The 240382-nt window shown below is 34.5% G+C and overlaps 8 protein-coding genes across 11 annotated transcripts; 2 read left to right on the top strand and 6 right to left on the bottom strand.

Moving 5' to 3' along the window:
• Positions 1-552: 552 nt before the first annotated feature.
• Positions 553-14918, bottom strand: LOC129002531 (asparagine--tRNA ligase, cytoplasmic). The gene is made up of 13 exons (XM_054430404.1): positions 14803-14918; positions 12967-13014; positions 12631-12779; positions 11972-12242; positions 11049-11206; positions 10080-10223; positions 9066-9214; positions 7497-7625; positions 6773-6908; positions 6200-6313; positions 5148-5279; positions 2043-2174; positions 553-1061 (listed from the first exon to the last, which is right to left on the bottom strand). Exons 2-13 carry the CDS (start codon positions 13004-13006, stop codon positions 930-932), a joined length of 1686 nt encoding a protein of 561 aa, XP_054286379.1. The 5' UTR covers positions 13007-13014; positions 14803-14918; the 3' UTR covers positions 553-929.
• Positions 14919-19672: 4754 nt separating this feature from the next.
• Positions 19673-106858, top strand: LOC129002196 (von Willebrand factor A domain-containing protein 8). Its single transcript, XM_054429833.1, has 26 exons — positions 19673-19874; positions 23522-23602; positions 24511-24576; positions 25463-25638; positions 26409-26576; positions 27802-27966; positions 78148-78306; positions 79816-80037; positions 84294-84503; positions 85154-85314; positions 86144-86307; positions 87185-87291; positions 87725-87915; positions 88837-89038; positions 89657-89805; positions 90112-90268; positions 90770-90950; positions 92638-92843; positions 93504-93645; positions 94065-94264; positions 95012-95167; positions 98831-98939; positions 99186-99306; positions 99953-100142; positions 105576-105814; positions 106464-106858. The coding sequence occupies exons 1-26, from the start codon at positions 19757-19759 to the stop codon at positions 106570-106572; spliced, it is 4149 nt and encodes a 1382-aa protein (XP_054285808.1). The 5' UTR covers positions 19673-19756; the 3' UTR covers positions 106573-106858.
• Positions 28317-33474, bottom strand: LOC129002198 (uncharacterized). The gene is made up of 3 exons (XM_054429836.1): positions 33388-33474; positions 31313-31452; positions 28317-29020 (listed from the first exon to the last, which is right to left on the bottom strand). The coding sequence occupies exons 1-3, from the start codon at positions 33406-33408 to the stop codon at positions 28807-28809; spliced, it is 375 nt and encodes a 124-aa protein (XP_054285811.1). The 5' UTR covers positions 33409-33474; the 3' UTR covers positions 28317-28806.
• LOC129002197 (uncharacterized) lies at positions 47004-65941 on the bottom strand. 2 transcript variants are annotated; one of them, XM_054429834.1, is made up of 6 exons: positions 65885-65941; positions 52453-52693; positions 51521-51673; positions 50461-50595; positions 49347-49484; positions 47004-47962 (listed from the first exon to the last, which is right to left on the bottom strand). In XM_054429834.1, the coding sequence occupies exons 2-6, from the start codon at positions 52684-52686 to the stop codon at positions 47675-47677; spliced, it is 948 nt and encodes a 315-aa protein (XP_054285809.1). In that variant the 5' UTR covers positions 52687-52693; positions 65885-65941; the 3' UTR covers positions 47004-47674. The 2 variants fall into 2 exon arrangements, with proteins under 2 accessions (XP_054285809.1, XP_054285810.1); XM_054429835.1 differs by lacking the exon at positions 65885-65941 and adding an exon at positions 62898-63008.
• Positions 106859-109157: 2299 nt separating the features above from the next.
• Positions 109158-111079, bottom strand: LOC129002849 (centrosomal protein of 78 kDa). Its single transcript, XM_054430941.1, has one exon. The coding sequence runs from the start codon at positions 111076-111078 to the stop codon at positions 109384-109386; it is 1695 nt and encodes a 564-aa protein (XP_054286916.1). The 5' UTR covers position 111079; the 3' UTR covers positions 109158-109383.
• Positions 111080-114629: 3550 nt separating this feature from the next.
• Positions 114630-115610, bottom strand: LOC129003411 (keratin-associated protein 4-12-like). Its single transcript, XM_054431703.1, has one exon. It carries the CDS (start codon positions 115608-115610, stop codon positions 114630-114632), a length of 981 nt encoding a protein of 326 aa, XP_054287678.1.
• A 1822-nt stretch (positions 115611-117432) lies between these two features.
• On the top strand, positions 117433-136271 carry LOC129003410 (uncharacterized). Its single transcript, XM_054431702.1, has 8 exons — positions 117433-117707; positions 119097-119202; positions 119246-119654; positions 132999-133126; positions 133822-133953; positions 134352-134552; positions 134922-135080; positions 135849-136271. The coding sequence occupies exons 1-8, from the start codon at positions 117433-117435 to the stop codon at positions 135915-135917; spliced, it is 1479 nt and encodes a 492-aa protein (XP_054287677.1). The 3' UTR covers positions 135918-136271.
• A 14559-nt stretch (positions 136272-150830) lies between these two features.
• LOC129003181 (synaptotagmin-4) lies at positions 150831-239522 on the bottom strand. 3 transcript variants are annotated; one of them, XM_054431452.1, is made up of 10 exons: positions 188154-188263; positions 186679-186915; positions 168410-168678; positions 159529-159629; positions 157370-157504; positions 156467-156683; positions 154347-154502; positions 153950-154073; positions 153195-153388; positions 150831-152706 (listed from the first exon to the last, which is right to left on the bottom strand). In XM_054431452.1, exons 2-10 carry the CDS (start codon positions 186713-186715, stop codon positions 152587-152589), a joined length of 1353 nt encoding a protein of 450 aa, XP_054287427.1. In that variant the 5' UTR covers positions 186716-186915; positions 188154-188263; the 3' UTR covers positions 150831-152586. The 3 variants fall into 3 exon arrangements, with proteins under 3 accessions (XP_054287427.1, XP_054287426.1, XP_054287428.1); XM_054431451.1 differs by lacking the exons at positions 186679-186915; positions 188154-188263 and adding an exon at positions 239357-239522; XM_054431453.1 differs by lacking the exons at positions 186679-186915; positions 188154-188263 and adding an exon at positions 173065-173292.
• Between the last annotated feature and the right edge of the window lie 860 nt (positions 239523-240382).

Genomic DNA, 240382 nt, shown 5'->3' with positions numbered 1-240382 from the left:
GTCAATTACTTATGTCCCACCCCAAAGGATGATGCTGTACCTAACAAAACAATTGATAAAAAATAACCATGATAAACCTGAAGACATGTCTTTATATCTGAGATGTTGGCAATAGTTCTAATAGCATGAAGAGATTTATTAAGTTTTTTTTGTATGGCCAGAATTTGATCATGCCATTTTAAGTTGTCCTGAAGTGTAAAACCTAGAAAGTTCACACTAAGGGAATTTTCACAAAGTTCTTCATTTGGCATGAGGAATTCCTCATTTATTTGTTTGTTTCTATTGTTAGAAGTGAAAGCTAAGATTTTTGTTTTGGAGCAATTCAAACTAAGACAGTTTTTGGATAGCCAGTCAGATATTTCTTGGAGAGTATTTAAAAGCTTTACTTTTGTTATTTGTTTGTTTTGACCCATAATTATTGCTGTAGTGTCGTCTGCAAAAAGGTAAAGTGGAGTATTAATGTTGATTGGCAAATCATTAATGTACAACAGAAACAATTCATACAAATAAACAATTATTGTTGAAGAAGGTTGAGATTCAGTGAATTAGGCGTTTAGTTTTCAGATCATTGTTTATTGCAATATTCTTTTGTTTACAAAGAACTTAAAAAAACCTAAAATTACCCAAGTTTAGGCCTACTTAGTGTGAAAAAGTTACTTGGAATAAACGTAATAAAAAATCATTATATCGCAAGCAGATTTTGCAAGGAATTAAATCAGCGAAAACAAATGTTTTAGCAGTGTATATGGATGAAAAACACCTCTCAATAATCGACCTTAAAGAAAATTGATTATAATATGTTTTAAATGCAAAATAAATTAAAAATATTTCTTACACGTACTTCTGTACACAACAACCGGTTTTGTGATAAATTCAAAGACCCCCTTGATAAAAGCTTGTGAAGGAAGAATTGGTCAAGTTTGACTTGACTACGGACGACATCTCTCCAGGAATCTTGGGTAGAGACAGACCTCGCGGATGTGGTAGCGGTTGAGCAACCAACACAGGAACCTCTCCAGACCTAGACCGTAGCCTCCGTGGGGACATGTCCCGTACTTCCTCTGTTGAAGAATAAAACATAAGGATTAGCTTATTAAAGGAAGAGGCTTTATTTAATTTAATTAATAAAATACAGCCAAAGAAACAAGAGTGAAACATGGTGGGAGACTTTGGGATCGAAGAAATTTGAATTGTGTAGCGTAATATTTAATGCTAACTAATGCAAAAGTAGGAATTAATAGATTATAATGTCAAATATTTAAGTAAGCCTCCAATTCTTGGAAGAAATGCTATCGTTGACTTATTTGGTTTGAATACCCCCAGAGCTAACCTATCCAAACCCAAACTAACCTTACTCCATGTTATTTAAAGAATCTGCTTCGAGCCCTAGGAAAATAATTGAAGTGAAAGTTATATAAGGGACTTGCGGTGCTGTTGAAAAATGTAGTTACCAGTACAGGTTTGTAACATGTTTTCAGACCCTATTGACGTCACAAGTTTCTTAGTGACGATCCTAAAGTATCATGTATGTGTTTACAAGAAGAAATATTGTAAATAGAACAAGTAGGCCATCACTCATATCGATTAACAATTCAAATCTAGGTCTTTGGGTGATTACTTTGTCTTTGAATAAGCAAAACTAGAGGCCAACGTTTCGGATGCGTAACAGCTAGCTATCTTCAGGACAATATTCAGTGGTTTGCCTCAAAGATGGATAATGATTACGAATCCAAAACGTGGGTCTCTAGTTTTGCTTATTCAATGACGCGGTAATCACACCTGATGACCTACATTTTATCATCTACTATCACCGTAAAGCCTATCTAGATTCAACAATAAACAACATTCACCATTATCAGCTCCCCAGCTGATAGTTTGATGGTTACAAGACTTTTAACAGTTACATGTGTTAGTTATATTGTGATACAAATGGGATTAAAATTCAAAAGATTTTTTCTGTTGTACAATTTTTAAACATGCCCTGGAAAAGAGGGTTTAAAACGACACAAATTGAAGAACTTTCAAAGTTAGAATTTTCCCACCTGATCAGTGTACCAGTAGTAGGGGGCCGGGTCAATGCCTTCTCTCTTGTAACCGTCCAATAAGGCGTCACTATCCCACAGACGCATGGATCCTCCTACGATCTCTCCTACGTTGGGGAGCAACACGTCCACCTAAACAGAATTCAAACTCATGTTGGCTTTACAGACTTGGCAAAAAATTATCACTTAACGATATTTACCAAAGCAATTAAAAACCTAATAACCAAATCCCAATTAGATAACTTAGCTTTAACATGCTGTACGATAAGCGAAAATGAAACTAAAAGCAGGGGCGGACTGGCCCGCCGGCCCACCGGCCAGTGGGCCGATGCGCCTTCTCAACATTCCAATATTTGCGCCCTCGTTAAAGGAAAAATTCATAAAAAAATTTAAAAAAATGAGACGAGATGTATTTTTTAGAAAGCAAGAGGAAAAACTTAGAGTAAAAGTTTCAGCAGTAAATAGCAAAACATAAAGTCGGGTGTGAGACCTGAATAGACACTGTCGACAAGCGAGAGCAAAGCAGCTCTTCTCTCTCGTACGTGTAGGCCTACTCCGAGTGGAAGGCACTTACTTTACTCTGTGGTCTGAGCTACTTAAAAACAGCTGTCCTCTTCCCGCGTTATTTTACGCCGAACCCGAAAAAACTGCACTGCGACCACGAGTACTAGAAAAATACCGGTATGGGACCTAAACATAAACAAATGACGTTTTTGGCCCGAAAATAAACATTATTTAACATTGCTTAAATGGAACTGCCAAATCATATGTTCAATGCTCAGTATAGGATTCGGGCCAACGACATCATTTGTTTATGTTTGTGATCCATACCGGTATTTTTCTAGTATTCGTGACTGCGTGTAATATAAATGGCGTTTGCCGTGCATGTAATATATATAGTTATTTGTGTAACTAGAGGTGAAAGTGGCACTTTGCTGCACACGAGAGCAATGTTTACGCACGAGCCGCAGGCGAGTGCGAAATGATCTCGAGTGCAGCAAAGGCCTTTTTCACTCGTGTTACACATTATATTTTTCCTACAGTCACTATAAAGCATATAAATAATTAGTCTTTCAAACACTATACGACACGTTTTTAGGTTCAGCTGGCAACACAAATGGTGCCTTAGAGAAAGTAGTACCCGCGGTCCGTATCACTCCGCTATTTTTCCTCGGCAAGAAATGTGCTCCGCGTTTTGAGAATATAGTTCCGTATGTTTTTATAATTTGAAGTGGTTTCCGCGCCTAAAAAAATGCTTTAAAGGTATTTTCTTGTTTATTAAGATAGTAGGAATGTTTTAAAAACGTTTAAAAGAAAAGTCCAGAAAGTTCAGAAATACCGAAACTATAAACACGAAATGACAGGTTAAATTGTAGTTATAATAGTCAATCAGCTGCTCATAGTATTATTATCTTTAAGTGTTGCCAACCTATTTCCAAGCGTACACGGATTACGTGCATAATAGAACCACGCTGTTTTGTGTTGTTTCGTTGGAATCCTGATGTGCGGCAAAGTATAAACCATACGGCAAAGTATAAACTGTACGGCAAAGTATAAATATGCAGCAATTAGCAGCTTTCTGTACTATAAACAGTACAAGGAAGCCAACTTTGTCGGGTGACTGTAGGAAAAATAAATAGTGTGAGCTGCCAGTGCCAATTAAAATGTGACTCTCTTTAGTGAGTGTCTGATTTGTGTCTCTGTGTCGAAAGCTTCAATTTATTTTTATATTCTTTACCTACACAGGAAACATGAACGAAAGCAGTATTGTAGAATCGGTGTATTTGTTAACTTAACCATTACACAGTAAAGGTTAAACAGTAAACAGTATTTTAATATGTGGCTACAGCCTATTAATTAATTATTTCAATATGCACTATGGCACTAATTTTACCTTCTACCCAGTCTAAAATACCTTCGTAGTTCTCTCTAGGCTATTTCGTTTGTAGAAATAGGTTAGGTAGGCCTACTTTAGGGTTACAGTTTTGACTTAATGTAATGCTAAAAAGTTTAAGTCAATAAATTGGTTTTGTTCACAGTGAAAGCGTATTGTTTGTGTTACAATAATTTCATAGAAATCTAAAATATATAACTTCTGCTATTTACAGTGCCAAAAAATACAACAGTTGCAAGTTCAGGCTGTAAAGAGGAAGCAAATGATTTATATTGTATGCATGCAGCCAAGCCATGCAAGGGAAAACAATGAAAATACACAAATATAATACGAAAGAACCTAAGAAAATCATTTGTATTTTTATTTTTGTTAGGATATTTACTGTCAGAATAGCACCAAGTCGTGTGGGTAAATAGTCTAAATTTGGTAAACCAAACATTAATCAATAGTGTCAGTTATCAGATTTCTGATTTTCCACTGTTAATGCCTCATTGCCTAAAAATGCGAGTTTAAAGGTATAATTTTAAAAAAATGTCCCGGGGGAGGACCCCCGGACCCCCCTCTGTACAGGGGGGTATTCCATACCCCCCAGACCCCCCGGTTGGCGCCTTCGGGCTGGTCAAGGTTTACGCCCTAATAGAGTACCCAGTCCGCCCCTGACTAAAAGACGCCACTGCACAATACATGCTTATGGGATCTTATACGTATGTGATTTTAAGTTACAGTCTTGTCAAAAATGGAAATCAAAATAGTACAAAAAATCAAAACCGAGACTTGAAGAAAAATGTTGGTTTAGGCTTATTGCTTACCATGCAGTAATTTCACTGCTATGGTGGGAATGTTCAAACCTTTGCCGCGATAGCAGGATTCACTGATGATGCCTTCTCCATGAGGGGGAGGGTTACTAATGCCTTACTACTACCACCGTTTGAAATGGGGTCACCAGATATGTGCGTAGTTTAACCCAAATATGAGTGTATAATGAAATGAAATGCCCTATGATCTTGAGTATGCATTTGATATTGCAGCAATTGTTAAAGACGATGATCCTTGCTATTGCTGGAGATGTTCAAAATTAGTTGTGGTAGCGGGAAACGATCTTGATTGTGCTACAATCTCAGATTACAACCAACACAACACTATTACAAAATGATACTAAAACACAGTCACATTTGTACAACTACTGCGTATGAGAATGGTTTGGTACTCACAGACTCGGTGAGGTTATTGTCTTCTGTACAGCGAGCCATATAGAATGCCTTGATGCCAGCTGGAAACCGACAAAGCATGATCGGCTGACCGATGGCATCCGTCATCTTCCGCTCAGGCATCTCGGGAATATCCTACAAGAGCGAAAAATGTTCAATTAACTAGTGCCAACAAATAAGCAGGATTTCTGTTGTCATTAACATCTCAAACTGACAAAATATACAATGTGTAAACTCTCCAGAAATTCCTAAAGTCTGGGGTTATTTCAGCCATAATCATGTGTCAACGGTTTTCAACTATTTGTATTTAAAAACACTAACATAGGCTGCAACTGTTTTGGGATGTAAAGTAATGCTTCTTGATTTTTAGGATTTTTCGTGAAGATAGCAAGGCCTACATGAATGGAAAAAGAGTCCAATCTGGCACAAAAAAAAAAAAAAAAAAAAAACAACAAAAAAACACACACACAACACAAGTCAGGTTTGTGTTAGAGAAAGAGAGATTTATTTCCAGACCTAATGTTGGCCAGGAATTAATTCACTTTGTCCACCATTGGGCCTGAAAATAACGCTCTGTAGAAAATGCTGTTAGTGGCAGTGAAATATTAATCGTTTTTGAATCAAAGTAATGTTTTGTGTTTCTCGTGCCAGATTACTCTTTCCCTAATTGTTTGAGCTATTCAATGGACGTGAAAACAAATTTTGTGCCAATTGGACAGGATTTTACTTAGTGCTCACGACTGGGAGGAAAACCATAGAAAAAGTACCGGTATTCAAATAGTTGTCAGTCCTGACAAGGAAAATTAATCTGTGACTGGGTAGAAAGGTGATGCCAGTTTCCCTCTGAAGGTTTGTTTTTATGTTGGATGGGTGTATACTTTATGATTTGTGCATCAACAAATTGTTTTCTACTATTCCACCTACACAATGAAAGTGCATTTTTCTTCATTTATTTAGATGTTCAAGGGGTAAAAGAGACTATTTTAGTTCATACACTATCCATGGCAATAAAATAGTACAAGAAGAGATGAGTTTTCAAAAGATATTTAATTTACCTCTCCGAATTCATAAAATGAACCATCGTCTTTTGTGATGTTGTGCTCCTTCAAGTACTTGATGGCGTCTGCGTAGTTCATTCTTAAGAAAGGTTTCTTGGGTGCTTTGAATTCCTGTAATAATTAACACTTTTTATTTGATGTAAAGCCATAAAGGCTAACTTAATCTTCTCACCAATGAAGTCTTTCAAGAGTACTATCTATTATTCACATTTTTATACCTGTATACCCATGGGATTTATGAGCTTAATAATCTCCATCCCTTTCCAAAAAAATATACTACTTAATTGTTTTAAAGTTTCTATTGAAAGCTAACAAAACCCAACAAGGTTAACACAGACTAAGCTTAAAAAACTCATTCCTCCTTCAAATAGATTTTAATCTTAGCCGCCTCTCAATAATTGACAGGCGGTGTAGTTGAAACATATCTTTCTCCCTTATAAACATATACTTTTACAACTCAGCCTTTTCAAACATAACTTTTAAACAGTCAAAGAGTAGATTAGAGAATACACAGAGATTTGAAATGATTAAAGAATTACTTAAAAGTAAATTGAAAATATTTCTAGTTACCGGGTTGAGTTGGTAGACGATTTCACCATACGGTGAATCAAGGACTCTCTTTACGACGTCACAAATCAAATCTTCAAGCCGATCCAACAAGTCGTCAAAGCTAATGAAGGGACATTCCGCTTCAATGTGTGTGTACCTGTAAACAGTGATGATTAAACTAAACTGTACAATTCTGGACTAGATATTCTATCTTCAGTACATACCAAGCTCTTGCCGATCATCAATGAATACTTTGATTAACCTGATTAAGTTTGATCAGCTGGTAGACACCCTAATAAGGGAGGGTGAGATAGTTAAGAATGAAGTGATCAGAATAGGGGTAGTTGGAGGCATAAAAAAGATGGATGGTAGAAAAAGGTAGACCAAGATGTCTTTTTTTAAGATAAAGCTATTGTAGGTTAGCTGAGAAGAATGCAAGAAAAGACAATTATTTTACGTAAAGGAGTTGATGGCGATAGAGGGAAGGTGACCCAGAGGAAGACATAAAAGAATGCAGATTAATCGGGTAAAGAGGGATATGAAGAAGGAAGTGAGATGGCATCTGGAAGAGGGAGTGAAACTGAGGAGGGAAGGGAGAAGAAGAAGAGGCTTTGTCTGTCCAAGTCATCAAACAAAACAAACATTTAGCTTCAATGTGTTTGTGCACCAGTATTGCATACAAACGTATTCCAAATACATCATTATCAAGAGTTTTAGTCAACCAACAAACTGTATCCATACTCACTCAGCCAAGTGACGCCTGGTTCTGCTCTGTTCTGCTCTGTAGCTCTGCGCAATACAGAATACATCTCCCAGCGCAGGAATACATGTCTCTAAATAGAGCTGAGAACTCTGTGTAAGGAAGGCTTCTTCTCTGTAACAATGTTAAGTATGTATAAAGATTCCCCAAGTAGCCTAATATAGTTGTTTATTAACATTTATCCTTATCGTAAAACCCTGATTAAGCTAAATAAAAGAGACTAGGCCCTTTTGGACAACTGGGTTGAGTAATAGGGAAAAATGAAAAATGTTTTAAATAGGCTGTGCTGTATCTTAGGTATTCCAATCACTGTATATTGGTAGTTTAATTAAAGTTTGTATGGTCACAATTTCAATTAAGAAGTTTTAAAGTATTAGGCTAAGTTATTAAGTCACAAGATGTACTATTCAATATTTAAGCAAGCTTACTATCCCAACAACAATCGTCAGGTAAAAAGATTATTAATGGATCGAAAATAAGCATCCCATCTGTCCTTGATCCCAGCTACGCTTAAAAAATAGGTCCTGACTAAAAAAACTATGCAACAAAATCATTTAACTCCATTCTACATTCACCTTTCATTTACTATCAGCTTAAAACAGGCACCTATGGTGGTTTCCATCTAAAAAATAACTACTGTATAATGATAAAGCCTCGTCCACACATGGCGATTTGTCTGCGGAAACATGGTCTGCCGACTGTCTCCAGTATGTTGCTATTTTGTCTCCAGTATGTCGGCCGACTGTAGGCAGACAAATTTCGGTGTTTCTGGAGACAAAATACAGTGTTTTCTGTTTCCCGTTCGAATGGGAAACACGGAGACAAGAGACAAAACTTTTGTCTCAAGTCTGCATGTGTGGACGTGTCTGGAGACAGGAGACTGGATACAAGCCGAAGGTGTTCAATATTCATCCCATTTAGTTAGACTGCAAAGCGGTAATATTACGATTTTTAGGCGGTAATAAAAGAGGTGGATTGAGTTTCTTGAAAGTTTTGGAATTAGTTTTCAATGATTTATATCATTATATGACATTTTATTGAATTGTTCATCTCTTCAAGTTTAAAATCTTAAGACCAACAAAGCCCAGCAAAATTTCAAAATCTTTTAGGAGTCAACCTCGTGAAGTTACTAAATCCTCCACCTAATCTGAAGGTCTGATAGAATATTGCGACCATCGTACGAACCTTGCTCGAGAAAATGTTGAGTCTATCAAAATCTCTTCCTAGATTCACAGGCCCATGGCTCAGAAAAATGAAGCCCGCATAGGATATAATTACGTCCTCCTCGGTCACCATACCAACAAACATGGAAACACTGGCTGGCTAGTGTGGACGCAAAACACATCGGAAACTTGTATCTGAAACTGTGTTGACAGACTGTCAGCCGACTGTCCGCGCACAGTCGGCAGACAGTCGGCCGACTCAGTCTCCATGTGTGGACTAGGCTTAAAAACCTACACCCTTGATCCCTATATTACATCGTAGACTAAGATTAAGTTCTGTACCAAGCTTAACACAGCCTACTGGCAACAAAAAGAACTATAGAAAACTAACCCAAAGTAGTCTAGTTTGAAGAGAGTAGAGCCTCCCTCCACCTGCGTCTGGACCAGGGTGGGGGGAGTGACCTCGCAGTAACCATTGGCAAAGTAGTGGTCTCGGAAAGCCTGCATCACTACGGACCGCATCTTCAAAATTCTTGATGTCTGAAACACCAAATTATAAAAATTAAAAATAAGTTTAAGTAAGGGTTATCAACATTTTTGAGGCTAGAAAAATTGTATCATCTCAACAAAAATCCCAAAATGATTTAATTTGTGGGTTTCTTTAAATTAAGATAGCTAAACCCAGTAGAAATATGTTTACTTTTAACAAACTCTTATCATACAAATTTATCCGTGTCCAGGGAAAAATTAAAATTGAAAATAATCTAACAAATCCGAAACATGCACTTTAGACAAACAAGATGATAAAAATCTGTTAAAATTCTAAAAATAAAGTACTCAGAGATATCTTGAGACTAAAAAAGAAAGAGGAGAATCAATCACAATGGGGAACTATAGGGATATATTTCAAGCTACAAACATGGTTACTGAAAAAAAAAAACATACATCTAAGAGAGACTTAACATTGGTTAGAAGATAAGATGGAACTATCACAAAACAATTAGTAGGAAGCCCAGGAAGGAATACATTGAACACTTAATTAAGAGGTGAATAGATAAAGTAGTGAAAGACAACAGAATGTTGAGAACCGATGTAGAAGAACAGGATCAGAAAAAGATGAGCAGCAAGTTTGTGTGACCAAATAACTTTTGGGTACAAATAGCCACGGGAGTATTTTATAAGGTTTCATTAACTAATCACACCTCAGAAATTATTTACCGTAGACACTCTTCTAACCTTAATTCAAAATATTTTTGCATAAATATTCATAACAATTGATAGTCCCAACTCAAATATCCATATGATTTTTCTACAAGGTTTTCTACTTAGGCTAGACTGTGGGATAAGGTTATTTATTACAAAAAAAATAAATGTGTTGAAACCAAATTCAAAGCAGGTGACTTACGTTCTCCCCTCGGATCATGATGTGTCGGTTGTCCAGTTGAATGTCTGAATGAGACTCCTCGTTGAGGATACTGTCGGCTCCCCCGGGCGGGGCCAGACCAACTAGCTCCCAGAAGTCCACCTGCAGCTCATGTCCACCGGGAGCCTAAGTTAAAAAAGAAATATGTTAATTAGATGTCAACCAGCAATTTGATCAAGCAGGCATCTAAAACTAGTTTAGATTTCATGCAAGAATCAGGAGCTTAGACTAATGAAAAAAGTAGTTAAAAAATTTAAAACACGTACAGTAGGAGTCTCAACTATACAATCTTTGGTTATCCGACTTTGGAGTTATCCAACCCAACTGGGGGGGATCAAGTAACATGAAATTGCATGCTAGTTTTGTGTGGCATGACTGTGGCATAAACCTTAACAGGCCCCCTGAGACTCTTTAAAGATGATTGTTTCAACAGGAAACAAAAATAAAACCTTAAAGTTTGAAAATGGTAAATCATTATAATATTGGTTTTTATCATATATTTTATAAATTTTTTAAGTTCATATTTAAAATGCTATTTGCATTATTTATTTTAGTGTTGATTGACCTTTCTGTTTATCTGAAATTACTGAGGTTGGGTGGGGTCGGAATTGAGAATACAGTACATAAATTTTAACACAAAACATTAAAAAATAGTCACAGAGACAAATAAAAACACCGATTGTTACAGTAACTTTTGTTGATCTTGACTTTGCCATGCCTTTAGACTTAGCCTCTGGGGCAAAGTTGGGGATAAACTGGCGTTTAACTGCTGACGCCCCTTTCAGTACAACGATAAAACAATTCATTTAACGAAGAACGTCAGAGAGGTGGCAATTAGAGATTAAAATATCAGTTTGAGTATGAAATTACCAATTATGGACCAGACATTTTACAGTCCATTAAAATGAATGTAACAATGTACACTATTACCAATCATAATTCATAACTTACACTTTTGCCCTCTGGCACTTTCTTGAGTGTGCCATAAAGAAGGACAGACGATTCAGTGGATAAGACGAGAGCTTCGTAAGTTTGAACCAAGAGGTCGTTGAGCACACACTGCAAGAAACCGGTGCCGTCTCGCAATGTTATGAACATCAGCGACTTGCCTGTGAAAGTGAATATTGAACTAGAATGGGCTTAGAAGTTTTACGCATTACTATTGTAGCCTATTGATTTTTAAGGCAAAAAACAATGATGATTGTTCTTTTAAAGTAAAACATTTAAACTAGCTTTAATCAGGTTCTTTCAATTTTTTTTAACTACGACTACTATTAGGCACATTAGTGTGAATAGAAAACATTGATAAAACAGGGATAACTTGGATTAAAAATTGATTTTTATTTGTAACAATAACAATGATGTTTCACGTTTTCATTTAATTTGAAAACAGTTAATAGCAAAATATGTTTTAGATTCCATAACACTTCAGTATGAGCCTAGCCTGGATTTTAGCGATCACAAATTTGATTATAAATGCTTTAAAATTGAGTTGCTAAAGTAAAATCTTATCTGATGAAAAATTCTCAACATTGCAAGCACATTGTCTGAGTGCTGAGTGGTTATAGTGCACCTTCAAATCGGTCACTCGATGATTCTAAGCGATATCGTTTCTGGACCCCGATGCCATTTTTCATTGGTCAATCAATTAATAATGCTATCCTACCGAAGTTTGACATTTCATAATAACAAGACCACGATTAGGACCGTTCCCTTTGACAAAAAACTTTTAAAATGCCACTTATGTATAAACACAAACATTCAATTTTATGAATTGAAACAGTACTTAACTCGGACGCTAGATTCAACATAATTTTCTGTTTGCAATTACCGGGCTTAGGCTTTTATAAAGTATGAAAATAAAACTAATTCACCTTGTCTTCTAAGACGATGTACCCAACCAGACACTTTAATTCGAGAGTCTCTGTTGTCTGTTGCATGGTGGATTTTAATCAGCTTGGCTGAAGGAAACGATTTATCCTCTACTATTTTTATCTTCTTAGCTTCTTCCAAGTTCTTCACCCTGTGTTCAGCTTCCGCCTCTTTATCTGCGTCTTTCTTTGCTTTGTCGGCTGACTTGTGCACTTCCCTGACCCAGATCTTCTGTATCTTCTTCAGTTGGGATTTGGCAGCCACCTCAAATTTCTAAGAACGATTACAAATTGGATTGTAGAAGTTATCCTGATGATAAACATACCAGGTACCATACCTGAGATAAACTCATTATTGTTGTTATTGATGAGCAACAACAACAACAATTGAAGGATCAAAGATGAATTGATAGCTTAAAGAGTGGCCTAGTTGAATAGGCGTAGAATAAAATGGAGTTTTTATAAGATGAGTTATAAATTTATGCTTAAGTCTCACCATGATCCTTTTGTCCTGCCTTAAAGCAATTAGTAATTAATTGGATTTTAAAAACAGTACTTTGAAGTCCCTTGCTTGATCTCAAAGAAAAATAAGTAATATGTTTCCAACATTTTAACGGTAAAGGCTAATTAAAGCATTTCAACACCATAAGTATGATACTAACCTTTCCTTCCTCTTTAGAATCTACGTATATTGTAGGAAAAGGTTCTTTTCCTGCTAGCCTCATCGCTTGAAGGATGGTTTTAAAGGGCTTAGCCTCAGTTCCGTCTCCATTTTCATCACTGCCACTTTTCTCTGAAGTGTAAATTTCACCTAAAAAATTTCACAACACACATTTAAGTATTGTTTGTAGATAAATTTAACAATCAAACAACTATTTATAAAAAACAAAAACTGCATTACTAGCTAATAGCGTTACTAGTTTTATAAACTTAAATATAACTAAGATGAGGATTAGAGTACCAGTAGTAAAAATGTAATAGGCTAAGTCATATCTTACCTACAGTCATGGCTGCCAACTTAGATTCAATTTCTGGCATCACCTTATCTGGAACAAAGATATGATTTAAGTTTTATCTTGTTTGTTAAAAGTTATCAAAACTTAAACTACAGAGGATTCATATTAGGGTAACAGACTAATGTCCATCGTTAAATATTAATGTTATGTTTTAGTGGTTGAGCCTAATATTTTGTGAGCCTCCGCAACAGGAAAGACTATTTTGAATAACATTTTTGAAGGCAATGTTAGAATTTTTTAATCCATACATGATAACTAATTTTGCGTTATCTGATGAACAGATTGACTGGGAAGCTGATTGGTCAAAAAGATAGCCTTCTAAATAATTATAAAAATTGATTTATTCGTGAAAAGATTCAATTTAGAACCCAGCGTGCCTGAACACTGCTGCAATAAATTATGACTTTAAGTCGGAGATGGTGTCTCATTTTGGTGACAAATGTAGTCCTTACATTTGGATTAACTAAGGTAAGCAAAGAACCTCACTGGCTAGACCCAAACAAATTAGAAAAATGAAAACTAGACACCCAATAAAAACCGTGCTGACCCTGTGTACAATACAATTCCTGATCTTCCAGGTACCTTTAGTATGTTTTTAAGATCTTTTTCAATAAATTTGACATTCCAGTTGGAGCAATCAAGAAAAAAAAGTCATGAAATCTGAACCCAAGTACCAAAGTAACAAAACCCAACCAATGGTACACACCAAAGCAAAACAAACTGTGCTCTCTGATGACTACAGCTCATGATCATTGCAAACTGACCCACAACTCTGCCCTGAAAGTAATGAAAAACAATAATCCGGTTTTTATACCAAAGTAAAATTAGATACCGGTAAAAAACTTTTCAGCACAATGCTCCTAGCTCCTGTAGGCTAAAGCCGCTTGATAAGTTACATTAACCAACAAATCATCCACTCATGTAATGCCATCTCCATAATCACCTGACGACTTCAATGACTACTTTTCTGATACCGGTACACTAGTAGATGATTGATTTAATCTCCAACCTACCTCTGTTACAGGCTAACACAGTTTACCACCTCTCCGACAATCCCACTATTCAATAAATTAAGGTGAGTGAAAAAATCTGATTAAAATAGTTCAGCATTTCAAAGATTCTTTTAGTCAAGACATACCGGTAAATGCAGCTGCTTGACTACATATGTATTTCATGCCAACTTGAAGATTGCTAAAACAAGTCTAATCTACAAAAAGGGTGATGAAGCGCATACTGGGGGTTCGGCCCTGCTCGCTGATAGTTACTGTATGCCATACAACATTAAAAAAGACAATCTAATAAAATCTATTGGCCGATTGCCACGCCCCCAAAATTTGGTGCTCTAGCTACCCGGTGCCTAGTCAGAATTCTACTTTACAGAGGGAGGGCAGTAATAGCAATAAAGTTTTTTTGCCAGGTTTACTTGTAGGCCTATTATAAAATAACTACAAAAAGCAGCCCTAATTTGAAATATATTTAGCCTAGGCCGATGTACTTAAGTTTTAAGATAATGTTAGGTTAGGAAAAGTAATGTGGTACTGGTACGGACTTATAGGGGGAATACCTGGAACACCCCCCTGGAACATATCAGTTAGATCGTTTTAGATCTAGATAAGAATTGCCTAAGCCCCAAAAATTTATACGGTACTGAGTTAGGCCTATTTACAAAAAACTGATAATACAAGAAGACTATTTCTCTTACAGCCAAACTAGGTTAACATTTTTAAATACCCAATGAGTTCAGTTTCTGAGCTAACTATTATAATTTATTTTTTAAATTTATACTGGAATGAATAATACGTAATTTCAAATTCTTACCGATTACAACTAGCGATTAACACGTGTCTACGAGTAATAACACTAAAATCGGATTATTATTCCAATATTCCAATTGCAATTCCATAAGCCGCAGAAGATGAGGTGGTGGTGAGATAGCAGACAAATCCGCAGGAGGCAGATGATGCAACCAAGCGTATAGCGGCACGCGATAATTGAAACATATAGCTTATAACTACAACACCTGGATTGGATAATTACAAATCGGGCACAGGGGCACGGCATGACATAGTGCATAATCCCACAGTGCCTAATTAAAAATTGTCAATAAAAATAAACGTGGGATCACGGCCACATTTAACTCCTGGAATACGGTAGAATTGACATCCCATTGCATCTACAGTTTCTGCTTATGCTATTGCTTTATGCAATGAGAACGTCAACTGAATGAAAGAGTTATAGATATTGAAATTCAAGGTATATAATTAAATTTGTAGGCGTTAGGTGTTTCTCACGTTTTCCTATTTAAAATTTAAACCATTACAAAGGTAAAAATGCATTGAAACAATGATACCTTCAAGACTTCAAATGTTGGTCAGTAATATGAAAAAAATATGAACGGTAGAAAATAGACCATAGATTTTAGGACTTGACTTAAAGGGAACCACACCGTACCGTAAGATTAAGAACAATCTCAAGAACTCTTAAATGTATTCTTAATCATTAATAGCTCAGTGTTCTTAATCTATGACCATGACCTCACGTTATATGGCGTGGCGATGAACTTCCATGTTCCATGTGTATAGGGGCTGTCAGCTGTCAGCTGAAAACAGCTGTGAATGAGAGTCTGATTGTTGTGTATGTGTTTAGTGGTTTATTCAGACTGATGCAAGATGCGACTTTGTTTTGGTTTTGTTATGTAAAGGTTAGGTTTGATTTTTAACCTAGATTTTGACGAACCGTTGTTTACCGTAACACCGCCCACCAGCGCGCCTTCCCCCACCACCGCGTCAAACGCCCGCCATGTTTGCGTGAGGCCGGAGTTGGCGCGAAATTTAAATTGCGTGTTAATAAATGGGCTGATGGCTCGTGTTCAACCTTCGAGTTCTTACTAGAAAAAAAAAATAAATGAGTTTTATTGTGATAACATTTCTGTTAATAATAGTCTTTATTTACAATTACCTGACATAGCCAAAAATTCAGAGATACATGTAATATATCTACATGATTAATTGATTTGAACATCTGAACGTGAAGGTTTTCATTGCATATTCAGTTCTTGGGGCCAAAAATTCTAAACATATTTATAATCAAGCTTCTAGTATGGCAAGCATTCCTTTTTTTTATAACTAGAGAGTATATCCTGGCTAAAAATCATACTTTAACGTTTCTAACTAATTATTAATGGCCTAAAAGTTATAGATGTAGTTTTTTTTATACAGTTATAATTTTGATTATAACAATCTGTTAGCACTGCAGAACTGTATGTAAAAGCAAATAAAAGTAATATATTATTTTATTAAGGTGTGACCATGAATGCATTTTAAGGCCTATTACTGTAGGCTATGATTCACTCACAAATAGGCTACATTTACAAGATTCTTGAATTTGTTTTCAAACTTTTAAAGACACAATACCAGAAGTTATTCCTTACTAGATTAGAATCGCAATTTTAAGGGTGATTAAATGAATTTCAAAATTGGAATTGGAATCAAATGGAATTGTACAATTCCAATGCTGAAGGACAGAATGAAAATATTAAAAAATAATGACTGTGAAATAAAACAACTATATATTTTGCAAGAGTAACTTAACTAATTTAGAAACAGGCACAATAGGAATTTTATTGATGAGGAAGTTGAGGTTTAGTAAATAAAACAAATTAATTAGTCAAATACAGTGTATTTAAACATTTCACAAAAACAAAGTGAATCTTCTTTTATCCAAGTCTTAGATCATTACATTTGGAGTTTTTTTCATTGGAGAAACTGATCTATCAATTTGAGTGTGTTTGCTGTGGTGGATTTGGCTGATGTCCGTTTGATTTTCACTGTGCTTTGTCTTGGCGTCTTAATCTCCATGGGTTCAATTGGAGTCTGAAACAAAAAAGGCCTTAGTTTTTTTATAACATTACTCGATAAAAAAAGTAAGAGGTGGTCCTTTACTGATTCAGATTTTTAAACTGTTTCAATCAAAAAACCAATCAAGATTAAACCAAACTAGACAAAACTGTGAGTGTGAGATAATAATTCGCTTCTACTGAAATGAGCTGTAAAAATTTAAAAATCAAGGCTACACTTGCGCTGACACCAGATAGAAGTAATAAAAGTAAAAATAATAGAAAACTAAATCAGGTATAGTTAGGTTTCAAAGTTCCGTCAGATAACAAAATTACTTTACACTAAATACTTCCATGTTGCTGTGCCACAGGCCTTATATCACAGAAAATGTACTACTATAACCCAGAATGCCAACCGCATGGTAAAAAGCATTAAGCGTTTTGAGAGAGTTTTGCCTGTCAATCCGTAGGCAGCGCCACCAGCGTTGCTATGCTATTGCATGGCAACGCTGGTGGCGCTGCCTACGGATTGACAGGCAAAGCTCTCTCAAAACGCTTAATGCTTTTTACCATGCGGTTGGCATTCTGGGTTATAGTAGTACGTTTTCTGTGCTTATATGTAAGTGCACCCAAAATTAGCTAATACAATTTATTGTTTTTTTTTTACAGGGATTTCATTAAAATTACAGCCACTATTAACTGCCACAGTGAGAGTAATAAGTTAGTGTCACTATTACTCTCACTGTGGCAGTTAGGCCTATGTTAGGTAATGTTGTCACCAGATTCATATGGCAGATATCGATCCGGAAGGAAAAATTTAGGATAATCTGAGGACTTTAAAACATTGCATGAATAACGATAAGACACTTAGTACCTAAAATGTTTACACTGTAGGCTAAATTGTATTCTTTAATAGGACAACAGCCTAATTATTTCTGAATATTATAGTAGGTAGCATTGTAGTTCTGATAGGGTTATAGGTAAATATGACGCAGTCATACCGATATCATCGGTCAACGACTTAGACTTCAAGTATCCAAGTAAGTTAGGTCTGCTTGAGTTTTAAGGCCAAAATATTATCATAAGTTATAAGTTAGCTGATAAGCACCAATTTCTGTGTCTGTGAAATTTTGCGATGCCAGCTTATTTTTTCCTCAAATTAAGTGGGCCTATTCGTACGATCTTATAATACATGAAAACAACCTTAACATTTTTCTAAGGCACAGAAGACTTTCATTTTAAGGTATTTTAACCCTCCAAGTGTCCATAGTAATGGTATTAATGTCCGCCCATTTATTGCGCAATCGCAGGACTTTATTAAAATGTACCTTATGTAAATGTAACTGAAAAACACTCTAAAGTATACTTTTTTATATATCATATTGTTTGGAAAATTATGGGCTTCAATGTTATATATAGCCTAAAACATGACAAAAAAAATTTTCTAACACTTTTGCGGGGTTATTATTTTTCAAATTTATAAAATAAATAAAACAATTTTATGTTTGCGCTTGATAAATGTTTATAATTCATAGGTCTACAAATTTTTTAAATAGCCACTTTGTTCAAAATTTTACGAGGATTCCAAAAATATAGTAATATAAGGAAGTAGGTTTGCAAATAAATAAGTTATGGGTGAAAAACAGATTTCGTACATTTAGCGTTAGCTAGCCTAACCATAGCTAGGAATCTGGCGGATGATTTACATCAATATCACTACATCATCAACCAGCCCTTCAAAATCACTTAAATCTTCTCATAATGCACCACGCATCTCACAACATTTTATTTTTAACACTAAAACAATGATAAACGTAATAAAACACATCAGTCATCGGTGCGAGGTTAACCAAGTTGTTTACAAATACGCACGTCATCTGTCTGCTACAATATATTCGGAATTAAAATGAAAAGCGTCTAGTAACAGACATCAGGAGAAAGCTTAGAATCTGCTGAATACAACGATACCAATCTCGATCCAGTTCAATCTGATTCAGTCGGTGCCAGAGCCTTTGCCGTAAACGATGTTTGTATGTCGCAAAAGCGAAGCGACGCATAACACCACGGCGGGTGTGTTGTGCGTCGATTACGCGACGCTTAACACTCCGAGGGTTAAAGATGGACTGCTTCTCTGGTGGAGTAATACCAAACGGGGGCACGACCACTGGCAACGATTACATTTCAAATGGTCAGTCAGTCACTGTCAAACAACCTAGGCCTTATTTTTTCTGTAACCCCCTGAAATATCACTGTACAGCGCTTTGCAGAGTTAGGTTAGGTTTATTATGATCATTATGTTATTATGATAAAACCTTAACTTAATATGTATTTAAGATGTAAAAGATCTTACCTCAACAATATCAGGCTATCCATAGAAAAGTTGTCCACGGCGGCGTTTTTTTTTCTGAATTGCTGTACATAATCGGTGAGCACAGCGTCATCTTTAAGGAGCTTGACAATTGCTCCAAGTCTTATCTAACTTAAACTTCATCGTCGTGTCATCAGATAAATGTTTACTGCAAAGAATCAATACTAAACAGTTTCGCAATAATTATCGCATACTAATTATCGCAATGATTACAAATAAACATTTTTACCAACAAACTAACAAAGACGAGACACTATGAAAACAAAACAACACGCCGTGCAGACGACACCGACACCAGCTTACAGCAGACTAGCAGACAGCAGACGCGTTTGGCAAGGAGGCGCAGTGGTGGGGGAAGGCGCGCTGGTGGGCGGTGTTACGGTAAACAACGGTTCGTTAGATTTTGTGTCTTATTTAAACAAATCCTTGTTTAAAACACATAGGCTATTCAATGTATGACAACTTTATTAGATTAAAGTGTTAATTTGTAAATCATATTATTAAAGCTTAGTATCTTAGTTCAATTATTACACCTAACCACTAAAATTTATGATACTGCAAAAATAAACATGATAAGCCGTAATATTGCTACAAGGAGACTGTCAGTTTTAAATAAAATACTTAGTACTAGTGTTAGACATACATGTGCTGGAGACCTGAAACGTCAGTACTCGACCTCAACTAAAGGTAAGGTAATATCTTATAGAGATATTGTTACAATGCTTTTAATTTACATGGGCATATATTGGTGGGGGGGGGGGGCAGTGGAGCGGATGGGCCATGGACGCCCTAAGAAAAACCTTTTTTTAAAACCAATATGCTCTGTAAGGTTTTAATGCATTTATGCGCATAGCATGCATATTTGAACATTCGACTGGGACAGTGCCGTCATCCTGTGATCAAGCTTCTAGTATTTAGGTCACAAATTGTGGATATTTATAGGCACTGTGGATGCGATTCTCCCTGGTGTGTATTAACGTCCGCATTAGTAAGTAATGTTAGAGTAAATGGAGACGTATCGGAAGACTTTGAGGTGAACACGGGTGTGAGGCAGGGAGACGGGGTATCTCCATTGCTGTTCAATTTAGCCATAGAAACAGCCCTTCAGGAGATAAGAAAGACAGAAGTAGGGATTAAGATAGGAACAAACATAAACTTGCTAGCTTTTGCAGATGACATAGTATTAATTACACATAATATAGAAAGAAATGAAAGATGTAACAAAAATGCTTATTGAACATACAAGAAAAATGGGGCTATACATAAATGAAGAGAAAACCAAGTTTATGACATGTGGAAGAAAACAAGATGATGACCAACCAAGATACCAAAATAACAACTACATTGAAATTGAACAGTATAAATTTAAGATAGTAACAAATTTCAAGTATTTGGGAGTCATCCTCACTAGCGATAATGATGAAGAGCTAGAAATACAAAATAGACCTAGCACAAAAAAGTTTTTCGGCCTGTCACAAGATACTAACTTCAAAAATAATATCCCACACCACCAAACTCAGGATTTATAAGACAATCATCAGACCAGTTCTCCTGTATGGTTCAGAAAATTGGATCTTAAGCAAGAAATCAGAAAGGAAAGCTATTGTATTTGAGAACAAGATTTTGAGGAAAGTGTACGGACCGATTTTTGAGGATGGACAATGGAGATCGAGACATAATTGGGAACTAAGATAATTGGGGACTAAGAAAACAAGATGATGACCAACCAAGATACCAAAATAACAACTACATTGAAATTGAACAGTATAAATTTAAGATAGTAACAAATTTCAAGTATTTGGGAGCCATCCTCACTAGCAATAATGATGAAGAGCTAGAAATACAAAATAGATTAAACCTAGCACAAAAAAGTTTTTCGGCCTAGTGTTTTTTACAAATCGGTGTTACAACCCATTAACATTAGATAAAAAAAATTTCAGCACAATGCTCCTAGCTCCTGTAAAGCCGCTTGATAAGTTACAATACAAATCATCCACTCATGTGATGTAATGCCATCTCCATAATCACCTGACGACTTCAATGACTACTTTTTTGATACACTAGTAGATGATTGATTTAATCTCCAAAATACCTCATTTACTACACAGGCGGATCCAGCGGATTTAAGGATCCAGATATTGTCGCTGAGGTACGGAGCAGAAGACTGAGATGGGCAGGGCATATTCTGAGAAGAGATGACAACTCCCTATCAAAGAACATCTTGACGAATAACCCAGAAGGTAGAAGACCCCTTGGAAGACCGAAACTTAGATGGTTCGACCAAGTGGAGAAAGACCTGAGGAAGCTAGGGAGAAGGAAGGAAGATGCAAGAAGCAGAGACCTATGGAGGCAGTGTGTTGGGGAGGCCAAGTACCATCTAGGGTACCAGTGGCCACAGCAGTAAGTAAGTAAGTAAGTATTAGTAAGTAATACGACTATCTGCAGTACTATCCTGATAATTGGACCAATTCGTTTATCACAAGGAAAAATTTGGTTTGGATTCCACTATAAACTGTAGGTCCCTTAGTTGCCATTGGCTGTATGGGCTATTAATTAACAGCTGTGACTAAGAAAAATATCAACCTTAGTCACTAACAAGACTACAAGATCGCGCCACTCACATTTGGGTTAAAATGCACATAGTGCCGTCCTCATCTTAAATAATTAATAATTGATAAATTCTAAAATATATTTCCAGCTTTTAGACATCTAACGCATATTTTAAAGCGTTTTAGGCCTACATTAACTTATAAAGGTGAAGAAGTTGTCCTCAGACCCCTGGGCGATGGAAGAAAGTTTCTGCGGGTGCTCCTGTTAAGTTTTAGTTTACAGTATTGTCTGAATTTTCCCTTTAAGTAGCTTTTACAAGGGAGTTTCTTATATCACGAACACAGTAAGTAATATTTAAAAGGGTGGGATTAGAGAAGAATTTGTCATTAAACTAAATGCAAGAAATACCGGTACGGTACTTTCCTCTTAAAGGGAACATTACTGTAAGTAGATTGGTTTGTTTGCCTCAACAGGATTGTTTTATTGTAGAGTAGAAAGCATGGTTTTTGTTCTTTCTAACTTAAGTTTGAGTTTTTTGCATGGTTTGCACTGTATGATATGCTACTTATTTTATAATCTAAGTATTTTGACGATTGCAATGCATGTTATATGACGTTAAAAGCAATAAAGACATTTCATTTCATTTCATTAATTTTTAACTAGGCCTATGATTTCTTTCGATATAGGCACCAATATTTTATTTTTTATTCGATATATTGATATTAACAAATTGAAACTTATATCAGCTGACAACTACAAAAAATAAATAAATAGTGTTTAGTGTCAACAAACAATAAGAAAAAAATTCTATTGAAATGAAACTGTTCTAAACTAACCTAACTAACCAAACTTGCTGTAACATTTCAAAATTCCGTTTGATAGCCTGTTCCCCATATATGCCCTTTCTGTTATCAAACGGAACTATGAAACGGAAACTTAGTCTACAGCAAGTTTGGTTAGTTATGTTAGGTTAGTTTTAGAATAGTTTAATTTCTTCCAATATAGGCTATTATTTTTGCCTATTTTATTTTATTTTGCTTCCAACGGTCCAAACAAACCAATTTACAATTATTTTTTTATGGCCTAAACAGGATTAGTTCTTAATCCTATTCTCTAATACCAGCTATAACTCAATAACTCGGTTATTGAACCTAGTTTAACTTAGAAATATATTTTGCTATACGTCTGTTTTGTCTGTCTGTCTGTAATTTAAATGCGTTTGAAGATATTAAAACAGATGGAATATGGATTGTAAAGGAAAACCAAAATATCAATACATCGAAAAGCAATCATCCATAATAGTTAATGTTTCCCTTAACAGGAAAGTACCAAAATCCCTTTAGTACCTCACTGGTGGCACCTGTAAAGGTTTCGAACGTGTGTTAGAGAAGAGCTAAGTAGGCCTAAGGGGTTTGTCGTAAGGTAATTTTTAGGTCATGCTAGTATTTAAACCTAATTTTGAATACTTTTTACTAAATACTAGCCCTCAATTACCTCCACTCAAAAAAATCACAACCTAATTGGGTCTTAGCACACAACAATTAAACAACCAAAACGGTTAAAACCCCTAAATATATGCAGCATATTAGCCTATGTTGTTTGATTTGAACTTTTTAGTGAAGTTAGAACAATTATAGAATAAAAAGTCTTATAATTCATATTTTGAACATACATTGACTATGGTAAATACGTATATAGTTAGTTTACACTACCTATATATTCAATACATAATAATCTTGTCTACAATTTTTATTATTGATTACAGTAATCATTAATTTTTTTAGGTGAGAAGATTGTTTCTATTGGAGACGTTTCAAAGACGGTTAATCCAGCCAAGCATGCAGAATATGTACCAAGAAAGTATTGTGAGTATCATTTGTTATCATTCAGTCATAGGCCTACTGATTTAGAGGAGATGGGATGACATTCCCCGGAAATGTTACATGTTTAAATTTTCTCATATTTCTATGGGATTTTTTAACGTTCTCAAAATATTTTTACACTATTTTATTTAAGAACGATTTTCAGTTACTAACCAAATATTTACCTACTCCCTGATACCATCTTTAAGCCATTGGAGAAAGAATTAATGCGCTGCCTGCAGCACCCTGACGGCAATTAATTTTACAGAATTTTTAGACTTTTACCCTTAATTGTTATAGAAAGAAAGCCTTAGGTAGTAAAATAATAATTCTTTCTCCATTTCGTACACAGTAACATTGTCTAAAAAAAAGTAGTAAATTGGATTATAAGAACTGTCTCAAATAAAAAATTATAAAGATTATAAAAATAAAAACTTTTAAAACAATTTTTTTTAAGTAAACTTGATTTACAAATTCCTAGATTAATCCAGACACCAAATGACACTACAGGTACCTTACGACAGCTGATTTTGGGTGATATCTCATTTCCATGGCAACACACTTGTTTGTTATTCACAAAAATAAATGAGTATAATATACAAAACAAGAAACATATTCTTTTATAAACATCATAAAAGTAAGAAGAAACAAAAAGGGGGGAAAAATAAATAACTAGTGGTGCTGTGTAACGGTCAGCCACTGGGTCTGCAGCGGCCTTTCGAGTAACGCCCGTAATTCGGCGCCAATGGGTTAAAATCATTTTATTGTTGATCTTTAGATATTGCACAGCTCTAATTTGTACTTGTTGGTTTTAGCATCATGGTGTTAACTAAAACTAACAAGTAAGTATAAGTGATTGATCTTGTTTATAGTTGAAATAAATCTAAGTGATGTATAAAATAATGTTTCAGTATTGGAGCCTCTGTCCCAGGATAACTTACATACTCTGCGCTGGATGATGCAGAAAGACATTTTAGGTAAGCTTAAATTCCGGCATGTTATTCTAAGAGCAACGGACCTCTACTCTATTTGTGCATTAAAAATGCTTGCGTTATTGTTATTGGTAAAGCTGGTAGGTTTTATAGTGTAAGTTTTATAGACAATTACATTTTATTAGATGGTTTAGTTTACCTTACCAGAGGTGATTTAAATCTTGTCTAAATAGTGGCTGGTTTTAAGATAAAAATCTCACTCTCAGGCTTCATTTCAAATGTCATATCCCTCAAGTTGAGATCGTCGGTACACATACAAACACTAATAGTAATGGTAAAGTCAAAACACCAAAAAGGGAAAGACATTGTATAAAACTGGCTATTACAGGACACTATAACTCGGCACAGGTAAATAATCATGGCTTAATCCAGACAATAGCAGGATCAATGACAGAATGGTAAAGTAAACTACATAATTCAATATAATCCTGACCCCCTAAGCACGATGAAAATATAATTCAACTAACATTTATCCTATTTGGTTAGAGAGTGAAACATCTCTTTAAAATGCTAGTGAATTCCTTTTTTAAGGCCTATTACCCCTTTTTTTGGAATTAACACACTCACTCCCATGTGGAGAGAAGCCAGAGATACAGAGGAGTGTGACGGCTGGGAATGAACCTGTTAAAGAAAGTTTTCAACAACAGTGAACGACACCTGCGGTCGTACCGGAGAGTCATAACTTTGGACTCCCACGATTGCGGGAAAACTACAAACATCTCTCATGATCGCAATTAAATCGTGAACATCTCCGATGTCTGTCATTTCTCATATAATGGTAAGCGTTCCCACTCAAAGATTACAACGCTACTGCTAAGGTAAGGTCAATCTAGGCGTATCTGAGCTATATCGTATCAATGATGTGTCGCAGGTCAAGACATGTTTCTCCTGGGTGGGCCTGGGCCGCGTCGCGCAAGACTGGCTCTAGCCTACCTAGAGTTGACAGAGCGGGAGCTGGAGTATGTCGCACTGTCGCGTGACACGACCGAGAGCGACCTCAAGCAACGCAGAGAGATACACTCAGCCACTGCTACTTACTTTGATCAGGTAAAGTACGCTACCATACCATTGGAATGCTTTTTAGTTTGAATAAGGTTTAGCTTATTCAGCCTAAAAAGAAAAACAGTGGTTAATAGTTTTTTATGATTTTATCATCATTAAATTGAACTGTTTGGGTACGGTAGCTAAGTGGTTACAGTGCTTGTTTTCAAATATGAAGATCGCCAGTACGGTTCCAAGCAAGATAATTCTTGGACCCAGATGACTTTTTTGTCTGGACTTTTAATTCATGATGCTATCTAACAAAAAGTCGACGTTAAACGTAAAAAGACTACGTTTGGACAATTCATTATAATAAGTGTTAATAAACGGTATCAGCATTCTGACACATACTTTCTCCCATAAGTTTTGTCAACAACCTTTATCATGTGTAAGCGGTGAGAGTAAATATACGGAAATGGGATTAGTACAATTTTGTTCAGAATTTAAAGGACTACATACTAAATTTTTATCAAAATCGTTCGGGCTATTTTTGAGAAAATCCGATTTTTCCGTTATTTTATGGGGTTTTTATGGGAAAATAGCATAATTTATAATAACTTTTGAAACTACAGTATTGAAACCTCTTTTTTGGGTCCTGGGGGACCCAAAACGAATATATCCACTTAAAACTCAAACTCGAAAATTTTGACAAAAACAATACTTTCTCTATATACTATAGTATAGGGGGAGAAAGTAAAAAGGCCTACACATTTGTTTCACTTAGTACTATTCATATCATTCACATATATTCTTGAATTCTTACGTGTCACTTGTAGAGTGCAGTAAGAGCAGCGGTGGAAGGAAGAGTTTTGGTTCTCCAAGGTATAGAGAAGGCTGAGCGCAATGTTCTACCTGTCCTCAACAACCTTCTAGAGAATAGAGAGATGCACCTGGAGGATGGTCGGTTCTTGATACCAGCCTCTAGATATGACCAGCTGTTAAAGGTAAGCCTATTTAACAATATTTATGTACTCTCTTAGGATTACATACGCTTATTTTTGTATTGTTTCTTTAAAAATGAATACTATTTTGTGTATTATGATAGCATACAAATTTTGTCAAATTACTTTGCTGTTGAATGGTTGAAAATACAGTAAGCAAAATTCACCTGAATTGAATTGGAGTTTGCCCCAAAGATAGATTCGCTTCCAAAATTTAGCCAGTTTTTACCATTTCAATGATGTGTTTACCTTTCGAAGACCATGTTTTGATTTGACGGTCTACTTTGTCCAAGGAAGCCTACTCTCTAATTTTTTTTAAATTTTCCATGTTCAACACTATTACCGAAACCCCGGTCTGACAGGCCCATGGGAATTTTCACAAACCAATGTTGGCAACACTGTTTACTTGGGGGATTCCATCCCCCCAATACCTTCACCCCCTTTTCTTCCCCTGCCTGTCGATATATTGTTTGTTCATTTTTTGTGAGTGCCGTGACCTTGACAGGTTGTCTGTTCATTACATGCCCGTCTCAGAAGCCCAGAGTTAGTGTATTTTAAAGCGGGGTCTAACAGGCCAAGGGTTTCGGTTTGTGTGTTTCTAAGCGGGGTCCATTATTTTCAAATGGGGTCTCACAGACCGGGGGTTTCGGTTAGCGTCAGTCTGGGTAGGGTTTCAGTATTAGTGTTAAAGTCTCAACCACGATTTAATGTGAATACTGATATTTTCATGCATGACTATCCTCAACATGAGTTGTATCAACAGTGATAAAACTTGTATCATCAAGATCATTATCATTGCAATCCAGTTGACAAAAACTATTCCAGAATGTTATCTCTATACATACATTACAGTTGAGTAATAGTGCTGGTAATTAATTACAATATTATAAAAATAAGATTGTCAGCCTGTTAGTGAGTCAATCCAGAAGATATTCGATGGCTCAAAACTCTCCCCAGCTGTCCAGATTTTGGATCATTGGGCATTTAATGAATGGCCAGCCAAAGAATCAGCTGATCTCAGTAAATTAACAATTATATCATCTCCTTTATTAAACACTTTATTAAACACTCATCTTTCACCTTAAAATGTGCATCTTAATGAGTCAGTGTCGTATCCACTTTATTGTTAAACCAACAAGTTTTATCAACAACTATCAGTCTAACAGTCTAAGAAGCTTTAGTTAACAATAACTTTAAGACTTGTGTCACAGTTTGACTTGTGGTTTAGGAGCACGGTGAGGAGGAGATGAAGAAGTGGGGTTTGGTGAGAGTCAGTGAAGACTTCCGAGTGATCGCGCTGGGTCTGCCAGTGCCTGGGTACACGGGTAACCCACTAGACCCGCCTCTGCGCTCACGCTTCCAAGCTCGGAACATATCTACTCCATCGTACCAGGTTAGATAATAAACAATTTGGCAATCATAGTTTGAATGGCGTGAGGATTAAAAATGAACTATATTTACCTTGGTTGCCTCAATTCTGAATGTAGTTAGTGAATTAAATGCATTTTGCTGTGAGGTGTAACATATCCGCACTAAATAGTGTAAGAAGACTTTGGAGACACTGCACCTCACGCTAAATGTATATAGGTCACAAAACTAATCTTCGTTTGCAAACTGAGACCACCATAAAGGTAAACATTAATTAACATTGTCTTTTGGAACTTGGTCCACAGATAAATTACAAAGATCATATTTTTATTTTGAGCAACCAAATGGTGGAATTCTAATGAAGCGATGAACAGTTTAAGTAGTGTTTTTTAATCGAATAATTATTCCAATAAAGTTGGTAGTGATTTGTTAGTCTGTGGAGTGTGGAGACATGCAAGCAGCTAGATTTTTCAATTAAGATGAGCCTAAAAGCTTTTCACAGAAATCCCTGTGAAGATTGTGTAATTGAAAATCCATTTTGTTAGCACAATTGCGTTTTGTTGAAATCATTATGTCTTCAAGAATGCAGATGATCATGATTTTGCCTATATCACTGGATTTTATCTTGTATTAAAAGTTCTTTATTTCAAACTTGTATTGATTGTCAGTAGGATATTTACTTTTTCAAAATTTTATTATCAATCTATGCATTTAAGTTTCATTACCCTTTTTTAATTGTTGAAATAACTAAACTTTGGTTAACCAGAAATATATATTTAGAACAATAAAGTTTCTATGTTTTACTGTGAGGCAGAAAATAAGACACGTAAATGATAGAACTGTTTTTGCCGGGTGGTCTGTATGTTTAGCATGGTAATGCTTTGCGAAACATTTGGTAAAACCAGAAGAGGTTGAACTGTCCGAGGCCAAATTCACATGGTTGGTGAACCGTGATGTAGCCCAGAGGGTCTTTCAGTGCTTCCCTGACCATCTCCCTTAGCTCTTCCTTGCATTTCAATTGCTTTTCCATCAGTTTTTCCTTAGTTGTTAATTTCATCCACGTCATAACAATGTTGTACCTGGAAGTAAGCAATACAAAAATTATTTGAGGCTGAGTAGTATTCAACTGAAAATGTGCAAAAATATCTTTGAGGCCACAAAATAAAAAAAAATAAAAAAACTTATCATCCGAGCATCAATATCTCAATCACAGTTAGGAAAAGTAAAACATTGAACAGTTATGTTTAGACACCTTGTTTCTTTTGTTTATTTGACTTGAAATAATTCTTGTAAAAAATAAGATTTAGTAGTTAAAATAGTTATTGATACACACTCACTTATATTTGGATAGATAAGGTCAAATACAGGTCAGCTTGAGGAAGAACAATTGACACTATAGGTCGGCCGCTTAGAAAACGACCTCCTCCAGCATTGGTTTAGCATTAGCGCGCAGGTCGTTTTCTAAGCGGCCGAACTATAGTAGTATTTTCCCTTGAGTCCATTGTGCTCACTTGGAGCTGCTCAGGCAGTACTTCTGGCTCTACTATCTATGTGCAATCTTTTTAAATTGAAGAAAATATAAAAATAATTAAAGTGTTTTAATCATCTGTTCATTTTGATACCAAATTTGAAATGAAGTGAATTTTTAAGTTATTATCTAACACTATCACACTAATACCTTTTTAAGATTCATAGGTTCTCATTGAATGAGACTATTAGTGCGGTTATATGGTTCCGCCTCGCTCTGACTTAAGTTTTACCATAATTCTGTGTATCACACAAGTAAGAAGACTAAGTGATTGAGGTTTTGCTAGTGATTGAATGCTGACAAAAATTTTTTACTCTTTCTTTAGTAACGTGACTTAAGTACAACTCTCTCATTTAAAATTGTATCTCGATTGCAGCGATTTATCTCCCTACTAGTAATTTATTTATACCAGTATTCAACAACTCAGATCATGTATTCATACACGGAAAAAGAAGACCTTAGATATTGTAACACATGCATAATTCTCACATAGTAATATCCAGCTTTCCCCTAATTACTTCTAACAGAAAACCTCTGGGCTCATGAGAAAATATTTAAATGTGGCTCTAAACTTAATGTATTGTATATTGTCCACACTTGGTTAGACAGCAATAGTTGACTGAACTGAGTTGTATATTTTGTATTTGGTCACACTATGACTTAAAACTTGATTCTTGTCGCAATGAATTCATCGGAAACTCAATACAAACGTTTTTGAGGCCACCCAAACAAAATGGAGTCTACTTTACTTCTCTATTGTACTTTACAAGAAAAACTTGTTAATTTGGGTTAATTGGGGTTACAAGTCGTACAAATCAAAGAAATAAAAAAATTGAAATTTTGAAATTTGAAAAATTGAAAAAAAAAATGATTTTGTGACCGTCTTGGCTGAATTTACTGTATTATATTACTGTATTTATATTATGTATATTACTAAGTAATGGAGTGAAAGTGAATGCTTAAAATTATCAAATGCCGGGATTTATGTATGTCGGCTGCTCTAACGCTGTACAGCCTACGACAAGTGGCTGTGGTAGTTAGTGGGTACATTAACTGTTCAGTCTAGTGAAGGCGCTAATGACTGAGACTGGCCACAACTAAGGAATTACGGAGCCGTAAACACTTGTATTGATGTAATCTATGGGAAATAAGGCTTCTGGCCAGATGACAATGTTTTTCCGTCAAGTGTCCGGCATTAAATTCCATGTAGCATCGACAATAATGTGGTATTAAACAGCATGCAACGGAAAAATTTTCATAGTGGCGTATTCATGACATCCTTACTTAATTTTAGTATATTCTGTTGTCAAATGGTTGTTCAGTTGAAGGATTTACTATTGGATACTGGAGTATGCATCCCATCTATATGGACCAGATGTCGCAAATTTTTTATTTAAAAAGAACATAGTTTTGTGAGCCAGTCACAGAATGCGCAAGTGTCAAAAAATTATATTTTCTACCTTATTTTTGTTGCTGACCAAGTTGATAAGTTAAAACAGTTGCTTTAAGTCATTCCATTACTGTACCTAAAACGTTTGTGTATTTGACAAAAATTAGTAATATTTAGATTAGTAAAATCTGTCAATGCCTCACATCTACTACGACGATTTTGATAAAAAAACCGGCAACAACTTTAACATGGAGATGGAATGTCTACTAGTTGTAACCTTGTCTAGTCAATGTTTGGAGCAAAGTAATTAATTAAGTAAAGTAAAGTAATTGATTAAAGTAGTTAATGAGGTCCGGATTGTTAGGCTTACTGTAATTATATTGCTAACGAGTTGTTTTTTTGCAATATATGAAACACCTGTGAACATGTAGAACTGTTGGTATGATACTTTACCATTCATAGTCATTGTACTCGTCACAGTCTTCTATTTGAGCCCACAAGCGATCACTCCTGTACACTTTCTTGAGATATATCCTCAGCTTCTCTCTCTTCTTCCCAGCCAAAGTCTCGTGCACCAAACATGAAACGAGAAGCTAAACACAAAAAATAAAGCATTTTTCAGAACACTAAATACAGTAGACCCTCTCCTAAATCGGAACCAGACCTAGGTCGGTTAACTCAAACGGTCGGTTAAAATGTGCAATCCCTAAAAACTAAAAAAATGAAGTGCTATTCATTTGGAATTATATATAATCACAATTCTGAAGCTGTGCTTGCTTTATTTACAGAATAAACTACACTTAACTCCTTTTTTTCCTAAGTATCGATAGAAAAGTCACATATAAACTCAAAACAGGGCAAAGTCAAATACTTTCAGTGGAATACATATTAGGTTAAAATACCAACCAGGTGGCATCATTACTAAATTGATAATGACAATTATATAGTCGTAGGTTAGATTCAACAAAGATTGACGGGTGGCGTCGTTCTGTAATCCAGCTACTAGGAGGTCACGAATTGTGGATATTTAAAGGGATGCAATGTGAATGTGATGCTCCCTGGTGTGGATTAACGTCCGCACTAGTGAGTGCTACGACTATCCGCAGTACTATCCTGATAATTAGACCAATTTGTAAATTACAAGGAAAAAATTTGGTTCGGATTCCACTATAGTAGGTCCCTTAGTTGCCATTAGCTGTATGGGCTATTAACTAACAGCTGTGTCTAAGGAACATGTTGGCCTTAGTCACTAACAAGACTACAAGATCGCGCCAATCATCCTACACTCATCCTTCACTCATATTTGGGTTAAAATACGCACATAGTGGCGTCCCCATCTTAAATAATTGATAATTGATCAAATTGATAATTCTTATTTTAATACCTTTGGCAATATTAATTCATGGTTTCCAAATCTATGGTAATACTGTACAAAACTTGTCGTAGAAATTAAAGATACAAGCAACCATTTCGCTGCGAGACAGGATTTCTATTTTTAGCCTGTATAGTTTGGCGTATTGTTCCCATCACCGACCGTGGAAGCGGAAATGCCGAGATTCCTAGAAAGCAGCGGTTAAACCGAACTGCGCTCAAAACAAGGTGGGATAAAACAAACTGTAATATTTTATGAGTGAGGGCAGGGGTCTACTGTATCAGTATTTATCATTTAAGGTTCTTGCACATCACGGTTAAAACTTTGAAACCGTGAATGAGCTGTTAATTTTCTCAACTATGAAAAAAACTTGGTTTGAGCCTTTAAGCCAGCATTTTATAGGTATATATATGGGCCAATTTTCAGTAAAAGTGATGGTTTGGAATTGTTTTTGTGATACGGTAGTGACTTTGGATTAAATATCGATTTATGAATCCCTTTTGCTCAAGTGAAATTGTGATCATCACTACAAAATTTTGATCTTACAAACTTTGAAGACAGTTTCTGTAATTACAATATTATAAAAAAAGATTCTGAAATCATACAAAAATTAAACAACTTCCTCCTGAACTCAATTGTTGGATTTATTCAGAGCCAACATAATATTTGGTGGTTTACCAGTTGATAAAATAATAGGAAAACTGTTCTATATTACTTCATACTTTTCTACTGTACTTTCTGAACTAAATTGTATATAAAAGGTATGTCAGCGTGTTTTTTTGTATTGCATTTTTTTGTCAAGCAATATTTATTGGAGCAAAAAAACTTGTTTGTTTGGTAATTCAACCAATTCTTTACTATTTTGTCGTATAAAAACTCGCAAAAGCAAATGTTATGTACTAAAAAGTAATTATGTAGTACAGACAATTTTTGACTCCCACCATACTAAGTGTCTCAGTTAATTTATTTTGGTTCTTTAGATGAACAATGCTGGTGAGGAATTATTGATTATTTAGGTTTACAGTAACAAATACCAAACACAAATATTTGGTAAACTATACTAAATTTGTAGCTTTACAAAACAATTCTTTTAACACAAAAAGTAATATATAATTCGATAAATAAAATAAAATCAATTTATATAAGAATATATTACCAAAACTATCAGGTATTTCATGACGGTGTAGTTCTAGTAACACGACTAATGTTTTACAACACAAACAGATTACAACCGACAGTTATTAATCGACAACTGTCAAAATAAACCATTTACATGAAACTCATCATCTGGCAATCACTAAATATGACCTTAACATGTAGTTTTCGTTAAATTTGTGACTTTCCACACAAGTTTTATTACATGTGTTTTATTGCATGTTGTGTGTTTGTTGCATTAAAAACCCCTTTTTGTAATACATCCATGTTTCTCAAATGGTTAATTAATACAACCGCCGCAGCAAACCTACAGACTAAGCGAATTTCCATTTGACTGATTGGATTTACACTGAAATGTCTACTTAAAAATATAACAATTTATTCCCTATTCAAATAGAATTAGTTTAACAAGTACTTAGGTTTGCTGCATCAGGGAGGGTAACACTTTTTTTTGTAAAATGTTAATAGTTAGTAAGAAATAAAAACATTTTCCAAATTTGATCAAAATATGTTCATAAACAAGCAAACTACAACAGTTTACTTATTCTCCATAAGAATAACATGGGAATATTAAATTTACAATCTTTTTGAATTTTCTCCGAAACCATTAGGCGCATAATAACGCTTCAATATACTAAATTATTTGTTTTTTTAAGCTCTACAAAATGGTTTGGAAAGAAATTGCTAAATTTTATGTTTTTTGGGTCAAAAATGGGAAAACCCTACTTTTACCCCATAAAACCCCCCGTAAACCCCCGTTCCCATGGTCCGATCATGCTGGATCGCGAACTCGTTCGAATAAACGTAGGTTTACACGTTTGTACCAAATTTCATCAAAATCGGATCACTTTTGCTCGAGTTGTCGTGCTAACGGACACATATATATATATATATATATATAAATATATATATATATAAATATATATATATATAAATATATATATATATATATATATGAATTTGAACGGATAGTGTTTTTGGCCTCTAGGGACCTCAAAACAAAAAAAAAATCGGTCCCGCGTCCAGGTCTTACCATGAGTACTACGGTAATAGCTTATTCCCTATATGGGAAATTCGCTAAAAGAGAGTATACCAAAGGGAGATTTACTTCATTCTAAACGTGAATTAAACTGTTATCATTAGAGTAGAGAAAGACAATGTTACTGACCAACAACAATAGAAATAAAGACCAGGCACTTAATGGGTTTTAGGTAACTAAATTTGACAGACAGAAATTTAAGTAAACCTAGTTTAACGAAATACAGTAGACTCCCTCTTATCCGGACACCTTTTAACCGGACATCGGTTTAACCGGACAATTTTTATCAGCACATTGATATAACCGGACTAGATCGGCAGGAAGTGGGCAGTACTGAAAGGACTGTTCTTCTGGGAAAGATTTGAGACCAGTGATCACGTGTCTAAATGCAATGCTCTCATTAATTTAAGTCGAATATCACAGTAAACAGTCCGTTTTAACGAGTTTTTGGGGACGTCGGTTTAAACGAAAAACGTGTTATCCGGACTGGCCTCGGTCCCGAGGAGGCCGGATAAGAGGGAGTCTATAGTATTATTGTTTTCATGTATTAAACTAGTGCTGGCACAGTCCTGGTGAGTGCCAGAGAGAACCTTTTCTGACCCTGGGATTGGTACGGGATTTTTAAGCAGTTCCGGTTTACCCTACGTTACAATGTATATGGGACATAAGCCTATTGGTGGTAAGGTCTAGCGATGGCGGGACAATAGTTATGAGCCGAAACTGAAATCAACACATTGAAAATGCGATTTTAGCAGCATCCATAAACCTCTGTTACGACACAGAAAACACTACTATAACCCAGAATGCTGACTGCGTGGAGCTTGCCTGTCAATTCGTAGGCAGCGCCACCAGCATTGCTATGCTGATGCATTGTATGATGGTGGCGCTGCCTACGAATTGACGGGCAAAGCTCTATGCGGTCAGCATTCTGGGTTATAGTAGTGTTTTCTGTGGTTAAGATCACAATTATCACCTGAGATGGCAGCAATATCCTCAACCACCAATGCCGTTGTGGTTTTTACTTCACACAACATCCATTGAAACTCCGCTAATGAATCGAATCCTCAATGTTTGGCTATTGGCGACGATTATTTAAAAATTTAAGTCTCCCAGTCCTATACAAAAACTAATTCATGGTCTTTTTCCATTTATCAAAACACAAGTACTGTACGGTTTGAAACACACCAAATCTCCGGTTTCCTGGCCAGGATGGCACTTAGTCATTTTATTGATTTCACAGTCACAAACTATTTTACTTGCGATTAATTGAATGTGCATTGACTTAAAATGAGGTTACTAACCTGTTGTCAATCAGTCCTATATTGTCGTCTATAGTTTCAGGGTTAAAACCCCATTTTCAAATCTTTGTCCTTGGCCGCCCTCACGCGAATGTACATGTCTTTGTATTATAAACGTTTTTGTACGTGTTATGTGTATGTGTGAAGTAATTTTGACGACGGCTTGTGCAAGAAAGAGGATATGTTTGACATATGACGACTGAAGAGAAAATTTGAAAATGGGGTTTTAACCCCAAAACTATAGTCATAAAAGACAATATAGGACTGATTGACGACAGGTTAGTAACCTCATTTTAAGTCATTAAATCAATCCTGGAGGCAAATTATGTATAAATTAAATGTGCATTATTTAAGTCTCAATGTTATTAATTTCACTTAGATTTGGATTTGCTTACAAAACATGATAGGAAATAATTGTACTTTAGTAATCAACTTTTTATGTAAACATATTAGTGACAGTTCAAAGGAAGAACTTTAATACAAACAACTGATTGTTATTTTATAGATGATTTAGTAAATATTAGGAGGAAATATGAATAAAACGCACAAAACTGTGTTTTTTTAATGTTTGTTATTTTATTTCCAAAGCAATAAGGTCATGTTTAACAGCTAAAGATATTCCCATCAATCCAGTGAATACAGTAAAATGATATGAATCTTGATTGGTACTTGAGTTTTCTAGTAGACCGTATAAATTGGCATTTTAGCGTCACAGACACAATGATAGACAGACATACAGACAAAAAACAGGCAAACAAACAGAAATTGAGATAAGACTTGTTTTGGCTTTGAAACGTAAAAATATGCAAAAATGTAATGATTCCACGCAATATACAGACAAAACTGTAATTTTATTTAGATAAGATAATTATAAATGATTTACTGCAGATGTAAATGGCCTTTGAGCTTCTACAGCTTGACTTTGACATTTGTGCAGTTTAATGAGAAAAGTTCTTGTCGCAGATTGTTACGTGTTTATCAACTGTTTGTAGTTTGTACAATCCTGGAGAGTGGTTAAGCATTCTATTAAAACTTGTCCATCTGCAGACTCTATATTACATTTAAATACCTTTTGTAAGTAAATAAGTTGCTGTAACACTTATAAATTGGTAAAATGACAGAGATATGTAATACATTCATGACTTGTGGTTAATTTTTTTTTTTTTAGTTTTACAGGGTGTCTAGTAAGTAAACAGCCAGCTCTGGGACATGATTAGGTTGAAAATAAAGCAAAAATTAAAAATTAAAAAGATTGTTTGGAAAAATATTAAGATCAAAATGATTTTGGAAAAATACAAAATGGCAGTTATCTGGTTAAAAACCCATTTTAGAACAAATGCATTCTTGATTTGCTTTTTATTACCGATAGACTACTTATTACAGATATAACAATTTCCTAGAATTTTCCGTTTACTTATGAATACTTACTTACTTGAATACTTGAATTCTGCATTGTTGACCGACAAAGTCGGAATAGATTGCGTCACATATAATAAACACTACTATTTACATAAAAACTAACTAAGATGGCGGCGGGTTGCCAAAAAGTGGTGCTTCGTCCAGCTCACTTAGTGAGTATAGAGGTCTGCCCACCAAATAGTCTCTCAGGGTGTCCTTGAAGGCCCTAATGTCCAGCTCGCGCACTTCAATTGGAAGCGTGTTATAGAGCTTACTTGTGTAGTAGGGGTAGCCCTTTTGAGTCCAGGCTAGTCGGCATCTAGGTAGGTCAAGGAGATGGCCATGTCGTGTTTGATAGGAATGCTGGTCCTCACGTCGAGCAAGTTTTGTCGAATTTTCTTTAAGTAGCACCATGCTATTTAATACGTACTGGCTATAGATGGTCAGAACCTTTAGGTCTTTGAAGATAGGTCTACAGTGGTCACGATGTATGGGGCACCTTATACAGGTACTTTATTGCGTACCCAGATTCATAACACTCTAGGTTTGATTATTCATGTCCTTGCAATCACCAAATGCTGGTGAACCATATGCTGGTGAAGTTACATGCCTCAGCATTCCCAAAGTAATAGACAATATAGGTGATTTTTCATGCCTTAGTGTGAACAGCATACCCTAAGTGTTAAACATACATGTGATTTTTAGTACTCGGCTTGAAAGTAATTGATATGTTTGTGATGTTTTATGCCTCAGAATTCCCAAAAGACACCATTAGGAGATGATATTTAATGTCTTCAGATTTCCCAATGTGAAGATTAAGACAATACCTAAATAGATAAGGTAAACCTGTACCTGTATGTGAATAGGTAAAGTTTCATGCCTTATTCAAAGTGATGAAGATACTTGTGACGTTTCCTACTCAGAATCCCTTAAGTCAGTGCTCGATTTGCGGCTGAACGGTGTTCCGGTACCTCTATTTTGGAAAGAGAAAAATACTGGCATAAATAGTAGGACATCAATGGGTACTAATCACATTAAATAGGCTACAGTTCCGGCACCTTATCTATATATTAATTTGAAACTGTTTTTCTTTGTGACAGCTAATTTGAGAGAACGGCTGGGCGTAGAAACTCGGTAGGGGTCTCTAAAGAAAGGTCTTGGTCTGTAGATGAGCCATCAAAAGAGAAACGTGGTAAATTCCCAGCCCCAGTGGCCTTTAAATTCCCATCCCATGTTATTCTTATGGAGGAAAAACGGGTTTTTGTTACAGCTAATTTCAGAGAACGGCTGGGTGTAGAACCTTGGTAGGGTTCTCTATAGAAAGGTCTTGGTCTGTAGATGAGCCATCAAAAGAGAAACGAGGTAAATTCCCTTGGGGCTCTGCCCCAGAGGCCTTTGAAGTTCCCTCTTCAGATTTGTTTACATTGCGACCATATGCATACATTTTCACTACTCTTTAATGAAAGAGCTGTTAATATTTAAATTGTGATTTATTGAATGTGTTAAAATGAAGTATTTGCAATGATTTTTTTCAGATTTTAAAATCAATTTTCTTTTGCATCGTGTCATGTTTTGCAATACTGTATAATGTTCTATTACCAAATCAGTGGAAAATATCACAGTAACTCTTAAGATTATTTCTTATGAAGTTAACTTATATCTATTGTATGGGTTGGTTTCTGCATTTTTTACCACTTCTTGGATATTGTACTTAGGCGTGTTGTACGTAGACGATATTCTTTGGCGTATTACATCTGGGATACTTGGGTTGGTGTAATTATTACAATGGAAAAAAGCAAGAAATTCCTGACAATTTGATATACAAAAAATATAACTGAATTAACCCTTTCAGTGCTAGGCCAATAATTCATATTTTGTAAGATTTTTTTGCCTTTTAGCGAATTTCCCTATAGGGAAGTAGCTATTACCGCAGGTGGCACGGTAAGACCTAGACTCGGGACCGATTTACTTTTTCATTTTGATGTCCCCAGAGGCCAAAAACACCATTCGTTCAAATTTTTATATATGTATATATATATATATATATATATATAGATTTACATATATATATATACGTCCGTGAACGCGATAACTTGAGTAATTTTTGTCCGATTTTGATGAAATTTGGTTTAAAGGTGTAAAGCGGGATAAACTTGAATGAGTTCGCGAACCAGCACGATCGGACCATGGGAACGGGGCTTTACGGGGGGTTTTATGGGGTAAAAATTGGTTTTTCTCACTTTTGACCCTCAAAACACAAAATTTCCCAATTTATCTTTAGACCTTTTTAAAGAGCTTAAAAAAACAAATAATTTAGTATATAAAAGTATTTTTGTTCGATTATTAGTAACGGAGAAAATTTAAAAAATTGTAAATTAAAAATTCCCATGTTATTCTCATGGAGAATATTGTCAAATGTTGTAGTTTGCTTGTTTATGGATATATTTTGATCAAACTTAGCAAATTTATTTATTTTGTACTAAGCTATCAATATTTTACTCAAAAACACACTTTATTAGTTTCCTTGTAGCAGCAAACCTAGGTACTCGTTAAACCTTATGTTATTAAAATATATTTCACTGAAAATAAATTCAGACAAATGGAAATTCGCTTAGTCGGCAGGTTTGCTGCGGCGGGGGTATTAATTCCATTACCCGTTGTTGAATTTTAACTGTCATGTTGTCACTATTTTATTAATTAGGCTAATTTTGAATAATAACACAATAAGAAAATATATAAGAAAGATAAATCCCGGTATTTGTAGTAAACATCAAATAAAACTTAGTTTTTGTTGTAATTTTCCTGGTTTTCCTATACATTTTTATGTTCTGATAGCATTATTTGAAACCGAAATCTCACAAAATCAAAAGACATATAGTTTACAATGTAATATTGAATTTAACCCTGATTTAGTTGGACGAGGTTATTGTAATATAGCAATTTTAGAGAAACTAATGTTTTGCAGCAAAGTCTCAGGAACACATTTACTATTACTAAAACTAAAAGATTGCATCTAAATAGTCCGTGACTAGCTCGTGCTGCTACCTAGTAACGCATTGAACAACCATCTGCAGCGCCATCTGTTCGCAATCGGTGGGGACTGCTTAAATACCGGGTTTTGACTCCCCAGTCTTCAAGCACAGATAGCCGAGAAGGCTAGGGTGTGTGTCACTTGGCCAGTGGCATTCGTCTGCTCGGGTTCGAATCCTGTCCTGTGTGGCAAATAATTGGTGACCTGTGTGTTTGTAGCGATATACTACAACCACTGGGGCATAGTGAGGTGTTCATAATCCTTGGTTTAGACATACACCTCGAAATCATCGGATTGGGCGAATCGCGAATCTTTTAGCTAAGTGGTTGGTAGTGTATCCTATGAACATGCAGGTCACCAATGGCCGTTTTGCTATTTTTTTAAAAATAACCTTCCTCTCTATATCCCTTAGGGTTTTTTTTAAAACAACGATAAATCGTTTCATAGCACTGAAAGGGCATTCACTGAAGGGGGGTTTCATAGCACTGTACTACATTTCTTGAGCAATCATTGAATAAGCCGATTTGCAAACAATGGAAACATAGAAAAGTCATAGAACACAACCAAGTAGAAGAAATAAAAATAATGTTTTTTTTCATTTATAATCGTTATTACAGACAACCTAATGCAGGCTATGCTATATGAATACGGGCTATATGAGTGGGAAACATTTGTAGAAAACACTAAAAAACAATATCAACTTTTGAAAAAAGAGACGATATTTACAAACAAATTTGATTATGTCTATCTGTACACATCGTGAGTATTTCCATATTCTTTGAGTCCACTCTTATAAAGTCATCGGAAATTATGACTGTTATTCGTTTTAAAATAACGCCTGTAATGCTTCACAATTGCTCGAATTCGAGCAACAGGTACACTAGTTTTTTATGAATCGAGTACTGTATTAAGTGATGGTTAAGGTGATTTTTCATGTTTAAGAATTTCCGAAGTGATAAGCACAAATGTGACATTTCATGCCTTCAGCATTCCTAAAGCGATGGACTTGTAGACAATGTTTCATGCCTCTGTAATTTGTTAGTGATGGTGTTTTAGGTGATTTTTCACCACTTCAGATTTTTCATGTCTCAGTATTTCCGAAGTGATAAACACAGGTGATGTTCGACTAGTACAGTACGAGGCACACATATGGCCACATGTTACTTCCCACGGTGCGACATCGTAACAAACTCACTTTGCTCTGACAATTTAGTCGTGTCGATCATAAAATGTATATTGTATTTGCTTTCTCCCTGTTTTGTATCTTTTAGTTGTCAATTATAGTGGTTTCATCACTAGTGTTAGTAGATAACTTTGATAGAAAGGTTTTTAATAAGTTTTACTTAGGTCACTTCAAGCCGTAGTTCTGTATGTTTTTATTGATTTAATTTTTAATCCTCGCTGAGCAGTAGTGTGTTGATGTCGTCTCTTTATTTTTAACTAATTCTATGGTTTACCTTCAATATTATAATTACCAAGAGGAAATATCTATTTTTAAACTTCTGTGTTATCTGCTATTATAGCAAAAGAGGAAAGTTTTAAAAATGTAAAAGCTATAAAAAAAAATATTCAGTCAATGTAAAATACACTTAACCACTATCTGATGTGAAACTCTTACCCAAACAACCTTTTATGATTGAACTGTTAATTAGTAAAATACATTTTTACTTCTTAATTTACTTTTTATGTCTAATATTCACCAACATCGCAAACTTGGATATAGTATATTTTTATTTTGAAAAGATGGTAGTTTCAAACCGCTTTAATGCATTGTAAATTTTATTCCAATGTTTGTATCCTTTACTTTTATTAAATTCCAATATACCATGTAACTTTCGTAGCCATAATAATATTGTAAAATGCATGGTAGATTGCTTTAATAGATTTGTTTCAATTAGCAAAGTCATTTCAGTACAAATGGGAGTCTTGTTATAAAACATGAGAAGTATGAAATGCAAAATTTGTCTCTGCAAGTTGGATGTCTCAATCATACATGCAAGTCTGGATTATAAATAGCCAGAGCTTACTTTATAGAGCCTGGCCCCAGTCAATGGGCCATTGATTTTGTAGTTCTTTCTTCAACTTGGGCCATTTTTCACTTTCACCCCATCTCTTACTGGGTTTCCTTAACAATTCTATTTAGTTTTCTCCCCTTATTACATCTAGTTCTAAGATATGTGTTTGCTTAGAAAAAAGCAATTCTAGATATTTATAACACCAAACTGTGGAAAAAGGGGTTCCCTTTTATTTACTTTTAAAATAAAAGGATGCTTTCTTGATTCTATAAATAATTTCAGTTATGATTTATTAAAATTAATATATACTTTCTTATGATTATCCTTTTTATCATTCACGGTATGCAGGATTTTATCAGAAAGTGTATAGCAAGGACTACCGTGTAGTACTTCAGCTCCCATTATAGGGGTATATTAAAAAAATATAAGATTTCTCAGCAATTTCTTTTGTTCGTGTTTTTTAAAATAAATTAATGTTCATGAAAAGACACAATGACATTTTCTTATAAGGAAAAAAACTAATTAAATTACTTATTAAGGTAAACAGAATCTAGTTTTAATAGAAAAGTTTGTTAAAATTTAGCGTAATTCATAATGTTTTGTATGTAAAATTGAACCTGTTTTTAGCTAATTTCTCATATAAGGAATAAGCTATTACCTATTACCGTAGGTCTCATGGCAAGAACTAGACCCGGGAACGATTTACTTTTTTGTTTTGAGGTCCCCAGAGGCCAAAAACACCATCCGTTCAAATTAATATATATGCGTCCGTTAGCGCAATAACTCGAGCAAAAATGATCCGATTTTGATAAAATTTGGCACAAACGTGTAGACGTACATTTATTCAAACAAGTTTGCAAACCAGTATAATTGGACTATGGGAACGGGACTTTATCGGGGGTTTTATGGGGTAAAAATTGATTTTTCCCATTTTTACCCTAAAAACAAAAAAAAAAAAATCATAATTTCTCTCCAAACTATTTTGTAGAACTTAAAAAAATAAATAATTTTGTATATTGAAGCATTGTTGTATGCCCAACGGCTACGGAGATAATAAAAAAACATTTAAATTTAAAATTCCCATGTTATTCTTATAGAGATTAAATAAACCTGTTTATGGATATAATTTAACCAAATTTGGAAATTTTGTTTGTTTCATACTAAGCTATCAACATTCAATAAAATAACACACCTCAATATCTCCCCTGTAGCAGCAAACCTAAGTACTCACTGAAATTAATGTTATTTAGATAGGAAATAAATCTGACAATTTTCAGGAAATATTTTAGTAGAAATCCAGCCAGGTAAATGGAAATTTGCTTAGTCTGCAGGTTTGCTGCGGCGGGGATATTTTTTAAAGTTTACGGTAAAATGTTGCAAAATATGGGTGATTTATGAAAACATTGGAAATCAATAGAAAACTCATTTTATTATTCATTAAGCTAAAAAAACAACTGTACAGTGTTTGTCACTCTCAAGTCAATAACCAAACAAGAACTAGATAACGGTAGCTCAGCTCTCAATGTAGTATCAAGGATAAACGATTTATTTTATTTATAAACACATCACTTAGACACTTATATGAGGTTGTGTTGGCGAAGTGACGGTTATAAACTATTTAAACATTTGTATCAGAGCTGTTAGGCCAGTCAAATAGTACAATAGAAATCGCTAAAATCGCAAACAAATGGCTAGTTCTGATTTTTTACTATATTGTTAGGACCCCTACCAGTAGTGTATTTCCAAGTTTGCAGCTTCGAAAGACCTGTGCTAACTCCGTAACACTCGAAAAACCGTGTAATTTGTACATATTTTTATTATTTTTAATTATATCTCCTAAACTTTGAGTTTTTCATAAAACATGTAATTTACGTTTTTAAAGAAGATTAAATTTTCTACAATTTGAGACCACAACCACCTCTGTAGGTATAGTGGTTACCAAGATACAACCCTCAAATGATTGAAATTTTTTCGTAAACAGATTCATTTTTATGAGTTGGTCAACATTCAACACCAAAATCGGAGAAAATACTCATTAACGACTTAAATTATTTGGAACAGATGTTTTAGTAAATTCAATTAGCTTTGCTTTAATTTAAGCACAAAACGACGTCTCTCAGCCTGATATTTCTCTCATAAAGCTAATAAATAAAAATAATGGGAAAACTGTATTTTTCTAAAGTCCTTGATTTTTATTAGCTTGATTTATTGCTAGGCTACCTGCTACCATAATAATCCAACATAATTCTACAAGCAAAGTTTGTAAACCAAAATATAGTATTATTTTGGCAAATCACAGGATGATGGGAGACGACTTAAATTTAAGGTCTAGATCCCAGTTACTTGGGAAAAGATAGTAGCATTCCTAAAAAGTTATAAGTAAACTAGATATTACATAAAATATGCCCCATAAGAAAAGCATAGGGGTTTAAAAACATCTTTGTTTTCAAACTCTCATGTGTTCCTACTTGAGGTTAGGGGCTAAGGCCCCTTCAAGCTACTAGCCTAGTTATTCCCATTGTTATTAGTATCCAGGGTTTGTTTTATTGTAGATATTTTTTTTGTATTAAGTTTATATTGGTAGACCAATTGGGTTGGAAGATGGACCCCATAATAACTTGAAGAAAAAAAAGAGCCTTTACGATTCGTCGCTCAGACAAATTGTGATCGGGTCTATGGTCAGATTTGACCATAGAACAAGTGTTGATGAGGTCAATGAAAAGCCAGGGAGGGTTAACCTATGGTCATGGGATATCAAGTAGCGTTATTTCACGATGGACTGGAGGCATGGTGTTCATACTCAATATTTGCGAGAGCTTGGAGAGGTTTTGGGACATTTCGTGTACCATCAGTGAGCAGCACGTTGATATGAGAGCAGCACAGATTGAAAGAGACACTATTGAGGTTTATTCCATTGCCTGTGCTATTGATGTGGAGAAACTGAAGCTCTACCTTGACATACACCCTCCATTTCCATTGACGGACAAACTGCTTTCCATCAGCAGTGGAATAGTTGGGGCCCCTGAGATTAATTGCCACATGGCTTGAAGAGTCGACAATCATAAAAATGGCCCAGGAGAAGTTGCTGGCCAACGACAGAAACAATCGACGGCTGATTTCTCCGATACGATCCACCTTCCAAAGACATTGAATTTAGACGAAGCAGGCAGTCGAGGATGCTGACTGCGACATCGTCAAATCGGTACTTGACAAAAGCACCTCTTTTCAATCAGTGCTAATCATTGGAGAGGATGTGGACCTCCTCGTTATTCTCAATGGTTTGGGATCAGCTGTGAAGAATGTTTTTTTTTCAGAAAAGTGGCAGAGGTGACTTTGGTCCCTTACAGTATTCGTCAACCTCATTCAATCATGGAGTTTTGAAAGTCCCCTCAGGGTTCGAGTTATTTCTCCACGCCTTCACCGGGTATGACACCTACTCTGCCGTTTTTGGGCATGGGAAGAATAAACTATGGAGCGCCATCCAGATATACCCTCAACTCATCACCATAGCTGAAGTGTTCCTCCAACCTAATTCAACCCACCAAGCCAACTCAGATGCTGGAGAAAAGTGCCTAGTAGGTCTGTATGGAGGAGACTACACCGAGGATACCCTCCAGGGACTGCGCTACAAAATCTTTGTAAAACTGCCGCTTCTTCTAAGGTTGACCTCATCCGTTTGCCCCCCACAGAATATGGTGCAAAATTCCATGCCTTTCGAACCTATCACCAAGCTCAGATGTGGTTTAGGGTGGAAAAAGATGCCATTCAATGGGGATGGAAGAATACAGATCAGGGACTCATTCCAATAACAATGATGAATTAAGTGGATCCCCCCTCCCTTCTAAAATTTACATCATGCTGATGCAAGGAAGAGGTAGCTGTACCTGCCTAAAAGCAGGGCTCAAATGCTCTGTACTTTGCAAATTTTGCTCCGGTGTCTCTTGCCAAAATAGCACCGTGGTTCAGATTGCCGAAGAAGAAGACGACGACGATCCACTACCGGTACCTATTTTTCAACCGAATTGGACAATTTTGAACCTCCCAGGAAGCGGACTCAATGAAATGATTCTAAACCAACAATAACTCTTGTATTTATGCAATTTTATTTATTTTAAACACTGTACATCATTAATAGGCTAAATATATACGGTATTTATTTTGGATGAAAATGGGGTTTTATTTCTAACCATCCTCAAACCATCGTAAGAACTCAACATAGCAAATTTGCGAAAGAAATTTTATTTTCTCAAATTGTATATATTTTAGCATTGTGATATGGCTATCAGGCCTACATAAATTGTTGTGGGCTCAAATTAAAATTCATAAATTTTGCTTCAAAACCCTCTCCAATGGGTTTTCTTATTAAAAAGGTAATTCCTCTGATTTTGGGGCTGGAAGTTGACCAAACCTTAAAATGTTACTTTTTAGAAAAAAATCTCCAATTTTTGGAAAGCTATATCTTGGTAGCTACAGCACCTACAGAGCTCGTTTTGGCCTCAAACTTTAGAAAATTTAATGTACTTTAAAAAAGTAATTTACAAGTTTTATGCAAGTCTCATATTTTAGGAGATATAATGAAAAAACCTTAAAAAAAATGCTAAAATTAGGTGGTTTTTCGAGTGCTACGCTTTTAGCACAGGTCTTTCGAAGCTGCAAACTTGGATATATACTACTGGTAGTGGTCCTAACAACATATTAAAAAATCAGAACTAGCCGATAGTTTGCGATTTTAATGTACTTTATGACTGGCCTATGTATTCAAATTCAATAATTATTGTTTTTTTAAACTTTTCAATAAGATAAAAGAACAAAATGTAAACAAATCTTTCCCTCTCTTTACAGAACAAGCTATACTCTTTAACAATAATTGTATAACATAATTAACACTTTCGGAAAAACTACACATATCCATTCAAAAAAGCGGTTTGCAACTTAATGTTGGGGTTATTAATTTTTGCCATCGTGAGGAGTTTAATCACATTGAAACTCTAATCAATTTCAAACTGTTTATATGTATAAAACAGTAAGTCAAGCTGTAATCAAGATTGCTAACTATTACTTCATTTTTGCTATTACGACTCCAGTGGTGGAAATGCAAAATATTTCTCATTTGGCTAATCTGGTTATCGTCCTTCAGTATTTTTTGGCCTGTATAATTAGGATCCTTAGTGATTTTTGACATCAATTCTGCGTTAGTTGGAGATTAGTTCAAGGGGTTTTGTCCTTGAAGAGGTATCTTTTATGGCTGGGCTCAGACTTCAGAGATCAGGCCTAAGAGACTGATACAGTACTAGCACAACAAAATTAATACAAAACATCTGGCAGCCGTTTCTAACTGACCACCTCAGATAAAAAAAAAAAACTGGCCACACGGTTGACAGAAATACTATGGATTCAAATCTTGTCATCGTTAAGAACAGTGATGTGGTAGTTCACATTTATTTAGTTTTAAATCATACTTTTAAGTATACAAAATTGAAAAAGTCTCTCTAATGTGATGCAACTCCTCAAGATCCCTCTGCGTCTCCATGGTTGGATTCACTCTCAGAGTTGTCCCCCGGTCTGTTGTCGTCTAGGGGTGGCATGAAGATGTGCAGCTGGGGACGGTTAGGGGTGGACTGTGGCGAAGGCCAGGTAGGTCCGTGACGGAGCAGTCGCGGGGGCTCAAAGTTTTGAACAACTGGTAGTTCTTCTGCAGGAGCTTTATCAGCATCCGTTTCTGTTTGACATCCTGGCTTGAGAAGTGGAGGCATCACTGTAGTCAGTGGTGACTTCTTGCGTGTTCGAGAGTCGTGCTGAAACAATTTTTTTAATGTATTGTTGATTTATTTTTTTTGTCCTAGTACACTAGGCTATGGCAAAGGTTTTACCACACTACTTCAGGCTAGACCTAGGGGTTGCGACGTTATTACCTAGATAAAATTCATTGGTGATTTGGGGGATTTTAACCCAGCACCTGAGGGACTAAAGTCCCGTGTTTTACCACTAGACCAGCTCGCTTCCCCAATTGATCACTGGTTGGACGAGCCATCAAGGTTTTTGTTCTGTTGTAAAGTTAGCTCTGTGCTCTCAATTTAGTTTTTATTGTTTAGGATTGTTTTACTTTGTAGGCCTAGCTTTTTAAAAAAGCACAAGAATGGAAATATTTTCACAACAATTTAATTCAGTGACAAATGTCACACTGCAAATGAAAAATGGTGGCAAAAGAAATTCGTAAACAGATGGTTTGAAGAGGCACTTTTCCTATAAAGACTGTAATTTGTAATGAAAACATTCATCGTTACAGTAATTCCAAATATGACTTTTCTACTTGGTCCATTCACAAAATTTAGGTGGTTTGAGAGAAGTTACCCCACTACTTATTTTGCTTAATATATATGTTGCAGCTGATTGGCGTTTTGGCAAACCTCAGCTGTTGAGCTATTATCTATATATATAAAAGAGGAAGTTTGTATATATATTTGAACGCTATGGACTCCGAAACCGCTAAACAGATTGTAATGAAACTTTCAGGCATTATTAAGCATTATTCAAGGATGGTTTGTGTGAAGATTGGTGCAGATCCGTCAAGGGCTTCGCCCCAGTGGCTCTAAAGTTTTCCTTGCTAACCTTATAAGTTCTCATATTTAAATGTAATTAAAGAATCTTGACAGCTGTTTCAACTAAATAATTTGAAAGAACTCCCGGAGGCGAGTGAGCGCAGTGAACGAGCTCCAACCAAAAGGTGAGTGAGCGTAGCGAACGAACTTCAACCAGGCATGATTGAGTGATGTGAATGAGCTCATCTTGAAAATGAACGAGCATTTGACATAAAGCCACATCAGGACAGGACGACGTCTGTCGGGCCAGCTAGTACTTTATAAAGTAGGATCAAGTGGAGGGGATAGATTTCTTCCCCTAAAACTGCCTAAATTTTGTGAACGGGGTATAGCAAAAAATTCAATTATTATGTACTTTAATATTTTTTTGTGATAGCTCCATTTTTCTTGTATTACTAAAATCTAGCTTCTTCTGGTTTTCCATTGTTGGCCCTAAATAAAAATTAATTTGACTAGTGTTCTGCTTGATAGGAAAATTTATCAATATAATCAATTACTTATTTTATTGACGAATTATTCATTAGCGTTGCATATCAGATTGTAATCTGTCATAATTTGATTTTTTATTACTTCCACTCACCACGGATCTCGCTGACAGTTTCGTGTCTGAGAGAATGTCCACACTTAGTCTCCTCTGCGGCAGTTCTCTTCTCCGAGACAAATGTTGTTTTCTATTATCCAGCATCTGCGATTTCTTCTCTTCACGGTTGATTTCTATCTGCGGAAATGGATTTTTTCTTGAGAAACCCAATTAACGACACAGTTATATTTATCTCAAGATCCCCCCAGTCTATGTCTATTAATTAATTATGTCTGCAAAATTCCAATTAATAGCTCATTCCCTATATGGGAAATTCGCTAAAAGCTGCTGAAGACGATTTATTAAGATTTGTGTATTTTATGTAGAACATGTATTGTTATTTACAATTTGTTTTTGTATGATCTTGTAATTTGACCAGTTTCAAAAGATTTCAACTGAAAATAAAATCTATGTGTAAAGTAATTCTTTTCCATGGCATTATAACCGAGGAACACAAAATGGTTAAGGAGAAAAACATTTAGATGATTTTAAGCACACTCAAATGTCACATAATTAAACAAACATTTAAACAGACCTCATATTTTTACAACGACAAGTCTACTTGCAAAAAAATTCAATGTTTGGGAATGTTATATTGTAGTATGCCCAAATTCTGACTTGGTTCCCAATGTTAAAACAACAATTCCTTGATATAGAGAACAGTGAGGATTGGTGAGTCTGTGGCTCATTCAATTGTGCCACAGACTTAGGGTTCAAGAAAACGATGTCGTGGGTTCAGATCCAGGTACCTGCCACTACTTTTTATCAGTACATTTCACCCTTGTACTGTACCGGGTCATCCCTTGCTTTGCTGGTTAAGTTTCGCGCTCCGGCCTCTGAGGCCCATGTGGACAGACAAATGCAAGATAAATTATGCCTCCGACCTCTTAAAAAATAATCCAGAAGTTATTTATTTTCTTTGTACCTATCTATCCAACTAGTTAGAATGGTCCAGATTGCAAAATACTATTTATCAATTATACTATACATCTTATGTGTGACTTGAAGCCAATACTCTCCCAAAAAGTAGTACTACATTATCTTTAGCTACAGCACTCTCCGTCCTCATTTGAGGTCAGACTTTTAATCTAACGTTAAAGATTCCTGTACCTACCTCCCTGTGAATAGCAGTGTGAAGTCTTTTTCCTTTTCCGGATAGATCAAGCCATTGTAGGACTCTTTCTGATAATGGGTTCAGCTGTAGCTCAGGCAGGAATGATACTTGGTCTGCTCGGTCAAACGAGTACACCTAAAATCAAATAAATAAACAGTATCAGCAATCTAACACATACTTTCTCTCATTAGCTTGACAAAAACCCTTATATTAGTCAGCGGTGGGAGTAACTATGATATTTTATGGGTAAAATCATAAAAGTTTTTTTTTTTTTTCAAACCAGAATATCTAAACAGCATTTGTGCCATTTTGTTTAAAATTACCGTAACATACTAAATTTTTATCAAATCATTCTAGCCGTTCATGTTAAAATTAGATTTTTTCGTTATTTTATGAATGGGAAAATCACCATTAAAAACAAAATTTTCAAAAATGAAAGAAAAATACGTGTGGAACCACCATGGCACCCACATTCTGTATTTCATCAAAATCGGACCACAGGTGTGGTCTGTAGCTCTATACACTTCCACACACATATATATCACTTCAAAAACCACTTTTCCAGGTTCAGAGGGACCCAAAATGGAAATTCCCACCTAAAACTCAAACTCTCTGAATTATTTTCATAGGACTTAACATATAACTACAACATTATGCTTTGGAAAAACTGTTTTAAGTAATTTACTGCCATTATCTTTATACAAGTAAATAATTTGTAAGAAGTAAGCTCAATTGGTTTGTTATTTTCTTACACTCTTACTCATGCTCATTTATACCTAAGACTGTTTTTGGCCTCACCAACTAAATACTCTTGGTCGTTCCATATTTTTTTACCATAGGTTCATCAATTCTCCTTTTCACATTTACAGTCCAATTCAAACATGTGATTTTTTCTTGGTTTATCAATACATAACAGTTAAATACATCGCAAAGATTTCAATTTTATTCTCAAATTTCATTTGTCATTACAAAATATCGTACAATCTAATCTTTACTTACTATCAATCAATTTTTACCTTGAAAAGTTGGATTAATTTTTTAGCACAGTTTTTCAAACTACCTTAGGATACTGTCCGAGCAGCGGAAGACGTCTCTGTGGTAGTTCGTAGTCATGGTCGTTGTCAAAGAGAGAGTCGGAATCTTCATGATCGTAGCATTGCGACGCCTCCACTGTACCTTGTCTTATGGGGTAGATAGCATCCTTCAAACTGCCCTGAACAGAACAAAACTAATTATAACGGAATACTTCGATTAGTTAAATCGGAAATATTTACAATCAGAGCCATCATATAAAAATTATTAGTATAAAAAATTCTGTGATATAACTTTTTAAATCTGTTGACATATCTTTTTGAAACTCTCTTGATATTATATAATTTAATTAATTTTGTACCTCAATGAAAAGCATTTTTATATTCTCTAGCAAAATAAATTCATAACTTTTAACAAATGTTTGGTGATAGTCAATGGTGATAGGCATAAGAAATTCATCTCTTCTATCCAAAATATAATAAACTAGCAGAGTACCCGTCCTTCTTACGAGGTTGGCATAAAAGTATAAAATGCTTATTGCAGTTATACTCAAGCTTTGCGTTTGCAATGGGGGAGAACACAGTTTGATAAAATTTGCTTCTTTTAATTTACAGTTAATTATAGTATTACACATCTAACCATAGCTATAATGTTCTGCCAATTCACCTAAACAATAGAGAAAAATAAATTATCAAAAATTCGCAAAATATCACAAATTAGTCATGAAATTAAAAATATAAACTTAACTGTAAACAATCCTACTCTGACAGTTCTCATTGCGTATCACCCTGTTTTGGTAATGTAATATCTGGAATACTATAAACAGAGAGAAAGTTAAATACAGTCCACACAATCCTTTATATAGGTTTACAGATTGCAATTGTCCAAAATGTTAAAAGAAAAATTGAATTTTAATTGATATCATTTATGTGAAAATTAACTCGAACAATCAATACTCACCCGGTAAGAGTCGGGATGAAGTGCGAGTCGCAGCTTGATGAGACAATCTTCCAGAGGACAGCCGAGACAAGAGTCGGAGGAGTCAGAGGACGAGTCTGAGGCGCCGATGGAGGAGGATGGTCTGGGCAGACGTACCAGAGGGTCGTCTCGTGAGAGGATGGCGTGGCGACGACCGTCCACCCAGACTGTCCGGACAAAGAGAGGACGCTGAGAGGACTGCCACCTCGCTCCCATGTCTCATCTGGTAAACGGAGAACGGATAGATAAAACCATGAGAAAACCACACAATGAAGATTATTGAGTGTTTGGGAAAACAATATGATGAACTTTAAGTAAAAAAGATGGAAAAAGATGAAGAAAGGAAAAAATTACCTGGAAAATCTTGAGTAGAAACACACAAACATGATCATGTTTGGGTGTACAAAACAAATACAAGATGAAGTTTAGAATTCCAAGCTAAGTGTTTGAGTGTGAAAACACATTTGATAAATATGGATAGTTTGGAAAACAAACAAAACATTTTCTGTTAAACATACATTATGGGTGATTATGTTTTGACTATTTGTAGAAATGCACTTAAGGAATTATGACTTTTAAAACACATATGATAAAATTTCTGTGTTGGAAACACATTTGTTATGTTTGAGTGTAAAAAAAAACATACATGATGAATGATGAAGTTTGAGTTTTTAAAATTACTTGATAGGTTTGGGCGTTGGAAAACACTCTCATTATGAAGTTTAAGTGTTTATTAAAAATCACGTTGATGTTTTAATGGATGTTAAAAAAACACACACTAGCCAATTGAAGTCTTAAAAACGTAGATTTGTATTAGAAGTGATTGGAGAAAAATGAAGTTTTATTGTTTAGACAATAATATATTGTTAAAGTGGTTTGAAAAAATCTGATGAAGTTTAAAACTAACACAAATAAATCTTAAAATGTGTTTCATAAAAATTACGCGAATTTCAGTAACTATACAGGATTTTTAGACGACCGACGTGAATTTGTGGACGTGAATTGATGGTCGTCAGTATAATATGGCATCGTGCAATCATTAATATTGCGCAATAATGATATTTTATGAATCACTAAACTTAGTTTCAAATATTCTGTCACGTTTTAAATCACCTCTTACTCAAACTCTAGAACGATGAAACAAACCCGTATAAAGTCTTCTGCTAGTGACAGGTTACTGCCGTTTTACCATTGCAAAATGGAAGTATGGAAATGAATAAAACAGACAGGTGCTAATAATAATTGTAAAGCATTTATGTTCCCTTGATTTAAAACAAATTATGTCGGTAAACGATAAAAAATTACAACACTCAAAAAAGTGTCAAAACAAACAATGAAATTTGAGCATTGGACACGATCAAGTTTGAATATTTAGGAAAAAAATCATGCATTATGGATAAAAAACTACCCGTCGAAGTTGATTGTTTGAGAAAATCGCAGATGATGCAGAGTGTTCATAAAATATTTAAGTTTTACGTTTGAAATGAGTACTTAAGTTTGAGAACTAAGTAACTTAACAATCTACAGAAGTTAGCAAATACTTTATATTAGAACCACAACAAATACATTTTTGAATACTCTTCCAAGTATTTGGACAATGTCAAAAACATTTTCTAATTCGTTTAGGCTACAAGTTTGCTATACAAATTGTGTCCATTTTCAACTTGAGTGTTTTACGAATACCGTTTACAGTTAACCTATGATAAGACAGATGTTTAAATACACAGTTGCGTATCTCGGGCCAGGAAGTGGGTTACTGTAGTTGCGTGGAATCGATGGTGAAATGTCACAGACGCTCGTCGGCTGTCTACTAAACTAAATGCCTCGGAATTGCACCCTCAGCCCTCCTCATCTCTGGGATACAAATACATCCACCCTCTGTGGTGGGGGTTGTTTACATACGATTAAATAAGCTTCACACGCCAATACAGTTTACCACGCATGCGAAGATTAGTGGTGGTGTAATTTTAGATAGAATTTTGTAATCTTGACCTTGATACAGTAGGGTCACAGAAAAATGAGCCGATCGAATTTAATTGTCTAAACAATATGTATGTATTTTTTATGACATTAGTTCAAAAAACTGTATGATTAAACATAAACAAATTACGTCACTGGCCTGATACTAATAACCTAACATCTGAACAGTTCAATTAGAATATTACAGACATGTTTAATTTCTGGTCAGTGGCGTCATTTGTTTATGTTAATGATCCATACCGTTTTATGTTCTAATATCCATGGATAGTACTATGCGTTCCGCATTAGTGGTGTTCGGTATTTTTCCGGTCAGTTTTCGTGCGGCTTAACCTTTTGTTATTTGTATGGATCTGAAGTATTGCAGGTTAACCTTTTTAGATTAAATATGTTTTGATCAGCAACACCTCCCGCATGTAATCGCTTAACTACTTCTCTACAGTGATTCATTTTCTGTGAGTTTTAAAATGTGTAGAATAGGGTGATAATCCAGTAACCTAACACTTTTTACCTTGCATGAAATGGGGTAGTAGGATTCTTTTTTTATGTTGTTTGTAATAGTACCGAGATGCTAAATCCAAATTTTCGACCTCGGCGACCTTCCGGATCACCTCCAAAAAGCTTAAAAATCGGCGGAATTTCGCACTATTTTTACGTTTGTCCGATTTTGGCCCTGAAGCATTACTTTTTCATGATGAACAACCAGAATACTTTTTAAAGTACACTAAATTACCTATAATTTAAGACCAAAATGGTTATTACAGGTCTAATAGTTTTCAAGATATGACTACGAAAACAACGGCTAAAATTACAACATTTTGAATTTTTTTAAGATCGGCAAACGTTAACCGTTGCGTTAACCCTAAAGCATAACTTACTAATTATTTTTCATCAAAACAACCATAATTACTATAAAACTACATTAAATTACTCACAATTTAAGACCAAAATGGTCATTATAGGCCTTGAGAGATATGCCTCTTATAAAATCTTCCATAAATGCTTGTATTTTAAGTTTCAAGCTATTCAATTTGGTCAAGTTTTATAAAATAAACCATAATAAGAAATAAACAAATTTATTTAATTTCAAGAACAGATTGTGTTATAACAATTTATTTTTAAATGAAAATAAATCTATCTACATAAACACACACGTACATTGTTACAATAAATGGTTCTCGGGGATACAACACAGGCCTGTGACGAACGGTATTATGTAATTGTATCGCCGCGGGAACCGGTTGGAGAACACTGAGGGCGACTGCGTCTGTGATTAGATTATACTTGTACCTTTGGACATGGACTCGTCCTGTAGGGGCATCAGTTGAAGATTGACTTGTATGACTAACTTGAGACGATTGGATGTGTGAACTATAGTTATTTAGCTTTTCATTCAATTGGGACAAGTGTAATGGTGAAAATCCATGTGTGAAGAAGTACTTGGATTCTTCACCCGACTTCTTCAGAACGCATAGCCTGTAAGACAGTGTGAGGGGGCCAATAGTCACCTTTATATTGCCAACAGTCACAGTATTAACATCAGAAGAAAGAAAACTTGGCATAAAAAAGTAATATATAGCATAGCAGAACGACAGCAAAGTTAAAACTTGTTTTCACTGTTGGCTCTTCATACTTTATATCAATTCCTCTTCATAGTATAAACATTTTAATTAGGCCTACAATGGATTTCTTCCATAAACAAAATTATAATATGTTGTTGAAATGAAATAAATTTGTTTATATTCTTATTATGGTTCTTTTATAAAATTTGACCAAATTAAATAACTTGAATCTTAAAATACAAACATTTAAGGAAGATGTTATGAACCTTGAAGAGGCATATCTCTCAATATGTTGGGTCTATAATCACCAATTTAGTCTTAAATTGCGAGTAATTTAATGTAGCTTTAAAGTAATTATGGTCGTTTTAATGACAAATAATTATAAAGTTATGCTTTAGGGTTAACGTCAACCAAACTTCAAAATTTTGTAATTTTAGCAGTTGATTTTTAAGCTTTTTAAGCTTTTAAGATTTTAAAGCTTTTTGGATGTGATCCGGAAGATCGCCGAGGTCGAAAATTTGGATTTAGCATCTCGGTACTATTACAAACAACATAAAATAATTTATAAATAAAAATACTTTTTAAAAATGCCACGTTTTTAAACGCACTAAAAAGTATAAAATAATTTATAAAATGTTGAGAGAATAAATACTTGTAAGATTTAAAACGAAAAACGTGGGGCGCATGCTGATTTACAATTAGCTTCACCTATTGAACTACTGTATTATGATCTATTGCATGCGCCCCACGTTTTTCGTTTTAAATCTTACAAGTATTTATTCTCTCAACATTTTATAAATTATTTTATACTTTTTAGTGCGTTTAAAAACGTGGCATTTTTAAAAAGTATTTTTATTTATAAATTATTTTCTAGTTTTTAGTCTTTAATGTGTAAATATGTTAAATCTATTTTATATAGCCTCTTAATACACAACCAAAATCCAAAACCTTATTATCTGTTTAGATGTTTTATCTTTACTTTGAAATTATTGTTTTATATTTTTACAATATCTTGGGAGCAGAACCTGTACCTCTTATCCTCTGCTCTTCTAACTGTCAAATTTAAGTATTTGATATATTTACATCCTTTCAAAATGTAAACATGAAAAATTTGGAAGCCCATGGGGCGTAGCCCAAGGGTAATACGAAAATTAAATGATATAATATTGCATTGTCATCCATTTGTGAGCTATGTTTCAAATTTCAAGTCTCTAGCTCATCGGGAAGTATCAAAATTTGCAAGAAAGCGAGTTATAGAAACAAGCCCTTGGGGCGTAGCCCAAGGGAAATATGAAAATTAAATGATATAATATTGCATTGTCATCCATTTATGAGCTATGTTTCAAATTTCAAGTCTCTAGCTCATCGGGAAGTATCAAAATTTGCAAGAAAGTTATTTAATAAAAACAAACCCATGGGGCGTAGCCCAAGGGAAATATGAAAATTAAATTATATAATATTGCATTGTCTTCCATTTGTGAGCTATGTTTCAAGTTTCAAGTCTCTAGCTCGTCGGGAAGTTAGTATAAAATTGATTTCAAAATTTGTACCGGGCAAGAAAGCGAGCTAATAAAAACGTTTTAAAAAGAAACCTACTACCCCATTTCATGCAAGGTATACCCTGATTTTTATAACAAGGTTACTGGGTTATGAATCTGTGTAGTTATGTTATCTACTAAGAACAGATGTTTCTTTAGCGAGTAATTAAAAAATACCCAACGTTCTTGGACAGATGTTCTGTGTATAGTAAATGGATATATCCACTTTCGAACCATAACGAACTGCACGAAACCAATGCAATCCAGGTTTTGAATGAAGGGTATTTACTCAGGGGAGGTATAGAAGAGGCTACGATGACAGCTGAGGGCTTCTTATTAGCTGAGGGAACGCCATTACCGTAACAAAACGTTCGGTAGCCATCGGCCTCGGTGGTCTAATGGTTAGCGTGCCGGGCTGGTATACTGTAGGTCCCGGGTTCGAATCCCGCTAGTAGCATTAACTTTTTGTCCAAGATTTTTTTATTATCAGCAAGTTTGGTTGGTTTGGTTTGGTTATTACAGTTTAATTTTATTATTAAGTCATTATAAAATGTTAATTGAGCAATTTATAGTTTTATTTAATAAACAGAATTATTTTTCCGATTACTAAACTTTTGTTATATTTATCAGCAAGTTTGGTTAGTTCGGTTAGGTTATGATAGTTTAATTTTATAATTAAAAATAGTAAAATTGAATTTGAGGCATTTATAATTTTATTTTATGAACAGAACTATTTTTGCGATTAGTAAACGTTTATTGCCAAAGTGCTCTCTACTACAGCGCTGTTCACGGAGGAATTTTGAACTAAATGCCTCATTTGTACCTCCCCTAAGTCAGACCCTGAATGAAGAAACTGCTATAATATCTGAGTTTATGATTCCAAGGTGATGTAGGATTATATTTTTTTCATTAATTGGCATTCTGCATGGCCCAATATAACAACCCTAGGAACCATCGCAATATAATGTTTAAATTGATACGACTTTAGTACGAATTCCGAGTAGAGATATTACCTACGCACATTTACGCAGCAACATCAACGTTATGTGATCAACGTTGATGTTGCTGCATAAATGTGCGTAAGAAATGTCTTTCCTGCGTGCGTTCGTCGCTCAAAACTTGCGTATCATTAGACCATGACGTCACCATTAGACTACGTCACTGTATTTGTCGTTATATTATATTGTAGCCATTTTCTGCCCCTCTGTAATTATGTTTACAAAAAATCATGCAAGAGTAATGTATTCAAAGTAAAAATTCTCCTTCATTTTTTAGCAGTGACTTTTTTTCAAAAGATACACTGTTTATGTTGTACAAGAGGTAGTAAAATGGAGAACTAGTGTATATGATACTAACTCTGAAATGTGAAGTCCATGCGAAGATGTCGTTCGACGCCGTCACGGTAGTTGTCAAAAGCGGTTTTACTGGGTTATACTATTGAGTATAGAAATGCACTACCTATTTATTTGGTGGTTTGATAAGTCTGATATTAATAATACGGTGAACTGTAAGATTTTCTTAAATACTTGTAGGCCTATATATTTTGGAAACTTATCCAAGAAAGAAACCCCAAAATTTCTATTGGACTTTTGTTACTCTTATTTGGTGACTGAAATGAACATTACGTATCCTGATCAGGACTAAATAATTTGCAGGAAACTTATAATAATTGAAAACGGAAAATATTCCAACAGAAAGTTTGTAATGCAGGTTATGTACCTCTTATATTAGACTAATAGTTTCTGAGCATTTAAGTCTCCATTTTTTTAATCTTAGAAGATCGCCAAAATTGTTCTCAATTTCAGAAAGTCACCTAATAATTCTTGAAGGTGATAAAATATTTTTTTAGACAGTTTGTGAATGGGTTTTTCTGGACAAATCAAACCGAAATTATTGACAATCCTTATTCGAAGTGCTTATCAAATCTCCATAAGATCAATCCAATCTAAATATTAAACGTACGTATAAAAATTGCAGCTTATATCATAGGTTTGCAATTTTTAAATGTTATCGCTAAGTAAGTATAAAAATGCGAAAGAAACCCCTTTGTAGTTTGTGAGTTCGCTTTTTCGTTTGTAACAGTTTTTAAAATGTGAAAAAAACTCGTTCATGCCGACACCAAGGAGCATGAAACAATTGTAAGGTCTTGGTCCCGTGCCTGGCAACATTGAATTTGCCCATGCAAAAACGTGATCAAGACACTACTGAAAATGGGACGAGTACTTCGCGAATCATTGCCTGCTGTTGTACAAAACGAGATAGTAATTGTTGTGATTCCTCCTTGCCTTGTCGTGTACCTAAATTTTTTATGCTACGGCTTTTAGCGAAATTCCCATACAGGGAATATACTAATACCGTAGGTGTCACGGTAAGACCTAGATCCGGGACCGATTAAATTTTACATTTTGATGTACACGGAGATCAAAAACACTATTCGTTAAAATTTTTATATATGTATCTTGTGTGTCCGTAAATACAATAACCCAAGTAATTTTAGTCCGATTTAGGTGTAAGCGGGATAAACTTGAACGAGTTCGCAAACCAGCAAGGCCAGGTAATGGGAAGCAGTGTGTTATAGGGGTTTGAAATTTCCCAAAAATTGGTGCTTTCACATTTTTACCATTAAAACTGAAAAATGTCGAATTTATTTTACAGCCATCGTGCGGAGAGATTCAAAAACGAAATACTTTGTATATTGAAGCGTTGCTGTATACTTAAATGTTACGGGAAAAATAAAAAAAAACCAAAAAACTTTGCATTCAAAGGTCTTAGGTTGTTCTCATAGAGAAAAAGGTAAACTGTTGTAGTTTGCTTGTTTATGGATATATTTTGATCAAGACAGATTTTTATTAACTGCTATATATTAATAGGCAAGCATGTTTCTTTAAAACCTGTGTTCTTAGCTCATGTGTATCGCAGGAGAAATCGACGCATACTGTTGGAATGATATTTTCCTGAATGTGCAAAATCCCTTCGTAAATAAAAATAGGCTCAAAAATAAGCACAAAAATGAATTTAAAATATATAAAAAAACCAACATGGACCTTATGGGTTGCTATGCTGGTGATGAAATAACAACGCAATATAAACAGAAAATCATAACAAATTGAAGAAATTGCAGTCGCATGTTTTATTTACAGTGTGTGGTGAAAATAAAAAATGCTGTACATTACATATTTTTGGTCGAGTTTTCGACTATTGGACAACCTATAGTTTAAATAAAAACACACATTATCACCTTCCCTGTAGCAGCAAACAATACTGTTTAAGCCTAATGTTATTTAAATAGAGAATAAATCTAACAGGTTTAAGGAAATATTTCAGTACAAAAAAATCCAATCAGGCAAATAGTAATTCGCTTGATCTGCAGAATTGCTGAAGTGGGGGAATTTTCTCTTTGGATCAAATCGGTGACCTTCTGATTTCTGGGGGAGAACTATATCATTCAGCCCAGCTTACAAACACATAGAAAGTACGCAACCGACATTATTCGGTTGCAAAATATTCGCCCGTGTATATTTTACTTTCTTGAACGTATGTATATGTGACTATCCTCATAAATTTTCGTGTGTATACGTGACTATCCATGGAGTTTTCCGTGTTTATATGTGACTATCCATGGAGTTTTCCGTGTTTATGTGTGACTAAAGTCAGAGCTGTTCGTGTTTATATGTGACTATGCTTGGAGATTTCCGTATGTATATGTGACTATCCATGGAGTTTTCCGTGTTTATACGTGACTATCCTCAGAGTTTTTCGTGGGTTATATGTGACTATCCTCAGAGTTTTTCGTGTTTATATGTGACTATCTTCAGAGTTTTCCGTGTTTATATGTGACTATCCTTGGAGTTATTCGTGCGTGTGACGTCTTTATGTCGGGTGAGACATAGTCAATATGGCTCAATATAGTTACAGATGCATCTGACGGAAGCCTATACACGTTTTGGTGTAACCTACAAACATGTCACGTGGATTTTATACGTAAGTTGACTATCAAGTCATTTTTTGACGATTTAAGATTGGACTGTGGAAATGAATATTTGGCAATATCCACTGGTAAATTAACCTTTGGTTCTACACCTAAGGGCGTGGACGGATTTCAGGGGGCGTGTGCGGTCCTAGAAAAAATAAATTGAAATTAACAATTAAGAAAAAAATATAGGAAATTATCTTGGGATTGTAGCGGTATAAAAACTTTAAATTTAATCACATCGCCTTATCGATAATATGTAAATTAATTGCACATAGGTATTAGAATGCCGCAATTAAATTTGATGTAGCTTAATATGTTAAGTCCCCCCTGATGGGAGCGTCAAAAAATTCAGGATTCAAATGGGGGAGTGGAGCAAAAAATGGTTGCGAACCTTTGAATTACACCATTGTATTCTTTTCAGGGGATAGAGTTATCAATTGCAGAAAAGGTTGTAACCTTCCGAGAGAAAATTCCTTATTTGTTTCGTATTGTTCATGTTTTATGCCTCTAAAAAGATGTACTTCAGGTTAAATCGTTGTGTACCCTATATGGAAATAGTTACTATCGAAGTTATTACAGTAGTAATACATGAACTCCACACTAAAAAAAACTATTTCCCATGCTGATACGCCTATTTATGTTTATGTTGAATTGCAAATGTATATTACTCTAGCGATTCATTAAAATACAAAGTGTTGCTATCATACAGAAGAAATCATGATCATGAAACTTTCAACAAGTATTTTAGTTATGAGAAGGTTTCCCTATCATTACCAATCTCAAAAAATACCTCATGACTTCGAAAGCTACGATTTTAAGGTTCTTATTATTATTATTGTATAGTCTTGTGTTTATAGACAGGCTACAGTAAGAAAATTGCAATGTGTAAATTTGCATTCAACTTTTAAAGAGACCTACATAACAATATTTTCACTACCCCGCAGCAGTATTAGAAGTAGGTACCTAATAAAATCAAATGTTTTTTTAAACTTAGTGGCAGGCCTACTCGTGCATTTAATTATTCTATGGTTTCTTAATATACGGCATCAACAAATAAAGCATTTTAATATGTGGTAATTCTAAATAGTTTTTTGAAATTACGTATGTTGGCCTTATTCCAGGTCTATACCCTGATACAATTTATGGGTTAAGTTAATAGTCTTAAGTGGAAGTTTTATTTATTTAGGAAAACTTAGCACCTAATGGCACATTCTTACAATTATAAATATCCCCTTAAAAATCACAGGTCGGAAAACTTTTTTGTAATAATAATGTATAACAAAAACATGTAACTTCAGTATCCTTAACGTCAAGTCTCACGTACCCTCTCGATACAAATAAAAACTTACTAAACGCCAGTACCAACTCATTACGTACCTGATAGAAAATCTCGCTAGCTCCCGCACACACGCCACAGGCCTGCACATGGTAGACGCTACAGGACGAGTGTCATGCTGCGTGCGTCGCGTTGCTGCAGGGGTCCGCGAGCCACTGAAGCACTGCTAGCTCGGGCCCGCGTTTTATTCACCTAGTCACGAAAACCTCCGACATTTCTTTGTTTGCTAGATATCATTCCCTCCCCCACTTCCAACCCCCTCACTTCATCGCGATACATCGATTCCTGCGACGCTAATTAATTCAGTTTGATAAGAGGATGTACTTAAATTACGGGTTTGATTGGATACTGTAGAAGATTTACGGTAAATGTGGATACAATGGCCATGTGGTATAGTATGTTGAGAGATGAAGTAGATAATTTATTAATTACAATAATGTGATAGCTGAGTGGTTATCCTCGCCCTTTAGAAGGTCGCTGGTTCGATCCTAAGAAAAGCTTAGATTTTTGATGGTTCTAAAATGGACCTTGCTTATTGATGGGATTTGAGTAAATAATTTTGGCTTAGGAACCAGCTGATCTGAGGCAGTAGCAAAGCTGTCATCTCATACATCTAATCTCTCGGTCATCATCCCCTTAAAATACGCATCCTGGTGTGTCACCGTCGTACAAATACGGTGAGTTTACACAGTCGACATTTTACAGTGTTCATTTAGAGAGACAATCGATAATTTTACGGTATATTTTAAACATACTGTTAACATTGTATTGATATTTATTAATTATTATAGAATACAAACGCCGTTGTTTAATAGATTTTCATTGGTCGTTTACGTCATTTATTTGGCCACATAGTCAATCAGTTGCCACATTTACTACATTTTACAACAGTGGCAATATACGTACACATATTTATTGCATATACAGTATTTATAGACGATCATTCACGCATTTACGGTTCTAATTACATAATCGATTATTTATGGTATTAATTACAGACTAAAGTTGAAAATTTGCGATATTATTACAGGATATAGTATACCATTTACAATATTTGTTACATGATACAGTTTAGCACTTGCGGTATTTATTTTATTACAGGCTGCAGCCATAAATTTATGGTATTTATTACAAGGTAATGTTAATCATGTACAGTATTTATTACAGAATACAGTCAAACAATTACGGCATTTATTACAGGATATAGCCAGCCTTACGGTTTATATTGCACTAGCTGTACCCGCGGGCTTTGCCCCGTTTAACTTCATAAGTGAGCTCTTTCTCATGGCTCAATCACGTTCTGGTTGAAGTTCGTTCGCTACGCTCACTCACCTTTAGGTTGGAGGTCGTTCGCTGCGCTCACTTGCCTTCAGGTTAGCTCGTTCGCTACGCTAACTCGCCTCCAGGTTGAAGTTCGTTCGCTACGCTCACTCACCTCTTGGTTGCAAATTAGTTGTTGTCATAAATTAAAAAAAATAATAGTGCTGCACCCTGTTGGTAATTCTTGTAACTTTAATGCTGTTGAACATAATAGAACAGAACCAACTTGTTTATTTGAAAAAGCTGTTAAGATTCATTAATTACTTTTAAATATGAAAAATCATAAGATTAACATGGGGAACTACAGAGCCACTGGGGCGGAGCCCGAAAGGGGTTTTGAGATAAGAATATGCTTTAATGTTAATCGGGAATGTGAGCTATCATCATGCCAAATTTCAGCCCAATCCGTCCAGTAGTTTATGCGTGATTGAGCAACAAACACACATACAAACACACACACACACAAACATACACACAAACTCACAAACTTTCAGATTTATAATATTAGTAAGAAGTAAGATTACAGGATGCAATCAACGTATGGAGTTTTATACAATAGCAAAATTCGGCTCATTTGTGCATGTGTATTTATTTGCGTTATTTATTTGAACACACAGTCAACCATTTCCCGTTTTGTTACATAATATGGTTTATAATATACGGTGTTCGTGTTCATTACTATTTGATTGCATGTACGGTATATATGACCATTTACGGTTCTAATTACAATAAACAATTATTTACGATATTTATTACAAGATGCAGCCAACAGTTTACGGTATTTATTATTTGGTACGGACAACAATTTACATTATTTTTTACAAGATGCAGCCAACAGTTTACGGTATTTATTATTTGGTACGGCCAACAATTTACATTATTTATTACAAGATCCAGCTAACAGTTTGTGGTATTTTACGGTATTTGTTGACATTTTACGGTATCAATTACATGATACAGCCAACCTTCGGTTTATATTACATGATACAGTTGAAAATGTACAACTTGGTACATGGTCTGTGGTAATGTTAAAATCAATCAGGAACGCCTGTTGTTCCTTGAAATTATTGTAAAATTAGCTGAACACGCGACTGTTCTCAATGGAACCTCTGTGCGATGTCAAGGACAATCGGTAATCAATTAATTTATTAATCAATCTGTTGATTGGCAAGTACAGAGACTGGCTTAACCCATTGTTATTATATTAACCATAACAATAGATGATTGTTATTAAAAACATAGTATTGCTACCATTTAATGGCTTCTAGTGGAGAGGGTCCTCTAAGACGAACGTTCTCCTCGTTTCAAGCACTTTAATACTTTTTGTTTTCTATATATTTGGGATACTCGTCATTGGATTGGTTAATCATGCGTCCTAATTACCGGTATTTAAGCTAAAAAATAATGAACATATGTATTTCCACCATGGCAACCAACACTAATGCCAGTAACAATTCTGCTTATTTTAAGTTCAATATGATTGCAAGGGGGTGTATATATGTGAGATGACCTGTGTTGCTTTGTTGCTGGTTGAGATCAGCTGTTTTATCAGCTCAGACATTTATTTTTTAATCCCAATAATCAAACATAACAGTTGGGCCCAAGTTTGTACCTTCAAAAAACTACTTTTTTCAGTTCTTAAACGACATGGTATATTAGGTGAGGTCAATACTTCAGTATGATAATATTTTTGTTGGGCATCACTCACCTTATTGAAGTCACGAGAACGTAGTCCTTGTCATGTCACAATCATACACAGTTCATTGCACATAAAATATACAAAAATAAAAATAAAAATAAATCAAAATTTAAAATATTAGACAAAAGTTCTCAACACCGACGTTTCGCCGCACCAAAATCAACGTGCGGCGTTTTCAAGGTTATTCCTCTTCTCACGTAATCGTTGTGAGCGCCTAACCACGACTGACGACCCCGGTGGTGGAGGAGGGGGAGGGGGGACTCTGTTATCAAGAACAGCTGATGGCATTATCTTCTTTTGTTTAGATTTTTCTATGCATCCTTTAATTTCTTTCTCTATTAGTGTATTGTAAACCGGGCTGATATCAATGGATGCGTTGGCTAATGAATCTTGATCTGAAGTAATAAACAAAGCCTCAATAATATTCCTTTTCTTCCAATTAGGCTCCTTGTATAATATACAGCTTTCCTCCCACTTTATACAATGCCCGGTGTCATGAACATGTTCAGATATTTTTGAACCATAGGTTACACGTGTATCAACTTTTTTCATGTGTTCATGAACCCGTATGAGAGCCGGTCTTGAAGTTTGACCTACATAGCTACGTTTACACGAGCATGGGACCTTGTACACCACGTTTTTATTGCCATTACCACAGTTAGGAGGTTTCACTTTAGATACCTGTCTTCTTATCGTGTTTTTTGAGGTAAAGACCGTCCTAATACCTTGCTTAGCATTCACGCGCCGTATTTTCTCCGAAAGGTTTTTAATATACGGAATGCATACTGTGGCCAGAGGTTTGTTATCTTTAGGTGGTAAACTTGTATCAGAGCTGGATATTTTTCTTAAGGCTTTATTTATGAATCTTTTAGGGTACCCACTGTTAAGTAAGCGGTTTTTAATAGTTACTACCTCATGCTGAAAAGTCTGTTCATCACTACAGATTAGTTTCGCCTTTTTAATAAGCCCAATTATTAAACCTAATTTTACGTGGTCCGGATGGTATGAATCAAAATGCAAATATTGTCCTGTTGCCGTAGGCTTCTTGTACATACTGGTATGCCAAGTGTCCGAGGACCTATCAACCATTACATCTAAGAACGGAAGTTTACAATCATTTTCAAATTCAATAGTGAATTTAATAGTATCACAAATGCTGTTTATATGCTCCTTGAACCTATTAAGCTCTGAAATGCCACTTTCCCACAAGCAAAAAACATCGTCCACGTAACGCAACCATAACTTAGGCTTAACCTCAGCTGTTGTAATAGCTTTATGTTCAAAGTCATCCATGAAGATGTTACTTAAAATGGGACTTAGTACACCTCCCATTGCCATGCCAGCCGTTTGGGAGTAAAAAGTATCTTCAAACTGGAAGTAATTGTTATTTACACAGACCTATGAGACCTATTACCTATGAGTTGTCCAAATGGTTATTACCTATTTTGTCCCCTTTATTTGGCCACTCAACGTCCCATTTAAGAAATTCGGAAGATTTTGTACAAAAGATAAGGGATTATACTCTTAATGACAAGACGATAATGGTCAGCTTTGATGTGACTAATCTATTTCCCAATGTACCTATTGTCCCATGTTTGGAGATTGTTAAACAAAAATTGATGATTGATGACACTCTTCCTGAGAGAACTAAACTACCAATTGACTCAATCATGGAACTGCTCACGGTCTGTGTAAATAACAATTACTTCCAGTTTGAAGATACTTTTTACTCCCAAACGGCTGGCATGGCAATGGGAGGTGTACTAAGTCCCATTTTAAGTAACATCTTCATGGATGACTTTGAACATAAAGCTATTACAACAGCTGAGGTTAAGCCTAAGTTATGGTTGCGTTACGTGGACGATGTTTTTTGCTTGTGGGAAAGTGGCATTTCAGAGCTTAATAGGTTCAAGGAGCATATAAACAGCATTTGTGATACTATTAAATTCACTATTGAATTTGAAAATGATTGTAAACTTCCGTTCTTAGATGTAATGGTTGATAGGTCCTCGGACACTTGGCATACCAGTATGTACAAGAAGCCTACGGCAACAGGACAATATTTGCATTTTGATTCATACCATCCGGACCACGTAAAATTAGGTTTAATAATTGGGCTTATTAAAAAGGCGAAACTAATCTGTAGTGATGAACAGACTTTTCAGCATGAGGTAGTAACTATTAAAAACCGCTTACTTAACAGTGGGTACCCTAAAAGATTCATAAATAAAGCCTTAAGAAAAATATCCAGCTCTGATACAAGTTTACCACCTAAAGATAACAAACCTCTGGCCACAGTATGCATTCCGTATATTAAAAACCTTTCGGAGAAAATACGGCGCGTGAATGCTAAGCAAGGTATTAGGACGGTCTTTACCTCAAAAAACACGATAAGAAGACAGGTATCTAAAGTGAAACCTCCTAACTGTGGTAATGGCAATAAAAACGTGGTGTACAAGGTCCCATGCTCGTGTAAACGTAGCTATGTAGGTCAAACTTCAAGACCGGCTCTCATACGGGTTCATGAACACATGAAAAAAGTTGATACACGTGTAACCTATGGTTCAAAAATATCTGAACATGTTCATGACACCGGGCATTGTATAAAGTGGGAGGAAAGCTGTATATTATACAAGGAGCCTAATTGGAAGAAAAGGAATATTATTGAGGCTTTGTTTATTACTTCAGATCAAGATTCATTAGCCAACGCATCCATTGATATCAGCCCGGTTTACAATACACTAATAGAGAAAGAAATTAAAGGATGCATAGAAAAATCTAAACAAAAGAAGATAATGCCATCAGCTGTTCTTGATAACAGAGTCCCCCCTCCCCCTCCTCCACCACCGGGGTCGTCAGTCGTGGTTAGGCGCTCACAACGATTACGTGAGAAGAGGAATAACCTTGAAAACGCCGCACGTTGATTTTGGTGCGGCGAAACGTCGGTGTTGAGAACTTTTGTCTAATATTTTAAATTTTGATTTATTTTTATTTTTATTTTTGTATATTTTATGTGCAATGAACTGTGTATGATTGTGACATGACAAGGACTACGTTCTCGTGACTTCAATAAGGTGAGTGATGCCCAACAAAAATATTATCATACTTTTTTCAGGCTCGAAACGGCGATCTTCTGGATACTACTACCTCTTAACATTATTTTCAGCTGATAGATAAGGTTAAAACGTTTATAAATGAGTTAGTTTAAGGTGTGACAGTAAATTACAATGTAAATTAACAATAATTTTGATCACACACTCGTATTCCAGGTTTAAACAGTGTTATAATTTTTTCTTCTTATTAATAAGACAGGTGGTTGACGGAGCAAAATACTTATTTACTGTAGATTGCCATTGAAATATAATAAGTATGTAGTGGCCTAATTAATTGTCTGGATGAACTAGCGGTTAAAGTACCTAATCAAATATGGAGGTAGTTGGATCGCTTCTAAGCGAGATTGATCTGGAGCAAAAAGATGTTACAGTATTTCCTCCATTTGTCACGGGGCTATCATTTAATGATGCTATCTATCAACAGGTTAACGTTAGTAATAAGACCAGAGTTTGGACCGTTCCTATAAATAAACCTAAAACATGCAATTGGTGTTGGAAAACCGAATAAAATACAAAATGGAGGTTTAATTATTGTTGTGTTAGTCGCATAACTAAATACTCCATTGAAAGAGACGGTTCCATAGGATTAAATAATCAGTGTTCGTGCCGCTCCGCCAGTACAATAAATCACAGAACTATTTGTTGCGCCGCGGTTTGTTGTGCTGCGGCCCGCGGACGAGAATAGCACAGAATTGTCGCAGGAATACAACAGAGATTTATGTGTTGAAAGTATGGAAAGTTAATAAGTTTTGGCATAAGTCGTGCAGTTTTATTCAGAGGTTGCAGTTTTATTCTTGGCGCCTTTGCTTGGTAAATTAGTACAGTAAAAGGTTTCTTTGTAGAAAATAAAGTCGTTATGTATTTTCATTGGGGAGTTAGAAAGATTTGAATTTGTAATCTTTAAGCTAAACGAGTCAAGTAAAATGATATTAGAGTTTAAATAAATTGTTCTGCATCATCCCTCTAATTGGTTCCATTACAATGATTCTCCTTACTGAAGAACAAACCCCTGTCGTGACGAACTTGGAAAATGATTACCTTGTAGTTGTATTGAGTTAAATTGGTTAGTTTTGAATATAAATTAACATTTAGATCCCATTTTGATAAATAAGTGGGGTCATGGGTTCTGGATGAGTACGAAACTATTTTGATTGCACTCTATATAAATTATGCAATGGTCTTGGGCCTTGGCCGTTGGAATAAAAATAAAATAGGCCGGGACTTGGGTCCATGAAGACCACGAAGACTTCGATACAAGATGCTTCAAATAGATGAATTCGAAACCAAAATTGAAAACTAGAAGAACCACATCAAGCACTGATTCATCGGAAGCATTCTGATTTATATATCATCAATCCCTTCGTCCATAAATCGTCATAAACATGTAGAAAATCCAAAACAGTTTTTTTTTACAAATATGTCTACAACTTTTTAGACGTAGCCAGTAAGTAACGTCTTCGTTACCTTCGTCTACTTGTAGGGGTGTATCCTATAACACGAAATGTTATTTGCCCATTTACATTACAATACCCGGTTGTTAGAGATTTACGATTGACTTCAATAGGCAATAAAACGTATTAGCGTCGTAATACACCTCAGAAACACTTTATTCTGTACCAAAGATAGAATTGCCGGAATTGCGCTGGAACGTTTTGTGCATGTTTGTACGCCGTTTGAAACAATTGTCTGACACTGCTCGGAGTGGTAATGGGCCAATCATCCCCCTCCCCCTCCCCCTAGCTCTTATCAAACTGGTTTATCACACGCGTTGAGTACCGGGAATTAATTCGGAGTTTTGGAATCTACTCCGGGCATGGCGTGTTTTGGTTTAGATGGTCCGATAACTGCCACGTGTTGGAATCGGTTCGGAGGAAGTTTCTGTGTTGGTTGGAGCTGCAATGGATGCAGAAAAATTACTTAAACGAATCAGATTATACAAAATTATACAGACAAATATTAATATTAGCATAGTCTCCTCTAATACAAGGCCGTGGTGAGACAAAAGTGGCAACGCCGCAGATCCGGCCTACCGAAACAAGCCGTTGCGCTAATTCATAACCATAAGGGAGCCGGCCGGTGCGACGTTGCCACACACAACTCCGGCCTTGTATTAGAGGAGGCTGTGTTATTAGTTCCCAAAAGCTTTCCGTCTTGTTTTACTATTGTATATAAGCAGATGTTACTACTAGCTAGAAGTATACTTACTTGTATAGTATAGTATTTAGGAAAATTTAATTGCTTTAATTCGAAATAATGATGAAAGAAAACTGTTCATTCAGTACAAATCAAAGAAAATGCACCACAGAGAAGAAAAAAAAGAGAAGTAAAAGAATGTTATGTTTACAACAAACCGATATTTGTATGTAGGTTAATCTTCGCACCGGTGACGCAGCGCGGTGTTCGTGCGGCGCGATACAGAAGGCATTTGCATTTGCAAGCGTCAATCAACAGATGTGACGTAATTAGTTTCCTGTACATTTCCGGTTGTCTCTGAACTTCCGGATCTGGTGGTGATTCGTCACGTGATCGATCAAGTGTAACCACGTGGATGAACTGATGAACTGTTTGGTTAAATTTGTAGGATTGCGATGCGTAAACCTACGAAATGGCTGATTTACCTGGTCCATTAAACACATAATACTTCCATTAAACCTGCAGACGAAAATTGTTGCGTTATTTTTTAGTCCCGGTCTTGCTTGTTAATCAAATTAACTTATGCAAATAGGCACTAAGTTATAGTCTACAGTTGTAGTTATATTTGGTATTTATTCGGTATTATTTAATTTTCAAGCAACCCCAGACAAGTAGAATGGTCGCGCCCCCCCCAAAAAAATTTGAAAATGAGGTGCTTAAATGAGCGGTTTTTAAGCTATTTTGAGACATACAAAATTAAATTGATCGTTAATGTGTACAAGTTTCCCAGTTTATTTCAAGGTTCAAGAATTTTTTTTTAATAAATTTGAATAATGTGGAGTTTTTGCATTATTGAGACTTGTGGAATTGATCAGTAACAGACGCCGCTAACTCGACGCAGTTTAAGTACAGACTGCAGGTGGTCAGTACAGTAGGTGTCCATTATCACCTCAGGTTGCGTTCTTGCATATCATACTTCCCTTCTCAAGTAAAATTAAATTAACAAACTAAAATCTTGTTTAGTTTTGACTCAGAGCCTTATAGGATTATATAGATCATAAAAATATATTCTTTAAGATCAATCACAATGTTACAAGTTTTTATGCTGATTAAATAAATATTATAAATTTAGCCACTTACCCATCGCCACAGAAAGAACTAGAGACTGATACAGGTATTTTTGTGTGGAGTATTTACCTGATTTAATTCGGAATCCTATGGAGATGGAAGTGGATGAACTGTTCTTTGACAGTTTGCTCAGAAGTTGCAAGGGAGTTGAAAGATGATTCTTGTTGCTTGTCTAGAAAAAAATCACGTTTAAGTGAGGATTATGTTTGATAAATTAGTATCAGAGCTGTTATTGTAGGAACTAGTAATTTAGGGATATTTTCATATTGATATCATTCTTATTGCCAAGTTCAATTTTACTTGTCTTTAGGAACACAATAAATGAGTAATCATTTCTTAAGAAAGAACATTGCTGTTGACTTCACCCATTTACTATTGAGGACTGTATTTTTAATTACACTACTGTGAGATGTAGACATTTCATGGATTTTTACTCATTGATTATCTGTAAAGTTTTCACTTTTTAACATATTTATTTCTGCCTAGAAATGTAACATTTCTTAAACACCAACTCTACCAACAAAAACCTAGGGAAGCTACCTGTTGTAGGGTTGTGTCTAAAGTTTCCTTTTCCATCTTTTGACTCAATTCAGAGTGATAAGGCTTTATAAATCTGCAGCCATGTAGAAATACTTTGTTAAAGCCGAGTGTGAACTGTGTGAGTCGCCTCGTCTGACACCTAGAACATTTCTGGTCCACAAGGAGTGAACAAACTACTATTCTGAGGTGTAATGGGTCTCGAAGTATGTTGACCAGGCTCGTAAGCGGGTAACTCCTTCACCCAACTATGTGTGAACGGTGACAGATGTCACAGGGAGGGATACAGGGAGGTTGCAAGGTAGTCTGAACACTACGGATCAAGACAAGCAAGTCGTAAAATAACATGTGAAGAAAATCTTAGAATATTCATAGAGTAAATAGGTTAGAAGTATTCAGGGATATGAGATGATTGCATTGAAAACGTTTAGGCTTTGTCAGATGAAGTAACCGCATGGGACAGGGCTGACACATCACAAGTCTCCAATGAGTCCTATAAAAGACTCTAAGAGGAAACCGGCAAAATGTCCTTTGGACCACCCTGGTGTAGTTTGTGTGTGTGTGGAGAGTCTTTCGAAGATTTTTGAACAGTTGATAAAAGGTAGCTAACATGGCTGCAAGCTGTACGTCTCCTCCCAAACAATCTGAAACACAAGATAAAAAGAAAAACATGAGAGTATTGTTTTCAATAAGATAACACTAGGTAGGCCTACTTATTTTATTTCAAAGTATTATGTCAATAAAAGTACCTAAGGAGTGTGATTAAGGAGTTACAAATATTTTTTAAATATTTTCCTTATAAACAAAAATTTTTAACATAATTTCTGCCACTTGCATAAGCTTAATACTTGCTGAGGTAAAGTTGTTCTAAAAAGGATACAGTTTCAATGAAAATATGCGTTAAATTGATAAATGTGTTTTTAATAGGTATATTTCTAACTAGCTGTACCCGCGGGCTTCGCCCCGTTTAACTTCATAAGTATTCGCATGGCTCATTCACGTCCTGGTTGAAGTTCGTTCGCTACGCTCACTCACCTTTAGGTTGAAGCTCGTTCGCTGCGCTCACTTGCCTTCAGGTTAGCTCGTTCGCTACGCTAACTCGCCTCCAGATTGAAGTTCGTTCGCTACGCTCACTCATCTTTTGGTTAAAAATTAGCTGTTGTCATATATTTAAAAAAAATTAATAGTGCTGCACCCTGTTGGTAATCCTTTTAACTTTTATGCTATTGAACATCATAGAACAGAACCAACTTGTTTAATTGTATCAGCTGTTAAGATTCATTAAATTCCTTTTAAATATGAAAAATCATAAGATTAACATGGGGAACTACAGAGCCACTGGGGCGGAGCCCGAAAGGGTTTTTGAGATAAGAATATGCTTTAATGTTAATCGGGAATGTGAGCTATCATCATGCCAAATTTCAGCCCAATCCGTCCAGTAGTTTATGCGTGATTGAGCAACACACACACAAACACACACACAAACATACACACAAACATACACACAAACTCACAAACTTTCAGATTTATAATATTAGTAAGATAAGATATTTTAAGTTTCGGAACTGAAACATGTGTGAGAAATATAGTTATTTACATGATCCCTCTTTTTACTGCTCCTTCGTAGGATTTCAAACCATTTAGCAATCAAAAGCAGTAATAATGTGTAGGCTACTTCATAATTTTTTTTTATGTTCGATAAAATATAAGATTTTAAAATAGAGATCCTAGATTCCAATTTGACAACATGCTTGATCGAATACAACCCTGCGTTGAATACATCTTGATGTGTGTAATCTTTTATTATCAATTATTGAGATGGGGACGCCACCTATGTGCATATTTTACCCATAGTTTAAAGTTAGTATTCCTGGGTTTGCACTTATTTAAATTCTGACTAACCATTATATTGTAAGGTTAAACCTCATAACCAACATTTACTGGTAATATTTTGTTTATTTTCAATTATTTTTAAACATTGTCTCTTTTAATTTTTTATTGCTTGTGAAAAAATTATTTAAGCATATAATTTTGTATATGCATGAGGACCATCCTTATCAATATAAAAATAACATTTACCCTTCAAACAGTTAGTAAATTATTCTTAATTTTTTTTATTTTATGTGTGGCACATTAGCTTTAAAACAATGAAGTAATAATAGGTACCTTCTAACAATTTTTGCATCATAAAATTGGCCTATAATTAATTAAAGACTTACCTTGGTTTTATTGCTGTTTTCTTTCATCAGAGACACGGAGCTACTTAAAAACTATCTAGAAAGTATTTAAAAACTTGTAACATTGTGTTAATTTAATTCTACATAATTTTCATGTTAAAAATATATAAATCAGTACTGTAATAAAAACGTTTAAAATTTGGTTTTTATTAGCAAAACATTTCTCATCGGATCTCAGTTAAATCATTGGTATTGAAGGTTAAATGGTTAAATCTATACCTGTCCATTCTAAATAAAATATGTCAATGAAAAGTATAGGCTAAAGTATTTTTATTTTACTTTATGTAAACAAACAACAAATAAAACATATGGTTTTTCAAAATAAATGAAAATTATTTAGCTATTGATAACTTTAAGTGTACAAACAATTTCAAACTCAAAGAACTCTTCAGAACTTACTTAAATATAATTATAGTAGTTTTCCAAATTAATTGATTGGAGTGTTGATGAAATGCAGTACTAACTACATTCCTTCATGTAATTTTGAGACGTGTTCATGTTTTCAAGTTTAGTGATTTTTAGAGCTTGGAATATCAAGTCATGAAACAACCATTTGTGTTCAATAATAAACCTAAAATGGACCAGAAGGTAATTGTTTTCTCTTATGAATCAATTTGACGTTTTGCACTTAAACAAAAAATTAAATTTCAATTTAGATAATTTAGGATTCCCTATCTCAATCAGAAAAAAACATTTGAAATCATACTTATGTCAAATCAATCTACTATCATAGAAACGGGATGAGTTTAACAAATAAAAGCTAAGCTAGAAATTCGATTAAGATTCTTTTAATCATGTCCCAAATAATCTACACGTTCTCATAATTAATTCATCCAAAGCTAAGTATATGATAAAACTTATCTACCGGTAGGCCTACGTTTCTAATTTACAGTTTTACTCTTCAATTTCTTATTATATTACTCACGATACAGAGAGCTTGTGACTTGTTTGAAGTTAATTTAAAATATGAATTTTGTTGCTAGGTAACTCATTTATGATTCTTTCAAAAGTTATCTATTTCTGCTATGTTTAGTTGTAACCAAGGTGAAGTAAAATGTTTTAAACAAAGTATTTTCTTGATCGCAAGGGCAGTCCCAGGGGGGCGTCAAGGTTGCTGTGACCCCCCCTCCAAAATATTTTTATATGATATTTTAGTGACGTTGCTGTCACTGCTACCACCAGCAAAATTGGTTCTCAGCGTTCTCATTTTTTTTCTAGGCCAGTGGTATTTTATAAGAGGTCAACAAGAGAATAAAGTTTTTTTATTGTAACGGGAACTAAACCCGTGCTTCCCGCACCGAAGTCTGAGACATTAACTACTTAGTTGTTTCGTGGCTAGCAACTCCTCCAATTGGTTTGTGCTATTCCTAAAGATATCAGGTAATCTAATTATCAAGAAAATATAAATACTATTTAAATATTAAAAGTTTAAAAATTTACTATGGTATTATTAAAGTTCCCTGGTATAATAGTTTATATATATATATATAAAATATTTTGGGGGGTCACAAACCCCTTAGCGACCCACATTGAGCGTTACAGAAAATGTTTCAGCAATAATTTAATCTGGACAAAAATTATACTTTTTTGTTTCTTACATAATGCAATGAGTTCCATTGTTCGGCATGAATCTGACATTTCAAATTGTTCAAGGACAAATAACGTGTTTAAACATTAGAAACTTATTTAATTAAATTCTCTATTAATTAAAGTATCATTATACTAAATTATTACATTTCATTTCCTATGCGAATAATTTCAGTTGCACTGTTACATTTTATAGAGCAAGCTTTCAACAAAGTTTGAAAAGTCTTAACACTCTACAGCACAAGTAACTACTGTATGTTACTTCATTTTACAAGCGCATGACCAGATGCACTTGCACTGTTGCATGTGCAAAGTCCATTAAACCTTACATATCTGTTAACATCGGAACTATTAACTGTTTTTACCATCAGATAGCTGAGAAAGATGGGAGTCATTTCAAGAAATACCTCTATTAAAGCTAGTTCTCTTTTATGTTTTCTCTTTCTCTTTGAGGTGTGACATCTTTAGGAACTAGGATACATGTACAGGTTTAAATACTTATATAAATTGCTGGACCCTTGATGCTGCATTGAAACAGTAAATTCATAGTAACCGAACTCATTACTCATTATTGTCACAAAGGCGCCTCCAGAAAACATGTTTTGATCCTTGTTGCAGGGAATGTCTCCTCAAACATTTTTTGTCCACGTCAAAACTCCCCTTGACAAATTTTGGTTTATAATACAGCAACATTCTCCATAAACAGTTTTTGTAATTTTTTTTGTAGAGGGGGACCCATTGGTTACCTGGCTGTTCTAGGGACAATTTTCTTCGACAATTTCATGCTGTTACAGACTTGCTCCCCTTTGGCAGATTTTGTTTGTTATTGTCCCAAAAGAGATCGCCTCCTCAAACATTTTATTGTTGTAACAGATACACCCTTGCTAAAAAATTTGTTGTTGCACAAACACTCTGATAAAACAATTCTGTCGTCTCAAGATTTTTTGTTGTCGTTGTTGCTGTCCTCTTATGGTTTGTTGTTGTCACAACATTGCCTCATTATTTTCCTCTATCATTATCCTCAACATCATTCCTCAACATTATCCTCTAATGATTTGTTGTTACAATGTATCTGTCCTTTTATAATTTGTTATTGTAACAAGTTGCTGTCCTCTAATGATGTTATTCAGTATAATTTACCTTTTTTCAGTAGCCTGAGGTGTCAATAGTTGAGTTCTGCAGTACGCGTTTTTTTGTGAATTACGACACATCTCCAGCTGCGTTGTACAGGTTAAAGTAACAAATAATGTGTTGTTACAACATATGTATCCTCTAACGATTTGTTTTTGTCATGACACTGACCTCTAATGATTTGTTAGAGGACAGCAGAGACATGACAACAAAAAATCATTATAGGACAGATACTTTGTATCAACAACATATAAACGACATATCGTGATTTGATGTATAATGATTCGTAATTGTTACAAAGTATCTGTCCGCTAATGATTTTTATTGTAACGACGTTGGTATCCTCTAATAATTTGTTTTTATCACGACTTCTCTGTTCTCTATTGATGTATTGTTGTTGTTACAGAGTCTACTAGAGTGGCTATCAGCTGTTCATCCCTCAGCACCTCAGTCCCAGCTGGCTCAGCTTGTGTCAGCAGCTTCTACTCTCCTCAGCCCAGAGTCCGGCACCCTCGGCCTACCAGACTTTCCCACTGACAACTTGGACAAGGCTGCCCATCTTATGGTCAGTAAGGGTAGACTCCACTGTACATAAATTGAAGTTTTAGCGAATTTCCCTGTAGGGAAGTAGCTATTACCGTAGGTGGCATGGTAAGACCTAGGCCCGGGACTGATTTACTCTTTCATTTTGATGTCTCTAGAGTCCAAAAACACCATTCGTTAAAATTTGTATATTCGTATGTCGTCAAAATATCTCATACATAAATCTAGATTTATATATACTGTATATATGTGTCCGTGAACGCGATAACTTGAGTAATTTTTGTCTGATTTTGATAAAATTTGGTTTAAAGGTGTAAGGCGGGATAAACTTGAATGAGTTCGCGAACCAGCATGATTGGACCATGGGAACGGGGTTTTATGGGGTAAAAATTAATTTTAGTCATTTTTGACCCCCAAAACACAAAATTTCCCAATTTCTCTCTTTTTAAAGAGCTTAAAAAACAAATAATTAGTAGGCCTATACAAAAGTGTTTTTGTACGGTTATTGATAACAGAGAAAATTCAAAAAATTTAAAATTCCCATGTTATTCTTATGGAGAATATTGTAAGATGTTATAGTTTGCTTGTTTATGGATATATTTTTATCAAACTTGGCAGTTTTATTTATTTTACACTAAGCTATTAATATTTTACTAGAAAACTCACTTTATTAGTTCCCTTGTTGCAGCAAACCTAGGTACTACTTGTTAAACCTAATGTTAAATAGATTTAATTGAAAATCATTTCAGATAAATGGAAATTTGCTTAGTCAGCAGGTTTGCTGTGGCGGGGGTATTTTGGTTTTATGCTCGAACTAATAATGATAAGGGCTATTTGTACATTAAGGTCTCCATATAGCACCGCAGCCAAACAAGCTAGAAGTACATTCTAGAAAGATTTTTAAAATTACTACATCATAAGCTACTGTACTTAAAGGACCAAAAATGCTGAAAAATAATATTCAGGAGTGTGGTTAACTCTTTTTGAAGTAAATAAACTGCGTAGGATTTTTTGTTGGACAAAAGTAACTTTTTGATTCCTTTGGTGCATTGGTCAAAAACTTATAGATTCATACGTTGCCTGTGAAAGTGACAGTTTCTCCATCCAATATCCCAACGGGTTCATTCTGAATTAAATTTTCAAATGCTACAACAATCTTTTAAAATCTCTACTCTAAAACACCCTTACCCTAAGTCTATGTATGTATTGTTACAACAATACAATATACCCTAGTTTATCACCTTATGTTTTAAAGAATATTAGTAAAACTACTGCAGACTTTCAGTATTCAGCACAATGCAGTTACTATATTTTGCACCATTCCCTTTCAAAACGATAAAAAATGTCTATGGCTTAGCTAGACACAAAATAGACACAAAAAATACATTAGTAAAGGAATTTAGATCATTGTTTTTAATCACATAGTTTGTAAGAGGTTCATAACCTCAACTGCATTGCTAAGAAGACAAGGTAGTAAAGACATTTTAATATATATTGATGATCCACAGACTTTATTGTACAATGTTTTCAGGCAGTGTTTCCGTGGATCAGTGTGAGAGACGTATTCTCTCGGCTCTACCCCTACCAGAGTCTGCTGGGTGCCGAGGGTTGTCGGGCGGTAGAGGACATCCTCTCGTCTTTCAGAGTGCCACAGGTCGGGGCGGAATACGAGGTCACCAGGGTCGATGTTGGAGAGGGTCAACACACCACCACTGCAGTGGTACATGCTGGCTTCAGTAAAGCTGAGGTCCAGGTAAGTGTAGGGATAATAGAGAAATGGTTGGAGAAATAGTGTTTCATCAAAGACAGTATAGCTGTGAAAATAATTAATTTTGTCGAAGAAAAATGCTTTATGCAACTTGTGCGCACAAAAAAGTGTGGGACTCATGGATCCTTACAGTAGAACCACTATTAACCGTTACCCTCGGACCCGGGATGTAATGGTTAAGCGAATAGACGGATTACAGAAATCTGGTCACCTGTACAGTAGGTTGATTTAAAAGGTTTTGGAAGAAATTAAACCCTGTATGAGGGAATAATGCATATTTATTTTTAAATTACTTACATACAAGAGCCATACAGAACTGTTATTTTATATGTTGTACGTTTTCAATGTTTGTACAGTGAAATAAAATCACATTAAAAATTAATCTAGGTACTGTAGCGGGGTGACAGATAAAAGAGAGCGATGGTTAAAAGTGTGACAGTTAATCATCATATTGTTAATCATACAATGAGGTTCTATCTACGAGGGTTATCCAGAAAGTAAAGAACGTTTCGTTATGACGCCGCTAGGCGCGCGCTGATCTAGTATATTTTGGTGCGTGGGCACTCGGCAACTCAACTCGGCGTCTAGCCTTGACAGCGGGAGTGTTCTTGCGCTGCCCGTTTTTTCACAATTTCAACTTAAGATGAACGCTGCAATTGAAAATCCCGCCAGTTTTGAGGTGTGGTCAGTGATAAAACCAATAGACATTTATCACCAAGTAAGTGTGTGAAGTTAACAACGTTAGGAAACAACGTAATAAATTAAAGTTCTGTGGAAAATTATGTATTCAGTTTAAAAATGGCTGATTTGAAGCTCATGAGCCATGACAAAGCGAAGGGCGGTGTACCGATTTTGTTGTAAAAAGGCAACAAATCAATACAGGGTAACGCGAAGAACAGTCAGCTGGTTTAAACAATAGATCAGTATAGACCAGAATGCACCACGCACTAAAGTAGGAGGGGGAATAAGGTCTAGCCGGATGGTCACTTGCTTCCAGCAGGGCAGTTCCTATCCAAATCTCATCGTAGCTAGTTCGGTAAAATTGTTTTTCGTTCGTGGAAATTAAATTCATTTCGCGGCGTTTGGTCGGGCAATCTTATTTTTCCTTAAAATCGTACAGCCTATATCCCTAAGGGATATAATTGCCCCGCGATTGGAAATTAGTATCAGTGTCATTGTCAGAAAGTGAAAAAGTTCGTTACCGGCCAACGCAGTTCCGCCATTTGAAAATTACACGTTCGGTTCACGAGTTCAATTGATCGCGTCTTGTAGAATACCGGCTAGTTACATTTCCCAATCCCTTCCCCTTTATTTGTGTCATATTTGTGGACGTCCAAACTGTAAGTAATTTGTGTTATTTATTTGTTAATTTAAGATTTCAGTGAGTCGCACTTTTGTAAATTTTTCCTGTCTTGTTTTGTCATTTCATGTAGAGTAAGCACATGTTCACAGGTTCAAATTCAAATCACTGATTTTCACATCCATTCATATTGTAGCAATCCGCTTTATTAATTAGATTGTAACAACCCTATAGTATTAAGAATAAATAGGTAAAAATGTTTTATAGGGCAATTCAGAGTTATTTAATAAGATTTTTATAGTGTTGGAATTTTACACAGAGTCATTGTTAATTTTCATTGTTGAGCAAATGGTACAATTCTTTTAAAGAGTGTCACAGTCAGTATCTTTTGGGGGAAACAAATTATTATCAGAGAAGGGAGCAGGTAGCTGGTTCGATTGATACGGAAGTGTTGTTGGAAGTTGTGCCAGTTTGAACATAGATGAACCACCAAAGTGCCAAATTAGCTATAAAATAATAAAGCAACATTCTGATAAACATTACTACGATTGAATACAATATTGTTCAATCAGTTGGACTGCGAGACGACCTTCGTTTTTAATCGTTGGCCAACGAAAGGATTTGCTTGGTACAGGTCATCTCAACCATTAGATTAAATACCACTCTTCCATTGATACTTTCGAGATCGGTGTGAAACCGCACCATACCTCCCCTTTGATAAATCCATTCAACAGTTTCAATAAATTTCCAACTGATTGTGTATCTCAAGGTCATTTTTACTTGAAAGAACACAACAACGACTGTAAACTGAAATAAGTGTATTATTAAATTCTGTGCAATAAACTCCAATTGTTACTCACTTTTAGTTCTCAATAACCTTGGTGTTCTAGTATATGCAATAGTATTTAATTGATAAACAAAAGGTAATTCAGTAAATCATAAGCCACTACAAAAGATTCACCTTTTAAGTGCAACACTAGTCACTAGTGTAGTAGTGAGCAATTAAATTCAGTGTAGAATTAAGACTGGTAAATTGATCTCATTAAAGGTATTACTTTATTGGAAGAACTACAAACAGTGCCAGGGGCGTCCCCTAAGGACCTTTGGGGAATATTTATATTTTGCAGGGTCCACTCATATTTTTCAATAACATCAAGCTTCCACTGCCAAAAAGCTCTGTCTGATATTTTTATTTTCTAGAGTTCTTCCAACCTAGGGGCAACCAACATTTGTAAAGAATTCATTAAAGAGCATTGCAAGGAGTAAATATATTTAAATATAATATTTAAATATATGAGAGTCAAAGTATGAGGTTTTTTTCTTTACAGCGGACACCCGAGCATTGTGACTGATGAAACTAGTCGCTAAAGTTGATGAAAGAAAAGGTTTGCAAAAACCGCTGATTCCCGATAACGGAGCTTTCGCTTTGTTGTGTGAAAATTTCAAACAACAAAAACCGTGAAACTTGAAGAGGAGTTTCGGTTTTAAGTTTTTTACCAACAAAAACTGTATTACCTCATAACTGGCGGGATTTTCAATCGCAGCGCTCATCTTAAGTTGAAATTGTTAAAAAACAGGCAGCGCTATAATGCTCTTGTTGTCACGGCTAGATGCCGACTGAGTTGCCGAGTGCACACACACCAAAATGTACGAGATCGGCACGCGCCTAGCATGTACTTTTGAGAAACCATAAGCCGCACGGGCGCACAACCATCAATTTCATTTTTGAATGAATTTGGTCTTGCTGTGAAACTTCCACGAAAAATATCAGTTTTTCGATAAGCCCTCTCCTAAGGGCAGGAACATCAATTAAAAGACCGTATTTAATCACATTTAAAACATTGAAGATACACCAGCTGTTCAATTTGTTTTTGATTTAGTTTGTTTGTTTACTTTTCCTTGAGTTACCTTTTGATTTTAGGTACCATAGATTAGATTTCTATATTGGAGTAGAGTATTTTTCCCTGTGACTTGGACATGTTAAATTGATTTACATACAGAATATGTGCTAAATCAACCAGCAGTTTGCATTGGACGAGGCAGGGAATAATCACTAAATCTTCTCTGTGTTCTCTCCTGTGGAATAACAACAGGAACATTTATATTATACAATGTTTTATTCCATCATGCAGTATGGAATTGAACTGTGGGGCTCAACTTCATATGCCGACACAGTTTTTAAAAAACAAAAGAAATTTTTAAGAATCTTATCTTTTGCACCAAAAAGAACATCATTTAAACCTATTTTCAAAAAATATGACACATTAACAATGCCTTCTTTATATATATTTAAAATGATGGTTTCCTTAAAAAGTAACTACCAATCATACGACAACAATCAATTCATCCATCAATATCCAACTCGTTTTAAAAATAATTTTAAATTTCCAAGACATCGCCTCTGTCTGTATGAAAGATCTCCATTCTATATGACTTTACAACAGTCTACCTGCCAAATTTAGAGAAATTACCAATATTTCAAAATTCAAAAACGAGTTTAAGATGTATCTTTTACAAAAACAGTTTGAGTCTATTTATGAATATTTGAATAACAGTTAAAAATTTTTTTATTACAGTAGGCCTACATTTATTTAGTTTATAGGAATGTTTTGTAAATCTAGTTTTAATAATGGTAATGTCACCTGTTTCATCAGCATTGCTGAAAACTTGAAATGTATTGTGACAATAAAGGAATATTTCATTTCATTTCAACCCCCTCATTTACAATGCCACAAGTTTGAAACTGTCAATCACACTGTGAAAATAATAGTTTAAAACTACTAAAATCACCCAAAAATTATCACAAGATTATAGATGTAACATAGTTTGTGCTATTTTCCGGAACACTTATGTTAATTTTCAATGTAGACATTTTTGTACTCATATTGATTACTATATTTTTTTATTGAGGGCTAGATTCATATTGTCAGTATGTGTGCAGGTAAGGTGTGGTTCAGTGAGCCCCGACAGGCCTCCACTCACAGACTATGTAGACACGGAGAGTCAGAGACGCAGCCTGGGCCAGCTGTTCCAGAGCCATGTGGCGGGGGATGTGTGTGTGGTCGGGCCCCGCGGCTGTGGCAAGTCTGCTGTAGTCAACATGCTATCACACATGTTGGGGTATACTGTGGAGCCTATAGTGCTGTATCAGGTCAGTAAATAATCATCATATAAAGATGGGTTGTATAAGTTTGATTAAATTGTATAGTCAATGGCGATATTTTTGTAATTTTTACTGACACATGACGTAGAAAAAACCCACAAAAAATCTTCATTGTTTGATTTAAACTTAAACCGAGATTTCAATTCAGTAAAGACATGTAGTTTGGCTACCACCTAACTCCAGATGAAATAAGAAATGTATTCTTATATTTAGGGGTTATTTAACGTTTTGTCAAATATCGATTAATCATTTAATGGATTCTGAATGTTAAAAAAACAAATGCATAACAGAACGAATATTTTTTAAGTTTTCGTCTTCAAATGGCTGTGTACGTTTACATGATTTAGACTTCACCTAAGTTCAAACAGTGGTTAACCACTGATACCAGGCCTTTTTTATCCAAGATTTGCCCGATTGTTGTCACAATTTTTAAAATTTTACTGCACAGAGTTGGAGAAGCCCTTTTCCGTGATCAGACAATTTGCTTAGTTTACAAAGTGTAATTAGTTTTTAATTACTGGTAAATTACAGTAGTAAATGTATTTTATCCAATATACTCGTACAAATCCATCTGTGCTAGTCCATACTGCTAGGCTCTTTGAGTGTTTTCATTTATGATTTTGTTCCGTCCCTGTCAGGACATGACCAGTCGAGACTTGATACAACAGAGAGGAACGTTGCCCAATGGCGATACAGTTTGGCGCAACGCTCCCCTCGTTGCAGCAGCTCTGGAGGGTAGGTTGGCAGTACTGGACGGACTACACAGACTTCATCCGAGCACTCTGGCTGTACTTCAGAGGTTAGGGATTTGATGTATTTTGTTTATTCTTTCTATTTTTAAAGGTTTAAAATCCTGGTTTTCTAACCATCAAATGTCAAACTTTCATTAGATAGCATAATTTATTGATAGTCCGATGACAAATTACATTTGGGTACAGTTACAGTCTCACTTGGAATCGAACCAGCGACCTTCAGGTTTGAAGGCGAGCACTATAACCACTTGGCTAGACAGGGATGTCTGAGATGCTGGGAGATATGTTTATAATGGAATTATCTTCTATGCTTTGCCAGTGTAGAATCTTTTATCCTAAAAATTTACATATTTTAAAACTAATTACTTACCTACTGCTTTGGCCACTGGTACCGTTTATTGTACTTGGCCTCTCCCAAGACACTGCTTCCACACATCTCTTCATCTTGTGTCTTAAAAATAATTAATTTATCAAAATATACTAATTTTATTAAAGTTTTGAAAATTATTTAATGTTGGATAGGTTATTTAAAATAAAAATACTCTTCATGTTAAAACTGTGAATTATTACTTAAGTTATGGTGGCCTAAATGCAAAATCATGTTGCTCAAGAATCTTACAAAACATATTTATTCTTAACTCCTAAACTACCTAAGTTTAAATTGCTTTCAGTGATGGTGAAATATTATATTTTTTTGCATTTGTGTAATTACATTCAGTATGTATCTTTGCCACGATGGACTCGTGCTAATTCAGGTATGTGATCTTTATGCTCTATGTAACATTGAATTCTTTCCTCTTCAAAACACAAATTAATTTTTAAAAGCAAACAACTGAATAGTTCTGCAAAGTGGTTGAAGTTTCGATGTATTTGAAGGCTGGTGCAGGACCGAGAACTCCAGTTGTACGATGGTACGAGACTAGTGTCCCACGAGAGGTACGACCAGCTAGCGGGTGAGCTGGGTGAGGAGGGACTGCAGGCAGCTCGGGTGTTACGGGTGCACCCATCCTTCCGGGTTGTAGCACTAGCCGAGCCTCCGGGTGAGTCTGTATTTGTGAGCTGATGTAAGACGGGCCGTGTTTTTTTAGAAAAATATTTTCATTCAAAAAAGTTAATAAATTAGTAGTTAACATTGTGACTGGTGGTTAGGTAAACTGAACCAGTTGGTCTAGTTTAAAATGCAATTGTTTTATTACTCACAGCAATATATTGAAGATGTAAATGATTTTCTAGTTTTTTCTTTGAGTTAGGTTGTGTTATGATCTATATTCTACTGTAAAAATTAGTTAAATATCTCTCACAAAGTAAAATAGGGCTCAACAACACGAACTAAATCCTAGAATTATGGTGGGAAAACTAAATGTATCATCAAAATAAGCAACTCTTTCTCTTTTAATCCACAAAACACATTTATACATTATAAATTATAGTACAGGTGTTGAGGTGCCATGTAATTTCTTCACTGCAGAGTGGCGTTTTTAAAACTTATATCATAAACGGGCAGCGCTATAATGTTCTTTTTATCACGGCTGAACGACAACTGATTTGCTGAGTGCACACGCACCAAAATGTACGGGATCGGCGCGTGCCTAGCGGCGTCAGAACGAAATGTGTTAATCAAGTGGATACAGTGATTCATTCACAGATCCAACTTGGGACCTTCAATTTCCAAAGTAATATATTTTGCTCACCTACCAAATATCTTTAGTCCCCCCCTCCCCCCCAATGATCCTGACTGTCAGTAAAAAAACTACACAAGGCATCACATTCCATCCTACATTCATCCTTCACTTATATTTGGGATAAAATACGCACCTAGGTGGTGTCCCCATCTCAATTGATAATGATAAAACAATAAAACCAATAAAGGTGAAATGCTAAAAATTATGCATTGTTAATGTTAGCCACTTGTTGTAGGTGGAGGGGCGTCCCAGTGGCTAAATCCTGAGGTACTCAGTCTGTTCCTGTACCATCAGATGCCAGCACTGAGTCAAGAGCAGGAACTGCACATTATGCAGAAGAAGGTAGCTTATTTTAACTGTAGCTCAAAGTGGTCCTATCTGGACTGGATATTTTACCATTTTACCAGTTTATGGAATTTTGGATTTTGATTTTTTATTTAGGGTGGCAAACATAAACAAAACTATTTAAACAATACTGAAAAAAGGTTTGAAAAGATGATTGGATTTATTTCCTCAAACCTTGCGCTTTAAGTCTAAAAAACTGAAGCCTGCTCAGTAGTTCAGGGGGACCTTGATGTAGATGTAAGGTCTTGGTGTAGGTTATCTGTACTTTTAAAGAGAAACTCCTTACATGATTATTTCATTTAATCTCTAATCTCACCAGTCACTGATTCTTAGTTTTGATGAATAATGAATTAGTTTCAAGCAGATAAGTGCTGTGTACGGTGACCATGAACTATGCAGTTTGTTAGACTCTCGCTGATTTTCTGCCCAGTTTGGACGTGCTGCGCCCGCAGTGCTGGAGGTGGTCAAGCTGAGTCACATGCTGCGTAACTCTAGTGACCCGACTCTGCAGTCTCTGGCCTCGTCACTCTCCACGCGACAACTGCTGCGTGTCGCACGGCGGGCTGCTGCGTACCCGGCCTTGGGGCCTTACGAAATTGTGCAGCAAGCTTGTCTTGGCAAGTGAGTTTTGCCAATTGAGACAGGAATACAAACAAGTGTATTTAGACCTGAACTTGAGCGAAGGATGAGTAGAGTGAGATGCCTTTGTTGTTTTGTTACTGGCCGAGACCAGCTTTTAACTGTAGCCTGTATCATATATTAAAAGCTCAATGACTAAAGATTGATTGGTCCACTTTTTAACTGTCAAAACGTTACTCATATTTCCCAGGATCGAACCGGAAATATTTTAATTGTTTGTCGAGCACTTCAATCACTCAGGTACTCAGCTATAAGAATCATCAATTGAACATTTCAAAATTCAAACTCTTTATCGGATAGTGTTCAGAACTCCTCTTAAGTTTTAGTAAAAACATAAATCAAATATTGAACCTTTTGCTCTTGCAGTAAAGTAAACTACGCTGACTGCAAGGCGAGTAACTTACCAAATTTCATCATTGGTTATGTTTACTGAACTAAATAAGTTAACTGGACTGTGATGTTATAGAGTTTCCTCCTAATGTTTTTTACATCTGGATTATTTTTGTAGTAACTTTTTTGGGGTTTAATTTGACTGATATCTTTGGATTGGAAAGAATAGGGACATTTTCAGGACTAACACAAGGAAATGCCAAGAGACAGACTACCTATTCATCACTGGAGGTATACATGTCTTCGATACTGATGCACTTTGTTGGGTACAAACAAATAGTGAAACAAACAGATAGTGAAATTAGGTTCTACCTTTATTTCTGCTAACTGCTAAGGTTGTTAAGACACCAAATGAATAATTTTAAAGGAACCTCAACTAAAGTTATGAAAAATGGCAGTGAGTAAAATATAAAGTTATAATTCTAAGCTTAGTGCTCATAAATCTACTGTTTCTTTAAGAAACCCCTAGTTTCATAGCATTATTCTGCACACCTTATTACAATTTTGATGTAGGTTTCTGCCTCCCTTGGCGCGTCAGGCTCTGGAAGCAGTTCTGAAGAGGTCTGGTATACGACCTGAGCAGAAGAGCCACAGTGCTACCACTACGATACAACTTACAGACGACTCGGTGACGGTTGGCGACACTACGGCAGCCCGAGCACCTACTACAGCTGCTAGCAAAGTGCCTGACATCCTCTTCTATGATATTCCCCAGGTAGTTACATAGATCAGTCTAATCTGAAAAGTCTACAATGATGTGGCTTAATTATCTGTCGGCAGTACAATATGTTTGTGGTGGCAACTATGAACGTTTCAGTGCATAATTATCGAACCATCTTCATACAGTTAGTACACTTCTGTTACCGCACTAACATTCTTGGACGGATTTCCATCCCACCGCTGATGCACTCTGGCTTTCCTATACGGAACCGTTGCATCCTGGGGCATTGCTACTAGTACATCATTATTCCTAGTGATTGCAGCCCTTGTCAATAATTTTTTTCTGTGCATATGCAATAGCTATTGTGTGTATTTATGGTTTCCTGAACAGTTTTGGAAAACAAAAATATTAGTCAAAATACTAAGAAACTAGTAAGAGGTTTGAGGCTATGTTTTGTCTCAAAATGCCGCTCCCGTACTGTTTAGAAATTCTACAACCAGAAATTTAGGTACCAATGGGTTGGCTAGCACCTAGCACTCAATTTCAACTGTTGTTGATCCTTTTACACAGCAAACTAATCATAGAACACAATTCATACTCAACATCACTTTTATATCATTTTACTTCGCAATGTAAAATACTTTTTTATCTGTTCACTGTTATTGTCAACAGCATGTTGTACTGCTAGAGAGGCTACTGCAAGACTATCTATTAGGAGAGCATCTGCTGCTTGTAGGTAACCAGGGAGTGGGAAAGAACAAAATAGCAGACAAACTGTTGCAACTGCTCAACCGGCCGAGGGAGTACATACAGCTTCACAGGTGCGAATTAATGTTACTAAATATTTTTCTGTTACTATGTAGCTCTACTGTACTTCAAATCTCTATTATCATCAGCTAAAATGAATTACTGTAGTATCTCTTTGCTACTCTAAATAGTGCTGTACATTCTCCCTACTGCAAGAGTAGTTTCAAATTGGGTTATTAATCCCACATGAGTTGAGGTTTTTAAAGCTTATAGTCTGTGTGGACAAAGCAATACAAAATAAACCGTTACCAGTATTGCTATAATGGGAATATTTGGTGATACTACAAATTTTAGGTGTAACGTATGCTGGATTTGTTTAGGGACACTACAGTACAGTCGCTGACTCTGAGAGCCAGTGTCAGAGATGGAGTGGTGGTGTACGAAGACTCTCCCTTGGTACAGGCAGCTCACACAGGTCACGTGCTGGTGGTGGACGAGGCAGACAAGGCCCCCACTCATGTCACTTGTATACTCAAGGTTTGTTATCTGTTTGCATATAGTATTTAATTGTCAGACAAATAATTTTGCCTAACAAAAGCAATTGCAGGAATGACCTTGAAAAATCAAGCTATCATGCAGGAGGGAACTTGATGATATAATGGAGAAATGTTTATGATGTTGTCATGCTTGCCGGAGAGGACTACAATATCGTGACTGTGGAAATGACCACAATGTTGTCATAATCATCTATGATATTCTGAAAGTCTGGACAAATTTCTGATCCTTCTACAAACAAAATCAATCCATGTTTGATGAAGCACATTTTTATTGACCTCTGGAAATAAAAGACCCAAGTGGACTGAATTATTTTATTCATCATACTTTTCAAATTTGAGCATCTTATGGAAAACACAGTCGCAAACTAAACATGAATCTGCTATGTCTCTTAGAGTTCTTAGACTTCTGTCTCTCATATTACATTTTTTATGCCGTGATCTATAAACATACCACTGATTGAGTGATGGCTATGTGGTGTAGACTCTGGTGGAGAGTGGAGAGATGATATTGTCAGATGGCCGCCGCATAGTTCCTGCTGATGATCCACGAGCTGTCAACCAGAGTCCAGGCATCATCCCGCTACATCCCGACTTCCGGATGATTGTCCTTGCCAACAGACCGGGCTTCCCTTTCCTTGGAAATGACTTCTTTGGAGCACTAGGTAATAACTTTTGTTGCTTGTTTTCTTTTCAAATCCTCCAGAAGACGCTGTTCGAATCTATATATATAATTCCGTAAGTCAAATTTTTGTAAAGAAATTGTGAGTGACTGGATGGCCGTAGAAGGATGGGATGGGTCTTATTTTAAAGGTCTTGACGTGAATTTTGAGGGAAAACTATTCATTTTTCTTATTTTTTTACCATAAATTCGCAACAGAATAAAACTTTTCCCATTAAAACAACATGGGGTTTAATTTGTTTACATCTTTTGAAATTAAAACAGAAGTCATTTACTGCTGATTTCTGTTTACTTCAATACTGCTGATCGTGCTATATCTTGAAAACAGTGATCAATACACGCATTTGGTTTACTTTTAGCCAGTCAACTATGAAATGTATACTATAATAAAACTGAAATCTTGAAGATTAATCGGAAAAACGTCTGCATTCTTTGTTTATATTTAAATCATATACTCAAGTTTCATTTTTTCATGCTTTTACGTTATTGTCGTGTTAAAGGAATAAACGACATAGAATAAATATTCTGTATAAATAATCAAAGAGTCGAAATTAAATCTAACTTCTGTTTTGTTTTTATTTTTAAATCATATGTTCAAGTTTATTTTAAATGATGTTGTTTTCTTTATATTTCTACACATTTTAAGGTTAAGGTTGTGTTAATATATACAACTAAAATAACCTACAAATGTTATTGGTTCTAAAATGGTGTATTTGCATTCCTTCGTAAGTAAATATTTTTTTAGTGCAGTGAATATACAACGTAGAGTAATCATATTCGATCATACTTTTATAAAATCACCAGGGATTCAAGATGTTTTGGTATGTAGGCTGCTGGATATATATTCTTTTCATAATAAGTACTGTAATTAATATGAACGCCAGGGGAAGACCACAAAGGCGGGGAGCTGTTCATAGGAATGACAGTGCGCGTAGAATAGCAAGAGTAGATAATGACGAACTTAATCAAGATATGTTACAACCCCTTTTTAGGAGACCCATGGTAGACGAGAGAAATGTAAATATCCATGATGCAGGATTACTGGACCAAGAGTGCATTCAATGTAGTGCTCTTCATTTTAGAGAAGAACTAACGAATAATCATTTTATGACATGTTGCCATAACGGACTTATTAACCTTCCTCAGCCAAAAACTAATGTAGAACTTAAAAATTTGTTTGAAGAGAGCCCACAACTGTATAAATTCATTCGACAATACAACAGTGCGATGGCTTTTGCTTATTTTTCAGCCAGTAAGAAATATATTCCAGGAAAAGGACCATACTGTTTCAAAATTCAAGGACAGATTTATCGTTCAATCTCAGATTTGCTGCCTCAACATGATGAAGACCCCGTGTATGGCCAATTTTGTACATTATTGACACATCAACAGCAACAGAAATTCGTCAAAGGCGTCGAGAAAATAGTGACTTAAAACCTGAAATATTGTCAAAACTAGCTGAAATTCTATTAGAAAATCCATTTGCACAAATTTACAAAAGAGCTTCGGAAGAAATTTTTTAATTTTGTGTAAATTGTTTACTAAAAGTCAAGATGACCTAAATTACAAAACTATTACATACATTATTGCTCTCTATTTTGATGTCCTGAGCCACATTCAAGTGACCCATCCAACGCTGGTGTGCTGAATGGTAAAGCATCTGTCTACAGGTGACTTGTTCAGTTGCCACGCTGTAGACAACCCCAGTGCCCAGTCAGAGGAGGCGCTGCTGGCTCACTATGGGCCGGACGTTCCGTCGGAGACTGTGTCTCGGCTAGTGGCTGCGTTCTCCCAGCTGCGTGACTTGGCGGATCAGGGTCTGGTCAGCTACCCGTACTCTACTCGAGAGGCCGTCAACATCGTCAAACATCTCCAGGTAATACATGGAAACTAACTTTAAGATCTACTAGTTAGGATTTGATTCATGAACATGTTTGTTTGTTATGCTTTAACATAAAAAAATTGGATCAATTTTACTGAAGTTCATTTCACTTGTGAGTGTTTTTTTTATGTCTACGCATGTGCCATTTTGAATGAAAAAAACTATATAAACTGTTCAAAGAAATTACAAATTTATTTGGATATGCCATGGATTGAACTCTTCCTTCTTACTCCATAGTCTGAGATGCTCAACAATAGCAACACAAGCCTGTTAGGTGTTTTGCCTTGTTGTAACATTTAGTTTTGACTTAACATAACATAATGTATTAATCTGTATTTTTGGACTGATCCATCCATGTTCAATACTAGCTGCAAGTGTCAGTCATTCCATCCTAACTGTTTAAACATTATTTGTGTGTATTCTGTATAGGTATGTTTTAAATTTTGATTGTAATATTTACGTACCAATTTTTCAAAATCAATGCCTTGTCAAAAACGAATTTGTGGTTCTCGGTACTGGTACTTCTCTCAAGAACTGGTAGTACTGAGAATTAATTGCCTTCAGTTACATAACTAACTTTTCATAGTTTTACTTTGTTATTCTGTAGTCTGTAGTGTATTGCTGAGGTTATTGATGTGCCATTTGATTTTCAAGGCTTATCCCAAAGACTCGCTGGAAGACATAGTGAGCAATGTGTTTGACTTTGATGTCTACAGTCAGGATCTTCGAGACACTATACTGCAAGTGTTAGCTCGACACGGCATCAACGTACAACTCTCACTGGCCGAACAGAAACGTGAGTTATGTGCTGGAGTGTTAAATTTATAAATACTTATTTTCCTATAAATTATTCAAAACCGAAGAAATAGTAGATCTTTCAATGCTGAGTGTTAGATCGTGAAATATTGATTACTATAATTTTTGTACGGTATATCCCTTATGTTGCAATTTTTATTTTCATATGAAACTGTCTGTGCACAAACTAACGCAACCCAATGTAGAGAGAAGGGGGTTCAGAAAGTGTTCATGGCAGTAAATAATATAAACAATAAGACATTTTTTTTAACTTTAGTAACAATTACTTCCAGTAGGTTATCACTTGCTACCCCTCCCTTCCATTCACCACTAATTCACCTGTCAAACAACTTCCCCCACCCCTCCTTTCATTTCCCACCCTTATACCACTACTTACATTCAACAGTTTTGTATGTACAGACCGGGAATATCTACAGCTGACTGTACAGAGGGAGAGCGGAGAGGATGTGTCGAGTCCCAAACATGGAAAAGTGGATGAGAAGGGAGACCCCCATGTGGGGGGCAATACCTGGGCCGGGGGTACGGGGGGCAGGGACACTGCAGGGCTCGGAGGTAAGGGGGGCCCTTACAGATTGGACGCTGGACACACCGTCTACCAGGTATGTCTAGTGCTGAAGTTTTGATGACTTTACTTTTGTAGCTTGTTGGAAAAGAAATAATTTCTTTATACCTAAATTGGTTCATTTCAAACAAGACCAATCAAAATGTATATTTAAGTTTTAAAATTAAGCCTTACTAAGTTTGACAGTCTTTCATTCTTTGTGATTGATAAAGTGGTCAGTGGCCTTGAAATATTTAAATTTTGTGTGTAAATATTGTGCAGACTCACCTACTTTACAGACTAACCTGCTCATCAAAACCTAAACTGTTCCTAAGTCTTACTAATATTATTAATGTGAGTTTTTATGTTTTTTTTATGATTGCAATGCTTCAACATAATTAATGATTTCCAATTTCTAAACCATCAAATATTCGGTTAGGATAAAAACAGAGAGTAGACAAAGGGGGTTGACATTGTTACTATTTTCCTTTATCTTACGTTTTAGCAAAATTGTAAATCATGAATATATATTAGTTAAATAACTGAAATTTTTGGCAATCTTCCCTGACCTAGGCCTGATAGGTTCCTGTATTAGGCCTTATTTTGACATTGGTCGGTGCTTTATCTTCGGCGCTAGATTTTTTTACAACGATTTTCTTGTCATTCCAAAAAATTTGATTCATCCATAACTAAATTCAAATTACCCATGTTATTTTGCCACTAATTATATAGTCATTTTAATTTAATAACTGTTCAAATTCCATTGTATAAAAAAAAGGGTTTAAATATTTATTGTGGCCCGAAGGTGAGTGATGAAGAGAAAGCCGCAGTGCCGGAGCATGTGCGCAAGGCTGCGCGGGAAATGGCACAGAAAGCATTTAAGGAGAAGCTGCGCGAGATCAAGATGAGTGAATACGACGCCTCTCTGTATGAACAGTTCTTCATGGCCGTCAGCAAACAGGTGTGAAGTTTTATTGGAGTTATTTACTTGTTTGAGTAGAATAAGTATACGGATGGCATAGTAGTATATTTAATCACTAGGACCCTAAAAGACTCGTTTTGGTATTAGGCTATGTTTGAGTTGGATGAGCGAGAGTTGAGAAACTAGTGCACAAAACCTGCACATTGTTTACAGTTTACAAGTCAACTCTCTAAATGGCTACCATTTTGTTTTACTACTACTAGGTGGCGTTCGCAGAGGCATCCACAAAATTGAGCGGAGTCATCAAGGGTTCATATTATATTGTTAGCGAATTTCCCATATAGGGAATAAGCTATTACCGTAGTACTCATGGTAAGACCTGGACGCGGGACCGATTTTTTTTTTCGTTTTGAGGTCCCTAGAGGCCAAAAACACCATCCGTTCAAATTCATATATATATATATATTTATATATTTATATATATATATATATGTGTGTCCGTCAGCACGATAACTCGAGCAAAAATGATCCGATTTTGATGAAATTTGGTACAAACGTGTAAACCTACGTTTATTCGAACGAGTTCGCGATCCAGCATGATCGGACCATGGGAACGGGTGTTTACGGGGGGTTTTATGGGGTAAAAATAGGTTTTTCCCATTTTTGACCCAAAAAACATAAAATTTAGCAATTTATTTCCAAACCATTTTGTAGAGCTTCAAAAAACAAATAATTTAGTATATTGAAGCGTTATTATGCGCCTAATGGTTACGGAGAAAATTCCAAATAATTGTAAATTTAAAATTCACATGTTATTCTTATGGAGAATGAGTAAACTGTTGTAGTTTGCTTGTTTATGAACATATTTTGATCAAATTTGGAAAATGTTTTTATTTCTTACTAACTATTAACATTTTACAAAAAAAAAAAACAGTTTTACCCTCCCTGATGCAGCAAACCTAAGTACTTGTTAAACTAATTCTATTTAAATCGGGAATAAATGTTATATTTTTAAGTAGACATTTCAGTATAAATCCAATCAGTCAAATGGAAATTCGCTTAGTCTGCAGGTTTGCTGCGGCGGGGGTATTTTTATCATACTGCAGTAAAAACAGTCGTCATTGGTGCATACTTTGCGGGTCTAAAGTAGCATTTTTACTCTTTAGGGAATAAAATTCGTTTTTAGCCTCTATGGAGTAAAACTCAGCTGTTGTAAACTCAGTTGTAAATATCTATTGTAAACTATTGAATACGCATCGAAATATGTAACGATTCGTGCTTCATAATCATTTTAACCTAAAGTCTACAGTCTCTTCCCATAGCATTTTAGCATTGCAGATACATTAATCCATTCCCACACTCAACACTGCCCGCCTTTACTACTTCCTTCACCATCCCCTACGTCGTGGACCTGTTTCCCTCTCTTCCCATAGCATTTTAGGATTGCAGATACATTAATGTAATTGCCAAATACACTTCCCGCACTCTGCACTGCTAGCCTTACTACTTCCTTCACCATTTCCTACGTCATAGACCTGTTTCCATCCCTTCTCATAGCATTTAAGTATTAGATACATTTATCTAACTGCCCAAACGGTTCCCTCACTCTGCACTGCCAGCTTTTACTACTTCCTTCACTACTTCCTACGTCGTGGACCTGTTTTCATTACTTTCCATAGCATTTTAGTATTTTAGATACGTTAATCTAATTGCCACAAACATTGCCCACATTCCGCACTGCTAGCCTTTACTACTTCTTTCACCATTTTCTATGTCGTGGCCTTGCTTCCATCCCTTCTCATAGCATATCAGCATTGCAGATACATTAATCTAACTGCTACAAACGGTTTCCAGTTCCCAAACTCCACACTGCTCACCTTACTACTTCCTTCACCTCTTCTTACGTCGCAGACCTGTTTCCCTCTCTTCCCATAGAATTTTAAGATTGTAAATATCAATAAGATACCTTAATCTAATCGTCATAAACAGTTCCCACACTCCGAAAAACTCGCCTTTACTGCTTAATTCATCACTTCCTACGTCACGGACCTGTTTACCTTCCTTCCCTTAGCATTATTAGAATGCAAATACCTTAATCTATTGGTCATAAACAGATCCCACACTCCGGACAGCTCGCCTTGACTACTTCCTTCACCACTTCGTACATCGCGGACCTGTTTTCCTCCCTTCCCATAGCATTTTAGGATTGCAAATACCTTAATCTAATGGTCATAAACAGATCCCATACCCCGAACAGCTCACCTTTACTACTTCCTTCACCACTTCCTACGTCGCGGACCTGTTTCATTCCCTTCCAATAGCATTTTAGGATTGCAGATACCTTAATCTAATTGTCATAAACAGTTCCAACCCTCCGGACAGCTCGCCTTGAATACTTCCTTCACCACTTCGTACATCGCGGACCTGTTTTCCTCCCATCCCATAGTATTTTAGGATTGTAGATACCATAATCTAATGGTCATAAACAGTTTCCACACTCCAGACAGCTCGCATTGACTATTTCCTTTACCACTTCCTACGTCGCGGACCTGATTTCCTCCCTTCCCATAGCATTTTCGGATTGCAAAACCTTTAATCTAATGGTCATAAACAGATCCCATACCCCGAACAGCTCGCCTTTACTACTTCCTTCACCACTTCCTACGTCGCGGAGCTGTTTCCTTCCCTTCCAATAGCATTTTAGGATGCAGATACCTTAATCTAATTGTCATAAACAGTTCCCACACTCCGGACAGCTCGCCTTGACTACTTCCTTCACCACTTCCTACGTCGCGGACCTGTTTCCTCCCTTCCCATAGAATTTTAGGAATGCAGATACCTACCTAAATCTCATCGTCTTAAACAGTTTCCACACTCCAGACTGCTCACCTTTACTACTTCCTTCACCACTTCCTACGTCACGGACATCAAGCTCGTGTCGTCATTTGATTATATTTATGATCCATACCACCGTTTATGTTCTAATATCTGTGGAATAATGCTAACAGCTATTTATTTATCTACTGCATTCAAAAGTCAACAGCTGATCATATGTCTTTGTTTATGTGTCAAATACTGCTTCCATAAGGATTACATTGAAACTTTGAGACCCAGTGGGGCGGATTCCTGAAAGACTTTTTTAACGCCATATAGATGTTGGCACTCACCGATATGGTCTTTATCACCATGCAAAATTTGAAAACGATTGATTCAGCCGTCTAGGAGGAGTTTGCGTATTACGAAATGCATAAAAGTCGACGTATAAGAGCTTCGCTCAATAAACTAACAGCTGATGTCGAGGTATCCCAATATTATCCATCCAAATATCTAAAAAGCCCACAGTCAACCATGAATGTGTTTCCTCTATGTAACTTCGTTTGTGATTAAAAATTATTATGATGAAAGACTGCTGGCTCCATTTCTAAACCATCAAAATACAACTGACTTTTCTCAGAATGGAACCTGATCACTAGCAAGCTCGAAAATCACCCATCAACCTAGCTAACATGGTATTACATAATAAATTTTACCAGCTAGAATCAGCTGATCTTAGAAGGTAACAAAATAATCTATTCTATTCAACATTTATCTTCACCTTGAACTACGCACATTATGGTATTTGAATTATTCCTGGAAGTTGTACAAATTACTAGTTTATTCTAAACTTGTTCATCCCTAATCCTAATCCAATTGTTATGCCAGGTACAAGCCCTGAGGGTTATAGTGAACAGCCTTCAGGCAAGATCCAGGGACAGACTGTGGCTGAGGAATCAGACAACAGGCGAACTGGACGATGCTAAACTTATCGAAGGTATTGCTGTTATGTTAGGTAATATTGAAATAAAATAGTACTGTAGAAGAAATCATGGTGGAGTGATTCAAACAATAACAATAACAATGAATTAATAGAAGCATCTAGCACGAGCAATTTGTTGCTTTGTAATCTATCGACGGTCCTTGCGGTTTTATTTTAATCGTCACTTTGTTGTATTGCTTTTAAAGCATATAGGGACTTCTACGATAGAAATGTAAATGAAAATCTTCCTCGTATTTCCAGGGATAACGGGTGAAAAGAACATATACAAGCGCAGAGGAGAAAAGGAGCCGGAGGTTGGAACTCCTCAGACAAAACCTAAGAGGCTCAAGCTGGTGGTGGATGTGTCAGGCAGTATGTACAGGTAGGTTGTGCATAGTGTGGCCTTTAGTATATGCCCTATTGGGATCAATTCTTTCTAAACATAAAGGAATTAAACCACCAGAGTTTAATACAAAAATGAACACAATTTGTGTAAAATAAGTGCTAAACGTTCGTTAGGCTTGGGATTGTTGTGACAAACATATTGGGATTGTTGTATTTGAAGTGAACTTAAAGTAGAATAAAGTAGACTTTCTGACCTTTTGTTTGGGTTTGGACATCTCAGGACCCCAGATTCCTAAATAAAAATTTATCCAAGTTTATTACAAAAATGAACAGATACGCTGACCACACATTATAGGAGTGAAACTAGAAAAAAGGACAGCAATAATATTTTTTATGTATTTAACAGCACTTACTAGTTGGACTTTTTTGTTCCCCGTGGACCAAGCAACATGTGTTTGATTGAGACAATATGCAGGAAACTGGATTCTATGAATTTAAAATAAAACGGATCCGAAAAAGTGGAAGTCTACGGTACTATAAATGAGGAAAATTCATGTGAACAAGGTGAAAACGTGAAATTAAAGAATTTCAAATGATTCAACTTTTGTTTTTAAACAAATATTGTTAGTTCAATATTTAATGAAAATCAAAATGTGAGTAAATATTTTTTTCATCTGTGACAGGTTCAATGGGTTTGACGGAAGGTTGGAGAGGGAGATGGAGGCGGTGGTTTTAGTGATGGAGGCATTCCAAGGCTATGAGGCTCGGCTTCAGTACGACATTGTAGGTCACTCGGGAGAGGCTGACTGTATACCACTGGTGGCCCCCGGACGACCTCCGGCCAACAACAAGGAGCGGCTAGAGGTTATCAGGGTGAGTAGAGGATGACGAGATAGCTGATAAACTGGCAGACGTGACCTCAGTTTCAGACTTTGTTGGAAGTTAGCATTTCTGTGGAACTTCTCAAGGATAGTCTTGTCATAGGCTCAGTAGATTTAGAATTTAGCACCACAAGGTAAGCAAGTTCACTCCTCCCTCTCAGACAGGCTGGCTCTAGATAGGAGGCAACTCTGACAAGACAGGAAAGAGCACATCGCTTGAGGATCCACAATAGGAACACATCATGCAGGAACTATGGGCAGACTGAGGAGACTGCAGGTCCTTTTTCTTGTCTGCTCAGCTATCAAATCAATGTATTAAGGTGTAGCACTTTTTGAACTAAGAGTGGACAGACACCTGCCTCAGGAAAAGCTCTTAGACAGGATGCTGCAGTTCAGTTTATCAAGCAACTAAAGTTTTACGGACTACGTACTGAGGCACTACGGAAGGAGTGCAAACAGCCCACATCTGCCTGACGCACCCATGGACAACCAATTTGGTACCTCTGCACAAAAACAAAAAGTTGATAGTGGTCTTCAGGGTGAGTGGCTACAGCAGGAGGAAAAAAATAAAAAATTTAAATAACAAGGTTTAATTCTTGGTTTTGAGTTCATGTTTGTTATGTTACCTAACATATATATGAGCGTAAGCCACTTTAAATAATTGAAGGAAGAAAATTGTGTTGAATTAATTCAAAGATACCATCTTTTATGAGCGGTATGTAAAGTGTACTGCCCAAAACAGCTGTCACCTGTCAGATATGGTTTTCAAGCATTTGTAAAATGGTAACATAGGCTAACTTGAGTCATTACATACAATTGTGTTTAAATTTCCTAACTCCACTGTTTCCACAACATAACGTCACATCAACTTATTATCCTGGAGCATCTTTTGATTATGTATTAACCCAATTAGAGAGACTCATAAACAAGTTTGATAAAAATGACCGAATAATACTTATAGGCGGAACTAATAAAACAGACTCTCAACATCAACATAATATTCTTATAAAACTGGATAAGATCATAAAAGCATTCAAGGCTGAGATTGTATTGACTGAACTGCCATATTTATATCATCAACCGTACGATGGCAGAAAGTTCTTTGAAATCGAAAAATGCAACTCAGAACTATTAGCGCTATCAATACACAGTAATGCTAAATTTCTCATTTTCAACCACCTACTAAATGAGAAGTATCATTATACAAAAAATGGACTACATCTAAACCTGAAAGGGAAAACTACAGTCTGCAACTCCATATTCTCTTGGCTAAGTAAAGGTACAAGAACAGAAAATGATAGTCAAGCTACAATTCAAAACTTAGTTAAAACTATATATACTTCACCTACGCAAGATGCCTCAAAGACCAAATGCAATCCACACAACATCCACGTTATTGAAGCAGACATGGCAGCTATGATAAACAAATACTGCAAGGATACATCAACGGCTTTTGCACACTGCATATCAGCTGACACTGATGATGTAAAAAATATGTCAAAGGGTGTTGCACTGGTATTTAAGAGCCACTTTGGAAAGCAAACACCATCAGACAGAATACACTCGTGCCTGGCTTACCAAAGAAGACAAGGGGAATCTGGGGTATATAGTCTAATCACAAAGAGCCAGTTTTTCAGAAAACCATCACAAGCTAACTATGATCGAGCATTTCATGCACTGACCCAGGATTTCAAGAAGAGGGGTCTCAAGCACCTCATATGTTCCCCTATGGGTTGCATAAGAGACCAAATAAAATTGGAGCATTTTGCTGAAAATATAATTAAATTCCAAGAATCAACTGGTGCCTGCATTGACATAGTACTACTACAAGAGGAGAATCCAACGAGAAATCTCTGGAGAGGCCAGCCCTACAGTCAATTTTTACAAAAATTAAAACTTTTAACTACAAAGCACACGTCAGGAAACTCTATGATGCTACTTCCCACCAACCAACATCAGATGGATGACGACTCATTAGACAAACCACAGCACGAGACTTCCCAGCCGACCCTCCACAACATCATGTGTGTGTCAAGTGAAGTGCAGGCTGTTATGCCCAGTCCAAGTGCAAGTCCCTCCCCACACCTTGCTCCTGGCCCACATTCCTATGTGGAAGCAGTGATACAGGGCAGTGCAAATGTCAGTGTAGTCAGTAATGTTAGTCAAGTTTACAATGGAGGTTCTGGTGATGGTGTTGCTTCATCAAATATTCCTTTTTTAGAAATTTGCCCAGAAAAAAAACAGAAACTGCAGATATAGCAAACAATTTGATTAACCAGCAAACACTATTAACAAAAGTAACATTTCCTCAAAAATACAACTGTTATAAGAAATTAGATGCAATTCTACATTGGAACCTCCAAGGAGTAAATAAAAAAGTTGAAGAACTAGAATTGTTTATTTTAAATTTAAAAGATTGTAATGTTAAAATTATATGTATGAATGAGCACTGTGTAAAAAAAGATAGTAGCTACTTGCTTAACAGAATGTTAAACTTTAGCTTGGCAGATGGTTATTTTAGGGAAAAATCGGAGGGAGGTTCTTGTATATTAGTCCACGACTCTTTGACTTATGTTGTAAGAAATGATTTAAAGATATTTAATGATGAATATGTATTTGAAGGATCATTTATTCAGATTAATTCACTAGCATTAATAATAGTGTCAATTTATAGAATACCTGGCAATAAAGTTACAAAGGAATTTCTAAGGAAGCTTAATAATTTGTTCAAACTACTATCAAAAGAAAAGAAATGTTTTAAAATTTTAATTGCTTCAGATATCAATATAAATTTATTGGTTAGGAATACAAATTCAGACCGATTTCAGAATATTGCTAGTAGATATGGTTATAATATACATTGTTTTGAAGCTACCAGAACAACAGTTAATACTACTTCCTGTATTGACAACTTTATATCAAGTCAGAATTATAATGGCTCTCTACTGTATAATATTAAGCACTGTCTTTCAGATCATAATGCCTTGGTTTTATCATTACCTGAGACTAAACAGTGTACTCCTAGCATTCCTAGAAGATTTTTTACTGATAGTGGTTGTGAGCAATTTTTATTTCTACTTAATAATAGGCTGCAAAACTTTTTTATTTTTGATTCATGTAATAGTAGCTATAACTGGTTCTTAAATGTATTTATTACTACTATGTATGAATGTTTTCCACTTAAAATATCAAGAAAAACCAAGAAAAAATCAAAATCAACTTGGGTGTCTAATGAAATAAAATTATTAGCTGACAAGAAAAAAGAATTGTATCAATTAGCTAAGCAAACAAATAATGTACAATGTAAATTAGACTATAAAAATTGTAAAAAAGATCTTAGAAACGCGATTCATAAAAGTAAACAGGTAGCTAATAATAAATTTATTCTAGACTCAAATAACAAAATGAAAGCTACCTGGACCATAGTCAGAGAGGAAATAGGACAAACTAGAGAAATGCCTACAGAAGAAATTCAATTAGAGATGGACGGCAATCTGATTAAAGATCCACAAAGCGTAGCTACCTGTTTTAATCATCATTATGTCAACACAGTTAATTATCTCAAAATCCCTAAAGTTCCGGTGACAGACACTAATGTAGCTTGTAATACATCTCTTAAAACATTAACTGAATTCAAACCCACAGACACATTAGAAATCATTAAAATAATACGAGGTCTAAACAATTCCCTTGCTGTTGGATGGGATGAAATTCCAATCAAACTCATTAAATTGTCAGAACACATCATAGCTCCAGTTTTAAGCAAAATAGTTAATCAAAGTTTTTTAAATGAAGAATTTCCCGATAAGCTCAAATTTTCAGAAGTGAAACCTATTTTCAAAAACGGATCAAAAACAAATATACAAAATTATAGGCCTATTTCTCTACTTAGTAATCTTTCTAAAATATTTGAAAAATTGATTCACCATCGCATAACTGATTTTTTAGAAAATAATAATTTACTGTCGCCATCTCAATTTGGCTTTAGAAGAAATCATTCAACAACCTTGGCTCTCACTAAATTTATCAACTCAGTTTCGGAGGCTCTGGATGGATCACAGAGTGTTGCGGGGGTTTTCTGTGATCTGTCCAGGGCTTTTGATTGTGTGGACCATCAACTTTTAATCTACAAACTAAAAAACATTGGTATAAGAGAAAAGGTCTTAGGTCTTCTCTCAAACTACTTACTAAATAGAAAACAGCGCACAGTAGTTTACAAACAAAACAAACGGTTTCCGTCTAGATGGGATAGTGTCCATTATGGTGTACCTCAAGGTTCTATTCTGGGACCATTGCTATTTCTGATTTTCATTAATGACCTTGATTCAAATATAAGTGGTAGTTTATTTTTGTATGCTGATGATACTAATGTCGTGGTAAAAAACAATGATTTTCACCAATTAGAAAAATCAATTAAAACAACTGTGGATGAACTAAAAAAATGGTTTTTCAAAAATGGTCTTTTAATGAATGATTCTAAAACCCACTTAATGCACTTTAAAATTAGAAATGGTGAGAAAAACAAGTTGGAGAATTTATCTTGTGGAGAGCTAAAATCAGTCAATACCCACAAGGTTCTAGGAATACACTTTGATTATAAACTAAAATGGGAAAATCATATTCAATATCTGTCCAAAAAGTTGAATTCGTTTAGGTTTGCACTCAGTGTAATTAGTAATACAACATCAATGGATGTATGTAAAATGGTATACCACGCCTACATCGAATCAATAATCAGGTATGGAATAGTACTTTGGGGATGTCAGCCCCAAACTAAAATCCTTTTTAACGCTCAAAAATCAATAGTGAGGACTATGGCTCCAGTTAAAAGAAGAAAAAGCTGCAGATCTTTATTTAAAGATATTGGTATCTTAACACTTACAAATCTTTACATAGTTGAAATTGTTAAACTAATGTTTAATGATATTAAAATTTTTGATGACTAAATTCAACCATACCTATCCAACACGACATCAGAACAAATTGAAATTTCCTCGGCATAGGCTTTCATTCTATGAAAACTCTCCAAAATACATGGCAGTAAAAGTTTATAATAAATTGTACAGCATTTTACAAAAAAATAATTCCAAAAACTTAGCCCTTACATCTGTACATAAACTTCTCTTACAAAAACCATACTACACTGTAGAAGAGTTTTTTAAGGATACTTTTTAAACTGATACGCTGAATGATAAGGTCTTTTCTAGTTATATGAGATATTTTACTTATGTTAACTTTATTATTTTTAGTTTAGTTTTAGTTTAAGTTTATATTCTGACGACACTCCAATCTTTTGTACCTTGTGCATTATAAGATGTGATGAGTAAATAAAGAATTTGAATTTACAGCTAAAAATATTTTGTATTGAAAATTGCCCATTCTTTCTAAAGCACCTTAATTGTATTTTTACTTGTCATGTTTCTAGACTATGCACGCTCACGCTCAGTTCTGCATGGCTGGTGACCACACACTGGAGGCTACAGCCCATGCTGTGAAGTCTCTAGCAGAAGAGGACTGTGACGAGGCTATTGTTATTGTCCTATCCGACGCCAACTTGTCTAGATACGCCATCCCAGCAAACAAACTCACCTCCGCACTGACACTGGACCCTCGCGTGGACGCTTACGTAATCTTCATCGGGTCACTTGGTGATCAGGCTACAAGGTAAGAGATCGGTTTAAAAAAATAAGGTTATTGAGGTTGAAAATTTACATCCTTGTAAAAACTGAATTGTGTTATTACATTTTATTTTAGACTGTCTAAGTATGATGGATTGGAAACAGTTACAACTAGTGATGGTAAATAAAATAAAATCTTGAATTGAACTTCATGATGGATGGCCTCTGGATCGAATAAATTAGATAATAAAGGTTAAAGTTAAGTATCTGTTGTCTGTCAAAAAGGTCCGTTGGCAGTTCATCTGTCTTATGGATTGTTTGATAGACAACAGGTAACTTAACCTATTAATACTTGAATTTAAGTACATTTTAATTTTTGTAAAATATGATAAGGAATCTAATGTGGAAATGAATTTGAACTATTACTTAATTTAATTTAAATTGATTATAATACTATAATACTTCAAAGCTGATATTGCCAGAATTGTAATGTCACGATAATTTCCAACAATTAATTGTAGAAACGTCTATGGGCATCTTGCAATCTCTGCGTCATCGTGGTCATCTCCCGCAATCAAGGCTGCAGTTAAATTCACGGTATTGAAGAATTATCTATGAAATAAAATAAAATGTTAGGTTAGGCTAAGATTCAGAATTGTGTGTAAATAGTTAACCGTGTGTTCCGTGTTTTACAGACTAGTAGAGGCGTTGCCAGCTGGCAGAGGTTTTATCTGCATGGAACTTCACTTGCTACCACAAATCCTGCACCAGATATTCGCATCATCTATCCTCAAAACCCGATGACAAACCTGATACTAGAAACCAATTTCGTATACAATATTTTTATACAATTTGTACAATGTTTAAGGGTATGTTAGGAGTTAGGTTATCTATATTTTTTAAGTAAGAATTATGATTCACTCTTTATCAATAGTATATTACCATCGAGCTTAGGGTAAAATGTGATTTTAGCTTCCTTAATTTATTTTACTTATATAGGTTTCTATGTGGTTCTTCTGTGATAGACTAATGTGAGTCTTATACCCTAAAGTTGTGTTTTCACACTATAATAAATGTTGAATATGTTTTATTTTGTGTTGATTTCCTTGCATTTGTGACCTATGCACAAGTATTATAACAATATCCCAAAAATACAATTTTAGGAAAATTGGGTTAGGAAAAATTAATTTTTTCATACACAAACTAGCTGACCCGGCGAACTTCGTATCGCCTAAGTTATAGTTACGTTTAATTTTCAAGATGATCTCGTTCGCATCGCTCAATCACGTCCTGGTTGAAGTTCGTTCGCTACGCTCACTCACCTTTGGGTTTGAGCTCGTTCGCTACGCTCACTCACCTTTAGGTTGGAGCTCGTTCGCTGCGCTCACTTGCCTTCAGGTTAGCTCGTTCGCTACGCTAACTCGCCTCCAGGTTGAAGTTCGTTCGCTACGCTCACTCACCTTTGGGTTGGAGCTCGTTCGCTACGCTCACTCACCTTTAGGTTGGAGCTCGTTCGCTGCGCTCACTTGCCTTCAGGTTAGCTCGTTCGCTACGCTAACTCGCCTCCAGGTTGAAGTTCGTTCGCTACGCTCACTCACCTTTTGGTTGCAAATTAGCTGTTGTCATAAATGTAAAAGAAATAATAGTGCTGCACCCTGTTGGTAATCCTTGTAACTTTAATGCTATTGAACATCATAGAACAGAACCAACTTGTTTAATTGAAACAGCTGTTAAGATTCATTAATTCCATTTCTCATAAGGTTAACATGGGAAACTCCAGAGCCACTGGGGCGGAGCCCTTTTAAGAATTTCGAAACGGGAAATAGTTTACGTCCGATTCGCATACCTACAGAATTTACACACCAAATTTCATAACGATCGGTGAAGTCGTTCCGGAGGAGTTTGCAGACAAACACTGTGACACGAGAATTTTATATATTAGATAGAATAGTCTTCTCAGACACAGACAGCTTAGAACCATTTGGTGGGTTCTAGAAAATGTCTGTTCAATTAACCTTCAAATTATTAAATTAAGTGTCTTCTCATAATAATCCATCCTGTTCGTGCATTAGCAATGGAAGATAATCATGAACTGGAATTTGAAGTTTTTTTTTAACTTATAGAGCATCTTTTCATACTGTATTTGATTTCAGAACAAATACAATCTTTAATACAATCATCATCATCATATACAGGGTGATTGATATAAGTGTGCCAGCCATTTTATTCGAAAACTATAAGAGATATAAAAAAAGTTAAATGGTTTAAGTCCCTTGGATTTTTTATTAAAAATGTTATAGTCAAGTCAAAAAAATTATTTTAGCCGCCATTTTTCCAATATGGCCGCCAACTTTGATTTTTCTTATGGAACACCCTGTATTTTATGATGTATTCTGGTAGAAAAAGTAATTTTAAGACGATTTTATTCTTGTGGTTTTTTTCATAAACCTAACCGTTTCAAAGATAATAATGGTTTAAGTTGTGAAATTTTTAATGGTTTTCGAACAAAACAGCTGGCATGCTTGCTTAGGGCTTTATCAAAACTCTTTCTCATGCAGAAATTTCAAAACTTTAACCATTATTATCTTTGAAACGGTTAGGTTTATGAAAAAAATCACAAGAATAAAATCGTCTTAAAATTACTTTTTCTACCAGAATACATCATAAAATACAGGGTGTTCCATAAGAAAAATCAAAGTTGGCGGCCATATTGGAAAAATGGCGGCTAAAATAATTTTTTTGACTTGACTATAATTTTTAGTATAAAAAATCCAAGGGACTTACCATTTAACTTTTTTTGATATCTCTTATAGTTTTCGAATAAAACGGCTGGCACACTTATTTCAATCACCCTGTATATTAAAACGTGACAGGGTTTTTTTCACGATTCTGTATGAACCACTTGACTGATTTTCATGATATTTGTGTTGAATGAAAAATAATTTTGTAAACTAGGCAATGTCAAAACCATAATTTTAGTTTAGGGTTTCAGTTTTTTTGAAATTATAGAATTCTAGAAAGTCTAGCAGCCGACACTAACATTTTAGACTAGCTTATGGTATAACACCAAATAATACAATTTGCTTAACATAACAGCTGTAAAGATTTAACGTTTGTGGCACAAATTCAGCATTTGAATGAAAATGAAATGGCATACATAGAATTGACTTATTTATACTATGTGTAATGCTATAATCATTGATACGTTCATTTATTCGGTAAGAGGATGACAGATTATTTAAATATACATAGTAAAATGTTACCATCCAGTCTGAACTCTATTCAGTTTTAATCGACTACTTGATTCCCGTACATAGGACGAGCCAACAGCTAGTAAAGTATAAAAAAAAATACAGAATATGACCAAAACAATACCTTTTTAAGCTGGAAATTTTATTTTGCAAAATAAACTTGGAGTTATACAACGTTTTTAGGGCCACAAAATTATTGCCGAGTGTTTGTGGTGGTGCTAAATTAGGTAATACAATATTTTATAACAGATTAAGTCATAATAGAAGATATGTATATCTTCAAAAACCTTCTTCTGATGAAGTGAAGATTCTGAAAATTTCTCAAAACTTGAGCACTAACATGATACAAGATAAAAAACCAATATTAGCTTGATATCAATTTCTCAAACAGTAGTTGTGCTTTTGAAGGTGCCTCTTCTGATTTTAACACAACTGGTGTGGTAGCTTCATTTTGGTCATGGAATGTGTCATCTGGCCTGTATAAGGAAATGTTTGACTTGGATCGGAAGCGGAGATTCTCGTTCATAGTTTCTATCAAGAAATCTACACTGTCAATATCTTCCTTAGACTTATCGCATTCTGCTGTCACAATGTTTTTTTCTGGCACCGATTTAACTGCTTCCAATTCATTGTTATTGCGCAGTTGAACTGAGCTATTGTCCCGTTTCGGTATGTCTTCTGATGAGTTATTTGAAGGGACAGTAACTCTTTTGTAGTTTTCAAGCTGCTCTTCAAGCTGCTTTCTCTTTTGAGTTTCTTCTTCAAGACGCTTTTTAAATTCTTGAAGCTGGTTTTTCACGAAATTTAGTTCTGAAAGAATACTTTCATTGCTTTTCTTATAATGAATTCCTACTACAGGCTGGTTGTTGAATCCTGCAGGTCTAGCAGAAGAGACAGACCGAGCTCTGCGCTGCCATTGAGTTGAAGGTGGGATCGTCATGATTGGTATACGAGGTTTCGCTTTGCTGCAAAATGTTGTGTTTGATACCACGCTTGGCCTCATGCTGGATTTGCTAATGGAAGTTCTGATACTGCTTGCCGAACCAGTCCTCATATTATCTTCTTTCAGCCACTGGAACTCTAGGGTAGCGTCTGCATTGTTTTCCGCCAGTTGCTGAACAACTGCCCCTACCATACTCTTTGGTATCTTCGTATTTCCTCTGAGATCCAGAACAGACAAAAACTGGTTCTCTTTGACCAAATTCAGAACAAGTTCTCCTCCCACTAAAGATACGTTGCAGTCCTGCAAATCTAACGCTTTTAGCCACAGATCATCTATAAGAGTATCGACAATAATCTTAACTCCTGCATCTCCAAAAGGGTTATGATTGAGAGTAAGTCGTCGCAAACCAGGCATCGAATTAGGATTGACTGGACGATAGCGAAGTGACTGCTTCCAACTTTCCCCGTAGCGACTCAACTTCTGATACTTGAGGAGGTCACATAGTATGCCAACACCTTTTTCAGTGATGGAGCATCCGCTCAAATTAAGCCATATAAGATTCAAACGGTGGCGAAAAACGTAACATAGACTAGCGCATCCTTCATCTCCGATCTGACAGTAGGGAAGTGATAGCTGCTGTAGATTGCGGCAAACTTCTAGTCCCTTGTTGAGACGATTCAGGGAATCGGCTCCTAAGGTTAATTTTTCCAGCAGTAACCCAGTAAGAGCAGAAGAATGAGTTAAGCAATTTGATAACGCTTCTGTCAATTTCAACACAACTTCATCTGTAATGTTTGCACAAGATGTGATAGTAGATTGGCTTTGACTTTTTCTAAGGTTCATTTGGGAGACTTTGGATTTGTTATATTTACTCCTTACACTGATAAAATGTAAACATCTATCATTGCTTATTGCTTCCAATAGTGGTTTCCATTCCTCCGGTTTGAGCCTGTCACCTACAAAATCTAGAAACTTATTTGAAGTATTTAGTTCAATTTTAGAATATGGCGTAATATTAAAGAATCTGCAAAGGCTTGGGTAAGATTCCATGAAGTTATGAACGTTTTTCTTCTGATCTGTGGTTGATGGCGACATTGCCGATTTCAAAAGAACCATCCTGAAAAAAAAAACAAAAAAGTAAGGGTAAAAACTATAACATCAAAATTTCAAAATGGTGATTTTTAGTACTGTAGATAACCATGAGGAGGTAATCAACTACTAAAATTGCAATTCTATGAAAACGGCTGAAATTCAACTGACATGTCCTGTAAATTCTGGAAGTGAAACTATACTACTAGTAAATATCTTTAACACTTAAGATTTTTGTAATAGGGTGTTGCTAGCCTAGTCGTTAGTGTCTCGGACTTCAGTGCAAGAGGGGCAAGTTCGATTCCCCCGGCACACCCACAAATCATATGGGTTTGGAGTTTGGACTGCTTTGGAGTTTTGGGTGGGGGAGGCATCAAACATGGTTAATAGGCCTAATCAGGAGAAAAGTATAATTAGACAGGTGAAAGGGTAATTTATGGGTAATAACCCGGTAGGAATGGGGACTACCCCGAATTAGGTAATATATCCCCGAAATAGGGAAATTTAGTCAAAAACAACCTAAAAATTAGTTGTTGTGGCACTGTCCTGTCGCTTGGTTTGTTGGAGCGTTGATCTATTGGTACGTGGTGATGTTTGTCGACAGGGAGCAAAGACAGGAAGACAATCCCGTAAACATAAGCCATTGCAAAGGCGTTGGACGTCCAAATGTTACAAAATAACCAATGGTTATATGAAACACAGATTTCTGAGGGTAGAATTCCGGTGTTGGACTTGTCATATCTGACAACCGGGAGTAGATTTCCGGGGGTTTATTTCCAGGAGTAAAATTCTGTGGTAAGGCAAATCACTTTATTAAGCAAACAATTACCGGTACATGTACAGTATTAATTATTTAATAATATATTGGAGGTAAATTTACAGTCGCGGGCTGTTTCTCGACCGTGTAAGTTATAGGCCCCCGCCCATTGTGACGTCAAAATAGCCTTTTTTGATGGGGGTAAATTTCAGTGGGTAAAATTTGGCTATACCCATACCATTCCCAACCATTTTGTAGAGCTTAAACAAATAAATAATTTAGGGTACACTTCCATGTCAACTGTTGGCACAAACAACCGAATGAAAATATCGATTGATATATCGTTCGGTTAGTTATAGGTAAGGTTAACCTAACCTAACCAACCCATAACGATGTTTCGAATTAAATAATCGAATAATCAATATTACACATTCGGTTGTTTGTGCCAGCAGATATGGAAGTGTACTCATAATTTAGTATATTGAAGCATTGTTGTATGCCTAACGGTCACGGAGAAAATTAAAAAAATTGTAATTTAAAATTCTTATGTTATTCTTATGGAGAAAATGAAAACTGTTGTAGTTAACTTAACTACAATAAAATTAATAACTTAACTTAATAAAATTTGCAAATTTATTTATTTCATACTACACTATTGACGTTTGGTCAAAAAACACTTTTTACTTTCCCCGTAGCAGCAAACCTAAGCACTCGTTAAATCTAATGCTATTTAAATTGAGAATAAATACAGTATGTCTTATTTATGGAAATATTTTAGTAAAAATGTAATCAGACAAGTGGAAATTCGCTTAGTCTACAGATTTGCTGCGGCGGGGGTGTATTTATTTATTTAATTTAATCTTTTAATTTGTTTGAATCGTAAATAGATTGCCAAAGTAGGCAGAAATATGTTTTGTAACAGCTTGCTAATTTGAATTGAATTGCTTGAAGAAATACCTACTTAAGTTAGGTAGCCTACTACAACTACAGTACCTACTAATTAAAGAAAATCTTTTAAGTAGGCATTAGCAACATGTCAAAGTATACTTTACCTGAAAGCTAATAAATATCGTTGAACACACACACTTTTTTTAAAGTTAATTTAGTCGGGAAAATATAGTTAGCCTAACATATTTAGTAGTAAACAACTGTCAACTCTCAAGCCGAAGCCAAGCCTTGTTTTTGTTTATATTATTGTTGTTGCGTTGCCTAGTGATGTGATTTTTTTTGCGGTTGAGGAGAGGGCTAGTAGGTACGGCCATGACTAAGTATCATGGAGCTTTCATTTTCAGGTCCCAATAGTTTTGTTATCGTGGGACCTGTCATTGATTAAATATTACTCCTTAAACCCATGGTGCCTAGCGTGGGATTCTTAATTTTGTCTTCCTGCATGTAAGCAAATGACGCTGTTGTAAAATAAGGGGTATGATTAGAGTATGTGCGTTCGACTTCTTTTAGACACAGGGACATAGATGTAGATTAGCTTATCTTCTCCCCCCCCCGCTATTATTTTGAGAGTAATTTTGTAATAAGCCATTTTTTTGCAAAGGCTAACAAACAAAAGTAGACTTGTAATCCCACTGAGCTATAATTCTAACTGGAGGTAGCACTGAATGTCAAAGATGCGTGTCGCCAGCCGCCATGTTTGCGTGAGTCTGGTGTCATAAGAAGCCATATTATTGCTATAACTATTATTATACTTGGCTTAAAATACCTACTTTGTATGGTCGCCATTTCAAAGAAAATTATTAAAGTATTAAAAGTATTCAAGTATGACAAAAATACTCACTGCTATACCAACCTAGTTATAAGAAGCCATGTTATTGCTATGGTAAGAAAACTTACTGCTATACCAACCTAACAAAGTCAGCGACTCGCTTTTGACAGACTTCTGCCATGGCAGTGCTACCTCCAGTTATAATTTTAGCTCAGTGTGTAATCCAAATGTAAAATCTGAAGCTTTTTTATGTCTAGTTTACGTTGATCACACAGAGCGCTAGTGTAGACGAAATGTTTAAGTTAGTAGTTTTTGAATATATGAAAAATAACAAAAACATGCCAAAATAACAGGACGGAACTAATATTAAAGTTCTGTCTTCATCTGATCCAGGGTGATAAATCGAATGGCTATTATAGTCATATAGCCATATAGCTGTACTCTTTGGCTGTACAAGGGCAGGTGATTCCTAAACAAAACATTTTCAAGTTATTTAAAAAACTTATAATACTATCAATATAGTAAAACGTCTCCGAACCTAAAATACATTTGAATGGTCTTCAGACGCATAATAACCATAGTTCATTAGGCCTAATAGATTAATTATCCTCATGGATCAGTTGAAATAGTTTGGGTACTATGGGAGATCAAGTATTTGATCTCCTTTACGGACAGTCGTATTTCTACCATAAATCAACCTGCAATATCAAAGGGAGTGTCCAGGCCGCGGCCTTCGAAGTGGCAACGTCGCAAGTGGTGTTGTAACAGCTGTTTTGTTGAGAAGCAGCTAATGGTATTTTTGTATTTACAAAGTATTTGTTACTAGACTATGACAATATTGACTCCACTTCAAATGTACAGATGACGTCTGTCACTAAACAACACCACTTGCGACGTTGGCAATTCTACCAGGCCGCGGCCTGTAGTTAGGGGTGGCCGTGACTATACCCTGCCATACCCTGACCCTAAATTCTGAGAAACACTTATTCAGCATGTATAATTAATTAATACTACTAGTCATTATAAAATGTATTATCGATATTTTAAAACATAGTACTGAACACACAAAGATATTTAAATTATAAACAAACAATATCACTTTTGCTACAGTTTGACCAACATAACGCCTACTGGAATGACCGAATCTGTCCGACGAACCTTTTGACTAACACAACAAACATTCGCACATGCATCAGTACACGGTAGACAATCGAAGTCAGCTCCACAAGCAAGCCGTGGAGATGTCGGACAGCAGGTGCTGCATTTGCAGCAAGGGTCGGGGGATAAATTTGGTTCATTTGGACAACAGTTGAAACGCCCACATGGTCCGAATCTATTTATTCCATAGCATCCACCTGCATTGGAAATCCTGTGGGGTTCGCAAGTGCTGCAGTTAGGTGGTGCACATGCATTAAAAGCGCGAGGTCCACATTGGTAGCAGTCGTTCCTATTGCACGGACTTTTCTGACATGAAACGCAATCCCGAGGTTCACATGGATTCAAAGCACAGCTGTCGCCAGGATTGCAGCTACTCCATTTCATAGGGCTGGGGATGTTTTGGCTACACTGATTGTAACCACAAGGTCCACACACTTGGCGAGGTCCGTTCCAAGTATTGCAGCAAGTCTTTCTACACAATGGTGTCTGGGAGTTCACTTCACACTTCTGGGCCTCCAGATAGTTCACTCGTTGACACAAGTTATTGACAAGGTTGTCCAGGCAGCATACACGCTCTAAGAGAACACGGATGAGTTCAAGCTCACATTGATCTCGGCAAGGGTTGTAACATCCGTTAGCGCATTCCAAGTCTCTTCTTATGCCAGCTAACTTTTCTAAAATAGGCTTCAATGTACACCTCAAGTAGTTAAAGTCTGCAGCCCGCTTGCAGCAGGATACGTATCTGATAGCTCCCTCCAAGCGGTTAACTTCATCTTCGAGAGAGCAAATGTCTTGCTCGAAGCACCTCAGTTGGTTGTTAGGATACGCTTCTCCTCGGCACGGTGAGTCACATAATCCGGATCTACCAGTGAATATTCTTCGGATTTTGTAGAAAACCCCGTTGTTTGATTCCGGTGGGCAACACATAGTACATTGTGTGGATGTAGTTCATGTAGTTTAGGTATATTGACCGTTAGTCAACCTGTATTAAATTACTGTAAATAATCGCGTAGCTCAACAATTTAAACTGTGTAAAATGTGTTTGAATACCTAGTGTTTTAGAAAAATAGTTAATCAATCACCACTGAAAATTTACCATGTTTGTTGTTTTGTGTTCAGAATTTAACTACCTATCCATATGGTGGAGGAAACATCCAGTATTACTCACAAACAACTATACACACACAGCCCTTCAGTATAGAGGAATCCATACTTTATTCGTTATTCAAGGTTATATCATTGATTATAAAACAGTGTTTCGTAATTCAATTCAATTCAATTATTTAAGATGGGGACGCCACTATGTGCGTATTTTAACCCAAATATGAGTGAAGGATGAGTGGCGCGATCTTGTAGTCTTGTTAGTGACTAAGGCCGACATGTTCCTTAGACACAGCTGTTAATTAATAGCCCATACAGCTAATGGCAACTAAGGGACCTACAGTTTATAGTGGAATCCGAACCACATTTTCCCTTGTAATTTACGAATTGGTCTAATTATCAGGATAATACTGCGGATAGTCGTAGTACTCACTAGTGCGGACGTTAATCCACACCAGGGAGCATCGCATCCACAGTGCATCCCTATAAATATCCACAATTCGTGACCTCCCAGTAGCTGGATTACAGGACGACGCCACCCGTCCCAGTCCATTCTTAGTGGCAATATTTATACAACTGATGGTATGTAATTAATTATGCAGGATGAAATTTAGAAGAGTTTAATATAATAATATATACTGCATTTTCTAATCTTATTGTATTGAGTAGATTTCCATCTAGATGTAATTATGGCACGCTTTTCATTAATATTAAATGCAAAATTCCTAAAGTAGATCCTTTAAGTGAGGTGGATAGAAATTTTAATTTAGGTAGAAGAAAATTTAACGCAAACATCACTAAAAACACGAGAGGCGATGTTAGAGGTACTTTTTATAGAAGTTTGTCCAAACAATTCAATGTTTGCATTCAACAAGGACTCTAGAAGTTTGTTTACCCTTAAAAACCTCCATTCAATAATCAACCTAAATTTGATGTGATGTACCATAGTTATACATCTACTGCAGTATTTCCTTAATTGCTTTGTTGAGTTTATTTTTAGATTATCATTTGATTAAACGATCATTGTATGATACAAAAGACGTGAGTAAAATAAAAAAATCTCAAACGTTTTTACCGAAAGTTAAGAACCTGCCCTTGCTTTCGATGTCCAGTATAGGCTGTAAAATAAACATGTTGCTCTATTAATATGTATTGTATAACATATTTTTCATCATCCAGGATCAATGCTAAAACGGGGAGTGTTTACTTTCAAGGTGCCATGTATTTGAATTCAGTCAAATATTTGACCGAGTAATCACAGATGTAGTAGTAAACATAAATAATCAACACTATTCTACAAATATTGACACAAATCAACATACACATTCGGAATCCAAATTAATAGTGTTTTTTTTATATTTTAAAATGCACACAATGTAACGGTTAAAGGCAACTAAACATTATCAAGTTTCATACACTCTTAGCTACACCTTCGTATTCGCACCTTTCAATAACCTTCACAATTAAATTTCCATAAAAGTGTACGATTCAGAAGTTCTTTAGTGAACAGTGAATGAAGAATTTGCCACAGAACTACATGTGGCAAATTTGAGATTAATTATGTGGGATAGATCATCATCGTCAACTAACCTAACTATTGTGGAACTATCCAACCAAAAACTAAGATTAAACCACGATAAACATTAGAATGTGTTGCCCGGAAGAAGCGGACACCGGGTTTCTTTGCAACATCAAAAAGATATTCACCGGGATGAAAAGATGTCAGTCAGCGTGCAAAGACAGAGTCTACACGTACTCTATGAGCCAACTGAAGTGTATAGAGAAGGAAATCAGTATTCTGGAGGATGAGACTTATTGTCATGAAAGTACGATCAGGGACGCCATGTGTGGCGACTGTATGACTGACAGCGAGTACTTGAGATCTGCTCTGTCATCGATCATGGATAAACTGGAGTGTATACGGTAAGTAACATATTTGGCTTTTATAACGTGAACTGGAACTGCCAGTCAAAATGGACCTTCTAGTCTGTGCCGAGTTCTGAATACAATGAAGTGTCATTACGGCAATTTAGTTACTTGGAACGGTGGTGGCCGTATAGTGATTTGATAAGTCGTTATGTTTGATTTTCCAGTGGAATGAAAACCTGCAGTTACTCTGTTTAGGACTATGTCATCTTCAGCCCTTTTCTGGCCTTTCACAGGTTAGGTGGTTGGTTTCAAACCAGCAACGTATGGCATGCCAACCTAAAAGGTTACGTGTTTCATGGCTTATCTAACTATTTAAGACATTTTTATGTATGGTAAATATCAATAGTCGATGTGTGCTTTTAATCCTTGCGTAGATAACCTAATACAATATAAGAATATTAAATTATTTTTGTTCTCTGGTGATGCAACCCGCAAAGATAGCAATGTTTTAGCTACAGGCCTTTGAAATTTGTTTTCAAATAGGAGAAAGATTAGTTGACACAACACCTGACATTAACATAATGTCGAAACAAGCTTCAGTCATTTTACAATTGGATGAGTCTACTTTCAATATCCAAAGTCATGTTAATACTTTAATACTTTTCATTGAAATGGCGACCATACAAAGTAGATATGGTGTCTATAGAGCCGAGAACTATTGGTTAGGGAGTGATGGTAATTTTTATGTACTTTAAAGTTCATGAAACCATAGTTTAAGCCAGATCATTAGTTTATGTTAAATCCCAATCTATTGGATTTCTAGAGGCATTAAATGTTCAAATTTTGACAGTTAGACATTTGGAATATTTTATAGGCTCTCATTCACCGTCCTGATATTGGAAAAGATGAGGATCCCGGTGGGCGCGCCACCTACTGAAAGGCCCCATCAATCAAACAGTGTTTAATTTGTAAAAATAATTGCTATAGCCTAATCAATTTTTAGGACGTTTTAAATTATTTTGGGTGAAATATAACACATTTATGTTTGCATACATTTTTGAAACATTTTCTTTGTTTCAATTGTGTACAACAACTCAGTGACGTAGCCAGGATTTCAAAATAGGGGGGTCAACCGACCGGGGGTCAACGTAAAAGGGGGGTCCGGGAAAGTTTTTAAAAATATAGGCCCTAAAACGGTATTTTTTAGCTCTCTTAGCATTGAAAATAATCAATCCTAACGTCAATACAGTGTGATTATATAATTTTACATTTAATTTAACAAAAAAATGTTATATTTAAGAGGACCCCCCTGGCTACGTCAATGAGCAACTTAACTTCTTGTAGACTTGTTCTCGTTTGTAATTGTAGGCTTATAAATTCGTACTACTGTGTTGTGTATTCTAATGTTCAACTGCTTCTAAACTAAACTATTTAAATACCCAGGTGTGACCTGCAGTGTGCCCACGAGTGTTACGACCCTGTGAGGGACCGCTGTGAGAACGAGCTCATCTGTCAGCTGATGGACCGCACCAGATGTCTGGAGATGCTGGTGAGCGATCTGCTGCAGCAAGTCTGTCTCCTGGAGTGTTCAGGCAACGGCTGGTCCGCCACCGGCAACTGCGGCAGACGATGCAAGCCGGGCTTTAGGAGTCCCTGCTTTCCTAGGAAAGGGTCTTGTGAACCTTGCATACCCGGTTGTGAGCCCTGTGGCCCATCTCCTTGCGGACCGTCTCCTTGCGGGCCATCTGCATACAGCCCTTGCCTACCCTCCCGTCCATGTGGACCCTCCGCTTGCAATCCTTGTGGACCCACAGTACCTTGTGGACCAACTTCTTATGGACCCATCCCTTGTGGACCTAAACCCTGTGGACCAGCTTATCCACGACCCACTTGTGAAGTCGACTGCCGCAAACCTAACTGTTCTCCTAGGTATTCAGGGAGAGCCCCATGTGGAGTCGGATGCGTCAAACCTTTCTGCAAACCTGTCTACCGCTCTGGCAGGTATTACGATCGTTATTGAATTGATTGTTTGGAGTATTTGTGTCATGTGCTGTCATGTATTTTGTAAATTACATAATTTAACACCGATTGAATATTTGTTTCAAGTAACTTGCACGCTAAATTAATACTGGTTGAAATTTCAAAGTTTGTATATAGACCGACTGAAATTAAAACTTTTGATCAAAATTAAACTAAAACTCCTCGATAGCTTAAGGAACACATCTACATGAACCTGCACTAATATCATACTTGGATATTGCCAGCCCAGATCGCTAGTTCGAAACCCATCTTATGCTACAGTAGAGGTTTACATTTCCAATAAACAACAACTCTTAGGAGTCCCTTAGTTAAGCGATGAGATTCTATCTATCGGTTGCTATATTCATAGAACTAATTTAAAAATTCAAAAAAACCTATTCATAATTTAAATTAACGACCACTTTGAGTTTGTAAATCAACTGTAAACACGATGAACCAAAATGCTGGAAATTGATGAAAGAAAGAGCTTAAAGGAAAATAAAGTATGCATGAAGCTCCAAGGTTGAACAAAGAAGCTGCTTGCTTTCAGGAGGAACTATGCTCAAGCCCCTGAAGCTTTTTGTGTCAACCTTAATTTACCTTAACTAAGTTTTTAAAAACTGCGTGGTCTTTAATTTCCTCTTAGCTTTGATTATAAAAATGGTTTTAAACATTGTATTAGCTATTTATTAATTTTTCAAAGCTTAGACGGAATTTATAGCTATTACATATTTTTATGATTTCGTAAACAAATTGTTTTACGAATAAACTTTATGTGAGTAAATTAGGCGACATTTTATACAAAGACAGCATATACTAAAATATTTTTCGTCACACTGCAGCAAAAACGGCCGTTTTTAATGCATGCGTTGCGGGTATAAAGCATCGATCTCTATTACAACGTAGAGATCGATGGTCTAAAGTAGCATTTTTACTCTCTAGGGAGAAAAATCAGCTGTTGTAAACAGTTGTAAATTTGAATGGTTGTGGCTATCGTATCGATCAAAATTATCTATAGATCGATTTAGTATAGTAGGTAAAGTTTTAGCCTACTGTTGTCGATTGCTCGAGATAGGGTCTGACTTAGGGGAGGTACAAATGAGGCATTTAGTTCAAAATTCCTCCGTGAACAGCGCTGTAGTAAAGAGCACTTTGGCAATGAAGGTTTACTAATTGCAAAAATAGTTCTGTTCATAAAATAAAATTATAAATGCCTAAAATTCTATTTTATTAATTTTTAATTATAAAATGAAACTAGAATAACCTAACCGAACTAACCAAACTTGCTGATAAAGAAATAATATAACAAAAGTTTATAGTAATCGGAAAAATAATTCTGTTTATAAAATGAAACTAGAAATTGCTCAATTAAAATTTTATAATGACTTAATAATAAAATTAAACTGTAATAACCAAACCAAACCAACCAAACTTGCTGAAAATGAAAAAATCTTGGACAAAAAGTTAATGCCACCGGCGGGATTCGAACCCGGGACCTACAGTTAACAGCCCAGCACGCTAACCATTAGACCACCGAAGCTGATGGCTAACAACCGTTTTGTTACGGTAATGGCGTTCCCTCAGCTAATAAGAAGCCCACAGCTGTCATCGTAGCCTCTTCTATACCTCCCCTGAGTAAATACCCTCGAGATATCAATAGACAAAATCATTGAATCACTTACTAAACAGCTGTTTATTTGCATTAGCAGAATTGAAAACAAGCTTGAAGTCGTTTTGAGAGGTTACCTTTACATAAAAATCTTTCGTTTTCGAAACTTTGTTAATTAATTATGCAATATGACGAAAAATATAGTTCACCACACGGGCAAAAGTGACTTTTTTACCCTCGCTAAGTTTAAAAAGAGTCACTATTGATGAAATATACTATTATCTCAAAGATATAAAATACAATATCAGAATTTTTCCCAAAGAAACACAGATTCGAGATTACGTATAATACAAAGCAGAATTCTATTAAATGCGAACGAAAGTTCGTTGTTGCGAGGTTTGAATATGTTGAATAGCTTTTTCCTGAAAGACTTCAACAATCGAGAATTTCAAGCGCCCTACTCGAAACCACTCGCTTCTTTCAATAAAGCGTGTTTCTTTATGCACATTTTAAACCTTAACCTTTTTCCAGGAGCACTTGCGTGGAGTTTATTCATTACATATTTTTAACAATGCATTACGAATTAAAAACAAACTAACTGCTGCGTTTATAGTTGCAGAGGGTGCTTTGTTGGAGTATGAGTGTAAAAATATAAAGATAAGTTTCACAAGACGCGTAAGCTTACCCTTGAGACTCGGAGGGAAACACGATAGTCTACCTTTACTGCTGTAGGGTATGTTTTGTAAATTTCTTTCACTAAACAAGTTTTTTATATAGCTCAACAGTAAACAATCAGTGTGACAATGAATGCTTGAAAACACAACAGTACGATACCATACAATTAATTAACCGTATATTATGTTATTTTTTATGAATACCATGTACGTAGATATACAGGGTGAGGCAATGAAAGCACACCAATTTATAAATAGTACAAACTCAATAATATTCACCCTATCGGTATAAATAGCACATCAAAACACAGTTTATTTTTTGCCATTTTAACTTAATATAGTAATTTTTTTCATTTATTGAAAACAAAATCCTGCAAGTGACTTCCTTGTCCTACATTACATTCCTTTTTAGTCTTTTGAAAACTCCATGAAATACTCCTCCAGCATTTCTTCAGGAATCGCTTTAGTATTTGGACGATTCTTAGCTTCGGTCCAAGCAAATCTGTGGGGGCGACTTTGAAAAGCCTCGAACTTCAAGTAACTTATCAGAATAACCCCCCCCCCCCAAAAAAAAAGAAAAAGAAAAAAGAGCCAACGTAAAGCTTTCATCAACAAAAGCTTCCTGGCAAATGTCTTTGGACTTCGAGTTACTGCGACTCGCACTCTTTCAAAATTTGCTGGTGAACAAAGAGTTTTGCGGCACACACCGATTATTTTTAAGGTTAAGCTGTTATCCTAAATAATTTTACCCAGTTCACCATTGTTTTCCAATCTGGAACAGTGCCATGTTGACTAAGGATGGAATGTGGTCCAAACAATATCTGGGTTTTTGCACAAGAATCACTATTTTAAAAATAGGTTTCCCCATCAAAATCTCAGTGTTAATAGCCTCAGGCATAATATTTAATAAAATGGTATAGTTTAATTGATGTTATAAGCATAGCTGTTCATTCATTGTTGCTTTACTTATAATGTGACAACGAAAGAAAATTGGGGTGCTCTCACTGCCTCACCCTGTACAACAACTTTAGAGTTAAAATAGCCACGTTATTTTGTGACGTGTTTTAGCGAATTTCCCATATAGGGAATAAGCTATTACCGTAGTACTCATGGTAAGACCTGGACGCGGGACCGATTTTTTTTTTCGTTTTGAGGTCCCTAGAGGCCAAAAACACCATCCGTTCAAATTCATATATATATATATATATATATATATATATATCTAATATATAAAATTCTCGTGTCACAGTGTTTGTCTGCAAACTCCTCCGGAACGACTTCGCCGATCGTTATGAAATTTGGTGTGTAAATTCTGTAGGTATGCGAATCGGACGTAAACTATTTCCCGTTTCGAAATTCTTAAAAGGGCTCCGCCCCAGTGGCTCTGGAGTTTCCCATGTTAACCTTAACTTATGAGAAATGGAATTAATGAATCTTAACAGCTGTTTCAATTAAACAAGTTGGTTCTGTTCTATGATGTTCAATAGCATTAAAGTTACAAGGATTACCAACAGGGTGCAGCACTATTATTTCTTTTACATTAATGACAACAGCTAATTTGCAACCAAAAGGTGAGTGAGCGTAGCGAACGAACTTCAACCTGGAGGCGAGTGAGCGTAGCGAACGAGCTAACCTGAAGGCAAGTGAGCGCAGCGAACGAGCTCCAACCTAAAGGTGAGTGAGCGTAGCGAACGAGCTCCAACCCAAAGGTGAGTGAGCGTAGCGAACGAACTTCAACCAGGACGTGATTGAGCGATGCGAACGAGATCATCTTGAAAATTAAACGTAACGGTACATTCTTTCCATCGGTCTGTCTTAGGGGAAACCTATAACTTAGGCGATACGAAGTTCGCCGGGTCAGCTAGTATATTTATATATTTATATATATATATGTGTCCGTCAGCACGATAACTCGAGCAAAAATGATCCGATTTTGATGAAATTTGGTACAAACGTGTAAACCTACGTTTATTCGAACGAGTTCGCGATCCAGCATGATCGTACCATGGGAACGGGTGTTTACGGGGGGTTTTATGGGGTAAAAATAGGTTTTTCCCATTTTTGACCCAGAAAACATAAAATTTAGCAATTTATTTCCAAACCATTTTGTAGAGCTTCAAAAAACAAATAATTTAGTATATTGAAGCGTTATTATGCACCTAATGGTTACGGAGAAAATTCCAAAAAATTGTAAATTTAAAATTCCCATGATATTCTTATGGAGAATGAGTAAACTGTTGTAGTTTGCTTGTTTATGAACATATTTTGATCAAATTTGGAAAATGTTTTTATTTCTTACTAACTATTAACATTTTACAAAAAAAAAACAGTTTTACCCTCCCTGATGCAGCAAACCTAAGTACTTGTTAAACTAATTCTATTTAAATCTAGAATAAATGTTATATTTTTAAGTAGACATTTCAGTGTAAATCCAATCAGTCAAATGGAAATTCGCTTAGTCTGCAGGTTTGCTGCGGTGGGGGTATTTGACAATGTATTGTAACTATTAACTTAATTTGCATGAAAGTAATTCTATCCCCTCTGGAAAAGTGTATAAGAAATTATATTGCTATATGAATCGAATACGTTTTAGATACGAAGGGGCAATACTCGATATCAAACTAACAGTGTTTCAACAGAATGATAAACACAGTGAATATATTAAACATCCGTCTCAACTGGGACGAAAGTTGCCAAATCGCTTCCCAAATTTAATCACTTCGTGTAGTTTTGGCAACTAAATGCAGTACACCTGTCAATATTGCAGATATATAATGTTATATATAATGATATATAAATGTGTATGACATTGCAATATTGCACAATGTCTGTACACTAAATCATCGTAGATCGATGATGTTAGGAGCACAGAAACCTTTTTGGCAAGGACTAGGACAATACTTGTTTCATTAACTTTTACACAGTAATATGACAAAGATAATTAACTAATACAATACTAACCGGTATACATTGTATGTCCTCTCCAGCTAAACAAAGATAACCAATATGTAACTTCGGTACAGCAACGTCAATATACTTGCGTATTTTTTCATAGGGTTAAAACATAAAATAAATAAAATGATAATATCCTATTCACAAAATTAAAACCTATTGGAGTAAATATTCGTCCATACTATGAAGATATATAGTAAGAATAACCAATGAGCAAAGGAATTTCTAATTCATAGTCTGACACCGCACCAAAGATACATTACGAACTGTCTGTCATTCCAAATTTAAACTTCTTGTAACTACATCTATACATCTCAGTGCGAAAGGAAGCGGACTGCTGTATTTTTATTTCAGGATTAGTTTTGCCAACAGTGTCATTTAGAGGCTTCTTATTGGCTGTGGGAACACCATTAACTTTTGTATAAAATATTTTCATCATCAGCAAGTTTGGTTGGTTTGGTTAGGTTATGACAGTTTAATTAAAAACACATTGAATTTGAAGCATTTATAATTTTATTTTATGAACAGAACTATTTTTTTCGATTATAAGATTATACTGTAGTCAATCAGAAGCCTCCAAATGACACTGATGGCAAAAGTAATCCTGAAATAAAAATTGTGCAATCGGGCTGTACCTACTGTTTGAATGACATATTTTCCCCCGCCAACTCCCGATGACGACCCTGAAAAGGCTTCTTGGGGGAAAATACACGCTTTAAGACAATTCAGTCTCCTTAACCTGGGAGGTGGATTTCAATTGTGATTTGGTGACTTAAAACAAACTTAACACTGAGGAAATATTTATGCATGGATAACTTATAAGCTGATGAGATCTTTTTATACTATTTTTGAACTGGCATTACTGTTGGTTCACTATATTATACATACATTAAATCAAGGTCAAAGGTTGATGTGACCTTTCCAGGTTGACAAACTGATCGGGACTGTTTTAAATGGAGTTCCCTTGTACTTTGAGAGAGTTACTTCTGACTTGTGTGTCTTTTACGAAGTTTGAAACTAAGGCACATGTACCCTTTTTTTCAATCGCATGTTTTAAGGACTGGTTGTCTTGATTTTTATCGACAAGTTGTAAAACGTGTATAACCCAAACAAGAATTATAACTAGGTATATTTTGTACAACTTTACGTCTTTTTGTTTCGATAATCAATATAGTAAATCAAATTATATTTTGATTAATGAAGGTTAATATTAAGGAATTGCATAAAATATCCCAACTTCAAAAGGGGTAAAATTTGTTAAGGATTGTATTGGTAATAAAAACCAGACACTGAGGGGTTTTAGGTTTTTTACCCCCCCCCCCCCCCCCACTAATTTTGTTACCATAGTCAGGATAGAAAAGTGGCTGTATTCATGACTATGACAAGTGCTTAGCAGAAATAAGAAGACAGACGATTTGATAATGTAGAAACATGGACACTAAAGTTATCCAAACAAAATATAAGACTTGACGATGGTAAAATGTAACTAACCTATTTATTTAACATCGAGTTCAATCCAGGAGGCAACTAATATGGATCCAAATAGGTAAGATTTACTTAGTTTGATCGTATATACAATTTAGAAGCTGGGATGATTAAATTAACTCAAATATTTGATATGTTGTGATATGTTTGATATGTTGAGAGTTTGTTACCTACCTAAAGAAATCCAAACACAAAAATTCATCGAGATAACAAACAAGTACCATTTAACATTTCTTTCGCAAATCAGTTTTTCACACATTCGATGGGAACAAATTTTCGCAGTAAAAATGTATATTTAAAAGTGGTGGAAATGTTTGTCAGGGATCGCCGACCGTTACTGTTGCAAAAACAGAGTACAAATGGGACCATAACAGCTGATATACGACCCGGACATTGTCACTGCTGTTAACAGACACCACGTGTCTCCAATGGTGCCAACAGTTAAGTGATCGCAGTTCCAAATTTTATCTATGGTAGTACCAATAGAATGATAATATCACCATCAAAATTTAGAAAGTAAAATATTGTGAATTCATAAACTAGAGACTAGAGTACACAACATAAGTTAAATATTTTAGCGAGTAGTTCAAAATGATATCCATATTTTGTTTAGTTTGTTGTATTTTATACACCATTGGTTTGAAAGATTTTTTAAGTATTTATGTTATGAATAAACAATTTTCATAAACTGTCAAACAATATTTGGCTGGGAATATTGCTGGCCTATGAATCAGAACTTCACTGGTTCAACTCCGGGCAAAGATAATAACTTTGTAGAATCATTAAATGTGTGTATTCATTGGTAGTATGGTTTGTGAGATGGTTTGTCTTATTTGTTAGTGCCGTGCAACCATCGTGAATGCCGCGGAATGGTTGGTCCTGGTTGGCCGCAGTACAGATGGTTGAAGGATAGTTTAAAATTTTACCCAGCTGTCCATAATAATTGTGCTTCTAACATATGATACCGTCTAATAAAACAGCTGATCTTAGTCAGTAAGAAAGCTACACAGATCACTTCACACTATTACACTCATGCTTGCGTTCATATACAGCTAAAATACGCTGCCAAGTGTACGTTGCTGTATCAGAGGTTTGATCATTGTATTTGTTTGCCCAGAAGAAGTATACAAATAAAAAAAACACATTTAAGCCATCTCGGAGGTTTCAAAAATATAAAACTACGTTGTACACGAAAAATACCATTTCTACCTTAACCTTTTCAGATCAGATAGAACCAATAAATATATAGATAACTAAAAATGTGTATACAACACTTTAACTACATGAAAAATGGGTTGGACATTTTAGGTTCTTATATTTTACAGTTACTATTTATTATGTTAAATTTTTATTAATATGACATACATTACTGTTTTACACCAGTCAAAAATAAAATAATATTCATTGTGTTCGCCTACCCTCTATTTTTTCTCACAGATCTTTTCTTTTTTGCTATTATGCAGTTCCCAATGTTAAATTTCTTTTGCGATTTTTCAGATTTGGTTGGGTTTGTGAATACTAATGTTATGTTTCAAATGCCTTACTACCTGATGACGGGATCGGATTTCAGATTCCGAAATGTCAAAACTTCTTTTCTAATCGCTATATTAATCGTCCACAATAATGTCTCAAATAAAATAAAATTTTATTATAAAAAGTTAACTTCAGAGAGCAGTAATGTTGAATTTAGATATTGAAACCACGATCCAGTCATGTATCAAGTGCGCCTAAATGAGATCATCAATCAAATCCACAGTCACCACATTATCTCCGCATTGCGTAGAATTCACTTTCCAACCATTTACGTGGGATTTATATTATAATCAGTTACAACACCATTTTCATCATCGTGTTTAGAGAGTATCAAGCTTAAAATGCTTTAAATAATAGATCTTAAACTAAATTACTTACTCATGGAATTTTAATGTCGGCAAATTTCTCATTTGACTGTAAAACTTTAAGTCAAAACTAAAATGTTCTGGAAATAATTTAATGTGTGACTAGACCGTTGATGAACTCCTCTAATTTTTTAGATCAATTTTAAAGTTGTATACAGTTTTAGGATATACAGAAGTCAAACCACCGATATAGAGTGTTGCCGTGTGCCCTTCATTCTTTTATACGAATTACCTGAAAAATACAGAAAATATATACGTCTAATAACACTTGCAAATGTTACGTTTGCGAGTGTTATTAGACGTATATATTTTCTGTATTTTTCAGGTTATTTAATAACACGTACGATGCTAACCAAGAAGTTATTTATACGAATTGTGGAATAATGTGAAAATAAAACTAAAATTATTGTGAGATATTGGATCTTATGTGCACCCAGAAATTAACTAAATACTAATACCAATGTGAAAAATGTAAGATAAAATAGAACTTTATCTAATAATAGCATTGAATATGTAGCCTAATTACTATTAGGTTACATAGTAGTAACTAAATCCATCAAGATCGAGACTTTTTAGCTGTATTTGAACATTTATCAATCAAATCCCCCAGGATTTGATTTATAAATGTTCAAATACAGCAAAGATGTATCAGTATTACATTTTAAATCTTTTACCAACTACTTCAGAACGATTTTGAATACAACGAATCGAAAAAATAATTGATTTACCCCCGACAGAATTCGTACAGTTACTCTAGAAAAATGTAATAATATAGATACTTCCCTTAGGGGAATTCGCTAAAAAAACAAGCCTCAAGTATATTCAGCCCCCAGGCTCTTCTTATAGTTCCACAGTTAAGAGACCAACAACGATACTGAAAGATCGATTAAATGTCGCCACAGAATGCAATTAATCTTGCCCGACGGTCATTTATTTGGCAAATGTGCTCTACTAACAACGCTAACTACTTCTTTTCCTAAGTTGTAAGTTCTGTTGTTACAATCAAGGGGGTTAAAATATTTGCTTTCGAAGTTTCTAGATAAATTTTTACGTAAAACAACGTGGGTTCTTAATGTTTTGGTACATTTTTTGTATAGTTTAAACTAATTTAGCGGAGTGAGCGAAGCGAAGAAGCTCTTAATACTACACTCCATCTTTTGTTTTACGAATACTTCTCCTTGGGCTGAAGCAATATGTACGAAATTTAGCACAGTCATTGTAACCAACTATGGGAAGGTATAAATCTGAAATGGTACAAATCGGACTACAGGGGGTTTCTCTAATATTAAAATTTTTAGAAATTTAACATGGGCCTTGTGAGTTGATAGGTCGCCATCACAGAGCATGTGGTTGCCATGACAGTATTTGCAAGGTAACAATAAGATGGTAAACAAAATAGTTGTAACATATGTTTATCAACAAATCATCTAAACTAGCACATTACAAATACAGAATTAAAGGTAAGAACAATCGCATTAATACTGTTGAGCATAATTTACTACAAACTGAATAACCAATAGATGTAGGCTTGTGCCTATGCATCATTGAATTTAGATACTGCATGTGAACCAAATATACCATTGAATTTAGATACTGCATGTGAACCAAATATACCATTGACATTGGATACTGCAAGTAGACAGCTAATTGATTTACGTGAACCAGATGTACCATTGACTTAGGATACTGCAAGTAAGTCATCCCATTCCCACTATACAAAAACAGACGTAGCATTGACTTTGGAAAAATATTGGAATATGCTGGCTTCACTCAATATTACAAGCAGACAAATGCATTGTACTCCTAGTAAAAACTAACCTATCATCCTTAAAAATCAGTTGAGGAAATCTTCAACACTAGAGTTTGAAAGATTTATTTCTTTTACAAATTTAAAACTATTTTAACCAAATTAAACTATATTCAAATTAATTCCTCTATCATAACCAAAGGTTAAGGTATAAATAAGTAATTTATTACAGGTACGATATACCCCACAAAGAGAAAACATTTAGTCAAATTAGCACACCTGAACATAACAGAACATGAAAAACTTGAAATAGGCTTTGAAAATAGGATGTAGAGTTGAGAAGTCTACTTGGTGTATGCAAAGTAAAGGTTTTAGTGAAGCTTTAAGGGTTTAAAAGTTGAAAGACATTGCAGCTTGTTCTGTTTTCACATTCACACAGAAAACCACCGTTGCTAAAAACCAAGAGTTGTCATGGAATGTATCGTTATTAGGTAGCGTGATGTCTGTCAAAAAGTCCTGGGTTCAAACCCCACCAAACACCAATGTCTTAGCTATGTTATAATAACGACCCAGTGGTTCAGAGCCCAACTCAAGTCGTAGTCCTTCCTATCCATGAAAAACTATTGGTCCCACAGGTGACGATTACTGTATTTGATAGCTCCATCAAAAGTAGTTCCAAAATATGATCCTATCTAAGCTATGAAATTCCATTGCCTAGGTAGGTTCATAGTATACCGTACTTTGATTGGATACACTTATAAAATATTTCACTACGTCCTAAACAGTATGCAATAGCTTTATAAATATATTTTTTACTTTGTCCTCTTTACAAACCTGATTACTATGTCACAAACTGTTCAAGTTTCCTCAACTATAGCGACAGTTGTAGCAATTGGCTATTGGCAATATAATTATACTGCTAGTGACAAAGCATGCCATCATTAGTCAAAACTCAAAGCTTCGCCTCTTTGAAAGCAGAGGTCCATATTTTATCGTTTCCAAAAGCCATCGTTTACGGGTCAGTGTTTTCATTAGCTCGGTGTTAAATATGACCCTCACGTTTTGCCCAAAAAGTCAAATATTTTAGTTATTTTAGTGTTTTTAGTGTTGATTACTTGTAAAAATTGGTTAGTGTCGATTTACTATACTATAAGTTATATAAACAAAATCATTGGATAACGTTACACATAAAGGATTTGATCAACTTTAAAGTATAAAAATTCTTTCTCATTAAACTGATGAAATACAACTAATAAACCTTTATTTTTATTTCACCATTTAAGAATTTAAAGTTCCGAGAACCAATGATACTCAGAAAGTTGATTTAATTTTTCATTTTTAGTGCAAATTTGTATTATACTGCTATGTGCAAAAATAGTACCAAGGAATTTATGGCAGGCGCTTATCTAAAATAGAACATTTGACAGCAAAATTCAGGTATTTAAGAGGATTACAAAGGAATGACCTTAGCTATAAATTACATCATACATATAATCAAAATGCGTGCCCAAGCATGATTTAATATTTTTAAAAGCACGTTGTATATTGGAGCGACTCGACATGTAAGAGATGATCCAACTTTTCAGATAGATATTACCAAAATTACACGATTTTACAGCTTTGGGAAACATAAAAGATCATTACTTGTTATCAAGTTGTGATAATTACCATAACATCTTGTATCTAGACTCACACAGCAAGTCAATCAAATTGAACGATTGCAGTTTATCTACAACAACGGAAATTAATGTTTAAGGTAATTTAATATTTCTTTAGATTTGGCCAAAACTAGGCTACTATTTAAATTATATTTTTAAATTGAGTCAGCTTTTAATTTAGAATTCATATATTATATCACACTACCATGTTGAATAATCCCAATCTCAAGTTTTTTAAAAACATTTTTGCAATGTTAAAAAAGTTTGTTAGGTAAATATTTTTTTAATATTTTTAAACGTTTTAAAAATGATTTTACAAAAAAAAATATTTTTACTGAATTTTATTTTACATATATTTTGTTACTCTCACGTTTAAATGGGCTTAAGCAACTTAAATAAAACCTATACCATGTTTGATTTATTAGTAAGCAAATGTTGATTGTTATTATTAGTGATATTTAATTTTCAATTTGCCTTAAGATTTGATTTATTTCATTTTTTCTGTCCCTCGTTACTCCTGTCAATGAATGGATGTTTTTGAAAAGCTATTTTAGAGCCATTAGCATTGACTATTCGAATAGTCAAAGCTAAACATATGTTGTTAGCCCTTGGTGGCTAGTGGCCTATTGTTTACAAGTAGATGTTGGATTGGTAGCTATGTTTTATGGGAAACAATCTTTCGTGGTTTTAGAACCAATTTAGTATGTATTTCAAGCTTAAAATAGCATGTTAAGAGTTCAGTATTAGCTGTGGTATTTTTATTTAACCATTGGTTTTATTACTATCATAGTATTTAATTTTATAATTCAAAATATGATCAGTTTGATAACAATACTCAGCTGTCTAGAAGAAATTCAATGAGATAAACATAAGTATTAGGTTAGTAATATTGTTTATGTTTATGTGGTTTAACAGCTAACATGAGATTAAGTGAGTACTTAAACATTTTTAACTATTCAATAATGTTTGAATACATTGTACTTGCCAGTTATTCTCTAGTATTATATTAGATTGCATCGTACGAATAATTCTTTCACTACAAATAGTACATGAAGTCTAATGATAACATAAAACCCTCTAAAGTTACCTGACAAATTTACCTAACAATAACAAATCTGTACTTTTTGTAGTGAAAGAATCATTCGTATTATGATGATGATTCGTATGAGGAAAGTTTATACTCCTTGTACAGAGAAGGCTTCCACTCAAGCGTGTACAGTCATTCACACACACAACACTGTTCATATTTTTTCAAAGTCAACTTTTTCTTTTAGCAATTTCCAAAGTCAATGATATGTTACAGGAACGTTCGCTGTGTACGCCATGGAGGGTCTGCTCGCGACAACCATCATCACCTTGGCAATTTGGTGGGCCAGTGGAGCATTCGTTGACAAAAGACCTAACGAAATACAGGCAAATAATGCGACAAATGTTAGTAAATTTTAAACACATTGACATACGAGTAGGCATAGATCATAGTTTGGTAGCACAGAAAGAAATCTTGAGAACGGTTTTCTGCTTATACTACTTAGTTGAATCTTCGCCATCTATGATTAGGGACGTACAGTAGTGTTGTATTGGGTTGGAAACGACGGGACTAATATTTCTGTATTTTCATTATTTTAATTTATTGATAAAATAATTTTTGATGCTATATACGAATTGTGCTATAAATATTAGCAATAAAAAAAATATTACAACCTGTACTAACAATAACGGGAAAGTTTGGTATTTTTAAAAAATTCTAAAGAAGAAGAGATGTGTGATTTGTGGGGTTTTTGCAGATATTTTCCACCACGATTAGAAAAAGCCAAATTTTACAACGTTTGGGGACTTACAATTGTTCCCGTCCTCAAGTATATAAACATGTTCCTAAAACATAGCAAGATTGCACTAACTAAGCCAAAAGTGAAACATCACAAACGAAAACCAACACAGATAAACTAAATAGTAATACAATTAAAATCAGAAATAAAATCCCGAAAAAAATATTATTATCCATTACGTAGTTACTAATCTTGATGGAATATTTCCTCAAGAATCTCTTCAATAACATAAACATATTACCAAAAATGTTATTCAACAAAGGATAAAAATGAGTTATGATGTATATAAATGGTCTCTAGGTGACACTGACAATATACTACGAGACCTACTGCCCTGACTCTGAGTACTTCATCATCGAGCAGCTTTATCCAGTTCATGCCTCGTTACGGGAGAAACTCATTGTTGACTTCGTACCTTACGGCAAAGCCGATGTGAGTATTTTTTGTTTAAGTTTAAAACCCAAGAGATATTGAAAATTAAAAATAGTTTTTACAGCTCTAAGCTGTTCCTTACTTGTAGCTATTGGGACTCTCTATAACTATTTAGAATATTCTTAATGGAGGCATTGGTCAAGAAGATCTCCAATATGGCGTATGTTTTATTTGCAAAAACCATTCTGTCTTTTCCAAGAAAGTCTTTCAGCTGAAAGTAGATTTTACTAGACCTCTTGAAGTCCTGCTCCCACCTTGGGCTCAGCTGTATTTTTTGTAAAAATTCAAAGAGGTTTATGTAATGTGTAAAAAGTGGTAATATTACAAATTCATTCGAATCTTGGTTATAATTCCTAGTTTTACAGGAATTATGACATTTCTAATATTTCTCTCCGCAGCAATTCCAACTGAACGGACAGACTCGGTTCGATTGTCAGCACGGCAGTAGGGAGTGTGACGTGAATATGATCCATGCCTGCGCCGTGAGAGAGGTGTGTGGGGAGCGACCGCAGGACTGTCCGTGGGACCAGAGGTACAGACTGATGGAGTTCGTCTACTGCAACATGGAGCAGAGGGATCGGAAAGGAACTGCGGAGGAGGTGGGGCTTTAGGTTATGGGATTAACATTGAGGAAAGACTCTGGAAGAATGTAGACTTTGAAACTAGTATGGACCAACCAGATATGGATGCAAACTCTAGAACTTAAGTAGGTCTGGTTAAAGATTTTGGAACTACCCAGAAAATATTGTAGGTACCAAGGAGTTGAGATGGTACATTATTTAACTACCATGATGTAGATACTAAATCTACCAGTTACGTAAGAACATGGATTCAGGAATGGCCTAATAGGCTACTAACCTTGAAACTGTCATTCAGGTAAGGTTGTAGATTCAGTAATTAATTGCTGAGGAGGTGTTTTGTGTTGTTTTATTATCAAGTATTTAAATGTATTTTTAACATGCCTACAGTGCACCCAAAAGGCTGGCTTGGAGACTGACGTAATCATGAATTGCACCAAATCCGACTCAGGCAGAAAGTTCCTGAGCCATTTTGGAAACCGAACCTCCGAGTTCGAACCTGCTATAAGCATGCATACGGGGTTTGTCCCTTCAATTGCCATAGACGGGGTGAGTCTATAAATTTCATACAATTTCAATGTAATTTATAGTTAGTGTGACCGATTTTGAAATTTAATGTTCAATTTGAGATGTCAAGTGACATGTGAAATCGGAGTCCACCTCTAAGTTGGAATATAAGATTAAGATATCGAGTAAAGTGGAAAGTTAATCTAAATATATTTTTTATATATTGATATCTTTAATACTTTTAATACTTTCGATGAAATGGCGATCATACAAAGTAGGTATTTTAAGCCAAGTATGAATGGAGATGAGTGTAGGATGAGTGGCGCGATCTTGTAGTCTTGTTAGTGACTAAGGCCGACATATTCCTTAGATACAGCTGTTAATTAATAGCCCATACAGCTAATGGCAACTAAGGGACCTACAGTTTATAGTGGAATCCGAACCACATTTTCGCCTCGGTATATACGAATTGGTCTAATTATCAGGATAGTACTGCGGATAGTCGTAGTACTCATTCGTGCGGACGTTAATCCACACCAGAGAGTATCGCATCCACAGTGCATGCCTATAAATATCCACAATTCGTGACCTCATAGTAGCTGAATTACAGGACGACGCCACCCGTCCCAGAGTAAACAACTTTCAAGAAACCTCAGTCAAAAATTTTGTAAATACACTGATGATCATTCATACCCACCCCTCTTTTACCAAAGCCTGAGACGCTAACCACTAGAATATCTACTTTACCAAATATTATATTTTCACGAAGCGTACGAGTGTTCATTAATAATTTCATTTGTACATTTTCAGATTCCCAATCCTGCGGCGTTCAGTGACCTCCGAGGAGAAGTTTGCAAAACACATCCTTCGATCTGTTGAATCTGCTCGTCTCCAACTGTTCCAGCCTGTTTATGATTTATATGTCCGAAGATGCAAAACCTAAGTATAATCAAATTGACTTTTATAATTAGGTAGAACACAATGTAAGCCAATCAGGAGAAAGAATTTACATAAATCCGTGGGCGTGGCCCATCAAGTAAACCTGATCTGAAAGCAACTATGTTTGGACAATTCAGTGGACCTATGTAATAATACAAAGATATAGTTTAAGAAATATTCACTTACTGATAGCATTTGCATCTGTGTTAATACGAGTAAAATAAAAACCTGAAGACATGTTAAATATATTCAATTGTGTCGTTTACCACTATGCACTATTAAACATTTTATGTTGATACTAAATTTAAAAAAAATACCTTTGATACTTGTATTACATTTTTAACAAGATGATATTGAGTAAAAAATTTAAAAAAAAATGAGTTTTATCCTTTTAGCAATTGATAAAACATCGTAAAACTTCAATGAAACGAGAATAAACTTGTTTCCTGACACGTATTAAAGTTCTAACCGAGAAATTTTACTACATTACTATACGTAGTTTACAATATTTAGGCGGTTTGGAGGAAGAAATCTCTCCCTTCCATTCTATTCTTACCTTTAACATAATAGCTCAACCGCTGATTAAGCAACATACATTAGTACAAATAAGTGGTGGGGAATTTGTACCCCCCCCCCTCATACCGTCTTAAAATGTAACTAAAATAATTCAAAATTTTTATTTTAAAATTTAATTAAAGGAATAGGATTAGGAAGTTAATGAAGATCAAAAGTTTGAAAATTGTACAACCTTTTGTAAAGTATAATGATTGGTTAGGCCTACTCATAATGTTTTTTTTATAATAATTGTAATGTTACATTTCCATCAAGCTATTTTTATTTGAAAATTATTTAAACATCTTTTTAATAGGTTTATTTTCCTTATTCATATGGAATTTCCTTTCAGCTATCAAAATCCGAAGTTTATAGAAAAAATTAATATTCAAAATAATTGAGGTGAGTTTTGATGATAAAAAAAAAATAACTACAAAATATTCAAATCACGATATGCTACAAAAGTAAAACTAAATATCAAATTTATAAATTTTCGTGGAGTAAGTTACTATCAAGAAAATGTACAGAACATGTAAAAAATATATAGTTTTTTTGTTGCTATATATGGAACTAAATCGATTTTCAAATGTATCCTCGACGTAGAAAACAATATTAATGCTTGCCGTTAGTCAGCAAGCATTGTTCCTTTATGAATTCGTAAATCAAGGGTAAAATTCATTTTCTTGTCTCGTTCACAGGATAGTCTTGTTGCTAGGCAACGTTAACAATGTTGACATGACTAGTGCTTCGTCGGGCTTCCGGTCCAGCCGTACAAGAAGTGCCAACATTTACCATTTACAATGATGTTCATTTTTCTTCAAAATGTTATTATCTGTTGAATTATATGGTAATGGTAAAGCTGTTGGTTCTATTTGGAAAAGTAAATTTTAAATTTAATTTTTTCATACTAAAAGGCATTTGGTATGACACCAAAGCTGAGTCAATCAGAAATGTTATAAAGTTGCTGCTATGTAATATGGAGCTGTTATAAAATTGATCTTGGATATAACATGTTGTCCTGAATAATTCATTTAACCCACAGTTAAACCTGTTACATAATTTCGTCACATCGGAAAAAGTATATACAGGATGATTGATATAAGCGTGCCAGCTGTTTTATTCGAAAGTTATAAGAGAGCTTTGCTCGGGCAAAATCATTAGTTTACTCTGAAAGTAGTCTTAGTATTGCAGATACATAAATCCATTCCCAAACTCCACACTGCTCGCCTTTACTACTTCCTTCAGCACTCCCTACGTCGTGGACCTGTTTCTCTCCCTTCGCATTGCATGTTAGGATTGCAGATACATAAATGTAATTGCCACAGACAGTTCCCACACTCTGCACTTCTAGCCTTACTACTTCCTTCAGCACTCCCTACGTCGTGGACCTGTTTCTCTCCCTTCCCATTGCATGTTAGGATTGCAGATACATTAATGTAATTGCCAAAGACAGTTCCCACACTCTGCACTTCTAGCCTTACTACTTCCTTCACCACTTCCTACGAAGCGGACCTGTTTCCTCCCTTCCCATTGCATTTAAAAATTACAGATACCTTAATCTAATCGTCATAACAGATCCCACACTCCGCACTGCTAACTTAGCCTTTACTACAATGTATCGAGTAAGCTTCAGTATAATCATTGCTCAGTAGTAACAATTGATGTTTTTGCTTTTGTACTGTATTTTGTAATTTCTAGTATACTGTGGGTAGATGCCTTTATGAACACATGTGTTACAACTTACAAGTCTTTTGTTTACTTTTTCCTTGTTATTAAATTCAACCAACATTGTTACTTAGCAACCCACAAGACTAATGTTAAAAAAAATGTGACTTTCAGTTTTATTTTTCTACGTAATTAGATTTTTGTTGGCAGTTCTAACTGCAGTAAACTCGTTTTTATGGCAGGAATAAACTATTTACAACATTTGAAGAAAATCGTCGGAACCGTTTTCGAGATCTTTGTGCAAGCAAGCATACAAGCAAACATTGCTCATATTAGAATATAGGATATCAAAAAATGTTGAACTGCCTTGGATTTCTATTAACAAATTTTGGTCAAGTTAAAAAAATATTTTAGCCGCCATTTCTCCAATATGGCCACCAATTTGGATTTTTCTTATGGAAGCATAAGAAAAATCAATGTTGGTGGCCATATTGGAAAAATGGCGCCCTGTATCAACTCCAATTTACCCTGTGTATAACTATTTTATGCACCAAGGTACATGTTATAAAAACTCTCTGTAAAATGATCTACCGTAGGAATTGTGCAATTGATTAAAAGAAAAAAAGAAAACAACTGAAAGACAACTAAAATGCCTCGGTTAATATGTTAGCATCTACATGTTTATTTAGAAAAATATAAAAATGACCTGGGAGAGGAAGAAACAAGTTGATTTAAGATTCTGCCTTGTAAGAACATTCGGAGATGTATTGGCTGAATAATTCTCTGTACCTTCTGGTGACCGACATTTGTTGAAGAGAATAAATTCTTCCAAAAGATCAATCGTTAAATAACTGTTTCTGAAATTTACTTAATATTTTTAAGGTGTTATCTTTGCACAAAAATGCAGCGCTGGACCTTACAATAAAAACATTGTTTTTTCCCAATGGGATTTTACTAAAAATTAAAATTAAACGTTGTATTCCAAAAGTATGGTTTTTGGATTCACTAAAAAACCAGAACTTATGAGAGAAATAGGAGGGAAATATGTTAAGAATTAAACATGTAATTTCACATGTGAATTGTTAATTTTTTGAAAGCAATCTGAGCAAGATGAGGCATTGAGTCGGATTAAGCTTGGGCTCTGCTTTAAATATTTAAAATGCAAAATTGTGTGCAATCCCTACGAGGTTTTTGATTACTATTCTTCCCTACAAAATTTATACTGTAGAACAAACAACGTAAATTGTTATGATAATCCATATATTCATGCATATTTTTCCATCGTAAAATTTATATTTCATTAGAGCGTTAACGTTTTTCATCTACAAGTACCCATTCTGTTTTGTAAGTATCTGAAGTACTTTTTTTAATTTCAAGGTAAACAAATTGTCATGTGGTTTTTGTGAAGGAATATAACATGATTTAACCTTACAAGGGTTGATATTTTTCCTGCATGATAAGTGTATCTACAGAATAATGCGGGATTCGAACCATTGAGTCAAATATCGTATATCGAATTGCTATTTAATACTCGAATCTCAATCTCTAACCACTAAATTAAAGTTAAACAAGTTGATACAATCGACTCTACTGAAATAAAATAAGTGCTATTTGAACGCCTGTAGTAATATTTTTGTATGTTAACTTTATTAAAATGAAAATGGTTGTTCTGAAAAGCTGAAATTCCTGAGACATAGGAACGTGTCGATTGTTTGATCAAATCCTTGAATGATGAACAAGCATTGGCATAATTAAAAATTCCATCTCCATGTTAAAGTTGTTTCAAATCAATGAGGACGTTTAAATGAGCCACCGACAGAATGCATTGATGTAAATTACTGATGTCTGTAAAATATGCGGACTTTACAACAAAGTCAAACTGTCAGGACGATTTATTCTAAGCTATAAAATCTGTTATGTGTAGTAAACTATCTCAGTGTTGACAAGTAAGGTAGAAAATATAATTCAGTGCAGTCTACTCAAATAAATAGACAGTTGATTAATACCAGCTGGCCTATTAAAAAACATCACCTTCACCAGTTCTATATGTGTGAGTAAGTATGGCTCACAGAACTATGTTCTTTCTAACTGATTGACGACAGCTGGTCAATTATGATGGATGTCCACTTCAGTTTCCAAATGTTAACGAAAGGTAAAAGGTTATGGAGAAGTAAAGTTATAACATTTACTTTTGGGTACTAAAGTAAACAAACACCAGCCTATCGCAATTTTTATTAAAAATACATCATTCTGTGATTAGTCACATATTGCGCTAGTGTTGTAATATTATATTTAATCACTACTAGTAGGGTCTAAAGTGACTCTTTTTGAACCGAGGTCAAGTTTTATGATCGAGGCGAAGCCGAGGTCGGTAAATGAGCGAGGGTTAAAAACACACTTTTGGCCCGTGTGGTGAACTATATCTTTCATCATATTGCATCATTAATTAACAAAGCTAGAAAACTAAATAATGTTTATGTAAAGATAACCTCTAAAAACGACTTCCAGCTGGTTTACAAATTTGCTAATGCAAATAAGCAGCTGTTTAGCAAGTGATTCAATCATTTCGTCTATTACAATTGTATTACAGTACATTATGCCATCGATATGTCGAGCGATCGACAAAAATAGGCTGAAACCTTGCCTAATAAATCAATCTATAAATAATTTCGATCGATACGATAGCCACAATCGAAATTTACAACTGTTTACAACAGCTGATGTTTACTCCTTAGGGACTAAAAAAGATTTTTACTCCCTAGAGAGTAAAAATACTAATTTAGACCCGCAACGCATGTATTAAAAACGGCTGCTTTTGCTGCAGTATGACGAAAATTAAATTTTTGTCTTAGTTATTTGTTTATAAGATAGTTGATGAGGCATAACAGATCCTGTAGCTTACTTTGTGCTGTTATATAATCTGTTATCAAATTAAGCTTGAATAAACCTGTTGGTATTAGCTTAAACAAGACTTAGTGCGTGGTTTATTTAAGTTCCTACTTAACTTGCCAATTAAGTACTTAAGTACTTGCTAAATATTACACTTTAAAATCTTACTTCTTATGACACGAGTTAGCAAAAACTAAGGATTTAAAATAGAGGTTGTGTATACGTTTCGGTTTTGTCACATGGAACATTTTGGTTAAGTTATATAGCAGTTGGGATAATATTAATATTTTAATATACCGTTACGGTAATACACAGGATGTAAGCAAAAGTCTCCTCTGAAATATAGTAGATCACCACAGTCATCATGTTCATTTTCTGAAATAAAATCACGGAAGTATTTAACACGGAATAACTTTTCCGATTACTTTGCAGTATTACGAAGCTCTCATAATCATCAAAGCTCGGCCCAAGCGGAACGCAAGAGTCAAATAGGGAAACTCTTTTGTTTGTCATGCAAATGTTTTCAGCAAAGTACTTAGAATTGCGAAAAACTGTATTACTCTCATGAAAGGAATTCTTTTCACATAGAAGAGAATGGCAGTGTAAGATGGTTTTCTGGATAGGTTTTAGCAAAATAGATTTTAACTAGAACAAATTACATAAAAATACTTAAGAAACTCATACATATCTTATAAGTGTAGAAAAAAGTCCAACATTGTATGGTTAGTGATAATTATTATGTCTTGGAATATAGGCTGTGGAAACAGTTCATACAGGTAGGAATGCATTGTATTTTTTATTACCAAACTATATTTTGGTTTATTCTCCTAAATCCAAACTTATATTCTTCTTCTCTAGAAGGTTTGGGGAATAAACAATAATTTAAACATAAAGTGATATTGTAGAAAATCTTGAAATAGGGCGTTTTGTTAACACTTGCAATACTCGAATTAAACTTATATCTTGAAGGTTTCAGCAATTTGAAAACACAATTTTGTTAATTTATTTTGGCAGTTATTTCTTTTACATCAGTGCTAACTACTATTTAATTGAATGGCAGTACAGTAAGTCATTTCCATAAAATAATACCTCACTGTGCGTAGTCAATGATAACGTTGTGAGGGGTAAGGGGTAGTGAGTAGGGGGTCCATCGCTGAGTAGTCCAGTGGACGGAAATGAACTTATTTCCTTTCATCACAGCAATGTCCCAGAGCCACTACGTTCACACGGAAAACTAGCTTTACCTTTTTCAATTTTGTAATATAAAATGAACTTAACTCAATAAAAATATAAATAGATGCTGTTTTTTCTGAACATTGTGTGGAATTAAGTTTTAGTTATTTTTAAGTTCAACAGCGTGAGAAAGTCTAAAGGGTATCGAAATGATAATGATCCTTGGTATGGTAGCTATATTTTTGTAAAATTTAAGCCCAGTTGGTTCAGTAGTTTTTGCACCTATTAGTAACACATACAGAGAGACTCCATTAGATTTTTATATAATAGTATAATGAGATAACAGTTTTGGTTTCATGGATGATGAAGATGTTGAAGTAGTTAAAAGATTCGACAAGTTTTTTTTTGGTAAATCTAAAGTATTTGAGCGAATTTTAATTTCTTTAATCACCCAAGAAACCCATTAAAGTTTTGAAGATTTTTGTACGAAATTGATTAACCAAGCTAATTTTTTGTAATATTGAGCAAATGAAAATTACCGTTTTTAATCACATAAAAACTTAATCTTACAGTTATTCTTTCGTATACCACTAATGTTTATCAAACTTTACGTTTATAACCAAAGACACCACAATTTTTGTGTTCTTGCCCATACAGAAATCTGTTGCGTTTTTACTGATCATTACAGGAAAACAAACTAAAAATAAAGCAATGTTCGATCATAATACATAGTACAGGATAGTAATAATTTAAGGACCTTTAACAGCAACGTCTTCTTGTTGGCACGATCTCGATGTGAAGATATTGCCCGACCTTGCAGCGAACACGGACGGAAAATTTATCACCACTCTCTAGCTCACGGTGCCAAATGAGGCAGAATCTTTATGGTGTGATTTACAAGTATAGTTGGACACTTAACACTCAATGTGTTCTACGAGTACATGGATCAGCCAAATGTAATTAGCCTACACAGTAATTTGGGTCATGGTTGATTATGATCGTCAGAAATTGGCAGAAAAAAAACTTGAAATGTCTGCACTTCTGTAAAACGAAGCTATTGTGGTCAAACAAAAAAAAATGGTGACAAACTAACTACCACAATTTATTGTGGTAAATTAACTACTAAAGGGCTCTTTGACGGAATATTAGGGCGTATTTATTGTTTTATTCGAAACCCATATAGTTTGTCATTGCTATTGAATATATGAATATTGAATATTGAATGCATTGTGAATATTTATCTTATGGGTTAATTATACAGAAAATCAATTAACATGAGTGAAGTCTAAAAATCTAAGTATTTAATTTCACTTCAAAATGAGAAACTTCTATCAAACGTGAATTCATGATTGCAGTAGGTGTAGTATTCAAGTATAAAATAATATTGGTTTGTTTAGCCTGCATACAACTGTTGAGAATAAAATACTATGCATACTACTATTGTTTGTATACACAAAATTCCACTATCAATTGAATAATTTTAATAATGAAACTTAACTTCTTTTCAAAATTAAAACATTTCCTCCCAGGTCATTTTTATATATTTCTAAATAAACATGTAGATGCTGTTTCATAACAACATAAACTTCACAAAACAATATAAGAAAATATTAATACAAGAATATTTTACATTATAAACAAGGGTTGCTGGAGCCTCGTTTTCCGGCTGTGTCTGTAAGTGATTTTCACAAATTAATCCATAACTTTCGAACTCCTTAAGCGATTGACTTGAAACTTGGCAGGTAAGTAGTGACAGGTAAGGCTAATCTTTGCAAAAAGTATCAGATTTATAAATTGTACCAATCCAAAATGGCGGTCATTTAAATTTGTCTTTCTTAAATAACTCAAAAACCATTGATAAAAAAAATAAAAAATCACTTTTTGAAGACAATTTAATAACAAATCGATTTACACCTTTTTTTTAAGATTGGACGATTATTAACTGAGATATGGCAGCTTTAGTGATACGTGACCACTAGGGGTTAGTTGCAGTGCATGCCAAGGCAAGCGGCTAAAGTCTGCCACAACAATGCAACAGTCTCCGTCCACCTTGCAAGTTATTTTTAAGTGATTACTCCTTTTAGCGAATTTCCCTATAGGGAAGTAGCTATTATCGTAGGTCTCATGGTAAGACCTAGGCCCGGGACCGATTTACTTTTTCATTTTGATGTCCCCAGAGGCCAAAAACACCATTTGTTTAAATTTTTATATATCTATATATATATATATATATATATATATATATATATATATATATATATATATATGTCCATCCGCACGATAACTTGAGTAATTTTTGTCCGATTTTGATAAAATTTGGTTTGAAGGTGTAAGGCGGGATAAACTTGAACGAGTTCGCGAACCAGCATGATCGGACTATGGGAACGGGGGTTTATGGGGGGTTTTATGGGGTAAAAATAGGTTTTTCCCATTTTTGACCCTAAAAACACCAAATTTCACAATTTTTTTTTACCATTTTGTAGAGCTTAAAAAAACAAATAATTTAGTATATTGAAGCGTTATTATGCGCCTAATTGTTACGGAGAAAATTCAAAAAATTGTAATTTTAAAATTCCCATGTTATTCTTATGGAGAATAAGTCAACTGTTGTAGTTTGCTTGTTTATGAAAATATTTTGATCAAATTTGGAAAATACATTAATTTCTTACTAAACCACAGTACCTTTTAGCGAATTTCCCTATAGGGAAGTAGCTATTACCGTAGGTCTCATGGTAAGACCTAAGTCCGGGACCGATTTACTTTTTCATTTTGATGTCCCCAGAGGCCAAAAACACCATTCGTTCAAATTTTTATATATCTATATATAGAGATATATATATATATATATATATATATATATATATATATATGTGTCCATCCGCACGATAACTTGAGTAATTTTTGTCCGATTTTGATCAAATTTGGTTTGAAGGTGTAAGGCGGGATAAACTTGAATGAGTTCGCGAACCAGCATGATCGGACTATGGGAACGGGGGTTTATGGGGGGTTTTATGGGGTAAAAATAGGGTTTTCCCATTTTTGCCCCTAAAAACACAAAATTTCACAATTTCTTTTTAAACCATTTTGTAGAGCTTAAAAAAACAAATAATTTAGTATATTGAAGCGTTATTATGCGCCTAATTGTTACGGAGAAAATTCAAAAAAATTGTAATTTTAAAATTCCCATGTTATTCTTATGGAGAATAAGTCGACTGTTGCAGTTTGCTTGTTTATGAACATATTTTGATCGATTTTGGAAAATACTTTTATTTCTTACTAAACTATTATCATTTTATAAAAAAATCTTTTTTGCCCTCCCTGTTGCAGCAAACCTAAGGTACTTGTTAAACTAATTCTATTTAAATAGGAAATAAATGTGCTATTTTTATGGAGGCTTTTTAGTGTAAATCCAATCAGGTCAATGGAAATTCGCTTAGTCTGCAGGTTTGCTGCGGCGGGGGTATTAACATTTTACATAAACAAAATTTACCCTCCCTGTTGCAGCAAACCTAAGTAGGTATTCATTAACCTAATTCTGTTTGAATAGGGAATAAATGTGATATTTTAAGGAGACATTTTAGTTTAAATCCAATCAGGCAAATGGAAATTCGCTAAGTCTGCAGGTTTGCTGCGGCGGGGGTATTTTTATAATTTTTTTATGATTTGTTATGATACGACCGACAACAATAGGCTAAAACCTTGCCTAATAAATCAATCTATAAATAATTTCGATTGATACGATAGCCACAATAGAAATTTACAACTGCTTACAACAGCTTATTTTTACTCCCTAGGTACTAAAATGATTTTTACTCCCAAGAGAGTAAAAATACTACTTTAGACCCGAAACGCATGCATTAAAAACGGCTGTTTTATCTGCAGTATGACGAAATTTATATTTTCGTCCTTGTTCTTTGTTTATAAGATAGTTGATGAGGCTTAACAGATCCTATAGCTTACTTTGTGCCGCTATTTAATCTGTTATCAAATTAATCTTGAATAAACTGTTGGTATAATTAGCTTAACAAAGACTTAGTGCGTGGTTTATTTAAGTCCCTACTTTACTAAGTACTTGCTAAATATTACACTTTAAAATCTTACTTCTTATGACACGAATTAGCACAAACTCAGGATTTAAAATAGAGGTTGTGTGTACGTTGTGTTTTGTCACCGAAAAGTTTTGGGTAAGTTATATACCAGTTGGGATAATATTAATATTTTAATATACCTTTACGGTGCCGGTAATACACCGGATGTAAGCAAAAGTCTCCTCTGAAATATATTAGATCACCACAGTCATCATGTTCATTTTCTGAAATAAAATCACGGAAGTATTGAACTCGGAATAACTTTTCCGATTACTTTGCAATATTACGAAGCTCTCATAATCATCAAAGCTCGGCCCAAGCGGAACGCAAGAGTCAAATAGGGAAACTCTTTTGTTTGTCATGCAAATGTTTTCAGCAAAGTACTTAGAATTGCGAAAAACTGTATTATTCTCATGAAAGGAATTCTTTTCATATAGAAACGAATGGCAGTGTAAGATGGTTTTAGGAATATGTTTTAGGAAAGTAGATTTGAACTAGAACAAATTACATAATAATATATGAGAAAACCCTGCATGTCTTATAGGTGTAGAAAAAAGTCCAACATTGTATGGTCAGTGATAATTATGTCTTGAATATAGGGCTGTGGAAACAGTTTTATAACCAATTTGTAAATCTCAACCAGTCCTGGAAAACTTTTTTACAAGTACTTAATACTTCTATCGTGCATGCAAGTAGGAATGCATTGAAATTTTTATTACCAAACATTTTGTGTTTTTTTTCGTATAAATCTAAATTTATCTTCTTCATCTCTAAAAGGTTTGGGGAATAAACAATAATTTACACATAAAGTGATATTGTAGAAAATCTTGAAATAGGGCGTTTTGTTAACACTTGCAATATTCGAATTAAACTTATATCTTGAAGGTTTCAGCAATTTGAAAACACAATTTTGTTAATTTGTTTTGGTAGTTATTTCTTTTGCATCAGTGCTAACTACTATTGAATTAAACGGTAGTACAGTAAGTCATTTCCATAAAATAATACCTCACTGTGCGTAGTCAATGATAACGTTGTGAGGGGTGTTGGGGGTAGTGAGTAGTGGTGGGGGGGGGGGGGGGGGGTAGCGAGTAGGGGGCGCATCGCTGAGTAGTCCAGTGGACGGAAATGAACTTATTTCCTTTCATCACAGCAATGTCCCAGAGCTACTACGTTCACACGGAAAACTAGCTTTACCTTTTTCAATTTTGTGATATCAAATGAAAATTAAACAGTATAAATACAAATGCAGTTTTTCTGTACTTTGCTATTTTTACGTGTCATTGTCTCAGACTAGTCAAAAGAATTTTTATTTAGATTTTTCTATCTGTGTATCCTTTGGGTACAACCAATATTGGAAACTTATGCTGTAAACTCCAAGAAAGCTAGAGAAATAATCATAATTTAACTCTTTGCAGAATCTATATACCTTTCGGCAAACTTTTGCGTATTCAAACATAGTCTAAGTTATTCGTAAATAAAATAATTAACTTCCATAACCCAATTTAGCACGATACAGAACAGATCGTTTTGGCATTTACGTCCGATACCGATCAGCTGTTCAGAGAAAGTTTATTCCTGGAAACTGTCTCTAAAATACCTAAAATAACTGTTTTTAAAGTTGTTTGCAGCAAATGGATAATTGGTTTGACAATCATACTACCCTTTTATTTTTTCCCTAGCTTAAAGGATTTGAGTTTACAAGAAATGTGAAGTGTTCAATATTATTTCCGAATCATAGCGATATGACCTGCAATAATATGATTGTATAATTATATTTTCCTGTAAAGATAACAGAAACTCCAAAGGAGAAACTATTTCATCCTGTGTTATAATCCATTATTATGCTTGTGCAGATCAACTTGTATTTTAATTTTTTTTGTCATACTGCAGCAAAAACAACCGTTTTTAATGCATTCGTTCTGGGTATAAAGTAGCATTTTTACTTTTTAATCATGTTTAGCCACTAGGGAGTAAAAATCAGCTGTTGTATACAGTTGTAAATTTTGATTGTGGCAATCGTACCGATCGAAATTATTTATCGATTGATTTCTTAGGTAAGGTTTGAATTGTTGTCGATCGATCGACATATCGATAGTATAATGTACTGTAACACAATCGTAATAGACGAATTGATTGAATCGCTTACTAAACAGCTGCTTATTTGCATTACCGTAGCAGAATTGAAAACTAGCTGGGTGTTGTTTTGAGAGGTTATCTTTACATACAATTTACAGTATTTAGTTTTCTAGCTTAGTTTGTTAATTAATTATGCAATATGACGAAAAAATATCGTTCACCACACGGGTAAAAAGTGTCTTTTTAACACTCGCTTGGCATTGGATCAAAAAGAGTCACTTTAGGCCCTAGTGATTAAAATACAATTGAATGAAACTAATAACACAGGTATATACTTTTAAGTGTATAAGTACATGGGATCCTTATTTTGCCATTCCTACTAGGGTATTATAGGAAATTACATTATTATAGGGTAGCATACCTTTTGATCCAGATTTTAAGCTGTGAAAACACATTTTTCAGTCTTTTTAGATATTTCGTAGCTATCACAGGGTTAATAAATTTAATAATAAATCACACCATTGTCTAATTTGCGGGTTCAGTTTATGCCTTATGCCAGGTTTTTAATTTGTGGGTTTAGTTTATGGTTTATTTTAGGTAGTTTTAGCCGTGTTTTGCAACTTTTGTGAATCTACATCTTAGTTTGTTAAATCTTCTTCAAAATAATGTAGTATGTTAATAACATTTGGTAATTGTTCAACATATGTTTTGCATTATTGTTTTATATTTTATTTTTAGTTTTTCTTTAAAATAAAAATACACAACCTTTCATGAATTCAGTACAATTATTTAATAGTTAATCTAATGAAATGGTGCCGAAACCCACACAAAATATAAATGAAATTTATGACATTAAGGAAGATGACAATATCCATACAAACAAGACCCCACTACACTACTACAAACCATGCAGAAGATAAGGATAGTAATGTAAAACCATTAAAATGACTTGTGGTTTTAAGTATTTAGATAGCTTTTTGGAAGAAATGGAAGCAACAGTGGATTTGCTACTAGCCAGCTTCGGGCCTTGATAGTAAATCAAATTCAGTACTGGTAGCATCATTTATGTCTAGTTAAGGCCCAGACTTTATGGATATATAACAGTTTTTGTTTCATGGATGATGAAGATATTGAATTAGATGAAAAGAATCGATAAGTTTTTGGTAAAGTTTTTTTCTGATAAGTTTGTTGGTAAATCTATTGAAGTATTTGAGCGATTTTTATTTTTAAAAAACCACACAAGAAACCCATCAAAGTTTTGAAGATTTTTGTACAAAATTGTTTAACCAAGCTAATTCTTGTAATATTGAGCAACTGAAAATGACAGTATCTAACCACATCAAAAACATTATCTTGCAGCTATTCTTTCGTATTACTAATGTTTATCAAATTTTACGATGGTAACCAATTTTTGTGTACTTGCCTATACAGAAATCTGCTGCGTTTTTACTGATCATAATATCAGGGAAACAAACTTAAAATCAAGCAATGTTCTATCGTAATACATAGTACAGGATAGTAATAATTTAAGGACCCTTTAACAGCAACGTCTTCTTGTTGGCACGATCTCGATGTGGAAGATATTGCACGACCTCGCAGCGAACACGGAAGGGAAATTTATCACCACTCTCTAGCTCACGGTGCCAAATGAGGCAGAATCTTTATGGTGTGATTTACAAGTATAGTTGGACACTTAACACTCAATATGTTCCACGTGAATTAGCCCATAATTACACAGTAATTTGGGTCATGGTTGATTATGATTGTCAGAAATTGGCAGAAGTAAAACTTGAATTGCCTGCTCTTTTGTCAAAAAAGTTATTGTGGCCAAACACAAAAAAATGGTGACAAACTAACTACCACGATTGATTGTGGTAAATTAACTACTCAAGGGCTCTTTGACGGAATATTAGGTTTTATTTATTGTTTTATTCGAAACCCATATAGTTTGTCATTGCTATTGAATATATGAATATTGAATGCATTGTGAATATTTATCTTATGGGTTAATTATACAGCAAATCAATTAACATGAGTGAAGTCTAAAAATCTAAGTATTTAATTTCACTTCAAAATGAGAAACTTCTACGTGAATTCATGATTGCAGTAGGTGTAGTATTAAAGTATAAAATAATATTGGTTTATTTAGCCGACATACAACTGTTGAGAATAAAATAATATGCATACTACTATTGTTTGTATACACAGCATTCCACTATCAATGGAATAATTTTAATATTGAAACTTAACTTCTTTTCAAAAATTAAAACATTTCCAATGATATTCATAAGGATAAATCATTATTTGTCAAAGTGATTGATAAATATCTGGAACTACTAAATACTGTTTGACGAATTTATATTGTTCCCATCAAAGCTATTCAGGATAGAAAGAAAACACATGATCAGATTATTGAGTCTTTATTTTCCATAAAGTACTATAACAAATTATATGTTAAACTAAGAGAGGACGTACAAAAAATAATGTACCTTATTGGACATAATTAAATAAAGGAGCTATTGGTGAAGGTGTTCAACACCTAAACATCGGTACACGATCTAGAGGTATGCTTAAATAAGAGTGGCCGATATCACTACTAATGTTTGTGCTTGGAATGTATTAAATAGAACATACAATTTTCTATAGAATCCTGTACATTCGTGTGGTTTTGTTAATGGGGACATTGTGAAAAATTTGCATTTACACGTTGGCAATAAGCTTGCATTTTTCGTAGTGAAGGCCTCCTCTAAGACAAGGCTACAGAGAGAAGTGGCAACGCCGCAGCCCCGGCCTACCGAAACAGCTGTTGCACTAGATCAGCTGGAGCTTCTCTGCAATGTTTATGTTATGATAGCTGTTACCATGGCAACAGGCCGGCCGGTGCGACGTTGCCACACACCAAAGCCTGGTATTAGAGAAGGCTATGTGTGAATCAATTTAAGACATCGGTTTACAACAACGTATACATATCATAAAATGTATCTTTGTTTTTGTTAATGAGTATCCATTTTTAATTGTTATCAAACAAATCATTTTAAATTAGAGTTTGATCTTGAAAAAGTAATTAGTTTGATAGTTTAAAGCGCAAAACTCAATTTTTATCTGCGTTAAACTTAATTTAATTTCGCATTGAAAATTTGGTGTTGTAACAAATGGTATTGCCAACACCTGAATGTACACTAGCCACTCTCTACGGGCAAATGATTCTACAGTGGTCGCTATATAAAATACTCGAAGCATATTTACTGGCCTTACAGTTTATATTTACAATTAGCATATACACAATCCTACAAGCAAAATGTCCTTCTTGAGACTACGTAGAAAAATAACACCTACGTGGTCATCCAATAATGGTGTTAGGATACTCAGACTGATATTGTTAACTAGACGAGTACTGGGATAAAAACAAGGGGAAATAATTCGTTAACGATTCTTCATGTTGGGTTAGGTTCTCTAAGAACCTTTGACATAGATTTTTATTTTAGAATTCTTTTTGAGATTAGAATTCATGCAGAATATACGAAATGAATAGTTAAACTTTATTTGCAAAAATTAAACTAACTCAGCTATAATAAACATTTTGTAAACATACATAAAATAATACTCATCAAGATAAACTACTTTATGATATAACATTTTATTTATGATTTATGTACCACCTTAGAAAATCTTAAATAACCAATATTAAGATTTCAAAGAAAAACTCGCGCACAGCCAAGCAATTAGATACAATAATTATATTAACTTTGATAGATTCTCTTAAAATTAGTCAAATATAATAATTAACCAACGATTAGCTTCCTAAAAGGTTCTCTATGGCTTTTCATAAATTTGAAAACAGCTGAAAATAAATTCGAGACCATTCTTGAAAGCGACAAAATAATGCCCAATCAAAATCGTCATAATTATCAAATATTGGTTACATCCATTTTAAACCCTCCAAACATTGTATAAAAATATTATTGGCCAACGACCTGTTAGATACTTTTAAGGTTAAAATGTGGAATTTGAAAAGGTCTTCGTGAAGTAGGCCTTGTTAGTCTGGGTGAGGAGACTACAAGTAACGACCTAAGTGAAGCCCTCTAAAGTAACATTGAACAAATGATGTCCGGAGTCTACGGAGGGTACATGTAACACAATCTACACGTTGTGCTGAGTGCTGATGTTTACTCCCGCAGTTTGTGCCACTCAGCTATTTGGCGACGCGGGGAGTTGCACACTTCGTTCCAGTGGTGAAGAGCCGACCCTGTGCTCTTGGTGCCTCCTAGCTCTAGTCTGCCGATAACCTGCATCAAGACACAGCTTTGATTATAGATACTATAGATGTAAGGCTGTTTTTATATGAAGAAGGTAAGCAGCGATTCGAGTGGGGGAATGCGAGTACTAATACGTATCCATTAATTTTAGATTAGATCTATACGACTTTAGGGCATCTGTTTAAAGAGTATGTGCCGAATGTTTCGGGTGACATCTTTCTAGATCAAGATCAGCTGGTCCTTTGTTTATAGGGGGGATTGTTAAAAGCCTAATGCTCATTGACATTTAATCCCTTTTCCATGTTAATTACTTGTTGCTAACAGTTCTACTACATAAATAGTAAGTTGGGTTGAACAATTGTGTAAAACTTTGTCCTAACGTTTAATCGTACATTTATAGTTGGATGCCCTGAAGAGCCCTCTTGAGAAACTTACATAACAGTCTAGCCATATTTTACGGCTCGTTAGGTTAGGTTATACTATATTAGGCTGGAATAGGATTCCCTTGATTCCCTCACCTCGTTCTTGGTGACGCGGTCCCAGTCCAGCAGGAGGAATTCCAAGCACACGTTGTCCAGCCCTTCGGCACCGGAGGGAATCTCGAAGACAAATGATTCGTTGAAGACCGGGTTCAAGGTTCGTTTCTTCACGTGAGTCTTCTTCTTAGCTATTCTCTGCCCGTTCACGATCAGATACATCTTGACGTAGGGATCTAGAAAGGGGATTCAGCATCGTAAATGACTGGATTGAATAATCTTCAGCTGTACAATAATTAAGGGGGGCCAAATTGTAAAGGGGATTGGAAATTCGTGTGTACTGTAGGCTGGTATTGGAAAACAATAACCTGCGGCCCTACAAAAGAGCGATACATTAAGAAATTAAAAAGTGAATTTTCAATGTACTTGATCTGGAAACAGTTTGTAAGTTTCAGGGATGTGGGATCTTAAGTGTGCCTAGGAAAGCTGGGTAATCTCTAACCCCTTAAAATTTGGATTTCTATACCTCTCAAATTGGGGTTTCGCTAAATTTGTTTAATTTAAAATTATTTTTTTCTGGGCAAAGCCAACTCTTGGTTTTCATTACTCTTTACCCTTGTACATTTCTGGGGTTATAAACATAGTCGTTTTCATAGAGTATTTAGAGTTAGTTTCTGAGCCTCGTCATCCAAGGTACCATTGGGTAAACTATGGTGGTCTTAAAGTTTACCTACGTCATAGTACTTCAAAGCCATCCAACAAAGTAATAATTCGCAAGCTGGAACCCTAATGCGTACCAGCCAGTCCAGTGACGTCCATCTTGGGTAGGTTACGAGCCTTCAACACGACTACAGTGAGGCGGTTAGCTGCCGGCTGCCAGCACAGAGACACCAGCAACTCACCACGTCCTTGCGAGCGTATCTGCAACGTGTCAGCAGCACATTAACCTTACTTGCCAACACAAACAGTAACAGCACTGGAGCCAAATATTTCTTAGATTTTCCTTGAAATCGATTATTTGGAAACTCATGATGGGTTGTGAATAGTTCAAGTAGTTATTTGTATATCATAGGTTTTCTCGTCACACTCGGCATTCCTTGAGGTGGACGCCAGAATTTATGCTAACCGCAGCACTGCTGTCGGTGTATATTTAATTATGTTTGTCTATGATCAAACAAATAGTTTGATGGTTACCTTGAGACTGCGTGGTTGAACGTCACGACAAAGGGTGAGTTGTTGGTTGTCCGCCTGTGTCATATCCACGGTGCCAAGGGAGCAGAACACTTCGCCAATGATGTCATCACGGGAGTAACGGTCGAAACTGAGCACCACGAAGTGCAAGGTGATGCTCTGAAACAAGGAAAAAACTCTCAAAAACAAAACAGTCATAGGAGATTTGCTGTAATTAAGGTGAAGAGGTTTTTGGAAAAACAAGAAGGATAAATTTGTTATCCATTCCCAGCTAATGGAGATAAGATGTGGAGTTAGGGTTAACATCGAAAAGCCGACTAGCCGAGTACTCTTTCGGGAATCAGTCAGTAGGGAAGTGGAGTAGAAAATGGAAAGGCAAGAAATAGGCCTGTAAAGCCAAGAAAAAGGGACCAAAAAAGAATTGAGAGAACAAAAAAAAACCATACAAGTATTGTCATATTTCGAGGAAGATACAAAGTAAAATACCCAAGCGTTGAAAATTACTCAAAAATCAACTTTGTTTGGAGATGTATGGGGGACAACAAATCTTACACAGATTGCAAAACAAGTAATGATAGTTGAGGAGGAAGATGGGTAAAGTGGTAATTTCAATTATTTAGGCAGGGCAAAAGTGGTTGAACGTTTACAATTGATTCGTGAAAATGTGTTTAAAATATGCTAGTTGTCATATTGCATCACCAACCCAAGTGAATGAAAATAAAATCAATTCTAAGCTCATATCTGTGATGTTTTTTTCGGAATGTATAATGTAATAGTATATTTCATCACTAGGGCCTAAAGTGACTCTTTTTGACCCGAGGGTGAAAAATATTTTTCGTCATATTGCATTATTAATGAACAAAAACAAAGGTAGAAAAAACAAAACGACTTCCAGCTTGTTTTCAATTCTGATAATGCAAATAAGCAGATGTTTAGTAAGTGATTCAATTACTTCATCTAATGCAATTGTGTTATCATACCATCGATATGTCGATTAATCGACAACAATAAGCTAAACGCTTACCTAATAAATCAATCGATAAATAATTTCGATCGTTGCAATTGTTACAATCAAAATTTACAACTGTTTACAACAGCTGATTTTTACTCCCTAGAGAGTAAAAATGCTACTTTAGACCCGTAACGCATGCATTAAAAACGGCTGTTTTAGCTGCTGTATGATGAAAAAATTAATAATGTAAGTAAATTTAAAACAAGAACAACCATTGTTCATGATTTAAACATAAAACGTACAATTAACAAATAATTAATGTTGAGCTGTGAACTATTTCTCTCTTCCCGCAGCATAAAACCTAATGAATGTCAAAAGAAATGTAAACACTCAGAGGGTGTCTTTCATCAGGATTATTCATTTACAAGCCCGAGCTTTAGATTAGGTAAGGATCTCTTTTATTTTGCATCCCTCCAGGTATAATTGCGTCTGTCAGTTTGTTGAACAATGGAATGAAACTCTGCAATCAACGACACCCTCTGTCGTGTCAACGCTTTTTGTTTCATTGTATTAAATAATAATAATTGTTTCTCTCTTGTACATTCATTTATTCATCAAACGGTATGGTTTTCTTTATTAAATCCATCGCACTAAATATCCCTTTTTACCTAACATTTTAAACTATAGGTATTAGTATTATTTTCTTGTCAACTCCTTCACTACTCAAATTACCGGTACCTAAACTAATGTACCATTAATATATTTTTATTGTGCTCGATGATTATTTATACAAAATATCAGAGATATACTGAAGTAACTTTGACCAAACTAAATCCCAAGATTCTTAAAATTGAAAACAAAGTTGTTTCTATTAAAATCAAAGAATATAGTCAACATTGTTAACTTGCATGCACGATACATTGTCTAAAGTGTAATCTGAAAAAGTTCTGTTAATTTAGATATTTTGTTTATTAGAATGTCTATATAGAAATCAAATTTTCAGTTGATCATAAGGCTAAAATATTATTCAATAATTGTACCAAAAATTGTCATAAGGAGACAAAGAAACTGTATGACGAGGTGATGGGCATCTACTATTACAAAGTAGTAATAATTATTGCGGTCCAGGCACTAAAATTACATTAGTCAATTTCCTCAAAACATGTCCTACCTGAAGCTGGTTAGGATTGATGCCATAGAAGGTGAAGTCCTCGTCATACACAGGGTTCCTGGTCTTCCGCAGCACTCGGGTCTTGACCTTGTGTTGCTTGTCTGGTAAGAGTTGCAGCTTCACGTAGGGATCACTGGAGCCAGCGTTGGGGTCCTTGGCCGGTAAGTCGCGGCATTTCACCACAGACACAATCAGGATGTTCTTCTCTTGTTTGTACCTAGAAAGCAACTTTGATAAGAAGTTGACCATGAGTTTCTTGCTGGGCAACAGTAGTGGATTAACGTAGGAATCATAAGAGCATTGGGGGGTTTACGGAATTTCACCACAGAAACAAACAGGATGTTCTTCTCTTGTTTGTACCTAGAAAGTGACTTTGATTAAATAAGAAGTTGACCATGAGTTTCTTGCCAGTAGTAGATTCACGTAGGAATCATAAGAGCATTGGGGGTTCGCGACATTTCACCATAGACACAATCAGGATGTTCTTCTCTTGTTTGTACCTAGAAAGCAACTTTGGTTAATTAAGAAGTTGGCCATGAGTTTCTTGCCGAGCAACAGTAGTGGATACACGTTGGAATCATAAGTGCCAGCATTGGGGCTTTGCGGCATGTCATCACAGACACAATCATGATGTTCTTTTCTCATTTCTACTTAGAAAGCAGCTTTGGTTCATTTGGCGTAGGGTTTGGGTAACACAGTGTAAACCTTCCTTGTTGTGTCCAATGCAACCAACCTTTTGTTTATCAACACTTCGCAGAGCCAGAGAAAGCATAAATATGTCAAACGAAATGGTCTCATTACTTACCTATTTCAATCATTTTACAAACTCTTGTATATTTTAGGCTTCTTTTATTATGTTCAGCAATGATTATAACTGATTGTAATTGTTCTGCAATCACTTACCTGAGCTTAAAAACCAGTTGGCCGAGCTTATTGGCTCCTCCGCCTGAAGTGGGAGAAGTCTTCTCGTTCGATTCTAGTTCTTCTTTAGAGGGAGATGTACACATCCCGTCTTTGGTCTCCTTTTCCGTAAATACTCTAAAAAGTAACACAAATATAGTAATAAGCATAGTGGGGTTATAATACCTTTCTTGGAAAACATTTAAAACATGGAAACATTATGTAACTTCCTTACTAAAATAATTGATGAAAGGAGTGCTAAAAATCTATATTTTTCTATTTTCACCTTTGTTTTAGCATTCAACATAAAAATGTGCTCATGTGTCGGTAATGTGATCTTTGTAACTAATAAACTTTTTAAACACTCAGGCATGTAAAACCTGACATGGCAAATCAAGAAGCTGGAAATGACGATTTTAAAACAATAATGGCTTTGCTTTGCATTTAGTGTGATTTTACTATTGTTAAAATTACAAGAAAACTAACATTATTTTTCAAATAAGCTAGGTGCTTCTCCTCTAAATGGTGATGTTCCAGATTTTGTTCGTACGCCACTAATATTAATTTCTCACTATTTAGCTATATTTTTACTTTTTTTTAAGTATTTTTATTATTTCATATTTGTGGTTTTGTTATTTGTTCACGTGTATCTCAGATATTTCAAAATTGCTTCAATTCATCGTATTACTCAACCATGTACTTTGTGTTTTTTATAAATATTTTGCACACAATAACTATTCAGTATTCATATGTTTAATACAAATAACTAAAGAAGCGACTTTTTAATCAAACAAAAGAAGAAACAGCCTTAAAGTTAGAGGAGAACAAGAATACACAAGTGGCAGTAAGTTTAAAAGAACGTTCCTCCAAAGTTTTACTGGGCTACTTTGCGTAGTTTTCGCGAATGTAATCTTTTACACGGCGTAATCCCCCAGCGGAGGAAAGTTCCCCTTATCCCTCTTATCGTGAGATAAGGAGCTCAGCCGCGAGATTTGCCTCCATCCATCTCCTGAGCTTCCGGTGGAAAATCCACTTTTCTCCCCCCTGAAGTCTTCTGCCTCACGGGAATTTGCTGTTTTACCGATTGATTTTGTTCCGTATGAAACAATTTCGACAGTTTTTAGTGAGTTGTATGTGTTAAAAATTTTTTAAGTCGATGTATTATAAGATTATGCAAAATAAAAAGGTAGTGGTTTCTGCTATGTTTGAGACCAAATTTACTTTACATTTGTTGTAGGTTGTTTTATAACGTTGTGTAGTTTTTTTTGTAAAATAGATCAAAACAATTGTGCTGGTTTGATTAGCCTTAAAGGACATATGAATATTAGTTTTGGATCGCAAAAAGTATTAAATTCTGCATTGTATATTTTAAAAATGATCGTAAAATTTTATTTGGAAAGAATAGGGAGGACATTGTTTTAACATACAGTTTTTTTTATTTAAATTTAGTTTTTATTTAAATAGTTAAGCTTACACATTATAACATAATACTTAAACCTAGTATTTAATTTCTTAGTTTTGTTAACGAAACCAAAACCTACTGGGAACTATGACTCCTTAAAATTTACACTACTTCTACCCAATATAAAATGTGCCATTGCATCACAAAAAGTTGTGAAATCGTACATAACAATTATATTTTGGCGAAATTCGTCTATAATAGTTTAAAGACAATGAATTCTTTTTTTAAGATACTCCAATTATACCACTGATAAAAGCAGAGGACATGTATAATCCTGTTTAGGTGAGTCGGTAGCGTCACGGACATCGGGCCCAAGACAGTGATGTCGAGGGTTCGGATCCTGGTCACTGCCGTAAACATTTTATCAGTACAGTTCACCTTCGTACTGTACGGCTCACCCCTTGCTTTGCTGGATACGTTCCACGCATGGGCAGTTAGTCTATGTAGTCGGGTAAGGTTAAAAGAGGCCGCCAACCTTTTTTTTAATTAATCTGTTGGCCTATATTATCTTCATACCACGGATAGTCCTATCGAAACTGACTCTAAATACTTATTCATATACGTGCACGGAGTGTGTAACTTTTTTCGTGAAACAACTAAGTGATCATGGTATATATAAGCTTATCTATATATGGCCCATCAGTTATATCAACTGATGGCATCATTTGTGGTCTAGATTACTCATTTCCAAACTACTCACCTTGCAGGTACCAGGTCGGTGTCGGCGGCGGACTCTGTAGGGCTGGCTCCTGGAGGACTTCTCACTTGTCCCGTAGGACTAGTGGCTGCGGAACCTCCCGCCTTAAACAAAGAACAGTGAAGTCAAAAAAGCTACAAGGTGGGTACAGATTGTATTGTACAATTGTCTTTTGGACTCTGAAGTTTATATGTCATGTACATGGACCGGCAGTATCGGATTGTCTATTTAAAAGTTAACATGAGTGTGCTGCTGTCAAAACTATCTTTTCTTAATTTTTTTCTATAATATTTGAGGTGACATAAACGATACTAAAGACTAATATGAGTTGTCCTAAAAAATTATCTTTTGGCGTCAGTTGGCGTATTCTACACAAACCAGTAATATTTACACAAGCGCATTCTGCCAATGGCTAACGAAATTACATTACTATTAATTTTAAAACTAGTTACAACTTTTGTATCGAAAAATAATATTTCGATGGTTCTTTTCTTGCTCAGTTATAACACCACTTCAAAATTCCAAACGGACAAAATAGTAATATAGATTACTAGTGTACCTGTTGCTTGAATTCGAGCAATTGCTAAGTATTGCAGGCGTTATTTTAAAACGAACAACAGTCATAATTTCTAATGACTTCAAGATTCGACTCAAAGACTATGGAAATACTCAAGATGTACATAACAGATCGATATAATCAACATTTCTTGTAAATATCTTATCATTTTTCAAAAGCTGATCTTGTTTTTTAGTGTTTTCTACAAATAGCCTTACTCATAGCCGCGTTATGTTGTCCATAATAACGATTATAAATATAAAAAAAACGTTATTTCTATTTCTTCTCCTTGGTGGTGAACACAAGTTCAAGTAGTAAATATTTCATTTTAACCAAGTGAGTAAATGTTTGTAGCAAATTGTTAAATTAGCAAACTTATTGACTGTTAACAATTAACATATGTTCATCTTCTCACTTTTAATTTCTGACAACAGCTGGAGTTTCATAACAACGTTTGTTTCCCATGTTAATCTTATGGAGAAATACGAAACTTTAAAGGGCCCCAAGGCCTTTAAATTGTCACAAAAACCTGCTTGCGTATTAAATAAGTATAGATTCTAAAATGTTAACAGGATACATTATTTCATGCGTTCGATCTACTAAACATAAGCGAAAAGAAAAGTAAACTAAAATAATATCTTCCTTCCTGAACCTATGTAGGAGATGTCTTAAACATCCGATTGAAAATATTTGTATTTTACAAAGTAAGAATATAATGTATATAACGTATATAATGTTAAAACTATGACGAATGTTTTCCACGATTTTGTTTGCTAAATGTAAGCGACTAAATTAGAAACGGCCACGACTCTCAAAAACTCAGCTGATGTCAGAGAGATCGCACTCATCCAAAGATTGTAACCTCTCAAAGCCACTTTGGACTGTAAACTCATTAATGTAAATTTAACTTTGACGCCCAGTAAACGGTGAAAAAGTCTGTTTTTAAACTTTAAACATTTCGTCTAGTTTGAAATTTTTGTAAATGTTTCTCACTTTATTATAAGCTTAAAGAGGTCGTAAGAGTTTATTACAGTAGTGTAGACTATATATACGGGGTGATTAAAAAGTCAAGACCCCCCCCCCTCTAATATTTTTCCAAGTAAATATACAGCGATACCCTTTTGGTGGTCGTGCAATCTTAGCAGGAAGTTTCATTTTATGATTTTGAAATGTTGAGTGTCCCCCCTTTTGGGGGGATTTGGTGGGCCACCCAAATATTTTAAATTTAAACCCCCTACAAGTCACCTCATTTTAAAGTGTTTACAAAAACTTACAGAATGGTGAAAACTAGATGTATCTATCTGGTAATATTGGCTACCATTTTAGGAGATAGCGAACTTTGGTTTTCACCATTCTTTATAAGTTTTTGTAAACACTTCAAAACGAAGTGTCACTAAATTGGGGTTTAAATTTAAAATTTTTGAGTGTCCGCCCAAAAGGGCGGATTTGGGGGGCAACTAAAAATGTTTCAATGTAAACCCCCATCAAGTGACACCTCATTTTGAAGTGTATACAAAAACTTAAAGAATGGTGAAAACCAGAGTTCGCTATCTCTTCTCTATGCAAAATGGTAGCCAATATTACCATTACAAACCAATATTACCATTGAGTTTCCACAACATTTGACGGGCTACCATTTTGGATAGACTTTTATACATTACATTTTTGAATAGTAATAGTTCAATAATTATTGATTTAAACAGCACCCTCATAGTTATTTAGTTTATGGAGTTCTCTCTCAAAATTATAGAAATTGAACAGAGAAATATATACTCAAAGTATATTTTTAAACTGTCTCTAATTCAGAATTCAGTTTAATTATTTAAAATTCGTAGATCTATTATTTTTACTGTTGGGAAGCATAAGCCAAACAAATTATTTGCAACCCTTTATTTATATATTTAGCGAGTTCAAATATATTTGACTTAAGCGTTCATATCGATCTTTTTTTGGAAAATCCAATGTTTATGTTATTTCATGGGTTTTTTTTTAATACCATTACAAATAAAAATAAAAAAAAACAAACACACCCTGGTTCAGGAGGACCCAAAATTGATATTTCTACCCAAAATTCAAACTCGAAAATTTCTATGAAAACAAAACGTTCCGTATATAATATGTCGCCTACAGGGGGGAAACCGTTTATAGAATTTTCTTTCATCTAGCTTTCTGATCCAAGCAGCTATCACTCATCGTTCGTCATGTGACTAATAATCCGAGATTGAACCCCTGACTCATGACTGATCCAGGAAATACATTACCCTATTGATCCCATACCCTGCACCACCCTTTACAATTAATAGAATTATAATTGAAGTTTTGCTTGGCTACACAATTGAATCCTTGGAGTTTGATCAACATAATTGAAGATGTAAACATTGTTTCTGTAAACTAATCTCAAATAAAACTCATTTTACGTCAAACTATAAACAATTTATAAGTTAAAGTAATCAAGTAGTAATTGGATCGCCAACATTTGCCTGTGAGAAACGGTGAATCGCTCACCTTGGTTGATCAATATTGTCAAGGCCAGGAGTCGTGTTCTAACCCATCAATCTTTGGGGTGGAAAATTTGATACAATATTAATCTTTGGATACGAGTAGCTTGTTTCATATTCTAGAACCGTTACTGACATGTTTCACATTTTAGTTTAGTGATCTTGTAAACGCGTTTTAAATTTATGTAGTTTGAATCATATGGTAATTATTTTTGGTACCTTCTGTTTAGTCCTAGTGTTCTCCCTCATACATTTTAAATAAGCAAAATTTGTTGGTTCTTTTTGTGTTAGACTATCAACACTCCAGTCTAAAACCACAATGTCTGCAAAAATCCTGCTTGGAACCTAAACAAACTTCAGAATATGAAAGTAAGGACTATAACCCCTAACTACCCAGTCAATTAAATTAAGTTAGTGTAGAAATCCAAACGCTACATACGTTTCATCATGAGGGAGTCTTTGAGAATTTGAATACAAGGAACTATTTATTGGGCGACAGTCAAGTTGCCAAGACAGCCAATACCAATTTAGGAAATAAACTCTCAAACACAGCTAATATCGCCATTACAGTGGGATACAAAAGTACTATATGTCAAGTATTTTATTGATTTATTTTGCCTTTAGTCTGTCTCTAAGACATAAAAGTGTTGACATTTAAATATTTGTGCCATTAGTCCACAACATATGTTTTGGAATTTTAGAATATTAACATGTTCTTTTGTATTATTGTTTTTATATGTTGTGTGTTCATGAAGAAATATAAAAATTCTTCTACTCAATTAATTTGCTCTTCATTATGTTTAGTGTTTTTTTCTTAAAGTATTGAACAAAATCTTTCTCCCTAACTGTTCTTACTAACTCTAAATTTCAAAATTTCAAGACACTTCAAGATTTATACAAAGAAGAAAATATTTAAAGGTAAAATCTCTTCCTAAACACACGATTTTTATTTCAGCTGCAGTTTTTTAATACGGACAAAATGAGAGTTTAAAAATTAGAAATAAAAAAAATATTATAAAACTAAAAAGAAAAATTAATTTTTTAATAATAAAATTAAAATGTTATAACCGAACCTAACTAACCAAACTTGCTGAGAATGAAAAAATTGAATGAAGGTTTACTTATCAAAAAAATAGTTCTGTTCATAAAATAAATAAATGCCTCAAATTCAATTTATTTTTTTTTATTATTATAAAATTAAACTGTCATAACCTAACCAAACTAACCAAACTTGCTAATAATGCAAAAATCTTAGATAAAAAGTTTGCTACTGAGAGGTTTCAAACCCGGTACCGATATGGCTATGTGCCGTATCGTTGCGGTAATGGTGTTCCCTCAGCCAATAGAATGCTCTCATTTTGACCGTATTAAAAATACTGCAGCTGAAATAAAAATTCTGCTTCCTAAACACATATTATATGGTACTACTCAAAACTGATGCTAAATTTTATCCTTACATCTCTTATTTTTGCCTCTTTAATAATTTCTACTGTAAGTAACTATTTTTTAATATAGTTGGTTAGAGTTTTATAATTTCACTAACCAAGGCTGCACTTTACTTTAGGTCCTACACTCATTCGAATGAAAATATCGCTTATTCGATTGTTTCATTCGATATATCGTTTGGTTAGTTAGGTTAGGTTAACCTTACCTAACTAACCAAACGATATATCGAATGAAACAATCGATTAATGGATATATTGATCGATATTTTCATTCGAATGAGTGTAGGACCTAAAGTAAAGTGCAGCCCTAACTGTAACCATACCATACAACAATTTGGCTAGTTTTCAAATTGTCATCTTTTTTTAGTGTTTGAAAATTCTCATACAGTTCTATAACTTTATTTTTAAAACAAAACGTCATTTTAGTTAAATTTTTTTTAATGTAGGCTACTTATTTTTGTCCTCTGTTTAAACCCATGGTGTACAACTAGATAATGTCAAAGGTAGATTTGACTATAAAATGAATATGAATCGATAGAACGATCGATATATCTAAAACATATCGATAAACACAATTTACCCATCAGACCTCGGAGTCAATGTTGCTATCACCAGTGATATTACCAGTGAATTTTAGATGACAACATCACAGACATGCCTTCAGGGAGTCCTTTGGGAAGCAAGTTGAAACTTTAATTCACAAGTGTAATGTTAACTTGTACTGTAACTACAAGTGACACCTTCAGTTTTATCTGAGGAAAGTAAACACTTGGGACATACAATCATTAATTTACCCTTGGAGTTTGGAGTAACGGTAGAGGCTATTGGGCTGAATCTAATCTAGTATAATTAGATTTAGGCACTTAGGGTACATGTAAGCTGGGCCAGAATACTCCAGGGTAGTACAACGTGATTAAGAAATTAGCTAAGTGGAGAATGCACTTGGTTTTAGAGTGAGGTTTTAATCGGACTAGGTATAACGATAATTCGTTGGATTTAAAACTGTTCATTTATTTATTTTATTTCAACGGAATCACCATTTTACTGTTGATGGTACTAATACGTTAATTATCGCAGGTTTGTAAGTGGAACACTAAAACAAATAAAGTTTTCTTTGCTTGGAAGACATTTGAGTTTTTGGCTTCCTAAATAAATCATTATTCGAGGTATGTTCTCCGTGACGTTCCAGTCCAGTGAGCTGAAACCCTACTGGACTGAGGCTGCCAGACTCAGATCCGTCGGATGACAAAGTTAAAACCACTGGTGATTGGTGGGGGAGCAAACTGGTCTAGTGGTATAGCGTGTGGCTTCGGGACCAAGGTCTCGTGTTCGAACCCCACCAATCACTAGTAGATTGTATCTAAATTCCGCGACCCTATAAGACTAGTATGACGTAATGTGTAAGAACAGTTCCGGACTAGAACCTAGGGTGAGAAAGGTGGAACATAAAAAACACAAAAACACAAAAAAACCTTTGGTGGGTTTGACTAACTTTACCAAGTTTACTCTCAGCTTTGTTAAATATATTGATTTATGAATGATTATGATTATGATTTTAAATGCTATTCATTGATTATGATTTTAAAACGGTAGTACAATAGATTATTCAAGTTGACAATAGATTATGCAATGTCAAGCACCTGAATATGGTTATTCAGTTCACGTTTAGTAAAAAACATAGTAACGAAGAACGTAAAACTATTAGCTAAAACCAACCTATGCTTCACTATGGCTTTAAACAATAAACAACTATAAAATACACAGTAACGTTGAAGTTATGTTCATGGTACTGTAGTAATGGCAATTGAGCACTTGGCAATATTATTTGTAATGCAGTAGGAAACTTTGTAAATAATCCACGATCCTTAATTTCTAATTTGATAATCCAAGAGCATTAAATATAGGCCCTAGATTAATCTTTTCTTCTATGCTCAACTCTAGGTGTAGCTTATCTAGTTACATGCGTTACAGCACAGGACTTCTAATCTGAAACCCGAGGTTTAAGTCCCACCAATCACATATAAGCTTTTCAGGTTTGGAATGTCATGTAGCGGTTCTGAACCTTCTTTTATCTTAAGGTCACATTGAAACAAAAAAGTGATAAGCATCTCAATCAAAACATGTTCTCTATATTGGAAAACTCTCCTCAATAAAAGCTATGCGATATAATAATAACAAACTGAAATCAATATGCCGTAGTCATAGTATCTCTGTCTTTCCGTTGTTTCAATTATGAAGACTGATAAATACACAACCAAGCGTTGAGACTGACGGCGTTGAGCGTTGAGCGTGGAGAGAAACAATTGTCGTATTGAAACAGCTGATCACTGAACGTTGAGCTGAAAAGCTGTTTACAAGTGTGTCGAATGAATGACGCAAAACATTTTACATGCTCTGAATTCAAACGTATGTTAGTCACAGTTACGCATAATTTTAGCAAGCATTTGCGTAAACATTTTAAGAAAAGTAATATGAGTTAAGTTAAATGACTCAAATTCATACAAACTTTTAAACAATTACAATTAATGCAATAAACTAGTAAAAATAAGCTTAATAAGCTTAAATACTCTACAATAATTTCTGTTTAGATTATTCACGGAGGTTACTGATATATTTGACTAATGATACAAACTCTAATAGTCTACTTTTAGACAGTCCACCCCCATTATAAAATTGTTACCTTTTAAATAATAATCGTCATAGTTTATGTGAGCCACTGACATACTGTGCTAATCTAAATTACTTCTGTCTAATGAACTTTTATTACCAAGTCAAACTAATATATTGACTTGTTGTGAGCTACAGCAACTGTTATGAGCCATCAACTTGGCCAGCAACAAAAAATAAGGTAATTATTTGTGGCTGGCTCAAACAATTAAGCTATTTTATAATTAACTATTGGTGAAAGCTGGTACATTTAGATTAAATGCCTACTTCAGTATCCAATACCAATACTCTCCTTTATACAGGGTGTCCCGTAACTCTCTGGACACTTGTATATAGCGTTATTCCTTAGGTCAAGACAAACACATTTCACCATAGGAACATGGGTCTGTGGTGTCTAGTTTACTGACTGTCAGTATTTATGTGTTTTTTACAAAAAAAAAAAAAAAAAATTGCTCCTAAACGGTTTGAGATACAGCTTTGATATTTTGCAAAAATGAAAATCTTATTGAGACATACTATCGTTAGAAGTTATACTAAAAATCATTAACCGTTTCAAAATGGCGGCCATTTAAAATATTTGATGCCAAATTTCACGAAAACCGTGAACTTAACAAAAAAATTGCCAGAGACAAATAAGTTAGTAAATTTTGTTTAGTTTTCAATGATCCCTTATTTGTTAAGATTGGATAAATAATAACAGAGAAACGTGTTGTTCTCGTAATGTATGACCACTTTTCTCCATTTAAACAATGCTAAACAAAGTAAAAGGAGTATTATATACAAGTGTCCAGAGAGTTACGGGACACCCTGTATTTTGAGAAACAAACATTTTGATTTTAGACGGTTTAGTCAGATACCCAAGGAAACTTGTGTGTAAGAAGAAATGAGAAAAACTAGGGTAATTACTTACTTAGGCACACAGGAAAAGGTCACACAACCCCAACATTTCGTCCTCACGTAGGAATTCTTTAGAGAAGATTGATGTGGAAGAAAATTAGGGTTTTCACAGTGTTGTGTAACTACATGTTAGGTCCTGGATTCTAATTTTCTTGAGTATACTTTATGATCAATAATCCTTACATCTCTGGTACTACAGAATTGAACAAAATGTATATGAAATTAATTGTAATTGGACACTATTTGAGGAATAATTAACTTTAACAGCGATAAGCAAGCCATTTAATTAAAATGCAACATAATTAATTGAGTTAACTTTTCCAAGTTTGCTTCGGCCACAATACTTTCCCTTAAATGTTGATACAATGATTTTATGTGATCTGAAAGACGGGTACTATTTTTGTATTGATGTTATTTTCATTTTGCCTTTGTTAAAACAAAGTTGGGGCAACCGTAAGATATAACAGTAGTATCTCTGGGGGCTCAGTGCAGCTAGAATATTTATCGATGAGTATCTGCATTGACAAAAAGCATTCTTTATTCTATTTGTCTATGGTATCTGTGTAGTTATGCAACTCACCTAGCAAATTAAAGCGGCTCAATTATGAGAATAGTCAGTAGCTTTTTAATCAAAACTGGACCCAGCTGTTCTTGATTAATGGGCTTTTAATAAACCGTCCTTCCTAAAGAAACATCTGGTCTTAGAAACAAATACATGGATTTGAGTAAATCTCACTCTATTCTACTCTCACCCAATATTCACCTTTAAATTCGCACCGAAATGTGAGCCACCTTAAAAATAAACTATATGAACCACTCACCGCAGGAGTGCAGCTGCCCTGAGGACTGGGACTCTTCTTGAGGTAGTGGGGCCCCGACACGCCTCCCGCGGGGCTCTTGACTGCGGTGGGCTTGCGGTGGTGTTGGAAGGCCAGGGGCTTCTCAGGGCCCCGGCCCCGCTTGGCTGTCACCAGTTTGCTGTGGGGCCCCTGGACTGCTCGACGCCGATAGCACAGGCATGTAGCGGCGCTGACCATAGCTAGGAACAGCGTCCCAGCCATGCAGATGCTCACCAGCGCTGGTGTCGACACTGGAACACAAGCACACAGGTTAGTCACACTATAGTACTTGTATTGGTTGTTTTTCAACATTAGCATATGGTTAGAATATATGTTTAGCGTATGTCACTGGGTAGAGTGGTCATAACGTTCCCCAACAACTCAGGATGTAACCACTTGCAACCAAAAAACATATTTTTGGCAAATTCGACCCAGCTGTTCTTGATTATAGGGCTGTCAATAAATTTATTGTCCTAACTAAAGAACCGGTGAATCTCATCCGTACAGCGCTTATTCTTATTTTCACCCTTAAAATCCGCACCCTGTTTTTTTGGCTTTGTACAGAAACAATCTAGTTCCTAACTTGTATTATATGATAACGGTCCAAACTATATCACTGTCCCATTATTAGATGTTTGTTGACACTACGACGTGTTTGAACACAAATATGACTGAGTGGTGAATGTGTCATAAGAGATTTTCCTTATAAGCTACAGCTTTTTTACAGAATTAGATCCTAAGGCTATTTTTATTATAAGTTTACCGTTACTTTAGCTAAAATTATTGTTAATTCGGAATGACATGTGATCAGTCTTACGCACGAGCAACAAAGTCCCAAACTCCAGGAACATAATTGATGAGTGACGTTTACATTTTCGTTGGAGATAGAACTGGATGACAAGCAAAGTTACGACGCTTTGAGTTTCACTCTGTGAAGGGGGAAATTTCCTCTTAAAATACATTTTCCTGTTCACTTTCAATATTCAATACTGAAACGTCTTTTTGTACAATCGTACGAAGTTGTCACACATACGTCAGGGTACTTTTAGCTGCTCACTACGATGATTAGAAATATGTCATATTTATTGTATTCAAAAACTTAAAAGCATCACATAATACCGACCACACCGATAAATCGACTTTCAAATAAGATTTTAATTAGTTTAAATAACAAAATCTTCCTAACCTAACCTAATCATAGTCCACCCTTAGGTCAGGTTATGTTAGGTTATAATTATTAGGTGTGGTCGGTATAGTACCAAAGTAAGTACCATAGTTATTTCTGTTTGATTGCAGTGCAACTTTGACACTGAATTTAGTGAACCAGAATGTTAATAGTGAAAAAGGTCCATTTTAATTTTGTTGGCTTCAATTTTAATAAACCCCAATCAACATTGTGGTGACAGTGAAGATATTTCAAGTGAGAATCAATATTTTTATCTCTCAGGTTTGCCTTTGCGGTTGAAGCATATTGGCTATTGAAAAAAAAAAAAAAAAAAAAAAAAAAAAAAAAAAAAACTGGTGACAGCTATAACATGGAGATTTTTTCCTAGGGCGCTAGGCACGAGCCCCGGGGTTGTTTTTTCACATTATCTCAATCTAGACCTAGGGGTTACGTAATTATCACTAAAAAGAAAATACATTGGGGATTTGGCAAGATTTGAACCTGGGATCTCAGGGCCCGAAATCCCAGCGAAGACCAGCTCACTTCCAATATGGGGATAGAATGTCTAGTTGAATCAATAGTCGAAGGTTTTAACTAATTAAATTCTCCCGTGTTTGAATGTGTCCAATATAGTGTTCCTAGCCGTGTTCAGATGTAGTACGTTCCTAGAAACATTTATGTGGCACATTCAATGCTGCAGACCCTGGTCGACCTATATCCCTTAGTCACGCCACCCCTGTCTATAGCACGCAAACTAGAGTGCTACTTCCACCCCACTCACTCCACTCTGGCTCTCTATACGAACCTAATCCTAATTAAAACTATATTTTTGTCTTTAATCCTTCCTATTGGTGGGGCAGTCGAGCTAGTATTCGTCTAACAATTAAAAGGTCGAAGGTTCGATCCTGGCAAAAGTCAGTAGGGTTTCAATGGTGGGAAACTGGACTACAGCTGTTCCTGATCACTGGATTTCAATAATGATCCTGTATGATGAAAAAACTGATCTTGATCAGTAACTAGGATAATCTCACACCATTCTACACTTATCACTCATATTTGGGTTTAAATACGCACCTAAGTGGCAAACGATGATTATTATTATACTAAAACAATGGTGAATTTTAATGGCGGTTATAAGAAACTATAAACTTTCCGGTTAGTTATAAATATCCATTTCAAATTCTATGTTGCAGCTTTATTAATTAATGTCCTCAGTTTGGCTCCGATTGGCAATTATTAATGGAGTGTTTAAACATTCAAGATGGCGAATCCTTAATTAGTCATCAAGGGATTCATTTATTACAGTTAAGATTTTGTAAATGTAGAATTCTGTTTAATAACTTTGTTATGATATTTTATATATAACAATTTACAAAAATAGTGGTTAAAATCTCTCTTATTCGTCATGTAAGTTTATGAGTATGGACACATTTCAGTTTCCCTGGTAAATCATGTCATATAAAATTGAAAAGAGTAAATTTATTATTTTTAAAGTGAATGATGGTTCCTTGTATCACTAACTGCGGTATTTCACTTGTTTAAGTAGTCCTTATTATTGAAGTGAAAAATCTCTGGAACGATTTATAGGGGTTTGGATTTAATTGGTTGGTTTTGGATTAAGACACGAGTATCGATACACCCAGTCCTATGGAATTTATTGAAAAATACATGTAATTTTGTTTTCAAGTACATTAAAAACTGTGTTAAACAACTACGTTTTGAAACTTTGACATATTGTATTGACCTGTATATTATAAATATTCATTGAGTTTCTGCAGAGAAAAAAAAATAATTTTTAAATTTTTGATGGCAATCATTATTATAACATGTCATAGTTCTAAGAATGAGAGGGCTGGTGACATGGTTAAAGCTAGGGACTTCTGTCGTGGAGGGCGTGGGTTAACACCCCACCAAACACAAATGACTATTAGCCCGTTACTTTAGCCAGGATACTATGGTTCGGTCCCCACCGGTCTAAAAGTCCAGAAGAGGTAGGTGTGTTGGAAAATAATTCCTGCTCAGAAACCCTCCCCTGCTGAAAGACATATAATTATTGTAACATGCAGAACATAAAATTTGTTTTCAAAAATCACATTTTTTTTAAATTGTGTTTTAAAATTCAACTATAAACCGGAGTTGGCAAAGACCCGATACTCAAAGGACCTAAGTAATCGAAGTGAGATCAAGTTTGTTTCAAACTTTCGGGAAGAACATTTTGACAAGGTACGAAGTTAGAAAGTTTAAGTTTATCGCATCACTATAATGGATAAAAGTGACGTCATCTTGTTTCATCAATTTGTAAACTCCTCGGTTTAATAGGAGCGTGGCTTGATGTATAGCTTTATCTTGTGGTGATGTGGTAAATGTGTTAAGTTTGTTTTGTAACTGGGTAAAATTCATATTCTTTGTGCAAATATTGAATTATCATTATATTAAACTATCATTTGACATGTTGACGCCACCAAGGGGAGTATTTTAACATGAGTGTCGAAGGGAGTGAGATGATCTGTGTAGCTTTGTTACTGACTAAGATCAGCTGTTTTCTATTTTAAGCCCAATGATCAGAACAGCTGGATCCAGTTTCGAACCATCGGAAAGCTACTTACTTTCTCAGCTGATGACCGTTCTTTGACAGTTATATAATTTATATTATAAGTTTAAATCAAATTATTAACGGAGCTTTTTGGAATACAAGTTGTATAAGCAAGGAGTAAGTTTTCATTCAAACTAAATACTTTAAACATCTATACATTTTTTATTGCATGGTGTTTTAACTTGAGCTCTTGATGTGTAGAAAGAGGCAATTTGAGAAAAACTAACTGCCTATATATTATTAGTCTGTTTATTCAAAATTTGGGTTAGTAAAACAAAAACTTATATGTTAACATTCACCCATTGTACTTTACAACAGATTTACTGTGGTGTAGGTTGTCGTTGGTTTCCACAGATGATTTGCGTCAAATATAAAGGGTTAAAATGCGTCACAAAAAGTAGAAGTCTATGAGTATAGTATGTCCAAATGTATTTTTGTATTAAATTAAACTATTACATTTAAATCCATAAAAATGCACTGACGAAAATATATGAATATATATTTAAGTTTTTTGTGTAGACGTATTCACATGTTTTACATGTATTGCACTGATGTAATTAATTATTTGCAGGCAAAACAACCTTTAAATAAACTATGTAAATGTGCTTATATTGACAAATTTTATTTAAAAGTGTTATGCATATGAATAATATTTATAAACTAACTAGCTGTTTAGTTAATAGTCTTTACAACGGGAAGAGGACGTAAAATAAAAATGAAATATAAATTTAGACAGTTCCTTAAATCAATGTTAAATCATGTTTAATTTCGGGCCAGTAACACAATTTGTTTATGCTGATGATCCATATCGTGTCTATTCTAGCATTCGTGGAAGGATGTAAAGTTTAATTTTGGTGTCGTATCTATTCCTAAACTTACTTGTTGACCCCATATTCAGTTGACCAAATCTCAAATGTCACGAACTCATTGCCAAATTATGTTGATAATAACTTTTCATCACACTATATGTTACACAACTTTTCACCACACTACACTGTCCAGTTGCAAACAACGATGAACCAAAATACCACAAGTACCTCGACAACACACAAGAAGAAGAACCATGGAAATAACAGTTCAAACATAAAACTAAAGGTGGGCTACATGGCAACTGATGCTGCTTTTCTGCAACTGTTTACACGACATAATGTTAACAGACGTCAGTGACAGAGAGGGGGAATGTGCTCTTATCACTCGCGAACTGTCAAGGTCGTATTCTTATCACTTCGGCCTTCCATACAGTTCCTGGGTAATCGTTGTGAATAACAGTTCAACATGATCATTCATTCATCGATTGAGGCCAAAGATTTCCACAAGCTATGATCGTTTAAACAACAGCTGTTATCTTCAATTCAACATAATGTTAATTTCTATGCAGATAACGTAGCTGATGCAAAATGGGAAATCTTTCGGAGGAATTGTTATAGGTTATATAGAATGGGCTTATCTATTGTGATATTTGTTTGATATTGTTAAACTATGGATGAAATAATCTGCATTTACTCATGAACACGTCAACTAGCATTACGGCTGGTCTGGTTGGAGCTCCAGAGCGTAGCTTCTGTCCAGAGGTCTAAGGTTCAAATCTAACCAAACGACAATGGATTAAGATGTGACGTAGGCATTACCCGGTGGCTCGGAACCCACAATGGACTCTACATTACAGCAAAGTAGGCAAACGGTCTCAGGCGAGGATATTTTCATTTTGATTATTAAATCACCATTATAAAAATACTTAATATTAAAATCGAGCAGTATTTTATCAGGGGGTGATTTTTTAAATAGGTATCAATGTTTATTTATATGTAAAGTATTCACGGTTTAGGTATGAGGTGCCGTAGGGTACTACTAACTTAATATAATAGTATGAAACATACCAAATATAGAAACTGAGTATATTACATAATAAAGTTTCAAAGCCCTAAAGTCTTAAGTGTCTGTAAATTCTTATTTCCTAGAGTTAACTAGTGTGCGATATTTATGCAAGTTGAGTGTCTATTACTATAAAATAAAACCACCCAGGCATAACTTCATATAATATATGATGCAAAACAATTACGTCTGGTTATAGAGTTTCCACTTGGGTTGATTTCAAGGAACGGTTTTAATATTCCAAGGGTTTTCCATTGTCGTGGATAAAAATTGATTTATTCCAATGACGTATTTTATAAACCTGCAAAAATGCGGTAAACATAAATGGAAGTTAAATTATATTTAGAAATTTCCACAATAATTCCGTTAACCTTTCGAGGTTTAACGGAATGCTTTTAACACGAAATAGATTGGAAACAAGAAAACTTCGCGTGCGGGGAATTGAAATGCAATTTCACAAACATGGAACTAGGAATAACTTTTACTTTTGGGTTCACACGCTACCTTTTGCTTGCCAATTTGTTGGGCAAAATTTCTAACGTTGCGCGTTGAAATTAACATATATTTAATCAAATTTAAGTCTATTTGTTTTTCTTTCTTGCATTACCAACTATTTTATCCGACCAATGTGAATCTTTGGAAAATACTTCTTTTTGATATAGCCTATTGACCTTGAACTCTGTAGATCCACAGAGATGATTGGGCATAAAATAAAAATAATACCTCTAATAGTTTTTCTTTGCGTGGTTCGCTTTTTTAATTCTTTACTTTTTCACACGGTTGATTGCGTTAAATCAAATGGACTATTTCAAAATTATGTGTAAAAAAATTAAATCGAGGCGATTTAATGAAAACTATTTGAAAACCTGCAGTCGATACCATAGCATACTAACATTTTTTCTGCAGTTTTGTATAACCGTTTCCAGGTTTCTCCTCCGTCGAAAATTTCGAGTAGAGCTACTAGTAAAATTATAAAAATTAAACTAAATGTCTAGGGTTTAAAACAATGATTTCCTATGTTTTAAATGGCCCTTTGTTCTTTTCATCTATACTAAGAGATTGCTATGCTGTAAAAATTGGCGTTGGGGACAATTTGTAACTGTTGTAACTGTTTTCATATGTTTAGTATAATAGGGTTGCTGTTTGAAAACTTTAACTTGCCTAGTACGTCATACCTACTGTATTGTAAAAATAATAACACGTATTAAGAGAGCAACCAGGGCGAGCACGTAGCTTTCAGCCCAGGCAAGGACCAGCTATAACTCAGTCTTATCACAGTTTCCTGGCACAGGTCAGGTTATTATATATCGATGGGTTATATGCGTTAATATATGGACCAGCTAATGGTTACTTTACTGCAATATCAAATCTAGCTTAGTAAAGTGTATATTATGGTACATAACTTATTTCACTACTTTTGTCTTCACAGAATGAGGGAACGAGGTAAAGTTATTAATATACAATTTAATCCCTGATTTTCCTATGGATTTCCCCTTATGTAAGCCCAAAATAGCCCCATGTATTTTCATGTACATTTAATGCTATTCCATTATATTAGTAGTGTATTTCACAACAAGAGTACAATACGCCGCCGCAGCAAACCTGCAGACTAAGCAAATTTCCATTATTCGGCTGGAATTCCACAAAATTATTCCCTTAAAATTATTAGATTTATTTCCTTTTTAATATCATTAATTATAATGAGTACATAGGTTTGTTGCTACAGGGAAGAAAATTTTTATTCAAATGTTGATAGCTTAGTATGAAGTAAACAAATGTTCCAAATGTTATTAAAATATCTCTATAGACGAGCAAGCTATAACAATTTATTTATTCTCCATAAGAATAACATGGTAATTTAAAATTTAAAGTTTTTGGAATTTTCTCCGTAACTGTTAGGCATAAAAAAACGCTTAAATATACCAAACTTTTTGTTTTTATGAGCTCTATACAAAATGGTTTGGATAGAAATTTCAAAATGTTACATTTTACGCGAAACATGGGGAAACCCCATTTTTACCCCATAAAACCCTCCATAAACCCCTGTTCCCATAGTCTAATCCTGCTTGTTCGCAAACTCGTTCGAATAAATGTAGGTTTACACGTTTATACCAAATTTAATCAAAATCTGATAATTTTTGCTCGAGTTATCGTGCTACCGGACACATACATAAATATATATATAAGTTTGAACGGATGGTGTTTTGCTGGGGACCTCAAAACGAAAAAGTAAATCGGTCCCGGGTCAAGGTCTTACCCTGAGACCTACGGTAATAGCTTATTCCCTATATGGAGAATTCGCTAAAATGAGCTTGTTCAGGGTTTAGACAGTGTTTCAAGTTCAAGACTTATTCAGGAAAGAAGATACAGTTTTTGCTAAATATCCTTTGCTTAGTGTGCAAATCCTAGTTTCACAATCCTACGAAATAAAGGAAACACAAAAGCGTTGGAATTAAAAAAAATACAAACAATCTTCCTAGTAATAACGTTTGGTCTAACATTGAATATTTTGGATATTGTTGCTAGGCAACGAGAACAATGAGGATAATGAGGTTACCACTAATCTGAGGTTTAAATCTATGGAATACAATATTGTAATATTGAAACCATCTGAACTTTTTGAGCTGCTGACGAAATATTTGTAAATCCATTCTAGCCTTTTTAATATAATTTTGTGAAAGCAATGAATCAATAAATTAACAAATAATGGACAGGAACGGAAGTAGTGATTATTGACCACTTAACAAAAAAACTTTTTTTAATATTAGGCTTGCATAATTTTTTTTTATCAAATGACGTTCCAGAAACTGTAAAAACATAAATTATGAGGTACTGAAAAAAGGTTTAAGAACAGAAAACAAAATGGGGGGTTAACCTCCCAGTCGAGGGGTCCTTTTATCTGTTTGGAAAAAGTATTACACACAAAAGCGGTTTGATACTTAAAACTTATTTTGTATTTCACAATGTTATGGGACTCGTAAAAAACATTAAGTCGATTCGTGATGTTATTATCGATTAAGACGTTAGTAAATCTAAAAGGAATCACCCTCATACCCGCAACTTCAGGAATAACATAACGTATGAAAGTTTTTTAATTAAATTTGCAATCGATATTACGAAGGTAGAAATTGAACAAATAAGGTCCAGAAATGGCTAGGGAGATATAGTATTACTCCGTACTGTTCTGGTCCTCTCCTCATTTTAAACTATTTGCTCGTGAAATACCTTTAGAAAAAATCTTCTCATTATTACTTTATCATATGGTGAAAGTATTGAAATTCTATGTGAAAATGATTGTTTGATTTCTAATCACTAACAGACTAAACAAACAAGTTTGTAAACAATTACAGACCACATTCTGACTTTACAAGTTTGTATGTTACTATTGATAAAATACTGCATGTCCTAATTCGCAATGGGAACACATAACAACTGTGGTGCACCCGCATTTGCCAACATTCATTGTTCTGTACTAAATTCCGTGTTGATTTGTAGTTCAGCGCAACAAATAAAATCACAAAATCATACCTTTTGTAACGTTTTTTGTTTGTTTGTTTGTAATTGAATATTTTTTAAATCCGTTTGAAAAGTGTTTATAGAGTTGTATGCTGCATAAAATAGAAAAAATGCATTGTACGTGAAGTGCTATTTGAAAGTTGAAAAGAGAGGAAACTTTATAGAAAATATTAAAGAAAATTGTAAGCTTTCCACTTGAATGGAATTAAATGCAAGGATTGCAAACAGGAAATGATCCGACTGAATAGAAATGACCTCTTTAAGCTTTTAATTAAACTTAAGTGGAAGGAGCCGATACAAGTTTTGCATTCTGTAGTATTTTAACTTTTTCACGTTCAATTCGAGTTAGTTTCGAATTATTTGCCAGCTTTGTATTACTTTAAATTACCATTTTAATTGCTTAACTATTTTTTGTTAAGTATAAAATCTAAAGCCAAAAGTACACATGAAATGTTGAGAAAACTACAAGTCACACCCCCATAAACCATATACTTAAAATGTTCGTCATGACGAGAAACCTTGCGCAAAACTATCCATTATTTCATAAATCGCCCTTTAAGGTCGTAATTGCTTTCCAAAGGGAACTTTCCTTATACACAATGTTAAAAAAAACCTCAGCTGTCCTTATTTGTATGTTATTCTTTCAGTTTATTTCCTTATTAAAATCATGTATAATTATTTGTTTGTAAATCTGTATTCTGTTTTGTTTATTTCAGCTTAACCTAACCAATCAACAATTTTATTAATAGTTATGAATTAAAATGGTGTGAAGCCCGTGGGTAACAGCTAGTATACAATTAATTTTGAATGTGATTTATGATTTTTTTTATTAATCGTAGCATTATAAAAGTGTATATGTTATTTTTATTTGGAAGGCCTAAATAGTTATAAATTGGTTAAACTAATTTTATGTTCTTATTAACGTAAGAATAAAACTACTGCACATACATAAAGTAAAACATAATATAATTTGGTTAAAAACACTACTACATAATCATATTTAATGATATTCAAATAGGATATTTTTAGCTGAATAAAGGAGTAAATAAATACCAGTCAAAGTGAAATGCTTTATGTGTCTGATAAGGAACTTGACAGAGGAGTCTCCATTTCAGGCTTCTTTCAGGTTCACCACTGATAAATGTGGTGTGATAAGTTGCTCACACACAGTTTATGTCTTTTCGTGATAAGAATACCTCGAATTTACCTCCACTTTATGAGTTCAAAGTACCTAGACCTGGATTTATAGTTTCATTTTATGGTAAAATTGACTTATGGCTCAAACCGATAGTAACGATAGTGTAGAGTAGATTAGTTAAGTAGATAGATAGATAGATAGATAACAGTGCTTTATTTTTCTGAATCGTTTACAAATTTACAGATTGTATTATTTTTATGCACAAAAGACAATAGTCATTTGACCGTCTGTCTGGTTGGCAAAGTCCACTTCCACTATCTAAATAAAATCAACACTGCACTGATATAAAAAATAATAAACATAAAAGCACTCACTTAGTTAAGTATTAAACTACTTAATTAAGTAGTAAACTACTTATTGTTAGGTTGTAGTCAACTTTTACAGATGGTATTTATTTAGTAAATTTTACCATAAAACGAAACTATAAATTTAGGTCTAGGTACTTTGAACTCATAAAGTGGGGGTAAATTCGAGGTATTCTTATCACGAAAAGACATAACCTGTGCTCAAATTTGTTTCTCACTAATAAACTACTTTTAAAATGGTTTTTAGAATATACGAATGGAAAATATGTTTAATACTTATGAAACGTATGTATTTCTTTTTAAGTAATAGTATAGATATCAGTTTAAAACGTCGAATATGATTGGTAATGTTTATGCAGAAAAGAATATTTTGGCCCTAAAATTGCACTACAATCGGTTCGATTCCCTTGCACGTCAACAAAAATCTAGGGTTTTGGAGTAATTTTCCTTAAAATCCTTTGTGTTTCTTTCTCTAAAAATGACACTGGCGTAAACATGTACAAACATACAAACAGAACGGATTGTTGAATCTTATTACTGGTATTTAAATTACTTGTTTCATGAAGATGGTTCCTTAAAGAGAATTAAAACTACAATCTCCATTTACTGGCCTGAGGGTACTTAAAGCGACAGTTAAACACTTTACTGGGTTCTTGGACATCTGCTGTCTAATTATTGTCAAGCTAGAAAAGTCGTGTCTAGTAATTAAATAAAAGTGCATCTTTGACTTCCTTTTACAAATTTTATCCAGTATTTAAATTTTTACATCAGTTTTCGTAGTTATGACAATTTAATGAAGAAAAATAGCAATTGCAAAAGAATTGTGTGAAAAGCTTTGTTTGAAATACTATAGTAGACAAGGTTTAAATGTTGTTAACATGGTGAATAGCACGGAAAAGTAGTAAAATAATCATTGAAACTAAAACAGTACTCAGTTTAAGTCCTAACCTTGATAAGCCAAAGTATATTACGCATCAAGGATTAAAAATGAGGTATGAAATCACGTTTTTCATATAATTTCACTTGGAATGTAAAAACCTTTTCACCACACTATAAAATAAAAATTTGTCATAAAATTGGAGGAAATAGGAAAACTCAATCGTTTAAAAATCAAGCTCCACCAAACCACAAATAATAAAGAACATCGATAGTTGTACATTTGAGTTTAGTTATGAATATATAGTATATTTTAAATGATTTCAAGGTTACAGTAGTTAGGAAACTACAACAATTAGTGAACTAATGTTAAAGCCTAATATAACAGCTGTTTTTTAGTACAGCTGATTTGAATGGGTAAACAATATAATTAGTCTATTATATACAAACTAGTGCACCTGTTGCTTGAATTCGAGCAATTGCAAAGTATTACAGGTGTTATTTCAAAACGAATAACAGCCAAAATTTCCGATTACTAAGAGTCAACTAAAAATAATATAATCAATCACTCCACTCCAGTTATCTAAACTGAAAACGAACGCTCTTGTGTGTATCATGTGTTTACTATGAACAGCTGTAATTAATACAAATTATTCGTCTGTTTAAAGTAAACAAAATTTTTTCATCATAAGAAATGCATTTTGATTTTGATGGCCTGTGGGGCAAAGCCCGAGGACTTTTATTACAGGAATCGGTGAAAGGGGGCGTCTACACAAAAAGTACTTAATTTTGACACATCGTTTGTAAAAATCAACGGAGGAGTAGTGTTTCGTAGAAAATGCCTTCACGTATTATATAAGGATTAATAACACATTCTTGTTTGAAATAACATTCCAAAAACAGAGGAAGACAGAGTTTGTCCTCAAAAACACATTCTCCACACTAGGGTCTGAAACACTTTAAAGTTCCAGCGATAGTTAAACCCCTGACACACTGATGATATTTGCATTTCCCCTCCATTACAGTGGGTCCCGTGTGTACAGACTCACTTTAGTTGCCTCGCCCAACCCTGGCACAGCTTACGTTTGTGAAACCTTGTTAATAATTTACACCAATCTAAGGTGTTCCATTGTGCTGGGTATGAATCAAGCGTTGTTTTACATGTTGGAGATTTGTATAGAGGTTAAAGAGTTTTGTGATGCTCAAATTTTAAAACTACATTTGTCTAACTACATGTGTGTATTTAATTTTGTGTTGTAACGTTATTTCCAAGATCAATTATCTTTCATTTAGTGCAATTGGCCAAGAGGAGACCCAAAATAAAAATTCATCATTGTTACAAAAGTTATGGTTTATTTAAAATAAAACAGTTTCTTCTAAACACTTTCTACAACACCTTTAATAGCCCAAAATCAAACTGAAATTTATTTACTTCCATTAGTTTTTTTTTATATATATATATAAAAAATCAACAAATTTAAAACATTCGGCTAATATTTATAGGACATTTTACAACAATTAATTCCTGGTACACACTTGAGCCCTGTGAACAAACAAACCGTTTCCTAGCTTATCTGTCTACAATGCAAATACATATTTCTTTAACGTTTCAAACTTCTTTAAATTGAATTATAACTTCTTTAAATTAAAAAGCTAAACAATTACAGTAAATTAAAATCCTTCAAAATAAATTAGGTTACATTAATTTCTTCCTGAATGAAATAAAATTTACAATTGCTAAACCTGTCTAGAATCTTTAAAAACTTTACTGTAATTAGCATTTATTATTTTTAGATCCAAATTTAACTCTTTTAAATAAATTCTATAAGAATAAAAAGGTGCATTTTATATTTACATCTTTTACTAGTTTAAAGCAAAGTTTAAATGTTTAATAAGAAAACATCTATGATCTTCCTTGTTATTGCAATAATTAGCAGAGAGAGGGCTAAAAGTGAATGAATTAAAATAGCATCAAAAATAAAATAAACTTACTACTGTACATTGAGTAGGCTGCAGAAAATTCACCCCAGGTCTGGACACTGTACATCTACACTCTTGAATCAACAACCCCACATGGAAGCAGCTCCCTTATATAAGATATCTCAGTTCTGGAACCTTCTACCCCTACTCGGGCCAGCACTTGCACTGGACCAGGTGATAAGGAAGCTTCCAGAGCTTTCTTATCAAGAAGTCTTGCTACTGCAGGCTACTCTTGACTATTGTGAATGTAAAACTTTAATTTCAAATCATTACAACAAAAAATAAAATAAAAATTATTTTCTCAAATTTCTATATGAAACTAAACCATGTTATAGTGTATACACTTTTATGAGTGAAACATCCTAGTTTCATTCTCATATCTTGCACTAACTTACAGTTAGAGACAGCTGTGTGTGGATTTTATGGTGGTACAGATAATGTTCAACTAGGTTCCCCTAAATTTGGATTATTTAGCATGTAATTATGTTGTTTTACATGAATTGCGTACCAGCTTCACATATAGATGTACTTAAAACAAACTAAAAAATTGTACTTGTACTCTTAAATTGATATTAAGGTTTGATTACAGTTTTACCATACAAGGTCCCTTCTCTGCGAATACTTATATTCTTACATACACCCCTAGTTCTATGAGGTAGTCGTGCATTTGCAAATGAAATTCTCCTGTCAAATTGTAGCTGGTTATAGAATTGAAAATAGCTTAATTTAGTTGAGACAATTACGGAGTGTGTAGTTTTTTCTTCATTTAAACCTGTAGATTGCGTAGATGTGCTCCATTATGAATTTATACAACAGCTGATTGAGTAGGCCGGGATTGTGGCGTTGCCACTTTTTTTCTCACTGCGGCCTTATGTTAGAGGAGGGTGTCTATAAAGTAAATATCATCTTCAGTATCCAGAGTCAATTATTTTATCTACCAATCATGTAAACCAAATCATGTACTGACAAAACAATATATTTACCATATTGCTTTGTAAACTCGATATTAACAATTTACATTACGCTCTTTTAGGAGTATTAATTTTTAAGAATCCTAAGGTGGCCTTGAAATAATATATTCAATAAATGTTGCACAGAAATTTCAATGGTTTGAAGTAAAATGTGTGTGATTTTAATGAGTGAAAGACAACACCATACTTCACTTAATTAAAGGATAACAAACAACGGATGCCCTGGCGTTAAACTATCTTCAGTGTATGTTTATTTATACTTGTTTATATGTTTACAAAGCTGAACTTCATGACGTTACTGTCAAGTACATGTTTACTTTAAAAAACGTTATTTGAATAAAGCTTAGATGTATTTTCTGAAACCAGATGACATTTGTTGTTGGGTTATCAAATAATGATGCCATCTAAAAAGGTTGACGTTAGTAATCAACAAGACCATAATTTGGACAATTTCCTTAAAAATATTAAATATTCCACAGGAAAAGATATGAATAAAATAAAATAAAAGACGTATATGATGACACGAAGGGTTTAAAACTTAACATTGCAGTTACAGAGAAATATGTGTATATCAAACAAATTTCTCTTTTAACCTTTGATACACGTAGATTGAGGATAACGTCAAAATGTGTCTTTTAAACTGACATTGATGTTGTTTCAATTTAAAAGGAAGTTTTCACATCAACAAAGACCGACAACATCTGTTAAGGTAGATGATTTGACATTTTACACAGTTTTTTATTTATAATTGTCATTGTATAAAATTTTGGAAAATAAATTGATTGTTGGAAATGGCACTATGTGAATATCAAAGTCATGTTCTTCAAAAGCAATTTTAGAATTATCTATTGATCATTTTTTACAAACGTGTTTAATATTTTAACTTTAATATCATGAACTTGATGTCCAAGAAATGATCACATAAGTGTCGTTGTGTCGTTTTATTTTTTCTAATTTATACTAATTTACTAGACATGAACTAATTCATACGTAAATAAACACATTATATAATATTACATGAAGCATGTATATCAAATAATGTAAAACACGGTATGTGAGCATAGAGATGCAAAACACGAATGCTCATGTAAACATAGAGTATAAAACATTCATGGAAGTAAGGGAAACACTCCTGCTCTAAACCTTGTTAATGTCAGGTCGACTTTGCATCTGGCGTCTATCCGTGAACGAATTTACACTACGGTCTATGAATTGTATATGACTGAATAAAATACAGGGTTATTCAAAATGAATGACCCAGTTTTAACACTTTATAACTTTTAAACTATTAAACTTACCGCTATAAAATACACATCAAACGAAAAGCAACTCAAAGAGTTTACGCCTTCCAAAGACACATCATTTAACAAAATCGATCCAACAGAACTGTAGATTTAATTGTACAAAGTTAAAAAGTAATCTCTAACTTTTTTACAACTAGAAATTTGGAGGTTACTTCACGTTTTTGAAACTAACTTTTAAATGGTGAGGAAATCGACCAAAGTGGAAGGTATTATTCCGAAAGAGAATAAAATTTCCTACAACTTACTATTAGGCATTTTTTGAAAATACTCAAGAAAGGTACCAAAAATTGCCTCAAAATAACAAAAAAATTGAAAATCCCCGTCTTCAATGTAGACAATAAACATAGCAAACATTAAATTTCACACTTTTTTTATTTTAAGCCAAATTTAGGCTACATTTATTGAGTATTTTCAAGATATGCTTAATAGTAGATTTTAGGAAATTTTATTCTCTTTCGGAATATTATCTTCCACTTTGGTCGATTTCCTCACCATTTAAAAGTTATTTGCAAAAACGTCAAGTAACCTCCAAATTTCTAGTGGTAAAAAAAGTTGGAGGTTATTTTTTAACTTTGTACAATTAAATCTACAGTTCTGTTGGATCGATTTTGTTAAATGATGTGTCTTTGGAAGGCATAAACTCTTTGAGTTGCTTTTTCGTTTGATGTGTATTTTATAGCGGTAAGTTCAATAGCATAAAAATTATAAAGCATTAAAAATGGGTCCATCATTTAGAAACACCCTGTATTACTGACTAAAGTAATTTAGTTTACAGACATTTAACAGTGAGTAATTGGAATTCACAACTCTGAAGTGTTTGTTTCTAGATATTAACTAAAGATTTGCAGTTCTTTTCGGAATTTGCATTATTTATGAAACTTAATACTTGCTAATCCAGTTTTGAGATTTCCCAGTGTCACCTTCGTGTTTTACTCCCAATGAGAAGCGGTAGGTTCATATTTGTTTAAAATATTTATTGCTGGTATGCATACTTTTCTTCCCCGAAAATTGAATTATTATATTTTTATATTTCTTACTCCTTAAATTATCTTTGAAGACACATTTTTATACAATTCATTGTCTCTTGTGTTTTCAATTTGGACCGTTCCCTTCAAAATATTAAATATCCCACAGGCAAGATAGAAAGGAAATAAAAAAAGATGAATCCGAGGACAAAACGATTTTAGAAATTTTTATTATGAAAATTTTAGTTTTGATTATTTAAAATTTCAGCAAGATGAAACATGCCGACTAGAATCTTTCACAGTGGACTTCTTTGATACTTTTATTTGTAAACAACAAATAATCGGTATTAGTAAAAAAAAAATCACAAAATCAAATAATAATCAGCTGATTTAAAATAGGAATACAATTTTGAAACATGCTTTGGTACCATACCCGAATTTCCTTTTTTAGTCCCTCTTCGTTATAGTAGGTGAATAATATACCTCACAGAGAGAAGATTTAAAAACAATTAAAAATGTAAACTTCCTTCAGAGTCTGTACTTTATAGTCACAAAATGTACGATCTAAAATTTTTCAAATATACTTAAACCTGCTGAAAATAATACTGGCTGAGGAAAAACTGTTCATAAACTACGGGAAGGTAAGTTTAAATTGGGTTACACAACTCAATGTTTATTCTTAACTAGATCGTATGAAACTCGGCAGTTTTTCTTCGTTTGCATGTTATATAAAATGAAATAACTCGCCAATCCACTTATGAACTTTTCCAGTGCTACTTCTCCAATTTTACCTCCAATGAGGAGTTATATGTTCACTGTTTAAAATTGTTGAAGCGGCTTAATCAACAATATTTATTTACATACAAATAACAATGTATTCGTTGAATTTCATAGTTCATAGATGGTCATAATTTGTGCAAAAATAGCCCCTTGATCTTTTTTTTTATTTGTCGCCATCAAAATAAAGAGCTGTGTATGCGAAGCACTAGGTGGTACTGTTTTTCCATGTAAACATTTTATAGGCAATCGCCATCAAAATCGACAGAGAAGAATACGATATACAACTCTCCACAAAATGCTGACAAGACTTCCTGACATAGTCGATTGTATTGGTAACCTTTATCAGTAAACAATAAACAATCGGTATCAGTATAAAATATTTCAAGTAAAATACGAAGCTTAAGCTTGCATTTAAATGTAATTTTCGTCAAAGAAAATATATTTTAATATTAAATTTTCATGAAAGGAAATCACCAGCAATCGTTTCATATTATGCGTTCCACATGTCACTACCATGAGAAACAACATATAACAAATTTTACGTAAACAACTGTACAACACTGGATAACATTATCAACGTGGTACATTTCATTAGTTACCTTCATTTGAGAGAACAATTGTATATTAACCCTCACGAAAATACGATACACTAGATTTCCACATAATGCATTTCACAGGTAACTTCCGTCAGAAACATAAAATAATCAGATTTACTAAGAAACTCACCAGCGAAATGCGAAACGCTGACTAGTATTTCCAACATGATGCATTTCACAGGTAACTTCAGAATTGTCTTACTACAGTTCACAGTATAAGCGATAAAACTATATGATTTCACAACACTATTCACATACAATCTGTCTTTTGCATTTACATAGGATATGTGGGTTTCTTGGTCTTGCTTATCAGCTATTTAGAACTTCGTGATATGTCGTAGCAGGTGAAGCAATCTTATTTTACATTCTGTAACAAATAGGCTTAATTACGCGTAAATTACTTAGACCTGCAAAACAAAACTGATTAAATAAGTTGAAACGAAGTAAACTAAAAGACAACGAGTATTGTTGTAACTAATGTTGTATTAATGATGTCGATTTAATGAATAGAAAACTTTACTAAAATAAGCAATGGCACTTCGTAGCAGCAAACATTAAGTGAATTTTAGGATGCTTTATTGGTTTTAGTAATTTTCCTCAATAGGGAAGAGGCTAATGTTATTTGAATAAATTTATTTACGAAATTTATTCTTAGGTCCATGAACATAATATGTTAGTACAGTTAACATTGGCGCGATAATTATGTTTGCTACTGAAAATTCTATTAGTAAAAGAATAATGAAAAACCAAAAGAAGTTTCCTCTTTGTGACGATAAATAAAAGGGATCTACCAAAATAATTCATGGATTGATTTTCAATAAGTACAAAATGGTAGATTTTATGTATTTGAAATAATGAAGACTTATTTAATTCAAAATCTTTCAACGCCACTTGTTAACTGACAAAAATCAATATTATAAAGTAAAATATATTCTTTTATCAAAGGTCTCCTTTAATCAAATAAGTCTTTGCAATCAGGTAGCAATATAAATCAAGTTTGAGATGTCTATGTCGAGATAGAGTGCATCCTAAAGGAATATTCAAATAACTCCACGTCTGCCAACGATGTATTTTTTATCAATGAAAAATAAAACGGGTTTCTAATGATTTTGCTCGGGTTGCACTTATTTTCCTCTTTCAAAGAGTAAATTATGTTGCTAAACATAAAAAATTTATTTAATACCTTTTTTAAATTTTTAACTTTGTATGTTTATTTACAAGCAATCACGATATTTATATACTAACAGTATTAAGTAGGCTATTAAAGTATGTAACCATAGTGAGTAATACAAGTGTTTTGGTTGAATACTAATAAGATAATCAAATATATATATAATAAACAAATGATAATTAATGGCAGAATTATAATAACTCTAATAAAATGTGGTATTGGTCTGTTAGTAAAATATTACAAAAGTCGTGTTAAGGGCCATTAAATATCAGACTTAAAGCTACTTCTCACTAAAAGAGTTAAAAGACCGGAACTTCATAATTATTTTAAAATAAATCGTGATGTTACAAATAAAATAAAAGTTTTAAATTGAATGAAAAAACTGAAAACATATTTTTTTAAACACCACAATTATAACCTAAAAACCAACACACGTTTTCATTGAAGATAAACACAATCACATATGCTAACGCGGATTTGACGATTTGTCGGCTTAACGCGGTAACCAAAGGCCACGAAGTTCATGTTAACAAGACGAGAGCGCAGCACCGACTGACCCAGACCGCGCGGCGTGTACAGTCAGGACCCGTCCTGGTGGGCCGGTACAGTCTGGTCGCACTACTGTAGACCCATTCTATGCGTCAGCTTATCAAAACTTATTGATTTTCCTCAACAAGTGTCAGAGTTATGATTGCGTTATTGTTTCATAAACCAACCTTTCATATGACAATGTTATTGCTTTCAGCTTATGCGGCAATATTAAACTCTTTGTTGTTCCAAATTTGTTAAATGAAAACTTCAAACGGTTTTTTATTTCATTTATCATAACATAAAATCCGAATTCGTTGGTGTTCTAGAACAATTTTGTTTATTATAGAATGTTTACTTTGTAAATTGATTAAATCGTTTTGATCGTTTCAGTATTAATAAATTGTTATATAATTTAAGGTAATTTCAGGATCGACTGTATATCTACTAACATGTTGTAGGTTTTGAACATAAATTATGCATGAATGTGGAATTGCTTAACTTCTGTAGTATGACCTTATTACTGCTACAACTTTAGTAACGTACCGATTAAAATACTACAAATTGTCCTGCACACCTTGAAGCATTTTGACATTGTGAAGAAAAAAAGTCTACGGTCAATAATAGCGTCTTAGAAGATTCGAGATACATTTAAGGCACATTACACATTAAGGTACATTAACACAATGTATATATTTTTAACCTATATACGAATAAAAGTGAGTGTGTTCGACATTTTATTTTTGCTACTAATATTTTTTGAATAATTAAGTTATTTTAATAATACTGACGGTGATAACTAATTTTATTTTGTTGAATAAATAATAGCTATATTTATAAATAATAAATTTATTTAAGCTGTTTAAGATAGTTAGGTTATAATCATGGTTATACAGTAACTAAGCGTAGGTCACAAAACGTCAGTATTCTTTTAAATCTCTCTGTCATATCTTTAATTTCAGAGCAAGAAAGGTGAGTGTGTAACAAGGCCTTTAAAACTTAACTGTTAATTTGACAGAGTAAACTATAAAATTATATTGGAACATGGTGTGTGCATTGATATCTTATATACTGGACTATTTCCCCTCTATTACACAGTCGGCGTGCTAGTGCTGTGTTGCCTCACTAAAGTATCACGGCGCGGCCCTCAATATAGCTACAGCTGTGTACTGCGGCTATTGCCTACCTTCCTAATTTCAGGCGCAGCTGCCTGGAAGAGGCTATGTAGATTTTTCTTGAATAAAATATTCCTACAAATTAATGATAATCCTGCCACTGTTTTGTACTAGTAAGTTTTGTATTAATATCATTCCTATATTTGGGGAACTTATGATCGTGTAATTTACATTTTACATTTAACTGCGCACTAAATTTTATCATGTTTGGATTAGATAGGTGTTGTACGACACTGATACACAGCACTTTAAATAAAACTTAAAATAAAATCTATTTTATCGTCAAGCGGGGACCGGAAGAGTCAAATAAATGAGTTGTCCGCATCGATCAGCTGTTTCTATAGCCAGAACCATTTGTTATCCCAATTATTAAAACCAGCTGTATCCAGTTACGAACTAACAAAAGGCTTATAATTTTCTCTCCTGAGACGACTTCCTCTAATTATTAAGGCGAGAATTATACCATTATTGATTCCGATGAAGACACCCGCCAAGGTGCGTATTTTAACTCTAGCATGAGTGAAGGAAGAGTGTAGAATGTTGTGAGACAATCTTTGTAGCATTGTTGCTGACTAAGATCAGCTGTTTCATTAGCCAGGATTATTTATTTAAAGCCCGAAATTATCGGGGACAGCTGGATGACTTTTCTCAGGCTCGATCCGGCTACCTTTTGATTAGCATTGGTGAGCACTTTAACCTCTCAGCTACCCAGCCGTAATATAAAGTACCCGGGTAAAAACGGAAGGAGTCACTATTTGTGTTATACACCAAGAAGGGTTTCCCATGTTTCTGTAAACACCTGTGTGCCTTTCACGTACGATATGAAAGGCACACAGAGCGTCAAAGCCCGCCTACAGAGGTGGCGAACCTTGTTTGTTTTAACTTATAATTACCTCCCTTTGTTAGGTTTGCAACTAAATTTTTGTGTGGTTTGAGTTTCTTGTCAAAGGATTGACGAAACCTTCATCATTCTCTTTAGGCAGTGAAATATAAGTTGAGTTTTTCAATATGTATTTTTTTAAAGCTTTCTTCACTTTCTCTTGCCAGAATTTTTTTCTTGTCTACACCGGTGGCATTTTCAGATATGAGAGGAGTGTGTGTGTGTTATGCAAAAGCTTTTTGGGAAAACGGTCCAAACATATTGATTGGTATAGATTTTTTAGTTCAATGAGATATCATTGAAGTCTAAACTCAAGTCGAATCGTACTTAATTCTTCTGTTTAAAGAAACAATAGACGATCACATGTTATTCTTATGTTTAAAAATGTAACTTGTACAGTTAATCAACGAATTAAACGATTAAAATAGTTTTGTTCCTGTATAGGGCAACTTGTTCAATCATATGGTTTTTAAAATCTTCCACTACTGAAACATAACTGTGATAGATTGATTTCGTCAGCGAAGATAACAGAGTTCACAGAATAAACAATATTGAACCAGCAACAATGGAATGTCCATGTTCACGAATACCAACCAAACGGGATGCTCTTTCCATGTTCATGTTTAAGCCTCGATTTCACAAACTATATTGAATTATACGATAAGAACTGAGCTGAAATTCAATTCGTTTTTGTGTGTTTCAAAAGGAACTATATTGGTGTATAAGGGGTTGACTTTGTGTAAATCAAATGGATCTTAAATTGTCATGATATTGAAAATCACAAACAGTCACTACATAGTGACTGCACATTTTTTATCTTTTGTTTACGTAAATATATTTGCTGGGTGCAAAGAAAAAATCCACAGAGGTAAACCGAAGGGTCGAAGGTGCAATTACATTACAATTTATTGTTTTTAAGGTGCGCGTTATTTTTAATACGGTAAATGAGTAGTAATCAGTATTTTTTTAGCACTGCAGGATTATTCCTCATTTGACTCCAGGTTAGCAAGGAGATTTTAAAACTTAGCTTCATAAAGGTAGAAGATATATATTTTTCATAACTCCGTACAGGAAGTAGGTATTTTGGATAACAGCTGAAAAAAATGTCCAACCTCTAATTCAGAGCAAGAAAAAAATGATCAGCTGTTTTCCCCTTGCTCTAAATTTACTTTCTATTGCTATCAAGTATCAATCAGTTTTCCATCGCAATTATCTTTATAATATTAATCTGTTTTCATTGTTCAACAATTGAATCGCAAAATAGTTATAATTGCGTGGTAATGAAATGTATCGTTAATAACTTGTACCAAAAATGATTATCTGTCACGTGTTCCAATTACTCTTATCCTTGGCTTCGCCTCACACGTGTAATTTAGTGTTCGAGTGTGTTCTACTTTGCCTCGCACATTAAGATTTGAGCACGTACCGAAAAACACCACTTTCGGAACTTGTAATGAAATATACAATTACGGTTACAATAGTATACATACTGGTTTAGTTATAATAAATAATCAAAATTAAGCATAACATAATTGAACAACGCCAACAGTCACTTGTAACACAATTAAAACTTCCATCTCATGGTAAAATATCGCTAGCAAAAGTTTGAAGTGGGCAGTTGTGCTGGACGTTAATTATAAGTTTTAGAGTAAACAAACGAGCAATTCCCCACGGCTGAGTACAATGTCAACAATGTCGTCAACTTTTCTGATAAAAACTGTATTGTTATATACACACTGATAGTAAACTCTGGACAAATTGTGAAATTATGTCATCGACTTGCTGACAATTTGTGAGCTACCTGGGATCGGAATTGTAAAATATAATTTTAAATCCTTGAGAATATAATTTTATCCTTCTGAATTTTACTGCTTCCTTGTTCATTATTTTCGATCGTTTACAAAATACGTTGTGAATTCATATATTTGGGTCCAGCGTTTTAAATAAAGAATCCCTTTTGATTTTAGTACATTTGTATAACTTACTTAATTCAATTTAATCGAGAAACTATAGTTTTGTGTGAGGGAAACTCTTGTCGCAGAAAATAATATTATGCTTATTTCAAATCAAATAATTTTATTGAACTAAGTTGACAATGCTTTGATTAGCTGTCAAAGATCAAAAAATAAATACTGTGTTTGTTCTTCGTCAAATCTACTGTAGATAAAGTATTGGACTATCATGATATACGTTTCAGCCCAATCGTTTGTGCGATCTTGGCTTATAATACCTACTTTGTATGGTCACCATTTCAATGAAAAGTATTAAAGTAAAGTATTAAAGATCAATCGAATCAAACACATATAGAAACCACACTTCCTTGTAATATTGTAGAAAAATTACGTATGTAATTTTAAACTATAAATTTTATAAATTTAGGGAAAATGTGGTTGTAATAAATGCTTGGAGAGACTTTTAACGTTGGATCAATAATTGATTACGACAAAAGTAGATATTGACTTAAATGTTTCCTATTTCTTCTTTATACAAAGCCCATAACATTTCCAGAAGAACAGCTTTAAGATTGCTACCCGATAACCTAAAATCGGTTACATTCAATAAATAACTTGCATCATTTTTTTAAAGACTTTACTCCACAATAGTTAAAAAAATCGAATGTGTCACAGTTAATTTAGGTATTTAATTTATTTGTTCTTTATTCAACCGTAAATTGCTCAACATTGTTCAAAATATAACGATACACCCGCAGTTCTTAGCTGAGCAGATGCGACGACTTTATCCAGCCGGAACATTTATCATGAAGGCCTTAAGTTGTCGCAGGCTTACGTCCCAGGCCCGCATAATGCAGTTGTGTTGGTTTGCATACCAAATATACCACGAATGTATTCCTTTTTTTTGCAAATCAGATTACTAGAAACTAGGTTAACTGCAAGAGAGGACCTAAGTTCGCCTCAATACATAAGGATTTTCATTCATTCATTCATTCATACTAGGCATTTATCAATCAATATGAGTGTTTAAAAATGTGTTTCCCGGAAAATTGTATGCTTCCTGTTAGTATTGTGTTTTACAAGGTGCCAGAGTAATATTATATACAATTTGGGGTTGTTTGTTTTGATAACATTCTAAATTATATGATTTAGTACAAGCCTCCTAAATTGTTTGGTTTTCGAAAATGCATCCAATAATAAAACAAATAAATAGTGAACAAAGTTTAAAGATAATTTACAGCACAATTAGTGAGATGGCTGAGTTTAATTTAGAGGAATGGTATCAACGATCATCTCAGTATTTAAATTTTAGCATTATTATTTATTGGAATAACAGGGATTAACAAAATCAACTACTTAAAAAGTCCTCAAGAATAATACAGCTTTCTCTACATTGGTAAATCTCACACCATTCTACCATTTTGATGCCATCGGGATGGAGGAAAATACATCTTCTTATGGGCCTCCGCAAGGAAATAAGGGGTTACTTTATTCGAACATCCCATTTCCTTATTAATTTAATATTAAAACATATCAGAAGGTTTCATGATTACGAAAATGACAAAAATTTTAGAGAGGCGGGAAATCTGTAAAACAATCACCGCTGTTACAAGGTTAGGTAGAGTGCTGCACACGTCTACAGCCTCAAATATCAGAGTTGCCTTTTAGAGACAACGTTGCTGTGTGGTTCACCGGTAACACAATCACCGCTGTTATATTGGTGGGTAACAAGGTTAGGTAGAGTGCTGCACACGTCTACAGCCTCTAATATTAGAGTTGCCTTTTAGAGACAACGTTGCTGTGTGGTTCACCAGTAACACAATCACCGCTGTTACATTGGTGAGTAACAAGGTTAGGCAGAGTGCTGCACACGTCTACAGCCTCAAATATTAGAGTTTCCTTTTAGAGACAACATTGCTGTGTGGTTCACCAGAAACACAATCACCGCTGTTATATTGGTAAGTAACAAGGTTAGGTAGAGTGCTGCACGCGTCTACAACCTCAAATATCAGTGTTACCTTTTAGAGACAACGTTGCTGTGTAGTTCACCAGTAACACAATCACCGCTGTTATATTGGTAAGTAACATGGTTAGGTAGAGTGCTGCACACGTCTACAGCCTCAAATATCAGAGTTGCCTTTTAGAGACAACGTTGCTGTGTGGTTCACCAGTATCACAATCACCACTGTTAGATTGGTAAGTAACAAGGTTAGGTAGAGTGCTGCACACGTCTACAGCCTCAAATATCAGAGTTACCTTTTAGAGACAACGTTGCTGTGTGGTTCATCAGTAACACAATCACTGCTGTTAGATTGGTGAGTAACAAGGTTAGGTAGAGTGCTGCACACGTCTACAGCCTCAAATATCAGAGTTACCTTTTAGAGACAACGTTGCTGTGTGGTTCATCAGTATCACAATCACCACTGTTAGATTGGTGAGTAACAAGGTTAGGTAGAGTGCTGCACACGTCTACAGCCTCAAATATCAGAGTTACCTTTTAGAGACAACGTTGCTGTGTGGTTCACAAGTATCACAATCACCGCTGTTACATTGATAAGTAACAAGGTTAGGTAGAGTGCTGCACACGCCTAAAGCCTCAAATATCAGAGTTTCCTTTTAGAGACAACGTTGCTGTGTGGTTCATCAGTAACACAATCACTGCTGTTAGATTGGTGAGTAACAAGGTTAGGTAGAGTGCTGCACACGTCTACAGCCTCAAATATCAGAGTTACCTTTTAGAGACAACGTTGTTGTGTGGTTCACCAGTAACACAATCACCACTGTTAGATTGGTGAGTAACAAGGTCAGGTAGAGTGCTGCACACATCTACAGCCTCAAATATCAGAGTTGCCTTATAGAGACAACGTTGCTGTGTGGTTCACGAGTTACACAATCACCGCTGTTACATTGGTAAGTAACAAGGTTAGGTAGAGTGCTGCACACGCCTAAAGCCTCAAATATCAGAGTTTCCTTTTAGAGACAACGTTGCTGTGTGGTTCACCAGTAACACAATCACCACTGTTACATTGGTGAGTGACAAGGTTAGGTAGAGTGCTGTACACGTCTACTGCCTCAAATATCGAGTTGCCTTTTAGACACAACGTTGCTGTGTGTTTCACCAGTAACACAATCACCGCTGTTATATTGGTGAGTAACAAGGTTAGGTAGAGTGCTGTACACGTCTACTGCCTCAAATATCAGAGATGCCTTTTAGAGACAACGTTGCTGTGTGGTTCACCAGTAACACAATCACTGCTGTTAGATTGGCGAGTAACAAGGTTAGGTAGAGTGCTGCACACGTCTACAGCCTCAAATATCAGAGTTGTCTTTTAGAGACAACGTTGCTGTGTGGTTCACCAGTAACACAATCACCGCTGTTACATTGGTGAGTAACAAGGTTAGGTAGAGTGCTGCAAAAAACAGCCTAAAATATCAGAGTTGCCTTTTAGAGACAACGTTACTGTTTGGTTCACCAGTAACACAATCACTGCTGTTACATTGGTAAGTAACAAGGTTAGGTAGAGTGCTGCACATGTCTATAACCTCAAATATCAGAGTTGACTTATAGAGACAACGTTGCTGTGTGGTTAACCAGTAACACAATCACCGCTGTTACATTGGTGAGTAACAAGGTTAGGTAAAGTGCTGCAAAAGTCTACAGCCTCAAATATCAGAGTTGCCTTTTAGAGACAACGTTACTGTTTGGTTCACCAGTAACACAATCACTGCTGTTACATTGGTGAGTAACAAGGTTAGGTAGAGTGCTGCACACGTCTATAACCTCAAATATCAGAGTTGACTTATAGAGACAACGTTGCTGTGTGGTTAACCAGTAACACAATCACAGCTGTTATATTGGTGAGTAACAAGGTTAGGTAGAGTGCTGCACACGTCTACAGCCTCAAATATCAGTGTTGCCTTTTAGAGACAACGTTGCTGTGTGGTTCACCAGTTACACAATCACCGCTGTTACATTGGTAAGTAACAAGGTTAGGTAGAGCGCCACACACGCCTAAAGCCTCAAATATCAGAGTTTCCTTTTAGAGACAACGTTGTTGTGTGGTTCACCAGTAACACAATCACCGCTGTTACATTGGTAAGTAACAAGGTTAGGTAGAGTGCTGCACACGCCTAAAGCCTCAAATATCAGAGTTTCCTTTTAGAGACAACGTTGCTGTGTGGTTCACCAGTAACACAATCACCGCTGTTACATTGGTGAGTGACAAGGTTAGGTAGAGTGCTGTACACGTCTACTGCCTCAAATATCGAGTTGCCTTTTAGAGACAACGTTGCTGTGTGTTTCACCAGTAACACAATCACCGCTGTTATATTGGTGAGTAACAAGGTTAGGTAGAGTGCTGTACACGTCTACTGCCTCAAATATCAGAGATGCCTTTTAGAGACAACGTTGCTGTGTGGTTCACCAGTAACACAATCACTGCTGTTAGATTGGCGAGTAACAAGGTTAGGTAGAGTGCTGCACACGTCTACAGCCTCAAATATCAGAGTTGCCTTTTAGAGACAACGTTGCTGTGTGGTTCACCAGTAACACAATCACCGCTGTTACATTGGTGAGTAACAAGGTTAGGTAGAGTGCTGCAAAAAACAGCCTCAAATATCAGAGTTGCCTTTTAGAGACAACGTTACTGTTTGGTTCACCAGTAACACAATCACTGCTGTTACCTTGGTAAGTAACAAGGTTAGGTAGAGTGCTGCACACGTCTATAACCTCAAATATCAGAGTTGACTTATAGAGACAACGTTGCTGTGTGGTTAACCAGTAACACAATCACCGCTGTTACATTGGTGAGTAACAAGGTTAGGTAGAGTGCTGAAAAAGTCTACAGCCTCAAATATCAGAGTTGCCTTTTAGAGACAACGTTACTGTTTGGTTCACCAGTAACACAATCACTGCTGTTACATTGGTGAGTAACAAGGTTAGGTAGAGTGCTGCACACGTCTATAACCTCAAATATCAGAGTTGACTTATAGAGACAACGTTGCTGTGTGGTTAACCAGTAACCCAATCACTGCTGTTAGATTGGTGAGTAACAAGGTTAGGTAGAGTGCTGCAAAAGTCTACAGCCTCAAATATCAGAGTTGCCTTTTAGAGACAACGTTACTGTTTGGTTCACCAGTAACACAATCACTGCTGTTACATTGGTGAGTAACAAGGTTAGGTAGAGTGCTGCAAAAGTCTACAGCCTCAAATATCAGAGTTGCCTTTTATGGTGAGTCGGTGGCTCAGTCGGTAGCGTCGCGGACTTCGGGCCCATGGCAGCAGTGTCGTGGGTTCGGATCCTGGTCACTGCCACTAACTTTTATCAGTACATTTCACCTTTGTACTGTACCGGCTCACCCCTTGCTTTGCTGGATACGTTCCACGCACAGATCTGTAGTCTATGTGGACGGGCAAATGCAAGGTTAAAAGAGGCCGCCAACCTCTTTAAAAAAAAAAAAAAAAAAAGAGACAACGTTACTGTTTGGTTCACCAGTTACACAATCACTGCTGTTACATTGGTGAGTAACAAGGTTAGGTAGAGTGCACACGTCTATAACCTCAAATATCAGAGTTGACTTATAGAGACAACGTTGCTGTGTGGTTAACCAGTAACACAATCACTGCTGTTACATTGGTGAGTAACAAGGTTAGGTAGAGTGCTGCACACGTCTACAGCCTCAAATATCAGAGTTGCCTTTTAGAGACAACGTTACTGTTTGGTTCACCAGTAACACAATCACTGCTTTTACATTGGTGAGTAACAAGGTTAGGTAGAGTGCTGCACACGTCTATAACCTCAAATATCAGAGTTGACTTATAGAGACAACGTTGCTGTGTGGTTAACCAGTAACCCAATCACTGCTGTTAGATTGGTGAGTAACAAGGTTAGGTAGAGTGCTGCAAAAGTCTACAGCCTCAAATATCAGAGTTGCCTTTTAGAGACAACGTTACTGTTTGGTTCACCAGTAACACAATCACTGCTGTTACATTGGTGAGTAACAAGGTTAGGTAGAGTGCTGCACACGTCTATAACCTCAAATATCAGAGTTGACTTATAGAGACAACGTTGCTGTGTGGTTAACCAGTAACACAATTACCGCTGTTACATTGGTGAGTAACAAGGTTAGGTAGAGTGCTGCAAAAGTCTACAGCCTCAAATATCAGAGTTGACTTATAGAGACAACGTTGCTGTGCGGTTCACCAGTAACACAATCACCGCTGTTACATTGGTAAGTAACAAGGTTAGGTTGAGTGCTGCACACGTCTACAGCCTCAAATATCAGTGTTACCTTTTAGAGACAACGTTGCTGTGTGGTTCACCAGTAACACAATCACTGCTGTTACATTGGTAAGTAACAAGGTTAGGTTGAGTGCTGCACACGTCTACAGCCTCAAATTTTAGAGTTGCCTTTTAGAGACAACGTTGCCGTGTGGCTCACTATTAACAACATCACCGCTGTTACATTGGTAAGTAACAAGGTTAGGTAGAGTGCTGCACACGTCTACAGCCTCAAATATCAGAGTTGCCATTTAGAGACAACGTTGCTGTGTGGTTCACCAGTAACACAATCACTACTGTTGGATTGGTAAGTAACAAAGTTAGGTAGAGTGCTGCACACGTCTACAGCCTCAAATATCAGAGTTACCTTTTAGAGACAACGTTGCTGTGTGGTTCACCAGTAACAGAATCACCGCTGTTACATTGGTAAGTAACAAGGTTAGGTAGAGTTTTGCACACGTCTACAGACGAGTTTTAAGAGCACTTCGAATAAATAATCGGATATGTTATGTATACAATATGTCTCCTTACCATGTAAATTTGAATGTTAATCTTCTTCCATTGTCAACTAGTCATACCTGTAACAAACAGAATATATTAAATAATGGGTTACAGAATTTTTTAAGAATTACTGGTGACGTTAATTCATAAGTTTATTTAATTTTAGAATAATTACCAATGCACTTTAGACAAATTTAAGCTCAAATTTATAACCTAAACTTCAGGTGTTTTTTATTTATGATTGCTGGAAAAGTATTTTCATGTGATTTTTGACCGATTCTGATTCTTATGTCCGTGATTCAGAAGGTTCAATCTACCAAAAGCAGTTTTAGTAAAAGCCTGAGGACGCCCGACAAAAGGGTCGGGACAATAGGGCAGTAGGGGCGTGCTCGACTCAGTTTTGAGAATCTCTCGAAATCCTTTGTACTCTTTCGAAGAAGCTTACTTGCAAAATTAAATTCTTCATTTCTTCCTCTATCACCAATTGTCGTAATATCTGTTGATAGATTACGCCTAAATATATTTGAAATCCGAAAAGTGGATTATTTTTATTCTTACGATTTTTTTTAAATTTTTTTAATCGACTTTTCTACTATAAAAAATACTCACGTCTTATACAATAATGATTACATTTATTCAAATCACTTGTTGTATTGTTCTAAGACATTATTTTGTGTGTGACAAAAGTAATTTTTTTATCCTCACAAGTTGTTCTGTAAAACAGTCAATATAATTTTTTTTTATTGACTAATAAAAATATGGTGTCATAAAAGAAAGTTGTATTTAATATATCCACTGTAGTTACCTCAATTAAACTGGTAGTTTTGTATTCTAAAATGGTCTACAGCTTTTAAATTGGAATGTATACTTAAGTTCTTTAAGAGAGTGTATCTAAAGACAAACATAAACCAGTCTGTGCATGCCGAATTGTTTGTAAAATTTTATATCAACCTGAGGAATAAGTACATTAACAACTCCACATTTATAACGCGAGGATGTTCCAAGAAGATTAATGACGCAGGAAGCTACATTCGGCAATGAGGAGTTTCTCATTATTGCATTCCGAGAATGTCTACACGAGGGTAGACTTCCGTATCTGTTGGCACAAACAACCGAATGAAAATATCGATCGATATATCGATTATTCTATATATCGTTTGGTTAGTTAGGTAAGGTTAACCTAAACTAACTAACCAAACTATATATCGAATGAAACAACCGAATTATCGATATTTTTATTCGGTTGTTTGTGCCAACAGATACGGGAGTCTACCCCTCCACGATATCTCTAGATTCGTGCCCATTGTTGTGAACCACACTTACTTGTATGTCATTGTGTTATGTTAAAGGAAATATTATTGTTAAAATCCAATTCATGCTGATGCAACTTAGCTTAGTCTACAGGTTTGCTGCGGTGAAGGTGTTTTTTCATAGATCTAAATATCAAGCTAAAATAGGTTTAAGAATTGATCGTATGGTTTAAGGAATACCAGTGAATTAGGTAATTCAGAAATACAACAAACATGTAGTAAAATATTAACTCTAAACTTGCTTACTATCTTAAATCAAACGTTATTGGTTTTTTGTATATTTTAAAACTCATTGAAAACTTAAGTATTTGGCTGCACTTAAGTATTTGTACTACACTCATTCGAATGAATATATCGATCATTTCATAAGATATATCAAGTTTGATTATATAAGATATAATCGAATAAAATAATCAATATATTGAATAATCTATACATCGATTTTTTCATTCAAATGAGAGTAGGACAGATATTAAAGTCAGGACTACAATTAAAGTGCAGCCGAAATTTAATATTACGAACCTGCAGGATTCGATAGTGTGGATTGAAAATGGGGCCTTGGTTGAAGTCAGCTTAGTCTGTAGATTTGCTTTGAAGATGAAATTTAAATTCGGCATGGCCTTTCCTATAATATTTCCTTTCATAATCAACCCTTTTTTATAATATTTAAATTCTATTTATGTTTGAGAGCGCAGAATAATTTCTAAAACTGCTTCACAGATTTCCTCTTAATTGTTAGAAATATCGTAGTTTCAGTGTAAAAATATTTATGCTAGGCTCTGACATAAAAAAAAAACGTTTTTCGTTGAATACTTAATTCAAAATAATATTTTTAACATTAATCTTATGGATTGCCAAATAGCTATGAGAGTTTTACGAAAAATTAAATAAATAAATTAGCATATGCTTATAATAAATCATCTACAGGGTGTTTTCAAATTGTCTGGACATATTTTGTGAACTTCTTGGAACGTTCTTGAACGTTCTTTGGGCTAAGACAAAAATAAAATGCCTAGATTTCTGTTTGTGATATGGAAGCCGTTTTAATATGGTGACAATTTAAAATCTTAAGTGCAAAATTTCATGAAAACCGTAAATATTAAGAAAGTTGTTTTACAGACCAAAAAGATAGAGAATTTAAATTCAAATCAAATGAGACTTTGTTCGTTATAATCAGATGACAAACAACCGAGTTATTATTTTTCTTCTACATTCGGTTACGCAATTTAATAGGACTTCCATATTGTTTATTATTATTTGTTATTTTACAGAGCAGTATAGTGGTGCTCAACAAGTTCACAAAATATGTCCAGACAATTTGGAAACACTGTGTATATAGTACAGTAGCAAATTACTAAGTACAGTACAAAAGAAAAGGTAATTCCCATGAATACTATTAAGCATTGATTATATCAACGAGCAACGCTCGACTATCTGTTTTTTTACACACACTGATATATCACATACAAAACGTAGTACGTGGATAGCTAGGTTGTGTTCAATTTATAATGGTGAATCAACTAACTAATGCAGCATTATTGTTTAAGGTCACATCCTTAGCCAAAGACATTTAGTAAACCTTTTAATGCTATTTTAATGGGACTTTTTCAACCAGGAACTTTACCAAAAACGCTACGTTTTCCTTTTATCAGCAAGCCCAGGTACTCAACAAAAATAGTTCAATTTTTATTAAGTGATGTCCTGTCGTCCTTCAATAAATGTCCTTCCATTTTGGACCTGTTACTTCCAAAACTCCACAATGTGACTAGGAACACTCATGTATGCTGCAACTTTTTCAATAGATCTACAACTAATCTAAATTTCTCGAACTGAATTCGAAACAATATACCACTAAATGCAGCACGACCATACATGGCAATTATTGCTAGTTATGAATGAGTCAGAGCTTGCATGGGGTAAACCAGGTTGAATAAACAGCCCTTAATTACGGCTCAGGTTTGTTGAGTTAGGGGTTGCAGCCAGTTATCATCCTGATTAGAGCCCTGCATTGCGGCCATTCGGACAACTACACTTGACCTGTCATCTGTGTATACAGTTGTAATTACTCGTAATTTAACGTATTTAACTCTATCCTACTTTTGACGTCACCATTTGATTAGTGAAGGAAGAAAATTGTGGTAATGTGATTTTGATTAGTTGAAAATGCGTAGCTTAGATTTATCTCACGTATAAAATGATAGATCTCAGAATATAGTGGTTGTAGTTTAAAGTTCAAATTGTTTTAGCAGCTGAACTTTCTTCGTCCAATTAAACGAAGAGGGTGTACAACAAACAAACAAAAAGAGGTTTATAAAAAAATTTAGATGGAATTGCAAAAAGGTATAAAAGTGTCAGGTTGAACTCACGAAACTGTTTGATTCATTTTGAAGTATCAAAGCAGACTTGTAATTAAAAACAACTTTATGTTAGTGGCAGTAAATTTATCTTTGCAATGAGAAGAGAGGAGATGCCATTTGAAGAGAGTTATGTTCACTAGAATGAATTAGGATGGATGACTATGAGATTAAGATGTCAGAAGGAATTCATATAAAGGTTTGATTGATTTAAAGTATCAAAGTCGATATGTAAATGAGAAAGACAATTTTAACTACACAGTGGTACATTTATCTTTCAATGATAACCAAAGCATTTGAATGCCATCCAGATGGGAAAAGATTAATATGAAGGATGAGATGAAAATGGAATGATTAAGTGTTAGAAGAAGTTAGGGGATTTGAACACTACAAGTCGATAAAAAAAGTCTTCCTATGACAATTCCAAAAAAAATTTTCGACCTTACAATCTTTCTGGATTCTCAATAGTTTATGGCTGTATACTCATAGCCACGTATATTTTTAAGCAGGATTCTTGTAGCTGTATTTCCAATTATTTCCTATCCGGTAAATGACTTCAACAAACCAATTAACTCTACAAATAATAATTTTCCAAGCAATGAAAAATAAACTATTTGACCCACTCTCGCAGCAGTTGTGGAAGATTGTTTTGTTTGCAAAGCAGCTTACAACCCCACCATTAGCTCTGTACAAATCTTTCCAGAGGAAATGTATTTTTAAGGTTTTTGTTAATGCGGATTTCGTTAAAAACATTTTCATTCTGCAAATATACGACCATAATCTTTTGTGACATTGTGGCTGTATTGAAAAAAAACTACTCACACCTTTGATAAAATTTAACAATTTAAAAGGTGTCAACTTAAGTTTAAATACGTTGGGAAATATTGATACTAAGAGCAAAATGTCACTTCACTTTCCAGAAAGGACTAATTAGAACACCGATCCGACATTGACTGTTGAAGTTTGTTTCTTCAGAGTGATGGAGTTCGATTAAATTAATCCATTATTTAATTAATTTGATATTTGGTTGGTAAGTTCACGATGGAAGCTAATCAAAATCAATCAATCGGTGTTCTTTGATAACAAAGATATGCATTTTCAATCAATTATCAATTTATTTGAGATAGGGACACTACCTAGGTGCGTATTTTATCCCAAGAGTGAAGGATGAGTGTAGAATGGTGCGATGTGATCTGTGTAGCTTTGTTACTGACTTAGACCAGCTGGTTTATTGGTCAGGATGTCCATATATAAATCCCAAAGTACCTACCCATAAACTTTTGAGAAAACTAAAAGTCACATCCTCATAAACCATATACTTAAAATGGTCGTCATGACGAGACACCTTGCGCAAAACTATCCATTATTTCATTAATTGCCCTTTAAGGTCGTAATTCCTTTCTAAAGGGGACTTTCCATATTCCTAATGTTAAAAATACTTCAGCTGTACTTATTTGTTTGTTATTCTTTCAATGTATTACCTTATTAAATCAGGCATGATTATTTGTTTGTATTACTATAATACTTATGAAGTCAAACGTGATGAAGCCCGTGGGTAACAGCTAGTTTATTTAAAACCCAAGGATCAGGAACAGCTGGGTTCCCAAATATTACATTTTTAATATCTGAAACATTTTTTTTTTTACTTTAAGTACCTACTCTAATTCAAAAATTAATTATTGAGTGTAACTATTTAATTCCGAAATGGATTTTTGACCAAATGATTTGCTACAACTGGACACAGTACATTTTTCCGAAAAACTTAAATCAAAACAGTCTAACTTAAACCAACGTCAGATGTTGATTTCGTTAAAACTGTCCAAAGCCAATATTCGGTTCCGTTGTTTGTGACAGTGACTCTTTTCAATTACAGTTATCTCAGTCTGTCATGGAACTTGTTTATTGCTCCAGCCCAGCCTGAACTTGACACTTGATATTAAGAAACTGTTAACTCTTCGCTATCAGTATTATTGGAGCCAATATTTTACAGTATTTTTGACAATGTACAGTGTGTGACAAAAATTAGTACGATTTCATACATTAGTCACACTGTTACATTTCATCGTAGTTTGTTCTACCCGTTGGTTGATTCAGCCAGATTCTAAAATTTAGTTTTAAGGTTTTCCTCATAACTAGCTGTTACCCACGGGCTTCACTCCGTTTGAATTCATGTGTATTAATAAAATTATTGATTGGTTAAGTTAAGCTGAAATAAACAAAACAGAATACAGTAATACAAACAAATAATCACACCTGATTTTAATAAGACAAGTAATTGAAAGAAAAACAAACAAATAAGTACTCCTGAGGTATTTTTAACATTGGGTATATGGAAAGTTCCCTTTAGAAAGGAATTACGACCTTAAATGGCAAATATGAAATAATGGATAGTATTACGCAAGGTTTCTCGTCATGACGAAAATTTTAAGTATATGGTTTATGAGGGTGTGACTTTTAGTTTTCTCAAAAGTTCATGGGTACTTTGGGATTTAAATATGGATTGCTATCGAATTTGTTCCATATAAATATATATTGTGACCTAAGATTTAAATTTTTGACTAGTAGTGAAACAATCAACAGGGTGTTTACCGACATACTGTATTCGTTGTTTAATCAACATCACCCCTTATTAGCCCAGTAACTTAAGTTAAAAATCAAGGCCAACAAAGACATTAAAGATGTAAAGCTGATTTTTTGCATGGTGATAGTGTATGATAGGAAGGGTGTTTTCTGAAAGTTCCCCGAATTTCCCCCCCTTGCTTCCCCTTAAAACCCCCCCTCCCCCAAAACATCAGGTTGAAAGTGTAGTGTTTTACTAAATCACCTATATCTTTTGATGTAAACGAGCTATCAGCATAATTATTTTTTCTTTGAACTCCCCGTAAAATTTACTTTAATAAAATAACCTTACATGTAGCATTATCTCTATTGGGTGGGTTTATATCTGTGATATAACAAAAAATATTATTTTTTTTACATAAAATTGTAGATTAGGTTAAACCCTGGTTTTTGCAGTAGGTCGTACGTCAATGTGTTTGAAACAAAACTTTTTACCTATTTTATGAGCTTTCCAAAAATGTATAACAATATATATTTTAATTTAAGTTGTTACCGAATGAAGCTATTTAAATCCATGCTTCACTTAGCACATCATTCCAAATTGTTCAGTAAATATTACTAAATGATTACTTTTTATTTATTTATTGTTTACACACCCTGTGTGAATGTTTAACAAGCAAAATAAGAACACTGAATTACAAAAATAGTAAGAAAATAAGTACTCACAAGGATTAAAAATTAAGTAATCGGTAGTTATAAGAAAAGGCAAATATATGCTCAACCGGTTTAATTAGCCTACAGTTAAAAAACACTTAAGTAAGGCATAAACAATACCGTACATATCAACTTTCTTTTCCCTCATCATCGTCAGTTCCTTCGTCAATGAAGGGTGGGAGTGAATTTATACAATCAATGCTTTATACAATCATTTATACAATCAATTTAGTTGTACAAAGTTAAAAAAAAAAACAATTTAGTATTTTCTCACCACTTAAAATTTGTAGATCACTTAGCTTATTACCAATAACTTTTAAATGGAGGGAAAATCTACCAAAGTGGATGTGATATTCTGAAAGAGAATACAATTTACTACAAATAACTACCATGCATTTTTCGAAAATTCTTAATAAAGGCAGGCAAAAGCTGGCTACAAATAGAAACTTGAAAACAGAAACTTGAAAAAAGAAACTTTCACCACAAATATTTGATAAAATCACACTTTCATAATTATTTGCAAATCTACATGAATTAGGCTTTCCAATGGCCCATTAATTAACAAAATCGGTCTAGTAGAAGTCTAGATTTAGTTGTACAAAGTTTAACGAAAATATCCCTTACTCAGTATTTTATCATTACTATAAATTCAGAGGTTGCTTAGCCTTTTAGCAAATAACTTTTAAATGGTGAGGAAATCCACCAGAGTGGGAGGTGATATTCTGAAAGAGAATAACATTTCCTACAAATTGGTACCATGCACTTTTTGGAAATACTCAAAATAAGTAGCCAAAAGTCGCACCCAAATAAAACGTGTGAAAAACACAGTTTTCAATGTATTTCTTATGGAAAACATTTTTTTTTCACCATAAATCATAACAAAAACAAACTTTCATAATTATTTGCAAATTTACATGAATTAAGCTTTCCAACGACACAATAATTATAAAATCGGTCCAGTAGAACAATAGATTTAGTTGTACAAATATTTTTAAAACTGAATTATACAGGGTTAGTAAAAAGTGTGGAGACCCCCTGTTATTTTTTTAACGGCCCATACTAGAAAAAATAAACTGGGCACACCTTTATGGCATGTTATGAAGTACTTTTTGGGCATAACCACCACTTGGTGTACATCCCCAAAATGGGGGATTTTGGGGGAAACTCAAACAACCCTTTAAAAACCACATTTTAAATGTTAAGCCCCATTGAGTGGCCCCTCATTTTGAAGGTCCTGGTCAAAGAAAACTAACAACGCAAACTAGAGGTTTCTATCTCAATCCAGTAAAAAATGGAAGCTGATTGAAATCTTTAGAAATCAGAAATAACTTGCAATTTAATAATAAATTGGCTGCCATATTTTACTGTGTTAAGATAGAGACCTCTAGTTTGCTAGTTTTCTTTTATTATGATCTTCAAAATGAGGGGTCACTCGATGGGGCTTATCATTTAAAGTTTTTGAGTTTCCCCCAAAAATCCCCCATTTTGGGTTTGGTAACCAAGTGGCTATTAGGCTTCAAAAGTACTTCATAACATGCCAAAAAGGTGTGTAGAGTTTAGTTTTCCTAGTGTGAGCCGTTACAAAATTTACTGGGGGTCTCCAGACTTGAAAAGCTGTAAGTTAAATTTAACTTCTGAGAATTTCAATTGGCTGCCATTTTTTACTGGATTGAGGTAGATACCTCTAATTTGCGTTGTTTGTTTTCATTTACCAGGACCTTCAACATGAGGGGTCACTCAATGGAAATTTGAAATTTTAGAGTTTCCCCTAAAATCCCCCATTTTGGGGATGATCATCAAGTGGCGGTTATTCCCAAAAAGTACTTCATAACATGCCATAAAGGTGTGCCGAGTTTAGTTTTTTTAGTATGGGCCGTTAAAAAAATTTACAGGGGGTCTCCACACTTTTTACTAACCCTGTATATAGAATAGATATTTACTGGTCAAGTTGGAATGGTACGCTAAATGCGCTTTGTGGCTGTTTGAAGCATGGATTTAAATGGCTTCATTCGGTAACAATTTAAATTAAAATATATATTGTTATACATTTTTGGAAAGCTCATCAAACAGGTAAAAAGTGTTGTTGCATTGACGTACTACCTTCTGCAAAACTGACGTTTGGCTTAATCTACAACTTCACGTTTTAAATAAAATAATATTTATTTTGTATCACATATAAAATCCCACCCAATAGAGATAATGCTACGTGTAAGGTTATTTTATTAAAGTACATTTAACGGGGAGTTAAAAAAAAAACAATTATGCTGATAGCTCGTTTACATCAAAAGATATAGGTGATTTAGTTAAACACTACACTTTCAACCTGGTGTTTCGGGGGAGGGGGGGGTTTTAAGGGGAAGCAAGGGGGGGAAATTCAGGGAACTTTCAGAAAACACCTTTCCTATTATATACTATCACCATGCAAAAAATCAGCTTTACATCTTTCATGTCTAGGTTCTTACCTAAGCAGCGGCTACACTTACCCGATTCGGTCCGGTTCGGTCCGGTCCTCCAAAATGCGGAACAATGCTTCCTATGTTTTTAAATGGAAGCGGCTACACTTACCCGATTCGGTCCGGTACGGTCCGGTTCGGCGCGGAACAATCGTCCAGGGAGCATTCATCCGCATTTGGCGGAAGCATTCGGGGCGGACCGGACCGAATCGGACAAGTGTAGCCACCTACTCCCGAAATTCGGATGAGGATCGGGTGGTTCCGTGAGCACTCGGCTACTAAAGTGATGAATTAAATTAGGAAAAATAGTTATTTGTAGAACATAGGCCTAAGAATTTAGGCAATTATGTTCATATATTGCCTCGATCATGGAAGACGATAATTATGTCTACACGACCGCGGAAAATAGTCTGAATTTTGCCGCAATATTGGGAGACGATTACAATGTCTACACGGCCGCGAGGGATTATTGGAAGTTTACTGCAATTGCATGCAAATGCAACCAAATTTTTTTTAATTTTCCATTTTTTTGGCACCCCCCAAAAAAGCCAATTGCCTCGCACCATAGGCACGTGCCTACCGTGCCTATTCGGTTAATCGGTCCTGACTAAACACTTTCTGTATTGCTGTACTTGTGCCCCGTGCTCGTGTGTGTCCTCCTAAATATCGTACAAGTGTAGCTACCTCTTCCGGCCGGACTGAAACGATTCGTACAAGTGTAGCCACCCCTCACAAATTCGGGCCGGACCGAAACGAACCGGACCGGACCGAATCGGGCAAGTGTAGCCGCTGCTTAAAGTGACTGGGCTATATGATTTATTTTTAAATCATACATAAGGACATCACGCACCAGAAAGAACACTTCAATTAGAACTAAGACACAATTAGAGAAACCTTTCCTCAGAGTTTTAAGGAAATTCGTAAAAAAGGAATTTTCCAGACAATTTTGAATTTAATTTGGCATTTGATAAGTATCCTTAAAAAAGACTTCTGTAATTTTCCTAGATTATCGAACTCATCATCTGAGAGCTGAGATATTTATGTATTGGAAGACAGTATGCCCTATAAGAAATTTACTTTATACGAAGTCATAAGGGGTAATGTCAGGAAAACGAGGTCAGCATGTTGCCTAACACTTTGGTATTTGTATCTGCTAGTCGAACTTTAAAATGAAAAATAACAATATGTATTTAAATGAACAAACTGGGCAACAATAAATTGGTTTGACTTAACATTATAATTGGGTTAATACACAATTAACGGAAAAGTACCTTGAAAAATAACTGTGTGGGTTAAGTTTAAAATTGTACCAATCTTTTGTGGACACCCTGTATATCTAGCTATTAAGTTGAAGAAAGGTGGTTCCTGTATTTATTTTTGTTTCGGGTGAACGTAGGAACAACTAAAATTTAGTTAAATGCATATCATGAACCTGACCGATAAATTTGCACTAATTAGTTGATTTTTTATTTTTATAAAATTGTCAATGGTTATCAGCCAGCAGATTGAACCAAGTCAGCCTTAATAAAGTTGTATGGTTGACTCTTGTTTTTATACACACATACACATGTGGACACGTACATTTTAGTGGAATTTAGCTGTATATTGAGTAGATAGTCGATTTTTTTGTATTGACAAAATATAGTTTTTTAATGTCTGGAGGGTTAGAAATTGAATTACAAGCAAACTTTTTAGTTAAAACCTGTTAAATCGTTTCCAAACTGCTGACTTAAAGCAATCAATAACGAACGACAAAGATTTATTGAATGCCAATAATGGTTATAAAGAAATATCGTACCGCAAAATACAAACTCTCAAGTTACCATACGAAATACACTATTGCAGTAACCATTTTTTAAGCTTAGGGATGCAGTCATGTAAAATGTTAATACAATTGAGTCTTCTTGCATTCAAAGCACGGGATCGTATTATATTACGTTTGAGGACAAAACCCAAACCAACCCTTGAATGTCGGTCTTTATAATCCAAGATATCCAAGCATCTTATATTGCATATTTGATATAACCACAATATTGTCAAGAAAGACTTGTTTTCTTTTGTTATAAACGTATAATGTACTTTATGTAATACAAAAATCAACCCCTCTTATGGCGCCTATTTTTTGTGATAACCATATATTATTAACCCTATTGATGACATTATTTGTATATTGCATTGCCATAAGACATTAAATAAACCATACAAAATAAGACACTATGCCCATATTATTTTAGAATCGTTGATTAATTCAAAGATAAAATAAATATATAGCTATTTTGTATAATTCATACTCATAACAGTTTTAGTATTAATATTATGTGATGTATTTTTCGTAGTTTAAAGTAATACTCATTTTTTCCAAAACGTGGTTTTTGTATCCAAAGGCTTTTGGATTAAACTTTGTTTAGTTACAAGTTTTTACTAAATTTGATTTTATTTTTTTAGGTAAAAAAATAACGCTTTTATTACTTTGTCACACTATAACTAGCAATGCAACCATCAAATGCACCATCATTAGCACTTATGATTGAAAGTAAAATTATTTAACAAGAAATCGCCTATTACTGATTTTAAATTGAAAATTATACCAAACTACCATAATTCCAACCATTTTCTTCAATAAACTCGCTCCACTTATAATCTATAATCGTGTTATAACTATGTTTCTTGCACTGTTGTGGTATAAATGAAAAGCTAAATAATTTTTCTTATCAAAGAATGGACTGCAGAATACAATTAGTAGCTTCAAAACTAATTGAACCGGCAAAGAACAACACGTCCACACGGACTTGTGGTTCTTGTTCATCAACAATGTAGATTATTTCTCATTTCCCACAATGCATTGTTGAATCGTTGACTCAGAGAGGTTATTGGAACAGCGTGGCTCACTGGAAACTAAATTACCAATTACTCTTGGATCTGCATGAAACAAACAGAGATACTAACAATTAGATACATCATACTTGTATAATATCTTGGACTTTGCATACTGAATTAGTCATCCTATGTATAACCAGCTTTGGCAGCTTTCCACCAAAGAAAACATTTATTGGTCCTTTAATATAATGTGCTAATATCTAAATTCCTTTTACTTTCTTCATATTTTGTTAGTTTGTGATGGGGTAACAAAAAGTATGTTGTAGTTCACAATAACTCGCCCATTCAATATGTCATTGTGTTACAAAATATTGTGAAACAGAACGGAAATTGTATTTTACAGCCATAATCTCTGTCGTTAGTTTAGTTTTTCGCGTTTTCTTTTTTTAACTTACGAGGAAATGGAATATTACGTTATGTTAGCACAATCATTGAATATTTTGTAGGGAATATTTGTTTTGAAATTAGATCAGACAACCATATCCTATACAATTACGAGCGATAGCTCAAACGTTTTTCTTAAATAAATATTATGTAAATTTTTTAATCCTCCTCCTAACATAGTAGTTAGTACATGTATGGAGATATTATTGTATCCATCAACATTTTGGGTTTGAGGTTGGTCACGAAATATACATTTATGGTCCCCCTTAACCCAAAAAAATGGTTTTTAAAGTGATTCCGTGTGTGTATGTTGTGTTTGTGGGTGTGTTCAGAACTACAGACCTGTGGTCCAATTTTGATTAAATTTAGTATGTATTATAGTATGTAGGGTATTAATCCATGGTATCTCCATTGGTTTTCTTTCAACTTTTTGGAAATTTCGATTTATTATGGTGATTTCCAAATAAATAGGATCTTAACAAAACGAGCCCTTACGTTATTGATTAAAATTTAATACTGTATGTTATGGCCCGTTTGATTAACCTTTGCTTTAATAACTACGGTTGAAAGTTATTGTAAATTTTGTGATTTTCCCCATAAAATATCATAGTTACCCCACTAGTTATTGCCCTTACCAAAATAAGGGTTAATGGAAGCTAATGGGAGAAAGTATATGTCCATTTGCTGATACTTTTCATTTTGCAATACTGTAATGGACAAGTATTCTTGTTAAATATAACACAAATCCGTGTCTCAAAACATCACCAATAGCTAACAATTAAATGAAATCAAAATCAGCTGATTGATTATAATATTTTAATATCAAAATCAGCTGTTCAGTTAATTTTAGCTAAGCATATCGATCCAAGACAGTTTTTGATGAAACTGCATCGGTCAATGAACGCCGAACGATCCCAGCAATAATGTTATCCGTCTGGAAGTTACGGTGGTGCTTCGGACCATCTGGGACACAAAGTTGTTTCATCCAATAATGTCGGTCGCAGAAATGGAACTTTAAGACGTCTGCATTTTGGATTCCAGTTATTTCTGCTACCGATAATCCTTTATCATTTTTGCATACCAATTAATAACCATATACACCACAGCATCCAATTATATGTACTAGAGGTCGTCCAGTGGTCGAAAACTCGACCAAAAATATGTAATGTACAGACTTCTTTATTTTCCCACTACGCTGTAAATACAACATGTGATTGGAATTTCTTCCATTTGTTTTGATTTTCTGTTTATATTGCGCTGTTATTTCATCACCAGCATAGCATCCTATAATTAACATAGTGGTCCATGTTAATTGTTTTGAGATTTAAATTATTTGTTTTGCTTATTTTTTAGCCTATTTTAATTTATGAAGGGATTCTGCACATCTACAGGAAAATATATTTCCAACAGTATTCATAGATTTTCCCTGCGATGCACACGAGCTGAGAAAAAGGTTTTAAAGAAACATGCTTGCCTATAAATATACTATAGATTATAAATGTGTTTTGTTTTCTAATTAAGGAAAAAAATTATTTTTTATCAAATATCTAATTTTGGTACATTTTTAGCTAAATAAATATAAACTACCTTAATGTAATAGTTCATATTTACTTATAATTAATAGTTGGTTAAATAACAGATACTTATTTTCCAACCAATAAATTTATTTCAAATCAGTTCATTAGTAATTTTAAGTCTTTTAAGACAACATGAAATGTTGTTAAAGTATTTGTACTATCTTTTGTAATTAAAATAAACTGTATCAGCAATCTGACACACACTTTCTCCCATTAGCTTGTCAACAACCATCATGGGTTAGAGATGAGAGTAACTATGATATTTGATAGGTAAAATCACAAAAGTTGTATTAACTTTTGAACCGTATTTTTTTCAGGAATGGGAGGTTGCACTATTTTGTTTAGAATTATAAGGACCATAACAAACTAGTTTCAAACAGAATCGGGTTTTTATCCATTTTTCCGTTTTTATTGGTTTTTATGGGAAAATAATAAAAGAATAAGTAATTAACGCTACAACTGAACAGTTCAACTCAAGTTGATTGTTTAAAAATTAAAAGGGGATTTTTTTACTTTTATTTTAATTTAAGAACAAAATAGAGCCTATAAACTACCAGACCCATTGCTCAGCAACCCTCTAAGCAACAATGTAAAGATCTGCTTCTGTGGCTGGGAAAGTGGACTCAGCATTTTCATTGTTATAAGATTTCACGGTTTGAAACAGTTTTCAAGTAATTTGCCCCTTCTCTCTTCTCCTTGGAAATAACTATAAATACAGTTTATTGAGGCCTTTTTGGACTAATCAAGATTACAATGTATCATTTTTTGTCAAATTTAAGACAAATGTGTCGTCTCTTCTTTTCATCCATTATAGGTACTGTATATGTTTATTAAATAAAGCGTCGCAGCAAACCTGCAAACTTTTCCAACTTTCGGTTTCATTCACATATTAATTTACAGTACAGTATGGATTTATAAGTCAATATTGACGATTATTAAACTTTTTGGATTAGTTACTGTACATGTGTATAGTTAAATTTTGTTCAAGACTGTGAACGTCACGTCGTTTTGTTTTTAAGTAAGACAGCTGATAAAATATTCATTATTCAATTTTATACCATCGATCTTTTAACTAGATCTTTTTGTAAAGGTTTGCGTAGTTTGGACAATACTTCATTGAAAAAAACAGAGGAGCCTTAGGATGGCCATGGACTGGCTTTCTTTTTCAAAACACAGTCCAATAAACTTATAGCCTTCCATAGAAACACTTTGGGTCTGAGTCCTATCATAGTTTGGCTTCATACAATTCTCAACCAATTCTCGGTTTTGTATGTTTGGCTTCTTCGGCCAAATTACATTTGCATACACTATATGTGAAGGTCAAATAAAATATCTTTTTTAATACACTAGCACATAGAGTTTTGAAAAATCTGCAGTGGTAATACATGTAATATGTGGTAATACATGTACATGTAATACATGTACCGTGGTAATACATGGTAATACATGGTAATACATGGTAATACACGCTGTTGGTGGAATCTTTAGAATTAACTATTTAGGTTGTAGTTCATCTTACTTTTCCGGTTAAAGGTAATTATACACTTGTTTATATCTCTTATTAGTATCTCAGTTTGTTTCATGCAGATCCAAAAGTAATGGTTAATTAGTTTCCAGTGAGCCACGCTGTTCCAATAACCTCTCTGAGTCAACGACTCAACAATGCATTGTGGGAAATGAGAAATAATCTACATTGTTGATGAACAAGAACCACAAGTCCGTGTGGACGTTGTGTTCTTTGCTGGTTCAATTAGTTCTGAAGTTACTAATTGTATTCTGACGTCCATTCTTTGGAATTCCAATTGTAATAATAAAATTGTATAAAGGGGACATGCAGATAATCCATGATAATTACACTTTAATCCGGTTCTGTATCATGTAAGGGATGAAACAGATGTTTTAATAACCCATATGTTTAATAATTTATTACAAGCTTTTACAATCATTCCATCTTTGCATGTTTGAGCAGATCCATTTTAAAGCTTACTGTTTAACATTTTTCATTGATTTATGGAGTTGAGTTGTTAGTGTTAAATCATCATCATTTATTTTCAAACTCGTTGAATAGTCTCATTTCCAAATAAAGAAATGAAAACAATGTGTATGTTTGCTTTGTTGTTTTTTGTGTTTCCATTATTTAGACTACGTACAATAATGGACGTAATGGATCAACATATGTTCGATGTAACCATGCACGAATTATTATTGAAATAAGGTTAGAAGTATTGGCGAGGGTTAATTAACATGGATCTTATGGGTTGCCATGCTGGTGACGAAATAACAATGAAATATAAACAGAAAATAAAAACAAATGGAAGAAACTCCAATCACATGTTTTATTCACAGTGTGGTGTGAAAATAGAGAAGTCTGTACATTGCATTTATTATTTTTTGGTCGAGTTTGGACGACCTCTAGTTTAACTTAATCTGATGTATTAAATCAATAACCGAATAACCGTTTTCAATTACATAGGTATCAAATATTTTACATATTACTTATATATATTTGAAAAAAAACTTAAGACTAGCACGTATAGTTTAAGGTAACACAGTACTCAAATATTAATTTATTTTTAATTTTTTATTTTTTATTGTTCAGTTTTGTAGAACAGACTTTTCTGAACACGTAGATAATAAAAATTAAGGAAGAAAAACATTTTTTTTTTAATTTCATTTACTTTTTATAAACTATTGCAGCCTAATTTAGCATGTCCAAGGTACTACTACTAATCAAGACGCAGAGGCTACGCTGTCAAATATTAAATTTTTTTAAACATTTTTTATTATTTAGTTTTGTAGAACACACTTTCCTGAACACGTACATACCAAATATAATGTAAGAAAAAATTATTTTAAGCTATACAGCGACTTTTATACACTCTTACTTTAGCATGCCCAAGGGTCCTACTACTACCCGTGACAGGGGGTACTTTTGTCGTTTTCCGAAAGTCAAGTGGTTTTTAGTCAGGTACACTTTTCTTCCTCAATTATAATCCAATTTCAATAAAAGTTGGCGTGTGTGTTCCTCATATGATAAGGAACAATAATACGAATCAGTTTCCATGACAACCAAAAACCTTTGAAATGAAAAAATATTTTATGTTTAAAAATTACAAAATATTTTATAACATTTTTAAAATCATACTAACAATTTAATTTTGCTAAAAACATTTTTTGCTTCATATTATTGTTGGTAATAATGTATTAAACTTAGTACACAAATTTCAAGTTGATAGGTTAATATTTTGTAAAAGTTATGTGTACCTAAAAACTGTCATTTTAACATGGGCGGGATAGGGAGTACTGTGTCACCTTAAGCTATCGCATTATACTATATTCGTATTTTGAATTTTTTTATGAATCTGTTTTTTTACGATTTTTATCTGAATAAAATAATAATGACCCACTATGTACTAGCATTCTTTAATTTAATTCAGCCCTAACCCCAAAGGTAAGGTATGGTATTTTGCATTAAGGTGGTATTGGAACAAAGTGTTAATTAAAATTTCTTTTGTAATTCATAAGTAATAAACAAGAGAAGGGAATTGCGGACAGTAGATAAAAGAGCGTACTCCACTTGTGAGCTCTAGAGCGGGAAATTAACGAACGTTCTGCGACATAAGTTAATTCGCTTCATACAACTACAAGCCGGTCTTACATTCGTGGAATATTTTATTTTCACAATATAGAAAGTGGTAATTTCTTTATCATTTTGCGTATTCCATCAATGATTTAATATTTGACACGAACACATTAAATAGCACCTCGTTTTTCCACCAATAAACTATTAGGGCTTGGTGCCGTATTAAGAGTTCAGAATCAGTTGTTATATTATTTGTGATACTTGAATCGACTCTGGATTAATTTATCGTTCTATTTTATGCTCTTAAAACGGTTAAAAAGGATGGAGAAAACTCATTTTAGAAGCTTTGAAGAAAAAGTGATTTATAGTCCTTGTATATGTTAAAAGGAATGTAAGCATAATGAATATTAATAGTAATATTGAAAAGGAACTGCATAATAAGTCAATCCTGCCACTCTCGTATTTAATTTAATGGATGATGTATTTTTAGTCAGGTAAAAATATGAATATCAATGTTTAAGAAATATAATAACATAATGTGATAAAACAAATAGCCTAATTAATTATATGTCGATTTCTTGTTTAATGATTAGCCCACTCTGAACCTAATCACAATATTTTGTATAAAGATGTACAAAACATAACCAGCTTACATTATTTATACCATTTTATTAAAACAATAGAGCGCAGGTTGCGATTTTAAGAGGTCGCAGAGGAAAAGAAACTTTTATCAGAATTTCTCAAGAAAGGGAAGTGAGACACCGAGCAATATAAAGACACCAAGATTAGTTTTTACAGCTTCTTATTTTCCTTCTCTACGAAACATGTTCCAATTCCATTCATACAGCAGAAAAACGTTACTAAATACTCTATAGAGGACTGATAAGTTGGAGTTTTTGTAAATTACTCTAATTATTTTAATTTACATTTAACTAAGTTAAATGTATGTAAGTTAATTAACATTTAAGGGTTAGTGTATAAATCCACCAACATAGGTTTTTAACCTAAGGTGGTTATTGTTTTTTTCTTTTACTTTCTCCCCCTATACCATAGTATATGGAGAAAGTATTGTTTTCGTCAAAATTTTCGAGTTTGAGTTTTGAGTGGATATATTCGTTTTGGGTCCCCCTGGATCCAAAAAAGTGGTTTTCGAAGTGATGTCTGTGTGTGTGTGTGTGTGTGTGTGTGTGTGCGTGTCTGTGTGTGTGTCTGTGTGTCTGTGTGTCTGGATGTGTACAGAGCTAGGGACTACACCTGTGGTCCGATTTCAATGAAATTTGGTATGTAGGTTTTAATCCGTGGTATCTCCAGGCGTTTTTTTCATTTTTTTGAAATTTTGATTTTTTTATGGGTATTTTCCCATAAAAACCCATAAAAAACTGGAAAAATCGGATTTTCTCAAAAATAGCCCGAACGATTTTGATAAAAATTTAGTATGTTGTAGCCCTTTAAATTCTGAACAAAATGGTACAAATTCCATTTCTGTAAAAATTACGGTTCAAAAGTTATGGTAAATTATGTTATTTTCCCATAAAACCCCCATAAAATAACAAAAAATAGGATTTTAGACAAAAATCCGGTTTTGATTTAACAGAGTATGTTATGATCCTTACAATTTTGATAGTTTTTGTCATTTTTTAGAAAATTTTATTTTTAATGGGGATTTTCCCATAAAACCCCATAAAAAACTGGAAAAATAGGATTTTCTCAAAAATGGCAAGAACGATTTTGATAAAAATGTAGTATGTTATAGTCCTTTATATTCTGAAAAAAATGGTACAAATCCCATTTCTGTATAAATTACGGTTCAAAAGTTATTGTAAATTATGTTATTTTCCCATAAAAACCCCATAAAATAACGGAAAAATCTGATTTTCCCAAAATTGGCTCGAACGATTTTGATAAAAATGAAGTATGTTATAGTCCTTTAAATTCTGAACAAAATTGTACAAATCCCATTTCCTTATATTTACTCTCACCGCTTACACATGATAAAGGTTGTTGTCAAACTTATGGGAGAAAGTATGTGTCAGAATGCTGATACCGTTTATTTTCATGTGTAAATGTATTTTGTGTTGTGTATGGAAAAAACAATAAAGATTTCTAAAAAAAAAAAAAAAAAACTTATTCATGCCCAATTTAACGACGCCATTACTTGAAAATGTGCTTAACAAATGGTCTATGAATAGCATTTCGTTTTATTTTTGTAATATAATATTATCACTTCAATATAATAACCTTAATTATTATAAATATTACTTTAATTAAAATTGGAAATTATCTAAATAAAAATTTGAATATACTAGTTAAGCTCTCTCATTTCCATGCTGCAATCTCTTACATAATCCTTCATTTATCTTTTCCCTCTAGATAACTTTTTCCCTCTTTCGTTACAATACAAGACTACAAGATTTGTAACTCTTAAGTTACAATAAATTTTGAACCATAATTTTTACAGAAATGGGGGTTGCACTATGTTGTTTGGAATTGTAAGGACTATCACGTTCTAATTTCAATCAAAACCGGTTTCTTTCGAAAATACGATTTTCTCTTATTTTGTGGGGTTTTTATGGGAAAATAACATAATTTACAATAACTTTGGAACCGTAGTTTTTACAGAAATGACAGTTCTACCATTTTGTTCAGAATTTAAAGGGCTACAACATACAAAATTTTTATCAAAATCTTTCAGGCCATTTTTGATAAAATTCTATTTTTCCGTTTTTTTTATGGGTTTTATGGGAACAACAAAACCAAAATCAAAATTTAAAAAATGGAAGAAAACGCCTGGATATACCATGGATTAGTACCTACATACAAAATTTCATCAAAATCGGACCACAGGTGTAATCTGTACACATCCACACACTCACACACGGACATCACTTTGGAAACAACTATTTTGGGACCAGGTGGGCCCAAAACGCATGTATCCATTCAAACTCAAAAATTTTGACGTAAACAAAACTTTCTTCATATACTATGGTATAGGGAGTAAAAAATCTGTAACTTTACTATTTGGACAATACCCAGTTATAAAATATTTATTTATTCGCTACATTTATTATTTAAACGTATTAAATCTCCCATGGCATAATTGACTGCTTAGAATAATCCGAACTTTTTAAAGATTACAACAAAAACTTATTTAAGTTATAAGTATAATCTGATCTTACTTTATGTTTGGCACAAAAGGACCGCTCTGGAGAAAGGGATAAACAAAGGATTTTATGGGAAACTGTAAAACAAATAAAGACGATCATAAAAGTGTCCAACTTAAAAGCACTTCCCTAGGCAGAATAAACTTTCCGCTTGGACTTCAGATAAAACTGAATGTATTGGGAAGGTTTCTTTATGTTAGCCTAGGGTTTACTGATACACTATTACTAGCAAGTGGTATAAGTGGTCTGTCTGCTTTTTAGTAGTATCTGTGCTGTGGTTGCTTAGCCTCAACTTAAAAACTGCATTTCTAAACAGTATAGTCTGGAGGCCTTCGTGTTTTCGTTTCACACAAAAATATTTGTTCTGAAAATATCTTATATGGAAATCATGTAAGCTACTAAACTATTCTTCTAAGTGACTGAAATACGAGTGGGGAACATTTCTTTATGATTTCAGTGCCAGGGCTTACCCCGCCTCAATAGTTCGATAAAGATATTAACAAAAATCAACATTCCAAGATATACATAGAGTCCATAGTGAACCTTAAATTAAACCTAGTTAGTTAAGGGGTGGCATGTTGTTATTATTTTGATTAATAATTACTCTGAAATCACGAATCTCATTTACATGTAAGGGGAATTATTAAGCTTCTACAAATGGTCAAAAATGCTAAGCACTGTTTGAAAATCCTGTTTAAATCGAGAAAAATCATAGTATGGAAACAGTTAGTTGGTTAAGGGTGAATACTGTAGTGCAATAATATTTATTTGCAAGGGTCTAGAGGAGTGTAGAGGAAAAGACTGTTCTTTGGAAATTTATACAACGGTAATATAAGTTTCTCTAGGATATAAAGATTTTTCAAAAAGTAAAGGCCACACTAATCCAACAACGACACGAATATAATCATTTTATTTTAAATTAGATTTTCTTCAATCTTATGAATGCTGTCATAACGAAATAATGGTGAAATAAGAGCCGCATTCCTGAATGAGCTCTCTTCTCTTATCGCATTCCTCAGTCGTCTCTATATGGTTACTTCCGCTTATGAAATATACTTTTATCTTTTTCATTTCAAATTTCAGGTTGTATATTCTCAGTTTTTTACGAAATGTCAAGCTTAACACAAGTTTGTAGAAATGCTTAGGGTGGTAAGAATGCTTAAACAAAATAACCATCATATAAGCCCGATTATAAAAACTTTTTTACGAATACTTTTAAATCAAATAAACAAGTACTAGTAATTAATTTAAAATATCGGTTTTAATTAAAATTGGATACCTAGAACCACTTTAATTTCCTCTACATTTCAATTACAGCTTATGTTTATGACAAGGAAAATGTTCACTAGAATAATTATCAAATACGGTATACATTTGGTCCGCTATTTTCCTATAGTTAGAAAAAGGGTGTATTTAGGGGAAAATTTATATTTTAGGTGATAGTGATTTTCAAAGGTAAAATTCCATTAAATTTACATAATAAGATGCAAAGTTATTACACCTTGATTGTTTATTCAAATGTTTACTGGGAACCAAGTGATCGAAAATTGAACGGGGAGTCGATTATCTATTGACATTATGCATAAAAATGTAATTGATTTTTACTTATTTATAAAACCGAGTATTAATTTGTCACGTAAATACAGTCGATTATGATTGTTAATTAAATCCTATAATGTAAAGTTTTATAAAGGTTTCAGGATGAAATCGTAATAAGTGATTTCTATTTTCAATAGCAAAAATCAAACATTCCCGTTAACATCCTTTTGAGTTTGCTAACATGCAATCAGCTGATTTAAATGTTGAAGTTTCGGGTCTGACTTAGGGGAGGTACGAATGAGGCATTTAGTTCAAAATTCCTCCGTGAACAGCGCTGTAGAAGAGAGCACTTTGGCAATGAAGGTTTACTAATCGCAAAAATAGCTCTGTTCATAAAATAAAATTATAAATGTCTCAAATTCAATTTTATTATTTTTTTAATATAAAATTAAACTATCATAACCTAACCGAACTAACCAAACTTGCTGATAAAGAAATATTATAAAAAAAGTTTAGTAATCGGAAAAATAATTCTGTTTATTAAATAAAACTAGAATTTGCTCAATTAAAATTGTATAGTGACTAATAATAAAATTAAACTGTAATAACCGAACAAACCAACCAAACTTGCTGATAATAAAAAAATCTTGGACAAAAAGTTAAGGCTACCAACAGGATTCGAACCCAGGACCTACAGTATATCAGCACGGCACGCTAACCATTAGACCACCAAGGCCGATGGCTACCGACCGCAACGATATAAACAACTCATGGATCGCTGGCTCAGTGTTGGCCGCGCGGTCGAGCTTCCCCCACCATCGACTGGCAGAAGCCGACGCAGCCCATACATTCACCATTATAAAACACACTTTTTATTTGCTGCTCTGTTGAAATTTATAGGGATAAAATACTGCTAACGCTTGTCAAACTCTTTTTACTAGTTAAACCTTTTATGTCTGTCTTGTTTCTTGCAGAAAATAGCCCATCTGAATTCTTTAAAACTACAAATTCACTAAACCCATTTTGTAGATGTTTTTAGACAACTGATATTGCTAGTTCCAAATTGTACATGGTAAAATAATAAGTTATTACAAAAGAGAAATAGAAAGTACAATATTTGTAATTGAAATTCTATTTTATTAATAAAAAAAAATAGTACATGAACATTTAGAATAATTTTGCTAAGTTTTTGCCGCAGTTGTAACATTATATTATTTGACGTAAACGCGATATTTTTTTCTTTCAATGTTTAATAACAATGTATCTTACAAAATAGGTCATAAAAAAGTATTCTTATCACGTTAATGTCAAGCATAGATTTGCGGTAAAAACTGGACAAATGTAGTAGGGTTTTTAAGAGTTTAAATGTGTTATTTTCTGCAAGAAAAGAAGAAGACATAAAGTTTAGAATAGTAAAAAGTGTTTGGCATGCATTAGCAATATTTTATATCTATATATTTAAACAGAGCTGCAACTTAAAAAGGTGCGTTTTACAATGGTGAGTGTATGGGCTGCGTCGGCTACTGCCAGTAGATGGTGGGGGGAGCTAGACCGAAAACAGCGCCCGCAGTGCTACTGAGAGCGCAATCCAGTAGTTTTTACATCGTTGACCGACCGTTTTGTTACGGTAATGGCGTTCCCTCAGCTAATAAGAAGCCCACAGCTGTCATCGTAGCCTCTTCTATACCTCCCCTGAGTAAATACCTGAAGTTTCTATAAAACACTAACATTTTTGGTGAGCAAATAACATAACCTAATAAGTAAAGATAACCTAAATAAAATCTTACTAATATTATAAATCTGAAAGTTTGTGAGTTTGTGTGTGTGTTGCTCAATCACGCATAAACTACTGGACGGATTGGGCTGAAATTTGGCATGATGATAGCTCACATTCCCGATTAACATTAAAGCATATTCTTATCCCAAAAATCCTTTCGGGCATCGCCCCAGTGGCTCTGTAGTTCCCCATGTTATGATTTTTCATATTTAAAAGGAATTCATGAATCTTAACAGCTGTTTCAATTAAACAAGTTGGTTATGTTCTATGATGATAGCATAAATGTTACAAGGATTACCAACAGGGTGCAGCACTATTATTTTTTTATTTATTTATGACAACAGCTAATTTCCAACCAAAAGGTGAGTGAGCGCAGCGAACAAACTTCAACCTGGAGGCGAGTTAGCGTAGCGAACGAGCTAACCTGAAGGTGAGTGAGCGTAGCAAACGAACTTCAACCAGGACGTGAATGAGCCATGCGAATACTTATGAAGTTAAACGGGGCAAAGCCCGCGGGTACAGCTAGTTTTATATACAGCTAAAAAGTGCCATGATAAGTCAATTAGGATGGAGGGGAATGTCTTGTGAGTATTTTTACGTTTTTAATACACTTATAGCTATTTTGTACTGCCAAAACAATAAAATTCAAGTTTAATTATTAATCGTTGTATGGCTTTTCGTGGAGGTATTTCTCCAATTGAGATCTTTCTCCACATCTGAGAGATATTTTTTCTGGTGGAGACAGCGTAGATGGGCCCCGAACCACCTGGCTATGGATATAACACAAGGCTCAAAGCCTTTGGTGATTGTGGGGATTTGAACCTAGACTTACCAGGAGAGAAGAAGGCCCGGACTCCAAAAGACAAGTCCACGTCTCACATAACATAAAAAATGCCAGTTTGGAAACAACAGACATTTAAATTAAACCATATCACACAAAACTGGCATTATTTCAAGATAGAATGTAGGCTTCATTAACTTCCATATTATATTCTGGACCTGTCTTACCGCACCATTTAGTTTTAGCAAAAAAAAACGTAGACAGCAAAGATACATGTTAACATATATTATCGTTTTGTTAACGTTATGCTGCAGAGCAACTTATAACATTTAAGACGCGTTACGGCTAATACTAAAATATCCCGGAACATCAGGATTGTGAAAGCCAAAGTCTTTCGCCAAAAGTTGTCTCTTAATATGAGGGCACCCGCATTAGTCATTGAATATTGAACTGTTATCGATTCATTTTTTGTCTTACTAAGTTCCGTTACAATAACCAATGATATAGTCAACATAGAGGAACAAAAACATATTTTACTTGTCTCATAAATGCAGAAAACTTTTCATTGCAATCCAGTAACATAAGCCATGACTTATAAAAGACAAAACAATAAATTAATGAGAAATAGCCTAAAATGTATTTATTTGTCTACTCGTATTCAGGGGATTTTTCTTCTTCTTTTTTATTCAACTTGTTCGTACATGCCTGGCCGGTAAATTAAAGACTTTACTTGTAGTGAGATCTCCAATTTCTAGTCAATTCTTATTGCTTAAGTAAACTATGTTTTTTTTAATCATACGTATACCGTAGTTTAAGTAAGATCGGGACCACAAGAACCCAAAATGATCACTTAGCTAAGATCTTTTTTTAAGTAATTTTTTTGTAATTGTGAGTTTACAAATGGTTTACATCCTATAAGAGGTTATTGCTGACATTTCTTGGTTTGTGTACTATTCGTGTTATGTTTCAAATACTTTCTCACGGGGCCAGATTTTGAATTCCGAAATTTCGTAAAACTTTGACTTTTTACCCATCGTGATTAACCGCAATAATGTCAGCTAAATGTTTACCGATTAGCGAGATTTAACCCGAGACTCCAGTACAGAAGTACTCTGCTCTGACCATTACACCAGAGGTAGGGAGACTTTGAAAATAAACCCCTATTTTCTATATATATTATTATTATTCAGTGGTAGGGAGACCTTTCAAAAAAACTGCTGCTGTCTATAAAAAAATATTCTTTATAGTAAGTAATATTACTCCTCGTTCCTCGACACAAAATTGTGATTCTTATTACTATATCTATTTCTTATGACATATTTATATCTTTGCTTCCCATATTCTCATGCATTAAATATGATATACTTTAAACATTCACTATTATGTAAAGTATTATTTTCGGCAAATATTTGTTACTACTGTTTTAAGTTGCTTAAAATATGTTTCTCTATACTTACCCATAACCTTTTCCATTCGGACAGTGTTACTTCCACAGCCAAAATCATGGTGTCATAGATAAAAGAAATTCAGGCCGTCTTTTACACAAAAAAGGGGAAAGAATATTACTTCGGTTTTCAGTTTAGTTAACAGGCCACTGAGCGATTCCTAGCAATAATGTTATATGACTTGAAGTTACGGTGGTGCTTCGGACCATCTGGGCTACAAAGTTGTTTCATTCCGACTAATCTTGTCTGAAGCAGAAATGGCAAGAGATGTTTGAGTAATAAATGTCCAACCCAGCTGTAAGACTAATTCTCGTTATCTAATTAAATTACAGCAATTATTTTGGATACTGCAAGAGGACATCTCAAACTACTTTAAAATTTGATGTTACGTCATTGTCTTTTTTATTTTATTTATTTTCTTTATTTTTCACCTTATGTAGCGTTTGACTACTATGATTTCTGAGAACGTTTTTAGAGATTTGTTTCATGTAGCTTTCATTTTAGAGTAGATTCTTATATGCTAGAAATTAATCTTTGGACTGTATAATACCAGAGCAAAAGAAAAAAAGAATCTTACTGATATATCAGTTCTATTATGTCTTAATTGTTTTGAGTTATCAAAATGGATTATGATTACAGAGATTTCATGAATGAACTTATGCCTTGAAGAGAAAAAATACCTATATTTTTCTTAGCTGGAACACAAGATGTCAAAAGTAGTATGTTTTATCTATATTTGAATTAATAGATCTTTCCTTTAGTAACAAAAATATTATTTAAGTAGAGGTAGACATAATATATTTCAATGTGGAGTTAGGTTAAAGATTCTATATTTTCTTTGTCTAAAAGACCGAAAGCATCAATATTGTACATGATATACGAACTCAATGTTGCGCCTTGTGCATGACTAAATGTAGGCATACTGTATATATAAAAAAATCTACAGCATTCCAAACTGTTTCTTCAATCTTATAATCTAAAAGAAGCGCATGTACGGACAAACTGTCCGAGTATTTTTTCTTTTTTTTTCTTTTATATGGGGTATTTGGTTAAGAGAAATCGATTGGAGTTGGTCACAAGGCTGGGAAAAGGTCCAGTGTCCGTCCTAGAGCCCTTGAAAGTGCCCATGTTATCGTCAATACATTTTTGTATCTGTTTAATGTTTTCAAGGTTAATTTACAAGATTGATAATGAAATGCAGAAGAAAATGAGGTCGCTTAAAAATTCCAGTTTGATCCGCGAGGCGTGGGGATGGCCTCTACTACCGGTAGCCTACAGGTAGTCTTAAACACACTATTCCGTAGCATTTCATTATTACTGCCCATTATAAATTTAAGACGTCAAAAAACTATGTCAGTGGTCAATATTAAAACGAAATGTTATTACTCAAGTCACGGTACTTATGCAAATAATCTAAATGCTGTGATCTATGAAACGGGTGGAATTAGACACACCCAATTACCCACAACCAAGCAATGCTCGGTCCCCCACATGTACTGATTAAAGTTAAATAGAAGTGAAACTGATTTAGCATACACACGGTATGTTTGAAACCTTTAAATCTTGGAGATATTTTAAAATTGTGAATACGTTGCAAAACATCCTAAGCGTGTTCAGAACAATATCTCAACCTTTCAGAACAATTCGAGTGGACGCATTATTACATCATCTAAAAATCTTCTTTTCAATGTACACTTTTTTACCGACACTTTCCCAGGACACCAATCTTAGTCGTTCGATTCTCAGAAGTGTTCAGTAATGGGAATCTTCTCCGAATCAAAAGCCTTTCAATAGTTCTTCCTCCGAACATCATTATAACGTTCCGCCTAGTTGACTCCTGTATTTCAGAGGCGCTTCTTTTTATCTGCACAGTCTGTTTTATCCATTATAGAAACAAACATTACGTGATTAAGTTTATTTTGAGTATTGATTTTCCAGTGTAATTTTTAAATTATTAAACACGAGAAATAAAGTTTGTTGGATTCAACTATCAAATCTTAATTACTTTTCAATACTTTGCAATTGACCATAAGTAATTATCCTAATCAATACAATTTAGTTTCACTCGCAATCCATTTTTTTATCTCAACTCATCACTAGAGTGTTAACACAATTAACACAATTCTGTGTAACAATCTAATAGAGAAGTTTTCTGCGCTAAATGGAGTAAACAGTTGTTCTATTTTTTGGTCGCAGTCTCTAATATAGGTATTTACAAAAAGGTATACAAGTGTGAAAGATACAATTGGAATAGGATGTACGTCTATTTTATTTTAATTAAAATGTATTGGTAGAGAAGTTGTTATAATACTACATACTGATTACTATAAGTTATAACTATAAGTATCAATAAGTGTTGATGAAAAAGATCCCGTAAGTAACCATCCAAGCTCAAGGAAATGGTTTTAGGTGCCAAAATGTAATGAAAATCAAGCATAACAAATTTTCAAAAAAAATATATATCAAAAGTGTGACACCCCCTAGTGTTTTTGTTTAAAATTTATATCACTAAAACCCTAAAAGATGTATTCAGAAAAATTGGTATACGACCTAAAGTAGTAATGATGAACTGTTAAAAAAATATTTATTTTATTAATTGCGGTCATTTAAATTTTATATCATGAATAAAAAATGGTTTTTTTATGGAAATTTGTCAAAAATACTCCCTGTCTCTTTCAAAACTATTAGCGTGCAAAAAGTGTATTTTAACTCTTTTAATAAGCAAAATGTCTTTATTAACAATTCGATGCGTTTTTTAGTTCCCAATTAATTCAAATAAAAACCATAGTTTAAGTGGTTTATTTCTAATCTAAAAATATTTTTCTCAGACATAGTTAAAGTAAGAGAAGAGGAAGCCGTTCGGAAGCTCTCAGGAAGAAAATGAGGCGAAGCGCCGGGCCAATATAACTACACTAAAATTGGTTTTTGCCGCATCCCCCCTTTTACCTTCCTGGCTTTAGTTTACTTTTCTTACCTGTCCCGAATAAATATTTTGGTTTTCCAATTTTTCTTTCTTTTAATTGGTTGCTAAAATAAACTATAAACCTTACACCAATCCATTATGTAAAGTTGAATGTTCGTTTAAAAATCCAGTTTTTAGGTTGTAAAGGTTTATTTTCCACAAAATATTCCAGTTTCAAGCACACACCCCTCTAAATACAATTGTAGTTTAAACATACTATTTCGTGGATTGGCCATAGCTGCTGATAAGATTATATTTTTTCCTACAGTTACCTAACAATGTACATGTTCTTTCACTGATTTGAGAAAGCAAAGTGGCCAATTCGTTCATCAGTGAGAAAATGTTAACATTGTCTCACTCCAATTACTTTGTCTCACTCCAGATTTGCAACGTGAAGGCACGTTTCTTTACCAATTTATTTGTTTTATGGTAAGTGTAGGAAAAATATAATGTGCAACTAGTGAGCAAAGTTGAACAATATAATTGAACTCGCCTACGGCTCGTGAGTAAGGATTTCTCTCGAGTGAGGCGATTGCTCACTCTGCTCACTAGTTGCACAAATAACTATCGTCATACAGCAGCAAAAACTGCTGTTTTTAACACATGCATGGTGGGTCTAAATTCCTTTTTTCTTTCTAGGGAATATAAGGCATTTCCCCCCTAGAAAGTATATTTAGGCCTACTATATTTTTCATTAGCTATTTTAATCTATTACAATCAAATAAAACTATTTATCCAAAAACAACAGTCTAATCTTTGGTCATTTAACTAAAGAGTTAAACACACTCTAAAATGTACTCTAGCCTAAGAAGAAACGTTTAGGTGACATCAGCGTATCTTAGTGTTTATACACATCTAACACTCATAAATACAAACGTTAGGTTTAACAATAGGATAAAAAGTTTCTGGCTGTATCTCAAGTCAAAGCTTTAGAGGAATTCTTGTATAACAATAAATAAAACACCCATCTTCATCTTATCAAATCATAAATAAATCTCTATTATATCCTGTACGATTAATGGCTCCTAGCCGTCATATTAAAGTACTTTTTAACTTTTACTGAGCATCATGCTTCAACTTTCTTATCTTCATATAAATTATGTTTGTGCTCCTCTTGTAAATCTCTGCTAGTATTTACTCATTTTAAACTCAATTCGCTTGAAAAAAATATTAAATAGACACAAAATTATAGAAGGGAATTTTGCTTGCCCCGATTGCAAAGATCCGAGAAATATAGAAAAAATATAATAATTACTGTTTCTTAATTTTTCATTTTGTGATTGACAATGTCAAGTGCAGCCAATACATAGTCAATTCACCAGATAAACTTTGTATCTTTACACTGCAGTCTTCTTAGAAATAAATTTACATGGTGGTATAATTCACTTATGATAGGCAATCAATCAATCATAGAATGTTTAAAAAGTTTAAGACACTTACAATTAAACTGTAATGAGAGACATCTAGTTTGTATATTGGTTAGAGCAAATCTACAATGCAAAATATATTCTTGCATCCTAAATTGAAAAAGTATACATTAAATTTAGCTCAACATAATAAACAACATTTCTTTATTTTGCTAATCACGTTCTATTGTTTGTATACACAGTGTTTCTCTGGTAGTCTTTGATACATCATCTTCATCGCCCGAAACTTCAATCATAAATAGAGTGTTTCGTAACTGAATTGTATATAGATTGGACATCAGAACTGACCAGGCAATCAGCTGCCGGTAATCAGTAATCAGCAATCAGTAATCACCCTGAGGCTCTAAGCATTTGCTTTACCGGACTGACGCTTAAACCTACGGCAGAATAATCCTACCTTCACCTGTATACTAATCGTACTGTATATTAAATCCACATTTCCTAATTTTTATTTTATCTAACATCTTCTTGACAATCTTTACAAAATCTTTTCACCACACTATGATGTTTTAAGCTGTTTTGCATACCGTACTACCGTATTGGTGGTTTTGCTGGCCATGCCAGCTGTCATAGTCATTTGGGGACCGAGCAGGTTTTTACATTCCTAGGGCCGCAAAATCAGCTGCCCGCTTACTTTCATAAACATGAATGCACAATCAGTATCAATAGCATTGGAATAGAATTGTTTTATTGTCACCGCTGCCTAGCAACTATTTATTATTTTTTTGCTGATTCCTCAAATTATTTCTTCACATAACCGTAAAGTTTTAGTTGTGTTGACTATCAGTGTGCATTATTATTGTGGGAATAGTGGTAATAGGATATAGTGTGGGGGAAAATAGCGTTCGTACCACGGGCCAAATGGTTTTGCAGCTCTCGATCGTTTTAATTTCTAGACTTGTCTGACTCTCGTTTCCTGCCTAACTGTGTTGGTAATACAATTTCTTTTTTCGTTTCTGGTCTCTAAAGTTAGTATGGATGTGTCACCCATTTTCGGCCCACCGTGGCCCACCCCAGGTCGGTGACCCTCATGATGTTGGAGATTTCCTATGCAATCTTTATGAGTCTCTAGAATACATTCATAATTTATTCTAAGTTAGCCCACTTAATGAAATCTGTCAAATGAATAAAGACGCATTATTCTTTTAGTCAATAATTAATTATTTCTGTGTTAAAAGTATTTAAAGATTACCAACCTGCATTAAACATAGTATTATTTTATTTAATCCTCCTACAGTATTCTGACCATACCCCCAGTTCCAAAAGTGAATGATCCAAATAGTTCACTTACAAAGCAGTTTTACTCTTCAAAATCTATTCAACAAAGTGAAGAAGTTGGCAAGAAACTCAACGAAATGCGAGTTCGACAGTTCTTCTCAAGTTAATACGCAAAAACGTTAAGCAATAAGATGGTTCGACGCTTGTAAGCTAATTAGTTTCTTCCACAAAGACATTCTTGCTTCGCTGCTCAAGGTTCAGGCTTTGATCACAATAAACAATGCAAACAATAAAGTACGACGAACCTTTGAACTAAGAGTACAATAAAAGCCGTCTACAGGTTCTTTATCGACTGGAGCGTTTCTTACCTCCATCATCAAAGTGCCTTTGTATCCGTCAGAAAATGTTGATGGGAAATTGCAATATCCAATCACTGAAAACCAATTCATGTTAAAAATGGTGTGCAAATGTGTGCACAACTCTCTGTTTTCTTAGACTCTCATCTGCATTTGGTGGTTGAATGTGTCTGGTAAATGGAATTGCATATTTCATCAAATAACCACGAAGCAGGATGAATAACCATGGTCCTAGAACAATCTCAGTAAGATGGGGTTTCGGCTCCCTGGACTGCAACATCACTAAACGTACTAATAACCACGAACAGCTACAGGAACACAACCGACAACGGTGCAACCTTGAACTACGATTAATATCCTAAATATTACGGTAATAAGCAAGCATGTTTCTTGAAAACTTTTTTTCTCAACTCATGTGCATCGCAGATAAAAGCAACGCATAGGCTAGAGACATATTTTCCTGTAGATGTGCAGAATCCCTTTATAAATTATAATAATTTCAAAAATAAGCACAAAAAATGAATCTTAAATTTTAAAAAAATTATACGGCTTTATGGGTTGCCATGCCAATATAAACAGAAAATCAAAACAAATGGAAGAAATTACAATCATATGTTTTATTTACAGCGTTGGGTGAAAATAGATAAGTCTGTACAATTCATATTTTTGGTCGAGTTTTTGACCACTGGACGACCTCCCAATACAACCGATTAGTTAAAACCAAAGTTCGCAAGCTAGAAACATGTACAGCTGATATCACATCCTCTTATCCCCGATTTAGGGATTGATCTTTCTTAGGGATAATAAGAATATTTTGCAATGCATGTATTTTATACAGTAGTTCTTGCTACAGTATTGAGAAAAATACAATCCTTACATATTTCCCCTCCATTAAACACAAAATCAGTTTTTTTCTCTTAATTCCATTCGTAAATGTGTTAATCTTTAACATTTTAGCAGATTTTTCGCATATAAATCGTAATTTTTGTATAGTATTTTCTTTATATTTAAATTGTTATCTGTATTATTAACGACTGTAAACTAATTTCAATTACAAGTTGTGGGCCATTTCTTATTGAATCTATAAATAGCTTTTTCATCATTGAAGAAACGCTTTGAACTTTCGGGTGACTTGGCAGATAAAGTTATTGCATAGTTTTATAGTATACTGATATGATTTGGCATATTTTCCGCTCAGTCAAGCAAGGATTCGTTTGACCTTTGACGTCACAATGACGTCATAGATATATTTACTTAAACACAATAACCAATAGAATAATCTGCTATGGATATTGATTGATCTTTAATGCTATTACTTCCAAATTTGTTTGAGCCACTTTGTATTACCCTTTTAGGTGGTATTGTTAGTTTTTTGTTGTTTTTTATAAACTTAACATTAGTAATACAATTAATATACGTTGCCAATAAGCTAAGCTACAGAGTTTGTATGTGTTATATTGTTTAGGTAATTTATGTTTAGAATTGATTACGAGATTTTAGATTTTAGATAATGAAGTAGACATCCAGTTTTCATGGACCAGAGCCTCTTTCAAATTAAACTACAAACTAATATTTTTTGTAAATCAGCTGATCGTCCAATGCAAATCTAATGGAAATTACAAATTACAAGTTAAAACTTGTAACTTGTAGTTTATTATGAAACAGGCTCCAGTAGTCATTTTTCTGTTTACTTTTACACCATAACGATTTTTCTGAATGAGAATCTATATTTCACACCAGCTGTCTTATCATTGGCCCTACTTTTTTTATGACTCCAAACCCATAGTAGGTTCACAAAATTTAGAAGGTTTTCTGGGTTCTCCACCATTGTTATTTAGCTTAATGTATAAATCAGCTGATGAGCTGTCGGTTTTTGTTTCAAAATTAGGGTGAGGTGGAGGAAATGAAATCACTTCCCCTCAAACCCCCTAAATTTTGTGAACGGTGTATAGATACAGCCTTTCTGGTAATTGAATATCGACATTGTATATGTTAATAGTAAAATGAAACTTGAGAGCCAGTTTGTTTGACTTTCTCAGAGATGCATCAACATAAGAACTCTGAAATGCCTTTTAAGATATTAAAAGGTTGAAACAGCTGTTCGTGGATGTAAAGAGTGTCATGGATTATGATGAACAAGGAAAAGATGTTAAACTCGGAAAGCTCTATTCAAAAAGATCCCGGATCTTTGGCATTGTCTTCATCGCACCGATGTTGATGTATGTACTGATTTCTAAAAAATAAAATTGTTATGTTTGCGTGTATAAAAAAAAACACTTTTTAATATATTTATATGCATTATTTACTTGATTACAAAATGTAATAACATACAACATATTCACACAAAAATATCCTTCTTGCACGTCACAACATATCAATTACTTGAGTAATTTTGGTCGGATATGGAAGAAATTTAGCATGAATCTGTTGTAGACCTGGATAAACTTGATGAAGTTCGCGAACCAACAAGATTGAATAATAGGAACCTTATGGGGTTCTGAGAACAAGGTATTGTGGAATTATGATTTTTTTCTTATTCAAAAATGTGCATTTCTAATTGTCAACCTTAAAACATAAATAGATCCGATTTTGATTCATTATATTTGTGAAATTTCATTTAAGTTTTGATTTGCTAATTTGTGAAACTTCATAGTAAAAGTTAACCTGTATATTATAGGCCTACATATAATTTCCCATTTTATGCTTTGTGTAACTGTAGGAAAAATATAATGCATAACATGAGAGCAAAGTCTCTTTGCGCAGTTACACAAATAACTATTGTTTTTTATATAACTAGTTTACAAGCACAAAGCCTTACTGTCTGGTAGGCTTGGATAAGATTGGAGTTACATTGTATACATTTTCTTGACTATTCACATCATTTCCCTTGGCACAGTTACTGCCCCTAATCCTCTAAGCCTAGTCTGTGGCCGAGTTGGAGCAAGATGGTGTTGATAATAGATCGATCCAAGGGTTGGCAACCCTGACCTGATTGTAGGGCCTTGGGACTAAACAGGTCGTAAACAAACATAAACACCACAAGCTTCTCCAATCCTCGGTGGTCTTTGCATTTTGACACGTTCAAATCGTGTTTGTACATTGAAGTTTATTTGGGCATGAAAAACACCGTTTTGTATGCTCTGGCCATTTAAAAAAATCAGATATCAATAAAGGTATATATAGGTATACTAGCTGACCCGGCGAACTTCGTATCGCCTAAGTTATAGGTTTCCCCTAAGACAGACCGATGGAAAGAAAGTACCGTTACGTTTAATTTTCAAGATGATCTCGTTCGCATCGCTCAATCACGTCCTGGTTGAAGTTCGTTCGCTACGCTCACTCACCTTTGGGTTGGAGCTCGTTCGCTACGCTCACTCACCTTTAGGTTGGAGCTCGTTCGCTGCGCTCACTTGCCTTCAGGTTAGCTCGTTCGCTACGCTAACTCGCCTCCAGGTTGAAGTTCGTTCGCTACGCTCACTCACCTTTGGGTTGGAGCTCGTTCGCTACGCTCACTCACCTTTAGGTTGGAGCTCGTTCGCTGCGCTCACTTGCCTTCAGGTTAGCTCGTTCGCTACGCTAACTCGCCTCCAGGTTGAAGTTCGTTCGCTACGCTCACTCACCTTTTGGTTGCAAATTAGCTGTTGTCATAAATGTAAAAGAAATAATAGTGCTGCACCCTGTTGGTAATCCTTGTAACTTTAATGCTATTGAACATCATAGAACAGAACCAACTTGTTTAATTGAAACAGCTGTTAAGATTCATTAATTCCATTTCTCATAAGGTTAACATGGGAAACTCCAGAGCCACTGGGGCGGAGCCCTTTTAAGAATTTCGAAACGGGAAATAATTTACGTCCGATTCGCATACCTACAGAATTTACACACCAAATTTCATAACGATCGGTGAAGTCGTTCCGGAGGAGTTTGCAGACAAACACTGTGACACGAGAATTTTATATATTAGATGTGGTATGTATACTTAGATACTGATTGTCATTTACTGATTGTTTATTATTTATTATTATGTATGTCATACTACTTAATCAGTTTATTGGACTCAGTTATTACAGTCAACAGTGCAGGCAAATTACCATGTTTCATACAAAATGCTAGACTAATAGTACGATGTTATGTTAGCTTGTAATATATACAAAAAAACTAGTTACACTACTGGATAAAGTCGCCAGTTATATTTCTCTACATACTCATGAAATGTTTTTATTTATTGTATTTATTGTGGGAAATAAACTTCATTACTCATTATTCATAGTTTTTAAAGATAGCGGCTTTGATTCAGTGAAAACCTTTAGCATTAAAATTAAATTTGTAAAAGAGGTAGCCCCTTTTAAGTTAGTTTGCGTAAAACTGATGTAAAATAATATCTTAAATAGAACTAATTACATAGAAAATGTAATTTGTTATCTTTTTTATAATTTTATTTTGTAATTATAAATGCAGTTTTGGTGTATCGTACCGAAATTTTGATCTGATGATTTAACCCATCTTGCACATCTAACCCCCCGCCCCATTGACTTTTTTTTCATTTAAGTAGGCATTTCCATTTCCATAATAGTTTTCGTTTTAGTCCGTAATTTTAGATAGTCAAATATTAATTAGACTACGATCAACTTCTAGGTTTTAATCCGAAATCCATTCAATATTTCAATACAACAATTAACGTGAATAATTAAGAATCCTTGTGTAGCTTTGATACCATATCTTTAATTTAGGTCTACTACTAATTAATTATAACTATAATAATAAATAGCGGTCTTTGATCATTGGTTGTTTAACAAATGGTCGTTTGAGACACGGCTGATCTTAGTCAATAACAAAGCTGCGCAGATCATCTAATTCCATTCTACACTCATCTTGCTTTCACATCCAGCGAAAAAATACCATTGACAATAACTAACCATAGACGTAAATGATAAACGTAAATAGGTGGGACGTAAATAGTCCCATTGTAAAACATGAAGCTTTTTTGGTTTAGTTCATGTGGGCAACAGTTAGCGCTAGTGTCGACATAGTTTTGTTATCTATTTTAGGCTAGGTTTTGTGATTTACTGTTTGGTCATAAAACAAAATGACAACCTACTGTTTATAGTTCGATAATTTTATTTTACTAAACTAGTTTTGATATAACAAAAAAAGATCGTAAACAATAACACCACCCTAGCGGCAACAGACGGAACTAACATTAAACAGTACATACGCACCTGAGTGTGCGTCGTTGTCTCAAAGAGTTGATATTTGAATTCGATAGTTGAATTAATTGATTATTTAGTTATTGGAATTGATTGATAATTGACTATTTTCATAGCATTGTAATTCCTCATCGGTTATAATGTTATAATTTCCACGACCCTTAACCCAAGATTCAATAGTTACAAATTATTCAAAATAATGTTGTTTTCTAATGTTTTCCCAATAGCTAAACGAACGATAGATTACGTACCTTTGTCCGTCATAAATCTTAAAAAAAAGTAGTTTGGCGATAACTACATTAGTTTTCTAAGACCCATTTTCAAACCCAGAACATCAAGTAGTGGGCCTTTGACCTGAAACTAGTAATTCCTAAACTGCTGATTTAAGACTGTAGACGCAAAAAATAAGCATTCGAATATATACAACCATTCTCGGCTGCAGTAATGTTTACAATAGCTAAATAAAAACAGTTCGGGTATTCTACATTTCAAAACACTTGCGTAATTTTGTGTTGCGTTTTTAATCAGGTTTTACTATATGACAAGGGGAACCGCCATTCAATTAACACGTGGAAGATCAGCTGTTTAGGAACAGGTGTGCCCTAGTCGTGGGCGGGGGGCGGGCGCCTTTATTGATTCTTCATGTCTGTGAAGTCTCAATTTTGACTGTGACGTCATCTGGGATTGTCAATGAGTCTACTTACGATTATCAAGATTAATTAAACTTTGTTTGTAAATGTTCTTAACACTTGCTATGACCTCTCAGTAGATATTTAACCAATCTATTCAATTCATAACATTCATAACACAGAAAATTAGTTTGTTTTGCGGTTTTACTCAATAGATAACCTATTTTTACCAAATTTAAAGTTGATTAATGAGATGTTGAGTTTTTTTTAGTACCATTGCGGACCTTTTTACCTCTAATTAATAGAATAGAAGTTGGACTGTTTTAAATTTATACAATACATTTGTTTTTTATCACTCGTGAAAAAAAGTTTTTATATATTTGTTATGAAATAGAAGGGAAATAATCTTATGAAAGATACTTTTGATAGACAAAGTCTAAATAAAGTCTTTTGGAAAATCATTATACTAAGTTATAATGCAGAATTTATTATAATTTCTTAAGTGAGTGAATGTTTCAACTAATTTGAAACTACAAAATATAATGTAGGCCTATTTATTTTAAGTTTTAATTTTTTTAGTATTATAATTATGTGAAATTGTTTTCTTTTTAAACATTATCAAAATCAGTTACGTATTAGGCTGTTAACTTTTAACCATTCATTCGTTGTTTATTTTACTAATGATGCAAAACAGAAATATTCATGATAACAATTGGTAAGCTTAGAACTAATATACCTCAGTGATAAAATATTCCATTTTTTATGAAATAATATTGAAAAAATGGGATTTCTTCATACTGTACACTACTTACAGTGATAAGTTTTTGCTTGTTTGTTTTAGCTGCAATATTCACATTTGGCTACCTCATTTTATGAGTTACTTTAGCAAATTGCTAATTAATCATGGAATTGTCTAAACGTGTGCATATATCATTCTAAAATCCTTTACAACGTTTAGATTGATGGATCAAGTCATCTTTAGGCTTATTTCGATGATTTCCTCTAACTAGTATTCAGTATTTTTGTTGCCTTAAATTAATTAATGAATTTGTTTTAGAAAAATATAACTAACCTAGGTTTGAAAATCTCGTATTTACACTATAACCAAACCGTTAAATATCTTAATAATTAACATAGGTTCATTCATGGAAACTCTAGTTGTTACAATGTAATGGACAAATCTATTATTATTTAATTGAGTAATGTATGAAAATTCACTAATTTTAACTATTTCAATATACATTTATCATATTTTTAGACTGCTGTTAAGTTAGTAAGAAACATACATGTAACTTAATAAAATTTATCTGCTAAGAAAATATTTAACTTAAACTAATTTAGTCAATTTATTTCCAATTAATTGATTGCTCTAGTATATTCCTAAGAGATTGTTTAGTTTTTAGTTTGTACTCAAAACCGAACAAAAATAGGTTTCTTGACCTGGACAAATAGGGTAAAACGTAATACAAATCTCCTGCACACCTCAATGATCCCAGAGGGCGGCTACAGCACCCACGCAATAAAGTATTTTTTTTCTCAATGATCTCACTTAAAATCTACTTCACGTTCGTAGGAAACAGACGATTGGTTAGAAGCAAAGTCTGATCAAGAGCCAATAGATCCTAAAACAAACGATAAGCCCAAAATCAAACGAAATCTCCAGAATCAGACGAAATGTTTGGATCTTACTTTGATCTCCTGAGTCTTGATTTCTGGTATCGCCTAGTTTTTTAACTTGTAAAACTATTTTACGAAATCGTGGAGAGTGACTCACAATAATGACCTACTCTATCGAGGATCACTTGACATAAAACACTACTCAACGCATACACCTTCTGTGCAACCATTTGTATTGACAATACACCAGAGCGTGTATTGACAAACATATAAACCGGAATACAAACTACGATTGAAATCTGTAGTTCTATGTTTATGTTTCATCGAACAAGCTGTTGAGTCTTCGTGACAGATCTTCGCTGAAGTACTTGTAGTGGTAACGAAACTTACCTGCTTCCATGGGCTTGATGTCCGGTCCATCGTCGTACCCGACGGTGGACGCCATCCCTTGCACGTCGGCCGCCACTTTACGTCAAAACTTGTCAAAACCGCACAAGAGAAGGTAAATTTGTTTGCAATCTAGTCGTAGAAGAACAAGATGTCGCCGGTCGATACACAGCTGTGTGCGCGTGCGCAGGTGACGTCATCGCGAGGCCAGCTGATTCTGAGCTTGATGGGGTTTGATTGATTAAATTAATTGTGTAAATGATTCGAAAACTTTTTTATGAATGAACTGTAATTTAATAACCCCAAAAAAACTCTGTGGACTAAGCTTACTCCAATAATTTGTCTTATTTGATTTGTACTCAAATATTTCCATAAACAAGTACCTAATATTTATTTCCTACTGAAATACGTAGGCCTAATGGGTTTGCTGCTACAAGGGAGGGAAAGGTTTTTTGATCAAATTCAAACATTATAGGATAAAATATAGCAATATGCCAAATTTGATCAATATATCTCCATAAGCAAGCAAACTACAACAATTCTCTGCATTCTCCATAAAAATAACATGTGTTTATGTACAGTTTTTTTTTTTTTTTATTTTCTCCGTAACCTTTTTTGTACAACAATGCGTCAATGTACGAAATTGTTTGGGGTTTTAAGCTCTAGTCTACCAAGTGGCTGAAATGAAAATCGATAATTTACATTTTTTAAGAGTAAAAATTCGAAAACCCCCGTTTTTCAAAGCTTTCAAATCCCCATAGCATCCCGTTCCCATTACCCTTTCATGTTGGCTCGTGAACTAATTCGATTTTAAACAGCTTCATGCCAAATTTAATAAAAGGTAGGCAAAAGTTATTTCACCAAAAACCATTTAACTCACAAATAATTCTGCTACAATATTAAGTTTTATATCTGCCACTGAACAAGATTTTGCTTAGACAGTTTTCTACGTTATAATAGGCTAAGTTGCATTACCTTTAATAGTACTACAGCAAACCTCTCGTCGAAATTTGCTAGCTTTATATTCAA

This window comes from Macrosteles quadrilineatus, unplaced genomic scaffold (genome assembly GCF_028750875.1).
Source record: "Macrosteles quadrilineatus isolate MER2022 unplaced genomic scaffold, UCM_ALF_1.0 Scaffold_9__3_contigs__length_116548681, whole genome shotgun sequence".
NCBI lineage: Eukaryota > Metazoa > Arthropoda > Insecta > Hemiptera > Cicadellidae > Macrosteles > Macrosteles quadrilineatus.
The sequence above is the reverse complement of the archived record's forward strand: the minus strand, read 5'-3'. Positions and strand labels throughout refer to the sequence as shown.

What these genes read in the sequence shown, in the direction of transcription:
- LOC129002198 (XM_054429836.1), bottom strand. Translation starts at nt 33,408, where the DNA reads ATGAAATACCTGATAGTTTTG. An exon ending in TGAAATACCTGATAGTTTTG is followed by an intron (nt 31,453 to 33,387) that starts GTAATATATTCT and finishes TTTTGTGTTTAG; the next exon opens with CTTCTCGTTTCATGTTTGGT. An exon ending in GAGTACAATGACTATGAATG is followed by an intron (nt 29,021 to 31,312) that starts GTAAAGTATCAT and finishes GCTTACTTCCAG; the next exon opens with GTACAACATTGTTATGACGT.
- LOC129003181 (XM_054431451.1), bottom strand. Translation starts at nt 239,411, where the DNA reads ATGGCGTCCACCGTCGGGTACGACGATGGACCGGACATCAAGCCCATG. An exon ending in AGGGCAGCTGCACTCCTGCG is followed by an intron (nt 159,630 to 168,409) that starts GTGAGTGGTTCA and finishes TCTTTGTTTAAG; the next exon opens with GCGGGAGGTTCCGCAGCCAC. An exon ending in TTCAACCACGCAGTCTCAAG is followed by an intron (nt 154,074 to 154,346) that starts GTAACCATCAAA and finishes GACACGTTGCAG; the next exon opens with ATACGCTCGCAAGGACGTGG.
- LOC129003410 (XM_054431702.1), top strand. Translation starts at nt 117,433, where the DNA reads ATGTGTTGCCCGGAAGAAGCGGACACCGGGTTTCTTTGCAACATCAAA. An exon ending in CCAGATGTCTGGAGATGCTG is followed by an intron (nt 119,203 to 119,245) that starts GTGAGCGATCTG and finishes TGGAGTGTTCAG; the next exon opens with GCAACGGCTGGTCCGCCACC. An exon ending in AGGCAAATAATGCGACAAAT is followed by an intron (nt 133,127 to 133,821) that starts GTTAGTAAATTT and finishes AATGGTCTCTAG; the next exon opens with GTGACACTGACAATATACTA.
- LOC129002849 (XM_054430941.1), bottom strand. Translation starts at nt 111,078, where the DNA reads ATGGTTCTTTTGAAATCGGCAATGTCGCCATCAACCACAGATCAGAAG.
- LOC129002196 (XM_054429833.1), top strand. Translation starts at nt 19,757, where the DNA reads ATGATAAGCCGTAATATTGCTACAAGGAGACTGTCAGTTTTAAATAAA. An exon ending in CTGCTACTTACTTTGATCAG is followed by an intron (nt 25,639 to 26,408) that starts GTAAAGTACGCT and finishes TGTCACTTGTAG; the next exon opens with AGTGCAGTAAGAGCAGCGGT. An exon ending in TCTTCTATGATATTCCCCAG is followed by an intron (nt 89,039 to 89,656) that starts GTAGTTACATAG and finishes TATTGTCAACAG; the next exon opens with CATGTTGTACTGCTAGAGAG.
- LOC129003411 (XM_054431703.1), bottom strand. Translation starts at nt 115,610, where the DNA reads ATGTGTTGCCCACCGGAATCAAACAACGGGGTTTTCTACAAAATCCGA.
- LOC129002197 (XM_054429834.1), bottom strand. Translation starts at nt 52,686, where the DNA reads ATGGGAGCGAGGTGGCAGTCCTCTCAGCGTCCTCTCTTTGTCCGGACA. An exon ending in TGCTCGGACAGTATCCTAAG is followed by an intron (nt 50,596 to 51,520) that starts GTAGTTTGAAAA and finishes ATTTGATTTTAG; the next exon opens with GTGTACTCGTTTGACCGAGC. An exon ending in AACTGTCAGCGAGATCCGTG is followed by an intron (nt 47,963 to 49,346) that starts GTGAGTGGAAGT and finishes AAATTGTTTCAG; the next exon opens with CACGACTCTCGAACACGCAA.
- LOC129002531 (XM_054430404.1), bottom strand. Translation starts at nt 13,006, where the DNA reads ATGCCAGAAATTGAATCTAAGTTGGCAGCCATGACTGTAG. An exon ending in GTTGGCAGCCATGACTGTAG is followed by an intron (nt 12,780 to 12,966) that starts GTAAGATATGAC and finishes GAAATTTTTTAG; the next exon opens with GTGAAATTTACACTTCAGAG. An exon ending in TCATGATCCGAGGGGAGAAC is followed by an intron (nt 9,215 to 10,079) that starts GTAAGTCACCTG and finishes TTGGTGTTTCAG; the next exon opens with ACATCAAGAATTTTGAAGAT.